Raw genomic sequence first — 286,560 nt, 5'->3', positions numbered from 1 at the left:
GAATTGTGAATGTGATGAGCAAAGTTGACCAAGAGATCCCAAAAAAGCACTCGATACCTTCCTTTGCCAAGAGCGAGTCCTGCCTCGTCTCCTTCAAATTCTTACCATTAATGCTGTTGTACAGGGCTCTCACGGATTCCGTACACTGCTGTTATCTAGGTGAGAACACAGCTAATGAACTTCAGTGTCAGCCCAGCTCAATAGCGAGTTGAGTAAGCGCCAACTGTAATTGAACAAGTGCGAATTTGGGGACGGCAATTCTTGGAGTACTTCAGAGTGAAGGATTTTTGTCAGCTTCTTCACATAGCCATACAACAGCAGTTGTACTCGCAAGTCATCTGCAGTCCAGGCACAGCAATTATATGCCGAAAGTGAATCTCAAGCCCTGCTGCTGGCTCTAGCCCTGTGAACAAACACAATACTGCCAGATGAGAAATCTAATTTGTTTTGATTCGTGGTTTTTGTTTTTTTAACAGCAAGTGATACATTTGGGACAAGTTCTGCTTTTTAAAAGTACACACATCTCCATACAGATGCAGCGTTGACAATTCAACACTGTCTCCTCTGTAACGTCTCCTTTAGGTATCGAGCATTCAAGTAAAAATCCCTAACAGTTAATGACATTTTTAGAAAAGTGTGCAAAACTGCAAAACTCATTGTAACACAACGTGTCAGGTCAAAGGGGTGGAATGGCTGACAGAGGTCTGATTGAATAAATGCATCGTAAATCTTCAAAATAAACACTAGCCTGGAGAATCTCCAATTGAAATTTCCTGTGTACCACTACAAAATACTTTTATATCAACGAGGAAAAAAAAGCTCGCAAGGCAGCACATGAAGTATTCTCAGCAGGAATGCGATTGAAGACCTAATAAGAAATGTAAAGATGTTGCCCAACACACACACTAATAGCAACTGACTTTTAGCACTGGTCTTGATCACACAGGAGATGGAGCAGCCATTATAATTCAGAAAAACAATTAATGAATCACCAACAATTTTTATAACGATTTGCTTCAAGGCCATATTTTAGTTGATAGCCTCCACATTTGTATGGTTAAGTCATTGTTGCTGTGTTTCCTTTCTGTGACCCCAATAATTTTTCTCCCTTCATTTTGCAGGTCTTTTGCAGGATGTTGCGAAGGTTCATTCCTGTACCCCTATACAGAATCACTCCCTCTAGCTGCCTTTTCTAGCACCATTACACTTAAAAAAATAAAATAAAATGCACAAACAACAAGCAGTGACAGCGGCGACTCTTCAGTTGTCCAGGATGAATTACGGCAGCATGCTAAAGAAAGGTAGAAGTAAATAGCCGGATATGGTACACAGGCCAAGCTCCAGCAGACTAGATTCCTTTCCGAGCATTACTTTCCATCCCCCATCCAAAATACACACATTAGAATGTAGTAAAACCTTCTAGAGACATCTCTTAGCCAACTGCAGACTTTTCTGTTGCCACATAAGTGCAAAAAAAAAAAAAAGGGGCAGGATGTGAACCTGTATATTTGCATTTTTTCAAAACTTTGTCTGGTGACAGAACACAAAAGGAAAAATTCCTACGTATACACATTAAGTCTGTCTCCACTTTATAAAACTGGAATAAAATGGGAAAGTGCCATATTTATAGTTCCTAATTGAAGTTTTAATGTCCTTTTGACACAAAAAGGTATATACATATCAGAGCTACGTAACCATTTTTATTCAACTGGACAAGTGTCAAACCTGTAGATTTATAGGGCAAAACAAGATTGGTCAGGAAAGAATTGTTCCTATAATTGGTAATCTGACACTATGTCCTATTGCCATTCAAAAAGGTCCTTTTTTCAGTTTTTTCAAGTTTGTCACTCTTCATGGGTTTTTGTTGGTTTTTTTTTTTTATCTTCGATAAAAAAAATATTCAGACTTTTGTAATCTGCGTATGCTGATCTTCATCAAAAGGTTCATTCTCTGGATCAGAGTCAGTGGTGTCAGAGTATCTGTAATGATCAGGTTCATTGTCACTAACATCTGGTGTTACAGAAGTTGAACTGCTAGCCTCTGGATTTGATGGCTCTTCTACTGTTTTTGTGAAAAATAGCTTCACCTGGGGAAGAAAAAAAAGCAATTTAAAAAGGGAACCCAAACTTCAGCACAGCACAGGTAATAACTGCTATTGGGAGCAGCGCAGCTCCTTTCACTATCCTGAACTACACAACTGCTCCCCCTCCCTATTCTGGAAACAAAAGATCAGAGGAATAGCCAAGCTCTCAGGACCACTCCTGAGAGAAGGGAGATCCACCAGCAAGCGCTGATGAAGTTCCGGGCACCTGCACCACTGTGTTCTGGAGTACAGCAGCTGGACAAACCCTGCAGCCATGCCTCATTCAGCTTCCCAACCATCTCACCTCTAGATCTCTGATGGCACAAAAACTGAAAAAGTACTTTTCAGCACTATAACCAGTGACTCATGTTTGTGCATTAAGGTCTCATCCACGCAACATTCAGGTACCTGTGACTGTTACTTTCAAATAAGTACAGCTGTGGACTACTGACATCTTATCAGCATGCCCAAAAATGCCCTTTCCATTTTGAGAACAGCACTGGCAATGGCTCACACTCCTCAAAGCTAAACTCCTGTTATAAATTACTCCCATGAAGTGTGTACCTCTGCAGCTCAACTCAGAAATTATACATAAAGCTCAGCACTAACAGTAACACAGCACGTGCTGGAAAAACTGCTGTCAGGGTCTCTGGATTTCTTACTAGTGATGTCTAATGGCTTTGATAAATACCTAAAATAACAATAAGAAGAAACAGCTTTTTTTTCCTCCCAATCTCTCACCAGTTTTACAAATGAAAACTCTTACACCATTTACTGACTTCCTGGAAGTCAATAAGCTTAGGAAGTTAGAACTTTTGCTAAATGGTGACAAACACACAAATGAGATTTCTACACAGTGTCTAACAGTTCCTCTGTAACACAAGACAAACAAACAAGATAACTTCAATGCACTTTTGTTTACATGAAATGTATACTGACCTTGAAGTTTGGAGAAAAATATCTGTTGGCTTTGTCTTTATTTGCTTTGTCTAGATCATTTTTTGTTAATGTAAGGATTAAATATTCCTTGTCATTATCTGAGCGCTCTGTACTGAAAATGCCATCAAGTTCCTGATCTGCAACTAGACTTCCATTTTCTACTTTGTCTGAATTTTCATCCAGTCCTATGAAGAATGTATTTACCCAAAAGTGAAACATTTTGTCCTAGGGGAGGAAAAACACAAAGAACAAGCTTGCTTTAGTACTCGCCAGCAGCATATTAAGCCAACTAATATCATCAAATGGTCAAAAACAAATCAATAATATCAAATGAAACTTGTTTGGAGAACAGTACATCATTGGTTACGCTGCATGCAAAGACATTTTTACCAATTTGCCTAAAAAAGATGCAAAACTCTTCATCAAAATAAATTATTATTACAAAGTAGTTATAAAAACAATTATCTACTAAAAAAAGTGGATGACAAATTAGACAAGTGGTAAACCTGCAATCACAAGGCATGAAGACATTTTCTTGCCAAGGGTTACTTAGACGTAACAGACAACCTGTGCAAAGCATTATAGGTGACTAAAATTTATCAACATAGAACATCATCCCCCACAGCTTCCTGTGTAACAGAACATTTTTATTTTTATACAGAAATAGTTGTGATTGAGCAAACACACCCTACAATAGAGTTCCCATCACAGTGGATTCACTGTTGCTCCATGGATAGTTTTTTAACATGTAAGATAGAAAGTCTGCTTCTCTTGGTAATGGTCAGCAGGCCAATGAAAGGGACTGCTGTCCTTCTACACAGAAGGATGGTTTAGACCTAGAAGGCTGACCGTTTACGTACACTGTTCTTAAGCAGAACTTGACAGATTACCAATCAACAGCTAACTGGAAATGTACAGGTTAGATTATCCACTGTAACACCACAACAGGTATTCAGATACAAAGAGGCAAAATAAAAATGCATTAGTGATTTTGAAAGAACTATGTGACACTAGCCAGTATAATACCTAACTCCAAAATCAACAGTGTCCATCTCCATATGTGCTATGGGACCAATACTCTTTAATGTCTTCATCAGTGACACTGACAGGGGGGTCGAGTACACCCTCAGCCAGTTTGCTGATGACACCGAGCTGTGAGGTGCAGTGACACACTAGAGGGATGGGATGCCACCCGGAGGGACCTAGACAGGCTTGAGCAGTGGGTCCAGGTGAACCTCACGACATTCAACAAATCCAAATGCAAGATCTTGCACCTGGGTCAAGGCAGCACTCACTACCAATACAAGCTAGGGGATGAAAGGATTGAGAGCAGCCCTGCCGAAAAAAGCCTGAGGGTAACTGTGGATGGCAAGTTGGACACAAGCCAGCAGCACGCCCTCACAAACCCAGAAAGCCAACGTCCTGGGTCTGCCCCTTTGCTCTGTGCTGGTGAGGCCTCACCTGGAGTACTGAGTCCAGATGTGGAGTCCTCAGTAGAGGAGGGACATGGAGCTGTTGGAGTCCAACCAGAGGAGGGCCACCAAAATTACTCAAGGGATGGCAAGTCTCTCCTGTCAGGACAGGCTGAGAGCTGGGGCTGCACAGTCTGGAGAAGAGAAGGCTGCAAAGTGACCTGGCAGTGGCCCATCAGTATCTAAAAGGGAGCCATGGGCAAGAAGGGGATGCTCTTTTAGCAGGGCCTGCGTGACAGAAGAAGGGGAAATGGTGTCAAGCTCAGAGATCTAGTTAAGATATAAGGAGGGTGGTAAGGCACTGTAACAGGCTGACAAGCAATGTAGCTGACGCCCTATCCCTGGCGAACTTCAAGGCCAGGCTAGAGAAAACCCTGGGGAACCTGATCTAGTTGCAATGCCACTGCTCACTGCATGAGAGCTGGAATAGATGGCCTTCAGATGTCCCTTCCAACTATAACGATTCTATGGTTCTGTTCTATGACCAGCAGCAATGTTTTGCTCTGGGCTAGGCAGCCTCCGAAAAAGATATGCCCAGAAACTTCATCTCTACACTCTCAGCTGAATAGCCCAGTAAGATGAATATTCCTGTACTATTAATTATTTGCAACACCTTTGCCAGTCAAGAATAGAATGTTTCCAAGCAGCTACCATTAATAAACTAGTCTTGACTAGCATATTAAACACTTATTTATAGGAAACCCTGAGCAATGTCTACTTTGTGACAAGGAAACCTCTTACTTCACTCTGCTTTCAGCTTTAAGGCAAAAGATCCAGAATGCAAATGGCCAGTTTTCCTACAACAGGCAAATTTTCTGCATTTCTGTTAAAAGTGGGTGGTTTTACTAGATATCACATGAGCATGCATCTCTGTGGAAGGCAACCTGGCAACCAGCAAGTCATCACCATTTTCTGGGCACTGGGACAGAGAAGAGTTTCCTGCTCAGCTTACACTCTTGCCTACAAATTAACATGAACATGCAAGTACAAAACCACTGAGAATTCCAAAGTATATGATGAAACAACCAATATCTGCCTTCTCCAGACAAAGCTCATTAACCTCATTTTCAGTGTTTTAGGTAAGGCACGCAGAAGTTTCCAACTTGTGTACATTTCCTATAAGCCCTTGAGACATCTGAAATATTAAGGAAATGCAAGGGGAAAGACAAAAGTTAAACATTTCAGCCAGAAACACTTCCAGCACTGAAACAATTATCCACTTTGACACATGCCTCACCAGTATCTCCTCTACAAGACTAACATGCTACAACTGCAGTTGTGTTGGGATGTCTGACATGAGATTGGTCACTGCTACCCAAGTCCCCTCATATTATCTCATTATGAAATCTCTCTAGAGCTTGTCCACTCCACTCAGCCATCAGCAGATTCCTGCAAGGCCCAGCCTATTCAGACACTTAAATGTCCACCTTGAAATGTGGAAGTAAAGGATGTATGTCCTGGGAAGAAGGGCTTTGCTCTTCCATATTCCTGTGGCAGTAGGCAAAACCTTCATGAAGAATTCTTCAGGATAACACTGTTCGTGGTCCTCCATCCTGAAGATCCTCCCTCCTGAAGATAGAGCACCCAAAAGATTAAAAAAAAAAAATCCACCAAGGAGATGGATCACTCCTAATCAACAAACCCTAACTAGGTTCAGGTCGAACCAAAACCAACCGAGGGCATCAGCCCCCCAGCTTCAGAACAGGAAGGATAGGAGTCCAGATGCTGTGGTAAACAACAGGAGAAGGCAAGCCTGAGGGTATTACAACTCCGTAAGCAAGCGGTGAGAAGGTCAAGCGAAGGGAGATTCCACCTCTTGTAGGCACATGACAGTGCCACTGACACCACTCTTCAGAATAACTCTGTAAAAGAAGTCATACTTAGGTGCTGGTCCTCAGTGCAACACCATGGCTCCAGTGACGTCAACAGAGGAAAGGACTAAGCTGATGAACACAGATCACAGTAATTGAATGGAAAGAACTATATAAGCCATTTTCTCAATAGTGCTGAAGCAGTTTTGGATGAAAACAGTGTCAAAGCAAACAAGGTCACCGGATGCAAACAAACACTGGCAGAGGCAGAAGGCATGGACTTGTGAAGATTAAAGCTTGATTAGGTGAAGCAGAACAAGGAAGGATTTATTTGGCACATCAGAGCAGGCCTGAAAAAGCAATCATGAGATTCAGATGAGACAAGTGACAAAAATTCTCAGCAGACAACTCTTCATTTGCCTCCTTGGGATAAATTTAAAAAGGTTTACAGAGGCTGAAACTAAACATTACAGCCTGGCTGAGCAGATCATTTATCTCCCTCCAGTTTTGTTAAAGCATCGAATTATTTTCTTTTATTTCCTTTCCTGCTACATTAACGTAGTTCAAGAAACTAAGTTGATGGGTATTGAAATATAGCACAGCCACTCAACTTGAGGGAAGACTTGATCATGCTTTTGGAAATCACCTTTTGAGGACAATATCTTTGTCACTGCTCTCAGTGAGAAACAAAATCCATTAGTCCAAGTGAGGACTGAGTCAGCCTCAAGTAGCAGACTCAAAGATATTTCACAGGAGGCAATGAATAAAGGTGATGTAGTACAGGCCAAAGAGAGAGACCATAAAAAAGTAAAAGTCATGAACAGAACTTGGGCTTCCTTTATCAAATTGGAGTATGAGAGCAAGAAAAACTATTTAATGAACAGGCTTCCAAAAAAAGATTAGGTACGTTTTTTGGGGGGCTTTCTTTTTTTTCCAACGTTGTTTTGCTTCATTTCTAATTACATCACAGAAATCCACTTTAAAAAAAAAAAGACATAAAATCTACAGTTCAGTATCAGACACTTGAGACAAAAGCTGAATTATCCACAGCGTTTTGACATGTAATATTTATCAGTACTGCAAGTAACTTTTCAGTTCCTAAGGCTGACAGGAAAACACACCTCACTCTACAGTTGATATCTGTCCTCTAACTGCAGACTGACATCCAAACACCTAAGATCATTTAAGCCATCAGCTAGGAGTTCTCATATCCTCCAGAGTTTCAATCTGCAGAGGGACCTACAAGCTAAGCATCTTCCAGATGCTATCCAGCAATCGAAAGATGGAGAACAATTGTCTCAAGCTGTTCCAGGCCAGAATTATAGACTTCCAATAACCATGGCTGATGTATCCAGTAGCATTTTCAGATCAACAGTTGAAATCTTCGGACATTCACAGAGTTTGTTCTTCAACATTTGATAAAAAGCCAAGTGCCCTTTAACCATGTAGCAGAACTTTTCATCTCTACAAACTCTAAAACAAAATGGCACAGCAAATAGCTCAAAACAATGCTGTCAGCACCACCTACGCTAGATTCTGGGTATCAGCTAGCAATGACTTACACAGTGACCATCATTTCATCAATGAGGAGTGCTCCAAAAAGGTCTCTTTTACCTCCAGGCTCTGCAGGCAGGACGACTACAAGATCCCTTGTGTTATTTTTAAACAGGCTCTCATTTAATCAAGTTACACAAGGTTACTCTGAAAGTCTTTAGTATTATCATGTCAACATCAATAAGTGAAGAAAACTGTTTCAAATAGGAACACAGAAGAAAACCTAAATAGACTACAGTAGTAACTGAAGGCGGAAAAAGAGCAAGCTATAGGTCAGAGGGGGGAAACAAACCAAATGTGCTCAAAGAACTCAAATGTTAAGTTCTACTGGTCAAAAATTCTTATGTACAGTTGTACTCAAATATTGTGCCATTTTATTCCCATATGAGCAAGCAAACAGAAGGAAAGTAACCACATGACACTGAAAAAATGATTAAGAATACAGAAAGAAACTTAATTAGACAAGAAAGAACCAAAAGTTTTAGAATCACAGCCTGGTGCCAGGTGGCACGTATGACAAAAAAGCTGAAACAGGCCAATTCTTCCAAAGCAGTCTTAACAGCACCTCCTCAGAAGCATAAAATCATCATTTAGCCAAGGTTAGTTGGATTTGCTTAATTTAAGTTTTGTCATTAAAATAAAAGGGCACAACTGATTTTAATTTTGCTTTAAGAACCTAGCATTGCACTGACAAAATCACTTGGTCACTCAAGCTTGCATCATTTCATACTGAATAATTTTATCCAAGAGCTTTACCAATGGAGAGGACTCTCCATACTAGAGCACCCTGCAGATAACACTGCTGTTAAGAGGGCTATGATGTCTGAATCCAAATGCACATAAGCTTATGCAGAATGCTCAAGCTGAGACCAGTGGTATTCAAACACAAAGACAAATTCAGCAGAAGCACAGAGAACATTCTTTCGTTTTCAGTGATGACATAGTCTTTCTCCAACCCAAGGCCCAGAATGGACCAAGAATTACAGTTCAATTTATGTCATTAGTTTATTGATCAGGATTCTTAGGAAGAGTTAAAATGCTGACAGGTGATGTAATGTCTTTAAACATGTGCAGAAAACTTGTTTGGGAGCTACCTATAAATCCACTAACAGAAATCTTTGGGAGAAGAGGAATCAGAGCTGGCCAACAGACCTGTCATTCCACCTTCAAGAAACACATCTGAGTAAGCTGGAGTCTCTGAAGGATGATACTGTCACCCCTATTAAGCTACACCTCATAGCTCAAGTGATCAACCTGGAGCAGTGACAAGCTCTGTGAAGTCCCTAAACCAGAAGACCTCCACTTTTTTGGTTTTGAGAACAAACAGCAGTCAAATTCCTTGGAAAACAAACAAAAAACAAAAAAACAAAAAACCCCACAAACCAGGCTCCACTAAGCGCAAGACAAAAGGGATTTCACGGATGTGAAACACTTGCACATAAACGCGTTCCAAGTTCTGCCAGGACAGGTCTTCTGCAACCAATATTCATTCACCTTTGGCCTATTCTCAGTCACTTTACGTAACTTTACAGAGGCATCACAGAGATGGAATATTTCACTAGTTCTCTATGTGAAGAGCTCAGCAGTAGTTTCACAAATCAGACTAGGATGTTCACGCCTTACATACACCTTCCATTTGTTTGAATTTATGTTAGAACTCATAGAAGAGATCTTTTATCAGAGCTATCTATCAGCATACAATTTTTCTTTGGCCTCAGTTTCTACAGGGTTGAGGGTACTTAAACATTAGGTTCAATAGATTTTTGAAGCAGATTATGAAGGTTGATTCTTTACAAAAGACTGTCTGGAGAAGAGGATTTCATCCTCCCAGAGAAGTTTGCAGGTGTAGAAAGAACAGCTTTCACCAACTCCTTACTTCTCAGCCCAAACTGTTCAAAAAATAAAAATGAAAAACATTGAGTTGCTCTTTTCTATCTTGATTTTGTAAAATAGTTAGAGGAATTAGATTTTTGTTTACATTTTTTTCTAATCAATTACTCAAACTACAAGGCTCTTAAGAAATGAAGCGTAGCTGATATGACACTGAAATGAAACTACAGCACAGCAACATGCCTGCTACACTTCTGCAGACAATTCAATACAAACACTTCTAGCCTGAATTTATACTAGTGAAATCATACGTGACAACAAAGACATTAATCCATGCTGCCACTGGATTTCAGTGCTCTCTACAGAGATAAACAGAAAAGCTCAATCTGGGTGCTAGAGACCTGAGATCCAGAATCAGAGCTACATACAGATGTTGCAAGAGCTTACCCAGGGAGGACAGCACAGTGCTTCCTAGGAAGCATGTTCACAATCTGTTCAGTTACCCACGACAGTAAAGAAATCACTAAAGAAATCACAATTCCCAGGTTGGACAGGACAAACACTGTTTACAACAGAACCTTGTCTCAGATGTTTGGGTTTTGCTTCATCTTTTCCCTGCATCCTAGAACACAGAGCTTACCTGGCTGCTCCTTAAAGTCCTGTAAAATTAGTTCTTGTGAACTGAAATTTTAAATATTGATAATTTTAATGCCTAGAAGCCAGTTGCTTCTGTTTGCCAAATGGTTTGCTTTACAGTTCTCAATCAGTACAACTAGGCAATACAAACTACATTTGATTAAACAAGCAGAAGAAAGCATTCTCATGAAGAAATAGTTTAAACTTTTACACACAGTAGCACAAGACAAACAACAGAACAGGACATTTCAGCTACTAAATATTTACCATTAAACTGGTTAACAATAACTTGGACAAGGCCATAAACAAAACAGCATGCACGTACCTTGTATGCACAGCTAATACGTCTTAACACTTACATCTGACTCCCAGTTCTCTCTAGTATTCTCATTTTTACATTCTGCCTGTCCTCAATAGTTGCTTAAAGAATGTTGAGTTTTATCTCATTAAACAGCAAACAACTATTCATTAAGACTGGAATTTTAAGCAGTAAATGCAAAGGTAACCTTTAAACAAAGTTTTCATAAGTTCATAAGGTTGGAAAGGACCTACAAGATCATCTAGTCCAACCATCATGTCATCCTCATCATGTTTCATCCTCATGCTTCACTTTAGTAGATGCAAACTATCTAAATTAGACATTTATCTTTTAAGAACTCATTGACTGGTGACAAAGTAAGTTCCAGATTAGATTCTCTCTCTACAAGTAAGACACTGATAATGACAGAAGCTTCAGTTTGGAATGAATACTCTAAATGCCTACAGTCAAGGTAATGCAAATGACACTGCTATACAAACTGAAGAGATGGCTGAATAGATTGCAGAGATTTTCACACAGCACATAGGAGCTAAATTACCTCAGAATTTCAACCAGATTTGACAGATAGAAATCAGCCAACAGCACACACACACACAATCTGTGCCTGCTAAAACTTTAAGAAAATTCAGTGAAGAAAACAGCTGGAGTTAACTTGCTCAGTATGCAGGTCTATTTTTAGACTGAGAATGCTTCTTCCTCAGTTTGATTCTTCACTACTACCCACACTACTGCAACACACACCCAGCATTTTTACCCAACCTTTGTACTCATTCAAACATCCAGCTTTCATTTTGTGATATTCTCTACTTGGGAAAACTAGACATGAAAGAATTAAGCACTGTAATGGCACATCACTGAAAAATAACCAATGTCCCAGTTCCAGAGTTGAGCTGACAGCGTTTTCCAGAAAAGCAAGAAAACAAACCTTTTTCAACATCTTGTTCTGTTTGTGGAAGAACTCCACTTTGATATCACCGCATACCGGCAAAGGTTGAGGGAATTCAAAGTACATATATTTGTCTTCACGTCTTGAGGGTCCTGAAGGGGAGGTGAATATCTTTACCTTTAGCTGGTACACCACAAACTGCGGATCTGCATGGCAAAAACAGAGCGTCAACTTGCAATAAATGCCTTTTCAGTATCAAAAAATACAATCAAAATCACAACCATAACCTCTAGCATTTTGAAAGTTCAGTATGTACTGTGAGTGAAGCACTGCAAGGCAAAAAAAAAAGCGTCATGAAACATCACTGGAAATAACCTCAAGGATTTCTGTATTTTGTAGCAATTTCTTCAGGCAACTAAAGGATTCCTAGGAAATTGAAGTTTCCTTATAGTGGAATTAAAAAAATGACTATATGGATTTGTATAGTAAACCCTAGAATTTTTCCTCACATATTTTCTCTCATCTCTGTGTTACATGGAAATAACAGAGAGGTTTTATTTTCTTTCATCTTTTCTCCATGTTGCAGAGCAGGCAGTGATGTCAGAAACTGATTTTGACTCTTACACAACCAGAGCTGTTAGACAAACGAGAACAAGGACAAAATTTAACAGTAATACATAAATCAATCAGCACTGACAGCAGGCTATACAAACTCTGTAAGTCAGTCCTGCAAACCAACACCACCAGAGTGCCAGCCACAGTGTAGTTTTCTAAATTAAAGTAACAGCTGAAGTAGTGAGGGTTTTGCTGCAGCCTGAGCAGATGTAACTTTGAAACTGCCAAGGGAAGCGAGCATGAAAGCCAGAAATATAAAATTAAATTTATTCCAAGAAATCTTCCTGCATTTACTCTTTCAGCATTTTCTGCATTTAATTGTTTCTCCTGGTTTCTCTGTTAGTATCAGATGTAGACTGCTCTCTAGACAACACACGCTGAACCATATCTGCCATGTTTAAACCACCACTGAGCGGTGGGAATCTCAACCAAGATCACCCTCACTATCTTGCTAAGCAGCCTGTCTTTAACATTGTACTTATCTCTCTCAAATCCTCAGCACTGTGAAACCTGGTCCTTTCTTTTCTGCCTGACAGACACAACTCTGCTCTGTGACTTTAAAACAGAAGGAAGATGACAAAGATGAAGATAAAAAAATACCCTTTGTTGCTAAAATTAACACTATCAGAGTTACATGAGTAACGAGCAACACACTGCTTTCACTGCTGAAAAAAAAAAAAAGAAAAAAAAAAGCTCCACAGAAACATAAATGGTGACACTACTTAAAGATGCTAAAATGGGTAGGCACTTTGTCTTCCCGTATGCTTTGCGAAGACTTGTTTATCCCAACATCTTACTAGAAAAGTAACACACCAGAATCCTGGTAAGGGCAGAACTGTTAATAGCCATGCAACAATCTATACTTTGTGTAGCATGATTTCACTAGTTTACCCAAAACACTGAATTGCAGGAATGCTCAACCTCTATACCTCTAACCCAGAGGACGGTTTCCTGGCAAAGGCACCCCTTCTCCATCCTCCTCCTGTACACACAGCTCACCTGACAATCTGCATGTTGTTTCTTTTGTACATTATATTCAGGTACCATCTTACAACACCAACACTGCAGTTTTAATCAAAACCACAGGAGGCACTGGAATTAATTACACACTGCAGTAATCACCATAGCAAAACCACTAGAAAAAAAATTTCCACTGCAGCCAAAAGAACGAACACGCAACACCAGGCAGTTCCTGCTCCGCATCACAGCCCACAGAAGGGCAGAAGAGAATATGCAGTTACACAAGGAAGTTACAAGGAATCTGCTGCTTCTTATTAACACCTTTGTGGACCAGCAAATTGATTACTTGGTTTCAAAAAAAAGATTACTTGGTCATAGGTACATGTAATACTATGTAAGTTTTTGTATAAGGAAAAAATTATTCCGTAAGAAGGTATGTACCCTGTGAGTTGCTTTTTTAAACCACCATGGGAAAAATAACATTGCTGTTTTTGAAACCAACGTGCAAACAAATGCATCAACTCCTGTTTCTCAAAAGTTGCCATATCTTTAAAAACAGCTTTTTAAAAAGGTGAAGAGCAAATATCCAAATACATTTACTGCAATTTAAGATGGTAGTAGAACAGCAATACAAGTCTGCGATCCAAGAATTAACATAACCAAGTCCAAGCAAGAGCTAATGAAGAACAAGGGAATGCTGAGTACTTACTGCAAGTTCCACCACTGAACATGGGAATTGTTTCAAACATCATCTTGTGAAACAGCAGTGCCACTGGTCTGTAATCAAGGTGATTCTTTAACAGGTAGCTATAGTAGTACACGTAGCGTCTCTGACTGGGAATTGTAACTCCCTAAACAAAAGGAAATAAGCATCAAAAAACACCCAGATCATCTCCTGGCAGTCACTAACAGGACTCCTGCCCAATATCTGAGAATGCAGCTAAAGGTGAAAATGCACAAAGAACGAAAAGGCATCTGAAGTACCCTGGTGGGCTACACAAAGTACACCTCTGCAGCACTCCTTCCCTGTGTCCCACTGTGCTTAAGGTGATGTTATACACATTATCCAGAATGCAGGGAGCATGCAGAACCCTGGTTTCCCCAGGCACTTCCAAGGGTACTTCCTACATCCAGCTCAATCAGCGAGGCAAAGAAAGCAGGCTTCTCTGTACTGCAAACAGAAAGATCTCAGAGATGGACGTGTCAGACCCCCAGCAGCATTTTGAGCAGGAGACCCCTGTAATTTTTAATCACCGATTCTGGAATTACATCTCTACAACAATGAAAGTCAAAGGAGTCTACTTTTGTTTGCTAATTTCACTGTACTCATGACTGACACTACCCACTGTTATGAAATGTCTTCACAAAAATCTGAAGTGGAAAGTTTCATTGATATATGCCTGACAGCCCAACTGCTGAATGAAAGATTTCTCCACTGAATTACAGCTCTGAAGTAAAAACTTGCTTTGAGAACATACAACTAAAGAGCATTTTTATTATCAATTTTAACTTTAAGCTTCAATAAATATCTTTTATAGGTAGCATTTTCAAGTGAAAGTGACGAAAAGATAAATTTAGTTCCTTACAAAATGCATTATATGATTTATATCAACGCATACTATATATTTGCAACAGCATCATTGAGTATACTTTCATATTAAATCTAAATGTGAAATAGCAATAATCTGGAGATAACAAGCTTTTCAAACATGAATCTTTCTGTCAGAATGCCGAGAACATCATCTCTGTATTACCTTGATAAACATTTAGTTCTAATACATTCACATCAGAAGTGAAGGGTGGCTGGAATACTTAGGCATCTTTCTGTCTTCATTTAGAAAATGTTGCATAATGTCTCCTTACCACCTCAGCTGCTTAAAAATTACATTTAAGCAAAAGACTTCTCCCAGTATCACTGTACAATGGTATTCTTAAGTAGTCTTGCATGCAGACTGTCTTTGGTTCAGATGTCATCTTGGTAGTAGCTCAGAGATTCATGTCTTAAGGGAACTTTAAAGTTTGCTTTATTGGAATCTGAGCTTCACACCTGAGTCTCAAAGAAAGAGAGCAGAGAAGCAGCTTAAGTACTTTCTCTCAAGAAGCTTATATTTCACCTATCCACAATGACATATACAGCTGTGTGGACATCACAAAACTTGCCAGCTGCTGCTTGTGGTGCTCCTCTTATAAGGCAGCAGTAAGAAGAACAGGAACTTCTGGAAGTAGTTCTTGCTAAATCTGCTGCTTCATACTGAGCAATTATCGTTGAGTTTAGCAGAGGCTGTCACCTGGGTCTGTTGAACAAACAGCCATTGTAAAGTACCAGCTCTGACACATCTGAGACTGGTTATCCACCCTGCTTGAAAGAGTCATTCTGAGACTTCCTTGCAGAAAGTAATTGGTTTCTGTTTCCTGTTCAGTTACATGTAACTGCTGCTACAGTCACTACTAGGAGCCTTTCCTAAAAGGCAACGATGTGGAGGTCAAAGAATGCTCTTGAATGGATCATCTCCTGTTTCAGCACTTGAATAAGTTTTTCATACCTGGAAACTACTCATGGAGTAGCCTACACTTTCTTCTGGGAAAGATTTTCACCATGGAGCCCTCCACAGAAGTAGGAAAAAATAAAAACGTCATCCAGATGTAGGAAGGCAAACTGTCAGCCTTCATCACCACAGCAGGAATTTGGTGTCCATTTTAAGGAAAGAACAGGAAATAAGCTAACCAGTTCAAAACGTGGATGCAGTAGCTGCTTTAGAAGACTTATTTTGGGGCTTACTTCTTCCCCAGTTCTGAAAACAGGCCACAATTCTTAATCAAGTTCCAGAAAATCATTTGTCTTCATGCAGTTTGAAGAAGAAATGGAAGTCTGTGCTACTCTGCTACGGTGGTTGGGACTGATAGGTAAAATCTTTTAAGACAGTGCTTTTCATCTTTCCCATTCCCTCCTTCTGAAAAAGGAACTCTCCTCTGAGGAGCTGCAGAAGCAGAAAGAGGCAGCATAGAGGAAAAAAAAAAAGGCTGTCTTCAACCAAAAAGTTATTTTATTCAAGCTCAGTTCTGCAATATCCACTACCCTTCCCAGGAAAGCACTGCATTAGGAGACTATCTAGGAATTGTCCATTTGATCTACATCTTCTGCTGGATGTCGCAAAGGCCCCCGGTCGAGCTGTTTCTCCCACCAGGCATTAGGGAAATGCCTGCTATGGAAGCACCCAGGGTTGCTCTCGACTAATTTGTCATACATCCTCCTGCAAGTAGTCGCACTTCCTGCCAGCATGGACAATAAACCCTCTCTCAAGAATCAATCTGTCATGCCCATTAATGGCAGTGATTGGAGCTGTGATATTCTCAGTTGCTATACTAAAGCTGCACACTTTGTGCTTGCTTTTAAAGAAAGAAAATCTAGTATGTAATTAAAATCAATTTTCCTTTTTAAGTTTTGGCACAGCAAAAGTAAGAAAAATTAACATTTCCTTGCACCTGGGTACAAGCAGCTCTTTTGATGGCTCAACTACTTTGAGTTCAGGAAGTCAGTTTATAAAGGTGTGGCGAGGCATCCAATCACAAAGCAGCACTCTGCACATGATGCTGAAATACATACAAAGGGGAAGAAAAAGCTCCCAGAATCTACCCTGGAATACCAGTTTATAAATACAACTTCTAAAACCATGTGAATCACATACTGCCCACTTGCCAAATGAAGTTAACCAAGCTCAAGAGCTGGGAAAAAAGCAGCTCTTCCACAAGAGACATCAAAACCAAAACACAGTTGCTTGTTACAGATAATGTTTACAGTGAAGCTAAATAAGGCTCTCACTATTCCTGTTTAGTAAATCCTCTGCTACCTCAAACATGCTAGAGGTACCACTGAGGTACTAATGAACTGACCTTATCTTCAAAGTATCAATGCACAGAAATATTACCCTCTTTATAGAAGGGTAAGCTGAGGTACAATATGCAAATATAGTGTAGCTGAGTGATTTTCATGTCATTTTATGTGGCTCTTAAGATCATCTTTAAGAGCAACCTACACAGTTTATTCACTGCACAGCTCACTCCTGTTCACTATCACTCACTCCTAACAAAACTCACAAGTTTTGATGGGAAATCTTAACACTGTCTTCTTCCAGGTATTACATCGCAACTATCTTCTAAGCTGGAATACCAGCTCCATCTCATAAAAACAGCAAACTAAATTTACTTGCTCCACCTACTGAATCAGCATCCAAATCCTAAAACTTCTTATACAATACTTCCACTCTCAACTGCCTTCAAACACAAAACTCAATTTATTGGAGGCCTACACACTGTGAAATGAATACCTAATGCAAATATTACAGGAACATGAAGAACAATGTACTTGAATAGGCTAGAACTGGCCCACAGAGATGATTCCCCAGGGCTGCTCTTACCAACATGTACAATAAAACAATGGAAAATAAGCAGAGAAGCTTGCTGATACGACCCTGCAAGGCACATCTTATTGCTTTGGGGAAGGTTTCACAAAAAAAAAGTATACATTCTCATTAATGATACATAACTATGCCAAAAAGGTCCAATCTACAGTTACTGCTAAATCAGTCTGCATAGCACTGACAACAGAAAGCTCTTGCAACCACAAACATTTCTCTGATTCTCCACTCTCCACAAATGCAAGAAACTAAACAGCATGAAGCACACTGAGGTGAGCAGTGCCTAGCCTTGACTCTCCTTTTAATGAAAAGGAGTATTCAGCAATGGACACGCTCTCCCATTAGGAACATTCAGCTGTAAAAAGTGCTTTAACGACTACACATCTCAAAACAACACCACAGAAGTTGAGAGAACCTGAGAACTGAACAGCTCATCTATTCAGGCAAAACAAGCTAGAATAATCCTCTTATTTGGGTTGAAAATGCTGATTGAGAAAGTTCACTCATTAACCACCCCACTTGATGCAACACAGAGCAAAATGCTATTTAAAAGGGTATTTTAAATAAACTGTCCAGATCATCTTGAACAAGAGATGGAAAAAAAAAGACCATTTTGCTGTTGGGACTAATTGCTTCTGCTACTTAAAAAAGCTTTTTCATTGAGAAGGACTGCAATGATCCAATATTAAACCTAAATGAAACCAGATACCACAACTGACAGTGAACACTTCTCAAAGGATTTGACTACTCAAGCCAACTAAGAAAAACCTGAAGACGCAGGCAAGAAAAGAGAAGTACAAAGTAACTCACCTTCTTGTCTCTGGTCCTTACTTCCCCATAGAAATCTAGGGCTTCTTGAGCCTTTAAAAACTTGCCTCGATGCAACAAATATGCACATATCATTACACCAGTTCGTCCCTTTCCAGCTTTACAGTGGATTGCTGCAACATGATTGTCATCTTCACTTAGCCATTGGTCAAGATCTTCACAAAAAGGTTTGATAAGCTCTAACTGTGGTGGGTTATGGTCTTCAAAAGGGTACTGTGCAACTGCAATGAGAAGGAATAACTTATCAAAATCTAAAACGGAAGCTATCAAAGGTCAACTACACTGATCAAAGTTGTGACAAGCACGAAGAAATTAACATTCTAAATAAAAAATAGCCTTGTATACAGATTTGTACATACAGCTTTGATTCAGCAACATATTCCACACTACATGCATCACATACATTTCTCTAGCGATGCATAAGCAGCTAACAGCACAAAGAGACTTCTGCAGTGCTTCTGAAGTTAGTACCACAAACTCCGCACCTCATATCATGATTTTTCTGGAATTTAAGACTGCACTGGCACAAAAAAATAACATTGTGAAAACTCATTAGACGTCAATTAGACTACCTGCTGAGAGAAAACAAGGCCAGGCCTCACTCACTGATCAGATGAGAAATTGTGCAGCAAAGATTCTGAACATGGTTGGGTCTACATTGGGAACAAACACTCAAAATTTGCTCAAAGGGATTTGGAAAAAAAAGGTAATTTCCCTACTAAAAATGGTAATCAAAAAGGTATCTCATGCAAGGTGCCTGCAACGTGCTTTAAGATCGACTCATCAAATGCAGTTGTCTTTTTCTTTTTCAATTAAATGTACAGCGTCCCTTGCACACAGTTTTTCCATCTAGGGATGGAAACGATTTCAAGCAAGCAATCAGGAAAAAAAATCTCAGAAAAGAACAAAAATAAGCAACAGGCAGGCAGAAGGACCCAAAAGCAAACATCTGCACGACCCAACAAACCAGATAACAGACAATTCCAGGCCGGCTAGCAAAATCACCTGAAGTTGTACCAGTTTGGCCAGGAGAACTACAGTTCACAAAGTACACCCCAATTATCAACCAAGAGACTTGGATCTTAAAAAGTCAAACCTGGTTCATTTTAAAATCCTCAGCTAGAAACACCATTTCCTTTTCTAGTATAAAAAGCCATACAAGGCTGGGTGTGGCTCTGGGCAGGCTGGTCTAGTTGGTTGGTGACCCTAGCAGGAGCAGGGTTGAAAATTGATAATTTTTATGGTCCTTTTCAACCCAAACCATTCTATGATTCTATGAAAACATTTCATTTTTTGACACCTGTTTGTAAATCATTTTGTAAGGGCTACTTTCTTGTCATACATGCAAAGCTCCTTTGATGAATCCACAAGTACTTCAAGCGCAGAAGTATGGGATAAGTTATGGAACTGCTAAATCACTGTGGCATAATTTTGAAGCCTCTCAGAGGGATCTACAAGGACAGTTTATTTACTTTTGCAGTACAGACTGTCCACTTAATCTCTCCTAGAAGACCAAAAAGGAAAGCTTGATAAAGTCAATAATTTGTTAAAAAAAAGTTTAATGAACATCTACTACTAAATTCTTGCACACTGAAGATCTAAAGGCTCTGCAACTGACCACTGCATGCAAAGATAGTTAGATGCTATTTTCTGCTGCAGAAATACGTGAACAGAGGATTTATTCAGAAATCCCTGAAAAAGGAAATCACTCAGGAGATACTGCAGATCTTTTGACTGTCTTAATTACATCCAATAAGGTTCCTCTGAAAAGGAGAGGCAACGTAATGCTAAAAGAGTTGCATGAAAAAATCAAAAGTAGTAACAGCTTGCTGCGAGATCTGAAATAACAGATTAATTTTGCAGGGTTTTCGGCAAAGACTGAATAAGGAACTGCTGAAATGGAATGGTTTAGAAAGCAACCTTAGAAAACATTAAGCTGTAGAACCTTGAGCTCTTCTAAGGAGAGTACAGGCACTCCATGGATGAAGGCTGCTAATACTGGAGAGCAGAGAGCATGGAGAACAGCTCTCTCCAAACTCCCAGAAGCTGTGCATAAGGAAGGAAAACAAAACCAAAAAACATGGCAAAACCAAAGGCCATTTCCAGCACTGGTGTACTTCAGGAACTACACAAGCTCTGGACAGAAAGTTTGTGGAAAGCTTGTCCACAGAAAAAGAGTTTTCAACATTTGCTTCTGCAGTTGACACGAGAACATCCCAGCTGAAAACTATTACAGTGTTTCACGGGGTAAATAACTCCCAAGGATGGTACTTCACAAAGAAATAGTATAGATGATGGTATATTTTGAGTAGTTCTATATAGATAGGATACAAATAATACAAAAGATTAGATGGCTCACCTGCTGGATGACAAAGCTCACAGGGGACTCCACGTGGGAGGGATCTCCAAGAAGAGATCCTTCCCTGGTGGTGGTCAGCCCTTAAATGGGGACTGGGAGAGGTGGAGCCAGGCTCCACCCCTTCCAATCACACAGGTATATCACCTCCACCTGTGGCCCCATGGCTGACTTGGTGCTCACCTCAGGTGACCAATCAGTGGTTCAGGCTGTGATTCAGCAGTTCCCATACAGAGCTTCCTTTTAAAATTACTTAATTCCCAAAGATTTTTAAATACAACCATACCTCTACTGCTGCTAAAAGAAAGCTCCAAGTCACAAACTTGATCACCTAAGTCAAGTAATTTGGCAATTAAAGTAATAAAAAAAAAATACACATCTCCCTAAAGCAGTGTTGTCTTATATAGAGGAACTGCAAACAATGGTGTCACAAACAACATCACCAGGCAGAATTGACTGTGAAGAGCCCTAAGCACTTCCACAACAGAAAGCACAACTTAAAGCAAGCACGTGTTCCAGACATGCTATTAGAAGCATGTCCTTTCCATTTACACCTTTTCTCCTCTTATCCAAGGAACTGCTCAAGCAGATCATAAGATATCTTCTTGTGCCTTAAATTTATTTAGCAAGGTTTCAGAACATTGCTGTTCAACACCATTAGAGCAAAGCCAGAAGCAATGATTACTGCACAAATGAAGGTTTCAGTCCTTCTGTATTTAGATATTAAAGCAGCCAACTGGTCATGTCCTAAACTACCTGTTCACAACTAGAAGGATGTACAAAATCAATAACAAAAAAGTCAAGCCCTTGCTAAGGACCTAGTATCAGCCAGCTGGGGTAAAATTCATCCACCCTCAGTTTCATATGCACAAATACCCTTTCTCTACCCAGCCATTCAGAAGCACAACGTGAAGAGGAACTACAAGTCTTACTGTGGAGAAACATCTCTGTGCACAATGGTAAAAACAAAAATTAATCTGTATTTACTTATTACCTGGGGTATTAATACAGGCAAGACTAGGACATTGGTTTCCATTTATTACAAAGAGCCTGATCCAAAGGAGTCCCTGAAAGCTTCCTGCAAAGTGTCCAAGAGCCATCTTGGACATCTCATGGAAATTACATTTTGTTTTTACTAAAGTAACAGAAGGTACGTTCGAGATCTTCAAAAAGCTGTTGTATGAAAACACTGACAATAGCTTAGTAGTGTTCTCCACTTCTATTCTATGTGATGCCTCTGCACAAAAAACAGATTTCTCCTTAAGCTGCACAGCTATACTTTACACTAAGTTTGCTGACAATTGAACAGAAATTTCTATACAACTCATTCTCCAACAGTTTTTCAAACAGTAGATTTCTGATTGCCTATTAAGTCTTATTTTAGTTTACTGTCAGGAACACTGATTTTTGGAAGAGTAAGGAATACACCAAGTTTCTCCAACTATCTGACATGATTCCTTGCTCCCAAATTGCCTATGCTACTGTTCTACAGTACTAATTTTAGTACTATCCTAAACATATAGTAATATTCTATACATTATGCTAACATTACTATACATTACTATCAGCTCTACTTTACACCACCATCCAGAGAAAGAGAAATATAAAGAGAAGAGCACATACTAGTCTGTGAATACATACCTCTGCAGTTAAATTTGGCGGTGTCATAATGTCTTTCAGCACATCTAAAAAGAAAAATAACACAAGTTCAAGACATTCTCTAAGGCACTCCTAACATCTGCCACACCTCGAAGCACACAGATCAACATAACAGAACATCACATATATCCATCACCATTATCATTTAAAACTGTATCTAGAGATTACTTACAAAACTTACAAAAGATATTTTATTGCAGATATATTAAGTTGGTCAATAAGATATCATTTTACTGAAAAGAAATTATTTACCCTACAGTAACTGTGGTTTGTCAGTGATTTAGTCACTGCGACCCTCAATGGAAACATTCATGCAAGTAATGGAAGATATACTTATTTTTAACGCAGTGGATTTAACTATTCCAGCCACTCAACCAGCTTTAAAGCTCCCACATGAGCACACAGAGGATGGCTGTGACCTTCATCCAATTTTCTCTGAACTCCAAACACATGTGAAGAAACCTTCCCAGCAACAAGGAAGCTAGGGGCTATGGTAGTCACCAGGACATTTAGAAGGCACTCAGCTAGAGCAACCTACTCAAGGACTCTTCCTTCTATTACAGAATCACAGTACAACCACCTATAGTATCTGAAAGCATCACTGAACAGTAATCTCCATAAATTACACCAAATAGATGACAATATAGCTCTCCAATATGAGATTTCTTCTTGGACTTGCCCTAATATGTGCCTTACTATGCCGTAAGAGATCCAGTCTAGCTAGCTACCAGCAAAACAAAAACACATAATATTAGTTGTACTGGATGTCACTCTCTACAGCTCCCTGCAAGGAGGAGGTGGTCTGGGGATGAGCATCATCAATTGGTATAAACGATCCAACCAAAACAGCATGCCATAAGGATACCAGCTAGAGCTGATGATGGGGATAAGGGGAGAGAAAGTAAGAGCAGCATGTCTTCTGCAATCTTCTTTAGAGGTTGCTTTCTGCAGGAAAACTGTTGTGTCCCTTCACAACGCAAGTGAAAATGAACTTCAGGAGGAAAGGCAAGAAAACTCTCTCTAAAAACAACAGGACTCTATTTTGAAACAATGACTGGAAGTCATTTCAGTAAAGAAAACACATCTAGGTCTTCCATTCTGATTATAACCTGTATTTTTCATAGGGTTCAAACATGCCCCTGCAGCTTCAGGACTAGTATGACCTTATCCTTCCTTTGGTAAATATGCTATGAGTGCAGCCTTTGAAGCTGTATAGGAGATTACTTGACACTTTCAGACATGCAGACTGTCACTGTCACAGACAGCAGAGCTCACCACCGTCCGCCCCCCCCTTTTCTACAAGACTTAGCCAAGAAGTTTTTACTGAACTCCTACCTTCTGATCAAGCCTAGAAGCCAACGCAGCCTACTGTTTTAACCTGTATCCTCTTGAGCCAGTTTGGAGCAACAAGCTCAGCACTAGGTGGCTCAGCAAACCCTGGTCTTTTAGGTGACCCCAGAGACTCAACTATGGAACCCCAGCCCTTGGAAGATGGCGTCACACCCCGGGTAGGGTGCTTTAGCAAAACATCTGCAGTTACTTTTTACACAACACAGATATTCAACACTAAGCTCCAAAGATCAACAAAGAAAGATACTCAAAGCTTCTGCTGTGTGTAGGTGTCTAGGGAGGTAAATATCAGCTGTTGTGGAAGTGTGGTCCTTTCCATCTGTGAATGTCACCAAGACGCTTACTAAAGCTAACAAAAATTTTCTGTATAGAAGTTATTTTCTCCATCATAGCATTAATGAACTCCATGAATCGTCCAGCTAATTTATTTTCGTGCATATTCTAGTTAAAAATCTGTTTCATTCTACCTGACGTCACAGAGAACTTCCAATGACATTATTCCACATCTCAGACTCCAGTATCGCTTCATTCCAACATGAGAAAACAGAGGTACTTGATGCATGATCCTTCAACTACTGAGGGATATTTAAATACTTATTTTAATGATTTTCAAATTGCAGTGAAATGTATTGCCTGTATTTATATACAACTACCCAAAGCTGTGGGGTTTTTTTTTAATAAATATTACTAAATATCTGCAATTAGTGGCAAAATTAGAGATATTTAGAAGGATTTATTTGAAGAAAAAAAGCAGCAGCTCTAACAGGTCAGAGAATCAATAAATCTTAACTTGGATTTATGGGAAAAAATACAGGGTAAAAAAAACCAAGACCTGTTCTTCAACATCCGCTGACATTACAAAATCACTTATACAAACAAAATTAGGCTAAATTAGCATACAAAATGATCAGAGAACAACAACAGCAGCGGCATTTATTATGCAACAAGAACAGCTTTCAGAATAACTGACTTTCCTAAGGAAAATGTTCTTCCCTCTAAAAAAATCGCACTATGATTGTGCAATAGTTGAATCAAAATAACGAGCAGGAATAGTAAGGATAACATGCAGAACCTGGGTACCAATACAGCTCAGTACTCCTCAGAAACACAAAACAAGACGGTATTCATCTGGCAACTTCTTCACTCAGACACACATACATGGAACAGAAAGCCTGCAGTGAATTCACTTTCTAATCACACAGTACGTGCTCTAGATGGGCTGGGTGCCAAGTCATTTAAAAGTGTTCAATATGAATACACACCAGCATTTCATTCAACCTCATTCAGTTTCACTAAATGAAGTAACATTGCTCTCAACCAGGCTTAATTGTTTTAAGAAATGTGCAAAACATCTCTAGCTATGCTTCAGTACAGCAGCAAGACACTCTCACTTCCAAAGCTATTTTTAGAATTCATTGTTTTGGAAAACATATCTTTATGAACATACTTACAGATTGTATATCTTGTAATGGTTTTTATGCTTTGAATCCAAAAACCTTAAATAGGGAAAAAGAAAAAGGCATGCATTAATATACAGTGCAGTAATAGTCATCACAGCTTACAGCATCATTAGGACACCATCAGCACATGAAACTCTGTGCTCCCGAGGCAGGCAGCGTGCTGCAGACCTCTCCCCTCCAAACAATCCATTCAGCATAAGTAAGGCTACCCATGCAACCAAAGGGCCTACATCTGACCTGCAACCCAAGGATTACTGCACACACCAATCTATGGCGATTTCCATCTGCATATTAAAAGATTACATGGGGGAAGGGCTGATTCTTCTTCAAGCAGAAAGCATAATACCCAGTAACATTATGGGTACAGAAGGCAGAAAGATCACTCTACTTTTTTGTTTTGCACTCACTTCATTTTTGTGCTAATTTTGTATTGAAAACTACCCCTTCAAGTCTCAGAGAATCAAACTACAAATATGATTCATCAAAATTGCCATGATTATATATGATGTGCCACCTGATAATGTCAAGAAATAACATACAAATGTTTACACCTAACATCATCCACAGTGTATATCTGCACATCAGCCAGAAGGAATTTAATTAGCCATGACAGAACATGCTGTTCAAATTGAAAGAAACACTAGCTCCTAAAATCCTAGAAAGCTCAAGCAAAAACAAGCTCTGGTTATCACTCAATACTCCAGAAGAACCTAGAACTCTAGTAAAACTGATGTGTTTAAGAACAGATGCAAGAGTATTCCTTAGGCAGCACTGAATACAGGACTCCAATTTCATCTGCAGAAATCCTTCACAGCACCCACACTGGCAGACTTTGGGAGATTAAGGAAGATGCTGGACACAGCAATTCATTCCACGAGATGTCCCCGCAGGTCTGAAACAGCTGGAGGGAGAAGAAAGCTGGCTCCACTTTTGCCAATAACATCTGCAGGACTAAGGGTAAGCTTCCACACAAGTGTTTTTCAAAGGCCAAAATTCCATCCAACGTGGAAGCCTCAGAAGACAACCAGAAGCCCAGTCGTGCTCCTCATACAGCATCTCTGTTAAACTGGTGAGGATACTAGCTATTCAGAAAAAGCCCAGCGGCAGATCCCTCGTGGCTCAAAGTACGTACCTCCAGAGCCTTAACAGTGAACTTTGACACAGAAAGCTCTTGAAAAAGAATATTCCAAGTATAGTGGTACTTTAGCATCCAGTTCACTACAGACATTTCATTTGCATCTCTCCGTATCTTAATTTGGCTCATCACAATTGGAGGTTATCATTAGCCCTTTTGATCAACGGTGTTTACAGACAACGCATTTTGGTAAATCCCTTCCCCTTATTTATCCTGTGATGTGTATTAATACAAACCTTGCTATTAGGAAACACTAACTTCATGCATCCCAACAATTCGAGCAGAGAGACAGGATTTTAAGGAAACAAATTACAGTGGTGCTTCTAGATTGCTAAGAACATCCTTAAAGTTGTATCCAGCAGCTCAGAATATAAACTTCCATGTTAAAAGTGAAAGCTTTCACAAAACACACTATCAGTGTCACCAGCATAATGAATTTTGCCATTTTTTTCTTCATATGTTAAAACACAGCCTTTACTTAGAGCCACCTGTTATTTACTGCTATCAATCAAAATTAACTGATCAAGCACTTCATTTATCAAGTGGAAAAAGGCTGTGTGCAAACACTCTAAAATGCCATCAGCTACCTAAGGAAACTCTCAATACCACATGGATGCATATCTTTCTAAAAACAAAGAATCTCATTTTACTGCAGCACAGTTTGCCAAGTTCATTTTTTCACATGCAAAAGCAGATCTGAGCTCAGCCCAAAACAGCAGCCTGGAGAACACTATTGTCAGTGTTTCCAACGTCTGTCCAGAAAGACTAATAAAAGCAATATGCATGAGACAAAAAAGCTTCACTATTTCTGTAAGTCAAGTAGACTAATCAGGACATAAATTAGTGCAGGAAAGGACACTTAAGAACAACTTGAAGAAAAACAACAAAGCCTTACCTTACTACATCATCAATATTGTTCCGGTATACTCCTTCAAGCCTCTCTGCAGGAAAACCCATAGCAATTATGTTTGGATAAATATCTGAATATGCAAGTTATGGAAACTTTTGTAAAACATGTATAATAATATTAAGTGGATATCACAACATATTTCTCTGCCCCCATACCAGTCAGAGAAACAGCCTGGATGAACTTCCACATTCAAACAGTTCAGCATTGTATATACAGTAAGAGAAGGTTTCTCCCAGAAAAAAAAAGTGAAGAAAAGATGAGGGGGGGAAAAAACAGTGCTGAATTTTTTCAATAAACAGTACTGTACCACATCCAATATAACAGAAGTCTGCATATAATTCACAGATAACTTAATAGAAATTTGTACTACTGAATAGCTGATGTTAACATCTAGTAGAAAAGCAATGTACTAGAAAAGCCAAACCATCAACCCACACCCACCATGCCTCACCTCACTAAATCTGCATATGCACTACACACTGGTCTCTCTCTACAGTTTGAATGGTGTATTAAACTCAACAGGAAATTATTTTGTAGTCTTGGGTGACCAAACTGCAAGACATTCCAAGTCAATGCCACAGTAAAGTCCCCCAGTGATCCCAAAATCCATTTATCATGCAACACAAACACAAAAAGGCACATTTCAGTCACTCAAAAAGTGCAACAGCCCATTTAATCACTTTCTGTGATTTCTATAGAACAGACCAATGGAATAGCTGCTAATCACAGATGAGACTATGCATGCTAAAGGTGAGATACTGCAAAAGATGGGAGTGCACAGAATCAAAGACAAGTTACAGAACTTGTTCAATTAAAAAAAAGCACTAATAATAACAATCCTCTTTTCTGGTAAAAATAGCTGATTTCTTTTTCTGAACTACCTACAACTCACTTACTAAATGCAATACAACTTGAGATAAAGAGCTTCAGAAATGAAGAAAACCACACTGCTAAGAAAAAAGTAAAAAAAAAAGTCAACCTGCATCCAGTGCAGATGTGTAAAGAATTCACAATAGTTTGCCAGAAAATGATCAGTATTTAGTATCTTGGTGATGTAATTATATATGCTTTTGCTTCTGTTTTTTTCTTTTTAAACACACAACACTTCTTAGTTTTAAACATCAGAGAAGTTAATGCATTGAAGAGGTTTCACTGAAAAGCAAAACAGAAATGAAACTAGCAACTCAAAGGCAGCCCGTACTCTGCCACATTAACATACTCTTCCTCAGACTAATTTTAGAAGGAATAAGAACAATGTTTGCAGTTGGCCCCACTTTAAACAAGGGAGCTGGAGCAGGTGATTTCCAGGTGTCCTTCAACTTCAATTATTCCACAACTACAACAACGATGGCCCTTGTTAAAACACCAGCAATACAACAAAACTGCCATGAGCAGGCAGCAGGATGAAGGCAACACAGCCACTTCCAAGGTATTCATATTCCAGTTACCTGCACAAAACAAAAAGCCTGAAATAGGCTGCAAGCCACCTCAGCCTGCCCTCAAAGAGATCCCACAAGTCCAAGTACTTGCAGTAAAGCACCATGGACTGAGTTCTTCACTTAGCTCAACAGTTGGCCAGCTGGAGAGCAATTTTTTTTTGTAACAGTAAACAAAAATTATGCCTTCTCCAAAAAGAAAAATAAAAAGAATCTAGCAATTATTGTGTGGCATCCAAGTATAAATTAGCCCCAGTCTGCCCAGGCTGCTCGAGATGAGTTATGCAGACAACAATAAAAAAAAAAAAAAAAAAGAAAGCTTCTGAGGGATCCAAACAAGTATCTGAAGCCACCTCTTCAAAAATTGACACAGAAAGGGATTGATGCCTGGTTTCCAATTCACTCTGTAATTCCCCAGACCGTTCTGAGGGAATCTTATCTTGGAAAAAATAAATTAAATCGCTCAGCATTCAGATCCCATGATAATTTCAGATACTATCATATCACATCAATCTTCAACCTTGAACTTTGCTCTGAATGGATTTTACTCCGCAAGCAGACCAGGCCTCTTAGCTCAAGTAGCAAAAAAGCAAGACAATTAGCAATGCATTTACTATTTTATCAGTTATTACTTGCTGTAAGCATAAGAAAGGGGTTGTAAGCCATGTGCACCTGCTCCATGCCTACTGCATACCACTGAATTTCCTGACATCCAGCATCACACCCCATCGCTCCCTCCCTGTTCCTGGTTCATAGAACACAGAGCACACATCTACCCACTGCAGCTCTACCATTTTTGCTCAAAAACACCTCCATCTATACCTCACTCTGAGCAGGAGGGCTCTATAAATTACTGTAACAAAGTAATCCAGTATATTAGTCTGGTTTTCACAGCACTTCTCCATGAAAGACAAGCACTTATGTTTGCAATGGGGTTTAAATCAAACGGTTTTCATGTGGCATGTCAAAAAGAATTGAAGCATCAAAATAAAATAAAGTTTCAATTACAATATCACCCATGACACAGACACTAAGGCTTCCCAGAATTACTGTGCACCTTGCTTAATCCTCTATTTTCAACCACAAGATTTACTAGGCAGTTTTCAGTTCAGTAGCTTTTCTTCATGTTGTCTCTGAGAGGCTAAGGAAGGGGATACATTCCAGTATTCCCTGATTGTACAGGATGGAAAGGAGGCAAAGAGAACAGAACATCTCAGCAGCATTTCCACTTCACTGGCTCACAGGTGTCCAAGCACCAAAGCCTTGAACACGCATGCAGACGGAGATGAAAGGTTCTAAATGAACCAGGCAGTCCCACACTTCTGGGTAGTGCAATCCCTCTTGGCTCTGGTGGTTCCTCAAGGGTGCTACACACGTAGCACGTGCACAGCCCGTGTGCATTTCCTCTTTTTAAAACACAGTAAGCCAACAAGAATTGGACACTCAAGCTTAATCATGTAGTATTGCAAAAGATGTTCCAGAAAATACCAGCAAAAGGAAAAAGACTCCAAACAGGGAAGAAGGGGGAAAAAGTGCCAATCAATGTACTGATGCTGATTCAATAAAAGCGTTGTGCGCTGTAAGATTTTGGAACAGGACAAGACAAACACTGAAGCACTAGCAAAAAAACAAACATCCAACAGTGAGCTCAGCAGGGGTTCTGTTTTTAGGCAAACATGATTGTTTTTAAACAGGCATGCCAGTTGCTCTTCTACCTAAATATAAGCGTCCTGAAGTACCTTCTTTATTATCTCCACGCATTAAGCTGGAATGCAATTCCCACGCCACTGCTGACTCACTGCTGTCTGAGAGGGATGAGGCTGTGTGGAACAGCAGGCGCAGCAAGCCAACCTCATGCTTCCACGCATTCACTGAGCCACAGGATTCCTCTGCATAGAACAAAAGGAAGCAACAACTCTAACAAGCGTGCTCCTATTGCATCTGGTGGGGTTTTAGCAAAGGCTTCTGACGAGCACACTGAAGTAGAGCATTGCTCTGAAAACCTCCTGTTGGTTCCAAAAGCCAAAAAATGTCCTTTGCTTTGCAAAAAGTAAGATAGAAGAACAAAGCAAAGTGCTTTTACTGCCTGCACAGATGATATAAGCTGTTGATGTAGTCTACCTGGACTTCACCAAGGCTTTTGACACAGTCTCCCACAGTATTCTCCTAAGGAAACTGGCAGCCCGTGGTGTGGACAGGTTCACTCTTCTCTGGGTGGAGAACTGGCTGGAGGGCCGTGCCCAGAGGGTAGTGGGTAATGGAGTTAAGTCCAGCTGGCGTCCTGTTATGAGTGGTGTCTACCAAGGGTCGGTACTGGGGCCCATCTTGTTTAATACCTTTATTGATGACCTAGACGAGGGGATTGAGTGTACCCTCAGTAAGTCTGCAAATGACACCAAGTTGGGAGGATGTGTCAAACTGTCTGAGGGTACGGAGGCCCTTCAGAGGGATTTGGATAGGCTGAACAGCTGGGCTGAGTAAAATGGGATGAGGTTCAATAAGACCAAGTGCTGGGTCCTGCACTTTGGCCACAATAACCCCATGCAATGCTATAGGCTTGGGGCAGAATGGCTTAAAGAATGTAGAGAGGAAAAGGACCTGGGGGTGTTGGTTGATGCTCGGCTTAACATGAGCCGGCAGTGTGCCCAGGTGGCCAAGAAGGCCAACGGCATCCTGGCCTGTATTAGAAGAAATAGTGTAGCCAGCAGGAGCAGGGAGGTGATCATCCCCCTGTACTCAGCTCTGGTGCGGCCGCACCTCGACTACTGTGTTCAGTTTTGGGCCCCTCACTACAAGAAGGACATTGAGGCCCTGGAGCGTGTTCAGAGAAGGGCAACAAAACTGGTGAGGGGTCTGGAGCACAAGTCTTATGAGGAGCGGCTGAGGGAGCTGGGATTGTTTAGTCTGGAGAAGAGGAGGCTCAGAGGAGACCTTATTGCACTCTGCCACTTCCTGAAGGGGGGTTGTGGTGAGGAGGGGGTGGGCCTCTTCTCCCTGATAAATAATGACAGGACGAGAGGGAATGGCCACAAGTTGCGCCAGGGAAGATTTAGATTAGATCTGAGGAAACATTTTTTCTCTGAAAGAGTGGTCAGGCACTGGAATGGCCTGCCTAGGGAGGTGGTTGAGGCACCATCCCTAGCACTGTTCAAGAAGCGTTTAGATGAGGTGCTAAGGGATTTGATTTAGTAGTTCAGTGGGTAGGGATGGTGATAGGAGGATGGTTGGACTAGATGATCTTGTAGGTCCTTTCCAACCTAATGTACCTATGAACCTATGAAGTCTTAAACTACATTAATCAAGTTATTCCACCCTTCCCTGGGTTTATCTTTACTGCACCAGTACCAACACGCTATTTTCCCGATGCTGGGCTCCTCCACAAATGCAGCTGCGATTTACCATGCAAGTGCGCAGAGCTGAAATCTTTATGGCAACACCACAGAGCATCATCTTCAGTGAATCTCTTCCATCATCGCCACACTGCAAGGCTCATATCTGAGTAAATTAACAAGGATTTTCAAAGTTGAAATTAAGAGAGTCACTCACAAGATGACAATTGTCATGGGAGCTTGGAAGCCAGGCATCCACTCAAAGCATTATTTCCATGCCATCATGAAATTAATAATGACACCGATCATTTTAGATTTACAATACATACAAGAAGTTCATCATCAATTCTAAACACTCTTTAGAGAGAGAAATGGAAATGGTTAAAACCTCAGCCAGTTACTGAGGCATTCTACAATGCTTCCAGCTCACATGCAGAAGTAAACTTAACTTAAATAACATGAACTACCACAAACTTGAAGCAAGCTTAGAGAAAAAAAAAAAGACAAAATTAAATCTGCTCTTTTGTCATAGCAACTCCTCCCTAAAGAACTCATTCCTGAAAATGGTTTCAATAGCTTTTAAAGAACTTATTTCTTTCTCAACTCGGGAATCATGCAAGTTGAGCTTTAGTTAAAAAAAAAAAAAAACCAAAACAATACCAAGACAGACTCTATACACTGACACACACAATGCAGAACAGCAGAACACTAGAATGCTGACCCCGGCTCAAGTTCATACTTCAAACTTCAGCTCTACCCAAGGAGCCTTCAAATTGAAGCACCCAGCAGATAGCCAAGATTCCAACCACCACAAAGTGATGCCACCTCAATGCAAGACAAACCACAGGAAAAATTCCATTTGCTGCTTCCAAAACATTTTTGCTTTAATACTGTCAGTGGGATTAACAAAATACTGGTCTTAAAACCTGAAATCATTCCCACGTGCTAAAGATAACAGTCTCCCAGGAGCTATGAGAAAAACTCTATACCATTATGCAAATCAGCAGTCATAACCATTTTCAAAAATGGTTGTCTAGGTATCCACATTTTGCGACCATCACATTAAAGAATGTGAGTACACACTTAAATCTTAACTTCTATGTATGTGCCTAGACAAATGACTCACGTAGGGCTTTTAATTTTAAAATGTGATTTTTCTCACAAATTCAATCATTATCCTAATCATGGAAGAAGGACAAAAAAAAAGCAAACAAATACTTCCTCAGTTCTAAAATAGACACAAAACAGCAAAAATACACAGCCACAGCCCCTCCTGCAATGATCAATCTTCCCCATTAATATCCAGAATTTTACCCATTAGCATTTCTAACAATTTATTAAGTTCTATTTCAAACAAAGTAAGCATTTAATCCCTTGTCCAAAACCAGAAAGCTAACGACCTAATCTTCCTATTTTGTAAGCATGCTTAAGCATGCAGTGCAGAATTTACATGCGGCTTTACTTTCTAAATCAACAATGACAGGCTTTAAATCAAAGCCCAAATAAAAGACAACTTTAAAACTATTAGCCCTATGCAATCAAAAGTTGCAGGAAGATGACATTATTATTAGACATTATTGTTCTTTGAAAAGGAAATATAAAGCAAGCTGAAGATTCCTGAAGCAGTGAATAATGTATACCGCTCAAGCCAAGCTTTGGAGCTAAAAACTGTGAAGTTCCATTTGATAACAACTCCCAAGAGCAGAGGAACAACATCGAAGTCTCCCGAAACTGCTTTGTTGCATCAATTTTTCTGCAATTTTCAGGAACTCAGCCTTTAGCAGCCACACAGCCTAGTCTAGCAGCACATCTGTCCCTACCAGCTTTGCAACATTAGTGTACTAACCTCAACTCTTAACTGCAGCTTAAACCCAGCAACAGAGAAATTAAATTAAAAGAACTGTTCTGGAGCTGTTCAACAGCTTGACAGCCCGAAGCTACAGCGGGAGTGTTACAAGAAGTGTCCACACTCCATCCTCAAACAGATTTAAGTGTCCTGACAAATGGCCAAACTTTATTAGTGCGAGCTTCTTGACAGCATCCTTACAAAAAAGAGACACAGGAAAATATGCCCAGCTAAACTGAGAATTTTCCCAGCCTATATGCTGTTTAGCCTGTATAAATGCATACTCTTACTGTAAATAGACTACCAGCCCGAAACACAAAGTAAGTGTACTGTTTTTCTCCAAGGCCGAGTAATCAGGAAGTAGAGAGGAAATGAACAGGAAGAATGTTCTTGAGAGCAAAGGAGGACTCCTTGTAGCCAGCCAGCTGCACTCGCCAACTCTACCATCTGTGCCTTAAAGAGAGATCAACTCAGATGTTGCTGAGAGAAACGTTTTATGATTTCAGAGAAAGGCATTTAACCCATTAATGCTCAACGATTCAATGACAACCCTTTGTTCCTCTCTCTAAATCTCAAGCTTGTAATTTAAACATAGCGACTTACACAAGGAATAACAGAACAGCAGCTCCTTCATTACCAAATTCCAACAGTGGGAAGGAGTAAATCAGAAGTTCTGAAGATGTTACTGCCACGTACATCATCACTTCCATCCTTTGTGTGACTTTTTGGATCCACATATGCTCATGATGCTGCATTTCCAGAACTACTGTAAGTGCAAAAGCCTTCTCTCAGCTTTGTGAATTGTATGAAATATATCCAGGAGCACTCAACCTCACTGGGGCTTTGTTGAACAGCTAAGAGGGACAAGTCTGAAAAGCACTGAATCTACAGAATAACCAGGCACACTTTTTTTTTTTCCCGAAACTGTCCCAACCCCATAAACCTCACAGCACAAATACAAAAAAAAAAAAGTTGAGAAGCATGAAAAAGGATGTTTACTCCACAGAACTTGTTCTGACAAGGACCAAGAAGAATTCCTGCTCAACTCCCATTTCAACACAGCTTGGGATCGCAGACCAAGCAAGTCATGCAGATGGTGGTAGAGGACAATGCCTGCTCTATGACTTTTTTTTAGCAAAGGAAACCTGTAAGAGTAGCCTATCTTTTACAATGCACTTTAAGATTTACCTGGTTTTACGTACGTATCAAATTCAGCACAAGCTCCATCAATGCAGAACATGGTATGTACCCAGCAATGCTTTCAGAGCATGGCCACACTTTGCACGATCTCCTCTCCAGAAGCACTGCTTAGTGCTTAAACATATCTTAGCCTCAAACACCCACAGAAAAAATACAAGAATTTTATTCAGTACAGAGTCACTACTTTGATATTTACTGACAGGAAGTGAAAAATGGCTCAGACTCAACTTTTTGCAAGGCTGAAAGGACATCCAAAAACTTTCAGAGACAAGGGAATTCAAAATAGATTTCAGGCTGGAGGACAAATATGTTGCACTAATGTGCTTTACAAAACCTAAGCTAGAAAAATCAGGATTTAGCCCAACTTCAAGGGGTGGCTACAAGAAAATATAAAGTCAAGCAGCAAAACAAGGCTTCAGGCCAGCCTAATAAACCATTTCTCAGTCATTCAGCTCCAAGTAGATAATACTGAATTCTAACAGGATGCAGTGTTTGCCTCCTCCTGGTGTTAGTACAAGAAAAATGGGTGTTACTTCTCTCACATTAAAAAAGTACAGAAAATAGACAACCACTTCAATTCTAGTCCAATACGTACCCAGCCAAAGTACAGGCCTCTAAAAAAAATTAACCATGTATTTGAAAGCTATTATACCACATCCCCACAAAGGCAGAATTAAGTATAAAGACATCTCTTAAGCACTTTGCTGCAAAGAATTGGATATGAAGCAGTATTTATGCACTGCTGCATGTTGGGGCTACAGAACTGGGGCTTCATCTTCACAGAGAACAATGCCAACTTTCATAGCAGTCATCATCCCAAACACAGAGCAGGAAAGTCTCATTTATTAACTGCACAGTCAATTACCACCTGAAATCACAGAGCACACTACTTCAGCTATAGTGCTGAAAAATCATTATTAAGATAACACAGATTTATGCAGTACGATACAGGGCCTAATTGCACAATTATTATACTTAATGCTCTACAAAATTCCTTTTTCATGTGTTCACAGGCAAGATGACAAACAAGGCAGGAAGACTACAGGAGAGAAGAGGATGCTACCCTGAAATGGGAGCTGGAACAAGGCTTTGTTTACTTCTGGACTAAGACCTACTTAGAAACCAAGAGCGAGCTGAACCCAAAGCAGAATCAACTACCCAGAAAGAGTTCACATTTCATAAGGTTTTTTCACATAATGTGTTAAAACAATTTCAGTAAGGTTATTACAGCACAAATTAAAACAACTGCTTCCACAATAACAACAGAGGGTTTAGGTGCCCACATCATCTTTCGAAGAGCTAAACAGAAAATACAATCACTTCTCTTTTGGAAGAAAATTAGGAAATTCTATACACGCCTTCACAGCGTGTTAACGCAGCATTTAGTACACACCAGCTTTCTGCACTGTACTTCGCAGCCTTTTGGTAGTTAAAAAAGAGTGAGATGTTGTAAGTGTAGCACTGGATAGCACAGGAAAAACTTTCTGTCCCAAAGAAACGTGCTCACCATCAGTCTAGCAGCCACCCAGAGCTAATCTTCCACATGTATCAGGCTTAGCTATTACTGGACTGCACAAGCCCAACTCTGGGGACTATCCATCCCCCAGATATGAGGTAACCACCTTATAAAGTCAACGGAAGACAATGGAAGTTGCGTGACAGAAGGGCCTTCCTGGCTAGCACAAGTTCCCTGAAGAGTCATTTTCAGAATTCAACAACCTTCTTCAGGAGAGAAGGTTAACCCGGTGCTGAATGGAACAAGCAACTGGGGGGATCTTCAGAAGCACAACGCTGACCAACCCATCCCTGCTGAAGCTTCTGAGCACTGACACGATTATTTCTCCAGGGCCCCCCAGTGACAGCATCTCATCGCTGGGTGGCAGATGATGAAAATCCACCTGGATTTCTACTTTAAAAAAAAAACAAAACAAAACAATGCTTGCACCAGATCCACTTCCTGTAAAGCTTGCACTTCATTCAGAATGACCAAAACACAGTTTTAAGGGAAAGTTTCAGTTGTCCTGAAGATTATACACACTTAACTAAGCTTACAAACAGATTTTGGTGGTATTGGGCCTCCTCCCCCCAGCTCTAAGGGTCACTAAGAAAATTTGATAATGTGTTCTCATTATCCATACTCATTTCATTCCCCAATCTGAAAAGCACATTGATTCGTCACTTCAACAGCAGAGCTACATGAAGCAATTAGTTTGCAGTTCTTGTTGATTTAAAAGCGTGCACAAGCAGTTATTTTTTAACTTCATTTTTAGCGTGTGCAAACAGTCTCCAGCAACACTGCATAGTGATTAAAGTTTCTGATGATGCAAGACCAAGTAGTGCTTGGGAAGGCATTGGGAAGCCTGCATGATGTTTAAGAAGCACAATGAGATAAGATTTAAATTTGCCAAGCACCTTAAACTCCCATCCTGAGCAACTGCAGCAGAAAAGACAGGCAGAGAGCAGCAGGGGCTTCTCTGCAGTGATGCAGCAAGGGATGCACTACCCAGCACTTGCTGGAATGTTGTTTTTTGTGTGTGTGCGTGTGTGTGGGCTTCAGCTGTCAAACAACACTGTCAACAAAGATGCACATGCAAGAGCAAGCTGTCAGAGGTTTTTTCTTACATTGTAGGTAAAAGTAAGGCATCACCTGAGCAGCAAATCTAACCTCAGAGAAGAAAATGGATGAAAATGCACCTATTGACACCTTGTTTTCTCAGACTGGAAAACTCAAAAATTTTTTGTAAGCACAGAGTGACTAATTTTCCCAGGATCAAACACGCCCTCCTGCAAGTAGCTAAGAACTGAATCAAGCTCTGAGAAGCCTCCAGCTAGTCCCATTTCTGCTCAAGCACACTTTTTAGATGAATTCAAAGTAAAACTGACACTAATCTCCTTGTTTAAAACCTAACACCATCCAGGCTCCACAAGCAAAATGAGTCCGTCAAGCTCTTAACGCTACTAAGTAATACAGTTTACTCCTGAACAAAGAAATACTTTTCAACCAGTAAAAGCTTTACCACTGGGTTTCTTCCAAACCCTCACCAAACCTTACCACAAGAACAACTTGTTACAAAGCATCTAACCAACTTCAGTTTTAAAAGGAGAGCAAATATTTTATAGGAGTGGCATTTCCAACTGTGATTCTATTTTTAAAGTCAGCATGCACCTCATGACACCAACTCACTTCTTTTCCGGGAGGTAGAGCCATTTTGACTCGAGTCACATAATTTAAAATTTCATTAAAAATGCAAAAAGCCTTAGGACTGCAGATAGGACAGCATAAAGCAGCTTCCACTCTCAAGTTTACCATTCTCTGCCTTTCATCACATGAGACAAACACATGCAGTACTTGGAAATAAACATCTAATCTTCACTGAATATCACCGCAGTTTATACAACTATGTAGGTCATGAGATACACATGCCTCAGTTAAGCACCATCCTATGGTGAGCCCAGACTGCTATGCTCAAGCACAGTGAAGGCCTAGAAATCTTAAGCAATTTCACCCAATTCCATAATGGACACAAGCAGCTGATTTTTCACTTGGGTCTTGTATAGCTAAGCATCCTGCCAAAATTGGTTATGCACACACCTGAGATAAATGCAAGCACTGCAACACAGAAGACTTGCATGCAAGTGTTCTCCACTGCTCCCTGACTATATAAAATAGTCAACTAGTGAGCTGAATCACTACAGAAATCCCAAAGATTATAGTACGTCAGAAAATATAAACTGCCCTTGCATCATAATGAAATGCAGTCATCTTATAAGAAAGTTATCTACCCAAGCTTTTCCTCTCACTCCCTCACAACTAAATCTAACTGGTATTACAGAAAGGGAGTAGAAACAGAAATAAATCAGAACTAAAGTACAAAAAAGAACCATTTCATCTTCTAATTTCAGAAATATTTTTTCAAAAACAGTGCCTAAAAAAAAAGGCTGATCAGGGAAAAGAAAGTTTGATCAGATGAAAAGCTGTGCCAGTACATTCTTAAAGACACATTTCATGACCAGCATACAGGACTAGTTTCATCTAGTATAAACAAAGCCACTGATTTTGAGAAGTAATCATTTCTCTTTCCTTAAATCCTACATTACCAACACAGGAACAACTCCTAAATGAACTGTCGGGACCCACAAGTCTTAAGTACATCTGTGCTCATTTTACAAGGATGTAACAGAGCCCATAAGAAGAAACACCAGCAACGTTCCAGCCCAGCTCCTCAGAAGGTATGTTAACAGTCCAGCGACAAAACAGCCTGTTTTGACATTTGGGCATTCCCTGCAGCTCCTTGGGGAATCACCTGTGCCTGAAATGTAAAGACTGCAGGTCTCTGTCCACCTGGAATGCTGAGACATGACAGGAAAAGGAAAAACGAGACCATAGCTTACATTCTGCTGATCAGACACCTCACCTGGGTTCCTGTCCATGTCCCAGTTGGCTCACTAGAGGATTTTGCACTGCATCTCCCCTGGCCCATGCTGCAATGCCCAGCTGTTACATGTTTTAGAACTCCCAGTGAACTGCTCATTTGCAGGAAGAGTTAAAACCTCAGTTCCCCTCACCCCAGCTGAGTGCCCAAATCAAACCACAGGACTGCACATCCCCTCTCAGTTTTTTAGGCTGAGGGAAAAAAGCTCCACCCAAGATGACTGCTAGCCACAGGATGCTCCTACAGATGTAAGTAGGCTGGGAAGCACAGCTACGCAGCAATCCAAATGCAGGTGGCTGCTTGTTTCAGCCTCAACATTTTCAGCTCAGCCATACAGCGAGAAACGCCTTTGAGATCCTAGATCCCAGTCTCCTAGTATCACGCAACACACGTCCACTGAAGAAAACCTGAAACCTCAGTGAGGGTAGACATCATGCCACTGGGGAGCTGATTCCCAGCCCAGCCCTCTGCCTAGGCACGTTAAGAAATAAGTAGTTTTTTAAGTCCAACAAGCAACAATTTCATCAAAACTCTGTGAAAAGAGCATCGCTAAGAAGCCTGCACAGCAATAAAATAGTCAACTTGCACCTCTGGAGCATCAGCCTTTGAGTAAAGACATCATACTGCACATGCAGCATTCATTAATTATCCTTTAAATGTGAAGCTATGAAAAAAGAGGACTGAATACAAGCTCCTTCCAAAGATGCCTTTACAATCAAAAAAAAAAAACACCAACACTTTTGCACAAATTCTATTACAGAATTGCAGCCAGCTACTGCTTTCAGTTTAGTCTTCAGTTTAGTCTTCAGTTGCCTAGCTCTAATAGAAAAAAAAAAGAACAAATGGAATGAATCAAAATAATGTAGAAAGAAATCAGCCACAAACTCAATTTTGCACATCCTAAGTTACCTTGAGGAAATAAACACAGATACAAAATTCACCCGTTTTCTTACATAGAGCAGATTACTCATTAAGAAAAAGTGTTTGGGTCAAAAAGCCCCAACTACCAGCAGCACATTGGGACAAGAGTACCTGAAACACCAAAATCTGCAAAAGACAGAGCCAAGAGATCACCACTTTGCCACCACTACCTGTTTCCCAAAAGTCCCCATCCAACACAGTACTCACAGAACCATATATATCGCTGAGACTGTCCCTTAAGTGTGCACCAAGCACTGCTGCGTCAGCCCAGTAGTGGGACAACAAAACCCACTGGCAAACATGAATCTAACACTAGGCTTTATCAGCACCACAGACAAACCATGGGAACCACAGAGTCGAGAAGGAGCTCCTTTACTAAAAGCTCCCTGTCCTCTGCTGAAGTCAGGCAGCTTTCAGATCACCACTGCTTCAGGCCAAGCGTCAAAACAGCAGCACAAGCTCCATGCTATTCCTAACCAGAACTAGGCTGCCTTTGGAGCATCTGCTACAACATGAGCTCTCAAAACTCTTAATTTTTTGCCCTGACTCCGTTGTAAAGCAGTGAACTCTTCTTCTATGTGAAAAGGCACCAGGACAAGGCCAGAATCACAGCAACGCAGTACATCCCTGGTTGGCAGAAGTCACAAGGATTACCGAGCTCAACTCTTGCCTCCGTGCAGGACAGCCCAACCCCAGACCGCGTGCCCAGCTCCGGACACTGCACCTCCAAAGACAGCTCTAACATTCGGGCCCGGTTTGCATTCTTTCCCCAGAGCCTCCCCATCGCTAGCAGCGATCCGATCAGCCCCCACCGCAGCCCGAGGGCCACCACAGCCGTACCCCAGCAGCCAGATTCGCCACGCTCCGGCTCGTTAGCCAGAACCGCGCACCAATTACACACCCCAAGAACCACACTCCCCTCCGTCAAGCCGCACTCCCGTTTGCTACACCATCGAGCCGCCGGTGCACACGCAGCGCGATCTTCACACGCGCGGAGACGCGGCTCCCGTGGCCGGGCGGCCCAGAAGGTCCGGCGGTGCCATCCCGTACTGGGCCCGCTCCGTTACCCGCCCGGCAGCAGTTAGGTAACGCGTCGCGGGTCTGATGCAATCGCAGGGCGCGCAGCGCTGCGCCGGGCTCGGCAGTGCCGGGAGGATACAGGTCAGGTCCAGGTCGAAGCCATCCTCCTGGTAGCGCCTTTTGTTCCTGCTGACGATCTCTTTGATGATGGCGGTCATGTCTGGCAGGCGGGGGCCGCTCCGGGGCGGGCCGCGGGGCCGGGCGGCGGGCGGCGGGGCCTGCTGCTCCCGGGGCTCAGCCCCGGCCGGGCCCGGCTCCCGTTGCTCCCGCTCCCCCCGCGGCGGCGGCGGCTCCCGGCGGCGGCGGCCGCCCCCCCCTCCTCCGCCTCCTCCTCCTCCTCCTCCTGCCGCTGCCGGGGCGGCCGAGCGGGGGGGCTCCGCAGCCGGGCCGAGTCCCTGAGGGAGCCGCCGCCGCCGCCGTCTTTGAGGCGAGCGAGGCGGAGAGAGCAGCTCTCCGGCGCTCCGGGCCCCGGCAATGGTGAGAGCGGCGCGGGCCCCCCCCCGGCCCGGCCCCGCTCCCCGCCCGGGGTGGCGGCGGCGGCGGGCCCGGAGCCGCGCGGTGGGGCCGCGCTGCCGCCGGGCGGGCGCTGGGCGGCGGCTCTTCAGGGCGTGCGGGCGGGCGGCGCGGCCTAGCTCATACCCCCGCTCCCCGCGCCCAGCAGCGCCGCGCGAGCGCTACGCTCCCATCATGGCTGCAGCTTCCGAGAGGGGAGGCCGCGCCGCTCCGCCCCCTCCGCCACCCCGGAAAAGTAGTCCCTGCCACATCGCCTCCCCGCCGCCTCCCGTCGCAAAGCCGTCCGGCCGGAGCACCCCCAGCCCCGACACGTGCCGCTCCCCCGCAGCGCCTCCCCCCCGTCTGCCGGCGCCGTCCCTTCAGCGGGGGCGAGGCGGAGGGCGGGCGGAGGGATACGGACGGAAAGGGGATCTTTGCGGCGGTACTGCGACCATCACGTGGGCTGCCGCTGCGCTTGCGGCGGCCCCTCCCCCGCGGCGGAAGTGGCCGGGGCTGCCCGGGCGCTGAGCTGCGCCGAGCGGTGGGTGGTGGGTTTGTGCGCTTGGCTCGTCTGTCTGGAGTCGGCTCGCGCGGCCTTGCCTCGTCGCTTAGCCCGAGCCCTCCCGCGGCCTTTCGAGGCCAGTCGTCCGCGGGGCGGCGAGAAGCAGCTCCATGGTGCCCTCCCCGTCTCCGGGCAGCGCTCATGCGGGCTGGGCCGGCCCCTGGCTCGTTCCGGGCCGAGCGGGCGCTGAGTTGGCGCCTGCTGCCCCCTGCAGCCGCCTCGGGGCCCGGATGGCAGCGGTAGGGTTGCACTGGGGGAAGCCTGTTGAGAAAGCATTTCTTTGTTTGTAAAGGGTTGAGAGGCATCTCCAAAAAATCTGAGGGGAGCGGAGTGGAGCCCCGTTGAGTGAGGAAAGCATCCATTTCCTATCGCAGCAAGGAGCAGCCTGATGGGAGGGGGAAACCTGTGTGCCCCTGCTGGAGTGTCATGATATGCCAAAGCAGATGGCTCGGGTCACGCAGGTGTCTCCCTGGACAGCAGATCCCAGCTCTAACTCATTCACCTACCACAAGTGTTTCTGAGGCTTGGGGAAAAATGCCTTTCGAAGAAACTGGGTATTTGGCTAGACTTGGCAGTGTGGGGAATGCAGCCCTCACAGGAACGCCAGCAGAAAATGTCTGGTTTCCTCAGTAATTGCATTACCTGGGGGGTGGTTGTCAGTAATGCTGGCTTACGCGTTGGCTGGATATTGGGGATGTTTTGTTGATAAGCCGTGCTTTGGCAGGTAGGGAAACTGGAATAAAGGTTTTTCTAAGGAACAGCAAGATGCAATTCAAATATGTAAGATAAACTGAGAGTCTCGTTCAGCCTTAAAAGAGTTTTTAAGAGCGGTCTAGCTGCAGCTAGTTGGAGCAAAGAAGGAATGGAAGGGTGAAATGTTATGCTTTGCCTTTAAGGGCTCAAAATAAGCTGGAACATAAGGTGGAGGGATTTCCTGGGTTGCTGTAGCTGTCAGCCTTTGTAAATGCTATATTATATAATTTTGTCATAAATGTATCAAGTTTCATCTTAAGATCTTTTGCCACAGTTATTCCCACTGGGAAGCCATTCTCAGAACCTCTTTCAGATTTTCATGCTAAATATATTTGTGATTGGTTTGTATCCACATGTTCTTGCACCATTGTTGGCCTTAAATAGCTCCTACACCATAGCATTTACCCTTTGTGTATTTACAGTTCCTTCTGACTTTTGTCTGACTGGTCTCTGAAGTGACTTTCCACTCCAACTTCACTATTCTTTCTTTTCAATATACACTACCAGAACAGAGCACAGTGACAGTATCTTGCTGGACACAAAGACAATTGTATTAATCCTTTCTAAACTCTGTTAGGAATATTGCTCCCAAGATCTCTTATGGCCTTGTTTTCCCAATCATATTGGCAGCTCATATGTATTTTGGGGTCAGCTGCTGTGTGCAGTGAGACCATACCATTCCTCTCCCAAACTTCAAAGAGTTTGGTCAGGGTCTACTTTCTTTGCCATCTCTTCTGTATAAAATGTAGGGACTCCAGATGAAACTAGCCTAGTGATAAATTCAAAACAACAAAGAGAGGTAATTAGTGTTACAACATACAATCATAGAATGGCTCAATTTGGAAGGGACCTTAAAGATCCCCAGGCTCCAACCCCACTGCTGTGGGTTCATTGCCTCCAACTAGATCAGACTGCCCAATGCCGTGTTCAGCCTGACCTTGAATATTGCCAGGGATGGGGCATCCACAACCTCTCTGGGCAGCCTGTGCCAGGGCCTCATCACTCTTAGTAAATTATTTCCTCCTAATGTCTAATCCAAATCTCCCCTCTCTTAAACCATCCCACCTTGTCCTATCCCTACATCCCCTGACAAAGAATTTTTCCTCAGCTTTCCTCTAACCCATTTAAGGTACTAGAAGGCTGCCATAAAGTCTCCCTGAAGCCTTCTCCAGGCTTAACAATTTCAGCTTTCTCAGCCTGTCTTCAGAGGAGAGGTGTACCAGCCCTCTGGACGTTTTCAGTGATGCTCCTCTGGACCTGCTCTAACAAATCCATGAAGTTAAACTGGGCAACTTTGGCACAAAATACTATGGGTGCCAAAAGTTTACATGGATTTCAGGGGAAAGAGGATAAATTCTTTAAAAAATTTTTTAAAAAAATTTAAAAAATGGCTGCAAATACAATGTAATCTCTGAAGCCTGAAGTCTTTGATGAAGAAAAAGTTTCACAAGTTGGTGAAGCCCAGCAGAGCCTTCTGTGGAAAAAAAAAAATTGCAGTTACAAAAACTTGGTTTCCAAGTGTCCCCTTTCCTCCAGGTTTTGTTTTGTTTTGTTCTTCCCATCACTCACTTTGGTCTTTCCACGTACTTTGCCTTGCTTTCCGCTGATCTCCTTTCATCCCTATACCATCTTGATGTTTTGTTGTTCACAGCCAACAATAACCCTTTCCTACTTTTAGCTACCACATACCTTTTTTTTTCTTTTAGCACACCATTCCTTTCCCATCTTGCTCTTGTTCATATCACTGGAGACCTGATTACCTGCAGCAACTGGACAATGAAGTTCACTGAAAACAATATTTATTGGCAAAGCACTCAGCAAAGGCAAAACAGCAACTGTGTGGCCTTTATCTTAACCCCTCTGAGTTTTCAAACCATGCTAGGTTCCTACAGTGGAATCCTAGTGCCATATCGAGGAGCTATAATCTGCAGACTAACCACATCATCCATTCTTAGGATTTAAAATGTTAGAATTTGTGCTCACACGTCCTCAGCGATGGCAGATCAATGCTTGCAGTGATCAGTTCTGTCCAAACAGGGAAAGGTCCAGTGGCATAAAAGGTACAGAGGCATTTCTAGGGTTAGGTTGGAGAGCAAGTCCTAGTGTTGAGCCTTCAGCTCAAAACTTAACTGTTTTAAAGTATATTTAGTAAAGCAGAATGATTTAATTGAGAATATTCCACTGCTTTTAAGAAATAGTTGTTCAAGAAATAGTAATCTCTACATATTGTGAGAAATCAGTGCCTAGTGGATTCCATACAATGTAAACCAGAAGCACCAACCTCACCTTCAACCTGACCCTGCTTGACTTCTGTAAAAAAACCAAAAAGCATCTCTAATAAAAAAAATTAAATGCGTATTTCAGCAGAGGATTTCTTTCAAGGGCTCATGCTACAGCTGTCAAATAGCAGTGAGAAAATGTCGGTTTCAAGTTTTTATTACTTGTGTCTGTGTTTGTGTTTATCCTTAATTGCAACAAAACAGATGTCATTTTTTAAGAGTGGGAGAAAAAACAGAAGGGTCCTAAATATTTTCCTACAGCACCAGTGATTCAAACACAATAGCATTTTCCTAGTACATGAAATGCAGACAGTGAAACGATTGTTCTTTTCCTATTCAAGAGGGGCGCTTACAAGAACTGCTATAAGCCTCAGATTAATCATAAAAGCTGTCATAGTCACTGATTATATCTAGCCCACTTTTAAATTATCAAAGGGAAACTGCTCTCACATTCTACGTAGAATTCTACATAGAGTTATACATATATATATATATATATATATATAGCCTAGAAGATTATCATCTTATTTACCATTTTACCATTAAAGACTGGAGAAGCAGCAGAAGAAATAGGGCCTTCTGTAAATCAACTTAGACATGGACACGTTTATTTTCTGATGAAATATATTTCTTATTTGGGAGAGGTATTGCACACAGGACAACAAAAGGTAACCTCCAGAACTCCCAAAGGAGCTAAAGCTGTTTTAAAAAATATATATATATATGGTTTTTTATATTGTAGGCTATATTAAGCCCAGTGAGTGGACCCAAACAGAAACTGCTGGTCCAATATTCTGGTAAAATTATAATCATTCCGAGAACTTGAGTATTTTTTTGTGCATTGATTTAACGATGAAAGTAGCACACATCACCGATACAATGACGGACTGTTTATATGGGGCAGATCTGGGTCACTGGGTCACTGCAGTGTGCCCAGATTTCAGCACTAAACAGATCAGCTGGGGGAAGGAAATTTTCCATCATGTTCTTTACCTGTGGAGAGTTAAATGGAGCAGCTACACTGAAGAAATTGTAGGCCAGAAGTAGCACATCCGTTCCAGGGACTTCTGTATCCAGTGGCCACAAGAAAGGTCAGCAGGCTTGTCTGTATGTGAAGGAACTCCTGCATTTTTGTACAACAGATGCTGATTAAAAATGCCCTGTAGTAAAGTTAATGTTGTCTGAAAGGCTAACTGCTCTTACAAACCCAAGCAAGTTCCCGGTGAGCTAGTATTGTTTTGTTAGTGAGCCTGTGAACAATATAAGAATCACGGGTAAGAAAAAAAATTACCAGGCTCTGTATCAGAAAATGCCAGGACTAAAAGTCTTTACGCATTCAGTGGCACTGCTGCAAGAGCAGAAGGGTTGAAGACAAGAGTCAAGTTGTTAAACATCCATGTAACCACATTCATTAGAAAGATCTACTGTTTTGACCTTTATCTGGACGTTTTCCCGATAATATTGTTTGAAGTTATTATTTCAATACAGTGCAATTGAAAGCAGAAGTGCTTTCTTGCTATCTCTTAATAAAAGTACCGATCAGTTCTTAAATGTATTTTATTTTCATTCTGGTGAATCCCGGTAGCACCCACAATCAGCCAGCTACTGCAAGCTTTGTGTTGCTGGGCTTGTGTACCACCGCAGTGCATAAGTACCGCTGTGGTCGTGCTGTACACTCCCCAATTGTACTGTGGACGAGGGACCACCCAGAGTCCTCTCCAATATACAATGACATATTTTTGCTGTGGAAGTTTAAGGAGTTCTATAGGTACCGCTCCAGTGAGACTGAGTGACTGAGAACAGTGTGGAAGCGGAACCACTTGTTAAACATTCATTCTTTGTTAAATATATTTCGTTCACCTGTCATATTTCTGTATAAACACATCTATTTGTGGAGATTTATGTATGTCCATCGTTGGCCATTTGTTGGTTGTGCCATTACGTGGCACACCACGGCTGCACTGCCTTGGTGATGCGTCCGGCAGCGCGGAACATTGGAGAGCTGTGAAAAATAATAAATAGCCACAAACAGTTATAAAACAGCTGTAAAAACTTTTGGAAGGATGGGGGTTGGGAAGTGCAGGAAGAACGGCCAATTTTTCTAATGGGCGGCTCCGCCTCAGGCCCTCGAGAGGAGAGCCACTAGCTGACGGCTGAATGTCTGCCTCAAACGACAGCGATACGTACCGCTAGATGTGTGCGCGGCTGTGTGACCCGGCACGCAGCCCGCGGAGCAGCACCCCGACACCGCGTCGCCCTCCCAGCGCTGCGAGAGGAAGCCGGGTCGCGCGGAACCTTGGTGCGCGGTGACGGTTGCCGGCCGGAAAGGGAATCGGGCCCTCACCGCGTCGGTTCGGGCCGCGCCGCCGCCTTCTTCCGACCTGCTGCCAGCGTGCTGCGGCTGCGCGTCGCTCGGAGCGGCCTCGGACCGGGTGAGCCAGCAGTCGGAGCGCGGCTGCGCCGGCGGTACTCGGTACGCTCAGGGCTGCGGGAAGGGAGGGAGGCGCGGCCCGGCCCGGCCCGGCCCGGCCCGGCCCGGCCCGGCCCGCGGGGCCCTGCTGAAGGAAGCCCACGCGTGATACTGCGCTCGTCCTGTGTGAGCGCGGGCCGCCAGCGCGGGGCGGGAAATGGAGGGTAATGTGGGGAGAGGACTCCTCCCTGGAGGTCAGGCAGGGTCAGCTGGAGGCGGTGCTACCCTTGCAGTGGGCTTCGGGATTCTCGGAAACCGTTTGCTGTGTGGGAAGTAGATGAAGGATAGAGGGCACCTATTTGTAGTGGTTCTTTTTCCTGTGTTTTAGGGATAATTTTTCCTCTCCGTTGCCCTCACTCGAAGGTGCCGTGCTTTCTGGCTTCACCTCTGGCAGCAGCCGGCCCTTCCCTTGGGAGCTGTGTGCCGCATCCAGCTCATTCCGTGTCCCAGGGATATTAATGCAAGCTCTCTTAACCGTGGTAGCTGGGTGTCTTTACCTTCAGCTTCCTCTTAGGGAAAAGAGCTCTGAGTGTAAGTAATGTGATTATCATGTCTCTTTGACATAGCATTCATAGGTCAGCAACGGTCATAACGTTTCAGTCTTAAAGGGGATGTGCACCTGGCACTGAGGTAATCTTTCTTTTTGGGGTATTATATGGCCAAAAGGAATGCAGATGTCTTGAGTCTGGGACCATTTTGCTTCCAGGCCCCAGATCGTGGTTGCCCTTTGTTCTCTGCTTACTGAAAGTGGAAGTGAAACTGTGCGGTCACTGCCTGCAGCCTTGTGTGGCTCAGCATCACCATTTTACCTCTTTTATGTTACTGTCGAGGTACTTCCTGGTAACTTCATGAGCTCTGCACTCAACATGTATATAGAAATAGATCTGACAAAAAGGTGTTTAAATATAAAGTAGATATTTTCTTGGCTTTAATTTCTTTTCTATCTTTTGTTTGCAATTAGGATTGAGAGCCAAGATGGTCCACACCGAGGCGTTTTCACGCCCCCTGAGCAGAAATGAAGTGGTTGGATTGATCTTCCGTTTAACAATATTTGGTGCTGCAACATACTTCACCATTAAGTGGATGGTTGATGCCATTGACCCCACCAGAAAGCAAAAAGTAGAAGCTCAGAAGCAGGTAAGATTTTACTCATAAATGTTTTTGTGAAACACTGTTTCATTCAGTACAGCTCAGGCAGAGAAATAAGAAAACTGGGCTACGAAGTAATTAAAGAGAGCTTATGGGTGGGTGTGGAATAATCAAAAACCGTGAAGTGTATTTTAGTACGGTATCTGAGCCATTAGGATTCTCAGTACTTGCATCTTGGAATGAGTTAAAATCTCTAGCTTGTGGTGGTGGAAAAACTTGTGGTGTGATGTTGTCTAATTATCTGCAAGTGTGTGGTACCAGTGTTTCTTCTGCTTCTGGCAGCTTCACTAAGCAGCTGCAGTCACATTAAATAACACTCTTGGTTGCTTGTTAAAAACCTTGACCAGAAAGGACTTAGTTCTCTGCTGCTTTTTGGCAACTTGATGGCAGAGGCAGGGCTGGGGTAGCTCATAGCAAAGTGGAATGCTGCTGTCCAAATGCTTTTTCAACAACAATTGGACCTTGTATCTTCCCCTGGTCGCAGTCAGAATGCCCTGGAGGGGGGAGAAGAAAGTGGAGAGCCTCGTTCCATTTGATGGACTGGAATAATGTGCACATGGGTGTTAATGCTTTTAGAAAAGATATAAGTGCCTTTGTGTACCAGATGTTAAAGGTTTCCTTTGGGAATTATTGAAGCAAATATTGCACTTTTTTTTTTATCTGTCACCAATTCACATTTTCAAACATCAGCTTTGAGCAGCCTAATTCTGTTTTTTTCTTTCTCTTTTTTTTTTATATAATGAATTCTTCAGCAAAAAATTGGTTTCACTTTAAAAAATCATCTTTCACAATCTGAGCTGGTGCCAGCTGTTATATAAGAGATTGCAGTATCCCAAAAGCACGTCAGATCTAACCACAGGTTTGAGCATAAAGGGAAAATGAATTGCAAAAGCATGTTGCCACAACAAATGACTTCTCCTTTTAAAGTGGGAAAAAGAAAACAGTGAATGCTTAGAAAAAATGTCTGACTTTGGTGCATTCTCTTTTTTTTTTTATTTCTCTTGAAAACACATCAATTTCTCATTGATACAGTGTTGTTGTTTCGTTGAAGTGACAGCATGAATTTGGAGACAGCAGAACTTCCTTCTTAGAGGGATTTAGGCTCTTTTCAGATGCGATTTACAGAGAAGCATGTATTTCTAGCTTTCAGATTCTAAGTAGCAGTCCTTTAAAAAATTAAATTTGAAATCAAGTTACCTACTTTCTTCTCTGATTTTCTTGGTGTTTTATTCCTTAGGCTGAAAAGCTAATGAAGCAAATTGGAGTGAAAAATGTCAAGCTTTCTGAATATGAAATGAGTATTGCTGCACATCTCGTCGACCCACTAAGCATGCATGTACGAAATTGTTTTCTGTTTTATTCCTATTAAAGCACTTCAGACATGGAAAATGTTACTTTTTCTTTGGATGACATTATTTTGCAAATATATGTGTCTATGGAAATACACAGGAGGTGATTCTGTAATTTGAAACTAAGGTGACATCATTCATGATCAAGCTTCTTTTAATCTCTTGTACTGATATAGATATATATATTTTTTTTTTTTGAAGGCCCAGCACTACTTATATTTGTGGGTGTGTTTTGTTGATGGGGGCTAAGATCACTTTTCATACTGTTTTTCCAAACCAGGTAACTTGGAATGATATTGCAGGCTTAGATGATGTTATCACAGATTTGAAAGACACTGTCATCTTACCCATCAAGAAGAAATACTTGTTTGAGAACTCCAGGCTCTTAAAACCACCAAAAGGTAGGAAGGATATGTTGTGAATTTCTATGTTGGTATTAAAAAAAAACCAAAAACAACAACAACAAATGTTAAGATTACTTAGAAAGGAAGGAGGAAGGGGGTTGATAGTTATCCCTAGTATAACACTCCAGTTTTCCCTTTTCTATTGTCATGTAAGTAAACTCTAGTGAATGTTACATATTAATTATGAAGTCATAATTGGTTCTCGATTGTTGATGTTGTCTTTAAGTCATTAATCTATATAATTTGCATTGTTAACTGCCTAAATTGTGGAGCTTTTGTCCTTTTAGGCCTCATCTCGTCCTTTGCTGTACTACTCTGTACACTTTTATTAGTGTTTACTATATTTTTTTATAGTATCATGGAAACGCAAGTCATAAATGTGAATACTTGCTTTAAGTTCTAATTTTAGAAATTGCAGTCATTAAAGACACCATTTTTATTTTGGAGATCCCTCAATTCTGTTTGGAGTTGAGCTGGACAGTATTGAGGCTGTTGGGTAGAACAGAAGTTGGACTATCTATACTGGAACGCTGCTGGTCTTGTTTGCTGTTTGCTTCTTGAAAACACACAGCATTTGAACCTGAAGTGTTGGACAGAATGCCAAAGTTTATTGCTAATACTCTGATCCCCACAATATTGTCTGCCTAAAATTCTCAGAAAACCAATTGCTGCCTTATCTGTGACCATCTCTTCTCAGTTTTATGTACCAAGAGATGGAAAATGAAATAGTTTTGTAACTGGTTTAGTTTTTTCCAGGCTACTCTCTCCTTAATCACAAACTGAAACTGTGTAAAATTGTTCTAATGATCTAATAAACTGAAGGAGAAGAATTATTCATCTTTCTTAAGCATACGTTCCATATCGGGCAAACTCCCTGTTTTCTTTGTGGCTTGCATCAAGCATTAATAGGAAATCAAGTTTTCAGAATAGTTATTTTTTCTGATCATCAGTTACATCAAAAAACAGTACTTCTCTGTTTCAGGCTTTATTGATTTTTTTTTTCTTGTTTTCTGTACAACTGTGTTAGGAAAACGTTACTGTGATTTCTTTCAACACAGCAAATTCAAAAACAATGAGAGGCACCATACTTCATTTGTGTGTGATGTGCTTAAAATGTTTGTGGGCTCACTTTTTTGTTTTTAACCCGTCTGTGCTAAGCTTTCTTAGCAAACTTGAGGCTATCAACAAGGCCTATCATAATGCTTATAAGAAATAAACAGTTTTTTAATCTTACGAAGCATTTGCAGTCACGGTAATAGAACAGTCAACTTTCAGACTAATGTCCCCTTTCAATTTCACTGTTTTTTTTTTTTTTCATGTGTCCTTGGTTTTAATGTTATGGTAAGGATATCTTAAGTGTGTTTGATTTGATGGAACACTGTGCAACTTGGCTTCCCCTCTTTTAAAAACTTGGGCAGAATACAAGCACAAGCGCTCTCATGTCTGTTGTGCCAAAGCGTGTTTTCTCTCTTGCAACCACGGAACATTAGCACTATGACTTTTTCAGGAGTACTTCTCTATGGCCCTCCTGGCTGTGGCAAAACCTTAATCGCCAAAGCTACAGCGAAGGAAGTGGGTTGTCGATTTATTAACCTCCAGCCTTCGACACTGACTGACAAATGGTATGGAGAGTCTCAGAAACTGGCTGCTGCTGTCTTCTCCCTTGCTGTAAAGCTCCAACCATCCATCATTTTCATCGACGAAATAGGTAAAAGTCTGTGCACTTTGTAAGCAGCATGAGCTGCGTGCCGTTGAACTGTAGGTTCAGGTTGATGATCCTATTGATGTATTGTCAGCTGAAGAAGAGTGGTAATGATGCAAGATTTAGTAATATAGGTGATATTGAAATGTAATTCTGACAAAGCAGGAAAAATTGTGTTTCTGTTTGTGTTGGTGCAGGAAATTGTAAGTAGAACAAGTTGCTGCTTTTTTGTTGGGCTAATTAGGAAAGCCTTTCTTCTATGAAGGGAAAGCCATCACAGTTCAAGACTGAGTAGCTTTTTTCCAGGAGGGCACAATATGGGCAATAAAACGTGGGATTAGAAAAACTAATTAAATGAGGCTAATGAAATAGGAGGGGAACACCAGCTAGGAAAGCAGCGAAAGTGCAGTTGTTCCTTCCAGCTGGGCTTGCCACAATTGTGTTTAAGTTACTACAAGCAGCTTTGTTAAAATTGTGCTCTTCCTCGTAGCACTGGCACTTCACAGAGTGAATTGTGCAGTTTGTAGAAACTGTGTCAAAGCTCTTTCTAGTTCATGTTTATAAAAGGAGTGCTTTCTTAACGTTTCTTTCCTTCCTGTAGGTAGGAAAAATGTGCCTTTTCCTACCTGGTGAAAGTTCTTTTGGAAGCTCTAAGTAATTTTCCTAGTTTTCTGATTTTTGCTGTGCTCTGCATAGCAAAGTGTACAGCTTGCTTCACACCAGTCCTGCAGCTTGCTGTTCTCTTGTGCTTTGGAGTTTTGTAGTGATTCCATCTCTACGTAAGAAATTGTGCTGGAATTTGAATTTTCATGAATTTGGGAATGTGAAAATTGGGAGCTAAGATTTGGAACAATCTCATGTGGTAGTTAATGTACGTGGGTGATATAACATAAACATAACCCACTTAAAAATGTGGTTAAGACTTCTCTGCTGTATTCTTCATCGTAAGAAGTATTCTTCATTTGTTGACAGAATTCATTTTAAAAATAAGGTAGAGAATACCATCAGCACATGAGAAATCAGACAGCATAGTTTCAACGGCAGGATTGTAAGTCTGCTTCTTTACTGACTCCTTTAATACAGATTCCTTCTTGCGAAGTCGTTCAAGCTCTGACCACGAAGCGACAGCTATGATGAAAGCTCAGTTCATGAGTCTGTGGGACGGCCTGGACACTGATTATAACTGCCAGGTAAGCAAAGAGAAAAGCAGTGGATTTTGTCATCCCAGCTGTGGTGCGCTGTATCATCTGGGAATGGGTAACAGGTTGCATGTACTAATTGCAAAAAGAACTTCTCTACCTTTTCATGAATACCCATATATTATGGGAATGAGATGAATTACATTAAGGAATTATTTTTCTTCTTCAGAGTACTGTTTTTGTAGCTGTTTTGTTTTTAATTAAGAATTGCTATTTTCAGAAGTGTCATAAGTCTCAGTACTGCAGCTTTAAAACTCTAGCTGCCAAAATTAGGAATTTTGAACTGTTTGGATTTCAGTGAAGGTATTTAAAATGTGAGTATTCACCTCAGTTGCAGGTGGGTTTTTTGTTTCCAGAAGAGCATCAGACTAGCTTTAGTTAAGTATTAAGCTGAAATTCTTAATCTTTGAGTTAACATCAACTTCTGTACGTTTTTTGAAGTCAAAACAAGTTCTGCTAAATGGAGACATGCTTCTATCCCTATTCCTGTATGCTTTCCCACCTTCCCATGATCTTTGTACAAATATTCTGCTTTAGAGAAGAGGAAAAAAAAAGGTACAGAACCTGCTGATGCTTTAAAGCATACATGATTTGCACGCCGCATAGAGGAAAGCCTCTAAGAAAAGCTTCTGGGGCGTCACCTGAAGCAGTGATTTTAAGGTTTTAGAAAAGGATGGTTATTATTTAAATAGCTAATTTTCAGCCTTTTAAATTTGTACTTTACTGCAAATGAATTCTGATTCTCTGCTCCCCATCAGTTTTTTCTTTATGAAATCTGCTCTTCCTGCTCTCTAGTTTATGCATACTGAGGGCTGCTTTTCAGTGGATTTTTAAAACAGGTTCAAAGACAGTGAATGTATGTGCTCGGGGGCTTTAAGCAGAGTGTTTTCTTATCACGATGGGCATGAGCACTTAAGTGGAAGCTACGATCTTGCAAGCACACATTCTGTGGAGTGTGTTGAATGTTACCTGTTTTCCAATGTAGTGGGAACTTCCTGTAGCAAGTTGGTCTGTGCAGTAAGACAATATGTGACCTTACCCTTCCCAAGCTCAGCATGTGGAGCCTGAGCAAGTTATCGCTGTCCCTTGATTGGTGTGCCTCGGCATGGCAGGGAGCCACGGGAATAAAATGCAGTGCAAACAGTTGATTGGTGACAGGTTGATGCAGGTTTTTGGGAAGCCTTTTGAGCAGGTATGTTTTGTTCAGTAATGCATTTCAGGCCCTTCCCTTCAACATGCTTAGGGAAGTGTTCCTGGAGCAGTGGTTTTGACATACGGATTGTCTCTTTTCTGAGAGCCAGCTTGTGGGGCTCTTTTGTTCCAGACCAGTGTTTACTTGGGAGACTGGGGTTGCTTGTCTGATTCTTGTCAAACAGATTTCCTTTGAACAAGGATGAAATTTCTTTTATTACTGTGCAAAAAATTCCCAGTATTAGGAGGAAATTGTAAAAGCACTGTAATGAGCATTACTTATTCCTTTGCTGATTGCAACTGAAAAGTGTCTTCAGCTTTGGCCTGAAACTGCTGTCGTCTTGAGTCTGGCAGGAACTGGAGGCACAGTGCCTGGGAAACAAGGCTGCGATGCTCAAAGCTGCAAGCCCTGGCTGCTGTGTTCATACTTGGGAGGGCCTGTGTTTGACAAAGCCATTTCTGGGAAGGCTCCTAGTGCTGGGGCAGAGGGAAAACCACCTTGGTTGTAATGCTGGGCCCTGAAAGACCCTCAGGGAGCACAGCAGGGGTGCAGTGATCACCTCGTGCATCATCAAACATTGGGCACACAATTAAGACCACGGAGTTTGCGTGCACAACCCTTTCTAGACAGAGCTGTGGTTAAGACGGCCTGAGCCCCAGCTGAAGATGAACCTTTGGGCTTTTTCTGTGGAGCAGTTTGCCGCCGTATAATTAAGCCTCTAGGTGGCAGGGCGGCTCTGACGCAGAGCATGCAAGCAGGAGGTGCCAGGGCTGGTTGCGGAACAGTGACCCCAAACAAAGGAGCAGGGGGGTGTCAGGAAGCTCTATTGGTAGGAAATTTATTTTCCCGTCATTTTTCACTGTTGTGACTGGGTGTTTACAATGTACACAACTTAAAATAACAAATGAGAATAGAAGATTGATGTCAACGGGAAGTAAATTTGTCCTTAAATTAACAACTGGAGTCCAGTCAAAGGTAAATACTCTTGTGTTGAACTTGGCTTATGCACATCTATTGCATTGCTCGTTCAGAATGCTATAGGCAGACCACAGGTGTGCTGAAGGTATATGGGTTCTGCTTGATTTTTAATGCTTTCTAAATTAAAATAAGAAGGAAACAGACAACATTTTAGTGCTCTGTAAAAACTGCCCATTTGGTCCTTCTGGAGAACTGATAGCCTCTTTTTTTGTTTTTTGTTTTTTTTTAACATTGCATAAAAATGAAAAGATTTTTCATACTTTATCAAAATATCTTCTCTCAAGTCCTTTCCAGATCAATGACTATAGCCAAAAGCTCTCAGCTGCTGCTCGGAGTTTGAACTTTCAAATTGGGATCAGAAATCTTCAGACTCTCATGAAAATCTCCACCCAGCTGGTGCTGTGTGGTACCAATACTCTTGTGAGCTGCACTGTTAAATCCAGTTGCTTAAATCAGTACCAAGAAGCCTTTATTTAAATGTTAATGCTCTTGATAAAGTGTGGAAAAGTCACCTTTTGTTTCAAAATTGCAGTATGATAATGCTTTTAAAATCGGGTATCAGGCTAAGTAGTTGTTTTGTAGGTCATCGTGATGGGAGCCACCAACCGTCCTCAGGACCTCGACTCTGCCATCTTGAGAAGAATGCCAACCTGCTTTCATATCAAACAACCTGTAAGTCCCTGCCAGCTTTGCTGAAGCAGTGCCTGTGGCCCAGCAACAGGCGGGTGCTTTATCAGCCACAAAAGACACGTATCTGGTTGATTTTTTTTACAAACAGGTGGAGATGGGGTATTGTTTTGATCCACTTCTAGTGTTTTAGAAACACATAGAACTCTGCTTTTAAGGTGATGTTTCCCTGAAAAAAGCTGGTTCTGAAACAACTTCATCTGTCTGTCCTAAGAACTTCTAATCCATTTTTTTTCATCCAGATGCTGTACTCAGACCCTCTTCCCTTGCTGTGGGATAAATAAATTTGAAATAAACTAGTTTTGTGCATTTTTATGTAGCTTAAGGAAGTCCTTGGTGTAAGACTTGGGCACATCCCATCTCTGCTCACAACAGTTGGCACTGGGCACTCTCCATGCTAGTAGTGCTATGTTCTTTTTCAGTGCAGCTTTGCTATTAAAGTTTTGCCTTCTTTCTGAATACCTTAGCTGTCTTCTCTGCAGTGCAGGATAGTGCAGTTACTGAATTCCATGAGGGAGTATCAGGCGGCTGCTGGCAGGGTGCAAGCCAAAAGGTCTGTACCAGGAGCAGCATCTTATAGAAAACTAAACTAAAATTATTAAACTAAGAACTTTAGCAGCAGTGGTGCTTAGGTGAGTGGCAGCTCATTTCACTGGCTGCCTTTTGGGAGGAGCTTACTTTTAACCTGTAAACAACCACAAAAGGCACAAAAGTATCTGTGTACACTGCTTTATAGTGCAGAGTGACAACCAGGTTGGTCAGTTTCTGGATACGTGAGTCTTGAAGGAGAGAAGAGGGTATCAAAACCTACATTCCGCTTCAACCTTTCCATAGTTGGGCACAGCAAGCAGTGTGGAAAACTGTTTTGATTCTCCACAGTTTACTCCAAATGGACAGTAATTAAGGTATGCATCAACTATGCCAGTAATCATAATGTTACCCTCACTATATGTTCTGCTATTGCTGTCCCTTCCAAGGTACTTCAGTAACCTTTGTGCACTTTGCAATAAGACATTTTTGTGTTGATATTGTAAAAAGTTCAGTTGTGATTGATAGTATTCCCTTCTAACTATGGTAGTACACTTAATTACCACATTGTGCAGAAACTAAGAGTCTGAACTGAAGCACTAAAACTGTCACTGACTGTGCAATTCAATAGTTGTGTTCCCAAACCTGTCTTGTTTGAACTGGCCTTCTGTTAAAGATGATAGGAAATCCTTGGAGACAGGTGCTTGTACTTAGGGCAAGGTAAGACTTAATGCATCAGTGCATTTCTCTTTCCCTATAGTTAGTGTAAATGTGTATGCTCAAGTGTTCAACTGTATGTGCTCCCGGAGTCAGAGTGCACTAGATTTTGCTGAGTGGTTTCCCTAATTGATGTCAGATAGGTTTCATTAGTGTGTTTTGTGTCTCCCATTTGAGGGATCAGATTTTGTCACTGAAATTGAATCAAAAGCCATCTTAGTGCAAGACTGATGGGGATGTTGCTTACGTTTATTTTTGTTTTCCAGTAACTTTAATCTCTTTTGTTTAAGGCTCTGAAACAAAGAGAAGCAATCTTGAAGCTAATTCTGAAAAATGAAAATGTAAGTAGACCCCTCTTACTGGTTAGTTTACCGTAATAGCGTTGTCTTGAGTGCAAGCTCTGGAGTTGTTGGAAATATTTTGTATTTGATTGCCTTGAGATAAGGTAGTTCCTGATTGTACCTTAGGTATCCTTTGTGCTCTTAAGTGTGGCATCAAATTAAAGCAGTAGAGTTCTCTCCCAGTTTTAAGTGTGAGCCTCAGTCAGAGTGGTAGTCTGGTTAGTCACTATCTGTAAGGAAAGCAGCTTCTCTGTCTCCATTTTCTTGTCTTAAAACAAGATGTATTCATCTCACTAAAGATGCACCTGAAAGTGAACCATGATTGAAATGGCTTTGATCAGAGAAAGAAATATTGTGGAGTATCATTCACTCAGGAAGAAGATGTACTGATTTTTTTCAACACTGTGGTTTGTTGACTCACATTCAGAATGGAGGAATGACTTTTTCTGGCAGTGCTGGCTTTCCACTTTGATTCATAGTTCATACTTCCTTTCAGGGAAAGCTATGGATGTTTTTAGAAATTATGTTACAGATATTAAATATGTTATTTCTATCACCATCTGGGTTGCAAGATGAAAAGAACAGTAGCAGTGAGTGCATAGAAATCTTACGGAATTTAGGCTGCAGCACTAGTTCTCATGAAATTAATGTTGCAAGGAGTCTGTTGATGTATATTCTAAAAAAAAAACCAGTTGATTTTACTAGCAAATGATATTTTTAAGAGGCTTAAAAATTACAGCATGTGTAATGAATGGCACATATTGAGGAGGCTGTTTTGCTAGTGGTCATTTGGGATCATTTGTGTTGGACTCAAATGCAAGCTGATGATAAATGCAAAAACAGAGCTGATGCTAGAGTTGTGGAGGAAACTGTGACCTATTTGCAGCAAGCATCAAACAGATCAAGCCTCTTGCAAACTGTGGTTCCAAATCGTCACTCCGTTCAAGAATTGTTAGGAAGGTGTTGCCAAATAACAGACCATTATGCAGGTTCCCCCAGTAATAATTGCTTGCATGCAAGCAGATTGTGCTGATCTTTTGTTTGGGCTGCTGGGCCTGCAAGTTCAAGCACTTTGCCCTTACAGCATTGAAAGGAAACCTCAATGCCTCAGGGAAACAGCTTCTAAATATTGTCTTGAAAGAGCGTAAGGTATATCAAGCACCTGGCAGGGAATCCGGCTGCACAAATGACACTTACTGGAGGCAGGGGGTGAAAGTCAGCCTATGCTGGTTATTCTATAGGAAGAGGAAGTAGATCTCTCAAGCCTGGCTTCTTTTCATCCAGGGAACAGCAAGCTTTGGGCAGCCCTTTGCATGATGGCTGTAGGCCTGCCTGCTGTTTTCTCTGCATATCCCAAAGTATTGTTTCTTCTTCTAGACTTGAAGGGTTATCCTTATCAGTGCCTGCAGCACAGCATCCCCGTTTTCAGTTTCTTAGCCAGCTACACTGCTGCATCCAGTTCTTGGTGGCCAGACTGGGCAGCTCCAAAGCTGACCCATGTAGGCTTCCATATTTGTGTGCAGGAGGGCCATGCTTTAAAGTAGCACACTGAGAGACAGCTAAGTTTTGCCTTTACTGCCGTCCAACCAGTTCCATGGAATAGTCTCATTCTTAGGAGTCACTGCTTAGCTCAGCCTTCTGGCTAGACTGCATTGGCCTTAACATCATAGAATCATAGAATAGCTTGGGTTATAAGAGACCTCAGAGATCATCCAGTTCCATCCTTCCTGCCATAGACAGAGTTTCAGCCACCAGATCAAGCACTGGATCAGATTGCCCAGGGCCCCATCCAGCCTGGCCTTAAACACCTCCAGGGATGAAGCACCCACAGCCTCTCTGGGCAGCCTGTTCTAGCACCTCATCATCCTCTCTGTGAAGAACTTCCTCTCAACATCTCATCTGAATCTCTCTTCCATTAAAATCATTCTCCCTTGTCCTATCACTATCTACCTGTGTAAAAAGTTAATTTCCCTCATGTTTCTAAATTCCTTTTAAGTTTTGGAAGGCCACAATGAAGTCTCTCTGCAGCCTTTTCTTGTCCAGGCTGAACAAGCGCATTTCCTACAGCCTGTCTTCACAGGAGAGGTGCTCCAGCCCTCTGATCATCTCCATGGCCCTTCTCTGGACCCTTTCCAACAGCTCCACATCTTTCTTGTGTTGGGAGTCCCACACCTGGATGCAGTGCTCCAGATGGGGCCTCACAAGGGCAGAGTAGAGAAGGACAATCACCTCCCTGTCCCTGCTGGCCACCTGTCTTCTGATGGAGCTCAGGGTACCATTGTCCTTCCAGGCTGCAAGCACGCACTGCTGGCTCATGTTCAGTTTGTCTCAACCAGATGAGTCCTTCTCCTTAGGGCTACTCTTAAGGAGTTCTTCTCCCAGTCTGTGTAGAGTATCTGGGATTTCCCTGAAACTAGGTGCAAAACATTGTGCTTTTCTTTGTTGAATCTCATTAGGTTTACAAGGGCCCACCTTTAGAGTTGGCCAGAGTCCCTCTGGATGGGATCCCTCCCTTCTTCTGTGTCAACAGCACGGCTCAGCTCGATGTCATCAGCAGACTTGCTGAGAGTGTGCTCAATCCCATCCTCTACGTCACTGATAAAGATGTTAATGACCACTGGTCCCACGACAGATCCCTGGGGGTCACTGCTTGTTACTGGCCTCCACCAGGACTTAGAGCTGTTGACCACAGCCCTTTGGCTGCGACCTTCCAACCTTATCCACTGAACAGTCCACCCTTCAAACCCATATCTCCCCAATTTAGAGATAAAGATGTAGTGAAGGACCATGTCAGAGGCTTTGCACAGGTCCAGGTAGATGACATCAGTTGCCATTCCTTTGTCCACAGATGCCATCACTCCATCACTCCCTACTTCTTGAAAAGAAAATGCAGGTGCATGGAAAATCTGCTGGAAGTACCTGTTAACTGGGTATATAAATACGAGAGCTCAACCAGAATGAGTCGATCAGTCTGATCCAGTGATCGGAGATGTTCTTTTGCCTCCAGGTTCCTTTTTTTTGTAGTTGTATAAAATAGGAGTAGTTGTTCAGTAACTCGATCAACAGCTTTTGAAGTTCTTACTCTGCACTGAGAGGTGGCAACAACAAAAGGTAAACTTGATGGGAGCTTTTTCCTACCTTGCTGTGTTACTGGTCAAAGCAAGTGTTTATGAAAATAAAATGTTGTCTCTCAAACAGTGTTAAAAACAAATTAAAAAAGGCTGTGGCTAAGAAAGGGGATGCATTGGGTGTTGTGAATTGTCTGTAGGTGGCAGAAAACTTGTGAGAATGTTGGGGAAACTGGGTTGTTATTTGTGTCATCCTGTTTTCCAGCCACCAGGCTTCCCAAACTGCCTAGGAACTTCTATCAGTAATATATTGTACCATTGTGACGGTTCACTTGTGATCACTTGTTCATTCTTTGAGTTTTATCAGATGAAACATCATTTTCATTTAATGAAATTGGTTACTCGAGAGAGTTCAGACCATAACTTAATCAAATAATTTTCTTCTTAGCTTTCAAAAAGGCAAGATGGAAAAAAACCCACCTTAGGGCAGGTAAAAATACTTGGAGGAGGTGACCGTTTATTGTACTTGCAGAACAAAGTTATGACTTCAGGCTTTCCATGCTCTTGTCTCTTGTTTATGGACAGGTGGACAGGCATGTAGATCTCCTTCAAGTCGCCAAAGAGACCGATGGATTCTCTGGAAGTGATCTGAAAGAAATGTGCCGGGATGCAGCACTCCTCTGTGTGAGGGAATACATTAATTCTGCCTGTGAAGAAGAGAAGTATGTGCCTTTATTCTCCATTTTAATAGCTAGGCAGCATTTGGGAAGGCTCTTGGTGCTACATACTGTGCAGTTTTTAGGTCTTGTTTTCTGATTTGAGTGGCAAATTGTAGCGATTCTTTCAAACCTCACCCTGATGGACAGAAAACAGGACATCCTCTCTTTTTTTGACAAACTGCCACTGTGCAATCAGAAAACAACTAAGTTGTCTTATTCATTTTGAATATGAAATTGGGCTGTTTGTTCCAAGGCATCAAGCTTGAGCTGGCAAGAACCAGCATGTCAACCATGGCATTACTGCACTGTCCTACCAGTCTGTAATGCTGGTAATGCAGCGCTCTTGCACACGTGGAACTGTACTCTGATGATCACCTGTGCTTGCAGGTGGGCTGTGTGCACAGGTAGAAGCACATTCTGAGGGCAACATGGGGTCGTACTCAGAGCTCCTGTTCTTAGAGATGTTCTCTCTTTGTTCACACTGGTGCCACACATCACCCAAATCACTGCTGATTTTTCTTTCTTTCTTTATCCTGAAGTCATGATGAAGGTGAAATTCGGCCTGTGCAACAGCAGGATCTCCACAGGGCGATTGAGAAGATGAGAAAATCAAAGAATGCCACGCTTCACGATGACCTGATACGTGTCATTACTGATTAAGTCTAAGGAGGGTGCTTGCTGTTTCTGATGTGATTTGTGTTCTGTAATCGGTTAGCGAAAGCAACATAAGGGGGTGGGAGTGGGGACACTCCTCAAATGAAGGAGTTCTGTTTCTGGAATTGTTTTTATACAGCAAACGCTAAGTTACTGAAATTTTGTCATGCACAACTAGAAATGTAACAAAAAGTGGAACAATTACAGCTCAGACCAAGAGCAACTGCCCGTGTCTTGTCCCTTGTGGATGCACTGTGCAGCCTTGAAGCAGTGTGGCATGAGGGCAGCGGCCGCCTGCTGCCGGGCTGTGTATATACGTTGGAGCGTGTGTGTATGTACTACATGTATACATCCACACTTTTTTTTTTTATGATATGTAGACATAATATGTAGATAACTTGAGTTTGGAAAATCTTTTTTACTTCTTGAATGAAGCAGAATCAGAAGATGTATAGATTCGTCGGTGTTCAGTTCACACACACTTCTTCCTTCCAGCAGCAAATAGAAATTCTGCTTCTAGAATAACTTTGCAGGAAAATTTGAAAGGTTTCTGATTTTATTTATTTTTTTTGTCCATATCACCACTTGAAAACTGGTGCCATTTAGTAAAGGTAGTAACTTCTGTAAAAATGTTTGAATACTTTTTCTTTTGTACCAGTTCTGCTTTTGGATGCATTTTAATGCTGTTCTTATTTTTCCCCTCCAATGCGATTAATTAAGAGTAGAGTCTACATAACTGCTCTTTCCCTAAGCATCACCTTTTAGAGGTTCTTGGAGCCGTGCTTTCCGGTGTGTTATGTGTCACAATGAAGGCTGCTGCTATTTCATCTCTTCTGGAAGAGCCACTGCTGCACCACACCATTGTGCCACAGCAAGAGGAGGTGTTCTGTGGTGCTTTGCTCTGTCACCTGCTCTGATCTGCAAAACTGAAGGCAACGAGGAGGGGGGTTCAGGTTTATAAACATGACTGAGCAATGTTCTGCTGCATTTGTTGGGAACAGGTTGGTAAATTCATGTAACGCTGTGTAGTGATAAAGGCAAAGGGTTAAAATACAAGTATTTTGGTAAAGTTATTGTCAGTAGGTTTTCAGTATTTTAAATTTCTTCTAATAATTGTGAAATGTGCGTTAATTTGACGCAGGTGCATAATCATAATTGCCCAACCCAAGGGGCAGTACACTGTCAGCTCTGCTGGCTGCAGAGAGGTCAGCAGTGAGAGCAAGGTGACAATAGAAAACAAAACAATCTGCAGTGCAGAGAGCCAGGGTGAGGTGTTGTGTCGGGCACTGCTGACAGCATGCATTCAGCTTGTAGACTGGAAAAGCAGTGGGAGCACCGTGAGGCCCCTGGGTGGTGGGGAGCCCTGCTGCAATGGGGATGAGCTGCAAAATCTCAACTTTTAAAGTCAGTCATGGTGGTTTCTCAGGAAGCCTGGGCTAGGCGTGCACCAGAAGCAGAGCTCGAGTCTGTTCAGCTGCGTTCTTTCTTCAGCGTGCATGCTACGTGGGAGGAAGCAGTTTAATGCTGATGCTTTAAGGCCTTGTATGGGGACTGCGGAATCACGGCCTGAACCACTGATTGGTCACCTGAGGTGAGCACCAAATCAGCCACCGGGCACAGGTGAAGGTGATATACCTGTGTGATTGGAAGGGGTGTAGCCTGGCTCCACCTCTCCCTAACCCCATTTAAGGGCTGACCACCACCAGGGAAGGATCTCTTCTTGGAGATCCCTCCCACGTCACAAGAGAGCCTTCATCATCCCAAAGGTGAGCCATCTTTTCCTTACTATTTGAGTTCCATCCTTGGGAATTATTTACCTTACACTTGGTGAGCCAGGCAGGCTTAGTAATAATAATTTGCATACATCAAACATGTCTTTCATTTGGAATGTGTTTAAATGGGGCAGGGGGGAGAACGTTACCCCCCTAGACCAAACAATCCCTGGTCAAATTCCAGGGTTACGGGGTCACCCTACTATGGGTACTAGAACAACAGTTGGGTACAAAAACCTGGCCTAAATATCCCAACAAGGCAAATACGAACCATATCAGTAGAGGACATCCAGGAACCAGAAGCAGCAGACCTAGATATTTCAGGAAATAAGATCTCTAAGGCGGATCTCGAAACTCCACCTATGATGGATCCATTCAAGATCTGACCAATTATAACTCAAAAAACCAAGAAGACATAAGATATACCAGCAGGGGTGCCTCCTGACCAATGGACATGCTGAAACCTGCCTCCATGTGGCAGCATGTCCATATACGACTAATGAGTTGATGGACCTAGTACAACGGTTCCATCAAAACCAAGGGAAAGCATACCATCATGGCTCCTAAGGTTATGGGATGCAGGAGCTGAAACTGTTTTAATGAATGGGACAGAGATATCAAAATTAGCATCCATAACCATACACCCAGCCTTGAGGCAAAGGTTATACGCAGCTGTCCACTACAATGATGAAAACCATTCTATTATAGATTGGTTGATGGCAGCATGCCGCCTAACATGGCCTAACAAAACCGATGGTCCCCTCAACACTGGTTTGTGGTCCTCTATGGAGGACCTCCAGACATACGTCCAGGAGTTAGGTATGAGAGAAGCTATGTACTCAGAAACATTTGAAGGCCCCGATAAAGAAAGATTTACAGCAGGCATGCAAGATCTAATATTACAGCAGGCCCCTTCCTACCTTTACGGGACATTAGTTTCTATATTAAATCCATTGGTGGCCTCAGAAGCCATCGTACAGCAGGCAGCCCATTTGGTGGCAGATTTAGAAGAAACAGAGCGCGTAAGAACCAGGCGCAATGTTCGTGTAGTGGAAGAAGCTGAGGCCTTCCCCATTAAAACTAGAAAGCCTGCTCCACAGATACCCCGATCAGGCCCCGTATGGGTATCCCGAGGGACCACGTTTAATGACCTCATATGGGCTGGGGTTGCGTTTAACAAAACTGATGGGCAACCCAACCATGTTTTGTTACAGCTGTGGAAACAGCTTAAAAATGATCAAAAATTTCAGAGTGCTCCCAGAAAATCGGGAGTATAAATTATACAAGAAGCACCGGCAACAACCTGGAATCTGGCCGACTTCATAATACCGAACAGAAGAAAAAAACATCCGCAGGCATCGCGGGCTACAGTGCCTGAACCACCTGTGGCAAAAGATCTGGATCCAGCAAAGTTCATGGATTAACGGAAAACACTGGTCCCCGTAGAATTAACAATATTCTGAGAATTATGGTGGATTATAGGGAACTAAATAAGGTCACATCGCCCATCCATGCGGCTGTACCCAATATTGCTTCCTTAATGGACACTCTCAGTAGGGAAATCAAAACGTACCATTCTGTCCTGGATTTAGCAAATGCGTTTTTTAGTATACCTATTGCTAAAGAATCACAAGATCAATTTGCATTTACGCGGGGAGGCAGGCAGTGGACCTTTCAGGTCCTGCCACAGGGATACATGCACTCACCAACATATTGTCATAATTTGGCACGTGACCTGGCTGATTGGAGAAAACTGAACAATGTGAACTTATACCACTATTGATGGCCTCCTCTTAACATCCGACTCACTGGAAGCAGTAGGGGAGGCAGCAGATTCGTTAACTAGGTTTTTAACCTAGGTGAAAGAGGATGGGCTATCAAAAAGGTGCAAGGTCCAGACCTGTCTTTAAATTTTCTGGGGGTAGTCTGGTCAGGAAAGACCAAAGTGTTACCTAGTGCCATCGTAGATAAGGTTCAGGCATTTCCAGTCCCTACAACACCAAAGCAGCTGCAGGAATCCCTAGGTATATTGGGCTATTGGCGTTCCCTTATACCTCGTTTGGTGCAGCTGCTGAGACCTTTATATAGACTTAAAAAAAGGCCAATTATGGGATTGGGGGAGAACAGAACAGGATGCTTTTCAACAGGCAAAACAGGCGGTTAAACAAGCCCAGGCATTGGGTATATTTGATCCTACCCCCCCAGCTGAGCTAGATGTTCATGTGACTCAGGATGGCTTTGGCTGGGGCCTGTGGTAACGTCAAAGTTCTGTTCGGACCCCCATTGGATTTTGGTCTCAGGTGTGGTACGGAGCAGAGGAAAGATATAGTATGATTGGAAAACAGCTATTGGCTGCCTATTCCGCATTACAAGCGGTAGAGCCAATAACCCAAATGGCCGAAGTTATAGTCAAGACCATGTTGCCAATTCAGGGGTGGGTAAGAGATCTGACCCACCTTCCTAAGACAAGGGTGGCCCAGGCACAGATGGTGGCACAATGGGTCGCCTATCTCAGTCAGAGGAGTAGTCTGTCTTCCTCACCGTTGAAAGAAGAGCTCCAGAAGATTCTAGGCCCAGTAACATATCACAGTGATGCACCGAAACAAACTTTGGTTGCTCCACCACGGAAGAGTCCCATACAGGAAGGAAAATATCCCATTACTGAAGACACCTGGTACATGGATGGGTCCAGCAAGGGCAACCCAAGTAAGTGGAAAGCAGTAGTGTTACCATCCTGCCACAGGTGCAATATGGTTCGAAGAGGGGGATGGTCAAAGCAGCCAGTGGGCAGAGCTGTGGATCGTGTGGATGGTTATAACCAAAGAACCTGGTGATGGTATCCTGAATATTTGCACAGATAGTTGGGCTGTGTATCAGGGGCTCACTCTTTGGATCGCACAGTGGGCCACCCAGGATTGGACTATTCACTCCCGACAGATCTGGGGCAAAGATATGTGGTTAGACATATGGAATGCAGTCAAACACAGAACTGTATGTGTCTACCATGTTTCTGGTCATCGACCCCTACAGTCACCAGGAAATGATGAAGCCGGCACACTGGCCCGAGTTAGATGGGTTGAGAACTCGCCATCTGAGACTGTTGCTTACTGGCTACATCAAAAGCTGCGGCATGCTGGGCAGAAGACCATGTGGGCAGCCGCTAAAGCGTGGGGACTGCCCGTACAACTATCGGACATCGCTCAAGCATGCCGAGACTGTGATGCCTGCTCTAAGATAAGACCGAGGTCGTTGCCTGAAACTACAGCCCATCTTGCTAGAGGACACAATCCTCTACAGAGGTGGCAGGTTGATTATATTGGGCCCCTCCCTCGGTCTGAGGGGGCGAGATATGCCCTAACCTGTGTCAACACCATGAGTGGGCTAATGCAGGCCTATCCATTACCAAAAGCCAACCAGGCATACACTATCAAGGTGCTCACAAGGCTGATGGCTGCCTACAGGACACCGCAAGTCATTGAGAGCGACCAAGGGAGTCATTTCACAGGCGCAGTGATACAACGCTGGGCAGAAGAAAATAATATTGAGTGGTAATTCCACCTGCCATATAATCCAACGGGGGCAGGCTTTATCGAACGTTACAATGGTATTCTCAAGGCTGCCCTGAAGACAGACACTCAGTCTCTGCAGGGGTGGACACAGAGACTCCATGAATCCCTCAGGGACCTGAATGAAAGACCTAGAGACGGCAGACCCAGTGCCTTGAAAATGTTACAGACAACATGGTCCTCCCCACTTAGGATCCAAATTGCGGGCACCAATAATGAGGTGAGACCTCAGATTGGCCGTGAGAACAATCTTCTGCTCCCTGCTCCTGAGGACCTAAAACCAGGCACCAATAAAATGAGATGGCCTTGGAAGGTGCAAGTAGGACCACGATGGTGTGGCCTACTTGCACCTTGGGGGAGACTATTGGAGGTGGGGGGTTCGGTAGCCCCTCTGGGAATTGGTACATGGCCTACTGAAATTGTGATCAGCACTCCAGCCTTTATTGCTAAGGGGGTCCCTATCATGTCTCTGTGGCAGATCAGGAGACCCCCTTTGGTGCCTGATATAGTCATACACCCACAGACATTGGGTCAAAGGGTTTGGTACAGGCGGCCAGGGCATGCCCCTGTACAAGCTGAAGTGTTAACCCAAGACAGGAATACTGCCTGTATCTTACCCTGGAGGGCAGATCTTCCCCTCTTGGTACCTTTGAAACACTTATATTACTCCCTGTAAGTCTATGAGTCACCAGAAGGAACCAAATAATGCTGAAGTGTTCCAGAATTGCTATAAGATCATGTGCAGCATCTGGTGATGGTCTAACCGGGACTGATGGAGCATAAGATGGACCTGCACTGTGTGATTGCATGCTTCCAGTAGATACCACCAAGCACTGGCCCAAAGAAGAGTTCGACTGATATGCCAATCATCACTCATCTCGGATTACATCAATATGCATCGCGACAGGCAATTATGTAAGTGTTGTGATGTATTGGGTCTCTGTATCAAAGAGGGCTCACCTTATGGTTGCTTGATCAGTGGTTCATGTCGTGAAGGGGTGGAGTGTATGGGAACTGCTGAATCACGGCCTGAACCACTGACCTGAGGTGAGCACCAAGTCAGCCATGGGGGCACAGGTGAAGGTGGTATACCTGTGTGATTGGAAGGGGTAGATCCTGGCTCCACCTCTCCCAAACCCCATTTAAGGGCTGACCACCACCAGGGAAAGATCTCCTCTTGGAGATCCCTCCCACGTGGAGTCCACAGAGAGCCTTTATAATTCCAAAGGTAAGCCATCTTCTTTTCCTTACTATTTGTGTACCATCTATATAGACCTACTTAAATATACAATCTTCTATACTATTTTTTGAGTACTATCCTTGGGAATTATTTACCTTACAGGCCCATCTACAAGAAAGGCCGTAAGGAAGACCCGGGGAACTACAGGCCTGTCAGTCTGACCTCGGTATCAGGGAAAGTTATGGAGCAGACGACCTTGAGGGAGATCACACGGCACGTGCATGGCAACCAGGGGATCAGACCCAGACAGCACGGGTTCACAAAGGGCAGGTTGTGCTTGTCCAACCTCATCTCCTTCTATGACTGGGTGACCAGACTGGTAGATGAGGGAAAGGCTGTCGATGTAGTCTACCTGGACTTCAGCAAGGCCTTCGACACGGTCTCCCACAGTATTCTCCTGGGGAAACTGGCAGCCTGTGGTGTGGACAGGTTCACTCTTCTCTGGGTGGAGAACTGGCTGGAGGGCCGTGCCCAGAGGGTAGTGGTTAATGGAGTTAAGTAACGGGACGCCAGCTGGACAAGTGGTGTCCCCCAAGGGTCGGTATTGGGGCCCATCTTGTTTAATATCTTTATTGATGACCTAGACGAGGTGTGCACCCTCAGTAAGTTTGCAGGTGACACCAAGTTGTCACAGTCTACGTGTCCCCAGCAATGGAGCTGTTGGCATGCTGCCTCGTCTTGCCTTTATCATGTATCCACAACGCATTCTGCAGTCCTACAAAATGGAGGAAGGTATGTGGGGTGATCTGCAGTTGCCTGATGGGCAGTTCCTGCCGCTGAGCCATTCTCACTTCTCCAAGGACCCCTCCAGACCATGGGGACCCTTCCTGGTAACTTGCAGAATTCAAGAAATGGAAGTACATAATTTTTATGAGTGTGTCTCTGAATTATGCAAATGCTGCTTCTTTACTGCCTTAATTTGAGCAAGATCTGGGGACAAGAAGCCCCGTCTGGTGTGTGGGGAAATCCAGAGTGAGTGCTTCTCAGTCTGGGAGCAGCAGGCTGTGCAGCATGCAGTGCTGCTGAACGTGCCTCACCCCTCTCTAAATAAGCCAACAATCACAATGCAAAGCATTAGTTTACACATATAAATATTTATTTGTACTAAAAGTGAGTGTCTCTGAAAATCAGGAGATGCATCAGTTAAGGTACAAATTCCAGTCTCATGTCTTTAATAAATACACTATAAAAAAACTAGTCCACATACTTTATTTTAATCAGAGGTAATTGGTATACTACGCTATCCTAAAGAACAATGCAACGCTTGTGTTTCGCTCTGACCATCTGGATTAAGTACTTTCTCTTGCACTGCTTGATTCTTTGGGGACGAGAGGCAACAGCTCTGGTTGCTTCTTCAAAATGGCAAACATTGCAGCCATAAATTGGAGTCCTGCTTTTGTCTTGCAGGTCCCTGCCAGAGGGCCTGTGTGTGGAAGGCAATGGTGCTGGTGTGCTCCCGGCTACTGCCGTGGTCGTTGCAGCATTACCCTGAGGTATAACATGGCTTTTTGTTCTTCCCTTTGAACACATATAGAAAAAACAGAAAAACAGCATCGGGTGACAAGTGAAATTATAAAATGCTTCTTACAAAAACATTCCCAATTGTATGTGTAGCCTTGGATAGTGCACTGTGGCCACAGCAAAACAGGTCTGAGCTCGTGGCACTGCTTGGTGTGCAGTTACCAGCAGAATCAGGGCTGTTCTTGCTGAGTGTGGATCCATTTGTAATTAAAAGAAGGCACACGGAGAGCGGCTGCTGTGAAACCCTGGGGGACTGACTGAAAGGGATGTGAGCAAAGGCCACAAAACCCATCGGTAACGTGCGCAGCTGCCTTCCCTCTGCTGTCCCCTGAAACCTCCCATCTGAGCATGGTGGTCAGGGAAGGCTCTGGGTTGTCTGCTGCTCACTCTCCCGCACCGCCATCGCAGCACAAGTCAGACGGAAGGCACGAGGTGCGATGGCAAAGTCTAGGGCAGGTGAAAACCAGAGCAGCACTGCAGGAGCTTTCCACCAGGCAGAGGCAGCCCCAGCTCAACCCTTTACACTGTCCTGAGTGCTCAGCATCTTCTCGGTGCTCTCCCAGGCTGCCTGATGCTCCTGGACAGGCACCCCTAGCGCCCACTGGGCTGTGAGCGCAGGGCCAGTCCCAGTGTCTCCATGCAAAGCAAGCTTAAAGCACCAGTCTCTGTTGTTTTTTTTACCAAAAGGAGCAAGCAGGAGGAAGAAGAGAACAGTGAGGCAGTGACTCAGCCACAAGGCTGTTTATAAAAAGGCACTAAGAAGTCCCACTGTTAGCAAGTGTCTAAGGCACAACCTCAAGAGCAGCAACTGGATCCAAGCAAGGGGCCAGCAGCAACCACTCCTGGCTTCCTCTCTTGGGGCAGTGCTGGGCAAGGGGTAAAAGAAGAACGCTTCGTTGCTTCTGTTTCATGAAGGTGCACAGATTTGCCCCAGTGGCCCCAGCAGCACCAAAGGAGCCAGCTGGCACCAGGCGTCCCAGAGCTGCACCAGGCTAGGAGCCCTCCTCCTCCAGCTCTGAGGGCGGGAGGACTCGGTTCAAAGTATTTCTGATAATTAAAAACCACTCTGATCCAAGCAGGAAAGTCCCACTAGTCAGAATAGTGAAAATGCCATGTTATCTGATCTCTATCATAGGGAATCAATCAATCATCGCTCACTCTTAATACAAGTATTTCTAGGAGGGGAAGTAGTGTTAATTCTTCTTTTCCAGTGACTGGTAGTACTCAGTTAGCACTTTCCAAGCTTTGGGGGCCATGAAGCCATCCGGTGGGTTTTCCCCTTCGCGGGCAAGCTTCCTCATGCGTGTTCCTGAGATGAAGTCAAAATCATCGTGCCTATAGCAAAACAGAGACGGGGTGAGATCAGCCAAGTGGCCCGCACTGTCCTGTTGCAGATCTTTGGCCATGCCACAAATGCAGCTACAAGCTCCTGCTGCCACCTCCCCACAGTAGCAGGCACTGGCAGCACCCCACCCCGTACTGAGGTTCCTGTCAGCAGCAGCATTGTCTCCTGAGGGAACTGCTTTCTCCCAGCGAGCTGCAGTTGTGGTGAAATTCCTCCCCAGCAGTTCCACAGGCTACAGAAAAGAAGGCTGTGGTGCTCACGTTACCTTTTTGGATCGTAAAAATCCATAGCTTGCTTCACTTTGTTGTAAGCCGCGACGCGGAAGGGGATGATCTCCACCGACGTCAGGCCTGGTGCCATGCTGAGGACCTTCCCTCCCTGTGTGGGCTCATACAGGTCCTTCTTGGTCTCGGGGTGAGGCATGCCTGCAGGATCACGCCCCACGATGTAGAAATTGGCGCCAGCGATCATACGAGCCCGACAGTGCCACTGCACCTGGGAAGGAGAGATGGGAAGTGCTGAGCCTAGCAGCCCTGACTGCAAGGAGCTCCTGGCCAGCCAGACCTCACGCGCAGCAGGGAAGGACAGTGGAGCTGTCAGCAGCCACGTCGCTTCTCACAGCCAGTCAGCACATACACATCTCCCACTGCATGGACCTGGGGCAACATTTCAGCTTTCTGTGGACAGCTATGGCAGTGGGAAAAGCAGAGTGGGAACCGGTTTGGTTCCACGGCGACAATGAACAGAGGAAGCGATATGCTATTTGAATGCTCAAGACAGGGCCCCATCAGCAAGCACCCAGCAGCTACCTTACCTCTGTAGGGCCGGCATAGAGCATGGGAGAGGGGAAGATGGCAACAACAGTTGATTTGGGGTCCAGGACGTGTTCTTCAAGCACCGCCGCATGCTGCTTCATCCGCCACTCCAGCGGAACATCGTCATCCTTGGTCCACCCACCCAGGGGGTGCAGGAGAAGCACGGGGTTTTTGTAGCCCCTCTGCAGGAGCTGGCGCCGTGTGTCCTGCATGAGCAGGGCATGCCCATTGTGCACGGGGTTGCGCAGCTGGAATGCAAAGACAGCATCTGAAACAGGAAAGTGAGAAGGTCACGGGCCTGTGCTGAGCTTCACTCTGCTCTGGTTCATTTAACTGCTCTATACATTTCGACACAATCAGAAGACAGGCAGAGATCTGCTGTCCTATCTTCACACGAAACAGACCTTAAATATGCATGTCCAGTGCCTCTGGATTGCTCTGCCAAGTTTATTTTCATTGCACATCCTTCCTTTGGGGCTGATTTCAGTCCAATCAGCAATTCTGCCTTGTTTTCGGTTGGTACTGGACAGAAATCCAAATCCCTGAGGAGCTTCCTGGCTCTTTAAGCAATCTGTCAGCTCCTCAACCTCGCAAAGTCACCTTCACAAAGGCCAGCACCTTCTTTCCCTCTGAACACAGCAATGAAACAAGCGTCTAGAGGGCTGGCATCTGCTGCTGGGATACTGCAGCACTACACAGTGTGGTAGGAGAGGGTAGAAAGAGTTAACATCATACTCAGCACATGAATCCTAATTAACTCTAATGCGTTGATCCTGCAGGAACACTACAAGGGCCATGTCTGGGGGGGCAGAGGTGAGAAAAAGCCAAAGCTGTCAGGTGTCACAGATTTATGACTCTAATTAAAAAGCCAGAACTACAGAATGGAGCTCCCACATTTGGCTGCTTCATGTACAACTGCGCTCTGCAGAAGTGCTCCTTAGCCCACACCAGGGCTGTTTGCACAGACACCTCTGGTACTCAGAAACAGGAATTCACAAGGAAGCGAGCAACCTTAGGGTGTATAGTACTTCCCACCTCTCAGCCCACCCCCTTGGGCAGACCCCACTTAGAAACACTTCCCTGAAATGCTCCAGCCTGGAATGACACAGCTGCAGGCCACAAAAGGTCTGTGTGCTAGCATGGGGTGCTGATGATACAGTGTGAAGTACAACCCAGTGGTGCACACGAAGTAACAGCACTGGTGGTGAGAATTCCTGACAAGGGAAGTGGTGTCATTGGCGCTAACCCAGGGCACTCACCGGCGTTCATTTCTCTGAACTTCTGCTTGAGCTCAAGTGGTGTCAGGCGGTCCTGGTCCAGGCCATCATTCCAACAGATCTTCTCCAGCACAGCGAGGTCTCCCCCCACCAGCCAGTCTCCACTCTCCATCACCATCTGTGAATTACGTATTATCAGAATGGCAAAAAAACCCACTCTCATTTCCCAGCCTCCTCTGAAACACATTAGGGACGGTTCTGCTTCTGGAGTGACCATCCTTTCCCTGTGTGCTGTAGGTCAAAACTACCACCAAAAGTGGCAAGGCAAACTGAATGTTGCAAGGAGCATGATGACACCAAGCAAGGCACCAGTGACTGCACCACCATACCCTGCTGCGTGCTACACTCTCTCCGTGGTCTGGGGCCAAGAAGTTATAGCACAGCCCTTCCTCCACCTCCACCTTTGCTCCTGCAAAGCCTTCCCACTGCGAGAGCTCTCTGGTGATCGTAACACCACTGTGTCATTCAGCCTCTATTTCATCCAGCATTGGAAACGCTACTTTCCCACCCAAGGCACTATTTTGGGAGCCCACAGCCCCATGATTTAACTAAATCTCCCTTAGCTGCAATAATGAGGCTTCTGACCCCGTTACCCTGCTCTGACCTGCCTCGTATGAAACCCTCAAATTTGCCTTAATGTGCTGTCACAGCTGTTTTTCTCACCATCAGTGGCATCACTAAACTTTCACAACTAAGATAAAAAGAGGCCTGTTTCAAGAGAACAACTGCTGCTAAATTATTAACAGAAGTATTTTAAGTTAGAGAACAAGAATTAGCATTGCTTTGGTCTTTGAAGTTCAAGTCACTTGGCATAACCTGGAACAGTCTCTTGCTATGTGATGATGGGAACGATGAGAACTGATGAACTATAGAGAACAACCCCTTCACTGACTGCCAATTTGAGTCAGGCAAATTGAGGAGTAACCCGTAGCTAAAAGGAGCACGAGCCAGGCTTCTGCAGTGTCTGACAGCATCACTCTTTTCAGAGAGAGTGGTCAGGTACGCCCAGGGAGGTAGTGGAGTCACCATGCCTGGAGGAAAGGGCAGATGTGGTACCTAGACATGGCTTTAGTGGGCATGGTGTTGATGGGCTGTTGGTGGACTAGATGGTCTTTTCCAACCTTAATTATGCTATGATTCTAAGGAATCATCACACTCCCGGGTTCAGGAAGCCTTTGAGCTGCTGGCTGTGCTAAAATCATTTGGAAGTTGGTATACTGGTAAAGACGAGGAAATTAAAACAGCAGCTCCTCAGAAGTATGATCACTCTCCCTTTCAATCGTTTATTACCCTTTTTATTATCTTATATTATGATGCTCTTGTTAAGCAGCACGTAAGCCTAAACATTCAGCCCTCCTGCGTGCCTGGGTAGTGATGGCTCTCCATGAGGAACTAGGCCTGGAGAGCTAACAACGTGGAAACCCTGGAAGGGTTTGGCTCTCCTGTGCACACCTCTGACCCTGCCCAAGTTTCCAGCAGCAGAAGGGATGGGACCAACCCACCTTGACGTGTGGGTGCTTGGCACAGGTGGTGCCCCAGATTCGGGCACAACGCTCCTCCTTCCTGTGCTCAAAGTACTCAGGGTCCCTGAGGATCGCCACTCTACGCCCCGCGTAGCTGAGCGCCAGCGCCCCATGGCCCTCCAGCCGCTGCTTGTCCTGTGCTGAGACCGGCAGCACAATGGGGATGCTCAGGTTGACAACACCATCTGCAAAGAGAAGGGTGGATGCCAGCGTCCTCCGAAGACCTAAAGCAGCCTCCCCGTGGCACTTGGGATGGACGGCAGGGTGTTGGTGGGAGAGGCTGGGGTGCACTGAGGTACTCAGAGGCACAAATTCTGTTGCTGAAGAGGATGGCCAAATTTTCTACCACTATCTCAGGGACTCACCATCAGTCACGTGAATTTATTCACTGCCCAATTTTTGTTTAAAATGATGCATTTGTTAACAAATGCCAACATTAGCAGGCAAAGAAAGCTCCTTATCTCAGCGTCAAAGAAGTCCTAAGGACACCTGAAGTGTCTCGTTGTTCTCTTTTTCTCTAGAAAGATTTGTTCTTTTCCAGTTAGTTGTTTTAAAGTCTCTACAGAGTTTAGATGTCCTTGGTGATCACAGCCCTGGCTATAGCCCCTGTATCCTCTTCCAGGACCTTTTTTCCTCAGAACACCAGCATTAGCATACCAAGATCAGTTTCTCCCATGGGTTGCCATTCATGAACAAGAACAAACAGACCATAAATCAGTGATTCACTTTGCTTGGATCTGACAGAAACCACATGGGACACCTGAGAGTCTTAATTGGAGGATTTTGACTATTTTGTTTAATCTTTATTAAGATTCTCCCATTTGTTTTAATTCATGACCAGATATCATTCATTAGACAGGCACCTTTGTGAGTAATTGGATACCCGTAACTATTGTCACATGTGAACAAATCAACCAATTAAATATATGAAGTTATTTGAATAATCTTTTTAAATGTGTTAATATTTAAATATTAAAGAAATATAATCATTAAATCTATTTTATATAACTAACCAGTGATCAGTCAATTAAGTCACCGTGGAAAAAGCTGGATTATGAAACCCACAAACGATGCTGAAGCTGAGGATCTCCATGCTCCATTTCCAAATGCAAGATACTAAGAAAAATCACTGCAGTGGAGGTGAACAATTACAAAATGAGTGGGATTTTTGTGAGGACCGGTCAGCACGGTGCTGAATTACAAACCAGATGTGGTTGTGTCCAGTCTTAATATTTTAACTAGCAAAAAAATTATAGCAGAAACTCTAATTGTAGTGATTTCCACATAACCTAAGGATAGTTACATACATACCAGCTACTGAGAGATTCCTTCCTGGGTGAACACAAACATAATTAAGACAATTAGCACTCACAGGCACCTGTTACAGTTTGTAGAATCAAAGTGGCTCAGTGAAAAACTTCAATGTAGATTTGCTCCTCGAAGTGTGAGAAAAGCTCCAGAAAAATGTGAGAACCACTCCAGGTGCCCACCTGCAGGCCCTGCTCTGCTGAGTGCGGACAGTCTTGAGCCTTTGCATATCACGTGTAGTGCCTGAACCCAGCATCAAACTGCTGCCCTGCGCGACCGTGGCAGGACCTCTGGGAGGAGGGTAGGACTCCCCACAGGGCATCCTGCATGAAGATCCTGAACCCCTGAGGCTGGCGACCTCTACTGGGTCTAAAACTCAACATATGCACTGCGTGCGCGGCAACGACATCTCTATCTGAGGCACAATGAAGGTTCAGGAATTGACCTGCACTGCTTGAATACGTATAAAAATACCCTTGACTAATTAAAGCTTATTAAATAGCTAAATCAGATTTATTTCAGGGTAAGGTAACGGGGAAAATATGAAAATAAGAAAAAAAAAAAAAGCCAAATCAGACTCTGGCTTTGTTTCCAAGGAACAGTTGCCCCCTCGCTCCCACTTGAAACTCAGCCTGACAGCCTCCCCTAGCTTGAGGTTTGCATCTTTATTTACCCCAAGAGATCTAAGCACAGTGTAAGGATTGTAAAGACAAAAAGACCAGCACAAACAAGGAGGTGTTGCAAAAAGAAGCAAAATGAGCACTCACCCATCCCCAAAGATCTAGACTTGTGGAGAAGGAGCTCCAGAAGGAGGGATCTCCAACAAGAGATCCTTCCTCAGTGGCAGTCAGCCCTTATATGAGGTCTAAGAGGGGTGCAGCCTGGCTCCATCCCTGCTGGTCGCAGAGGTGAATCGCCTTCACCTGTGCTCCCAGGGCTGACCGTGTCTTTCGTTGAAGTGCATGTTCAGTGGTTCAGGCTGTGACTCAGCAGTTCCCATACACACGGTATGAGTTGTACGTACGTATGTTACACACATACACACAGAGTGAACACAAAGCACGGGACCCGTACCGTTCAGCAGCGTGCCGAAATGGATGACCTGCAGGTACTCTGCCTCGCGCATGAAGCCCTTCAGTGGTGTGGCCCAGCCTTCGCTCAGCACTTGCACCCACTGCAGATCCAGCTACAAAACAAACCCAGATGGCTCTTACCACCAAGTTATACTGCTTCTCCCTCCCTTCTGCTGTGAAAGCAGTCTCACTGCATTAAATAAAGGATGCTCCTAAAGGGGAATAGGCAGTGCTGGGTGTTTGTGTGATGGTTTAGATTAGACATTCGGAGGAAATTTTGTATTCAGACAGTGGTGAGGCTTTGGGACAGGTGGTGACACCCATAGCAGCTGTGGATGCCTCATCCATGGAGGTGCCCAAGGCCAGGCTGTAAGGAGCCCTGAGCAACCTGATCCAGTGGGAAGTGTCCCTTCTCAAGGCAACAACTGGAAGTGGATGGGCTTTAAGGTCCTTTCCCACCCTAACCACTCTATGATTCTACGAACTGGGCCCTGAACAAAGCTTCTCCCCTTTGAACAGCAAAAGGACTGAGTTTCAGCACAGCATTCAAACCAGGTGATACCTTTGTGATCTCCACAGACGGCAGTGCATTTGCTTCAGCTCGGGCAGCATCGAGTTTACTTTTGGGTACAAACAACTCAAGAACGTCCTTCACTGATGCACAAGGCACAATGTTCTGAAAGAGAGAGAGAGGCAGCAATGGTTTTTAAATGCACGCCAAGAAGCCAGCATGTGAAGTTAGATTTAGAAGCTGACAGCGGTGGTGGTAAAAATAAGTGACCTACTTGTGTTTGCAGGAGCTCCACAACCTGCTGGATGCATTCAGACACTGATGCAATGTTTGTCTTCAGCACCAGTTCAGGAGATTCGGGCTTCTCATACTCTGAATCAATCCCTGTGAATCCTATTGGCAATTAAACCCAAACCAAATGTATTTAATGTAATACTCCATGCCCTAGAGTCCACACTGCACCAGCAACCAACAAGCATTCATACTCAGTACTGTAAGTGATGCTTGTGACAGCAGATAAGGAAAATAGGATACTCTTGTGTGCCCACCTTGAGATTTTCCACGTACAGAGCTGCAAAGATTAACTTTCTGAAGCTTTGGGAAGCAAAAGCCAAATTAGGAGCTGATTGTTCCGTACCTTTGATCTCTCCAGCTCTTGCCTTTTTGTACAGGCCCTTCACATCTCTGCTTTCACAAATATTTAGAGGAGCATCTACAAAGATTTCAAAGAAAGGCAACCCAGCTGCCTCATGAATTTTGCGTGCGTTTTGTCGATCCTGGGGGAAGAAAGGTAGGAAAATGTTATGTGTCTGCACCCAAACCCTCCGATGTTTCCTGAAATTTGACAGAGATAAATTACTTTCTGGTACAAACTTAATAAATTTAAACTAACTTTAATGAGGGCTTTTATTCCCAACACCCCCCCTTCTTTGAAGCTACTTTAGAAGACCTCTTCACTAAGCAGGACAGCAGAAATTGGGATGTGAATAATTATCTGCTCTGTGTTAAAAAAACAAGTTTTTGTTGTCTTGATAATATCATTTGGCGTTCTCAGGAAGCACAACAACACAGTAACCTCTACAAACAGAATACTAATAGTACAATAATAGGCCATTGACTTTATGCTGCTTCTCTGACAAAGTTGGCAGTAGGAGCCTACACAATGAGATTTCAAGTGTCACTGAGCTTTTAACCAATTCTGAATGCAATTGAAAGTCAAAAAACATTACGTCAAATGGCATTCCAGAAAACTGTACTGACGGTGTTAGTTCTGTACACCAGTGGCATTGCACAGAAGAATAGAGAAGATAAAGGAGCATCTGGTGCGAGGAGCATCCAAGAGATCAAAGCAGCTCAGGAAAGAGCAGAATATGATGCAGACAGTTTACCTTTGAGAAAGGAGAAATGAAGCTAGTTATGCAGACAAGCCCAGCATCAGCAAACAACCTGGCCACCTCTGCGATACGGCGGATATTCTCCTCGCGGTCCCCGGCTGAGAAGCCCAAGTTTTTATTCAAGCCGTGCCGAACATTATCGCCATCCAGGGAATAGCAGGGGATGCCATGAGAGACCAAGTACTCTTCCAAAGCAAAGCCAATGGTTGTCTTACCGGCTCCAGAAAGGCCTGTTGGGGACAGGAGAGTGAGATTTGGGAACAGGATGGCTGGGGGTCACCAGTAGAAAGTCACTGATCCTAAGCGAGGCGGATGCATCCTGACCCAGCTCTGTCCACTCACACATTTAATTTATACAGTCCACATAATGTCCTCCCATGTGGTCTCTTAAAAGTCAGTGGATAGGAAGTTAGGAGACCACTGTATACTTCAAAGAATAATCATCAGTGAAAGTTCAAACTGCTCATATACAGCGTCCTTAAGTGATACTAGAAAGAAGGGGATTGCCTTAGATAGGATGTTTCAGAACATCCTATTCCGAGGCTTCAGAAATGGTGTTAAAACAGACCAGATGCTGGCCTTCTTTCCAAGACTAAAGAGGAGAACAGAACAGAGATGTGCTTTATTCCCACGTTTAGCACACAAATTGATGTGGTGAATCAGAATGGCTTTACAAACCCTTCTGTTCATGTCTTTCAACATCTTCCGTCAGTCAAAGAAAACATCAGTACTTAACAAGCAAAGAAACATCTGAACAAGTGTCAAAAAAGAGAGTTGTATAAATGTCAGTGGAGAAAAATAAATGCTCCCTGGGTCCCAAATGTTGAGTTTATTTTTCAAAGCAGAAGAGAAAGGCAACACATGCACAGAAGGTGCATGAAATGCTGCACAAGGAATCACTTCTGCCATGATTCACTGACTGTATTTTCTTCTCAGACAAGAAGACCGACTTGTTTTGCTGCTCACAAGGATTTTGAAACACAGGAAACCTAGGTGCCCCCATTAATTTTCCACTGACCCAGGATGAAAAGCTCATTTCTGGACAATCCTGGGCACATTTTGCTGCCAGGGGCTAGGTGAGTTTGAGCCAAGGCTTCCTCAGCTTGGGAACACCAAGAGCAATCTGCAGGGCTTTCCATGTGTCCAGTCAAGGGAGCCAGGAAATGGAAACCCCAACAACAGCTGTGAAATTTTTGGGCAGCCACGGCCAGGGAGATCACCTTGCCTTGCCAACACCTCGTTCCTATACACAACTGCTTTGCAAATTTGCAATAGCTCACAAGGAGTGCTGGTGTTGCCTGCAGAACCCAAATCATCACCTCCAAGCCATCCTCCTCATGTGTGCAGCCATGTGGATGAAAATACCTGTTAGCCAAACTGTGCAGCCTCGGAATCCACCCCTGGTACCAACAACTTGTCCTCGCTTACTCCTGCTGACGTGATGGGCTTGGTAAACCACATTGGTTGATCCCTAAAGAAAATAGAGTGAAACAAAATGCTTTTGTTACCTTGCTGCACTCCATGCAACAGCAAATCTCAGCCAGGACTGAAGAGGCATGTACATCCATTGAAAATCAGCGCAAGCCATTGCAGCAAACGCTGACAACTTTGCTGTACATGAAAATGCTACAACCAACATGGTAAAATGGGAAGAAAACTGGGAAAACAGTGAGAAAAATATTTGCCTTTGGTGTCAGTTATGAGAAAGGAAAAGCCCCAGCAGGAGCGAACACAGTAATATTTTCTCCCTAGGCCGCATTCTGCTTGATGCTGGTTCATCCCTTTCAAATCTTTGGAACAGGGGGACGGTGGGAGGCTGCACTTTCCCACAGTTTGCATCGTGCTATGTAAATATTTCTCCATCTGAAGTCACAACTGGGAAGTGATCGTATTTCATAAGTCAGAGAAGGTTTTTTTGACAAAACAAGAAGAAAAGGAATGGGAGACAAAAAAGTTCACTGTTAAATGTGTTTGCAGAATAGCCTTTTTTCTCCTTCACTTTCTGAGTCAGCAACATTTTAGCATGATTTAGCAAAGGCAGAAGGAATCCCTGCAGTCTTGGTGTTTTGCAGGCAACAGAAGGCTGTCTGTTTAAAAATCTAAGTGCAAACTATTCCATAATAGAAGCAACACTCTGTTTCCTTCTCCTCTCTCAGAGGTCAGCATCCCAACAGCAATTGAACTCCCACCACAGACATGTTATCAGCTAGACTCAGAACTTCACGCCAAATCATTAATCATTAATTTGACTTTAACTAAAACCACCAGAACCAGCCCCTTTTTACACTTGCAAACCAGAGGTGAAATCTAAAACTTGCAATTGCTTGTGGGCACACAGAACCAATATGCAGACCTTCCGCAGGCATCGCAGCACACCGCTCCTTCCTCAAATCCTCCACTCCAAGAACCAGGTGGGATTTGGGTTATTTTGGTGTTTTTAGTTGGATGTTAAGTCTTTTTGGACATTTGGAACTTGCAAGCTGAGACATCACCAGTATTGTTTGATTTGTGCTTGTCCCCCAGTGGTCTGGACTCCTGAAGCATGACTACATATAGAAGGTAACGGCCACCAAGACAACCCCTGCTCCCAAAACACAAAGGTAAATTTTGAGGCTTTACTCCTCACAGAGGTCTGGCACCATGGCATGAGTGCCCGAACTTGCCCCTGTGCCAGCTCACCATGGCTCAGCCCTGCAGAGAAGCTGCTCAGTGCAGCATGATGTGTGAGCGGTAACTGCACAGCCCTCCAGTGCTCCAGCACATCGAGCAGCAGCTTTGCAATTAATCCACAAACGACAACACAGGGGCAGGTATTTCAGCACAGAGCAATGAAACCCACAAACTCCAAACAGCCTTTCTAAACCCTTTCACTGCCTGCGTCAGCAGGAACTCCTGAAGTATGCTGATTTCCTTGCATCATGGTTCTGCAAGGCGTTGATCTACCCAGCACAACGTGGACTATGATAACGTCCGTGCTGACACATTCCTACCTGGCTCACATCATCAGGTTTAAAGTCGACACTGCTGTAAAAGTGCATGAGGCACATCTTGGAGCAGGTTCTTTTGTTCACACTAGCATCTTGTGGAGCTTGGGAAAGCAACCCAGCAGTAATTCCTGACGTGGGTGCCATTCCTGCTCACGGCAGGTGTTGGAACTGGATGGGCAGGGAAAAACACGAAGACGTGGCTCCAGAGCTTATTGCTGCAGGCTCTGCTTTTCACCTTCCTCCCAGGAGCTTTGCATGAAGTTGGCAAACTACAGGCACCAAGATGACGTGTGAAATCCAACACTCTCAAGCCGACAGAAGGCAGACCTGACTTTTAATACCCTCTACTACATCCTGCCATCTTAACTAAAAATAATTATTTTTGTCTTGCTAGTTGAACTTGATGCATAAAAATTGCATTTCTGGGACTCTTGCTTAAGTGAAGAATTTCTTCTCCCAAGGCAATTCCCATAGCTGCTCTTGAAAATGGGAGCACTGACATCAAGAAGAGTCCATCACCACCACAGGGGAAATCCCTCCCGTATGAGAGTCATTTGCTGCAGAAAATAAAACCTATCACATGCAAAAGGAGGAAGAAGGGGGTTTTGCTTGTCAATGGTTCACCTTTACGAGCAGAGTCAAGGAACCTCAGAGTCTCTGTAGTCCTGAGTTAATGCTCACAACCCTAAACCGACTGACTTTTCCCAGATATCAGTGTAACTTGCTGAAAAGGCCTGGGACAATAAGTGTTTCAAAACTGGCTCTATTCTTTCGTAGGGAAAGACCCCAAAGAGCCAGCATTACCCTGGAAATTTCTGCCTGCTTCAGGTCCCAGGATCCCATTGCCTCAGCATGGAATTGGACTTGGAGGATGGAGCACTAGCTTCAGGCACTGATAAAGATATGACAAAATAATACAATTTAGTTGAGTAACACAGCACTGGATCACTGAACATCCTGCTGGGACTGCCAGCGTGCATAGGCAGGCTGCTGAACTGAGCTCCCTTTCTCCTTTGGTGCTCTCACAAACCCAAGCAGACCACGCGTGATCCTTGGCAAGCTCTACTTTTGCTGCTTGCTTGTCCTGGCACTGCTGCACCAGCGCCTTGTCCCTGCCAGGAACGTAGCAGAGGGACTGTCAGGGGCCCAGCAGAGAGCTCCCAGCTACCTGAAATGTGCAGAATTTCAGCTTGCAGACAGACGCTTTGAAATGCCAATCTTTGCTAACAAACACAGTTTTCAAGGTGAGGCCAGCCAGAGTACTCTTTTCTTAGCACATAGGAATTTCTGAGCTCATAGCAAGACGCCTAATTTTGAATGCTGCTAAAACACTCTTCTTCTTGTATAAGCCTGTGCATTTGAGGTGGACACCATCAAGTTTCATACAGCCCTCAAAAAAAAATCAGGCTCTATACACACGCTCATGTGCCTGTCACCTTGCAACCAGGCTCTGATTTCATGATAGTCAGACTTCAAAGAGGTGGGTTAGGCATCAAAGCTGTCACTCTGAAGCCACCCAGATCACAGTTCTTTAGTTTTTACTATCTCTGGACAGATGATGTCACTCTCCTCATTTCCTCAACCCACAAACACCAGTGAGTCACCGAGCTCACACATTTCCTCAACTAATTTGGAAGGCCAGGATGGAAGTTATAAAAGAAAGATTATTCTCAACTGCTTTTCAAAAATTACAAGGGACATCTGCATGGCGAGCAAGAATTTCGCAGCCAGAGCAGCTTGACAGCTGCTAGCAAAAATAACATGATGAACAGGAAACCCTTCCACGGATTCCCTATTTTTATACATATACATTCTGCTAAATTACCTCCACCGAACAAACCCATTTCAGCTGTTTGGCTCATATGCATGTTGCAAATACCACGTTTTACAAGGCAGGAGGAGAACTGCTTTGCTTTGATGCCTAAGTGTGCTACAAGGCTGCTCTGGATGATGCTGAAACATCTGACAGTCCCATGGGACCACGGCCAATACAAAACACGGTCCTCTTGCGAAACAACGGAACATAAATCATGTCCATACTATCGTTCTGGGGCTGGACACCCGCAGTTATTGAGTGAGCGTGTCCATTTAATGGTAGAGAAAACTGCAAAGAAAGGAACTGTGCAACCATGGGGTAGGTGACAGCCAGGATTCTCACATCAAATAGTGATAATCCTGCAAGCAAAGAACAACCTGCAGTACAGCATCAGGCGATCATCACTTCAGCTCTGCTGGGGTACAATACACGTGATCAAAAATACGGGCTCTGCTGCTCAAAGCTAAGGCTTGTAACCAGCTTGCACTGTGAGCCAACAGGGCAGAGCAATGTGCCTCTTAATTGACCTCATTTCTGTTTGAGAGCTCAAGAAATGAGTTTGTCATATCACTGTTTAAAAGCTGAACTGGTGGCACTTGCTCTGACACAAAACAGTGGCTCTGTGCCCCTCTGTGCAGTGAGTTTGCAATGGGGTTTTGAACCCAGAGGCCAGGAGCACACGGGTAAGATGCCAGCTCCATCTTCCATGAGGGAAGCAGGATCTCCTTCCAGCCCCAACCAGCACAGGCTGAACTGAGTCCATCACAACCCAACCACATTGCTACAGACAGCGGCTGTATGCCTGCAGGAAAGGAGCCCCGTGACTTCTGAGACGCTCAAGTGATTTCATCAGCAGCAGGAACAGCAGAACATCTGCAGGCATGTCAAAGTTCACCAGGCTTCAAGATACTTACTGCCACAGAAGAACCAATCCTCTTGCACCATTTCTCTACAGGATACTCAGGCAGCAGGCTGAAAAGATAAAAGCTGGGGACCCAAGGCCACTTGACCCTGGAGCAGTGGCACTGGGAAGCTGCTGAAACAGAACTGAGTGTTGCAGCACCTACCACCAGCCCTGGATGTGCAAAACATCAGAAAACATAAAACAACATAAAACACAACAGGTTTATGATTTCCTCCACAGCAGGGGCTCTGCTCCCAGACACGAGTCTGGGCTGGCATCACCTTGAACACTACTAGTCCTCAATCTGGTGACTTCCAGACTGCATGTCCTTGACTTCAGAGTGGCATTTTCTATTTCAAAACTAAACATTTGCAAAGTGCAAACAGTGAGGGAAACTCAGCCAAAACTGCAACACAGGACACGGTTCAACAGAACTTGATGCCAGACAGACCAAGAGTTCACTTGGCTTGAAAAAAATAATCATTAGATAAATTCATTAAAAGAATCAAGGATTAGTAGGTCCATGAAGCTGCCAGACAGCACCTGGTACCTCAGGTCAAACACAAATGGGATGACACACCAGGACATATATCTCAGTGTAAACTCTTCCGTGGGCCCCATACCAGGCTTCTGTTGGAGACTCCAGGTGTGTCCAAACAGTCTTTTCCTCACTCAGCACCTCTAAATCCCTGCCACACTGCACCTCTAAATCCCTGCCACACTGCACCTCAAAATCCCTGCCACACTGCTGCCGGCCAAGTGACAGCTTGTGTTTACTGGGACACCATTTACCATGCCACCTACACCACCATCTGCACGGACCAGGCTGCAGAGCGTGTGCTCTCCAGTTTGGAGACTCTGTGGTAAAGGCTTCCTGTCCTATCTGCATATCCAGCCCACACAGCTGTGACAGAAGCATGTAATCACAGAACACCCTGAGCTGGGAGCGATCCGTAAGGATCACTGTGTCCAACCCCTGGCTCCACACAGAACCACTCCAAACCCAAACCCTGTGTCTGAGGGCAGTGTCACAGTGCACCCTGAGCTCCAGCCATCAGGCCTGTGCCCGCTGCCCTGCACAGCCTGCTCCATGCCCACCGCCCTCTGGGACAGGAATGTTCCCTCACACCCTGCTGCCTCTCCACTGACACAGTTCCATGCCGTTCCCCTGGGTGTAACGCTGACACCAAAAGCCATGTTCACCTCCCTTAAAATCAAACTTGTCTCTCTTCCCACCCCCTTGGGGTTCATCTACACAAGCAGATGATCAGTAAGGCTGGGTAGGACTGAAAAATGACCTCCTACCCACAATACATTTTTGCACTAATGTGGGAAGTTGAAAAATGGGAACATACTGTTGTGCCAGAGATTCTGTGAAGACCTCGAGGTCAGAAAGTCTTGGAAATGCAATTTCAAGTGGTCATTTTCCGAAGATGAGCAATCTAGCAAGTGGGTGGCAAAAAAATCCTCAACAAACTCCAAAGCACTGTGTCTAAAGAAAAGCCACGCTAAGAAAAAGAGACTGCTTAGGCTGACTTCCCTCTCAAGCTCTGCTCTCCAAACAGGCCAGCACGCTTTGGCACCTGCTCAGCAGATAAAACTCTTGACACCAACAGCTGTAACTCTGCCAAGCTGTAAGCAAACAAAACCCGACCGTGCCACAAGGATGGGAGGCTACACACACAACTGGCAGCGAGATGAGCCTGGCAGGCAAATCCCAATCTTCTAGCATCCCATTTCACGACACACATCCAAACCAAGTTCCTTTGGCCCTCACTCTTTCTGCCTCCCTCCTTTTGTTAATGATACATTCTGAGTACATTTTCACTTAAAAATGACGAAGCTGTGAAGCCATTAAGGAGCTATTTCTCACTTCCCACAGCTGTGATTCAGTGCTAAATCTGAGATTAATCGTTAGTCAATACTCTCACGCTAACAGTAAAGTGATAACTAATAAATCACATGACATTTCTCTGAAAGGACTTGTAAAGTACCAAAGCGTATGAGCACTGCAATCAAAGTACAAGTTCAAGGCAGTGGGTATCGTTAGAGAAGTATCAACACAGGCCCTAAACCCCTTATCTTCTGTGGGCATGTACAGCTGCGCATTTATCTAAAATACCTGATTTCAGATAGAAAAGGTATTTTCATTTTTAAAGACTACTCAAAGACTCCCTCCAGGATCAACATCAGCCCAGCAAAAAGTGCAAGTATGCCAATGTTCTGAAAATCCTGAGGAAAAGCAAAATCCTTGTGACCTAAATCTAACTCACAGCTGCAGTGCACATGTCTGGATAGCTTGAGGCCTCCAAAATTGTTCCCTGTACGGCCTGAAATCCCTTGCAGGAGCTGCCCACAATGCATACAGATGAAAACCTATGCCTGAGAGATGGGTTTTGGCATGGGCTGTAACTAGCTGGCAGCTTCTCCGTGACTTCACTGGTGTTGCTCAAAGAACAGATGAGGCCGGATGCTATTGATCCAGGGGGTCAGGCAGCAGGAGAACAAACGAACCACTTGTCCCTACAGGAAGGAAAATGACAAACCTTGTAGGGCCGTTTAAGCAGGGACCACTTGCCCTGCAGAAAAGCACAGCCGCCCTTCCCCAGCATGCAGCTCCTGGGGCTGGACCACACTGATCACTTTGTTCCCCATCCCCTGGGTGACTCAGCCTCCCACGGAAAGAAAGAGCCATTCATATTTGGGAGCCAGCAACTTTTTCTGTCTTTTCTTGAATGAAATTCCCCCAAACGAACAGCGCTGCTTTCAAAGGACAGTGTGGTTCATAGCTAATGGGTGGTATGCTGGCAGCCCTGCAAAACAGCATGAGTTAGTGAAACAGCAGGGCAAGGGAAACAGACCAGGAATGGAGCATACAGCAGCAAAGGACTTAAAAAAGAAATAGGGAGGGAGCTATAAGAAACAATAAAAGTTGAAATGACAGCATATTGTGATAGTCAATCTCATGACATCTCCTCGATCTTCAAAGAAAACAGAAGTCAATAGACAGAAAATAGCACAAGGAATAGCAGACAACCTAAGTATGCAAGAAACTAGAATATGGTCACTGCTTACTACCACGGTGCAATGACAGTGTTTGAGGAAGCGCATGGCAGCTGTAAGCCCAGTCCCGAGGGGTGCACCATGGCCAAGCTGTGTCACTTCACCAACCTCAGCAGCTGCTGGAGGAGCTCTGCAGAGCTGCTCTGAATATAAACACCCTGAGAGATGTCTGAAGATCGCTCAGGCTTTATATTTAAGGTAGGAGTGAAAAATAAGCAGACAAACAAACTTTTACAACCTCTTTTGGCTTATTTCACATTGGTTCACAATCAGAACGATAAAGCTGTACAAACATCACCGCACGGCTTGCAATACCACAGTCCATCTGAACTCTGCCCTGCGGCTGCACTTTTCTCAACATGAGAACTGCTTTAAGGAAAAGAAGTGAACCCTTCTTCATCTTTCCTCAGTGCTGTCATCTAATCTCACAGGTTTGCCCTTTTTTTCTTAAATAAACTGAAAAAAAGATCAACTTTTTTTTACATGTTAATTTACCTTTAAATAAGGACCTTAACTTGCAACTGTGCACACATTAAGCCCTGTGCAAGTAAAACTGATCCTTCAGAAGTTATGGCTTTGGGGTCTGCTGGGCTACTGAAACAGTTCCTCAGTGAAGTTAGAGGATGCCACGTGTCACATCACTCAGCTGCTGGAGACACCCTCGCAGAGCCGACAGATGACAAGGCTGCAACAGTTACCCTGAAGAAGGTGGTTTCACTAGGGGCTCTCATTCTCCCCACAGCATCTGTAAGGATATTCATAGAGACCCGGCCAGCTGACCTCTGCCCAGTGCTGCCTCGTCCCATGTATGACGCTCCCAGCTGGGTTCAGACAGATCTCCTGCATGCTTACCAGAGCACCTCGATCCCACAAGGAATTTTGAGCTGCACTTTCCACACACTCGTTGCTCTGTTGGAGGAGTGAGCTGTGCTGTTGGTTGCCCTGGCAAGGGGACAGTCCCTAAGGACACGGCCGTGGCTGTGGTCTGCCTCTCGGGGCACACTGTGTCCTTCTGCTTGCTGTAAGAACACTGCTCAGTGCAGAAAGGCAGCAAGCAGAGGAAATACCAGCGGCGCCGCAGGTGTAGAGAGAACAAGCTGCTCTTTCGTTGGGACTGAAAGAACTACTCAGCCATGAATGCTGCACTGTGCAATAAACAAGAGCTGTTCCACAGCTCCACGTTACTCACTGCAATTACTTCAAGGTACGCTTACTCCTGAGAGTAAGATTTCACCATACAGGCACACAGGAGGTTTATATAAGGAGTGTTGAAGTCACCATTACAGATTGTTCTCTCTCTCCAAAAGTCACCTCCAAAAAGGGTCAGGAATAAGCACTGCCGGCTGTCAATGAGGTCTCTGAACTGAAGGAGACCCACAGACAGGGAGAACTTCATGCCTCTCGCAGTGACACAGGCAGAAACGAAGGGAGTGTCTCCACGTTGCCAGCAAAAGAAAGATTCCCTATATTGAGGGCCGGGTCCTATCCAGAGCTAAGGGGCCCGACTGATTTTTAAAGGTAACACAAGCAGAGACCAAAAATCCTAAGCTTTCTTTTTGCGTCTTACCGTAAGCTCACGTGAATGAATGGTTGCTAGGTGAAAACAACCTCAAACTCCACGCACCATGCAGCGTGAGTATGTGTTTTAAGCAGTGGGCTTCTGGATGCTCAGTGTGCGAAATGGGGAGTGCAGTCACACCACAGTCAGCTCACCTCGTAGCTGCACTGCTGCACCTTTCAGCAGCGGGCAGCCAAGCAGCGTCACCTACCAAACCCATTCCTGGCGTACCTGTGGGCACAGAATACAGCTGGAAGCATCCGTTCTCCCCCTGGAGCGCTCCTGAAAAGCCTCACCAAGCGCTGCCTGCGGGAGGAAGACGAACGCATCGCCCTCACCGTGAAGAAGCGGTAGGAACCGGGATTTTAATAGGTGGGGAGAACGGAGAGCAGCAGGCTGAGGAAGGAGCGAAAGAGGGACTGTGCCGGCGGGGTCTCGGCCGCGGAGGTGACGCAGCGCTCGCTTCTCACGCCCCTTTTCCCGTCTCTCTGCGCCGTTCTGCAGCTCCAGAGCTCCGGCAGCCAGGCTCCCGGCCGCACGTGCACCTTCCCGTCCTTTTTGCAGCAAAACCTCCGACAAAGCGCAGCGGTCCCGCGAGCGACCTCACCGGCACCACCCGCGTGCCACGCGTGCCAGCTCCGTCCGCAGCCGCCCGCACGGACCCGGCTCAACACCCTCGGGATCGGGCGGGCCGGCGCACGGCGCTCCGACAGCAGCTGTCAGGCGGCCGGCATCCCTTTGACAGCGGGGTACAAAGACCGGCTGATAAAAGACATTCTTCTGCCCAGGGCGGGGGCGAGCAGAGGGAGCGCTGGGGAAGCCCGTCTGCAGCCGGCCCCGAGAACGCGGCGCCGCCGACACGCAGGGCTATCGCGCCCCGAAACAAACCCCTTTCCCCCCCTCCCCATAACTCCGGCTCCCCGGGTCGGGGCTGCGGCGGATCCCGGCGCCCCGAGGGAGCGCTCCCGCGGCGGAGCGCGGTCCTACCGTCTGCTGGCTGCTCGACATGGTGCCGGGCGGGCACTGCGGGGCAACGCGGGGTATTGCGGGGCACGGCGGGGCAGAGCCCGGCGGCCAGCGGCGGGCTATAAGGGCTCCCGCGACACGTAGCTCGGCCCCGGGCCGGCCCCTCTCGACATGAGCCCTCCTCCGTCTCCTCCTCCCGCCGCATCCACCGACGTGGCGGGGAGCGGAGGAGGAGCGGCCGCGGGGCCCGGCGCGCTCCGAAGGCGCAGAGGCGCTCCGTGCCGTTCCGTGCCGTGTCCCGCCGGGCGCGGCCCCGGGGCGCTGCGCTGTGAGCTCCGGTCCCGCAGCCCCGCGCTGCTCCGCCCTGCGTGGACGGTCCGCCGGAGCGAGGCGTGGCACGGAGCGCCGTTCCGCTCCTCCCGCGGCACCCGGCCGGCTCGTCGTGCCAAGCCGAGATGGAAACCTCTTCTTCCTCGAAGCCTGCTTGTTTATAAGCTCAGGGGGACCGTTTGGGATTCGCCCCGTTGGTTTTGGCTCGGCTACCACAGTCAGCACACGGCGGGGCTCTTTGCCGGCTTCGCGCAGAGATGCGGGCAGGGCACGGGAGAAAAAAAGGTCCGACTGAAAGCCTGCCTCTCCCAAAAGGTGAGATTTGTCCTTCCTCACCGCCATGGTGGGAAGGCCTCCAGCTCAGCTCGGTAACAGTGGGAGCGTTCAGGGAGCAGGAAGGCCCAAGAGAAGGACCGAGGCTCCAAGCATCTCAAGTCAGCAGCCATAGGATCACCCCTGAAGGGTAGCAGTACTGCCAAAAAAACCAGTCTGCCAGTTCACTCTGCAAATGCCAAGAAGGTTGGGAAGAAACACGCAGTAGTCCACTGGCACGTAAAACCAATCAAGAGGGTACCACGCCTCGCGGCTTTTCAGAAAACCCACAGCTAACCCATGGAACTTTCCACTGTTAAAAAAAGCTCAGAGCCCAGGACTTTCCCAAACCAGTGGACAGTGTCAGTGTCCCAGTGGAGTGAAACCGTACAGCAGCCTTGGGATGACCCGCAAGCCATTGGTAAAGGAAGAATCATTCACAGTGGGCGTGTAATGCCACATGTGATGGCTCAAATTCTTCCATGTGCCGTGGGGATGCACAGACCCATCCAATATTGCACTTGTTCCTTGACCACTTCCTTCTGTTCCCCAATCCCTACCCATCCACCCATGAATCCAGCCCACAGCTGTGAGGATGGCTATGCAGACAGTGCTGTTTCCCCCCTGAGCAGGAGATAACTCACTTCTAATCTTGTCCGTAAGAACAAGCACTCTCCATGGTTCCCATAGGTGGATATTACTTTGAGCAGGGATGAGTTGGAGGTGAAGTAATGAAGCTGGAAAGGTGTAAGGAGGCAAGGAACACCTGCTTCAACCAACTCCTGAAGCCACACAGCTATTACAGTGTGATAGCTGCACTAATCCATGGTGTAATTCCAATTAAACTCACTGCATTACATGTGGGAGTAATTTAACTAAATAATACCAAGGTGACATTTTAGCCTCTCTTGTTTCATGCCTTTCCTAAGATTGCTTTTTTTTTTCTTCTCCCCAATTGTCCAGCTGCAGATTAAGTTCCTGCCATAAAAATGATACAGCACAGCTGGAAGAGCAGACAACCAAGTACAAACACATTCTCCATGGGAAAATTATGCCCTGGCAAAAGGGCAGGGTTGAAGGAACCCTCCCAGGACCATTGCCCAACCAGAACACAGGCTGTGCCTCGTCCTGTTGAGGACATCTGGAGAAGGACATACTAGATGACAAAGCCTGGGAGTGCACAGCAAATGGGTGCTGCTAAGCTTTCCCTCAAGCACAGTGGCAGCGGTACTTTGACTAAGGCTGCTTGGTCTGTTGAGCTGGTGCTCAGAAGTGACTTGATGCCATTCCCAAATCAGAGTATCAGAGCAGGCATCTCATCTCTTCTTTACATGTGGATTTGAATAAATTTGTCAATGTGAGAGCTTCAGAAGCGGTCAAATCTATGTTGAGCTGGCAGGCCAAATACATAAAATCTTGGGAAAAACACAAGTGATTCCACATGATTAACTGCTGTTGTCGTATTTGTGGCTCTGCTTTACAGGAACACAGTTGAATGTGTAATTATCACTGATGAGCTAATTACATATCTTCATTTCCTTTAAGGGTTACGTTAGGTGATTTTTTTTGTTTGCTTAGTTGGATAAAAATATATAGTATTGCCCTTATGTGGGATTAGTTTTAAATGCACATCTTCACATCCCTGTCATGTTACCTTTCCTTTGTGTATCTTCAGTAACAAAAAACATTTAGAACTGTCTGGCAGACAACAGCAAGAAAAAGAAACAATAAGAAGGGGTCTGTGAAAGAAAAGGCACCCCTCCTCACAGTGTAACTTGGAGCCAGCGCTCCCAGCGTGGCCTCACCAGCACTGAGCAGAGGGGCAGGATCAGCTCCCTTAGCCTGCTGACAGTACTTTGTCTAGGGCAGTCCAGGGTACCATTAACCTTCCTTGTGGCAAGGACATGCTGCAGGCTCACGTTCAACTTGGTGACCACCAGCCAGGGCCTTTTCTACCAAGCTGCTTCCCTCCTGGGTTGCCACCTGCGTGTCCTGGTGCCTGGGGTTGTTTCTCCACATGTGTGGGTCTCCTTGGACTTCATGATGTTCCTGTCAGTCCAGCAGGACTAGTTTTAGTGAGGACATTTTTTGAAGGAAAAGAAAAAAAAAAGTTTTTTTAAAAAAAGTTCTCTCGCCGTTAAAAATTAACAGAAGAAAGGTCAGTGGAAAAAGACAGAAAAAGTTGAGCCACTACACAACAGGAAAAATAGCACTAAGTGCAATGTAACACCTTCTGTCTTCCTCAGATATCAATCAGTGAGACAGTGAACGAGTCTGTTATCTGCATTTGTTGCAACACTCTTCATTTCACATTTCATCAAAGATATCTCCTTTCTAGGAATTAAATTGATAGTGCATGACCTTCCTGAGAATTTGAGTAAGAAATATTGTGCATTAAAAAAAGATTCTGATTTTTTCCTCCTCTGTTTCTTCAAGTACAATGCAGAAAGTGCTATGAAATTCTTTCAACATCTAATAATTAAAAAACTGCATAGCTATTTCCTCCAGATTTAACTTGCATGTGCTTTTTGAGGAGATAATTGTCGATGCAGAAATTAAGCCAAAAAAAGAAAAAAAGGAAAAAAAAAATAGTTGATTCCCTCAAGAGACACATGAATTATCGTCACTCAATTAATTTTAATTAAAGAACCTCTCAAACTATTTAGTGAGCTATAAGAGCTCCAGCCTACCACAGTGGATGAAAGAAGCAGCACCAGTGCAAGGCAGAGGGTCAAAAATCTCTTCAGATGAAAAAAAGGGCATTTGAGCATCCTCCCTGCTCAGTGAAAAACAGCCCTGTGATTAGGCAACTTTTGGGCCCTGTTAGTATGATAAAGTTTCAAAAGAAATGATTTTATTTGTGAGTGTTCTCACTCCACTTACAGGGTCAGAGACTTTTGTTCCTCTCCTTACTGGGAGGGGACAGATGCAGGTTATTCACTGGATATCTGCCCTTGTGCACAGAGAATAGGGATTATTCAGCACTCCCTTGGAGAGTTTATAATGCCCTGATACTCTGATCTCAGAGAGGCAATAAATCTCTAGACAAACAGCTCTCTTAAGAGCCCATTGTGCAACCTACTGTTTCACTAACAGGACCCACGGAGAGGAAAATCTATATATAACTACCAATCATGCCCTGTGAGCCACTGCCTGCAAGGTGTTCACTACAGGTAACTTCCTGCTCACAAACCTGCCACAACACCTTCCTAACCAAAAATCTCACACAGCATAAACCAAGAAGTTACCTAAAAGCATCAGTACACACATAGAATCGTAGAATCACAGAGGTTGGAATAGACTTCCAAGATCATCTTGCTCAACTAGCCACCTCTCACCAATACTTCCCCATTAAACCATGTCCCTTAGTACCACAGCTAAATGTTTCTCAAACACCTCCAGGGATGGTGACTCCACCATCTCCACTTGATCACAGAAGGAGATGAGTTTGGTCAAGCAGGACTTGCCTTTCATGAACCCATGTTTCCTGAGCCTGATCCCCTGGCTGTCCTGCATCTCCCTCAAGATGATCTGTTCCATAACCTTCCCTGGCACCAAGGGCAGGCTGACAGGCCTGTAGTTCCTCAAGTCCTCCTCATGGCCCTTCCTGTAAATGTGAGTCACATTGGCAAGCCTCCAGTCCTTTGAGACCTTGCTGGTTGACCAGAAACTCTGGTAGATGGTGGAAAGTGGCTTGGCAGTCACATCCTCCAGCCCCTCAGCATCCTTGGGTGGATCCCATCCTGCGACAGTCCAGGTAGAGTACTGGGTCTCTAACTGTTTTGTTTCTAACCTGTATTGTGGGTGGATTATCCTGCTCCCCATTCCAGACTTCCAGGTCAGGAGTCTGAGTAGCCTGAGGATAATTGATCTGACTTTTAAAAACAGACGTGAAGATGGCATTGAGAACATCAGCCTTTTCTTTACCTTCAGTGGCCACATTCCCTGCTGCATCCAGTAATGGAGGGAGATTCTCCTCAGCCCTCCTCTTGTTGTTAATATATTTGTTAGAAAAAGTGGTTTTGTTCCCTTTTACTTCAATTCTTGTAAGCCTAGTGTGACTGCTGGTTTCCTCGACACTCAGTTCAATATGCCTGGCATAACTGGTTTACCAGCAGCCAAATAGGTTGCAACTCACATCCCTTACCCACCTACAAGGTGGCAGCAGTGGAAACAGGACACAACCTTGGTCATAGGACTGGATCACCCCCCTAAGCATTGCATCCTTCAGGAAGTAAAGAGGTATCCTTTGCAGCACTCCTCCACCTTCAAGATATAAAGTGGGTCACTGTCCCTCATTCTGCAAGACCACATACTCTGAAATCCCTCACCGTGCTGATATCTAGCAGCAGAAGCATTGCCCACATTAACACTGCAGCCTCAGAAAGAGCCCACAAATCAGTAGCAATGTTAACAGTGGTGCCGTTCCCTTGGTGGCTCCCATCTGCTCCATGCTGTACATTTAGGAAAGTAGAAGCAGAGGGTGGAGGAGGCAGGAATAATGGTTCAAGCTCAAATCAGTGCACCATGGAAGTTGAGCTGTCCTGCATAATGGACCATGTGAGCCCTATGAGAAATTCTCAAACTGCTCCACTCCCACGTGGTATCTTCTCTCTTTCATTTGCTTTCCTAAAACTGGGGAACTCACAGACGATGGCTTCAACTTGAGTGGCTTGCTCTGATTTACAGATAATGGAGACGAAGATGTTCAGCATGGTTTCTCCATGTCTTCTCTGAATTCAGGTCGATATTTTCTGCTTTGTGCTGCCTGCAAGTCCACATTTCTCCAGTCCAGAGCTGTGGCAGTGCTTGTACAGAGCCCGTAAGATGCCCAGGCCAAGGCAGAGCACAGCAAGAACAGCGTGGGCAAAGTGGTTCAGGGCTTGCTGCTCTTCTGCAAACAATGAAGAAAAGACTGTGCACAACACAAACAGTGCAAAGACCTCTCAGGAGGGAGCCCACAGGGGAAATCAGTGCAGAAACAACTAAGAACAGCAGACTCAGGTGTATCAGCAGTTGATCCGAGAATAAATGCGGCCAGCAAGGTCCCAAGGGAAGCTTGTCAGCACAGCTAGTGCAGTATCACTCAGTCACTGTCTGGTTAACAAATTCTGCTCACTAAATACTGAATGCAAGATTGGCACCTTTCAAAATAAAGCGTTCCACAGATTAACAAGCATAAGCCCTTTGGCATCATCCCTGTAATTTGTCATGCCCACAAAGACACCAGCTCTGATACTGAACTGCCCCAACAAGCAGTTCCTGCTTACATGCCTCACCTTTCACACATGGCTTTTCATAAACAGTTTTTTAATCCTGTGTAAAATGCAAGTCTGGATCTGCAGCCCCAAAACCTTGCTCTCAAGACACCAAATCTGGAAGTTTTATGAACTACCAATGCAATGCACAGGACAGTGTGTTGGAAGCTTGAACGCAGACATGGGCTGGCAGGGTACTGGCTGCTGCTATAAGCGAGTAGCCCTTTCAGTAAGAGCAGGAAACATTATTTTTCCTTTTGTTCTATAATTCAAAACTGCAGGATTATCCCCAGCATTGGGAAAGCTGCTCAAGGGAAACAAAAGCTCCAGAAGTTATGGGAAATCAGCCACAGAAACTTAAAGCCTTAGCAACACCCACTGCTGCTGAAGACTGCTACAACCAGCCAGAAATCTTACGTTCAGAACCAGTTTGCCAAAGATTTCACAATGTCAGAAAGAAGCTCGAGCCAGAAGCAAGATTTGCACTAGCATAGCTTTTTGTATCTTTAGAACACTATACAGAAAGTCAGGGAAACAAAAAGAAACCAAAAACAGCTCTCTTACTTTGGAAGAAAGCACAATCAACATCTTCCTGTTACCCAAGAAGAAGATATATTAAACCTTAGCTTAAGTACACCAAGAGGTTTGCGCCCTTCTGTACCAGAGCACATCACAGAACAAGGGTGAGAAGAGAGCTTTTTAACTCGCTGCCATCTTTCCACCTACCTCCTCCTCGAATGACAGCTTTGCAGCACCTTCGTGCATCTCTGTCCTACTGGCACACACTCTGCCTGCACTCCACCCACACACCTTGCCTCCTGCTTCAGAACTCATGCCAAACAACTCAGATCTGTGTTTTCCCAGGACATTTTTTTAGTCACTGATCCTCGGTGATGCAACTACTAATGTTTGTCATTGTTATTTTCCTGTACACCACCTGGTCTACAGCTGACAGCTCTGAAGGGTCCCAACTGGTTCAGCTGTTGGGATGCTGTCTCCACACAGCAAATCCATGCGCAGCAAGTCCTATAATCATTAGGGAAAGGGAGGCAGTGAACATTCTGCAATCACATGGCAGGTTCTTTTATCCCATGCCTGAGCAGGTGTCAATGTTAGTCTCATCCTTGCAGCACCACTCAATACCCACACCTCTGAACTAAGTTTTGACAGGTGTCCTTCATTTTTCCCATCAGACTCTTTATTTTTATTTCTTTTCTTCTTTTTTTTCCTTGTCTGCCTTCAAAATCCAACACAACCATTGAGATTTCTCTACCTGCTCTGTAGAGCAACTCTCAGCTGTGTTTTGCAGGCAGACTGCAGGCTCTCGTTGCATCTATATGGCATGGCTAGAATAGCATCCATGAGCTGGTTCAGGAGGATTTCACTCCAAAGAGCTGACAGTTTAACTCAGGTTAAAAAGCCAAAGCATCATCTAGGCAGGGCAGGTGTGAGGCCCCAAACCACAACTGGAGCACCTCCATGTCCCAGTGTGGACACCAGGCTTTGTGTGCAGATGAGCTAGCATGGAAACATCTGGGTAAAGATGACTTGCACAGCAGAGGAGCTGGTGTTCTTCACGCCCGAAGAGTATGACACAAGGGAAGAGACATTTATCAGCAAAATGGCAGCTGAAATAGCCAGCAATTTCTGTCTGACTGATTTTTATGGAGGAATTCAGCTAAGGCAAGGCTTTGACACTGCAGATTGTTCTGCCCATAGAAGTTCACGTTTCTTTGCACTCACCTTGAATTATCATTTAGGAACAATCGATTTTACAAAGCCAATTGACTTTTTGAAACAGAAGACAAGGGTTCTTATCATTTTGTGATGCCATATTGAAGTAAACATTTATTTATTGCGTGTAATTTTCTGGTATAGATTTATCACCTTTGCCCTGTGTGATTTCTTGTCCCTTTTGTAGACTTTGGCCCCTACTTTTTCACCTTTACAATACTGGAATAAAGATTTCAGTTCCTGAAGTGACACCAAGGGTTCATTTTCACAGATTCCTTTTCCCTACTGCAGTCTGGAGGCTCAGGTGAGGAGGTCTAAAGCCACAGATGTCTTCTTCCAGAAGCAGGTTAGAGCAGAAAATGCATAAAATGGGCAGCCTGGTATCTTTGTGGATAAAACCGTCAACAAAGTAATGATAACAGAAGAGTTAGAGAAAGATTAAGGAAAAGCCAAGGAAACACACAACCTTTCCAGGGTCAGATAGTGTTACAGATGGACAAGCATGGGCAGGTAGCAGCCAACTCCTATCACAGGAGTGAGGTCTAAGTACATCCTAATCCTCTAGCAAAGGAAGGAGTATTGCAAGAAAGTGGCTTCTGCCTCTCTCTTCCCTCCTTTCTCAAACTCCAGGCAGTTAGGAACATGAGTTCTCAGTATCAAGAACTTTCTTGTAAATACATGGTGAATTTATACACAAACTCATTTTCTTTGGCTTTGTCATTCACCCAGTTTTATCTGCCTTTCCTTTTGTCCAAGGACAGATGGTTTAGGACCTGCACCATTCTTTCTTAACTCACTGTTTTGGGATTTTTCCAGTGTAGGCCGTCACGTGTTACCAGGCAGGACCTTCCAGCCAAGACAGACATAGCCACCAATTAAGATAACTGACCACTCCTACAGAAAACCACCTTAAGGAAAACCTTTAATTTTTATCTTTAAGAGACTTCAGGTTTGGCAAACTTTTTTTCAAGTTTGTAATTTTTAGAATTACTTTGAGAAGTCTTTTTTACCACTCTTCTAGAAAAGCCATTGCTAATAATAGGAGATAAGCTTCACAAAATTAGCCTGTCCTTATTTACTGAAAATGTATTATCACGCACAAGGAAATATTAGAAAAGAAGATCTCTTTCTTAACTGTTTCTTTCCATTTCAAGTCACCGAGAGAACACCCAAGCCCACATTGCCAAGTGCACTCCGGGAGCCCCTTGGCGAAGGAACAGCAAGGATATTTCTTCCCATGAGCCTTAAACAATTAATTGAATAAATGGAACAAAAGAGAAACAGGAAAACAGCGATGAGAACAAGCACATCTTCAGCAATCCAACAGAACTGATCAAACAACCGTGTTGTTCCTGGCAGCTGTCTCCTGGCAGAAAAAGCACACTCAATGCTTTGTTTTGGAGAGGCTTCGCCCAACAGATGAGGACATTTAGTAACAGGCTGCAGGTATGTCTCAAGCGCACCTTTGCCAATAAGCTCACTGGCATCCAGCCAGAGGTGGGTTGGGAGAGCAGTTCAGCAGTTCCCATCAGCTCTCTTCTCTAAAGAGCGAGGTGGAGGTGGAGTTCGTATGCCTTGTCCAGGATGGCACTAGATTTGAGCACGTATCTCCTGAAGGTGTGCTCTAGCAACCTGCTCTCCCTTACTCTCAAGTCCACCTTCAGAAAATCATCAGGAAAACAAACAAACAAACAAAACAGAAGCAGAATTGACAAGGCATGTTCTGCCTGCTGAAGAGAGACCCAGAGAATTGGCTAAACAGCAGCTTTCCTGCTCTTAGATTGTGTACCCTGACTTCAGCAGAGCACCTTGCCTAGAGTCACACTGCCGGACCAGACACTCCAACCCTACTGTCAGTATAAAACAGGGAGATGGAGAAAGAAGAGAGTTTTGTTTGCTCTGCTTGGTTGCATAACCCTGTCTTTCCCCCTGGGTTTCATTAGGCACATAAGTAAATATCCAGGGCAAGAAGAAACATTGCAGACTGCAGTGGGCAGACTGTTCTCCTCCTGCACAAAGGCTCTGCTCAGCTTTCTGAAGCAATTCCATGCAAGTAGCTATCTATCTTTGGCTGGCTGGACACAGTCAAAGGGTTGTGATTAATGGTTCTGTGTCAGGGTGGAGGCCTGTCATGAGTGGTGTCCCTCAGGGGTCGGTCTTGGGGCCGGTGCACTTCAGCATCTTCATCAGTGACACAGACAATAGCGTTGAATGCGCAGGTTTGCAGATGGCACCAAGCTGAGTGGTGCAGCTGATACACTGGAAGGAAGGGAAGCCATCCAGAGGGACCTGGACAGGCTGGAGAAGTGGGCCCATGAAAACCTAATGAGGTTCAATAAGACCAAGTGCAGAGTGCTGCACTTGGGTCGGGGCAACCCCACGTATTTTATCCAAACTGGGGGAAGATCTCCTTGAGAGCAGCCCTGCAGAGAAGGACCTGGGTGTCCTGGAGGACGGGAAGCTGGACATGAGCCGGCAGTGCGCGCCTGCAGCCCGGAAGGCCAACTGTGTTCCGGGCTGCCTTAAAAAAGGGGTGGCCAGCAGGGACAGGGAGGGGATTGTCCCCCTCTACTCAGCTCTTGTGAGGTCCCATCTGCAGTACTGCGTCCAGGCCTGGGGGCCCCAGTACAGGAAGGACGTGGAGCTCTTGGAGCGGGTCCAGAGGAGGGCCACGAAGATGATCAAAGGGCTGGAGCACCTCTCCTGTGAGGAAAGGTTGAGGGAACCGGGCTTGTTCAGCTTGGAGAAGAGAAGGCTCCAGGGAGAGCTCATTGCGGCCTTCCAGTACCTGAAGGGAACAGGAGGGGGAACGCCTGTTTACGAGGGTGGATAGTGATAGGACAAGGGGGAATGGTTTTAAACTGAGACAGGAGAGGTTTAGGTTAGAGATAAGGAGGAAGTTTTTGTCACAGAGGGTGGTGACACACTGGAACAGGTTGCCCAAGGAAGTTGTGGATGCCCCATCCCTGGAGGCATTCAAGGCCAGGCTGGACGTGGTGCTGGGCAGCCTGCTGTGGTGCCTGGTTGCCCTGCACATGGTGAGGGGGTTGAAACTAGATGATCATTGTGGTTCCTTTCAACCCAGGCCATTCTATGATTCTATGATATAATCTTTACATTTTCCAGCCTAGGAGGAAAACCTTTTTCTCCCCATGTCCAGGTGGAAGAACATGCACAGCTGTGGTGATTTAGCTGCGATCTGACACCACTGTCAGAGGAAAGAGTTGTGTTTCTGAAAATGGGTTAACAACCCTTTAACTTTCAGCAGGATCAAACTGCAGTGATATTCATGCTACAGCAAACAAAGTGATGCAGTTAAAAAGAACTTATTGTCATGCAGGACGGAAACAATTTCTCATTTACCATGAAAGCTGTTTCCTGTTTAGCTTCCTGATCTGAATGTAACTCAGGAGAGGTTATGAAGTAGGTCACATGGACCTCTGCAGTGTCTTGCTCTTGCTTTGTCTTTAGATGCCTACAGCTCAAAGAATCACCTCCAGATTTGGGTTTTACTTCTTCCTCAAGCCTCAAACCAAAAGGTGATTTGAAATCAGCAGGTGCAACACCTTAAGGAAAAATAGCCAACAACCCAGCACAGGGAATAAGGACTCGAACTTATGAAGAATTAATTTGATCCACCACCTCTTCCTTGACTGACCAGGGACATAGGGCACATGCAAGGGGTGCCCATCACTGCTTTGGCATGGACATGTTTCACATGAAGAAGCACAAAGGCTACTTGGAGACAGAGGAAGGGAGAAACAGAGATCTGCAAGGTGACGCATGAGCATTTCACCTACCTCAGCCCCAGAAGAAGAATTGTGCAGAGCAAAACAGGGCACCTTCTAGTATTAACTCTTCAGGCACTGAAAAATCCCTGGAGAGCTTCCAGGCTGATGGATTTTCACTGGCTCCAGTGGAAAGACTTGTTACCATGTACCACACCAAGGCCTCCAAGGGATGGAGAAGAGCTGTGTAATTCTGAGCTATGCAAAAGAAATCTGAACCCCAAAGGCATTACCGCAAAGCCAAGCCTTGGCAGGACTCTGCATATGCTTCATGTTCAAGAGGGCTGGAGGCAGGCGGCCCTGGGCACTAGTTTATACAGCAGCACTAGATCATCAAAGCAAGGAGTGTGCTGGCAACTAGGAACATTCCCATGTGTGTAAGATGTAACTGATACACTCCAAATATTATGCACAGATCTGTTATGCACAAACCCACACACAAGAAGTGATCCACGACACCTGGTGAGCATTCTCCAGCAGGAGATGAGAGCCAAAGCACAAAACCTCTGCAATGCCACAGAAAACAGCCCTCGGCCACACCAGTAAATATAAAACCCTCACTTGCATAATGATTAACTTCTCCAAGAGGGAAACAAAGGGAAATCACGTGGGGCTGGACCTTGTCTGGAAAATAAAGCACAACTGTGAACATTTGTGTTTAAAAGAGCCAGTACACAGAAGAAATTATTCAGGTGATGAGGAGGCAGAGGGAGAGATTAAGAGAGATCAGCCCATCAGATCTGGCAAAGCAAGGGCAGAAAGGAGATGCAAGTGCAGACTGCAAAGATACCAAGCAGGTAGGTGATTACGTTGTAGGACGTACATAGGCTGGAAATGAGGAGAAAAAGGTTAACAAATCTTTTGGCAGATATACCAGGAAGCAGCAACCTGGGAATTTTTTGAAAATCAACAGATGGATAAAGTTGTGAAAGACATTTTGGAAAGCAGAGGCTGTGGAGGACCATCTCATCCCATGCTATTTTCTCCTCTGCAGTGTCAGAAGGACTGTGGGGTGTCCCTGAGAACAGCACACCTGACACAGAGCTGCTACACGTTTCCGTAAGCTGAACAGTAATGCTTCACATGCATGAAACAAAACATGCTTTGGGAATATAACAGAGTGCAGCTGATGGGCTGGAGAGGACTGAGAGCCAGCCAGTTACCTATGCACTGTCCAGAGACATCTAGCACTAGAGGAGACAGGATTACAGATATGGCTGCTCGATTTTAAATCACCAGGAAAAAAAAGCTGAACAATTGATTAAACTCTTTGTAGACAAGGGGGAGCCAACACTCAGATGAGTAACTGCTTACAAGGACTGCCCAGTGCAAACTGCAGCACAAATGAGCCAGTTTTGTTCTACAGAGGGGATGAAACCTGCAGGTACATGACCAGCATTAAGGCTAGAAAAGCCTTGTGATGCTCTCCTAGATGACATGGGGAGTGATGCCTACACCAAGGCAACAGAAGCACTGATACAGAACTTATTGGGAAACCAGACATAGAGGATAGTTTGCCCTCAAAGTGGAAAGAGTCCTACCGGAGTCAGATCTGAGTCTGGTGTTGCTCAGTCCCTTTTTAGAACAAAAATACAAGTTAATGTAATTTCCAGTACTTGAAAGAAGCTTACAGGCAGGAGTGGGGAGATATCTTACACAGTCTAATTATGATATGACAAGGGAGAATGGCTTTAAATTAAAAAAGGGGAAATTGAGATCAGATGTTGGGAAAAAATTCTTTATTCAGAGTGCCATGAGGCCCTGGCACAGGCTCCCAGAGCAGCTGTGGGTGCCCCATCCCTGGAGGCTTTCAGTGCCAGGCCCTGGGCAGCCTGATCTGGTGGGGGCAAGAAGTCCTTGGCAGGGGGTTGGGGCTGGATGATCCTTAGGGTCCCTTCCACCTCAAGCCATTCTATGATTCTATGATAATGTAACTCCACCGATGTTAAAATACAAAACTTATCCAGTTTTACACACTTACAAAATCAAAGAGATAACACTAAAATGCGACTAACAGCAAGAGGAAAGAATAGATTCATAGATAGATACATTAGGTTGGACAGGACCTACAAGATCTTCTAGTCCAGCCATCCTCCTATCACCATCCCTACCCTGAACTACTAAATCAAATCCCTTAGCACCTCATCTAAACGCTTCTTGAACAGTGCTAGGGATGGTGCCTCAACCACCTGCTCCCTTGAAAACCAACCATAGAATGTTGGTTGCTAATATTTTCTAAGGCTGTTAAGACTAACTCAGAAGGAAATATTTCTGACACTTTCGAAGGTAGAAAAAAATCACTTAAACTCTGATTTTCCTGTTGGCTAAAGCCAAGGGCAGCTGTCCCCTCAAGCTGTCATTAAACTCATTAAACCCTGGGCTGTTTGCCATTTGGATTCAGACACTAATGAATGGTCATCAGGGGACTCAATCTTTCCAGAAGTAGCTGGGGTATCAAGCCCAGTGTCAGGGGAAATACAACGGCTGCTTATACCCTCAGCATCAAGGCAATTTCTCAAGTGAGTCAGGAGGAACGTGCTTTCTTCCCATCAGGTTAGTCTGAGAGAAGCTTATCTCATTTATTTAATGAAGTTAGAGACTGGGATGGAGTCACCAAGTATGCAGATTCAGCTGGTACAGACACTGAAATCTTTCAGCAAGTTCCTAACCAAAGTCTGCTAGGGAAACTGAGCACCCATGTGATGAGATAGAAGGTCCTGGCAAGGCTGAATGATGGACTAAGGAGGACACAGGAGGTTGAAGCAGACACTTTGTGAAATGAGTCCTGCAGGTCTCCACTTCTACGCTGTTCTTCAACAGCCTGGAAAAGGGACAATGTGACAGAGCTTGCTGGGGATCCAAAGTCATCCCAGAAGAGAAGGAACTGTAAAAGCACTTTAAAAGACACAGCAAGCATTTAAACTTAGGAGTTTTGGGTTGCTCCTGGGAACAGCAGACTGAAGCATGGCAGGTGGAAGAAACTGTCAAAAAACAATATGAGTCAATCATCATAAACCAGGAGTGACACAGAAGTCACAGGAAGAACGCACAGATGCTATGACTCACTGCTCACCACCCATCAAGGAAAGCAGGAAAGAAATGTGACACTCTTGGGAGTAGAAAACTAAGGAGAAAACAGAACTTTGCCTCTCTTGAAGCCCATGGTGCACCCTCACCTTGAATACAGGCAGCAAGTCTACTCCAGTAAATATGAAAGTAATGCCTCCTATGTTATTCTGTTGACTCCCAGCGTAAGAGGTGGATGTTGTGGTATGACAATGGAGGCTGAACTTTCCCACCAATATCCTGTTCCATTTTGTTGCTGGTGACAGATGGCAGCAGAGGGGCAGCCTGACAGAATGCCATCTGATGCGGGAGCATGCACTGAAGCAAAGGTGTGTCACTGAATTCCTTCATGTGGAAAAAATAGTACCCACTGACATTCACTGATGCTTGCCGAACATTTACGGAGATCAACCAGTGAACATAAGCATAGTGAGGCAGTGGGTGGTAAAACACTGTGCAACTTCGGGTCATTTCCACTGAGGCGGAGTTTTATGAGCGCAGCATGCAGGCTGCTGGTGAACATACAGAGCTAATAGCAATGACTATGTTGAAAAACACTTGTTTTGTGGCTGAGAATTCGATCTATCAAAAACTGTTATTGTGCCTTTCGTATCTGTTGTAGTTTCCATGGAAATAAAGAGGAGGCATTACTTACAGAGCGACCTATGTGCCTATGTGTATATATATATATATAAAGGAAAAAGATAAAAACCAAGCTAAAAGTCCAAACAGCAGTGACAACAATGAGGAGAACATACTGATTCAGCACAAGGAACAACTAAGCAAGATGGGCCTCTCAGATTAGGGAGAAAGTAGAAGTTGTAAGCAGAACAGCTGGATGGGAGGAGGTGAAATGTTTTCACTTCTTTCCCAGTACAAATGCTCCCAGGATGCTGACAAGCTCTGGTATTCGGGACAACACTGGAACAAGATCCATATCACATAAAATGATTCAAGAACTGTAAGAATATGTGCCAAGCATCAACATATGCATAATTTCTGACATAATCAACTTTTTAAACTTTAACTCAATTAACTCTGTTAATTGTCTGCGTCAGAAAGCTGTCATGTTTTTAAATCAAGGCTGCTGCAGATGCAGCTGAATTTCCAGTCTAGCAGGTGGCAGGTTCAAATTAAAAGATAGGAGATTCACAAAGCCACAGCATCCGCCACATCCCACTGCAAGGCAATCTAAGGCTTTGGATTAGGAAAGCAACAGGAGAACCTAGAAGAGAAGTTCACTAAGAGTTACACAACAAACTAGTCATAGATCTGCTCTCCTTACTCTTACTTCTTCTTTTCAGCCTTGCTGCAGGATGAAGGACTTCCCCTTCCTCTCTGTCAAAGCAACACAGAAACCAGCCAGAACTTTGGGCAACAACAAAACCCACTTCCACACCGTGCACACAAGCAAAGCGTGACCTCACCAGCAGACAGCAACTGGGGTGATGAAACTCTGGCACCAAGCTGGCAAATTCACAAGAGGAGGAAAGGCTGGGGAAAAAAACTCTACCCAGAAATCACCAAGTTAGGAGCTCTTGCTGGCTTTCCGGCTCCTGGCCAATTACCAGTATGTACTGTTTGCATTGGTACAGAGTTCCTTCTCTTTTTTGGACTGTAACTGATCAACCTTCACTGAAGATAGATGACAACAATGCAGCCCAGTAAGTTCAGCACTGTCTGGGTTCAGATGACTCTGAGCATCAGGAGGCACTGCCTGTAACCTCACAGCCAAGAAGGCAAGAAACCATCATTTCAATCACACCAGCAACTACAAACAATTGATTGTAATAACTGCCCTTTGAAAATGTATGCAATTAATAAAAATGTTTAACGCATAACACGTTTAAAATAACTTTTCAAAATGTGTGTGGACTGATCTTTTCCTTTCCCTAGAAGAAGCTCCTACTTGGTTCAAATAGTTTCACCTTTTTTCCTATTCCTGTAAGGGCATTTTAACCAAAGCAGCATCAGTTGTTTTCTATCTCAATATTACAGGCTTGGGAGAAATATGGAAATTGGCTTTGATCAAAGACACCAGTTCACTCAGAGCACACTCAGCAAAGCACTGCAGGTAAAGCTTTTATGTAGAGAATCAGAGAATTAACAAAGTAACTTAAATACTCAGTAATGAGGGTCTACTGCTAAGTATCTGTAAAAGGACAGGTTAAAATGTATTGAGTGAGGTTTGTTTCTAATTCTTCTTTTACCAAATCTCACATTTCCTGTGAGAGGCTGATAGTGTTTAGGAAAGTAGCACTGCATCAGATCCTGGTCAGCACAGAAGGATTGTTCACATCAGAATGCAGGACAGCACCAGGCATTTGGTAATACCCATGCTTGCCAGCCTGCCAGCAGGCTACCAATGCTTTTAAACCCATGTTCCAGGAAAAGAATAAGTTTTCAATCAAGTCAAAATGAGACAGTTAAACGTCAGTTAATCTACTTTAATATTAAGCGTGCAGCAGTGTGAAGACACAAAACAACCAGAGACACACTGCAAGGAATTGCAGCCTGACAAATGTATTTGAAGCACAATACAGGCACGATGCTACAGACTGCATTACTGTTGCTCGTGAAACAGGTGAAGAAAGCGTGCAGTTTTATTTCACAGCACTGAAAATCCAAGACCAGTTCTATAAATTCATCCAGTTAGTCCCACTGTATCACAAAGTCACATTGCATGCAGCGATCAGAGAGCTGCATGCCAGCCAGAATTACAGCAACAGTTCTACTAAAAGGTAAAATGAGTTTCCTGGAAATATTCATAAAGTTTTGGCATCCAACAAATATATTTCAGGTGTGTTTAATGCCAGCATCCAAGAACACAGTCTGAGTTTCCCATTACTGAAAGGTTCCAGGTTTGGGTGAAGTTACACGTGGAGCTGTCACTGGAGGCCTGAGGTGAGGGGTTCTGTCTGGAGCTGCATTCAGGAGGCGAAGGCATCATTTTCCTAGCAGGGCTTTTCCAGGATGGGCCAGCTCGCAGTACCCATGAGAGGTGGCAGCCCGTCTGCATCCTGCTTGCTGAGCCAGTGCCTCAGCTTCATGGAGATAATTTGATCCCGTTTAGTTTTCCTTTTTAGTCTACGTACAAATTTATTTTTCTTTGATTGGGGATGCGTGTTTTTAGTTCTCTTTAAATAACAGGGTCATACTGAAGTCATATCCCTAGCAGTAAGAATTAGGCACTTGAACAAGTGCCCAGAACACATACACACCCCAGCACAGCTGCTGCAGCAGTTGTGCAAGATTTCTGTGCTCAGGCTCCAATGATGGCAGCTTAGTGAGTGGGGGCAGCCTTTACGTACAGATCACAAATGAAACTGCATGTTTTTCCTCTCAGTTAACTGGTGATACCTCCACTGTAGATACACCCGTTACGCTAGAGATCAATGGACCCCTAAGCCAAGGCAAAATACGATACAGCTTCTGAAGAGCCATCCTTGAATTCCCTTGCACATAATTTATTCATCAAGCGATCAACTTTAATGCAGAAGCATTTGACACTTCACCACAGAAATAATTATTTGGTTCTTCTGCCTTATCTGATTCACGATCAAAGAAAAAACAGGGCAACACATTCTCCCTCTGCAAAGAACACAGTATCTTTAACAAACACAGGGGGTAAGAGAATCAACAAATGGAAACCTTCCACTTATCTCCAGCACAAAAGCTCACATTTCTTCTGTTCATATCATGAATGATCACAGGCTGACTCAACCACACAAAAAATGTCCAAAGGTGAATTTTCTCAACCTTACATCTGCTATTTACCAAATTTCACCGCAGAAGTTTCCTTCTTCATAGCTTGCCTCAAACACTGCTTTGCAAGAAAGTTGGTAACAGGCACCTGTCATAGTAATTACGTTCAATTGACTCAGTCTCAAAGCAGGATCATGCTAAAAAGGAGACAAAGCTGATATAAAATGGCAGTAAAAGTCATACGCTGGAGCTGGCAATCATTCTGACCTATATTCCTACAGGTGTTCCAGTACAGCTATTCTTCCCCAGCCACCTCCCCTGTTTCAGAAAAAGATCCACAGAGCTAAAACATGCAAGAGTTCTACCACGACATCAATGCCAAAATATCCACCAGCTTTAATCAGTGCTTTTGCTGAGCAGAACCACAGCCTCCATAGAAGACAGTACACTAAGGAGATAGGGCATATATCCCACTCTTTGAAGAGCACTTAGATTACATCAGACGGAAAAAACCCTCCCAGTGATTTCACCCATAAAATGATACCCTAAAAAACAGCTTTTCAATTGCTCCTTAACTTACAGATATGTAAACTCAGAAGTGCTTTTATATAAGCTGTTTTAAAAAGAAAAATATTAAAGTGACAGAAAGTCCTCTAGAAATAAAGATAAATGAAGTCTGCAATTCCTTAAACTTCTACAATTTAAACTAGACCAAGTTTCTCTTTTTCTTTTCTTTCCCTGTCAGTTTTTAAGTTCCACTGGTGAGGCTGCCTAAGTAAACGAGGGTATAAATGTTTATAGTGCCTATGACACTACTGTGGTAATAGGTTATACCACCATTTCACCCTCTCTCCAGTCAATACAACAAACTACCCCTCACTTTATGAGCTGAGCTATGGAGCTCTAGTTATAGGGCACACATATGTCAGGAACTGCCAGCACCATAAAACCACACCCGCATTTGCTCTGGGACAGCCTGTTTACCCAGCCATTCCCTTCTGGGCAATGAAGGGATTTTTATTTGCCTTGCTGTATTTTGCACATTTCTGGACAATTATCTTAATTTCTCCTTTTTCTGCTCAGCTGTTGAACACTTGCTATTTCACAGCAACAAGTAAATCTGCTTCAGATGCAGATACACTTAAAGATAACCAGTACCTTTATGCAAATAATTTATTTAAAACCAGATCAACTTCAGGAACAAGCAGGTGGATAAGGCCTACCTAAGCGATACCAGGTTTTGTGCCTTTAAGCTTGCAGAAGTCAAGCCTCAGCCAGATACTTCTCACAGCCTGAAGCCCGCCCAGATTTAGGGTTAGCAATTCTTCTGTTCCAAGCAGCAGGATGTGCTGGAGACTTCCAGAAGTTCTAAGAAAACTTTCAGCATTTAAGGAGGACCAAGACGTTCAAACTGCTCACACAGTCTCACCTGAATGCCCCAGCCCAAACTTTAACACGAGAAATTGATGGTGTCAAGTAAAAGGAAACACCAGATGGCTTAGAGAACAAGTGCTGCATGACTATTTTTCCTTTCAAGAGCTCTGGGACATCTCCTACTCCTCACTCTTCCTCCCTTCTCTTTCAGGAGAATTTACTTACCCTGATGGCTAATGTGCAGTGCTGGATGAGTCAGTGATGACTTAAGAATCATAAATCCTTGTCCCTTTACAGGTATACAGTGCACACAACAACTCCTCCTGCTGTCAACGCCACAGTGAGATGTTCACGTGGTGCTCTCCAGAGAAACACTGGGCAGCTATAGTGAAGTAACACATACCCTCTCCCTCCTAAGGGCTCAGGAAAAGAAGTTAAAAAAAGAAAAGCTCAAGGGTTTCGATTATTTCATACCTGCCACAGGAAGAAACAAAAAAGAGCTAGCGAAAAGGCAGCACAAAGCAACACTGAATCAGTTCAAGCACCTTCAGCTTTGATAAAATAAATAGTTATCCCAGCTCTAAATTCTATCTACAGCACATTCATAAGAGGAATGACCTAGGAGATTCCTTGTCAGAACACAGAAATTCCTTGTCAATACACAGGCAATTCCTTGTCAATACACAGGCACGCTTCATCTTGCACCACATTTGTTACAAATGCTCAGGGACATCCCTGTTACAGAATTTGGTTTTGTCATTCATCTTATGTAATAAATAGTGTGCTGAGCTGACCGAGACAACCCAGGTAAGTAACAGCCACCAAATCTGCAAGCGTAGAGAATCGACACAGCAGCAGCATTTCATCCAAAGTGCTTGTTGAAAAGAACTGAGATCGGTTTCCAGATCAGCCACTCCATTTCATTCCCTCAAAGTTCATCAGTAACAGTACCGTTGAATTTGGGCAATTCACACTCTTCCTCAAAGTTACAGTTTTGAAGGATGTCCTTGTAATAGCTCTTGAGGTCTGCGTACGTAGAGATGGTTTCATTTGAGTGAAGAAACAGCATGAGCTTTTCATTCAGCAACATCTGCACTTGGTACTCCTCCTTAGGGGTCTTCACTTGGTCGCAGTGGTAGAGCACAAACACCAGGTTAGCTGCGTAGGGCACTATCCGGCCGCTGCGAAATTTCCTATGTGCCTGGCGGAAGTAATTGTTTGCTCGGAGAGGCTCAGCATCTTTGAAGAAGCCCATAAGAGCAAGAAGTGGCTGAAGCGTCTCTGCATGCCCAACTTGTACAATCAAAGGTGAAGAAATAGGTTTTGAACTAAAGGAAAAAAAAAAAAAAAGAAAGGATCAGCAGGAGCTCGTGCTTCAAAGCAAACATACCAGCACTGCAGCTGTCAGCAGCAAAGGCTTTCAGAAGTAGACTTTGAACTTGTCTTCAGTTTGTGATAAGAGCCTGTTTCAGGATTTCTGTATATTCCAGGCTTTCATTTAAAAGAAATAAAGAAAAAAAAACAGCACCTGACCTTTCTAACCTATGCTTTATCCCACCTGAAGCTATCGGCTCTTAGAAAGAATGTAAGAATTTGTAGCAAATGTCACGAGGCTAGAGGTAGAGAAATCTGGGAAACAATAGCAAAACCCTGACTAAAGGTGTACGTTCATACAACTCTTGGGCCTCCCGTGCAAATGCAGTTACTTGTGCTCTTCCCAGCTACGGACAGATCCCATGAGCATGCTACAGTTAATACGATGGTTTGGGACTAAACACAAAGACTGTACATAGCACTGCCTCCTCCCGTTAAGAGTTTTAGACAAGGGCAGCAAATCTGCAAGTCTTTGCTAATGCACAAACCAAATCAAGCACTCAGCTGTGAGCACGTGGAGGGCTCCAGGACATCCCAGCAGCTCAGAAGTCCCTTAGCACAGGTCCACCGTGAACAGGTGTAACCACTCTCCCATCACAGACCCTCTGGAAAACTTCACTGGGAGTTTACTGTAACTCTGTAAGCCTACATTTTTCACAGGTCTGCTGTAGCACAAACCCCTCTCTAACGTCTAACAGTTTTTCCCAGGATATCAAGGGGTTAACAGAAATGTGTAATTTTTGGTGGTGGTTGTTCCCCGACAGCACCAAAGCAACCAAATAATAAAACACAATGAACCACGGAGTGAGCTCATCCACAAAGACTTCATGTTTCCTGCTTCAATGAAGACAAATGATTTACTGTTGAAACACAATCTAACAATTCTTAAAAAAATAAAATAACCCCCCCCCCCCTAAATTTTACAATGTCTTTTTAGTAACTACTTTCTAAATTAATCCAAGGTGCGGTGATGGGAAGCTCACAGACTGTCATCACTTTAGACCTGGAAAGTTTCAAGGTTTTCACATTACTTTTGCTAGCTATGGGAGTCAAAGCTTTGCCCAACTGTCGTAATCAAGTGACAATTTTGTTTCAGTATCTGTATCTAACCACAGAGTTATCCATATGTTAATTATAGCAAAACCTCACTTCCCTCTGACCTAACCACAACACCTGACTGCCCACGTGGCAAATTACTGATTTAACACAAACTGCTTTTCCTCCTCCACAATTTATCAGTGCCAATTATCAGCAAAAGTGCTGCTATTACTGATCCCTGAGACTGCCTGCTTCCCAGAAAGACCACACTCCCTCCACACACAGCCAGGGAACAAACCCTAACAGCCTAACCAGGTCTGTCAGATGAGATGTCACGCTTTTTTCAACCCAAGGACAGAGTGGCCCTGGCTCGCAGCAGGTTAGAAGCAGCAACACACAGGAACACCTACCCCTTGCTTTTTGGAAACACCTCCAAGGGTGTTTCTGCCCAGAAGCCTGGATCACACACTGACACGTGTGTCCATCTGGCTTTGTCAGACAAGGGGTGACATGTGGCCGCACTCCTGCTTGCCTGCTACCACTGAAGTCCACCCACAGATGGAGCACATCTTGATTGGCCTGGAAAGGAGGTGTTTCCTCTGCTCTGAAGCAAATGAAAAATGGTTAACTAGGGGACTTAATTGCAAACATGAACTCTGACCAACTTGTCAGGACAGGCTCTTTATCGCCCACCTGCTACAACCAGTCTTTGTGCAGTGTGAAATGTGCCTTGCACAGTCCTGCTCAGCCTTCCACCTATCCTCCCTGGACATACACATACAGATGCACAAATTTGTCCCTCAGATATAGCACCATATAAAAAGAAGAATCAGCAACCTGCCTGTTTCCTGCTCCAATGAAGCATTACAACCACAGAAAGGTCCTGTTTCCTCCAAAGCACCTGCACCTTTTCTGCTACAAGAGATGTCCACTCACTGCAGGCCTCTGCCAACTCCTCCAAAACCAGAGGTTTGCAGCATTTATCCCCATTTTATTCATGGCCCTTCTTGCTCATTTGACCAAGCCCCCCTCCACACACATTTCACTAGGTTTTAGGGCATATTTACATCCCTTCTGTCAGACAACAAATAGGAACAACAACAAAAATGCATGCTTAGAGAAGACAGAAGCATTTTTTTCCTTGACCTCCTGCAATTTCCAGCTCAAATGACTGAGTCAGATCTGCATACTTCAAGCCCACAAAGGTCCTTCCACAATCCTCCTTAGTTGGAGCAATTTGTCTTGTCTTATCTTGAATAAATGTCCTGCATTTGCAGCACTTCTTCTCTTTTTCCCAGTCATTTACAACATGCGGAGCAGCCTAGGTCCACGCAGATCTATCTCCACCTGCCTGTGCTACGAAAAATCAAACATCCATCCCTACCCTCCCTTTCTTGCATTTTCACTCATTTTTTTTACCCAAGAAAGGGATCTTCCCCTTCACATTACTCCTTTAATTTGGTAAGGAAACTTGTTGAAGATTTCTTGGAAATCTAGACTGTATCTCCCAGGTCACCGTATTTGCATGTCTGCTGATTTTCCCCAAGAGCTCTAAAATTGCTTTCCTTTCAAAGAACCAAGTTGACGCTCTTCTGGTATCTCACACTCATCAAGATGGTTAGCAATGCTAGCCAAATGTTATTTTCACTGACCTGGTCTGCTTTTTTTTTATTCTCTCCTGAAGGTGCTTTTTCATTTCTCCTTAATTTGCTTTTAAATCATCACACCCGCCAGCCCGCAGGAACTTCCTGGTTGAAGCCATCACTCACTGGCTATCACTTCAGACATTTCATTCAAGTCCTTTCAGCACTCTTTGTGAGTAGCACCCAGCTGTAGCAGCTTGGTACGTTTTCATTTTGGTCCAGCAGCATGCTCTTTTATATCCAGCTGCTTGTTTCTAAGTGTGGATGTTTGTATCTTTCAGTTTACTAAGCAGGGAAGCCAATAATGCACATAAGCTGCCAGAGACTCCAAAAGGCATTATTCCCTCCACTGAATTTCACCACCACCCATCATCCTCTTCCTCTCTCTGCCCTCCCAGAAAGTCAGGATATGCTAAGATAGAAATGTATTTAATAGCAAGTTTTGGCCTTGCTTTCCAGCTGATACCAGCAGGAATTCCAGAATGAAAGTAAACCATGAAAACATGGCTAACTTGTTTTTTGTAAACCAAAGCAGCAAAAACAGGAAAAAGTTCTTGTGCATACACATACTTACCAAGCGAAGTATTAAAGAACAAACAAGAACCTTGTGAAGACAAACACAGAACAAGCAAGGTAGTTGTTCTCACTCTAACTACAGTTCCTATTTTATCTCCTGAAATCCTCAAGCTTGACAGGTCAAGCCACCTGGGAGACAAAACAAACCTCTGCCATTCACATCCGAGCCAGTGTGTTATTAAAATAAGGATTAAAACCATTTCATTGTACTATACGATCCCACCTTTTCAACAGCCTCTTTGCCACAGAAAAGAGACTTGAAAAATCTCCCTGCAGTCTCACCAGCACCGGATGTTTGATTTCTTGTCTGGGACTACTCAAGCACTCCCTGTTTAATCCCCATGGTCATGACTATGGTTCAGACCGAGGTTTCTTATTATCTAAATACAATAAAAATCACTAGGAAGGTTAAAAGAGCAACAGTAATGTAATATTTTTAATTACAGTGAAATCAGTAAGGATTGCCTATCTGCAGCATGTGCAAAGGTTATTACTGTTCAGGCATTTCTGATAAAGACAAAACAGAAGCACACACAGTGCAATCACTGGAACGCTGAACAGTAGCAAAAGATAATCAAATTCTGAACCGGAGGGTCAAAATATCCATGCTCAATCTTGGGGATCAAAGAATTACTCAGTATTGCCTATCAGTAGTAGACAAAGTTCTCAATATCATACTAAAGCTAGTGATAATCCAAGTTTCTGCCCTCCCCCGCCATTACTGTACTAATAAATGACTTGGGAAAGCACAAAAACCATCTAATTTCCAACTTTCAAGTGAGCTTAAGAAATTGTACATAAATAAAACTTTGCCATAAAACATTGGGAGTTTTCCTACAAGTTATTACTGGTGACTGGTATCATGTTCATTTTACAAAGTGTGTCCAGTGGAGCAGAAGCAGCTCTCACTGGGCAGAAAGAGAAGCAGAGCTTGTTCGTGAGAAATGAGGACATCAGCCTCTGCTCTGCCTTTGCTATAACCCTGGAATTACATCTGATCAGAGCTGAAAATGAAGCACGTCCATCAGCACAAGCCCCCCAAGAAAGGCCAGTATATTAGTGTAGGATTTATCGCTCGGGCAATTTTCAGTTCACCTTGATATTTACAGATGTGGGTTTAACACTGATTCTTCTGTATCAGCACACCCATCTTCAACAGCAGATTGTTCCTACTCTTCTAAGTCCACCGATGTATCATCTTAGGTGTGGAAGAAGTAACCTTTCTTTCAAAAAAAGTTCATTTCCTAAGCACTAATGTGACTTTTGGCTAGCGATAACCCAAAACCCAAGAAGATAGTGGGATAGGAAGAAATATTTCCAGCAGCAATATTTAACTGGTCGACCTTCAATTGTTATATAAAAATTCCCCTGACAGCTTCAGAAGAGAAGTGTTAACAACTGTAAAACAAGAAAGCTTAGACTGCATTCTGTCCTTATCCCAGACTGACACACACACACACACACACACACAAATCAAAACAAACAGGACAAAGGACACAAACCCCTCTATTTTCAACTACAGAATGAATTTTCCATCAATCCCATATCCCCAAGCAATCTATTTCTGGAAAAAACAAACAAACAAAAAAACCCACCAAAATCAAAACAGCTAGAAGAACCCTAGATCTGCAAGAGAACAACAGAAATCTGGGAGTGCAAGGGTAGCGGTGGACCTCAGAGGCAGCAGAAATCTTAAAGGTGTTGTTCTGAGTGCTGATAACAGGTAGAAAAAGCAGAAAAGCCTTTCAAATGGCAGTAAGTCCTCATGAAGGAAAGTTTCACTCAGAATAGGAGAACAGACTGCTGTGCTGGTTCCTTCCCAGAAGCAGTACCAATACAACGGGCCATCACAAACACTGTTGAGATGGACATTTCCTTCTGGCCTAGCAAGGATGTCCATGAGCTCCTTCATGGAAAAAGTAAGCTTGAAAGGATGAGAAAGAGCACTCAAAGCTCATTTAAAACCCTGATTAAACAGCAATACCTTTTATCTATTCCCATAGCAGTTAATGACCCAAAGCTAGCTAGGCTTCACTTCACTAAACTTAGGTGGTTTCACATGGTCCTTTCCAAATGAACCTACCTCTCATATTTCTCAGGAACTCCAAGATCAATTGCCTCACAGCGGCACGCTGATGCTAAATATTTGTATGTTAGCTGCCAAGAGCTGTTTGGTTTTTTTTCCTTGTTTTTGAATTCCTTTGATAAAAGGATATGACCCTATAAAAATGCTGAGATATTTCTTCAGAGGAATTCTGAGAAAGGAAATATTAGGCAATTAATCTGAAGTTAAGAACATTCTGGGAAGTTTCAAAGTCATAAACAATACTTTAAATGCCTAGGTGTAGAAAAGCCACACTTTCCTTGAGAAGGTCACCTGTCCTGCCCAGAGAAAAGTCAGCGACCATCACACACTTCAGAAATACAGGCACGGGGATGCAGATGTGTGCAGTGCAAGCACCTCCAGAGACTCCTGTCTTTACCTAGTTTTTTTTACACAAACTCTGAGATGGCTCCACAAAGCGTACCCCTGAATTCTGAGAGCATTCCAGCAACCCATCTGGAGAGTACAGATAACAGGTACTTTACGTCTCTTTCAGGATCAAGAAAAGGTAGTCTTGATAAGTATCTGAAGCTAGAAGAAAAAGGATAAAATAGCTTCAGTGAATAGCTGATATCCTTGAAAGGTGCCACAACTATTTTTTAAAACTCACCCTTTCTCAGTTGTGGAGCTGTTATAGTTGCTCCATTTCTGAACGATTAGCAGCTTTGTACTGCACTGACTGTAAAAACACAGGGCTTTCCCATCAGCACTCACAGCTCCAGTTGGTCGTTCAAAGATTCACAGCTTCAAAGATTCACTCCCATACTTTCTAGCCTATTGGAAAGCTTGGCCAACAGACTCTGAAGTTGCCTGTGCAACTGAGAAGGGCAGATGTGATTCAGGTTTGGTTATTCAGCAACATATTAGAAGGAAAAGAAATTGTAGTAGATTTCAGTCAGTAATCATGCACAACATACACAACTCGCACTGAAGTGAAAACACATCAAACCAAGAACTCAAAGCCTCTTCCAAGGCAGAGCTACTCATCCATTGCTCATCTATCCACCACTGTTAAAATGTCTCCAAATACCATAGCTCTGGGAAACTGAACACTAACTCTTCAAACAAATGCAGAGTAGCCTTCACGATTTTCCTATAGCAGTACAATGATTAAGTGCAGCAGTACAAGTGTATCATTGCCCTCCAGTTTTACCCTTGTAATGAGGAGTAGGGACACCTTCTATAAGGTTCCAAATGTGGAAAAAAAACAACAAAAAAACAACAGTTCAGGGAAGAGTATTACCCCCCTGGCTTCTTTGCCATATAGTTGCATGGTCTGACTGTTTCCTATCCAAAACAGTCAGACATGAGAAAAAATTAATCCTTTCCTTTTTACAAAAATAATGCTCTTTATGGACTTGGACAACTTTCCAACTATAGCGTTTCAGCACAGCTCAGCTGGTTCAATTTCACTCCTATAATATCATTATTTTTTTCTTTTAAAAAGAATCTTTTATGGGAGAGTCATGGCACTCAAACTCTCCCTGTATGAGTGACTACTATATTGCCATACAGACAAGCAAAAAGGAATAGAGGAATGTGGTCTTGGAAGAACCTATCTGACACCAGTAAGGTCTCAAGAAAGAGGAATTACTCTTTACTGGATATTAAGGTTTTATTGCTACTGAAGGTGCAGAAGAATTAGGTTCATGTACAACACTAAAAATTCATGTTCAAGACATTAAAGTTGTAACTTAGATGACCATTAAATACCAACTCTAATGGTCTTATAGTCAAAAACTTGAGAATATGAGTAATTTTTATCATTTTCTTAAAGGTCAACTAATCACCAGAAGATATTTCTCCAAGAAGAAGAAAGAGTGAGCTTTAATAAGGCAACTAATTAGGCAAATAATTAGGAGTCTGACGAACAATCAGATAGCTGAGTCAATAAAAGCTTCATGGAAAAAAAAAAACAAATAAAAGAACAGGTTATAAGTAAAAGCTTTCTTTTTTTTTTTTTTCAGCTGTAACAAGGAATGAAAGCAGGACAAACTATTACATATAAATATTTGAAATATGCTATAAAATGCAGAGATTGTCAATGCCATTCTCTAGCAACAAGCCTAGAACAGAAATGCAAGCAAACGACATAACTCCTCGCTGGAGCAGAAATGCTCCCACTTCTGCTACTGGATTGCCCAAACTAAACTTCTCATTAAAAAAAAAAAAAAAAAAAAAAGATAATCTGGAGCAGCAGTAAGATTCTGGAAATAAAATCATTCTTCCTGTAGCTTCAGAACAAGCTATGTATCAGTGTTAAATACAGCTATATACAGCTCTCCTACACCAGTGGTGAAAGGTTCTCACCTATTCTTAAGCACACCATGTTGTGCTTAAGCAGACTGTACTCAATACTCAAGCTTTCAGTGCTTTAATACTGCCACCTGACGTCGTGGGATGGGGTTACACGTCCTTTTGCAGAAGGCAATATGCTCGAGATGCCTACAGCTCCCACTTCAGAAGATGCAGGATAAGCAGACCGCTCACTCAGCTTTGAATTCTGCCACATTTCATTTTTTACCAGTGTCTCCATCCTTTACAGAAGCACACAACCTCACCACCTGCTTCTGCCCAGGGCAGCAACACAAGAGAGATACGATAAGATAAGAGACTTATACGATGCAACTGAACAGCAATTCTCCCCAATTAATTTTTTACAGTATCTTTAAATATTACAGATCGGTGCTAATATTTTTCCTTTTATTTTCAGTGACTTCTGGAATATATTATATCTGAAGTAATCTGCTGTTATTTCAAATTCCTGTCAATTTCTTAACATAGGTTTCACTGCATACATCACATCATTCTTTAGACAAAGTGCTTTGGATAAATTTTGCTTGATTCATTTTCCTTGCCCTTACTAGGTATGAATTTGTACTTTGATTGATTTGTCTATCAGAAACTTGCAGTACAACGTCCCAGAGATGTTCTCTCTTTTTTGAAAGCATACAGGTTTCCTCACTTTTTTTTTTTAGAACTATCAATATGCATTCATACTTTTTTATTTTACTCTGCCTAACAGAATTAAAAAAAAAAAAAAAGAAAATCTTGCTTGAATAACACAATCAAGCTTGAGAACGTAGGAAACAAGTAAAACCTGGTTTTATGGTAAGCCTTTCTGAGGGGGCTGTTAGCTTATGATCTTCAAGGAATTGCACGTGTTTTGCTTTGTAACCCTGGCAGTCAGAGGCAACATGCAAAGCCATGGGGCACATTCCACGCTGTGCACCAGTACCACCAGGTCCCACTGACAGCAGCTTCAGACTTGAGTGGTTCGTTTTAGTTGGGTGGAAAAGTGAACTACTGGAGGTGATCCCCTGGGTTAAGTTCGTGTTTTGCAGTTGGTTATCTCCTGAACAATTTGGTGTTTCTGTAGAATGGGAGATACTCTCCTGTGCTTGGGAGGACTCCTCCCCCTCAACTACATGTCCTGCAGCAGATGCCATAGAATAATTTTCCTGAATGAAACAACTTTCCTGAAGCTATCTCTGGGAGATCAGCAGTCCGTAGGGAAGTGGACTGGCAGCAGGTTGGCTGGTTATTTAGTTGGTTATTTACAGACTGTCAGCACAGATTGGATTGACTGAAAACATTCATCTCTTCTATGCTCTGAGAGGGCTCTCTTGGCTGGGAGGAGGAGGCAAGCATCCTCCCACATAACCAGGACCTGGTAAAGAACAGATAAGAGTGCAGCAGCTCCAAGGGCGGCCATGTGAGCTCAAGGATGAACTGGTCAGGCTCAGCGCTCTCAGAGGTCTCTTCCAACCTCAGTGATTCCACCAGTTGTGCTCTGTCATTTGAAGGTCCAGGCTTAGAGGTGCCAGCCTCATGGAGCCACGTGCTTAATTCACAAGGGATTTCAACACCACCCATGGTGAGCAATAGGGTGATGTAGGATAATATGCCCGTTCAAACTCTCAGTATCTCAGTTTAGGTAGAAAACACCAGTTGTATACCTACATTTTGGCCTGTGGGTCACTCTCTTCCCAGCATCTCTAGAATTGTCTCATTATGTGATCAAGTCTGATCACAATTGGTTTTACAGCTTATCAGCAGAAGCTCAAGACCCTTGTAGATGGGTTCTAGTGGCAAGTTTTAACCAGTGGCATTTTTACCTTTTTTCTTTTCAAACGAGAAGGGAATCACAGCGACCATTCTTATGAGGAGGGACCATCCTGATGGACGTCCACCTGCTGGCCTTCAACGCATCTCAACATCTCATTGCTAAATGACATTTTAAACATTACGATTGGACTCTGATCCTTACAGATTCCTCCCAACCTGGGATGTTCTATGATTCTGATTCCGTGGCCAAAATCTCATCCTATCTTAGAGGTATCTCAATCCTTTATTACTCTACCCCCAATACCTGCTCTTCCCAAGAAATTTAGGGACATCTGATTGATCTCTCAATAAACTAGAAGTGCAGATATGGATTTTGTCAACTATAGCTTTATCATTATTAACCTCACAGAGCTAATATGCAGTTTAGAATTAAAGCTACTTTCTAAGTAGCACTTTGGGATTTAAAGGCTTTCACTGTTCATAGAGCAAATATACTAAAAGCAAACACAACTGATCATTCTCTTTGTATGAGTCAAGCTACAGTAAGAAGTTATTTTTTATGTTTTGGAAGGGCAGAGGGGGACTACTCTGCTTGTCTGCTCACTTCTAACCTGCATTTCATCTCCTCGTTCCATTTGTATTTTCTTTCTTCACAGAGGCAGACACAGCATATATGGAAGCAATCACAGCAGTGTGGCTGTCAATCTGTTCACAGTTGGATGTTAATGACCTGCAGCCTCATGCATTTTTTATTTAGCTTCCCAGTAGGCTAAAGAAAGGAGATAGAAGAGGTATATTTAAAGAGCAATCTAGCATAACCACAGCTTTGACCACTCTCAAAATGAGAGGTAACAGCAGCTCTGACAGCCCTAGAACTCCAAATGCCAGAATGACTTTGACAGCACAATGTCCAGGCCAGCTGCAGAGAGGTTTCTATCAACAGACAATTCCTTCTGCCCACCTTTCCTTCACAATCAGTCCACAGTGCCATGCTGGTTTCACGCTTACAACTGCCAAGTTCTAGCCTCTTCATAGCAAAATGAAGAGGGCTTAACACAGAGCATCTTTCTGCATCCATCACTGAAGCACAACAAAAAAGCCAAATGACTGTTCAAGAATTCTGCCTCAACTGACTTAACAGTCAGTTCTATCACTGTTGATGTCTACCTCAGATCTTCAGTAGGCAAAAATCTACATGAACAACTTCTTTGCAGTTTTCTCTGCTAAGAAATGATTGGTGAAACAGAATGGCTGATGTGGGAAGGGACCTCTGGAGGCCATATTCCAGGGCAGTGTCAAGTTAGCTTTTGAAGATATCTAAGGAGGAAGACTTCATAGTTTTATGGATCATTCCTCTGATCCAAAATGCAAGGCTACCTCTGTTTTCAATTTGTCAACTGACAAGGGAAAAAAAGTGCTTCTTGCATGTTCCTAAATAAAAAATACACACAAGTGTCAGTGACTTAAGCTTTTGTTCCTGAAATACAAAAAAATTTACATATCTTTGACCTACTTTAGTACACTAAATCTAGAACTAAAGTCCCAAGGATGCTAAGCATGCAAATACATCCACCATATACAACTACTGAAAGGGTTGTTAAGCACTGGAATAGGCTCCCCAGCAAGGTGGTTGAGTCACCATCCCTGGATGTGTTCAAAAACCATTTGGATGTGGTGCTCAGGAATATGATTTAGCCATGGGTTGTTAAGGTAGTATAGTTAGGTCACGGTTAGACTCAATGATTTTTTCAGCTCTTTTCCAACCTGAGTGATTCTATGATTCAATGATTCAATATAAATATCAAAGCTGAATTTGGTCACCTTAAATTACTCATATGTTGATTCCAGTAAACTATTTGAAGGTACAATGTTTATAGAGTCTTGATATTGCATCTTTGATTTTGTGAACATTTGTAAACATTCCCTGATCACTAAGCTATGAATTTCTAACTCCTCTGTTTGAATGACAACATTAATGCAGGTTATAAATTATTCTCATATGCATGTGCTGTGTTTAAGTCTAATGCAGCTCTCAAAAAATTTATTTCTGGCACATGAAAGCAAATGCAGGTTATTTTGTGACATAAGCACCCAAACCTGTAACTAAAACGTTTGTTTTCTATGCTGTTTTCTCTACGTCATAACAGAACACTGCTGCTGACTGATACCAGCTGATAGGAGTAAACAGTACACACAAGAACACAAGCCTCTTGTCTTTAACTTCTAAGGAAGCATAGGTAACTCCATGGTGTTCAGCCCTCCTGGAAGGAGTACCACTGCTGTTCTTCCTTCTCTGACACAAAATTACTTCTCAAACCATGGAACTAGCTGAACACAAACCAATTCATCAGACCACCCTCATCTGAAGACTCTTGCTTGTGTACCTTCGAGTCTGCTAACAGATACTACCAACTTCCTACACCGATATTGTTGCTCCCAATGGGCAGTTTTGGTGACGATGAGTAAGGGTGTGAAGCTAAATATCCAAGAGAGAGTTCTTGAGCTGGCTGGCTAAATTACTGGCTTCATTACTGGCTTCACGTTTGTCCAACAAACCAAGGCTTTTACAACAGCTTAAGGGCTCAGATGCCTTTCTTCTCTTTCTACAGGGCACCAAGTACACTGTCCTAAGTTTGCCTTCCTGCAGTTACAGAGAAGCAGACATTAGAACAAGGTTGGTTTGCTGTTATAGTTCAGGCTTAGTGGATTCCGCAACAGGCAGCTCTCATTTAGGGCCATTGAGTGTTTGGATTCATTTGGAACAATTATTCTTTTGTAATTGCATTTTGGTACCTTTAACCTGAACAGAAAGCTTTAATAGTGCAAGAGATAGCAAACACATGGAAAGAAAACAAGACTTCCATGCTGAAGTGTTTAAGTAACCAGAAAGTAGAAAATATCACACTGCTTTTTCTAACCCAGAGCCTTCCCACTTTCACCAAATGCTTTTTAACAAAGACATGTTAAACAATAAGTTAACTGTTCAGCAGGAAAAAAAACACCACTGTCAGAACACAGTAACTGTCTGTCCCTTGAAGGCCTATGCAGAGCAATAAGTTAAAGATGTAAACAAATCCTCTGGGCACAAGAACATCGATCGAAAATAAAAAAATAAAAAAACCCAAACCTATTTATGCTCTACGGTAATAATGCTCCATTAACAATTTTATTCTATTACAAATTCTCCTAACGTTGTTGCATCTGAACTGTTCAACTTCTGTTCAAATTAAATCCAAATCAGGATTAACCACAGAAAGCTTGCAGTCAACACAAAAGCTGTTTTTTGTTCTTTCCTTTTTTTTTAAATTACCTTCTGCTCTCATCCACTGCTTTGTCCAACTGCTGGAAGATATCCTGGAATAAAATGCAGCTGGAGCGACTATTGATGTCGTAGCCATATCCTCTCTTCCAGTATTGCTTCAGGTCATTCAGGTACTCCAGCACCTAAAGTTATACAGTTTATAAGTTTTTATTAATGCCTACAGTGAAAGAAAAAAAAAGAAAAAAAAATAGAGAGCCCACCACTGCAGTAATGGAGCTTTAACTTCTCGCCTCATGTGTGTAATTTCACACTGAACAACTATGGCCACTGCACTGCTGGGCAATTCAACCTGGCAGAGTCTTCCTGCAAAGCTGCTCAAACACCCCATACTCTTAACATGCCAAGTAACATTTTAATCAGCAAGCTTTTCCCCCACACTAAGTTATTAAAAGTGAACAGCACAAATTCCTGCTGACCCTCTTTTTCTTTGAGAGGAGAGCACTTCCTCCCAACTCCACTGCCCACCCTTTGGCCAGCCATGTCCCTGTGTAGGGGTTTTCTCTCTTTGGAAGGGCTGCTGAGCTTCCTTTAGCAGCCTCTGCAGGGGCATAAAAAATAAAATATGCAAAACAAAGTTGTCCAGAGCATTTCAGGTGTTACAGAAAGAAAAGGCATTAAACGAATTAAGCGCACCATAGGAAAAAATCACTTCAATCAGGACAAATTAAGGCTGTGCCAGTATTCAAGTCTGAATGCAGAAGGTATTTCAGTCCTACTGCTTGATTAACCCACAGCTCTTTGGAGACCAACGCAGTGCTTCATTAGGTTGAAGAATGAGAGGCACAGAACTTCTGACTGCCCACAGAACTATATCCAAACACCCAGGCATCCTCTGAAGGCATCTCAAATCTCTCTGCTCTGTGCATTTAGCACCTACCTTAGCATCCTCTTCACTAAAGAGCGAACACCATGGGGAAGTCACATTTTTTATGGCCAACTCATACGAGCAGGTGAGGAAAGCCACTTGGATGAGATCTGCAATGAATCCAAGAAATCCAGCTAAAGATAAATCCACCACCACGAGCAACTTTCTCCAACTTCCCTCTAAAGCAAGTAGCTGCAGTTTAGCGTTGAAACCAATCACCAAGCAACAAAGCTTCCAATAGAGTTACTGTGCAGAATACAAATTTCAGACTGCAAACTCTTCACATTACAGTTGGTAGGACGGGAACGAAACAACACGACACATTCCACACTGAACCCCAAAGCAGATGTAACAGGCAGCTGTTGCTGGGTACTGACTAGTATCCTTACTAGCACCAAAGGCAGAAGAGGGGCAGACGGAGGCATGCCAGCCCAGTGCAGAGCAGCCTCTGGCTGCCACCGCTCAACCTGCACACTGCTGGCTGGGTTTGAGAGGCAGTATGCCGTGCTTTTAGGACTGCTGGAAATGACAGCAGGGCCTATTTCTGGAGGCTCCCCCAGCACGAGAAACTCAGTCCTTCTGGACAATAGAGGCACAACACAGACAGGATCATTCGCCCTTCCCCACTGTCTGCACGCCTGAATTGCAACATTTTACAAAACAAGAGTTAAAAGGTAATGTTCTCATAACCTGAAAGCAGAGTTGAGTGCCTACAACAAAGTTAAAGCTGGTCTTGACAGCGCGGCCTTGGGGTGGCTGTTACCTGCGTTCAGTTCGCTGGCCGGCAGACACAGGGCACTCGCCACCTTCTCCAACACCTTCCTCATCTCCGGGCCCTCCTTGAAGGCGTTCACTTGGTACATGGCCGTGTCGTTCTCCTCCACGAAGGCCACGAACCTGTCGCAGTGATCGAAAAACCTCATCAGGGCGTCGTTCACTTCGATCTCCGTCTCTGAAAGGAAAAGCAGCACTCAGCGCGGGGCTCCTTTCGTGCGGGGGACGGAGGATGGGGACGGAGGAGGGCCGCTCACGGGGCAGCCACCGCAGCTCCGCAGAGCTCCGCGCGGCGCTCACCGTCGGCGCCGAGGGAGGGTCCGAGGCCGCGCCGGAACGCCGCGCCGCTCTGCAGGCAGCGGTGCTTGGAGCTGCTGGCCAGCGCCAGGCGGCGGCGGGCGGCGAAGAGCGCGGGGAAGCGGGCGGCCAGGCGGCGCGCCAGGTGCTCCATATCGCGGCGGCCCCGCGGCGCCAGCCGCCCGTCGAGGCTCTCCTCGTACCACATCGGCCACGCGGCCAGCGCGGCGGCGGCGGGGCAGGACGGGCTGGCGGCGCGGCGGAGGCGGGCGTGCAGCTCGGCCAGGCGGCGGATCTGCCCGGCCGTGGGGTAGCGGGTGCCGTGGCGGAGCACGGCGCGCAGCTGCAGCGGGGCGCAGGCGGCGGGCAGCCGCGCGGCGTGCGGCCCCAGGGACAGCGGGTCCTCCGCCAGATGCGGGTTCACCTCCTCGTAGCGGGACTTGGTGCCGAAGTAGCCGCTCAGCCCCGCGCTCGCCACGGCTAGCGGCAGCAGCAGCAGCACGCAGGCGGCACGGCGCGGCGCCATGGCGGAGGTTGCAGGAAGGGGAGGAGCGGCGGAGACCGTGGGCCCCGGGCCCCTCTCGCCTCCCTTCGCCGCGGGAGCCGCGCCCCAGCGCCTCGCTGCCTCTGCCGGAGTGGCGGGGCGGGGCGGGGCTCGCTCCACCCGGGCGGAGCTGTCAGCCGAGGGGAGCTGAGCGGAAGGTGTCTGGCGAGGGGGTGGCCGCCGTCGCGATGTGCCCAGAAAAACCTGGAGAAGGACAAAAAGAGGCGTCCCGTGGGAAAGGATGAGTGACCGACACACTGGGGTGTGAAGCAGCCTGAGCAAAGGTAAAAGTGCACGAGCAGCGTTGCCCTGAGCCTCCTCTGCTCGGAATTGAACCACCGCAGCTCCCTCAGCCGTTCCCCATGACCCTGTGCTCCTCGCAGCACACTCTCCAGCGCCTCCGTGTTCTTCTCGCAGTGAGAGCCGCAACACCGAGCACAGCACTGAGCTGCGGCCTCACCAGGGCTGAGTGCAGAGGGACGGCCACTTCTGCTCCTGCTGGCCGCGCTGCTCCTCGTGCTAGCCTGGATAAGTCAGGGGCTCGAACAGTGCACGCAAAGCCTTTAAAGCTGACAGAGAAAGGGGAAAGAGAAACATGGGGATAAGGAGGTGTTCTAGAGCTCTGGGGGCTCCGTTAAACCACAGCGCTGCTACATGGCCATCTCACCATGACACGGTGCAGGGTAATTACCACGTTTCTCGGTGGCCCTGGGAAAGGAAACAGTGTAGTACTGAAAAGTCAGTCATCTTGATGGTGAAAGCTTTGGTTTGGGCTGCTTTGGTGTGAAAGGTTACTCCTCACCAAGCGTAATGGGCACCTTCAGGGTGTATTGTAAAATTTGTCGACAGCGGGGATTTAATTCTGTGTGTTTCACAGAGACTTGCCTAACAAGGGATCACATTTGTGATCTCTTAAAACCTAGCAGTAAGCATGTCATTTGTCAGCAAATTAACCTCACTTGAGAAGTAATGCACCTAGTTATTCTGGTTGCACTTCTGCTGCAGCTGTATCTCAGCTGCAGTGCTTGGCACTTACCTGTTCTATTTTTTTATTTTTATTTTTTTGCTGTTCATAGCCTGTTCATCTGGGCTTTGCACTGCTTTTGCGGCTCCTGATATCCCTACTTGGTTGTAGGTGAATGCCAAACAGTACACCAGGCAGACAAATCTTGCCTTCATGTACTTCCAACTCCTCTTCAGAGATCGGGAATGTTCAAGTGAACACGGTACCTCACAGTATGTTTCAATTCTACATGGAATATGGTCAGTTTCTAGACTCATATGTAAAATATTTTCGGGATTGTTTTCATACCCAAGATCATTTTATACCAGCATCCGTCATATCAGTCTCTATTATTGTACGATATCTGTAGGGTCATGGTTTGGTGGGCATGGGTGATGGGCTTATGGTTGGCTTAGGTAATCTGGTTGACTGGATGATCTCAGGGGAGATCGAGGTTGGGTGTTAGAAGGAAGTTTTTCACAGTGAGTGTGGTGACACACTGGAACAGGTTGCCCAGAGAGGCTGTGGATGCCCCATCCCTGGAGGTATTCAAGGCAAGGCTGGAGGTGGCTCTGGGCAGCCCGGTCTGGTGGTTGGCGACCCTGCCCATGGCAGGGGGGTTGAAACCAGATGATCTTTGAGGTCCTTTTCAGCCCAGACCATTCTATGATTCTATGATGTCAGTGACCTTTTCCAGCCTTCATGGTTCTATGATTCTTGAAGCTTGAGGATATGAAGAAGGGCAGACAGTCCTCTGGTGACTCAGAAAATGATCTCCCCAGTAAGGTGGAACACTCACTGCACCCCTTTTCATTACTAGCACATTAAGTAGACAAACAAACTTAGCGACTGCACAGGCATTTCAGTGGTTATGGAGATGTTCTGCAAAACACAGAAAAGATGAATGTTTGTGTGAGAAAGTGAGGTGAATAACTAGTTATTAAAAAAAATGCAGTCTTCTGTGTAACACAGTGGTAATCACAATAAGTGGGACAAATACAAGTGTTTTGTCTAGTATGGCTCTTCTAGATGTAAACAATCCCTCAAAAGAGCTTTCCAACTTTACATTGCTGGATTAAATTGGTAAGTGAGCATTTCAAGACCAATGCAGAAAGCTAATTTGGATTTCAGTTTCAAAAGAGGTCCAGAGGGAGAAAAACACTATGCTTCCTCATGTTTTCAAGTGATTTCTTCAGTTTCTATTTGGCATATCTAAGCACCAGTCATTTCCAGAATATAGTCTTTTATGACAAAATCAACATGGCACCGCCTACAGTGCAGTTTTCAGAAAATACAGTTGTAGGTTATTTTGATGCCTATTGTTAATATTTTGCAGAACACCTGTGAAAAAAGAAATAAATGATGTCTGTCTTCTACAGAGTAACTCACTAACAATCTGTAATTGGTTTTAGTAGGCAAATGACTTTGAGTATTATGGTGCTGTGCACATGAGCTTAGCTGTGTAAGAAAAAGAGCACTGGTAGAGTTTTTTGTTAGAGATGGTAAATCCTTCAGATGTACATAGTTTGAAACTGCTGAGTGTTAATTCCAAGAGTGATTAAATAAAGACTGATACATGATGACAGTATCCATTCTGCAAAGGGAATGCTCTGTCATGAATTCATAGTGGAGACAGTTACCTCCTACCACAATCCCTAACATGCTCCTATCACTCCCATTCCTCTGGAAGCACTACATTAAATTAATCAGTTGTATATTTTCAGTGTGTTTCAAAGGATTTTTTTTTCACGCATTTGTTAAGATGGGGAAAAATCTTATCCATTCCAAACTGTTTTATGAGGGGCCGCCTGCTGCTCTTTTTCTTAGTTAGTTTTGAGATACTGAGGGACATTAAGGTCCATTTGTGCCCCTGGGATGAGCTGTGCTGTTTATTTGAAAATCTGCTCAGAGAATCACAGAGGAAATTTCCAAATGCTGCTCTCTGCTGAAAGTGTTGCATTATTTACATGGTTGCACATGAAGCTGAGCTCCTTTCAGAACCTCTGTGCAAAGCATTTGCTACCTTCAGAAATGAAGCAGGACTGGATGACTCGGATGCTTAATGCCTACGCAGCTAAGTCAAGGTCTGTGAACATCATTGCTCAGATGGTTTCAAAGTGTGTCAGAGACCAACTGGCCACAGGAGTTAGAAACTGCAATAGCGTTTTTTTTCCTTCAAAGATTTTCCTCAGATTTTCTTCCCTGAGAACAGCTCCACTTCATACTCCAAAACTCTGGACAAAGAATTTCCATAGCAATAAAGTCACCATTTTCACCCTTCATAAATGTTGTCTTTTTTATGTTTAAATACGAGGCATGAATAAATAAATAAAATTGCAATGATGACTGCCCCAAATGCTTTTATAACAATATCAAACTGTTACACCTTTTGTTCTCCTTTCTTGCACCGTTTCTCTACAGGGTCAAGTATGACGATTCTGTGAGTTAACACAGAAGTCTTATTTACATTCAATAGCATTTTTTTTGTTGTTCTTTTTACAGTGCAGTCAAATCAGTGCTGAATAACTGACCTGCATCATTTCCTTTTTCTTAATGTCCTGTCAAATTTCTACCAAAGCTATATCCGAAATGCAACTGGGAAAGTAATGCACTAAGCTCTGCTGAAAACAGTTCTCTTATGAAGTCTTCTCGGTGCTTTGACGGCCTGTAATTACCACTAATGGCAGTACATTTCTTTAGCAGCCAAAGGGCAGAGAAAACATGTTTTAGTAAGTTCCCATTTCACTGGATGTTAACTGCTCTTTTTAGGAGTGAAGAAACAGCTCCCATTGCCAGTCTAAACATTCAGATAGTTCAGATAATACAGAATTCACTGCCTGTAGCTGTAGAAATGAGGGCTGGTTCTGAGTTTCACCTTTCTTTACAGCGCTTTTAAAACCAATGCTATTAATTACATTGTCAAGGGAAGAAAATATGTTGGCCTTTCGTGTTCTTCTTTTCCTCGTGCAACCTGTCCTTTCATTCTCGTTAATTTTGAGGACCAGATCTCAAAGAAAAGAACTCTCCCTGCTGGCAGCCAACCATCCCTTATCTGCTGGCCATCTATACCTTTAGGAGAAGAAATTAGAGACACTTGTTGGCCACAGTCACAGAGTAACAGGTATGTTAGCAAAGATGGGAGCAGTGCATGTGCCCAGCTGGTGTGCTTGTGCTTGTGCTCAAAGCAAAGCTGTGTCTCTGCAGCTGCTGGGCGGTGTGTTGGCGTGCAGAAGCCGGGGCACTGAGCCTCTGTCAGTTGGCATCATGTCTCTGCTTGGGCACAGAGCCGTGTCAGCAGTGGTGCTCAGACTGGGTGCATGTTTTGTATTCTAAGTGCAAAACTGTTTTAATTTGGGGACGCTGACAGATCCTCTGTGCTTCTTTTTGGAGCGTAAGCTCTTCAGAGGCACTTTCTCTTATCTTAGGGATTCCTTTGTCTTCAGTGTATATGAAGATACATCCCTATGGAAAGGGATGGGCTTTTTCTTAGCTGATGCCATATTTTGGTTAGTCATCTGAGCACAGGAAAAGGAACACTGCTAATCACTGCTTTCCACAGAAAGTAGGGATTTCAGACCTCATCCATTCTATCCTAATGGAAAGAGAGGGCCCATTCCCTAATATCCAAAGGCTACACTTTGATTTTCGTGCCATGCTGATTTGGGGCTTGCAGCACTGCAGCCTGTCATCATGACTGGGCTGCTTCTTCTGAAGATCACCTTTCCATCTCCTCACTCCTATTGTTAGAGGTGGTTGGCTACTTTAGAGATGCTCACAGCATGATCTCTTTGAGACTGGGATCAGAGGCTTTCCCCAGAGCTCCCTGAGGCCTGCTTTTCCATCGCGCCACTTCACGTAATGGTTCATAACTAGGGTGGAGTCATTGATCTTGGTTAACCCTGAGTTTGCCTACATCCTTAGCTGTGTTTATACCTCTGTTCCTGTGGCCTTTTGACACTCTGCTGTTTCAGTTAGCCACTCAACAGTTGGGGTATCAGTCTGGTTTGGTCATGTATGGGAAGCACAGTGCTCTTGCAACGCCTGAGTGTTATAACATGCATGGGATCATGGCTCAGGTCTCTCACTTCTGGCATTACATTATTTAAAATGTTTGATTGATGTGACACAGCTGCACGGACTCTATGTTGCATGGTTTATTTGCCCAGAAAATATAGAAACCCTAGGTCTCCTTACTGCTTTGACCTCTTTCCAGGCAGATTTTCTGGTATTGCATTGTGGCTTCACCCTGTGTGGGCAACTATATCAGGATGGCAACCCCTTAATTAAGTGGCTTGTCTTCCTGGAGCAGGTCAAGCCCTTCCAGTTCCCATTCAGCAAACACAGTGGTGCTGTGGAGTGTTTTGGAGCCTGAAAAATGTAGGGATAAATTCAGAAACCCTCAGAGCCCAGCCAAGTTGAGTTTTCTCGACTCTTTGTCGAGAGAAATAATAACTTTTTTCTCTGACATGGGGAAAATTCACAATGTAGATGTGTGTTCAATATATGGAAAAGGAAAATTGCCGAGTTTTATTTTCTCCAAATAGCAAGCAACAAACAAACAAACAAAACCAACTGAAACTGAAAACAAAACAAACAAAAAAACCCCAACCCAAAACCTCACAGATTTTAATGTGCTCAAGGCAAGGGACAAGTTAGAAGAGTGAGTACTGGAAGAATTGGCGAGTGTAATCCAGTGGAAAATTTTTATAGTAGTTTCTCAGGCTGGATTTAGCCTTGGATGGCTGGGGAATCATAAAAAGTATATTTCAAGCAAAAGTCAGCAGAGCTTGAGGAGATCTGTTTCTCTGTCCTCTCCAGTCTGTTCTTCAGCAAGTTTTGAAGAATAAATAAGAGATATTCAAAATGGAATAACATGAAAAAATACTAAAATTTTAGTTTTCAAATGGCACAATTCAGGGTAAATATTAAAGAAGAGGAAATGAGGATGGGGCATACATAACCCTACGTGCTAAGGGCACAAAGCTTGGCACTAAGCCAAGCAACAGAAAGCCAGATGGAATTGGGCTGAAATTTACCTCTTGTAACAAATGACAGCGATTTTTGCTGCAAACCCACCAACTCAAACTAACAAAAGAGGAGGAAAGCAAGAACAGGACAGCTGATTTCCAGGCAACTGTGAGCCATCCATGTGGCACCACTATGTAACGGCAAGTACAAGTTTAAAGTAGGTCAGAAGAGACAGTAGCAGTGCAGATGGGGAACGATTAACGCTACCCACAGCAGGTACCACTGTGATTGTATCTGGAAAGCTGCACAAGGAGTGCTGGCCATCCACAGTCACCTCTGGGATGGTGGACATCATGGGAGAGGATGCTGTGGTGGATGCAAACTGGACATGAGTAAATGAGGGCTGGGTGTCAGGAGGTCTCTGACTGGGAAGGGCTGGCTTTGCAAACAGTCTTCCACACAGACAACCTGGCTAAGCACAGGATGAAGTTATCAAGCTTGGTGAGATAAATGAGATGCTTTGCCTGATGCTACTGCACTTCTTGCCAGAGAGCAGCAGCAGGTTCAAGCCAGCAGCATGCTTTTACAACAAAGCTTCTTGCCCAAGGCAGCAGGATGTTACAGTGGGAGCGTGACTTGCCCTGACCAGTGCCATTCATTCCTGCATGAAAAGAGGGACAGAAGAGCTTTGAAAGAGCTTTAGAAATATTCAGTGTCAGGAGTTGATGTGAAACAAATTCAACTGTCCCATGCTGCATTCAAAGCCACATTGCATTAAGTCAGTCAGGATGAACTGTTTACGGGGGCAGTTTGCCTCTGCACTCAGCAGATGGACAGTCATGGCTGCACAGCAGCTTTCTAAAATTACAACCATCACCTAAGAAAGATTTTCTTCATGATCAATCCACCTTTTTCATAGATTCAGTAAATTAAACATAGTCCAGTATAATTTTTCCCAATTTGAAGGCATCAAATTGTCCTTACAATATGCATTTTAAATTCCTTCTGTATTTTCCATTCTTTCTCATAGATTCTCTGTTCTTTAAAAAAAAAAATTGATCACCAATGCTATCATAATTTCTTATGATATCTAATCCTCCTTCTTGAAGGTAGTTGTATGTTCCATTCAAAATCTCTTTCTTATGTTGAGTAGTAAACTTTGTCTGCCCATTTTTTTGTTGCAGGAGATAACAACTCACTGCTGGCTCACTTTTCACTTTTCTCTGAGTGCTCTTCACTGCCTTATTTTGTCAAGTTCAGCTTTCTTCTCTTTTACACTTGAAACCGATGAGGCAGAGAGATTATTACGCTTCCTAATACCCTCACACAGGGGGAGAAACAAATTTATTCTTAGATAATTTCAGAGCTAGAAAAAAGCCAGATTCTCACTCTGCCCTCCCCAGATCTGCAGCACCTCTAGAAGTACATCAGAGTTCGGGTAGTAAGGGCAGTTAGGTCAACTGCTGATAAACCTGATGAATGGCATACAGCACATTTCCAAAATATTTTGGGTTGGTCGCTTTTGGGAAGCTATCAAGCAAACTCTTTTGAGAAGTCTGCAAATTTAGTGAGTGCAGCAGAACTGCCAGATCACAGCCTGAGCTGATGGTTGAGCACCAGGTGAGAAAGTGTGGGTAACTCAGGAAGCTAAGGTGCAAGCAATGCAAGTAAGTGACCAGAAGGACTGGGGCTTATATGCACCCCTCCTCACCCTCATTTAAAGGTTAGCAGCTGAGGAGGTAGCATCTCTCTGTCTAGAAGTTGTACTTCTGTTGAGCTGTCACTGGTTGTTGGAAGGGGTGAGCCAATTCTCCTTTATTACTTGCTATTGCTCCCATCTGGCTGTATCCCATTTGAAGGCACGGTCATTGCCTTCTTTTGCAATGCAGTGGGTCTCATATTCAAATCAAGAAATGAATTTTCCTCCAAATGCAGGCAAGAACTAAGTCTGTTTCCTAACTCATACTCAAACTGCAGATCTGTTTTATGTACTCACAGTTTGCTTAGTTCTAGTATATGCGTATTTAGATGTTTTGATGTTTTCCTGGAAGTGCGGGTTGCAAAAAAATGATGTAATCCATATACATGTTTGGAAATATTCAGCTCCACCCAAAACCAGGCTGAGGTAGCTCTGCAGAGGAAGGATGCTGATTTGGTTGGTGGCTTTGCCCACAGCTCAGCTGATCCTCGCAGCATTTCAAAGTGCGTATTTCAGTAACAAAAACAGGCCAGCGCATCGGTCATCAGGGCCTTTCTGTTAGCACCCTCAGCAGTGCAACACAAAAGGAGAATGAAAAGAATGAGGCATTCAGCTGTGGGTAGCTGAGTCCCAGCCTTTTGTCTAGAAAATCCTGAACTTCCCCACTGAAGTCCACCATAACAAACTAGAAACTTTTGTCTGCTCTTCCCTCAAAAACAGCTTATGCCAGCAACGCTTTTATCTTGGGTAAAGGAGAAGGGAGTTGAAAATTGGATTGACTATTCATTAAGGTAAATCATTTACTTCTCTTTATGCAGGGTTGAAAAGTGCTGCATAGTACAATAATTGTGCTCAGGACGTGGGGCTTATGAGAAGGGTAATGAAACAGTCCTGAGTTCAGTGATGAAAGAAAGGGAAATCATCCTATTTTATTTATATGTTTTTGAAGAATCCATTCAAATTTAAAAGAAAAAAAAGAGTTAAAAATACCAGGGGTGAAAGCTGGTGTTCTTAAAAATATATATTTTTTCAAGATAAACGGACAAAATGTGAAGCAGGAGAAGGCATTACAATCCCATTTTTTATTCTCAAACTGCATGTAAGGCAAAATAACGTTCAGGAAATGTTTTCTTTGTTGTTGATGTGGTTGAGGAAAGAAAGCTTTGTGAATCTCTATGTGGTGAAGAGTTGCATGATAACAGAATAATTTTTCTTCTTGGTTTCTCTGAGGGATTATAAGTGTGATTACATTTCAGCTGAAGGCCATGAAGTTTGGTCAGAGCTTGTGTTACGCTCAGAGCCAGGCTTCAGTGCCACAACCAGTAAGGTCCCACTTTTAGGTCACTGCTTTTATGACTGGGGAAATGATACTCTCCAGAACAGGAGTTCCTATTTCTTTTGCCTTTCTACATATTTATCCAGATTGAATGTCAGTGTTTCCTTCCCTCATGCCAGGGTGAAACTTTTTCTTTATGCAGACCTCCCTCATTGGAATTCACTTTAATGTTGGATACATGGTATCACACCATTAATATGTATGCCTTGAGATTGCTCTTCAATAGACCCACAACCTGTGGCTATAGAATAAATTCACTTGCAAAGTGATTTAGTATAAAAGGGAGTCTGATAACCATTTGTCATATTAAAAAGAATTCCTCAGTCTTTGTGAGAAATTGCCACCTGCAGTTATCCTTCAGTAATTTAAAATGCCAGTTGCATCCCTTTCTGATACAAAAAGTATATTTATATGTGCCCAGTAAAGATATTTAATAATTACATACTGCATTAATGGGACAGGAAAATTAATCCTACCTAATCTGAAAGTATAAATCTCACTAGCTGAATGAGGATGAACATAACATTCCCTCTGAGTGAGTCAATTCTGGGGAAACCATGAAGCAGAAATAAGATTAAAATAAAATCTGACAGCTGGATCTTGTTGCTAGCTCTAAAAGAGTCCCTCTTCCATGACAAGGTTGCAACCACTTCCTTTTATAGCAACTCTGGTTTATCTCCCCTGTAATTTTGGCCTGAGAAATTCCAGTAAAGCTTTGATGTCAAAGGAAACTCTCTACCAGCAGAGACTGTGTTTCTTTGCAGAGCAAATTTACATAACAAGTCTCGCCGGAAAGGGTGACTTTTGCCTTCCTTCCTTACATCACTCCTGAGCTCACAAATTACCTTTAAACCTTCCAAGAGGTAAAATTCCATTGCAACATCATGCTTGTGTTCTATCTGGAAAAGAGGTGTATAGGCAAAGCTGCTGGCTGCCTCGTGGATGATTGTTCAGTCGGCCTGCTCCCTCTGTTGTTGGTGTGCTTTCATTCTCGTTGAAGAAAACACTTGTGGTCTGTGTGATTGCAGATCCTGCTGGGGCTCTTCTGGTCACACCGAAGCTGCTGGCGGCAGCCTCAGTGCACTTCTGTAGATTCGGAGGCCATCAGCTAATGCACAAACGTTCTCACACACTGCTTATTTAACTTGGAGAAGCGATGATCGCATTTGAAACTATCACACCACCAGAAGATTGATTTTAAGCCCGTTTGTATTCCGCATACGAAAAACACTCTGCAAAAGCTTTGATGTCACCTAGCTATCCTTCCTGCTAATTCTGCAGCACTGACAGATTTTATTTCCCAGAAGGAACACTCAGCGCTGCAGTGCTTGACTCCTGCGTGAATATTGGCACTGGGCTCCTGAGGCCACCGTGAGCGAGGCAGGCAGAGTCAAGGAGCCCATTAACTTACGTGTGGCCTGAACAAGGACTAATTCATTACCAAGAATAACTTTGAACTGACACAGAAAGCCAGCACTTCTTCTTGGCATAGAAAGATGGTTTATTCTTCCTGGACCTCAGAGCACTTTATTTTTAGCTGAAAATAATCATGGGCTGTTAAGCACAAAGTGAACCTGAGATGCAAAGGAGCCCTGCTGCACTGTGCACAGTGGCAGAAGTACCACTGCAGCAGCCTTGTGCTGGTGGAGAAGTACAGGACTTCACACCTGGCCCTGTACAGCCATTCCTGAATCAACTCAACATGCACGTGTCACCCAGACAAGACAAACTGTCCTTTTTGAAACGATTCATAACCAAAAATACCACAAGATATTTCTGGAGAAAGAATGGAGACATTAAGAGTCAGCAAAATTGCTTTGGTTTGCTCTCTGCTCTCCGTGGAAGAGGCCACTATATCCATACACAGCTCCATTTTAAAACAGGAGGAGGAAGGGTTCTGGTCTAAGCTGTTTTCTAAAGGTTACACAGGAATTTTGTGGGAAAGCCTAGAAATAGACAAGGGCAGCCACGATGACAGAGCTGCTAATGATGCCCTTGTACTTGAATTCAAGGCATCAGTAAAGTAGGCCAACCCCAAGAAATGTATGTGGTCATTTATAATTCTATATTCATAATTCAGTACAATTCTGTACACAGCGTAATAATTATGAGGCACACTTTCCAAAGAGGTGAATGGGGAGAGTCAGCTAAGAAGGAGCATCATGACACGGAGACCTTGCAGGAGTGCCTGGCCAGAACCCACAAGCTTCCCAAACCAACAGATTCAGAAAAGGGGAAAGCTTCAGCTTTTTCCAAAGGAAAGGATGTCTTCTGCTGTGATTGCTCACACCAAGCAGGTCAGGGGCAGAGCACCCACAGTGACACCTGGGAGCAGGAGGTGGAGTAGGACCCCATGAGGTCGAGCACTGTGGTGACACTTTGATCCTGAGAAAGAGACAGTGTCATGCATGACACTGGTCCAAATCTTAAATGATCTATGCAGAATGAGCTGTTAGATTAATGGATATTTTACAGAGATATTAGCAATACTGCCCTGACTGCAGCACACTGCCTGTAGCAATGTGTCTTTGCAAAGGACGAATACTAATGATGCTTTTGCAGATACATAACAAAAATGCTCTGTGTTAACAGCCCTGGAGCAGAGTCTGTAGCAAACAAAAGCTTGTGACATTGTGGGTTTGGGGTGGAGAAGGCAGAGGAACAGTGGTGCCCCTGCTCTCAAGTTACAGCTCTGTGGCTGCTCCTTGCATTGCCCTGACAGCTGGCTGCTGCTGCCCTACTATATGTCACTGCTTCTACAGCTGAGTGAAGGAATAAGTGTGTGAGAGGCCCCTTGGACTGGGCACATCCCCTTAACAGCTGGTCTCAGCCTTTGTGCTTCTTCCTGCTGGGGTTTTGTCACATTGGCCAGAGCAGCAGTGCATTTTCACCCAGGGCTTTAGCCTCTGCCCTCCTAGCCCCACAGAGAAAGAAAACAAACACAGCAAAGACTGCATTAGGACTTTCACTACAAGTGGTCAAATCCTGCCCCAATGAGCTTTGAACACCAGGTCCATACAGAGGGGATGCACTGTACTGTGCTCCAGAACATGGTAGAGCCATGCCTACAGAATGCCTACAGGTACCTTTCATAAAGCTTCCTACCTAGCTGCTTGTTTCATTTCTGCGGTGGTTTTTATTTACACATGTAAAGGCTTGGTCCAGGTGTAGGAGGCCAGGTGCACACAAAGGGCAGCCTGTGCTCCTTGCTCTGTGTGATCAGGGTAAAGCAATGTTGCACCAGGCCAGTCTTGAAGGAGGCGAAAACACCTTTTCTCTCCTTGACTCAGTAAGAAGGTGAAGGATTCTACAAATCAGAAGCTACCAGTGTTGTTGCATATCAAAGTTAGTGAGTCCTTAGTAGAGAAAAGCATTTTTTAATCAGCATATTTTCCTTTATTAAAATTAACTGTTCCGCTAATATAGTCTTACTGATTAAACATCCTAAGCTTTGCTCTAATAGTCCTGAATTCCTGCTAGGATAATGAGATTTCCACTTCTAACTGTTGTGTGTGTTCCAACCAAATTACATCTGTATTTTTGCACAGATAAATATGAATTATTCTCATGAAATTTACATCAAACATCCTTCCTGCATCAAAAATATTATGGGAGAGATAGCGACCACATCACCTGGTAGTCATTCTTTGCCTTGAGAAAGACCTGCTGGGAGAACAGATGCTCTTCCTGGCTTTTAAAATTGAAAGAAATCTTTAGAATAATTCCTCTTACATGCACAGACTGAGTCAGGCTCCTGTACAGAAAGCATAGCTGCATCTGTGCTGCAACGTGCAAGAAGAAAACCTAGTTTATCACTTCACAGTAGTAATGAAGAAGTAAGCAAGGAAGGAAGAAACAACTATACTTGATTTGCGATTTGCAATGTCTGACGCATTGCTACTGCACCAAGGATGCACATATGAGAGTAACATCACACCTGGCGAAGCTCTGAAATCAAATGAGTACTGTGGAAATAACTGATCCTAGCCTGTGACTGTGGGGAAGCTGGGATGTGCCATGAGAGCAGCGCTGCAGCAAGGTGAGTGCAGCAGAGAAAATGACTGATGGGGCTGTGTGACTTCTGCTTTCCATCCCACTGGAGCTGATTTTGTACTGTATGGTTCTCCTCCCTTCCAGCTCCTGCCCACAGTCCATCTGAGGTAATTAAGCTTTAACTATTCTGTAATATTGGCTCTTGGGCTGCTGCAGACCCCTGTACTGCTGGACCTGCCCAAGCATGCTGGCACCTGCTGCAGGAGGAGGATGTAGTGGGGTGCAGCCCAGGCTCAGCTGAGCTGTGCTAAGCCATGTATGTGGATGGAAAAATACCACCTACCCTTCTGGAAACCAATCTGCTCCTTGAGCTGGTGTCAGGGCTCAAGCCGCAGGACTGTTCTGAGGAGAAGCGATGTGCACTGTGGGAACGTGTGGCTGATTTCTAAAAGCCTTATCAAGAGGCAAACCTTCCAACTGTCTTTCATGCCCATTTTTATTTTTCTTCTTTTTTTATCTTTAAATGGGGAAATGGTTGCTACTGCCCTGCTTTTGTTAAGCATTTATTGTTTTATTTCAAGTTTGGAAGCATTTTCACGGCCTGTACTCATACTGAAAATGAGGATGAAGAGAGCTTTTGCCCTTGTGCTCCACGGGAGGTCCCCAGCCTCCCTGAGCTCGCCTTCAGACATCGCGTTAGGCTTTTAACAAGCGTACCGCCCCAGGCAAACTCATTTTCCTCGTGGCAGCGGCTCTGACGCGGCGGGGTCGGGAGTAGCGGCCTGAGCACTGCAATTCCAAGCGCGGCCCCGTGGGGGCGCAGCGAGCGCCGCGGCAGTGCGGGCAGGCGGACGGAGCCGCGCTCCGGGCCCGGCAGGGCGGCTCCCTAGCCGGCTCCCTCCCAGACTACAAATCTAGCCGTGGTCTCCGCTAGGCAGAAAGCTCTTGCCAAACTGAACGTGGTTATCCGGACGGAGTGCCTGCCTGGAAGCGCATCTGTTCAGGTATCTGGATGTGGGCAGTGCCTGAGCCCGCTGCTGCCCATGTGTGATGGCAGAGATACCATCTGCGTGAGGTGGATGGTATGTATCCACCTGAGCCTGGTGGCAGAGCTAGAGAGATTAAGGAACATCAGGGAGTGTGTGCAGGAGATGGACTGGTGGGGGAACTCCCTGCTGCACCTGCGAGAAAGGCATGATAACAATCCAAATAGTGGTGGGCTCTCTCCTCTGTTGCGATTAGCGGGAGGGGATCTAAGAGACAGAAAGGAATGGAAACAAGTCTCTGCTTGGCATAGCAGGAGAACCCCCTCCTTACCTATGTTGCCTTCCCAGATGCCTTTACACCACAGGTTTGAGTCTCTGGAACTCCAAGGATGGGTGGGGTTGTGATGGAAGGTCCACCCAGGAGCTTGTCTGTGGCGAGGTGGTTGACTCCACGCCTTGAGATACCTCCATTAAAAGGGAAAGAAGGGTAATGGTCATGAGTGACTTCCTTCTGAGAAGAATGGAAGGCTGCATACATCAGCCAGGCTCTACCTGTAGGGAAGCGTGCTGGCTCCCTGGGCCCAGGTCAGGAATGCTACTAGGAGACTCTCCAGTTGCTATCAGACTGTGTAAAAAGATACTCCTCCTCCTGTTCATAAGTACTGAAAGGACACAGTGAGGTCTTCCTGGAGCTTCCTCTTCTCCAGCAGGAACAAACCTGCCTCCCTCAACCTTTATTCATAAAAGAAGTGCTCCAGGTCATCTCTGTGGCCCTCCTCTGGACCTGCTCCACCCAAGAGGCAGAAATAACCCAGCAGGCATGTGAGCAAGGTCCTCCCCTGTCATCGAAAGGCATGCTCAGGGCTGCTTTCCATGCTGTGCAATAGCAAAAATGGGGGACAGTGAATTAATACCACCGACCCTAACTTGCAGCTTCCCACCCCACAGCCTGCTGGGCCCTAATTGGTCTGGCTACAATCTTGTGCTGGAAAACATTAGTTTTGGTTGTAAATGCAGGAGACAGGAGTAATCCATCTTCAGAATTAGCTCAGTGGTATTTGGATGCCAATGTCATTATTTTAATATGATACAAATGTAACCTTACTTTAATATTATTTCATACGTAAAATATTAATGTGCTATTAATAAATGTATTCCATATGAAAATAGAACTAAATATCAATTTCTTACTGAGTGATCTGTGATTAACTTATTAATGATTGTGATCTATTAGTATATTAGTCTCTGTCCATTAATGCAAACATTAATTTTCAATTGAACTCCTATTTATGCACTATAAACTTATTGCCACCACTCACCATGTTTCCTCAACACAGAAACATGACTGAGATTTCCCTGCGAATGATCTGCTTCAGGACTGGTAACCTCCTTCTCATCCTGAAGGTCTCCCCTTGAGACTAAGAGAGAATGCCTTCACCTTTTTATTATGATTTAAATAGCCTTGCTTGTTTGCTCTTATTATTGCTTTATGAGGCAGTACCTATCTCAGCTGAGCTGATAGGTGAGTCAGAGCCATCACAGGCATTATTCCTCTCCCCATTGGTGCCCAGGGAAGGAACCAGTGAAGGTTCCGTGTGCCTGGAGGAGAAACTTGGCCTGAGCAGAGCTGTGGGCCATCTCTTCCCACTCCCACTGGGCATCCTGGCTCCAGGGAGCCCGACATGGTGTTACCTGGTGTCCACCATGTATGTGGCCATCTCCCTCACTCCTGGTGCCTCGGGAGCAGAAGCAGCCCTGCAGGAGAGGGGAGCTGTCAGGATCACAAGGCAATCAGTGGGATTAAGGCCAGGCAGCCACCCAGGACAGCTATGTCTAAGCCTCTCGGTCAGCTCTTTGTCATTCCCAGCAGGGAGGTCAAGCTCCCTGGGAATCAATTTGCACAGTCCTCAGGTTCATATTATGTGCCAGAAAACGACCATACCCAGGAACAACCCTGGACGGGGGAGTTTATTATGATTACCCTGGGGGGCAGTGGCAGCTACAACGCTAATCCTATTACAGCATCAGTAGAACGGGGCTGCCAGAAGTGATTGTCAGCAAGCAGATAGCACCCAGCCAGAAAGCAGAAACTCTGCTGAGAACGAACCTGGACTGGGAGGGAGGCAAATTTATGGGATGGGATGTGGTCCGCCACAAGACCTGTGTGTCCAGAGAAGGGAGTTGTGCGGGGTCTGGAGCAGCAGTGAGAAGAAGGAGCTGGACTTGTACAGAGGGGGCTCGGGAGAGACCCCGTTGCTCTCTACAGCTCTCTGAAGGGAGGCTGTGGTGAGGTGGGGGTCAGCCTCTTCTCCCACGTAACAGCAACAGGACGAGAGGGAAAGGCTTCACGCTGCACCAGGGGAGGTTCAGGCTGAACGTCGGGAAAAACTTTTGAACGAGTGGTCGGGTGCCAGAACGGGCTGCCCAGGGAGGGGGAGCAGCCGTCCCTGGGAGTGATGCAGAGCCACGGAGACGAGGTGAGGCGAAGTGGAGCTCCGCGCAGGACCTGCGCACCGTAAGGAAGCGGGGGTGTCCGCCTCGCACGTTACGGTCTCGAACACCTCCCGGAAAGCATCGCCCTCACAGCGGCCGCGATTCGCGCGCCCCGCGCACGACATGGCGGCGGGAGAGATGACACGGCGCTCACGTGACACGCCGTTCCGCGCCGCCCCGCCCGCCGCCGCTCGGGACACGGAGCCGCTGCCGTCGTCGTCCAGCGGAGCCGCCCAGCTAGCGGCCGCTACGAGCCCGCCGAGCCCAGGGGCTCCGCGCCGCCCGCCCGGTGAGCAGGTACGGCGAGCAGCGGGCCAGCCGCCCCTCTCTCCGGGCCGGGCGCAGGCCGGGGGCGGCGGGGACGGGAGCGCGGTTGCCCGAGGCGGGTTGAGCGGCGCGGCGGGGCCGGGCCCGGTGGGGGTGCTGAGCCTCGGCCCCGGGGGACGCGAGGCGGACGGGCGCTCGGGGCCGTGGGCTTCGGGCCCTTCAGCCCTGTGGGATCCGATCCACTCGGCCTTAGGGGGCGAGATCTCCTCGGCCCTGTCGGGTACGATCCCCCGCGGCCCTGTGGGTGCCCTCCCCTTCACCCTCCCCGAGCTCCCGTGGTGGGACGTGGGGGGGGAGCTGCGTGACGCCGGCGCTTGTCAGACGGAGCCTGAGCGCGGGGAGCGGCGGTGCTGGGGCCGGAGCTGTGGGCGCGTTGCCATGGGGAAGGGCTGCGGGAGCGTTGCCCCGCTGCTGCTGTGACGTGTGCACGGCTGCTGCTCGACGTGGCCTGCTGCCTGGTGGGCTGCTGGGTGGGCTGCCGCCTGGAGCTTTTGCCATGCAACCTTCCACGTTGCTGCGGCTTGCCTCCTGCAGGCCCTGCTCCGATCGAGGTTTCTCGTTTATTCTGTCCTGCATGACAACCTCTTTAAGAAAGGCCTCAGGGCCTCCAGCTGTCATTGAGGTGCGGTGGGAAGAGCTGGCAGCCGCTGGAGCAGGGCTGTACCCGCTTACAGCCCCGTGTCCACCCACCTGCTCGTGAGGCTCCCAGTGGGAGTGGGCTCTAGTTAGAGCAGCATGCTTCTGGTTTGTTCTCTCAGTGGTTGGTTGGAACAGCTGCAGCTCCATGGAGAGATGAGAGTTTGGAAAGAGAATGCAAGCGGCTGTGAGTGGTGGCAGGTGAGAGATAAATGCTAGTTTTAAAATACTGATAAGAAAACCACTCCTACACGGAGAGATCACCTTTATTTTCCCAGCTTCCTGCATGTGCAACAGAACTAAATTTTGCTTGGGAGTCTTTAAAAGTGTATTGAGAGCTGTGTAACAACCTTGATTCCCAAAGCGCTTGTCACTGTCTTGTTGGCTTCCATGCATCAGCCCAGAGCCAGCATGTCTCCCATTGTGTGACTGACCTCAGAGGAGGGCTTTGACAGGTTGAAATGTAACAAATTGAAGTGCCTGGGTAACTGTCAGATGGTTCTCTATGAATACCACCAGTGAATGTGAATACCCTGCTCAAGCCAGCAGGACCCACAGGAGCCGTGTCCTCTCTGTAACACCTCCTGTATGCCTGTGCTCTTCCTCCTCAAACTGCAGCAGGTGCTGCTTTCAGTTACAGGACTCACACGTGGCATGATGAAACCAACTGTGTGCAGTAGAGCTGAAGCTGAAGGAGCTCAGGATTTTTGGAGTCCTGTGACTAGAGCTCCCATGTTACTTCGGCGGTGTTGTCCGAAGGATTTGGCATTGTTGGAGGCATTTTGCAATCACAAAAGCAGCGCACAAGTGTTGGCATGGGCTGGTGTCCCGTGTTGCAGGCTGGAAGCTGTGCAGGGTCATTCAGCTCAGTAACTGAAGTTTCTTTCCCCTACCTAGGCGAAATGCAGGAGAGAGGTAAGCACGAAACCTTGGGTTCTTGTGGTTCTTTCATCCCAAATATGTTTTATGGTTTTGATAAATCAGGTTGCTCAAAGTTTGATTTTGGTTGTTGAAGATAATATCCATCCTAAGGAACTCCCAGGTGTAACCAGCTTCCCTGTGCTTCATGTGGTTCGTTACAATGTAAGCCAGTAATCAAATACCCAAGAAGCATCTCTCCTGGCAGGACAATAGCCTTTACTTGTGCCAGTGTGCATGGTCAGAAAGCAGCAGGAATGCAGGGCATATTGCAGCTGGGAAGCAGAGAGCCCCAGTGTGTGAGGTGTGTGCTGCTTGCCCTCGAGCTGTCCGCGGAGGATGCTGGGCAGTAGGTTTGCAGGACACAGCTCTGGCTGCTGTGGTTTGAGGCATATTTTTAAGTTGCTGGTATCTCTTTCTGCCTGGTGCAGCCTACACTATAATTTCTTAGAGCTAGAACGAGCACTGCATCGTGGAGCCATAGAGGTTTCCTCACTGGTCCATTAGTGGCTTAGCTCAGCTTTGCCTATGCTTTATGCCATTAAATGTCACTTGCAAATTTAATGCTGGGAGTTCTGAGATTTATTCTGGTGGAATTTAGAGCTTTGTGCTTGGATTTGTTAAAATGGAAGGTTGAGACAATGAATTGCTTTGGTGGGAGAGTATTGAAATGTTTGCAAATTGGTGTTTGGGCAGATCAGAGGGAGCTACCAGCAGACAGCTCAGGTTTCGAGGGGCTGTGTCCTCTCTCAGCTTCATTTGTTAATCACGATGTGGTAACAGCTGGCAAGATCCAGCACGATGGAGTCCTCGTGCTCAGTCTTTGCAGGGTGATTGCTGACCCTGACTTAACCTTATATACTTCAGTGGAAATGGCACAGAACGTAGCACCTTTCTGTCGTTTCAGGTTAAATTCACTGCTCCTTACTCTGTTATTTTGGGTGCTAATGCAGTAGGGTCAGCATCAGGGCTGGTGGACTTTAACTCTGCTGCTCTCTCTTCACTGATCTGATGTATGGTTTTAATTAATGCGTGAACACCTTTTGTCTGAGTGCTACATGCCAAGTGTTTTTGTAGAGGGCAGTGCACAGTATTTAAATTTTCTTATTCTTTACCTTAGCAGAACAATTAAGGATTAAATGGAGGAACAGCTCACACTACCTGCAGGAGACCCCACCCCTGCACCATTCCTAAGGCAGAGTGTTGAAGTACTACCCTTGCTTGGAAGGGAGTTGCAACAGTGGTCTTTACTGTCTTCTCCTAGCAGCATCAACCCATGCCTCCCTAGATAGAGCAGTGATTTTCAGAAGTTTTGCCTTGGACTGATTCCATACAATCTCGTTTCCACACTTTGACCTTCTGCCACGAAGCTGGCATTTCCTGCGCTCTGCTGGCGTGAGCTCTCCTGCTGCTGTCAAGTAAAAATGTACTGTGTATCGACAAGCTGCACACAGCAGCTGCGCACCATGCCAGGCTGCCAAAGCCCTGCTTGTATGCGCAGGACAGGGTGCTGTGTGCTAGGAGGCTTGCTTAGCTGCATGGGGCTGGCTCTGTGTCTATGTGCAGGTGGGCCAGCACCATTCAAGCTGAGCTTGAGTTCCTTGAAATCACACAGGATGCTGAAGTTGCATGATTGGTGTTGGGGTGCTGAGCGAAGGCAGTGTGGGGATAGCTGTGTGCCAGGGAGGAGGGAATATGAAGAAACTACAGCAGAGCGAGGATGGGGAGGAAGGAATCAATGCAAGCATGGTGGCCCCTGGTGGGAAGGCCCCTGTGAAATACTATGGCAGAATGTGGTGGTCTGTGACCTGCCTGGGGGGTGCCAGGGTGAGTGCTTGGTCAAAATGTGGTTATGCATAGACCCAGGCATGCTGGAAGAGATCTTCATTTGCCATAAATTATATTTAGTAATAGCTTAGGGTTTCTTAGCTACTTTGCTTTGAAACAGCACAAAAGCTATATTTCACAGTGATGAGCAATTATCTGCAAATTAAAAAGAAGATTTGTCAGATACTGCCTTTGTTTTCATGCGTGTACAATCTCCTATTTCAGTTTTTCTCCCTTTCAAAATGTAAATAGATGGTTTATCAAAGGAGACTTTAGAAAGAACCCAAAGCACATTTATCAGATGTGGATTATTTGCATTCTGATACTCTGTTCAACACTTGTTGGGGAACACTTGCAAGGAAGTATGTGTCTGCACTGAGAAGACTGAGATCCATACATCCTGATGTCTGCAGGCATGTGTAGTATTGCTGGGAGAGAATGTCAGCAGTGGCTGATGTTTCCATGTGGGGCTTTGGAGGGCCATAAGGCTGAAGGTCTTGCTGTAACAACCAGGAGTGCTCCATTCCTTCTTGCATACTGCGTTGCCTGGCATCGCTGTAGCTGCCTGCAGGGAACTTCCTTTGCTGTTTCGTTGAGTGCCTGCCAATCTTTAAAACCTCTCTGTGCTTCTTCCCATTAGACCTGAACTAATATCACAAAGTGCTCAGCATGTTAAGTGAGGGCTGTTTGCATTAACTTTGTAATCCCTCACGCACTGTAATTGCTTTAACACCGTCTGTAGCTGGATGTGAACAAAAATTCATAATAATTGTATGCAAAAACATCTTTTGGCTTCATAGGTTGGAATTCCATTTGTTGGCAGTCAGGGAATCTTGTTTCCATGTTCACAACAGATTTTGGACTATTCATATTTGTAGCCTAAAAGCAGAGTGCATCCTGAGAACTGCAGGGCATTGCTGTGATCCTCCAGGCAGTTCCACGTAACAGCTCCACGCTGACGCTCAGCCTGTAAGATGCGCTGCTGTGCTACTGAACTAACTACCTCTGTTTGTTTGCAGACTGGATAATAACCCTTCAGCCAGAAAGCATGCAAAATGTGCAGAAGGGCTTGTGCTTGTCCTCTCGTTGCTGAGCCAGGACTGCAGGGGAGCTGGGTATGCTGATGTGCATCCCTAAACTCACCTCACTCCTTTCTGGATGTCCGAAATAGTGTCCCACAGTGGTGCTGTAGCACCTTAGCTGGTCTGTTTTCTAGGAAGGGTTTGACACCACTGGGACCTGACAGAGCTATACATATTTTATATATTTATATATATGTATATTTAAGTGAGGATGTCACACTGACCATTAGCAGACAGAATGGATTGTCCTGAACCTGTTGGGTGGCCTTGAGCCAAGCCCCTCTCCGACTGGGATCGGTGTTCTGTTGCTGTGAGTGAGATGTGCAGGATGAGGGCAACACCGCTCCTTCAGTGGCAGGCTATAGGGAGCCCTCTGCAGAGCAGCACCCAGCTCACCACAGAGACCTGCTGGGTATGGGTTTCGTTCCCACAGCTTGAGTGTGGATGTGCAAGGACAAAGGGGAGAGGAGCCACATAAAATCAAACAACAGCTGCCTTTGCTAGGTCAGCATATCCATCCTTAGCCACAGGCACAAAAGCCTCTAATGGTAGTAGAGCCTGCTGCTACTTTGGGACCTTTTGCAGCCACCCTGTTTTCTCAGCCTGGTTGTGTTCCTCCTCACTGTGGGAATGTTGGGCTGTTAGCAAGCACCCTGCAGGGCCATGTGCTGCCCTGCCTGTGGATGTGGTTTCCAGGGAATGTGGAAGGATGCTCAGCCCCTTCTTCTTTTAGCAGCCAAAACAGAACAGCTAGTAAAGCTGCAGGAGAGAACCTTGCTAGCATGCAGGCGTGGCTTTCCACCCCTGGAGCAGGAGAGCTGGTGTGGCTGCTGGCTGGGAGAAGAGAATCCCCTCCCTGCGAAGGAGATGGTCCAGCAGAATTTGCTATTCCTTGGCAGGATGGTAGGCTTGTAGGGGTGGAGCAGATTCCTACTGCTGACCCTGAGGTGGGGTTACTTCAGAGGCCTCTAGCTGGGGATGGAACTGTTGAAAAGCAGGCTGTTGCTAGATCCAAGGCCATCTGAGCTGTAAGTTCTGTGGTAAAAGTGGTTTTTGTGGGAAAGTTGTTGTACTGCTGGTATTTCTGAGGAGCTGGTTCCTGCTGGTGTGTACATTTATTTCTTACGTTGGAGACTGATGGTGGCCAACTCCCAAAAGACATCCTTCGCTGCAGGTAGCAGTGATAGGAGTGGAGGCAGTCAATGGACAGCTGTACAGAAATGGATTAGGGATTTGATTTAGTAGTTGGGTAGGGATAGTGATAGGAGGATGGTTGGACTAGGTGATCTTGTAGGTCCTTTCCAACCTTATGAACCTATGGGCAGAAATGACTGTTTTCAAGCATGTTTGTTTAATGTGATTTTGTTGTAATATGGCACCAGGACTCTTTTCAGAATTAAGTTAGTGTTACCCCTTGGGAACAAGGCATTATGGAGGATATTTAGGGTCTGGGTGTGTATGGAAGGTGCTTTCTGCTGGTGGTCATTGTCCTGAGCGTGAGGTTTCCCTGTGGTCCAGCAGCACACTGTCCCTCTGTAGAGTTTCCTGGTTCCTTTAAGGGACCGTTTGCAGAACAATGCTGTGTTCTTGTTACGTTTGCAAGTACACTGCTGGAGCTCATGTTCCTGACAGTCTAGAGCTTTTGCTGCTTTCCTCAGTCAGTTGGGAAAATCATTCCTAAACCATTAGAACTGGAAGAGACTGTTTGTCATTTATTAACTTAATGGAAAACTTCAGTAACAGACGCATGACAGGAGATGGCCTCTGAATAAGGGCAACGGTGTAAATGCCAAAGTGTTGTTTTCACTGTTGACAAACTCATTTGGAAAGTGCTGTGAGTGCTGCAGGCCTTGTCAAAATACAAAAAGCATGGCAAAACTCCCCGGAGTGCAATAGCATTGAGATTGTGTAGGAAACCCAGAGTGATGCTGGGGACTAGCAGGATCATTAAAATATCTTGTGCCCCAGCACCAGCTCTTCTAGTTCAACAGCTTCTTGTACTCCAGAGAACAAGTATGCATTGAGTTAATGGTGTTACCTGCACCTCTCTGCTATGACAGACTGTTACAAAAGGGCTCTGCTAACTTTTGTATTCTCTTACCACAGATTTCCTTGGAGAGCACCACTCAGAAGTCAACTACTCCAGCTGTCTTTTCCAACTCCAGCTTGTTTAATCCTGCTGTTTCCATATTAAGCAAGAGGCAGCAGAGCAGTACTTGATCTTGTCAGTGAGGCTGGTGGCAGGCTCTTTGTGAGCACCTTGTGACTGCAGGAAACGATGTGGCAAGGTGGCATCAGAGTTAGAGCATAAATCTTGTGTCTGTGACTCTGGAATTGCTGAATGCAAGGAAAAGATCTAGCTAATGTAACTACATGTGACATGGAAACATTTTGTTCTTGGGTTTTTTCAAACCTGTTGGCAGCTGCTGTGTTTGTGCCATCCGTTCTTTACCTTCTGCTTCAGATCTGGAAAGTGAGATCAGTTGTGCGAAGGAATGGGAAACACAGCAGCATGGCAGATTTCAGTTCTCCTTCCACTCACACCAGCATTCACAAGGTGGGGAGAGGTTTCTGGTCAGCAAAATCTGGTAAGGTTGGAGCTGCTCACGAACTCAGCTGTGCTTCTCTGTGCCTGTGATGAATTCAGCCTCTAAGTTAAAAAATAGGGTTTGAAGAAGACCCAAGGTCTGTACAGTTTCTCTGTGGGGAATGTAACCTTTGTAAATCTCTGGAAGTGAAGGGAATACGTTTTCCTGTTCTTTCATCTGCAGTGATGTGAAAAGCTAATGAACTGGTGTACCACTGATTTAAATCGGGGCCTGATAGGTGCCTGGCAGTGGTTGGTTGGTCTGTGGTAGATGGGTGACTTCATTGGAGGAGACTGATATCTATGTGTTATGGGTTGGCATCATTGTACAGCTTTTGGAGCCTGAGCAGAAGAATGTGAAGAGACAGGGAGCCTGAAGGTCACGTCTGAGCTGCATCTTCTGTCTTGCTTTAGGATTGACATGCAAATTCAACAGTACCAGGCAGCTTTGCATGCTGCTCTTCGTACTGACTCCAGAGGCTAAAGCCTTCATAGTTTTTACTCTGTCCCACTTTCAAAGTGTGCTGCAGCCCTAGTGCTATTTCACATGCCTGTCTTGGTTTGGTTCAGAACAAGGCTTTTCTCCCAGTGTACTTTAAGGCAAGTTAGAAAAAAACAATCTCTACTTTTTCTAAGACAGCAGTGCTGTGGCAAGTCTTTTTGATGGAGGAAGCCTGCTTTCCTGACCCTAGCCATTGGAGGTGGGGTCAGCTCTTCCTTTCTATTTTTGGTTTTACTGACACCGTACAAAATCGTGTATGATTTACTGCTTTTGGTTTTGTGCCTCAGAAAATACTACAGATGGCTTTGCATGTTGCTTTTAAGCTGATTTGGTGATGTGCTTATGCTAACCAATTTTGTCCCTGCTGTAAGAAGAACAGACAGCAAAGTCTGGTTTTACTGTCACGTAGTGGTTGTGATTTGGTCTTGATATTGTGATTTGTTAAATGCTGAAGTGGTAATACACTCTTTGGTGTTTTAGAGACTGAAATTATTTTGAGCTTTGGACCAAACTGAGTTTTCACATAAAATCTGTGGTTAATTCTGCTTGTTAGTGCCAGAGGTCTCATCAGGAACCCTTTTGGAGGGGGATGCATTGAGGTGGCCAAAGTTGATTCCAATCTACTTTCTTCATTGCTTTCATGTTTTTGCACATTGAATTGTCTCGGTGTTACTTCTTGCAGTTCCTGTGTGCCTGAGGTCTCTGACCACACAGAGCCAACTCCAGTTTGTGGGTGAGACTCAAACTGTGAGGATCTGTGCCTTGGTTAGTACCTCGCAACAAAAGGAAATGGCTTACCAAACTGCACTGTTTTTCTACATATGTTTTTGGCAGTGTCAAAACTTGCTGTTCTACTGCTGTCAACCTCCATAGGATCTGCTAGCATTTTGTAACTTGAACATGCTACAGTTTATGGTGTCTTGCTGCAAACCTACATCTGGTGAACTTAGCATTTCCATAACTTCCAGATCACTTTCATAAGAGGTGGACTTTTTACATACAGTTACTTCTACATGTGCAATGCAGTTTAAGATAAGCCCCTTGATGAATGAAACTGCTTATGGAAGCGATGCGCCAGTAAAGTCAGCCTGTAGTTAGGAACTCCCTGGCAGAGGCCAACAGCAAAGCCACAGTCCAAGGAAATGTGTACCTGGAGCTATGGGACAGAGAGCCTCTGGAGCTCAGTGAGTTCTGGGTATAGAAAAGTGCCTTAATCTCCAGCCGCTGCTGAGGCAGTGTGGTGGGGCTACTGTGATTGTCAAGACCAGGAATCAAGTATGTGGAGTGCATGCCCTCTGTAAGTGAGAAGGTCTTTCAGCTGGAGAAGGAGGTACTTCCTTGCAGCTTTTGAGCTGTAATATTTTAAATAGTCTAATCTTCCAGCTCTGTAACTGAGGGTGATTGAGTTATGTTGAATTGAGTGTTCTGTTTGAAAGTCCTGTCTTGAGGACGGTCGTGATTTGGTCTCTGATGACTGATGTGCTTAATTCCTCATCGTAGGTAACCACTGAAATAACAAGCTTGGGGTAGATTTCTATTTTCAAGGTGGTGTCAGCACTGTAAAACTTCAGTGCTAACGTGATCTGCTGGTAGCTAGATTTCACTTTTACACTTAAACTGGGGGTCAGGCTGCAGGGAAGCTCCTTATGTTTTATGTTATTCTGGTTTTCCAGAGCCACTTACTGGATAATATCCCATAAGTTTTGTCTTACTCTTAACAGCAGAAAGGTTTTCCTACCTTGATCTGCTCCTTACAAAGGGAGCAAGAGTGCACTGGGGCCCTTTGAATGTCTTTTGCTTCTCCTTGCTATAACAACTTCTTCTTCTTCTTCTTCTTCTTCTTATTATTATTATTATTGTTATGCTTCACTTTTGGTTTGCTGTAATTTTGTTTTTGTAAAATATATTTTACAGCTAGGAAGCCACAAGGAAGAAATTTTCTGGCAGTATCTGTAGGAGTTGCGTCTCCTTACTGTGCAAATGCTGAAATCGAAATCTTGCTTTCACATCTCTTGGAGCCAAAATATTTTTGGATAAACAAAGCTTTTCACATGCTGTATGGAGCACTTGCAGGCTGCCCCCTCCTGGAATGCAGCCACCGGGAACGCTGCAGGAGAACAAGGAACCCTGCCATAGCTGAGGGCTGGGAGTGGGCTGCCTGGGGCACTGTGTCAGATGCAGATGTCCATTTTGATCAGAGTACTACAACTCAAACCATTTTTTTTAATGTGAAAAAACTAATGTGTTCTGTAACCGGCTTTATTTTTGTATGAAATGGTTGACAGCAATTTTTTCTCCCCCAAATTGTCATCAACTGCTAGGCGCAGTTAAGCCACACAATGCGTTTCTGCAGTGTGCCTGAGGAATGCTGTCTTGACAGCCCAATCAGGTTTGCTCTAGAAAAACAAATCAGGAGCTGTGACAGCAGTGCAGTTGTGGAGGGGTCTGGTGAGTACAGTTTAGCGCTGGGTGCTTGGAGGCATGGGTGTGTGCTCATCAGAATCAGTCGTGCTGCCACTTGTGGTGCTTGTGAATCTTAGTGCTGCATCCTTGGAATGGTGGAGAAACCTGTTTCTGTATAATTTTTCTTGCGGAGGAAACTCACGTTTCTGGTATTTGCTGTTTTGTGGGAAGAAAGGTGTTCTCAGGCCTCTCCCATGTGTTATTACAGAGAGTTTTCAAGCTGTGGATTGTAACCCTGCTTCTGTTTGTGAGAGATCCGAGGGAGGAAAACCAACACCTTGTGACAACTTAAAAATTGGGTAGCGGTGTGAACATACCTGACTGAATCTGTAGGTAGCCTGCAAACCAGAAATGGGGATTTCTTTCCACTTGTCTGCATGGGAGATGGGAAGCAGCAGTAAGTGGAATCCCAAGCTGCACATGGTGGCACGTAGGCTTCCCGCCAACACCGTGGCGGACGTGTTGGACCTTTTGACAGATCTTGTTGTGGACAGAGTTTAAATGGAATCAAGGGGAGCTGAACAAATATTTGGATAAGATAGTCCCAGAGGGTTCTAAATACAGACTCGGGAAACTCCTGTGGCTGAAAATAGTCAGAGGCTCAGATGGAGACAGGGTGCATGGCTCAGCTGTTCTTATGCCTTAGTTGGGCTGGTACAGCAAAACAGTTGTGAACTTTTGTTGCATGGGGATGGCAGGAAAATAAAAGCACTGAAGCTTGTGGTGACTGGATTCAGGGGTAATAACAGAAGAGGTGAATGTCAAACTTAGTGCCTTATGGCAGCACCAGAGGGAATCTCTGCAAAAAGTACTCCCAGCTATCACACACGTTGGCTTCAGCCCAGAGGAACTGTGAAAGCAATACTTGGTTTTTCTAAGCCGGAGATCTCTCAGATAGGATGCAGCTCAGGATAAAGAGGCCATAGATCTACTTGGATATTGGCAGCTTCCAGTTTTTCATTTTACAGCCTTTGGTGAAGTTTCCTTGGGCAGTGAAGTGAATCAAAAGGAAGGCCAAAGTGCAGTGGTTGCTCAAGCACTGTGTACGTCACAATATTAGCTGTTCTATAACAGTCGTTCAATACTTTGTACATGGACCTCATTGCAGAATAATTTTATTAGACAAGATTTTAAAAGCTAATGTATTTATCTTTAAGCCAAGAAGTCTCCTTTATAAATTTCACATAAGTGTTGCTAACAGTGCGTTTTTGTCTTTAACACTGTCTTTAACTGCCACAGTAACTTAGGGAAGGCTGCTTGGAAGCATTTTTGGTATTTGCTGGATAAATGGAGAATGCTGCTTTTGTTTCTTGTATTTCCAAAATTCTCACCAGCATATCTACTGTCCTGTTAAATATGCCCTGGCCTCTCTGCTTGGAAAAACTGTTGGCATCCACTAGTTCTTCTGGAATTGAATGCACTGAGCGCATGCGCCCCATGTCCTTGTTGGGTAGCTGACAAAGCAGGCATTCAGTCACCACTGGAAGATCGTGTTCCCAGAAGTGAATCTGAACTAGCGTTTTTAATCCTGCTAGAGCTTAAAACCAGCACAACAGAACTGGTTTTGTGCTGCACTTGTTTCTTTTAACCTCCCCAGGTTGCGCAGTTTGTAACTGAGCTCATCACAAAATTAACCCCAGGTACTAAATAGTAGGTGGTGTCACAAAGTCCAGTAGAAACACTGAGACCTTCTGTTAGGAAGTGAAAGTGATGCCTTGCTGCTATGTACCAATTCTTCATTGTAAGGATGCAAAGATGGGACATGTTAAAGGGTGTGTTTTCAAACACATAGGAAATGGAAAGAGCTAAGTTTGAAGTGACGTGGTTTGTTCCTGAGTCAGTTTTATGTCACACCCAAAAGCATTCCTGTCATGAGCTTAGTATAAATTCTGATGTATGATGTTGTTTTTTTGGTGGAGGTGAACCATCTCTATCCCCTTAGCCCCATGTGGGTCATGCTTGGTGTGGAATCCTCAGCTTGCAACCTGTCTTCCTCCAGCTCCTAGCAGGCCAAAACAAGTACAGACCAGTGGAAATGATCCAGATGAGATGTCAGTCACAAGTTTGGTGGGTAGAAATAAGCAGTATTGTTCGAAATCATTGTCACTACTGGCAGAAGGCGGGAAACTCCAATCTTATTACCACCTGTTCTAAGAACAGCAGCTTCCTTGTTGCTAAAAGCTCTGCCTGGGGAACACACATCGCATGTCACACAAAAGGTCATGGAATGAAACAAAGACATGTAATTTCCTGGTTGCTTTTTGGGAAAAGGCATACTATCTTTTTTCGTAGGTTTCCCGATTCCAAGTTGAGGAAACCCTTAATGGGTTTGCCAGTATTCAAGGTGTGTGCGTTTTAGAAGCTTCTTTAGCAGCGGGCAGTGCATCCTTCAGAAAGCTGTTATCATAGAGTCATAGAATGATTTGTGTTGGAAGGGACATTTAAGATCATCTAGTTCCACAACACCTCCCTCTAGACCAGGTTGCTCACAGCCCCATCCAACCTGGCCTTGAATGCTTCTGTGGAGGGGTATCCACAACCTCAATGGGCAACCTGTGTCAGTGTCTCACCACCCTCACATTGAAAATTTCTTCCTAATGCCTGGTCTAAATCTACCTTCTTCCATTTTAAAACCATTTCCCCTTGTCCTGTCACTCTATGCCTTTGTAAAATGTGCCTTTCCAGCTTTCCTGTAGGCCCTCTTCAGGTACTGGAAGGCCACCATAAGGTCCCCCTGGAGCCTTCTCTTCCCCAGGCTGAAAATCCCCAGCTCTCTCAGCCTGTCAGCAGAATGTCACCCTGTTACAGCAGGGTACCTTGAGATGAGCATCAAAGCTGAGACTTTTCCAAATATTGATTCAGAAAATATGGTCTGTTTAAATACTGAGTCCTTGTGTTTCTGTAACATGTGGTAGTAATTATCTAGGTAGGTCTACTCTGATTCAAACACTGAATATGCTGAAAATGACCAGACTGAGTTAAGAAGTTCTCTCTCTCTTTTTTAATGTTGCGATAACTTGCTTTATCATACTTAATTACTGTTAGTTTTATTGAGGGAGGAATAGTGATGCTGGAAACAATGGAAGAGACCAACGATTTCATGTGAACAGGATAGTTCTTTCTTGTATACTTGTGGTTTAGTCTTGTATGTTGTGACCTAAAAGTAAACCCAGGCCGTGGTCAGAGGGTGTTTAGGGCCTGGTTAGGTCTCATTGGAAGCTGCCTGTGACTTTCCTGTCTGCTGTAGTTCAGTAAGGGGCTTCAACATCTTAGCCACTCAACCAGTGTTGGCGTTTTTAAAAGCCATGCTTTGTCTTTCTTGCAACATAAACAGACTCAAGATGTGTTTTTTTTGTTTTTTTTTTTTTTTGCTGGCGTTATACAGGCTGGAGCACTGGGCGTGCAGATGTTTGAGCCATGAGAATGAGCCCAGTTGTGTTCTTCAGAAGTGCAGAACCACAGTGATGGAATTGCTTGCTGTAAGCAGCACCTTCCATTGTATCAGGTCTTTTTGTGGGCTCAGGTACTAGAGGAGATGAACACTGGTAATCCTGTGAATAAATGTTGCTACTTCACAGGACTGTGTTGCCATCGGTCCTAACACTAACACTTTCTTGGGGATTTGGGAAGTTAGGGCTGGGTTTTGCAGCATGTCAGCTGTTGTGCTAATTTCTTCCCATGCAGAAAGGTGGAAGGGGGCATAACACTTCGTTGAGCAGTGATTAAAAATCCAGTGTGTGGCAGTGGGCAATTGCTTCTAAAGCTTCCTAAAATGGAAATAGGAGCCAAAATATTTTGCCTTTTGCAAACAAAGTCAGAAGAGTAAATTGGATGTAAGCCTAACATACAGCAGCAAGATGCCTTTCCCAAGGAGCACTTGGCAGCCGGTTAATCCAGCTTCTGCAGACGTTCCTGATCTTGCTGTTTGTTCTGGAGAAGTGTAGGAACAGCCCACTCGTTCTCTGTTTGTAGTGCTGCTTCCTGCGTGTACTTGTTGGGTGGGAAGAGGAGAATCCCCATCTCCACAGCTTCATGTCTGCGCTTTGCGGACAGAGCTATGTACCGGACAAGGAAGAATACTGAATTCTGTGGTTTGGAGTGGCCCTTGGTACTTAGTTATAGACTCATGTTCCCTGAAATTGTTTCAACTGTTGGTTCACTGCAGTGTCTTGGGCACAGACTCAGATGTGAACGATCCAAATCGTTTATTACAGGTTTTAACATCCCTTATATACTTTCACAAGTTCTCTCTTGTAACTTTCCCACCCACCTTTACATATCAACAATATAACTTCCCAAAACAGTCCTTAACCGTGCATACAGGCGATGATCCAATCAGGGCTGTGAATCTTCCCAAGCCATGCGCTCTTCGTCCCATTAGGGTCTGCCATTGTGCAGCTTACTTGAACTCGTTTTCCTCTTCTTCTGGAAGTGTCCTTGGTTCTCAGCCTTCCTTTCTCATGCTGTTTATCCTGTTCCACAGCAGCAGCTCTAAATATACTTTTTGTATTCCCACAGTTCACTACAGTTCTGCATGGACAGTGATTGTGGAGGAGCAACGAGAGAACACATGACGAGCCAGCCAATATGGTCGATAAGCACGGCTCACTTTATTCTACTTCATGTCTTACAGATATACCTTTTCCTAAGGGCAGCTAAAGTACATGTTGCAAAGTGATTGGATACAGGCATTAGCAGCACATACATGATTGGGTAGTATTCCCCTGAGAAAGTTCCACCCTAAGCAAGTTAGCTACGTGCCTTTGTGCCTTACTCTCACCAACTGTTCCTTGTTTGCACCTGCATATTGCTATATTGCTGCCCTTGCCGAGCGAGACAGCGTTCAACATTTTGCTACGTATCATAAGGACCCATTGATTCTCATAAGGCCTCCATTGATTCATGACCTATTAGCTAGCCATTCCCCAACAAATGATGGTGGCAGCATTCACCTGAAAAGCATGTGAATGCTAGTGGCAGGGATTGCTTGCTTTTTCCGGGAGTCCTGCAGGTTCTGCAAGCCACAGGCTACTTAAATGCAATAGTTACACATGCAGATTGAGCCCTAAGCCTGCCTGGAGTGAGAGGTGAGTGTGCATGCACATACATGCTACAGCAGTGTGCTGGGTCACATGATGTGAAATGGTGCATATAAAGAAAATGAGCTCCACAGAGTGTTTGAGTGCTATGAAAACAACAGTATTTCTTCTCCATCTTCAGCAATCAGTAGCACCAAAACCATCAGAAATGCCTCCTAGCTGATGCTTCTGCATAGCTGCAGATATTAAAACCAAGTGGTTATCATGAAGCTGACTGCTGTCATCCCATACGCTGAAATAGAAGTGGGCTTCTCTCATGCCATCATAGCTTGTTATTGCTTAGCAACTCCACAATGAGCTACTTCCATGGAAAGGCTGGAGCATGCCTTTGGAGAGCCAGGTGCAGGGCTTGGCACCCATGGCCCCACGGCACAGAACCTGTTTCTGCTCTGGGAGGAGCAGAAGATGGAGAAGCCTGGTGTGCCAGACTGGCAAGCTAGGTAAGGGAGGCCTTTATTTCTGAAAAGCGTACAGCATGTCATGTACTGAATTATAGAATCACAAAGGCTGGGAAAGATCTCCAAGATCAAGGATCAGGTTGCTCAAAAAGCACTGCGTGACTGTGTGTGTGCCATAAGCAGGCAGAATGAGGTTCATCAAAGCCTGCCACAGCTGTCACCAGTGCGACTGCAGAGGTGAATGGAGTTTAGGATTGCTGTGAATCACTCCTGCTCTCCTGTATGTAGCTGGCTCTCAAATATTTGGGTTTATGCTGCCCTGTAAGGACTGGTCCTTTCTGGAGGAGCAGGCAAACTGTGCTGGGAACCTTGTCCCTGGATACAGATAGTGTTACAGAAGCTGGTGAGTGGTTTTCAAGCTTTGTGAAGCTTGACAGGTGAGCATGTGGGCAGGGAGTGTAGTGTGCTTGGGAGGGTCCCTGCAGCTAGGAGATAAGGCTTAGGGACCTACAGAAATGGGTCCAGCCATACTGGGGGTGTGTGGGTGGTGCTCAGGTGGTGGGCTGTGTGCTGGGTCAGCAGGCACCCAATGATGTGCTGCCGTTGTCTCTAAAGCACTTCCATGAAAGAATCCTGAAAAGGAGCCAGGAACATCATGTGAAATCTGAATATGGATTTCCAAGAAATCATAGATTCAAACCGGGCAGGAATCACTGCTTGCTTTCCGGTAGGGTGTGGTTTATATTCAGTTCTGCTTCAGCAGGTGGGATGGAGTTTTTCCCCACTAGTGTTTGGATGGAAGTGTCCGAGCAGCATCTCTGTAATGAATGTGAGGGGAACAGGGCCATCTGTTTCTCCTTATCTGTACTCTGTACTGAGCCGGCCCTGCCTTCCTCCTTCTTGGCAAGTGGAAGAACTCCAGTCTCCCCATTCTGGTCACTCTCAGAAAGTGCTGGGCTGGATGACAAGCATGTTCCTTCCCGTTCTTTCTGCTGCTGTCAGCCCTACCACTGGCATGTGCACAAACTCAATAAGAGCCGAGTGATTAAGGGACTGAGAAAAAGCTTGCTGCCATTGAGCCACTCTTGGAGGATTCTGTTTGAGCATGTTTTGGTTTTACATTTTGTTTTTGCTTTGGTGGGACTTCTTCCTCTCTTGTTAGTGGACTTGGTTAGCTTGAAGAGGTTTCAGCCTTGTGCACAAACTCAGCAGTTACTTCATTTGATGCCTAGTTCAGAGCCTGGGTGATTTTACCAGCTCCCCTCAGAGACTCTTTGGGGATATATTTCCTTCCAGCCCTTCCTCCCTCCACGTGGTGCCATGCCCCACTGAATGAGGGGCAGGAAGCACTCCGGACCCCTCCAGATGTGACAGATGCTGCTGTAGACCTTGTATGGACATGGGAATCTTCTGTCTCCATGTCTGCAGGGAAGTACTCTTAAATAGCTGCCTATGTCAGTGCAGTGCTTTACTGTATGTCCCAGCTATGGGTAGATCTTGAGAGAATCTCCACGTTGCACACCCCCTAATATTTTTCATAGGAGACTGACCAGTAGCCTTGCTTTCTTAATGCACGAGTACTTGATTTTTATAGTGACCCTCTGGGGACATGAGCAGCAGCCAGCAGCAGGTCTTCTGGGCTGTCATGGTCACAGCGAGCTTCTAACCCGCCAAGTTGAGTGCTCTGTGCAGGAAAGCAATTCCAAGTAAGCAAGCAAATTTTGCATTTTGAAGGACGTGTGTTTTGGACTGGTATGCTTTTCAATATGTTGTTTGCTGTAAACTGATACTAAATGTGACCTGGATTTGGATGCGTTCTCATTTTGGACTTACACTGATGAGCATCCATTTTGCTTTGGATTAATCATTTTTTGTGTGTGTGCCAGTGGCAGCCTTCTGTGCTGGCAGCAACCTGTGGTCCTCACTTGGGTAGTTGTAACAACTGACTTCATGTCCTGCAGCAGCATGGCACTGTTTCTTTTGGCACCTGTACTGGCTGGTTTTGCTGAGTGAGCCTTCCATTCAAAATCATAGCTTGCTAGCAAACATAGAATGATTCAGTCTGTTTTCTGTTAGCTTACATATTGTTTGTGCCAGCCTTGCAATCTCCATTCAAGAAAAACAGACCAACTCTAGCACTGAGTTGTAAAAACTTAGAAGTCAACTGAAAGATGGGTTTGGTTGGTCCCTTTTTCCTTCCAGTTCAGGTTAACTAAGAACAAAGCTTCAGAGGATGTAGTTTGTGTATAAATAAAATAAAAATACTACTTATAAGGCATCCTTTGCCCTCGTGGTTGCTGAAACCAGAGTGATCGATGGAGCAGAAAACGAGATGGACAGGTGGAATGCCTGATTTCCGATTTCTGGCTTCAACATAAATAAATTCACCTGCAAAGGGAAAAATTAACTGGGTGTGTTCCCTTTCTTGTTGCTCGTCGTTATGGTTTGTTTTTTTTTTCTTTTTTCTTTTTCCCTTTCAGTAGTGCTTTGAAGCTACCCAAGCATTTGTTGAGGGGCATCTTTTACAGTTCTTTTATTGTTGTGTTGGGTTTGATCTGTGCTGGAAGTCTCCGTGACTAATGTAAGAACTGGAAAATGAAAGCTGAGCTATTGAACTGTAGAGATGTTTGAGAAAGAATGTGGTTTTTAACACAGTTATTTGTTTTTGTGTAACCTGAGTGACTAGCTGACACTGAATTGAACAAAGCCTTTGTACCCACAGCCCTTGGCTAGGAAAGTACTTCCTTTTTCTCTAGAAGCACTTGAAAATCAGTGAGACTAAACTGGCTGGTCCTGAGCAGCGTCTGTGAGGGATAGAGCAGAAAAGCACATCTCTGTTGTGGTTCCCCCTAATCCACTTGTAATTTTTCCTATGAGTGCCCCAAGCAAATTTGGTTCTAGGGAAGCTGGGTTTAGCCCCTCCTACCACAATCAGAGGTCTGTGTGCCTCTAAATCTCAACTTCTGTACAATAAAATGTTGAGTAGTGCTTCCACAGATACCATCAAAAATATGTTCAGTAATCAGAAATAGTGAGAAAAAAAATTGTGACTTAAAATCAAAGCTGCTAAAATGGAGGATTTTGTGTGTGTGTGTGTGTGTGTTGCATGTAAGGTTAATTCCATGCAGGAGTTAATTCTGTCATTGCGGCTTTCTGAGAGTTGACATCTATGTGGTGGCTGTTCTAGACATGAAACTTGAGATTGTTTTCATCAGTCCTGAAAAATTCCTACCTTTGCTTTCCTGGCTGTACAAACACTGAGAGCTGAAGGCACTTGTACCAGAGAGCAGAAACTCCTGTCGCTGCATTGATTCTTGTAGAAACAGAACTTGTCCTTCAACTTGACACTGAACTTGCATAATGAATTTCTTCTAAAGTAAAACTTGCTCTCCATGCAAGGAAATGGCTGCTGGATATGAGTGTAATACAAGTAGATACTTGTATCTAATACAAGTAGATAATACAGGTAGATACTTCAGTGCACAAAGCGCGGGTCATTTTGGGCTGCAACTTCATTTGTCTCATTGACTTTTCTTTAAATTCACTACTGCCAGGTATGCTGATACCTACCATGTGTAACTTCACAGGAACACAGCCTATTTGTATTTGTATCTTTCTTCAAAGATTTTTGCTGTTCAGACTCAGAAAAATGAGTATGGATATAGCTAGGGCTTGAAATGGTGGAAATTGAGCCATTCATATTTTCGGCCTTCAGATTTCCTGATTAAATGAACAACAATTGGCTAGATCAGATGCTTATAAAAACCCAGTGAAATGTCAAATGCATGGGAGATGATCTCCATGGAAAGCACAGTCAATAGTTTCTGGGTGTTGGCTTGCACACGTGAGAGCACCTTGGGGGCAGTGATTACTAGTGCAACTGCTGCAGATAGCTTTTCTGGTGCAAATGGGGTTTTGTGCTGCTGATGACTGCCAGGAATGCCTGAACTCCGTGGGCTGCATAATGCTTTCCTTGCTGGCTCCCTGCAGTGGCAGTGGCCCAACCTCCGGACGGTGCAGGGTCCTTCTCAGCTCTGCTTCATTCCTGCAGCCCTCGCCCCGCTCTTCCCAGTAGCACACAAGCTGTGTGCATCTGAACTCCTGTATAAGTGGGAGCAGTGAGTTGGCACGGCAGGATTTGCAGGTGGCTCTGGTACTAAGTGGTTCACAGGTTATGTTTTAAAGTCTGAAGAGTGAATCCACATAGTCCACAGTATCCAGGAATACTGGGATTTGATCTGTGCAACTGCTGCCTCTGCCACATTGTGTGCTGACATGGGGGTGAGTGCCAGAGAGGAGTGATGGTTTGTTATCAAGGCAGTAATTGAAAAACCGAGGTTTAACTCGCATTTGGAGTACGTAGTTTGTACATCCTTTGCTCAGAAGGATCTCATTTGACTCCAGTAGCTTCCCTGGCCTTTGCTGCTTATTAAATAGCGTAGCTGGCTCCTGGCAAACGAGTGCCACAAAGCAGGGAGCTATCAGCAGTTTCAGCCTTGTTTCCCCACTCAGCTCCTTTCAACGTGGAACTTGGGAGGGGCAAAGGGTGTGACAACAGGAACAGCTTATGGAAATAAGCCACACCTGCCCCTAGTTAGTCACTAATCTGTGGAGTGCATCTTCTCTGCACTGGATGTCACTGTGCTAGGAAAGGACTGGCCCTTGGTGCTGGCTCCGAGTTGTTCTGACGCTGGTTCATGGCTTACAGGAGGTAGAGAATGGGTTTTCTGTCCTGCTTTGTGCTTTGTTTCCTCCTGTTCCTTTTGGATTTCCCTGAATTTCTGTCAGGGTTCACAGTTTTCTTTTGGGGTTTAACGTCTGATCTTGGGGAAGCGTCAAAAGTTCTGGTAGCCACTCTTGTGCCCTGTGTGGAGCAGATGTACAGACACGTGCTCCATCTGAAAGGCACTTAATGACAGCTTTATGGGGTCTTTCTTCACTTTCTTTGGAGGCTGAGCATGAATCTGGAGCTGCTGCTTGTTCCCCCTGCTCTTAGCATAAAATTTCAACTATTACGTTACTAACAGCAGATGTTATTTTGTATTGAAGTCATGCTGGAAGTGGTTCAAGATGGGTTTATTTGGTTTCATGAGGGGAGCACCATCTTGAAGATCTCTAGCTTTATACTTTTGCTGCCTGGCTGTGAGTTAGAATTGCAAAGACGAAGCAAGCTGGGCTTGCAGTTGTGGAAAACTTGTGTTCATTCAGAGCCTGCTGGCAGTAGTTTGCAGTCAGACAGCACGGGCTCTGGACACTTCTGGCCTGTGTGTGCTTTGGTAAACTTTGTGATTAATTCCTTGCTTTCTTCAGCCTATGGCCATCAAGGATCTCCAGCAGGCTGTGTTCCCGTGGTTAGATGCTAGTAGATAGCTTTCTCCTATTGGAGAAGTGTTGACTCATTTGTAAATTATTTAATGATGGATGTAGTTGTTCGGAATGACTTTGTGGTCTTGCAGGTTTAATGTTCCATAGATGGCATGGTTGCTGGGATTCATGCACAGGAGACTTTCCATCAGTCCATTTATTAGGTGTTTTTCCGTGTTCTCATGGATTTGTATTTGGAAGATGTTTTTAAACAGCAAGGCTTTTCCTTGCCTTCCCCTGCTGTCCCTGTTTCTAGTGAATAGTTGAAAGGTTGTCAGCAACTGTTCTGACAGGAGATTTTACATGTACTTCTTAGGAAGCCAAAATGCTGTATCTGATGGTTTTTGTTCCATGGTGATACGTATGTAGGAAAGGGTGGGTAGAGTATTTGGTATTAAAATGCTGAAGGATGCCTGTCCCAACTGTTAATGTATGCGTCCAGGCTACAGCCAGGCAGGCTGAAATGCCATCTCGTGTGGAGCATGCTCCCTAGGTTCCTCCCTGCCCTTTCGTGGGCTGCGGACCACTTTGTTTCAGCCACCAGACACTGATGCATCCTTAAATTCCCCAAGCTTTGCTAATTGCTTCTTGGAAAGCTCCTGTAAACACCGCCCTGGGGATGCCCTAACCTGCACAGCCTTTCTGGAAGGATAGCTGGCAACAGAGGTGAAGAACTCGCTTTGCACAAGCTTTTTATTACTCAGATATGTTAACTACTCCTAAAGTTACTTCAGCTGCTGGGTGGAAGCTGTCACTGATCCAGATAAAGCTGATGCCCTCCTTAGCCTTAAATCTGGACAGTCTGCATCTGACAGCATAGATGCCCCCCTCCATCGTGCCAGTTTGTCTGGCTGCCAGCTCTGAAACTGACTGTCATGCACAAGGAGTGTTAAGGAATCCAGAAGCAGCTGTGAAGTGGAAGACAGGATGCAGGGTAGTTACAGACTGCCAGGTCTGAGCACAGTGGTCAGCAGGGAAAGCATGCCCCTCATCAGCTGCAGTACCTTGCTTGCTCTTCCTCTTGATGTGTTTTATTTGCTGCGTTTTAGTCTTCTGTGGAGTTTCTGCAGGCAGACAACTGAAAATTTGGAATGTAAAAGTGCTGACTCTGGTTTTGCATTGCTCTACAGTTTTTGCTAATGCTATGCAAGCCCCCAGACAGTTTAGCTGGGAAACCGACTGCTGAATGGATGATCTAATTCCCGAAGAATGCTGTGATCTTAAATATTACTCAACATCACAGGAATTACTTGAAAACTGTTGTGTGTTCCTCGAGCTGTCTGTTGTCTTTCAGCATTCTCTTTGTGCTCTTTCATCATTAAACACATTCTGAAGCTCAGATAACTTACCTGTCAGCAGCTACGAGGACGTCTCATCTCCCGCTTCTTAACCATAGCTATACTGGCAGCTTGAAAGCTGTTTACAAGGCAAGGAGCTGTGTTGTAGCTGCTGTTTCTCTAAATAATTTTGTCATACTCCAGTAATATTCAGCACGAGGTCGTGTTTGTGCTCGGTGGGGATGTCAGCTTGCTTTCAGCTTGCAAAGCCAGCATGCGATATCTCTGTTCATAACCCTGAAGGACAAGAGGGAATGGCCGCAAGTTGCGCCAGGGAAGATTTAGATTAGACCTGAGGAAACATTTTTTCTCTGAAAGAGTGGTCAGGCACTGGAATGGCCTGCCTAGGGAGGTGGTTGAGGCACCATCCCTAGCGCTGTTCAAGAAGCGTTTAGATGAGGTGCTAAGGGATTTGATTTAGTAGTTCAGTGGGTAGGGATGGTGATAGGAGGATGGTTGGACTAGATGATCTCGTAGGTCCTTCCCAACCTAATGTGTCTATGATTCTATGAAATCAGTGTTAAGGGCAGTTCTACCAAAGGCAAGGTCCTTAAACCACTTCTAGCAGTGCCGCAGGGAGCCCCAAACTGAGTTCAGATTCTGCGTGTGCTCTGTTTTTACAGCACTGTTTGCATGGGTAAATTGCCTGAAGAATCTTAAGGTAATCAAAAATACCATAATTGTAAAATTGCAGTTTGTTTATAAAAAATACAATTTCTGCCCTGGCTTTCCTCGAAGCATTCTGTTGAGAGACTGTTTGTATAATGAAGAGGCAGCTTGCTCATCAGATAATTATTAAATATGTTATCTGTTTCACTCCGAATGCTATGTTAAAATAATGAAATAAAGGAGTATAGTACAAGGATATTGAACTTTACACTTTTGTGTCTGCTACTTGACTAAATTCTGTAGGTTTCAGTTTTACAGACTACATCAGGCAGCCAGTGTGAAAGGAAGCCCATTTCTGCGTGGGGGAGAAGCATGTGGTGTACTCAGCTTCTCAACTCAAATGCACCACTGTGTGCACACAGTGCCTAGTAAAAAAGCAAGGGTCACTGTTAGCATTTCTTTACTGTAAAGAAGTGGTTTAATTAGGGAACTTTAATCAGAGTCTCTTTGTTTTAGGCATTGTTAACTGCAATCCAAACTCAAATCAAAGCTCTTAAACACTGAATGCAGGTCATTTGTGTTGCTCTTACAACTTGTTAACTAGAGCTCTAGTGTTGATTGTCTTGTGAAAATAGGGTACTGCTGGAAACTGATCTGAAGCTAAAGGAGGGTGGCTGCTTCAAGAGCTCTCTGTCTGGGTTTTATTCTTTTCTTCATCTGTTGACCCTGAAAACGTTTGCAGCCCTGTGCGTACTCTGCTGGTGCTTTGTTTCTTGCTGCTGCTGGAGGTGGGCTGCTGGGGCAGAGGGTTTTGCTTTCTGTTCATTGCAGGGACCGCCAGAAGGTGTACTTGCGAAACAGGAGGCACTGGGTTTAGCTGGAGGGTTCTGTAGTGGCTGTTGAATTGTTACACGTTCAAGAAGTGGACAGAAAGTCTCCTTTCACAGGCTCTTCTCTTACACAGATCAGCTCCATCTGCTTCCCTTACGTTGATGGAGTAGCTGGCGAGGAGGGCTTGAGTTGAGTTGAGCTTACAACAGAGAGAGGATGCACAGTAATTCAGGGTAGGGAAAAGACTCAAGGGGAAGCACAGAGTTTGGTAAACTGTCGAATCACTCCTTCCTGTCATGTTGGTCAGAAGAGACAGGCCAAGGAGAGAGTCCTCAGACTTCAGCGCCAGTCAGGCTTCCCATAACTCTTACGTCCCTGAACCACTGGGGGAGGGTCGGGTGAGCAAAATCCCTCCCACTGTAAGAGCAGAGCAGGTATAAGACAGCCTCGTGAGGCTGAATGTGTACACATCCCAATGACACGTGTCCCAGGGTTCTGAAGGAACTGACTGCTGCAGTTGCCAAGCTATGTTCTCCATTATGTTTGAACAGTCCTGGATGTCAGATTAAGTCCCTGGGGAAACATCACTCCCTTTTTTTAGGAAAGGGAGAAAGGAAGGCCAAAGGAACCACAGGGTGCTGGGCCTATATGTACCTGGAAAGATCATGGAGCTGATCCTCCTGGAAGAGATATTTAGGCATGTGTGAGATGCTGAGGTGATCCAAGGCAACCAGCATGGCTTCACCAAGGGCAGATCAGGCCTGACCGAGAGAAGAGAGATTAAGGTTAGAAATCAGGAGGGCATTCTTTATTCAGAGGGCCATGAGGCTCTGGCACAGGCTCCCAGAGCAGCTGTGGTGCCCCATCCTTGGAGGCTTTCAGTACCAGGCTGGATAGCACCCTGGGCAGCCTGAGCTGGTGGGGGCAAGTAGCCCATGGTTGGGTTGGGGCTGGATGATCTTTAGGGTCCCTTCCAACCTGAGCCATTCTGTGTTTCTTTCTCTAGCCATTTCTAATCTCATTGCCTATGTAACCAGAGGTTTTTGTTTGTTTGTGTGTGTGTTTTTACTGTTTCTGCAGTGATAGTTTTAGCTGAAAAGTGCTGCTATTCAGCCAGTATTTGCTTCTGTCTGGTAATTTGGGGTTGAGTGAAAATAGATACTTCAAAGCAAATCTATACTGACATCCTGTGTTGGGAGAAATTTGCAGTTTGAGGTGCTGAAATCTGGTGAAAAAAAGCAACCAAATTCTAGGCAGAAATTTGGAGATGCAGGCCTGTGCGTTGGCGTGTTGTGCCTGGTATGCAGTTTGCACCTGAGAAAAGGAAGCTTGTGTCCACTCTAGATTAGGTGAAAAATCTTTGTGTGCTAAAAGATTAATGAAGCTGAACAGGTAATTAATAAAAAAGCGGAAGCTTTTCCTGTTTACCCTGTTAGGGGTCGTTTTGCTGGTGCTGTGTCAGAAAATAACATGAGCAGGTGACTAGGACTGTTTTTGCCCAGAAGCACAAGCAGCTCGAGGTGCATGCTTGACTTATTTTATAGGGAGATTGAAGTTATACTTCCAGCTGAGTGTGGGGTCCATGCTTCTACCTGCTCACAGCCTCTTCCTCCCTGTGTTCTTGGCTTGGGCAACTGCAGGGCTACTGTTAAAAAAAAGTTATATGTAATATATATATATTCACATTGAACACATTTTTATGTCTGTGATTCCCTGTGTCTCAGTGTCAGTCGCTTGTCTGTGCCCAAAAATGAAGTTTCAGTGAAGGATAATGGAGGTAATCAAAGGCATGGAACAGCTTTTGGATAAGAGGAGCTAAATAAACTTCAGCTTGGAGGAGAAATGGTTAGAGCAGGGCAAGTGAGAAGAGGAATGTTACAGAAAGCATAAGCAGAGCATGATTCTACCCAGGTCCTACCCAGTAAAAAAGAAGAAATCAGGAAGCAACAAGCTTGTAAGGGGAAGCTTTTTAATTTGGTAATGCTTTCCTTTCAGTGCTGCACAGGTTGCTGCATGTGCTGGGATGAGGGGTTAAGCAGGGACTGGATAAAACCTCACTGTGGCTGTTCAGGACAGCCTCTTCTGGCTCAGAGAAACATTACCAAAGCAGTGCTTTAGAGGGAGATAATGTCATATATATTAAACTTGCTGCAGAAACATGAAGTTTATTTTTGTATGGATGTAATTAATACCACTTCACTGTTTTCAGGTACTATCTTGTATCTGTGCTGTCTGGTATGCATCTGGGGCTGCAAGCTGGAGGAGCAGGTTGTTGGTAACTAAGACGTGCATTGGCAGAAAATTCAAGTGCTCAAAGATTGGTGTTTAAGAGCAGATGATGGCTGAAGTTGTCTTGGATAACTTGCTGCCTAGCTTGAGAAAAGCTTTGCAGTCTGTAAGCTGGTGCCTGGAGTGAGTTAGGTAGGAGAGGAAACCTCGCAGCACATGCTGCTTTGGTGCTACAAAGTTCATTTGCTTGGTTACCATGAGAAACAGCCATGCTTCCTGAAGACTTCAGGACTTTTGCAGTGGCAAGAAGCTGAAGCTCCTGAATATACCCGGAAATGCCCTGAAACTCTAAGAGGCAGTGGTCACCACACTTGGGAATTCTTGGTCCATGATAGGCTCCATTCCAGGGCATAGATCTGGTGACCTGCATGGAACCTTGAGAGCAGGTTAGAGTGATTTATTTCTTTATTACTTGCCTGATGCTCCTGTCTCATGATTGCTTATGCCTATTGCAGCTAAGTGTCTTTCCAGAAAAGGTGGAAAACTATTGACCTGCTTTTCTTTTTCAAAAAAGCAAGTGATACTTTATAAGACAGTAAGGTGGTATTTCTGAATATGCTTGGACTAAATTTGCTAAAAGAAATTGGGAAAGTGTAGGAAGTGACTTGGGAAAGCATATATTTATTGTACAGTGGCAACACATTTATAGACAGTTTGATTTGTAGACAGATATTGTTTCTTTGTATTTCCATAGCCGAAACCAATTTGGATTTAAAGGCCTAGCTGTTATCTAGAGGTCTTTCTGCACTTTTTTTCTGTCCCACCTGCCAAGTTCCTCACTGGCACCTGAGATGTCCCATGATACCAGGGCACCAGGAGAAGTGACACACTGTGGTATCCTGTTGATAACTCACCCATCCTTCGTTTTCAGCTCCTTGGCTTTGCCACCAGATGGAATAACCCGCCTGTGGGATTAGATCTGCTTTGCTCACATGAGGTGAGGTTTAGGATGCAGTGTTGTCACTTGCTAAAATTACTTGCATTGTAACCCCATCTAAAAATAAAATAGAAACTCCCCAGCCTAATCACAATGTGCACGAGGCATCAGCTGGGCCTTTGGCTGTGCATTTGCCATTCAGAATATTGAAGCTCATCTGAGAAACTTTGCAAACCACGAGTGTATCTCCTGCACACATCTGCTGGGCTCAGAGGTGAAATTCATACCAGAGCTAAATTTGCCATTCAGGTCTTCCAGTTCACACAGGTTTTGCTGCTGGAAACTTATTAGGTGATGCTTTTTTCTTCCTTTTTAATTTTAAACTCCATCGTCTCTTTTATCTGATTGCTTTATGTGATTTCTGACTTGATCTTTAATTAGAAATGTCTGACATATCTCACAAAAGCCCCTGGTTTTGCATTCAGATATGCTGATATTAGTTAGGATTCTGCTTTTTTTGGTTTTCTTTTTCTGATGTGTCATGTAAACTCATCCTGTGCACTGTTACCAAACCCACTGGTTCTTCTTGTGCCCACTTCCCTGTTATGAGCCCTTCTAAGTCCAAATACACGTGGCTGAGGGCTGGCTTGCAAATTTAATTTTTGCCTGGTGACAGGAAGAGCGTTCAGAGACTCGATTAGATGTGACAGAGGTGATTTTGCTCATGGATCTCGTGCTGGAGGAGGCTGTGGTGGATTTGCTGCCTGGCAGGGGTTGTGTTTTGCTGTTGCCACTGTTACACCAGAGCATCGGTGAACTGCTAAAGATTACTGAAACAAATAACAGGAAGTTTGCTTTTGAGGACAAAATCATCCGTGCATTCAGAGACAGTAGGGTAGCATCTTCCTGTGAGTGTGGGTGCAGTGCCAGAGGACTGCTGCCTTAGAACCAGAGGTTTATGATTTTGATTACTTCAATAAATGTAATCAGTAGATAGAGAAGGTGACACCTTCACCTCCGTAAGACTGAACACTTTACGAGCTACCTTGCAGTTCTCTGTCCCAGCAAAGTCCTGTGCTTTCACCTCCAGCATTCCCTGCTGCTCATATTCATCACCCAGGCTTTGTCATGGCCTGTACATGATGGGTTGCTGACTGTGGGTCTTCTTCAAGACAGGTAACAACGAGCTGCTTCCTCTGTATTTTCTTATACTAGAGGAGGCAGCCTGCGGCACAGCAGTGAAGTTCCCACTCAGAGGCTGGAGATGGCAGCCAAGTTGGAGAAGTTGGAGCTGGAAGGATGAGGACTGCGTAATAAACAGTTAATATGGGGATCATACATTTAAGAGATGGACTACATTTGAAATGGCATGAGCAGGCAGAACTTGTTTTTTCTCAAGGAATATCTGCAGCTTGCCACGCACATAGCTTTTAGCTGGTATTGTCTCTAATGACCTACAGACCTACAGTCCTTTAAAGATTTTATTATTGTACTTCATTGGTACTGTTGAGGTTTTGAATGGGCGGGTGCTGTTAAGTGCATACACTTAAGTTTTTGCTGTGTTGCAAAGATCTTTATCTGGGGTAGCTTTTATATTTTTATTTTTGGAGCCATGGGCATTGTAGGCTTATGGTTCAAAAGAATTAAGTACTTAGTGGTTTAAAAGACACAAGCAAGGAGAAAGGGCATGCCCTCAAAACAAGCCAACTGGTTGAAGCAGAGCTGGAGCTGTGACAGTACCTGTTTTCTAAGGAGAATTGCCATGGTCTTCTCCTTTGTTTACAAAACAGTGCAACAGAAGGAAAACCATAGAACAGAAGGTCATCTTTTCCAGCTGCTGCCATTAGTGATGTTTTCCTATGGTAGCTGTGGTGTGGTGCATGTGAAATGGGAAATACTGGCTGGTGCCTTTGGGTTTCTGGATGTCTGAGTCATGGTACTACTGTGTCCTGTTAGCTGGTCCATAGCCATGCATACAGTTATGTTAGATGAGTGTTGAGAGAGTGTATAGGCTCCTATGTAGCTCATAGACTTTGCAGAAGGATTGGAGGTGGCCAAGGAAGAGATACAACATAGCATCTGGATTAGAAAGGCAGAGGGAGAAGTGAGATCAGGAGAGGACTCAGTTGGACCCAGACAGGTAGGGTTGCTTCCCCAGAGGTCACCCAGGCCCTTGCTGACTTGCCACGTGGGAACTGAACTTTGATTTTGTAAGGAACATGCTTTCAGGTAGAGGGTAGAACAAAGCAAGAATCAGCTATTAACTAACAGCTCCTCCGGCTCATATGGAAGAATCTGTCAGCTTCTGAAAGCAAAGAAAAATGTCACCCAGCCTGTGGGATTCCATTGATCTGTATGTGGTGAGCCTGTAGGAGTGGAGGGGGAAGCTGAAGCCTGTGTACCTCCATGATGCGTGGCAATCCCAGCTGTGTAAAGAGGTGCACCACTGTGGTGAACATCTGCAGGTAATCCCAGCTGCAGAGAACGTCTGTCCTGAAGCCGTGAGAGTTGGCTGATACGAGATAGGGCTGGAGCGGTTGCCTCTGTTAACATTTTTATGGTCTGTTCTGCTGTGGTATTCTGCTGGAAGCCATGGAACTGGGCAGGAGAATTGCAGAACCATGACAGCATAGCTGATTTTCACGTGTGACGATGAAATGAAGATGTAAGGAGTTTTTTGGAAAGCTTCTGGAGAGTTTGGGTGGATGAAATGGCTTTGCAGGCACTGACAGAGACCATATGAGGCTGAACATAATTATTTGTGAATGGAATGGAGAACTCTGTATTTTGGTATGGGAAGGAAAGGAAATGGGGGTTTGTGCTCCGTACTGTGAATTATACTAGTAGTGAAGGATTTATGTTGCAAACTGTTGCTTTCTGTGGGAATTTCTGTCTCCTTTTCAACCAGGCTGGCTTGCTTTCCTGGTCCAACACCGTGGTGTAATTTACTCCTTCCAGTACAGTAAGTTAAGCAGTGATGTAAAAAAAATAAATACAAACACATAATAGTTCCTGAAGCTCTTAATAACTTTCTGAAATAGCACAAGGAGGTGAGAATCTGTATGTGGGTTATTTGGTTTTAGTCTTAAAAAAAAAAATAATAAAAAATATATATGTCTATATATCTAGACCCTGAAAAAGCCCAGAGCTTGAAATTAGAATGGAAGTCCCTAATAAACGTTTATCAGGGAGCCTCTGCTATTGGCTTTCATTTAGCACTGAGAGCCCTGGAAAGTCGCAGTTTAACGGCACGAACACAGCTCCTCAGCAGAGCACTGTAGATTACAGCAGATCTTATTAGCTTTAGCATTTATTATTGTTGTTGTTTGTTTAAGAGATGCATGATGCCTGCAGAAGCTTGACTTTTCATTTGCTTAGTGGTATAGCTGTGTTCTTCAGTTTCAGTACCCATTGTGTTCTGAGCACCACAAGAAACTAAGCAGCTCAGTGACTTAGAAAAAGGGCTGTGGTGAATATCTTGGTATTGCCAGAAATTCATAAATAATGTAGATCTTTTCTACTGAAATCTTCTTGAGTTTATAAAGTCATTGATTATGGGAAGGCCTGTAGCCTTTCTTATCCAGGAGGAAAAGGCACCGTGTCCATCTGAGTCATGCTGTCCTGTCACACGGTGTACTTTAGAAAGTAATGCAGTTATTTTTGTCACCAGATGAATGATCCAAAGTTATGGCAGGGTTCTGTTGTGAGAGCCTGTGGTGAAAAGGCTGGCTTGTCCTGCAGTGATCCCTTGGAAGGAGTTACACTTCTCTGATTTGGGTCCACTAAGAAAATACATGTAGTGGGAGCAGGTTGTAACTGCCTGCTTCTTTGAGGCAAATTTTCTCAGCTGCTGTGTTTTCTTCTTTGAACTTCTGCTCCCATATAGCCCTATGTGTGTGTGTCTGTGTGCGTCAGTTCTTTTTTTCCTTATACCTGCCCTAGCCCTGCATCTTCTGTAAAATGTTCATTACTCAGGCACAAGGTGCTCTGCTGGGTGGATCCAGTGCAGCAGGGATGTGCTGGACGTCCCAGTATCCTTATCTGTTTTGCAGAGCAGTGACTGTGTCTGAACAGCACGTTCATCTATTGGCATCTTACGGCTATAATGCTGCCCTCGTAGCAGAGCTCTTGTTTCTGGGGGAGGCCACTGGCTTTGTAGGCAGGTTGGTGTATACAAACCACACAACTTTGCTGGCTATCCACTCAAATCAGTAAGCAGCCCTGAAACCCACTGTACAGAACTCCTAAGAAACAATCTCACCTACTCTTCACCTTAACAGACTGCTGAATATGTCAAAAAGATGAAACACATGTGTAGAGGCTCAGTGTTACCAGCCTGTGGGCAGTAGGGTACTTTTGTTTAATGAAAACTCATGGCAGCGTTACACACTGAGAATTCTCCCCTTTGCTGAAGCCTAAATTGGATGGTGTCTGAGGGGTGGTGACTGCTAATGGTGATGTTAAGTAGCAGGTTAACTGACCGAGAATCACTGGGAGCAGTTTGGTTCTGGAGGACGACCTGTGTTCACCTTTTGCTGTAGAGCTGGAGCCAGCTGGGAGGTGAAGGTCAGAGACTTTGCTGCTTGCTGTCTCCTGAAGCAGCTCTCCCCATCTCAAGGGTACTCCGTTAATGAGAAGCGAAATCCCTGCTCCAGTGTAACACCAGTGACAGTGTGCATTGTAGAGACAGCGTTGCTGATGCTTTTATGGCATTGAAGAGATGAGTTGATCTGTAATTAGTATTTTCTCTTTGCAAGTCTGGAGAGAGTTCTGTGGTCATCTCTGTGTTAGGACTTCTGTTATCTTACACATACAAGATGCAAATGCCTGGTCTGTGGTGGGTGTCCATGTCTGATTCTTCTTGCTTTCTCAGAAAAGTTTCATCCTTCAGCCAGCTTATAGAGGCAGTTCAGAGCACTTGTGGAACTAAAGGTTTTTTAAACTGCTGGTGAGGAAGCGTATTCATAGGAAAGATGGTGTTCAAAATAGTAATAAAAAACAGAACGACTGAGCTAAACCAACCAACCACCACCACCAACAACAACAAAAAACAACTCAAAAACAACCCATCGCCAAAACACAAAACAAGCAGGGAGATGGAAGCTGTAAGAGAGACTTTGGACTGGTCTGTTAATGTTACCGCTTTCTGACCTCTCTGTCATCATGGGAAGGAAAGACCCATTATGAAAGCAGAAGTGTAGCAAAGGTGAACCACTGAGTACTGGAAATTGAATCTCAACCTCAAGAATGAGATGTAGCTTGTTAGTTTTTCTGTCTCTCTCCCAAGCCTTCTTGTGTGCAGGCAGAACAGTCCCATCTTTCTCACCCTCTCCCCATAGGAGAGTGTGCAGTTCTTTAATCATGGCTGAGTTGCTCGCTCATGGAATTTTGATGTCAGCCAGAACCATGGCTCCTTCTTAGCAAAGCTGTGTGCTGGTGCCTTCCCCAAGTGAAGGACTTCCCTTTACACTTAATAGAACTTCATGAGGTTCCTGTCTGCCCTTTGCTTCAGACTGTGAAGGTTCAGAGCAGTGCAACCCTCTGTTGTATCAGACACTTGTCCCCACTGTGTCATCTGCAAACCTGCTGTGGGTACGCACTGCCCACCATCCAGGTCACTCACTGATGAAGAGGTGAAACAGGGTTGGCTCTTGTACCAATCCCTTGGTAGACCACTAGTGATGGTTTCCAAGTGCACTTTGTGCTTTTGGTCACCACCTTCTGAGCTGTTTTCAGTTCACTTACCTAGCCCATATTTTATTTAGTCTGAGGTTGTCACAGGAGACGATGTTGCCAGTATTATAATGTCAGGACAAGCAACATTCTGCTGCCCTCCCCTGTCCCAGTTGTTTCATGATGGCCAGTAGTTTCATCATAGAAGGTGATCAGGTTGGTGAAGTGTGATTATTATTATGTTTTCCTTTCATATGTCCATACTGACTACTCCTGGTCATCCTCTTGCCCTACATGTGACTGGAAATGTTTTCCAAGATCTCCCAGCGAGCAGTGTGAGGCTGACTGGCCACTGGGATCCACCTTCTTTTGAAGGCAGGGTGACATTTGCTTTCCTCCAGGCACTGGAAACCTCTCCCAGTATCCATGACTGTTCAAGAATAATTGAGAGGGGCATTGCACCATCAGCCAGCTCCCTCAGCACTCGTGAGTGCCTCCAAATGAGTCCTATAGGCTTGCTTGTATACAGTTTAAGTGCTCTCTAACCTCATCTTCATACATCAGCAGTATATCATCCTTGTGCTGGACTTCCCCTGTTATGTGTGGGGCATGAGATTATTGAGAAATCAGTATTACCAGACACCCTTCACATCACTCCCCAGATTAACTACAGAATTCTTTGGCTCACTTCACCCCAACACTGCATGATCAGACAGCGTTCCTCAATTCCACGTGTGTTTCCTGCCCCTGCCGCTATATTTCTTTTGCGTTTGGGAGCTCCTTGCTCCTTCCTGCACGCTTCCTACCACTTCCTGCTTGTTGGGTTGGACCATTCTTCAGCATGGAGGAGTTATTCCATAACATCAGCCAGCTCTTCTGCTGCCCAACTGTGCTGAGCTTCCAGCATGGCATGAGAGCTTTCTCCTTAGTGGCCTGCAGGTATTTCCATCTGCTTACACACCTTTTTCAAGTTTTGCAGTTGGGTTTGGCTTTCCTGAAGTTTAATTTGAACATGCAGAAATCTAGTCTGTAAACTATCAAGGTGGCAGTCTGACCCAAGCAGAAATAACACTTCTTTTGGCAAAAGCCAGGAATGGAGTCTATATCTTTGGATGGATGCAGTATTTTCCTTGAAGCATTCAGTCTGGCTTTGGTGGCTGAGTAGTGCATGTAGCTGTGGAGAAAAAAAAAAAAAGATTTTATTTCTATTTTGTGTTCTTTCCTCCTTATATCTTTCCTAATGTAACAAAGTATCTCTGTTATTGGATGGATTGGATATTAACCTTGGAGCATTCAGGCTGGTTTTAGTCTTTGAGTCAATGCCTAGCATGTAGCTATAGAAAAATAAAGACTTTATTTCTGTTTCACATTCTCTCTCTCCTTAGGTCTTTCCTAATACAATTCAGTATCTACAGCAGGGCAGTTTTCCTTTCTCCTCCCCTGGTATATACATACACACCCTGTTACATTGCAGGAATATTTGCTTTGGAAGAAATCTCTCCGTCTTAGGCAAACCCAAACCAAATGTGCAAGACAAAGTGTTCCTTTTTACTTCTCCTAACAATAAGGGAGAGCCTGATGAGTGGCAGAAAATTATCAGCTGGGAAGGCCAGAAAGCCTGTGAAGAAGAGCTTTTCTCTGCTTAACTATTCCAGTAACAAACACTTCACAAAACTATGAGCTTGAATTATGATCTTTTTGGAGCCATATTTTTATATATGGAGGCAGTGTTTTCAAAGGGCCTGTGATTCCAGCTGATTAAAGCCTTTTGTTGTGGGTACAATGGATCTTTAATAATCTTGCAAGATATTCTCATCTAATGTTTGGATGTAAAGCATCAGCATGCAGGGATTGCCAGTCCCTCTTCCCATCCATGTAAGAGCTGCTGCAGCAAACCTAAAATTACTGTCACTTGCACAGGGAGGACAGGGAGGTTCCCCTGCTGAAATAATAAAGAACCAAAAAACATTACTTCGCTTTGGAAGATGGTGCTTTGGCAGGGGGGTTGGACTAGGTGATCTCTAGAGGTCCCTTCCAGTTCCTACAGTTCTGTGATTCCGTAATAAAGCTGAATTTTAACTCTTTGTTAGCATTCTAAGCAATCTGCAGGTTCTGCAAAATTTCCCAATGCTGTTCCATTCTGTGTTCAGTCTGAACAATTAATTTGGATGGAAACTCTGTAAACATATAGACTAAATAGTCTTTGCTTGTGCTTATAGGATACTTTGCAAGAAGTACCTTGCTTTTCATTTAAGTGTGTGTTTTCTGAAGTCTTAAGATGCATTGGCTACCTTTTGCTACATGTGAGCTGTAGTAGACACAGTAGCGTTTGGAGATTTTAAGTCAGCTGGAGCAGAGCATGTTTAAGCACCTTACTTTTTGCAGAAATGCAGACAACGAAGCAACTTACCAATGCTACATAACTAAATGGGACAAGAGAGCAAGTTTACCTCTTCAGAAACCTCAGATGTTTACCTGTACTCTTCTGAGTTCCTTTAGACTCATTACAGAATTATGTTTTTGTGAGCTGTAATTGCAGAGGTAAAACCTTTGTCAGTGATTCTTCTGAAGCATGGTGTTTAACTGTCAAGGGAAGCTCTGTGGAATATCCTTCTGAATTAGGCCTCTCTGGAGTGGGTGGGGAGAAAATAATTGCTTCTTCCTCAAGGAAATGGTATAATGCAGTGTGATAGTATCCAAGTAGCATCATCCTTTGGGAGCAGCAAAGAACTTTAAAAAGAAACAGACGTTTCCTGTGGCTTGAATTTCCAAGAGCATGGGAAGGGTGGTGAAGTCCAGTTTATTTACATGTTTGCCTCACCCAGCGTGGACCAAATTAGTTTGAGTATTTCTGGATTTGGATAATGCACTGGAGAATAACTGAGTGTCACAGGTTATCAAGGAGTAATGTTTCTGCAGAATTGGTGCTTGTACAACCTATAAGGAGGAAATGGGACTAGAGCAAATGGCAGCCTGATCTGTAAGTACGTTCCCCAGAGGTAAACCTATCGTGAGCTAGAGGTCCTGTTTGGAGGCCTGAGGAGGCTGGTGAATGCTTCCCTGGGAAGCAGCTGTAGGTGACGAGGCTAGTTTGGGAATCTGTGTGGTATTAGTGTCTCCCAGTAGTTGTAGCCAGCTGTTAGCATCAGATTGAAATAAAGCTTCGCTGACACTTCATAACTTTTGCTGTAATAGAATCTCCACTGTTTTCCAGGCTTGCCTGTACCCTGTGCTTCTCCAGCATACGAGGTGCTTCCCACAGGAAGCATTACACACTCTCCCGGTAGGTCCTACTAATGTCCCTGGTGTCTGGAGCACAGAGGCTGTGCAAAGCACCCAGCGCTTTGATCTTTGTCCTTTTGTGTTTCTTGTCTGCCTCACAGCAGTCAAGGCTATAAAAACAAGATAAAGCAGGCCAGCACACAAAAATAGGAACCAGGAATGCTTTTATCTCACTCTAGTAATTGGTAGAGCTGCCAGTATGGCCACATTTTGGGCTGTTCCAGAAGCAGTCTGTGCTGTTGTGCTGCCCTGTGTTTGCCTTTCCTGGGATGGGAGGAGCAGGAAGGGCTGTGTACGCGTGCTGCCCTGTTGATCTCCTCATCCTTCTGCGATGAGTGCCTCAGGCTCGCTGAGCTTTCTTCCATCTGCTTATCAGTCGGCGTTCACCGGATCAGCCTTTGAAACCAACCAGGCTTGTGGCGTGCCTGGGTGCCAGAAGTGGTGCCGAAAGAACACGTGTTAGGTGACGGCACTGCTGTGCCGCCTGCCAGGCACTGATAGTGCCTGCTGCGCTGCTACAGGATGCGTAACACCGGGCTGTGCTGCAGATAGCTCCTCTTTGCTTCTCTGGTGTTGTTCCCCTTGCCCTTAGCATGGCAGAAGTGGATAACTGAAGGCCTGTTTTGCACTATTAATTCACCTCATGCTTATTAATAAGCCATTCGATAGGTGGGTATGTCTGAGTCAGTGCTGTTTAACCTCTGAATGTTTACTTTGAGTTATGCTGGTGGAAAAAAAAGGGAGCTGGAGGCAGTGATTAATCAATAACTTGAGTTTTATCTTCAGAGTCTTTGAGGGGAGTATAAGGCCCCCAGGGTCTGCCACCTGGGCCTGATGGAGGAGATAAGGTGCTCAGTGTGGGAGCAGCAGGTGTCAGTAGTGTGTTTAGGAGCATTTAACCCACCTAACCATCCTGCTGACATGCTGCACAAATATTTTGCAGGCTAAGGTGTTGAATTTCTCTCTGATTTGCATTCAGTACAACTCTTACGGTATGCAAACGGTGTTTGGGATGTGAGGCTGAGCTGGTTTATCATTGATAAGGGAAGTAGCCTTTTCCACACACACAAATCCTGTCACTGACCTCTGGTGCAAAAACAGGCACATATTAACTCTTGCTTTTTTTTTTTTTTTTGAAGACGTTAATTTCACTTTTACTGGAAAGTGCTTTCAGGTGTTTGAGTTAATAAGAAACTCCTCTGGATGGTAAGAGAGTGTCCGCAAAGCCTGCAGTTGGCATTTGCAGAAAGGTGCAGTGATGGTGCTGAAGAATAGAGGAAATCTGAGGAAATTAAATATTCTCTCACATCTCTGCCCCTTCCTTGCATAGAAACCAACATTAGTGCAACTTCACGTCTCACTGTTTTAAAACAGGGATACTGGGCAGGTCTGTGAGCCAGCAGTTCTGTGTGTTAGTGAAATGTGCGTTTGGTGTGAACTCCTTCATTTTCTGAAAGGAAGAATGTTTGCTTTGCAGTGCTGTGCGTAAGCCCCAGGTATGGCCATTTTGGCTCTGTTTATACATAATAAATCAGTGACTTGCTATATTCAGCCAGCTTTGCCTCAGATCAGTGAGGCTGCTTTTTGGAAAGGTTCTCTGTTGCTCCTGGATGGCAGCAGCTGCCTTCCATCCTTTCGTGCCATTTTTCTGATTAAAGCAAACAAAGCTTGCTCTGTCAAAGCCTTTACAGAAGCCAGAACGCTTGCTATGTGCCAAACTGCTAGTATACAGAGCCAGCAGGGTTGTAGTGAGATATAGGGCAGATAACAAAGCAATTAACTCTTTGATGGAAAAATCATTGTCCCATTACAGCATTTGGTGAGTAAATGAACTGTTAGGTGCCTATAACAGAAGCATCTGGGTTGAGGTTTTGGTTTTGGGACAGCTAAACCAAACTGACATTCCTCTGTGGTGACTTCTTCAGCCAGATGATTTGGACACACCTGGATAATGAGACTTCTCAGAAATAAAATAAGTGGATCGAGAATAGGAGTGGCACTTGGCAGGCTGGGAGCTGTAGGTGTTGATGTGGGATGGAGTCACATGTGGAAAGCTCCCTGCCATGTGACAAGTGTCCCACTGGCTGCAACAGGGAGTTTGAAAAGAGCAGCTTGTTCTTTGTCACTTTATTGAAAGCTTCCTTCTTCTAGGTTAAAATGCTACTGCAGTAGCATTAATCACTTGTTTTGATATGGGTGCCTCATTGCACGTGCGCTGTGTGATTGGATGGCAGTAACATACTGTGCCACCGTGATTTTTTTCTGCAGTCATACTGCACTGTGCCATCCCAGAGCCTGATGGATGGCAGAGTCCCTGCTGAGGCAGTGCAGGTGTGCATGCCCTGCACACGTGGTGAGATGAGGCTGCAGTGAGCTCAGGCTGTTTGCATGGCTGGCAGTGTGCCCCATTGATCTGCAGCAAAAGGTCTCGTGCTCTGGAAGACCTCCAGGTTTGTGGGGACCCCACTGGTGTTTTTGCTGAGCTTTTTACACCTCTGTCACAGCGAGCACTTGGGGAGCATGAGTTCTTGCGATCCCCCCGAGCTGTTGCAATTCTGTGGAGTCTCGTGACCGTGTGCAGTGTCAGATGGAGGAGGGACAGACTGGGGAGCTGCCCTGGGGCAGGGCAGCCAGAGTGTTGGGCATTGCAAAACTGGCGTGGGGTCAGAGTACAGCCACATGTTCATGGCATATTTCCCTAGTGCCCCTCTGGAGGAGGAGCAGCAGGGGAAGCTTTCAGCTGAGCTTCCAGGTGACTCTGGTGGCAGGTGGTGTGACCATCACTTTTGCTGGTGATTTAAAGTACACCTTTGCTTTTCAACATGTGTTCCAGCGAAGATGAAATGAGCTTCTCTGTTGGCAGAAAGATTTGTGTTTGGGTAAGGTGGTTCTACTTAAAAGCAGGTTGACTTTTTTATAGGGGGAGAAACAGAAGTGTGGTTTCCTCCGGACGTTGCTCTGTGAGTCACACGTTGTATGACACAGTGTTCCTCTCTGGGAGCACAGTTACCAGAGTCACCCTTCGTGTTGGATACAGATAAATAGCAGGCAGTTGTGGAAGTTTGTTTGGAAGGTGGACTTGCAAATCTACAAGGTATTAATTAATGCTTCTAGTATATGTCAGAACCCAATTACGGTATATTTGATGGGCTTTCTTCAGTTTCAAAAACAAACATCCTCTCTTAACTGCTTCAGTCACAGAATTGATAATGGCTTTGAATGCGGTAATACAGACAAAGTGGTTTTGGATTTTCCTCTTCAAACTTGTTAGGAAAAATGATATTTTTTTTTGTGGTCCACTGCTCTTGTCTTTTTATCTACTAGACTGTTTGAGCTCATGTATATCGAGCAGGAATATTCACATCTGCTGTCTGAAACCCCTCAGAAAGGCAGAGTAGTAATGGCCAGAACAGCTGCGTTTTTGAGATGCGAGTTTTTACCTTTTTACCTCGTTAATAAGAAGTGCTTCATTTCTTGGGTCGTAAAGCTGAGAGTGCTGAACATTCCCTTAAAGCTATTTGCAAGTTACCAATGTTCTCAACTTTCTGTTTGCTTCAAAAAGACATTCCAGCTTAGGAAAAGTGGTTTAAAAACCCACCTTGGAGCTAGAAGTAATAAGCTTGAGGAGGCTTGTTGCATTCACAGCATCCCTGGAGGGATCTGTGCTACAGATTGCATGGAGTGTTTACTATAAACTAGATTGCTAGATTTGGGGATGAAATGTTGAAGCAGAGTAATGGGCAGCAGTCTCCCACTGGTGTGGGTTCTTTGGCACATCATGGTACTAAATGAAGGAGAGGGTCTGATGCTCACAGCAAACAGTAATCAAGTACAGTAAGATGTTTCCTTTCAGATGATCAGGCAGTCGCATTGTGGTTAAGACAAAAAATGTCATTTTGAAGAAAATGGGCTATGTATTTAAAAGTGTTTAAAAATATGTCCTCGAAATACTGTTGAATGCAGTGTTTTAAAGCAAATGGTGATGTGATCAACTTCTTTATGGTCCCAGAGCATGTTTTTGCTGATTTTTTGCATCAGTGATCAGAAACGGATTACTTAAAGGGAAAAAACAATACTTAAATGGTTTTTGGGATACTTTCTCTGTGAGCTACGTTTGCCTAATGTAGGGATTTATCAAAGCAGTTGTACCACACCACTGTCTGCCTTCAGCTGTGCTGCAGTGCTTGGGACTTGGGTCACCTCGATGTGAGCAGGTAGGGCCTCTTACTTCCAGTAGGCTTTACCTTCCCACCTTCGGTGCTGGATTTCATCTGGTTGTATGTACCTTCTTTCATGATGAGCACGGAAGGAGGTGACTCAGTATAATCTACTTTCTGTGACCTTTTGCTTCTAGCACTTAGGCAGATGTAAGATGTCAGGACAAAGAAGGCCTTTCTGCAGCCAGGCTTCAGGAAGGATGCTCCCCAGCCAGCGTCAGTGCTGCTAGAGCTACAGAGAAATGCTGAAGCTCGGTGTTAGCTCTTTCTTTGAAGTGCCAGCAGCCAGCCTCAGATCTAGCATTCTGTCACACAGCTCTTCTCCTGATCCTGGACAAACTGGTGAGCACTCCATGGCTGACTTCAGGCGTTTTGTGGTGGTCATCATCCCCAGCAGTGCTTGGGAAGGTAGACATGAAGTGAAGCAACAGCTGCTTAACTGGAAGCGTAACTCCCAGTGTTCTGTCCTTTGGAAGGAAAATGATGTAACCACTTCAGGCTGTTCTTCCTTGTAGCCCTCTGTCTAAATATGTCCTGGCTGAAGTCTGTAGGAAAGGAAAAAGTGACAATTAACAATGAAAAAGCTTTGCAAATACTTTGGAAAACTTCATTAAGCATATTTATTTTAACTTGTTTAGGGCTGTACATGATACTAAGTTGCATCTGCTTGGACACATGCAATATTTAAATGCATAATGATTAAACATGTTTAAAAGGTGTTCCAAAAGCTTGCTCCTAATTACCTGCAATAGTCGTCAACCTGTTCTCCTCCTAGCCCCACCTCAGCCATGGGAGAACAGGGCTGGCTGCAGTCTGTGCCTTCTGGGCTCCTAACCCATGCAGCCATAGGTGGCTAGGAAAATACAGCACAGAGATAGTATCTATAGGAGCAGGAAGGAATGTTTTAATCAAATTTGAATGCATTTCTTGTCAGAAGTGATTTATCAAGTTGGCTGCTATCCTGTTCCCCATTGTTACGTACTGACCTAGGTAGACACGGTGTCATTTGTGCAACAAGGAACCTGTGGCCTGTAGTGTGCCGTGTAATTAGTTCTGACTTTTTTCATCGGTGTGCTGAGTGGCAGAGGTTTACAGAATCAATGCTGATAGAGTGACGCTGAGGACAATTGCAGGTAATTCTACTCTGGAATCTCTCTGTGGAAGCTGGATGAGGTTGGGCAGATCTATCACTGAGCTGTTGGTTTGCATACACAGACATATGCTTACATACACTGAGGAGACCTCCAGGCGTTGATTTTTGTGTGTGTGTATGTGTACACACATAAATGGAATGTATTTTTAAACTAGGATGGGATAAGTGAGCTTTGAGGCATTTACCTCTGTTTAAAGTCCCCTCCTCATCTTCCAGTTGATTTGGTTATGCAGATTGAGGCAGGAAGGCAGATAACAACCACATATCCAACACTACTGGGAAAATCATTAACACAAGGTCCCAGTGCCTGCAGACACTGCTGGTGTGGAGGGATGTTGGCGGGGGAACACGTGACGAGCCAGCCAACATAGTTGATAAGCACAGCTTACTTTATTCTACTTTGTGTCTTACAGATATACCTTTTCCTAACAGCAGCTAAAGTAAATGTTGCAAAGTGATTGGATACAGGCGTTAGCATCACATACATGACTGGTCAGTGATACCCTGAGAAAGTTCCACCCTAAGCAAGTTAGCTACGTGCCTTTGTGCCTTACTCTCACCAACTGTTCCTTGTTTGCACCTGCATATTGCTATGTGCTGCCCTTGCTGAGGGTACAGCGCTCAGCATTTTGCTACAACTCATAAGGCCCTACTGATTCTCATAAGGCCTCCATTGATTCATGGCTTTGCCTAGCTAGCCATTCCCCAACATGCTAGAGGGGTTCCTCTCCCCTAAACTCCCTTCTTCCAGGAGGTAAGAAGCAAAGCGATTTGCAGGTCTTTGTTCAGAACAGGCTTTTGTTGCTGTTGCACGTTCTGTTCTGGTTGGGAAAGTGACCGAGTCCAGCAGGCTGGGAGCAGGAGGGAACCTCCTTCCCTCTGCTAAGGCACATGGCCCTCACCACAAACTGGGTCAGGAAGGTAAGGCTGAGGGAAAAGCCAGGCTTTCAGTCAAGTTCACTTACATCTTGCTGCTGTGCTGGAAGAACAGGTGTATATATGTATAGTTAGGTAACATTTTTATGTCACAGGAGCAAGCAAGGAGCTGCAGCAGCTTGGGTGGATTGTGAGATCAGTGTCCTGTCTTTGTTGAAGTAGCTGGAGGCCAGGAGGGGTTTTGCAGAGAACAGCAATAAAGATGTGTAGCTATCCACGCAGCAGTAATTGCAGTGTGCCCTTGTGGGCTGCTGCTGTCTGAATAGCGGGGAGCAGTTGTCAGATCTCCCAGCAGGGCTGGGTACTCACCGCGAGGCTTCGCTCCTCGGGCAGGAGCAGCCACAGAGCACCCACTGAGTCCCATCTCCTGCTACAGCAGCATTACTCAGCTGCCCATAAGTACTGTGACTCAGTAACAAAGCTTAATTTTAAACAAATTAATGGCTGATGGGCTGATTTGATTGGTGGCTTTGTTTCCTAGAATCCAAGTGGACTGAATCTGTCAGATTGAGCTGTGAAGGTACTGCGCCTTGACATGCTTGAATCCACACTAGGGTTTCCCTGACTCCTGTTTAGCAGGCATTTAAGAAAGTGATTTCTTCAGTGTTTTGATAGTTCTTATCTGTTTGTCCTGTCCGCATGTGCTTTAAATTCTATCAGTGACATTTCCAATAAGCTTCTTTTGTTCAAGTACTTGTACTGTAGATAGCAGGTAACATACGTGTTATATGGAGAAGATAAAGTATTTTCTTTTTCCATGTTTGTGGCTGTTAGGATGAAAGAAAAAGGGCTTACCTCCAACTGTCCACGTCCAAAAGCATGCGTGGCTGAACCTGTGCAGCCCTGTGCCAGAATCAGTGTTTTAACTTGCTCTCACCAAGTTTTGCCCTTTGATATGCTGAGCTCTCAGCCAGAACTCTCAGGCAGGTGACCTGCTGGGTTTCCACCTCTCTACTGGAAGCATTTGCTCCTGGTAAGACTCTTGAGAGCCCAGCTTCGTGCAGTTCCACATGGCCGGGTGCCCTGCACAGCCTGTGCTCTGCATCCCTGCCTTCCATCAGCCCACAGAGGTTCAGAGCAGCTCTGGCTGCATAGGAAAGTGCCCTCCTTGCTTGGCTAACTTTACAGGGTGACTGTGCACTGTCTTTTTAAAGCTGTTCCACTACACGGGGAGAGAATTAAGGGTCTGTGTAGGTTATGCCTAAATCTGGTGCACAGGGAGGAGACAAGCTTAAACCTATGAGCACTCTGTGGGACCCTCAGTCCCACTTCTGTCAAGTGGTTCAGGTTCTCCTGCAGCTAAGTTAGGGGCTGGCTGTCCTGAGAGCTGCTTCTCCAGTACGTCTGTGCCTTTCTCCTTGGACGTTTTAAGCTCTCTTAAGGTGCTGTCTGGGACTTCAGCTGCATTACATGAGCTGCAACAGGAGAGCAGCAGTCCTTTGGTAGGCTGGGTAGTGATGTTCAGCTGTTCTGTGCACAGGACCTGAAGGACAGAGAGAGAGAAGACAGCCCACTTTCACCTATCTTGAGCTGTGTGTGCAGGGGAGCACTGGAGAGCGTTATCAGCTGCTCCTTGTGCACTTGCTGTGGGGCTGTGGATGGCATTTTCCAGGAAAACCAGCCTGATGGAGTGCTCTGTTGTCACCAGCTGCTCTCTGCAGCTGCTTGCATGGCAGGGAAGGGGGGGAATGACTCCAGTTAAAAATAGAAAGGGAGATTAGGAAACTCAAGGCACGGTTTCGACATTCAACTGAGCTGCTCTGATGACTCGCTGCCGCCACCGAAAGGGGAAGGACTTCCTTGTGCTTGTGTGACTGCGCAGCTGGTTTGGCTGCCTCACCCAGCAGAAAGCCCAGCCAGGAAAATAGGAGTTTTCTACCATGCAGTTGCATAAGAGAGAAGGGTGGAGATCAAGGGCCAGACAGGAGGGGATCTGAGTCCCTGCAAGGGGATTGTTTAACTCTGCTGGAACAGGTAACCCGAGGTGTGCAGGAGCTGGATTCAGGTGGGCATCTGAAATGCTTGATGTTGGTATTGTTGGCTTGCAGCATGCTCAGCTTGGGGTGAAAGCAGCAGCAGTTCCTAGCTGCGGCTCATTTCATTTTCATGTTGGTCTGTGCGATTTAAGTACAAAGTTTTAAGGAGATTGAATTTGGTGCTTGATCATATTCCGATAGTTTATGGAGAAGGTTTATTGGAGTAGTTTGGAAAACATTTGAAAAATACTGGGGCCTTACTTTCACTCACTGAATGTGTTCTGCTATATATGATATTATGCATTTGTAAGAGACATAATTGTGCAATAGGCACATGAAGTGTTAGGAGGAAGCTGGCCAGCAGGCTATCCAGTGGTGAATATATTGTGTGCATTGTGGGCTGCATGCTTAAGTATTGCTTGTAGAAAGTTTCCCTTAGATGGTGTCCTGTCGGCAGCTCTTTACCCTTTCTTTCTATCCAGTCTTCATACTTACCACTGGTCCTTGTAACTGAGTATATTTTCTATTGCCTCTCCAAAATATAGACAAAGGCCAGTTGAGGAAACCCATAGTTTTCTTTGCTAGAAAGTTTGTTTTCTGATGTGTTTTTTTGTTGTTGTTGTTTTTGTAATCATTCTTTGGCGGTTGGTGGTTTTTTTGTTGTTGGTTGATTGGGGTTTTTTTTAGTCCTGTGTTGGTCAGTCTTGAGAACAGAGGGATTTCTCAAGCTGCTTTTTGGTTCAGCTGGGTTCCCGATGTTATAGTAACCAGGGAAACTTACAGTTAGATGCCAGAATAAGAGAGAATACTAAGGGCTGTTCCAGATGCTTGGCACAGCAAGCACACTGCACCAGGTGCTGTCTTTGTGCACGGGATGTGGAGAAAAAGCATCTAGTTCAACATGAGAGAGGAAAAGGAGCTGGGAGTGTTGGTTGATGCTCGGCTTAACATGAGCCGGCAGTGTGCCCAGGTGGCCAAGAAGGCCAACGGCATCCTGGCCTGTATTAGAAATAGTGTAGCCAGCAGGAGCAGGGAGGTGATCATCCCCCTGTACTCAGCTCTGGTGCGGCCGCACCTCGAGTACTGTGTTCAGTTTTGGGCCCCTCACTACAAGAAGGACATTGAGGCCCTGGAGCGTGTTCAGAGAAGGGCAACAAAACTGGTGAGGGGTCTGGAGCACAAGTCTTATGAGGAGCGGCTGAGGGAGCTGGGATTGTTTAGTCTGGAGAAGACGAGGCTCAGAGGAGACCTTATTGCACTCTACCACTTCCTGAAGGGGGGTTGCGGTGAGGAGGAGGTGGGCCTCTTCTCCCTGATAAATAATGACAGGACGAGAGGGAATGGCCACAAGTTGCGCCGGGGAAGATTTAGATTAGACCTGAGGAAACATTTTTTCTCTGCAAGAGTGGTCAGGCACTGGAATGGCCTGCCTAGGGAGGTGGTTGAGGCACCATCCCTAGCGCTGTTCAAGAAGCGTTTAGATGAGGTGCTAAGGGATTTGATTTAGTAGTTCAGTGGGTAGGGATGGTGTTAGGAGGATGGTTGGACTAGATGATCTTGTAGGTCCTTTCCAACCTTATGAACCTATGAATCTATGAATCTATCTATGAACACATCTTGGTAGTGTTTAGCTATATAATTCATAGTCCAGAAATCCTGTAGTGTGCCACTTTGCCTGGACAAATATCTTGGAGACAAACAGTATTTGTTCTTTTCAGGAGGTTGTGTATTATGGCTGTAGAGAAAATCCTGTCTGGAACTTGGTGAAATTCTGCGCCAAGTCAAATTCTGTGTTCTCAAGTGAATTTTAAGAACTGAAGTTTCTCTTTTCAGCCTCTAGATGAGAGTTCTTCATTCAAGCAACTAGTTTTATTCAGTTAAGCTTCAAAATGCTTTAGGTTGCTTTCTCCTTTGGTAGAAACCAGCAGCTTCTTGTAACCAGCAGTACACGTGGTACTGTTAAAAAGATCCCTTTAGCAGGCAAGTAGATTTTTCATCAGTAAAGATGACAGTGTTGTTGAAACTGTGAGGTTTAACTTGGTTCAACCCAGTTTGTTTATACTGGGGAAGCTAATGCTTTGTGGCTAGTGTGAGGGTTAAACAGCTACAATGATGATGTCCTAGGAGGACCACTGGTTTTGATGCATCTTTGATTTTGATTTCTTAATCTTTTGTTAGCTTTTTTTCCCACATTATTTCTAACTCCTTCTGTGTCTTAATTATTCTTTTTCTTTTAATCTGAGAAGCTTTTTTTATGTCCGTTTGTTTGTCTGTTCTAAATTTGTCACACCCTACCTAAATCCACAGCAAGGCCCTGGCTTTGTTCAGCCCCTCTGCATGTGGGTTGTGCACAGTATTTCAGGTAGAATAACAAAGATCTGACTTGAGCAAGCCTCATGGATCTGTATATTGTGTTAGTACAGTTGCAGAGAGATAGTGGATAGTTGCTTCAGAAGAGGAGGGTTTCTGGTCCTGGGAAGCACCGAAGCTAGGATGTGCAGAATCGCTATTGCAAATTCAAAATGAGAACTCAAAACAACTTTCAGCTGCATTAAGGTTTCCTTGTTTTCAGGGTTCTCCTTGCACAGCTTACTCATTCTGAAACAGCAGCTGTTTGCGTGGGGCTGCGTTTTGGAGAAATGAAAGAACTGTTCCAGGAGGCCAGAGTGATCCCTCAGCCAGGAGAAAACTTTGTGCCTGTTTGATTTCTGAGCTACTGAACTTACATAAACAACCCACTCCTAAACCATAAATATTTTTCAATGGTAGAGTTATCTTCCCCATGTACTAAAATTACAGCTATTTAGCGAAGGGACTACTTGCAAGCTTTTTCACTCTGTGCAGCAGCCTGATGAATACAGGCCACTAGTTCTTAACCATCTTGTGAAGGAAGGGTGGGAAAAGAATGGATCCAATGATTTGGAGTTAGTCAGACTGAAAGCACTGTTACCGAATGAGATTTATATGGGGCAAAATTTTTGTTAATGCTTAATGTTCTGTAACAGTCTGCAGAGGCATAACCGAGCGGTCAGCACAGGAGCTGCTGTCAGAGGAGTTTATTTTGAGTGATTACAGGGCCTGCTGTGCCTTTCATTGCAGCAGCCGGAGCTCACTGCTGAACGGGGCTGTCGTTGGTTTGCAGTCTTCTCAGGTTGGTTCTCCTTCCTTTGAAAACCCTTGAAAGAGGAAAAGGAAGAGAAGGTGGGCAGGGCTTATGGGGAAATGCGGGAGAGTGGGGAAAGGACAGAGGAGGGAGCAGGTGTGCTGCTGATTAGAAGGAAAAAATAGGGAGTCAAAAGCTGCAGAGGGCACGAGCACCCGCTGTTTTTGTCTAGGTCTCAGTTTGGGATGAATACTGCCTTTCTTTTAGCGTCGTTAGATTCTGGTGTAATGCAGTTCAGCTTGCTCTTCTGATGAATCACAGAATTATTAAGGTTGGAAAAGACCACTAAGATCAGCTAGTCCAGCTGTCAAACACATCATGTGTCTGTATCGATATATATAGCTTTATGTAGAGGTTTGAAAAGTGTTTTCGAATAAGAAGGAACTCCTGTCTACAAGTCCCTTTCAAAGTAGATAAACAGAAGGATTATTTTTTTCCACTTCATATGAAAGCTTATACTCAGAAGTCACTCAGGGTATGCAGACAACTTTGGTTCTGTTGAGCCTCTGAGTAATCAGGGAGGTGGCAGCCGCAGGCTGACACGTAGCTTGGGGCAGACCTGGAGTTCTGGAGCTGCAGCAGGGATCTGTTATGCTTTGTAGTCCCATATGGACAGACGGAGTAGTATGGGGTCCCCTAAAGACCTGCATGCTGCTCTCTTGGACCTTCACACATCCTGTTGTAAAGAAGCTGCAGGGACAGCATAGCACAGTCTTCATCCAGAGCTTGCTTGTCTGGCTGCAAGTTAAAAGCCACCATAAAGTCCCCGTTGCAAATACAGGGTGGTAAGAAGATAATCAGAAAATACTTTACCCCACATTCTAATACTGAAAGTGAAAGGTTGTTCGCAAGTAGGGATGCAGTTACATTTTCATAACTGAACTTGGAGATGTCAGCAAAATTTCGATCAAATTTTGGGAAAGCAAGGGATAGAGGATGTGCCATGTAAACAGGAGCGCTGTATTATTTGTCACAATAATGCCAGTGATCTGGGACAATCCTCCATTGGTTAACTTTTGTCTTGAGGTTTGGTTCTGCCTTTCAGCTGTTTGGACCGACTAGGCAACACACAGAACAGAGAGATTTCTGCTAATTGTAGTGCCTGTTTCGATGTGGATCACCAAGATGAATCAGGATGCAACAGTTGTTGCTATGAAACTTCTTTGCTTGCAGATTTACCCTGAGGTTTGTGCCCTTGTCAGGGGATTGTACATCCCTTTGTCATCAGCAATTTGTGCAGCACTTAGAATAACAGAGCCTACTGCTTATGTAAGTGCATGCTGTATATTTTACATCCCTTCCTGCCCTTCATATTTTATTTAACAGAGAGTGCAAGGAAGTTGGTTACTTAGCAAAAAATGGCTTTTAGTGAAGTTGTGAAATAAGTTTCCTGATTTTGTCCCGGTGCTGTTTATATGTGCTGTCCTTCCTGCTGCTCGTGCTGCTCTTTCCCAGGATCTCCTGACACTTTGTAAACATTAATCCTTCCGTGTTACTCACCCAGAAAATGAGGAGAGCCTCCAGCACTGCTCTGCACTGCCCATCTCCTGCAGATCCGCTGTGCCCTCTGGGCAGGGCAAGAAATGGCAGTGAGGCAGCTGGGAATGCAAAATCCTCTTGTTTTGCATGTACTTGAAGGAAGGTGCTGTTTTACTGTTGGGCTGTGCTGTAAGGTGTCTGCTAGTGAGCAGCGTGTTGAACAGTGAGCCCAGAGATGCTGTCTTCCTGCTATGGTCAGGGTTATCCTGTATGCTGCCTCTCAGGTGCTGTCAGGCTTTGGTAATTCAGCTACTCAAGAATGATTCAGACCAGCCCCAGTTTTTCTCAGAATCAAATCAAGTCCTTGTGTTATTTCACTAATGATGTGAAATAAAAACCTGTAATAGGTTGTCTTATTTAGTGCTGTTGTGGTACTCCAACTTGGGGTGAACTGCATATTTCATTTGGATTTATTCCGCGGTACTTTCATCCCCTTGCCCACGTGAAATATTTGTGAACGTAGGTATATTCAGAGCCAGTGGAGGCTTTGGAGCGCCTGAGGACAGGTAACAACGCACTTGCTTTTAAAAGCAGCTTTCATATATGTTTATGTGCTTTGCAGTCTTTGCATGTGTGGCCCCACCCTCAGTGCCACAGAAATAACCAAATCAAAAAAAGCCCGAGCAAACCCCAGATGCACATTACAGTGACTGTTAAATATCTTTTGGTTTGAAGATTTGATAGTACCCGATCTTATCTCTTCTAAAACAGTGGAGTTTTTTCCTTAGCAGTTTGAGTGGCACTTTCAAAGGTCTGTATGGCTTTCATGAGAAGCTGACAGTGCCAGAGGCTCGTCAATTTTTCACCATCTTTCTACATGAAAGACGATTTTTTATGACCTCCTTTTAAAATGCCATGTTTTATCAGCTTTGCACTATCTTAATTTTTTCTTTGTACTTGCTAGATCTAGCTGTGGGATGCTTGCCAGAGCAAGCATCAAGGGGCAGTCCCACAGAGCAGGACTGGCTGAACGTAGCGTTGGTCAGAAGAGCAGTCACAGTGTCAGGTTGGCCCCTGTTCGGTATGTTCTCCTAAAATAGTCTGTTCAGGAGACTAAAATACTTGTGTGTGTGTGTGTCCCTTAGGTCCATAGGGAACACTGAGCGTATTTTGCAGCGAGGAGGGCACTGTGGGAGGTGTCCCTGCTAGCAGCACAGTGCTGGACGGCATGTAGAGGCTCAAGACATGACTGTGCCACTGTTTGCTGAGCTGGTAACTGCTCCCCCCAGCTGCTGCTTTCAGCTGCATCTCGCCAGAGATTCCCCACAAGGAACGATCCCCCCGTGCAGGTGATCCCACTGCTAGATCCTGTTTGTCAGGAGCACCAGCGTATTGGATATTCCCTTGTTTTGCTTGCTTACTCAGGCATGCAGCACAGGTATTCCATCCTGATTGTTTGCCTGAGGGAAGAGTTTATTCCCACCGACCCTTCTGCATCTCGCTGCTGGAGGAGCAGTGCTCTCTCTGACATGGCTGCTGCTTCATTATCTGCTCTGCTATTCATTTTTTGGCTTGATGTGCTGAGGCGGTTTCCAGCTGTGCTCTGCTTTCCTTGCCAGCTCCCTTCCTCTCCCCCAAGCTTTGTGGTCAGCACCAATGTGGCCGGGACAGGCAGGCCAGGCTTTGGCTATTTTTGAGCAGCACCTCACTGGTGTTACTGCCTTGCTTTCCTTAATACCTTGCTAATCTGAGCATCACCCATCTGATTGAGGAGAGCTCCGCTGTCTACGTGACCGGAGATTTAAATTCTTCCTCATCTCCTTTGCTGCAGTTTATTTGGGTTCGTGTTCCTGGGTTTCTGCATTTCTCATGCTGCTGTAGGTATGCAGGTCTATGTGCTTCCTGTTAATTTGTGACAGGGGTCTCCTGTGGGCTCTGAGCGCCAGACTTATTTGTGCTGGTGAGGAGCTTACTGTTCCTCTTGGAGTGACAGCATCCCATAATTAAACGGTTAGTCCGCATGTCTACTTTCACACACCTGACAAGGAGTGCTTTTCAATTTCTAGACCATCTGAAATTATCCGAGCAATTGGATTTGTTTGCAGCATACAGCGCAGGGAAGGGGAGCCCCCTGCAGCTCAGCACTGGGAGCTGCTGCTACCGGCTCAGCGCAGCACATGCATAGTGACACAGCCTGTTACGTGGCTGTGGTCATGGCGGCCTGCTGTTCTGCTGCGAGCCATCAGCTCTGCCCTCTGTGTGGTCAGCAAGTCACTGGAGGCTATATGCACACTCTTGTGTCTGTGGAGTCATGACCTGATCAGTCTGGGCCTGTCTTTCCATCCCCTCTGTGCAGGACTGAGGCATCGTGCCGCTATCCATCTCCAGAGAGGTATCTGCCTTACGTGTTTGTAGTTAGTGCTCTTGAGAAGTATGGAGTGCCCGCCAAGCAAGCTTTGCATTTGTTTTGAGGCATTCTTTGAGGGCTGTATGGGCTGCAGGTAGGTTGTGAGTGTTAATGTACTTAGGGGTGGCAAGTGTGAGCTTGTGATTATTGTTGTTGTACACTATTTTTTAGTGTAGCTTAATTCCCATGAAATGAATACAGGCCACTAGTTCTTAACCAGTGCTTGCAGCTCGTGTCTGGCTGGAATTCTAGTTTACTCTCTGAATTGATAGAAGTGGAATGCTGAGAGCCACCCTGCCCAGGCACTCTGTGGGATCACAGCAGGAACTGCTGAGCAACTCGTGGGCATCACCATGGAGATGTTTGAAAAACACGACACGGCCATTTCCTGTACCCTTAGTGTATAGGAAACTAGAAGCAGGGGGGGAAGGAGAGGTAGTAGGATGTCTGCAGGGGAAACTTCTGAGGCTTTTGGTCTGTTACTGAAATATTCATAATTTGCCGAGCAATTAGATAACTAGACAAGCTTGTTATCTCTCATCTGTTTCTTATCGGTGAGCAGAGTTGGTCGTAACTTTGAAAATAAGCTGAGATGAATAATGGAAAGATTGAGTATTTTGCAGACTTTGAACTCACCTCAGAGCTTGCAAGTAATCCTGCCAGTATTCTTGGCCATTGACGTCTGGTAACACACAGTTACCGTCACCGGCAGTGTGGAAGCAGGCATGTTTGTAAGTTCTGTTTGTGCTCTTCTAATATCTGACAATGAAAAATGTTAGGAATGTTTAACATTTTTGGGAGGAAGGTTGTATGCATCTGTTCTTTGGGTTCCCTGCTGAATTGTTATTGGAAGGAAGATTGGAGCATGTCTCAGTATTATTAGGAGGTAGGAGGGATTGCAGTGATCCTGAAGTTATCTATAAAGGCAAAAGCAAAGAATAAAAATAGGGACCCATGGAGTGGGAAACAGAGCTGTTCTGAACTGCTCTCCCTTTCTGGGACTCCTTGTTGCTTTTGAAAAAGGAGGTGGTGCATGGTCCATCTGGGGTGGAGAAAAGATGCATCTCCAGCTGCGCTGGATGCTGCTGAATGGATGTGAACGTGTTTTTGCCATTAAGCTGAAGGCAGATAGTGACAAATCTCCACTGCAGACAGGAGATTTGGCATCAGCGTTGCTGGCGGTGAGAAGGAATGCAGCTGAAGTTTGGCAAGCAAGCTGTGTTAAGAGAAATTACTCCCAATACACCACATGATGTTATGATGTGGAATATCAATAATACAACAAAAATCATAAAAACATAACAAGCTGCAAGATAGTTTTCTTGTCTCTAGCATTAACCACAAAAGGAAGATGCCAGAGCAGCTTGTCTGAATTTTCAGTAGATCAGGCTCTGGTAAGGTTAAGTTCCCATCATTAGGATTGTATATCATTAACTCATTGGCAATGTAAACTGCTGTTTTTTTTTCTTACGCTTTCCAGGTTTCTGGTTGATTGGACCAGCTGCACAAGACCAATCTCCCTCTCCTTCTGCCTACAGATATGTTTTCCATATCTGAGCAGATATTTCATGTGTGCAACCCAAAACAGTTTACTACTGGATAAAAAAGAAACGTGGGTTCAAAAACCAGGCTAGCGATAGCTGTACCAGAATTGATGCTGATTATTTTTGTTCTTTTTCTTACATTTTGACTCTTGAGGCTCAGAGGTTTTTTGATGTGGGCTGGCCTTCAGAAGTACTGTATTTGAAGTAAAATAGTTATGTCCCTAATGAGATATGAAAATATATACTAGGTTGAGTTTCTAAGCACACAAACCCAGTTTTCTTTTGCATTAGCTGGAGCTCAGGGAAATGCAGTGAGGAGGAAGCAGCTGTCGTGGTCTGGATGCTATCTAGTACATGTCAAGGAACAAGGCTAGATATTAAAAAAAAATGACAGATAACTGATTGAACTGATTGAAGCTTTCAGTGTGGGCTCTTTTTGCTGTACTTTCTGCTGGTTTCATTTTCCTAGTCTGCGTGGCTGTTTTAACAAAGATGCTGACGTAGGCATTTTAGAGCTCCATTACCATCCATCACACGACTGCTCTCGGCTTCCCTAGGCAAAACTTCCCTTTCTGTTTTGATGAATGTGTGGTGGTTCTTTTTTTTTTTCTTCTTTTTTTTCTGTTTTTGGTTCTTGCTGCTACACTACTTGTATTCCCAGCGGCTTGCCACACATCTGGCTCTCTAACAATAACTGACTTTTCAGTATTCAAAGCAGGCAAAAAAAGGTAGTCCGAACCACCTCAGCTTGGTTAACCAAGCCAAAATATGGAACACTTCACAAGTGTTTTGTCTTTCTTCCTTCTCATCTTATTTCCATCCTTTTGCTCTATCCCATGCTCTCCACATTTGTATGCCTTGGGGCAAAATGTTGCTTTTTCTGCATTTTTTGGTATTTTTTCTGTTTTCCTTCTGAGGTCTCCTGTTGTCTTCATATGAACATGAGGAGGTTTGGACAGTTTAAAGAGGCTGGGAAGTATCGCTTTGTGCATTTTAGTACTGGCTTTAGCTCTAAGGTCATGCAAGGACGTGGGCTCTATTTTTAGCTCTGCCCTACCTCTGCCTGACCTAGATCCCATTCTGCAGCACAGACATGGTTTAGCTGTGGTGGAGATGATGGCCAGCGCTTGGAGCTGCTCACATGTAGGCTACTTCTGTCCAGACAGCACACGTGCCAGGTTTGAGCAGGGTCTGTGGAGCTTTCTTAGAAAGAAGTGACAGGTGCTGCAGATGGCTTCAGTACTGCTAGAGAAGTCTTTGCTGAAGAATTAAAGATCCCAGTGTCAAAGTAGATTTACCCATATGTGAGGTAGTCTGTTAGAATTGCAAAATGGAGTTCTTAGAAGTTGAATTTATATTTATATATATGTATAAATATATACATTTTTTTCCCAATGAAAATCAAGTCTGGGGGATGTATGGTAGTTGTTTGCATCTTTCCTGCACAGAATTAAAAGCATATGTGTGGGGGGATTAGAAGAATGGTTTCCAATTGCATCCTTTCAAAAAAAGCTAATATCCATCCCATTTCTCCTGCAGGTGTTACGTTATTTAAGAACTTGGATGTCAGGGCTGTGGAATGCAGTCCAAAATGACATTTATGCTTTTGGTCCATCATTCCTATAGGTGGAAAGCCCGTAGCTGTTCCTTCAGGTGCTGAAGGACCCTTCAGGTCCCTTCTGGTCCTGTGTTGCGTGATGAGACTTTTGGGGCTGAAACAATTCTTCAAAACTTAAAGCAAAGCTAAAACCTACCCTCCCCGTCCTATCCTGTCTACCCCGGATCATTAGAAGCAGGATTTCCATAGCATCAAAACTAAAGCCCTGCTTAGCAACTGGCCACATAATGAGCTTACTGGTCAGGTGAAGCCTTCTCCGACTGTTTGCTGGTTTCCATAACTACTTCGGAGCTGCAGAAAGGAGGGTGAGGAATAAAGTTGAGCAGAGAGATTTAGGGCTACAAAGAAGCCAAGAGCACGGTTTTCCTTCTTACCAGGTTTGGAGGAAAAAGTTGTCTTTAGGAGAGTGTGCGTATAATACACACGTACGCTGTATTGGTTATGTATTTATGTAACAGATTTGAAGATATCGACTAGCAGTGCTTCCTCTCTGAAGCTTGTTTCTTGATTCAGGTTCAGTGCAAGTACTTTTTCCGTTTGAAATCCTTGCTGCTGAACTGTGGCATTGAGGCACAGCTGTTCTACTGAGATCCCTGCCTGCGAGTGGATTGCCACTGCTTTGCTCCTATAAACTAGGGTAGGTTTATTTCCTTCCTGTAGAATAATTAGGCAAAAATGGACTGCTAGGGGATTTATGTAGTATACAGGCAGTTTTTTTCTCTCTGAAACTGTGTGAGCAGCTCTTGAGGGTATGTGGGAGTTGCTTTGCAGATTGATTGCAGCCTGTCTGGTCATAGTAGTAATTCTTGATCCAGCTTCGTGTATTTGCGACAATGTTTTCTATCTGGGACTGACCTTGGAAACCTATCTCAGAGTTCTGTGAAACTTGTGCACTCATCCATGCCTCTGTTTTATATTTACAGATAGCTTCTATTTGCAGATATTTGTCTTTGCAGCACGGAGCCAGTATCACTTAATGTTTTAAAACGCCAGCAGTCCCTTGCTTGCCAGCAGTGCAGCATTGTGCAAGGGGCAATTTCTGATTTAGAGGCAAGAATGTCCTGCAGGGAGGGAGATGATTCAGTGCATTGCTTGAGACCTCGTGTTAGTTGGTGCGCAGAGCTGCTTTGTAGGTGCAGGACATTCAGATAGGGAGGTGTGGGAGCATTATTGTGAGTGATGACAACATTCCTGTAGAGGAGGTGACTACTGCCGTGACTCACATGCTGCTGTTACAAGCAGTTTGTTTTGTGCTGTTAAACTGCAGGATGAGAGCTTCCTCCAGACTATATTTAGCGTCCGTGTAACTTCTGCTTGCTGGTGAGTTTTTGGAATTGGCTGGTGGCTTGCTTGCCGGAGCACTAAAACTTCAGTTATTACAGCACTTGCCTTTTTCCTGCTTGTGTGTGTGGTCGTCGTCAGTGTGTATGTCAGTGTATGTTAATTTTCAAGAGAGAAAGTGTTGTTATTTTATCTTTAAACTGTGCGTACTTATCTCCAGACATTGCTTGTTTTAGTAGTACTTTTGCTAATGGCTTTATCATCTCAGCTTTTTGGGGTTGCTGATGAATGACGCACAGTTTGCAACTAAAATGCACCTACTGCATGGAAAAGGATTTGCAAATCTCCTTGGCTCTGTGAAGCTGGTCGCGGTTTCTGAGATGGCTGGTTATGATTTCTATAGTGACTGTTGCCTTGGCAGCAAAGGTCCTTGCTTGGAGAATAAAAGCACTGTGCGAGCATGAGGAAAGCACTTGGGATCACTGGTCTAGATTTTCCTTTTACAAGGAAAAATCTGTAAATACTTCTGTTCCCTTTTCCCCACCTACTTCTACTCAGGCCTTTCTTCATTCACGTGCCGAAGGGACATCAGTGGGTCTTTTTCTGCTGTTTCTATCTTGTCAGTGTTAACGTTAATGAGAAGTAATGCTTTTTGCTGCAAGTTTAGAAAGAATAAGGAGCAGTGTATTAAATTGCAGGCCAGCTTTGGGAGCAAGACAACAGCTCCGTGGCAGCCATCCCAGAGGCCCCTGCTATACTTCCTGGGGTTGTCCATCACTTGCTCAGCAGTGAGCAGGTGGACTTAAAAATGAAAACCAAGATCGTGACATGTAGCATGAGTCCTTAGTTATCCTCCAAGCAGACCTGTGCGTGAAAAATTGCAGGCTCTTGCACCTTGGCCAGCTGGCTGAGAGCAGAATTGTAGGCAGTGGCTGGTGTTACTGCAGGCAGATCTTGTCCTTTAATCAAAGAGCTTGCTATTTTATTCAAGAGCTGCTCTCTGATTTGGTTGTTAATGCTCATCTGCATCTCCCAAAAACAATGCAGAAGAGATCTTGTTTTATGAGGTTTCGTAGTGCTTGTAGATCCTCCTGGTGTAACTGACTGCAACCTTGGCATTCCAACCTCTCTCTGGTTGGACTGAAGTGGTGGGGGGAAGTGCTTCACTTACCAGCATTCCCTGTTTTGAAATTGGAGGAGGATCTGTAAGTTTCTTTAGTATTTGCTGTGAATATAGAGAAAAGATGGTGTAAAAACAAGAAGGTGGGAGCTGGGAGACTTTCTAATATTGCCTCATCTCTCTCAGTCTTGTGACAGGTGTTTTGAGATACTGGTTATTGTCCTGTGTTGTCACTGTGATGGTGCAATCAGTATCATTATGCTAATCTCATTCTTATTTATAGGTCATTACCATATACAGGCTCCTTGACAAAACAGATCTGGTGCAGGTGGAGGGAGCATTTTTGTTGCCTGCCTGAGCTCCCAACCCAGTCTGCATAGTCCCAGTGCATATCAGCAGTGGCTGACGACTTTGGCTTCTGTGGATAGGAGCAAACCCTACTGCGAGGCACCCAGATTTCTTCTGCAGACCTCACCTGGTCAAGCTTTTAGCAACACACATTGAAAAAAAAGGAGATACTTTCAGTGTGACAAGCTGAGAGTACTTGGTAAAAAAAACTCATTTTGTGTGTTTGCCCTCTGTTTCAGGCAAGCTATGATGGACACTGGCATTGGAAATGTTAGATGTTGTTAAGGGGTGAAGTTAACAAAATGAATAATACCAAATGGTATTTTTAGCGGATATAGATGGTGTAATTAGTGAGGTTCTCAGGATAGAAAATCAACGATATACAATCAACGTAAGGAGAAATGCTCACCTATCTCCAAGCATCAGGACTCACAGGGAAAAACTCCACAAAGGAGGGATCTCCAACAAGAGATCCTTCCCTGGTGGTGGTCAGCCCTTAAATGGGGTTTGGGAGAGGTGGAGCCAGACTGCACCCCTTCTGCTCACACAGTGCATTGCCTTCCCCTGTGCTCCTGTGGCTGACTCAGTGCTCGCCTCAGGTGATCCATCAGTGGTTCAGACCGTGATTCAAAAGTTCCCATACAGATGTTATTTTTCATTTGGACTTTCAAGATGAGCCTTTCAGCCTGCCTCCTGTGTGTATCAGTTACTTTGCATTTACAAAAGGTTCTCCAAGGAATTTATGTGCAGGTGGCACGGCAGCAGCAGACTGTGATTTCACCCAGCAGGTGCTGAGCTCACGCTTCCAGAGCAGCGAAGGTTCTGGAAGCAAAGGACTTTCTGCTCCTTAACTCCTCGTTGGTCCCAGTGCTGCCATTTGCTGTTCCTCTGCAGATCGTGGGACCTGGATTTCTAACGTGGATGAAGTTGTGTGCCCACCTGTATGTGAGATAGGATTCCTCATTTCTTAAAACCGGTACGATCTTGGAAGAAACACTTTTATACTCTAAAAAGACAAAAATGCAGGAAGTAGCCATCTACCATAGGGTATCTCTGAAAGGCATTATTGATGGTGAGTTTAAAGAATAAAGCGTATGCATGTTTCTGAACTGACTATATTTTCTTAGAGCAATGTTGCAGGCTCCCCCAGTTTTGCTGCCAGAAGCACGTATTTGCTACTTCTCATAGAGCTGCCAGGCCCAGTCTTGTAGGGTTACATAAATCATATTATGGCTTTTGTGCTTGTGTGAGAATCACATTTGCAGTTGGCAACAGTTTTTTGTTCTTTCACACTGCTCATAGAATTCATCTTAAAATTTAATAGCTTAACCCAGGCAAGAGAAGGTGTACACGTAGTAAACAATGAGAAGTGACGTCAGGATTGGTGCAGTTGCTTGCACAGTGATAAATGCAGTCCTAGTCTTGGGGATCCTGACTCCTTAAGCAAGCAGGCTGCTGCAGTGTGTTGTCAGAGGCTGAACAGAAGCACTGATGTGCTAGGAAGATAATGGTTAAAGATGTTCCTCCTTTCCAACTTTCTGAGTGTTCGGGAACGTTTTTCCAATGCCATTGCGTTTGCTCTCAAGCTTATAAAAGTGAAAAGCCTTAATACTACCCCACCTCATGGTGTATGCCGAGTGCTCTAACAGCCTCAAATCCATGCTGAATTTGCAAAGCAAAGCCTGCAGAGGCAGCTGATGGAATTGTTTGGTGGCATATCACCTGGGATGGGAATACCGTGGGTATCAAAATGGGATGGCAACACAGATGGTGTGAGGGTGTGGGTTCATGGCCAAGCTTTGTGCTGCAGCCACTATCAAACCCAGGAGTGCAAGTGCCCTGTGGTAATGCAGCACAGCACGGCGTGGTACTGAGCCGAGCTGTCCTCTAGTGAGAGTCTGCTCTGGGTGTGTAATGTGGGTTAACATGCATAATTCAGTCAGCCCTGTTTTTCCATGTTCGGAGCTCTGTAACTAAACACCAATTTGCTAAACACCACTTGAATAATGAAGTGATCTGTGTCTAAAAGCTTTTCTCAGTACATGTGATCCCATTGTTAAAAGAAGGAAGAAAATAAAGCTGTATCCTTTCTTCCTGTGCATTAAAATAGTGCAGGTAGTCGCAAGGGAGAGATCTTCATCCCTGTTAGCTTTGTGTATTTAAGTGCATGCACGTGCACCTTTAGATTTGTGAGCCCTTCATCCAAAGCATATCTTTTATTGAGTATCAGATCTAGGTGATTCCACAGAGAGAGATTAAAAGCTATGTGTCACTCGTCTTGTTCAGTGCAGGGGGTCAAATGAACCAGATGTAGGAATTTGTTACCTTGTTCATTTTTTCATTTTTTGCTTTCATTTTCCTACTGCTTCATTTGTAACTTACTGCAGGCATTTGAATTCTAGCAGCGTACCATGGAAACTGTAAAATCTACCTTGAAGAGCTGCTGAACATCTGCTGTGCAAGCCTAAACAGTTTGTTTTATTTTCAGTATAGCCTGTTTGGGCACTGATTTTCTTGCTGATACTTTGTCCAGAACATGTGACTTCACTTTCTCACGCAGTTTTTGTTGCTGACCTGTGGAAGAGCCGTTGGTGTGGTGTGCTGGCACAACTAGGTGCAATGCATTCAGTCAAGGTGGCAGTCTGTGGGAGGGGACATGGCTTGTGGCATGGCCATTTGCTCTGCAAGACCTTAAATCCCTTAGTGCTATGATTTAAGAGGGGTTTGGGTTCTGCTTACAGGCCGGAAGTGAATGATAATAGAAAATTTCACATGTACAGAGCAAAATAAATCCTTGACTCATCTATGAAGCATTGTTTTTAATAAAAAAACGTTAAGGCTCTGGAATAATTGGCAGCAAGCTCAGAGAGAGGACAGGGCTTGTGCGTTCAAGGCTGGCACTCAAATAAGTATCTCTTTTCCAAGCCTGTAGTTTTGTCTTCGAATATGAATTGCAAACTTTTGGTAAGTGCTGTCTGAGTGACTTTTTTTTTCTCTCTCCCCAGGAAGAAGAATGCCAACACGAATATGAAGTGAACCATTTGCTACGCTTGTCACAGCACCTGGGTGTTCACATCAAATGGTTAGAGACAGGGACTTGTCTCTTGCCAAACTGCTTCCTCAGACAAGATGAAGCCAAGGAGGAGCTTTCTGATGCGCTGGAGCCGCAGTGACTGCTGCCCACTTTAAAATCAATGTAAGACTGTGCCCTGGCTGCTTGGCAGGATGAAAGAAGTGGTGTCATGGTCGCCTGAGGAGGTGACAAATTGGCTAATGGAAAACGCTGTGCCAGAGTACTGTGAGCCATTGAAAAGCTTCACTGGACAGGATTTGATCAACCTGACAGAGGAGGATTTCAAGAAGACGCCTCTCTCCCGAGTGTCATCTGACAGTGGCCAACAGCTATTGCACATGATTGAGAATTTAAAGATGGCTCATCACATAGAGGCTCACAAAAATGGGCACGTCAATGGGCACATCCGTGTCAGCGTGAACACTGTGCACGAGAACGGCTTTAGCAGTAAAACAAAGCTGAACGGAGTGCCAAATGGTTATAAAAAGGAGATGATAAAGATCCCCATGCCAGAGCCATTGCGCTTGCAGTATCCCATGGAATGGGGGAAGACTTTCCTGGCTTTTATTTATGCACTTTTTTGTTTCATCTTTACCACAGTGACTATCTCAGTTGTTCACGAACGAGTGCCTCCCAAGGAGGTGCAGCCTCCCCTACCAGATGCATTTTTTGATCGTTTTGATCGGGTGCAATGGGCCTTTTCTATTTGTGAAATAAATGGCATGATCCTTGTAGGACTTTGGTTTGTTCAGTGGCTGCTGTTAAAATACAAGTAAGTAAAACCCTTTGAAGACTGAGTGTTAGGGCATACTTGTGATGGATTTGGAGGTCAGATACTCATTTATGTCCAAGTAAAATGAAGTTTCTTGTGCTCTTTCTGGTTTTGGTATTGCAGTTTGCGTGGGGTGCTTGTGCAAAAGCAGGGAGTTTATTCCAACTGCTACATAAGAAACTGAGGTCTTGCTTTCTTGCAGAGTTAATGTGAGCCCTTTTAGCATGTGAAGTGCATTGAATCGAGTATAACTGTGTTCTTAACTCATTTGACTGTCCTGTCTTTGTAAGAGTGAATACATAAGTCATCATCTGTTAACTGATTTGGGAGGGGTTTATTCTCACTGTAGTTTACATGAAATAAGGATCCTACGCTAAGGTCATGGTATTTTTCATAGAATCACAGAATTCATACAGTTTGAATGGACCTTTAAATGTCATCTGCAGTGAACGTGCACAGATAGATGAGGTTGCCCAGGGCCTGATCCAGCCTCACCTTGGAAGTCTCAAGGGATAAGGCAACCACAGCACTAGGTAACCTGTTCCAGTGCCTCACCACCCTCACTGCTAAAGACTTTTTCCTTATATCCAAGCTAAATCTATCCTCTTTAAGCTTAAAGCCATTTCCACAGACTCTGTTAAAGAGTCTGTCCCTTTTTCACTGTAGCTTCCCTTCAGATATTAAAAGGCTGCTATCAGGTCTCCTTAGAGCCTTCTCCAGGCCGCACAGCCCAAGCTTTCTCATCCTGTCCTCATAGGAGAGGCATTCCATCTCTTGGATCATTTTTGTGGCCCTCTTCTGGATGCACTGTAGCAGGTCTGTGTCTCTCCTGCACTGGACTCCCCATCTGGATGCTGTACTCCAGGTGAGGCCTCAACAGTGCAGAAGAGAGGGGCAGGGTCACCTTCCTTGCCCTGCTGGCCACACTGCTTTTGATGTAGCTCAGGATACAGTTGTCTTTCTGGACTGCGAGTGCACACTGCTGACTCCAGTTTCCCATGCACCCACAGGTTATTTTTGGCAGGGCTGCTCTCAATCCTTTCATCCCCCAGCTTGTATTGGTAATGAGCGCTGCCTTGACCCAGGTGCAAGATCTTGCATTTGGATTTGTTGAACCTCATGAGGTTCACCTGGACCCACTGCTTAAGCCTGTCTAGGTCCCTCCGGATGGCATCCCATCCCTCTAGTGTGTCACTGCACCTCACAGCTTGGTGTCATCAGCAAACTGGCTGAAAGTGTACTCGACCCCACTGTCAATGTCACTGATGAAGACATTAAAGAGTATTGAACCCTGTAGGACACCGCTCATCACCGGTCTCCATCAGGACGTTGAGCCATTGGCCAACACTGCAGCCAGTTCTTAATCCATTGAACATCAAATTCATACCTTTCCAATTTGCAGAGAAGGATGTTGTGGGGTACCATGTCAAAGGCCTCCATGAAGTCAGGTAGATTACATCAGTGTCTCTTCCCTTGTCCGTTGATGCAGTGACACTATCATAAAAGGCCATTAGATTAGTCAACCAGGATTTGCCCTTGGTGAAGCCGTGCTGGTTCTCCCTTGTCAGCTCCCTGCCTTCCATGTACTTAGCATTGCTTTCAGGAGGATCTGCTCCATGATCTTCCCTGGCACAGAGGTGAGTCTGATAGGATGGTAGTTCCCAGGGTCATCCTTTTGATCCTTCTTAAAAATGCATATCTTCTTTCCTTTTTTCCAGTCAACAGGGACTTTACCTGATTGCCAGGACTTCTCAAATGTTAATGAGTGGCTTGGCAACTGTATCAGCCAGTTCCCTTAAGACTCAGGGATGCATCTCATCGGGACCCATGTTGTGGATGTTCAGTTTCCTCAGGGGGACCTGAACCTGGTCTTTGCTTGTGGTGGAAGGGATGTTGCTTGCCCAATCCCTTTCTACCAAACCAAACATTTGAGGGCTGTGTGGCAAGCAGTTATCAGAGAAGACTGAGCCAAAGCAGTTGTTAAGTACCTCAGCCTTCTTCTTGTCTGTTGTTACCAGCTTGCCTGTGTCACTCGCTGGTGGGGGGAGTACACCCTGCTGGACGTTCCTTTTCTGGCTAAGGTGCCTGTGGAAGCCTCTCTGATTCCTCTTGGCATCCCTAGCCAGGTTCGGTTCAAAATGGTCCTTGGCTTTCCTGACCCCATCCTTACACATCCCAGCAGCTTCCTTATACTCTTTCCACAGTACCTGTCCCTGCTTCCACTGCCTGTGCATTTTCTTCTTGCTCTTCTGTTTGACCAGCAGGTTCCTTGCCTTCCTCTCCTGACTTGCTGCACTGGGCGATGGAGAGCTTTTACGCGCTGAGGAAAGCTTCTGTAAAGATGTGCCGGCTCTGTTCTGCACCCTTGTCCATGGGACAGTTTCCCAGGGTGTTTTGTTGACAACTCCCTGAAAAGCTGCAAGTTAGCTTTCATAAAATGTAACATCCTAATTTTACTCTTTGTCTGTCTAACATCCCTCCATGCCATGAACTGTGTCATAGCACAGTCGCTACAGCCCAGGCAGCCTCCAGTCCTGCTGTCAGCAGTCAGTTCATTTACATTGGTGTGCAAAACATCCAGTATTGCATCCCCCCCTGGTGGGGCCGGCTATTACTGAGTCAGGGAGTTATCTTCAGTGCATTCCAGGAGCCTCCTGGATTGCCAGGCTACTTTTCCAGCAGATGTCTGGGTAGCTGAAGTCCCCCAGCAGGATGAGCACTTGTGATTGGAACCCTCCAGCAGCTGGAGGTAGCAGGCACCATTGACAGGCACAAAACAGAAGGCAGTGCTGTGTACCTAAGCAATACTGCATTAAAACTTTTAAAGAACGTTTTCTTGTTGACATTAGGTAGGACAGGTAATGTCAAAAACAGAGGGTGTTGAAAGCTTATCTTATCATAAAATATGCAGAAGTGCAGATACACAATGAATTTGCAAGGTTATCTGGGTACTTGCTCATACCTGCTTAGAATTGCAAGAGAGGTGGAAGTCACTTACCTCTCATGCTCTACAAAGTGTCTGTGCAAGTGGATGCTTAATTCGGTTTTTAAAATGAATCCATACCTTGAACTGCCTTAGCATGAGTGGTCTGATACAAATCCTTGTGCTGCCATGCCTGTGGAGTGTTCAAAGTCAGGAGGCTCTAAGCAATATCAAGTGGCATGTTGCCTTTCCTTTCTAAAATCAGGCAGAAGCATGCCCCACAGCTGCCTCACCCAGAAGGGTTTTCCTCCTCTGTTATAACACTAGGTCTCTTCCTTCACCTGTTATTTTATTTTATTTTAATGTGGCTTCTATATTAAAAACAAACAAATAACAGCTGGAAGGCATGTAATCTGTGCACCACCATGTTAAATACAGAATCTTTTGGTTCACAGGACTTTGTAATGACCTTAAAGTTTTCAGTTTCCCTTTCTCAAAGAGGTAAAACCTGAGGGTGACAGCTCACTCATCCTTATAATGGAGGGAAGTATTAAAACTTAAATGTATTCAGGTGTTCACCAGCTTGCTAAGGTACAGGCAGCTTGAGAGAACTGCTGTGCTGGGGCAGGATACCTTTGCATAACAGAGTTGTAGATTTCCATAGCTGTCTGACAAATGTTTATCAGTCTACAAGATGCTGTGGATTTCTCATCCTGGGGGGCTGTCCCATATGTCCCGAAGACACAGCGTTTGCTGTGTATCTTTCACGTATGCATTGTGGATGAGCACCTCCTATCAGAAAAATTCCAAACAACTACACCTTATTTTATGAAATTCAGAGGTCATTAGTGAGTACTGGAAAAATTAATCAGTTTTGAGACTACTGTTTATTCATCTTTACTATTGCTTTATTGGGTTTTCTCTGCTGAAATTTTAAGACCATTGTGCACTTCTACAGAATTCCTTAAAGGAAAGTTTCTAGAATGGTTAATATCATCCACTTTCATGGTAGTATTGTAGAATGCTTAGAAACCGTGAAGTTGCTTTTTGTGTGTGTGCGCATGTACGTAAAGGAGGAAGAATCTATCCTGATGTGGTCTCTTGCTGTGTAAGCTTCCGAATCAGGCTCCTGTGGTGGTAGCTGAGCTCTCTTGGCTGCTGCGCTCCTATGATGAAAAGGAGAACCGTAAATTTGGTGTCCCAGAGTAGAAATGTTGTTCAAAACCAAGGGAAGTGCCAAGAGAAGGCCATGGGGGATTGCTTTCAAAACTGTGTTGGGTTAGTTGGGCAGTATGAGGGTTCAGGCACGCTGTGATGGATTAAGAACAGCACAGTCTGAGAGGTACTGAGGTACTTGGAGATTTCAGAGCAGTGAGAGATGGGTTGGAGTGAAGGCAAAGTATTTTGGCATCCTTGATAGATGTGGAGTGTTTGTCTGCTTTGGCTGTAAGGGGACGATGTCGTACAGTGACAGGGCTTTCCATTTTCAGTATCAGTCCTGGAACAGCTATTCTGTGCCAGATAGTACGAGTGCTGGGTGGGTAACACGTTAGAGACCTTTCTTCTTGTGCATACAGGAGCAGAGCTATCCAGGTCGGAGAGGCCTGGGCTGTCAATAAGCAGCAAAAAGGGAACAGGGTCTGGTGACACAGCTTTGTGTGGAGGACCTCATCCTTGTGGCTTTGGTTGGTGAACCACCAAGTGCTAAAGAAGAACTGAATCTCTTTGTGGAGAGAATTATCACCTCTCTTTGAAACTTAATTCAAGAATGAAGGGAGGAAATGAAGCCAGATGGAGTTTTTTCACTTCCTTGAGCATCAGTGGTGTCAGGGATAGCCACTGTGGCAGATGTGGTGAGCTGTGAAGCCCAGTGGTTGCTGGGCAGGAGACCCATTTGCTGTCCTAGTTGTCTGACAGAACTGCCACTCGTGGGTGTCTTTGAGGGAAAGTTCAGAAGCACAGTTACCCCTGAGGTTGTCATTGTCTTGCAGTGAAACTCTTACTGCTTCTCACACTGTATCCGTTATTTACCGGGGTCCTGATTTCACCCCACATTCTTCTTCCAGGTGATGAAGGCTGGTAGAAATGTGTCACTCAAGGTACTCATCTCTTCCATCTATTTTGTCCAGGCATTGCGTGATGATGGTGACTAAGCCCTATGTGTCTTTTGGTGTGCTATGAAACCAGACCTGAAGTAGAAGTTGTTGTTGTATCCATCCAGCTAACCATGGTGCAGACTTTGCATTGGCTCTTGCTAGACCTTTCTTATCTGAAAAAGAATTTTGAAGTCATGAAGATACTGGAGTTTCCAGCTGGCATTTTCCTGTCTGCTTAGTGGGCTTGCTCAGCAGTGAGGGCTTTGGTGCTGGGCACTAGGTGTGATACAGGGAGATAAATGTCTTCTTTCTTTGCATATCCTCACATAATCCTGCCCCTGGTATTTTTGGTAAGGGGATTTGGTGGATTTTGCCAGAGAGCAGGAGCAGGGAGGATGCACAGAACTTGGCTTGTTACCTTGGGTGACCTGAGCCTTATTCTGCAGTCTGAGAAGCCCAGGCGAGCTGCCCGTAGTTTCTGATGGGAAGCATTCCCAGATGCTTCAGAAGCACAGCAATAGTTTTTGGCCGTGCTCAACTTCTGATTCAACCTAGGTACTCACAGGAATGAAAAAGCAGCATACTTGCAACCCATGTTAGGTAAGGTCTGAATAGTTGTAATCTTTGCCAGTAATAAGCTTTCAGTGTACTCGTTAGGTGGCTCACACACACATAGGCCAAACCTTGTTGAAAGAGGAAAATATGAGGCCTTTTGGATTTTTTTTCTTTAATGCTACAGTGCAGAGCACTTTGATGTAGACTTTCCTAAACTAAACCACACTAAATCCACTTTAAGTAGATTAATGGGTAACGTTAACAAAAACATTCACTGCTCAGTAAAACACTGCCACTTCTTTGGTCTTTTGAATGTGCTGCTGGTTTGAATCCCCAACCTACTCTTTGTCTTTATACAAGACCATAAAGGAAAGCAAGCTTGAATATGGTTATAAAAGCCAGGCACGTGTGAGATCTGTAATGGATCACCCTTGTAACAGAGAATTTCCTCATAGGAACCCCAGAGGAAAACTGCTGTCCAGGTGGTGTGGTGCCTTTAGCACCAGGACTTCCCCCACCTCGATGAATCTGATTCTGTGATGCAGTCCATGCAGCTGCATAATACAGTGTGCTTCTTGACTCCCAGCTGCATCCATGTTTGCACTGGAAGGGGGAAGAATCCCGAAATACTAAGTTTCAATAGCTGTCAACACTCACTGAGCACTTGAGTGCAAAATGCATTTGCACTGGAGTATTTGAAGCTTTTCTGATAAATTAAGACACTCAAGTTCTTACTGATCTGGCACTACAAAGTTGTACTCCTCTGGGAGCAGAGCACTTTAGTTTAATAACTGCCAAAAGCTATTACAAAGGAAAAGATGGCCAACTTTGAGCTATCAAAGGGCTCAACTTCGTAGAAAAATTGTTATTGAATCTTTCAAGGTGAAAGCTTCAGAATAGTATTGCAACTCAAATGACTCTAACTCTAGATAAGAGTGGTTTAGATCAACCAAAACCCAGAGGGCCGGCAGGATACAGCAGTAGTTGAGTCTTGAGCTGCTGTAGCTGGGTCTGCCTTCTGTTTTGTAAAGCTGTTGGTGATTTTTTTTTCATGAAGGGCTATGCAAACTCATATGTAGTTTGCTTCCACCCTGATGGATGTGCTGAAAGCTTTTTCCATGTGGTAGTGTTGACCAGTACGTATAGGAAAACTTAGTAGGCCCGGTTTGGGTGCTGGCTCTTGCTTCTGAGTCAAACTTACAGCTCTCTGCACGCTGCTCTCACTGGTTTTGCAAAATCCCCCGAAACTGAGAATTTTACTGGCAGACATCAATGAATGAATCTCAGTGCAGCTGTGACTGCTTGCCTAGAGAGTGCCCTCCGAAGAGAACACCCCATTCTGCAGCTGATGCAGCTCTCAATTGGTATTTTGGATATTTTACTGCTGATGTGAGCTGCTCTCCCTGTTAATGCTGCTTGAGAAATAAATGTTCTCATTCATTTGGGTCATACAAGCTATTTCTTCTACAACATTCCTTTGTAATTACTAAGAGGTGTGTGTCAGCAGAAATTAACTTACTCCTTTCATCTTGTAATGAAAATATTGTAAGTTTATCCCCTGCCTTGAATAGAAAATTAGTGACCATTCTAAGCTAATGGAAGGGTGTGGGCATGAAATCCCTTGGAATGTTTTCAGCCCTAAATCTGCACAGGCATTTGTATTCTAATCCTTAAATTTCCTGTAATCAACTTCACGGGTAATGTTACTTGAGTCGTTTGCGAATTTCTAACCTGTGGGAATATTTGTGAAGGAAGTCAGTATTCCTAGGTGGAAGCTGATGTAGATGAACAAGTCCCAAGTTTCAAAAGCATCAGGAAGACCAAAGTTGCTAGCCTGTGTGTTTTATTTATCTTTTCTTACTGTATTTGCATTGAGTAATCTCCTTTTGTTTCTTCTTCTAGGTCTATAATTAGCAGAAGATTTTTCTGTATAGTTGGCACACTATACCTGTATCGGTGTATTACAATGTATGTAACTACACTCCCAGTACCTGGCATGCATTTCAAGTGTTCTCCAAAGGTAACCTTCTCTTTGCTTATCTGCATTTTAATCATTCTCCTTTGTCTCACTATAGCCAGAACAGTGAGCAATGGTTTCTCAGTTCATGGTACTGATTTGAAAATGGTTTGGCACGAGGGGGTTGCTGGGAGGGTGTGGGTGGGACTTCCACCTTCCTTCTGCACATCCACGTGGCTTCTGTAGCAGCTGGAACTGATCTGTGCGTTCAGCATTTTTCCTCTTCACTAAAGCAGTTCAGGGTTGCAGCCTGTTGTTCAATCCATTTATGGTTTGTAGTCAAAAATGACCCAAAGAGACTTTAATTTTAAAGTCAGTTTCACAGGGAAACTCTTTGCTACTATTAGTCCCAGGATATAATGCAGTTGTGTCAGTGCAAGGGTTTGACCTTCCCTGAACTATCACCGACTCTCGTTTATTGTGACAAAGAAAAAACGTGCTTACAAAAGCCGTGGTGAAATCAAGTTACTGAAGCATAGGTGTTCTCCCTCACATGAGCATGGGAAACAAGCTATGTGTGTTACATATACGTGATATTTCTCCAGAGAGTTCATCTCCTTGCCTCTGCTGTTCATGCTGTAACTTAAGTGGGAGAAAGGACAGAAGCTAATTCCCGTGAACTGTCTGCGTCATGCGCAGTTCAGCAGGGTTGCGCGCACAGTCATGAGGTAGATGAAGACAGTAAAACCATAAATCAAACCCGTGATTCCACCTGAGGCACGTGCTCTCACTGTTTTTATGATGTTTGCTGAGACATACAAACCCGTGGTGCAAACAGAGCAGAAACGCTTGGGTTCCTCGGCGAGGTAAAGCCAGCAAACGTGCTTTATTGCTTGTTTGGCAGTGCAGAGCTTTGCCAAGCCACGTGTGGCTTCTTGAGGGACCTCAGTCTTTTGTAAAGAGGAGTAGAGGGCAGAGAGTCAACATTGTGTTTGATCAGTTAGCCATTGCGAAAGAAAAAAACCACACAGATATGTGTGGGCCAACCTGAGTAAAACTGTCATCTCCGGAAATTTACAGCTCTGGCAAGTAGGGCTCATTAAACAAAGACAGGCCTACATTGTATTCTACTATTGCTCTGCTTAGAAGATTAGCTGAGCTTTTCTGAAAGCTTTGAATACCCTGTTGGGAAAAAATATCATCTTATTACCTTACTCTTAACAGTCACAGGGTGGGCTTTAGGAGTACTTTAGTGTTTTATAAGGAATTGCTAGCAGGAAATATTTAATGGCTACAAAGACTCTCTGTAAATCTGTCCAAAAAGTACAATTTCTACTTGTTAAAGCAAGAAGGAACTTTAAAGCAAAGGAACAAGATGCCTGTGTTGGCCAACCAGGGCATTCTGTGTTCCCTTCTGACTGTTAAATGGGTTGTGAAACTTAGTAAAATGAGGTAAGGATCCAGCAGGCATGTAGTTGAGTGTGCTGACCCATATGTCCTCCTCCAAACTCAGGTGGTTCCCGTGCCCCATTGGGTCCTGGAGGTGCTCAGTACCTGGTTGTGCTTTTCACACATTGTCTGAGGATTTCTTTAATGGCTAGATTTATGTTAGAGCTGTGAGCAGCAGATGCAAGGTCTGGGGACAGTTCATAGGTTCATAAGGTTGGAAAGGACATACAAGATCATCTAGTCCAACCATCCTCCTATCACTATCCCTACCCAACTACTAAATCAAATCCCTTAGCACCTCATCTAAACGCTTCTTGAACAGCGCTAGGGATGGTGCCTCAACCACCTCCCTAGGCAGGCCATTCCAGTGCCTGACCACTCTTTCAGAGAAAAAATGTTTCCTCAAATCTAATCTAAATCTTCCCCGGCGCAACTTGTGGCCATTCCCTCTCGTCCTGTCACTATCAGGGAGAAGAGGCCCACCCCCTCCTCACCACAACCCCCCTTCAGGAAGTGGCAGAGTGCAATAAGGTCTCCTCTGAGCCTCGTCTTCTCCAGACTAAACAATCCCAGCTCCCTCAGCTGCTCCTCCTAAGACTTGTGCTCCAGACCCCTCACCAGTTTTGTTGCCCTTCTCTGAACACGCTCCAGGGCCTCAATGTCCTTCTTGTAGTGAGGGGCCCAAAACTGAACACAGTACTCGAGGTGCGGCCGTACCAGAGCTGAGTACAGGGGGATGATCACCTCCCTGCTCCTGCTGGCTACACTATTTCTAATACAGGCCAGGATGCCGTTGGCCTTCTTGGCCACTTGGGCACACTGCCGGCTCATGTTGAGCCGAGCATCAACCAACACCCCCAGGTCCTTTTCCTCTCTACATTCTTCAAGCCATTCTGCCCCAAGCCTATAGCATTGCATGGGGTTATTGTGGCCAAAGTGCAGGACCCGGCACTTGGTCTTATTGAACCTCATCCCATTGAGCTCAGCCCAGCTGTTCAGCCTATCCAAATCCCTCTGAAGGGCCTCCCTACCCTCAGGCAGATTGACACATCCTCCCAACTTGGTGTCATCTGCAAACTTACTGAGGGTACACTCAATTCCCTCGTCTAGGTCATCAATATAGATATTAAACAAGATGGGCCCCAAAACTGACCCTTGGGGGACGCCACTCGTAACAGGATGCTGTCTGTGGGGCAACAAATACAAGAAAAGGATTTGATTCAAAGTGCGTGTTAAATCTGGCTTCAGGCAGCTTGCATGTGTAGCGTGGGCAGTTCATCTCATTTTCAGTTAGACTATCATCTGTAGGGCTTGCAATGTTATGAATAAGATGAATTAAATTAAGTTTGATTTATTTAAAGTGTGTTGCCTCTTGAACAGAAGAGGAAACAGATGTTTAGAGACTATGAGAAATTTCAAACTGTAGCTGGAAATATTTTTATCTCCTTTTCTTGTTGTGTAGCTGGATTTTTTGAGACTGTATTACAGAATTCACAGGTTTTCCAGCAGTCATTATTCTGCTCCTCACTGTACATGTGAAGCTTATAAAAGGATATAATGAATCAAAACTCTGAACCCCTTACATGGTCTTGGAAGATTCCCACTACAGCATTTTCCTGTACAGCTTCAAACACTGACAGCAAGGCCTCGGAGAAAGATAATACCTTTACTTGGTGGTAGCAAGAAGTATTTATAACTAACAGCAGTTTCTGCTCGCCTGCCAGTTCTGCCCTACATACGTTACTCTGAGTGTGGCCACTGACAGGAGGTTAACACTTCCTGCACCATGCCTTGATTTGGGTTGTGGCACATTTGGTTTTTGTGCACATACACATACATTCATGAATATCTGTACAGAAAAATAATACTACCTTTTCTCCTTCTGTCTATTTTGTGAGTTCAAGAGAAGAAAGTAATCCTTTAGGATATCGTATTTGTAGGGAAATTGTAATAATTTTCTTGATTGCCCATTTTGAGAATATTTAAATAACAAATGGATGCAGGTCCGTGCAGCCTGGGCTCACACAAAGACTTGGGACAATGCATACAAAGCATCTGAACAGAAATAGACAATTCCAGTTGTGTTTCATCTAGAAATGCATTGCTGGCTTTTGGGAAAGGTTGTAGAATTTACTGAATAAATTGTTTTATATCAAGGCAAAAAGAGAGAATGAGGGAAAGACAAAGTTGCTGACTAATGGTGTGCTATAAATTCGGCAAGGTTTGCACCGATACAACAGCATTTATTTGTGGTTTTCTCTTCCACCAGCTTTTTGGAGACTGGGAATCTCACCTGCGAAGGATAATGAAACTGATAGCTGGCGGAGGATTGTCCATCACAGGATCCCACAACATGTGCGGCGACTATCTGTACAGCGGGCACACCGTCATATTAACTCTTACATACTTATTTATCAAAGAGTGTAAGTCTGTTACTGCTCATCAGGAATTTCCTGTTGTTTAAATTGCCTGCTCATCACTGGTAAATGCAATTACAGTGAAACGGCACCGTTTCCTATTAAATGAAAGTAATACTTCAAGGATGTAGATTTGACTGAAAAAGAAAACTTGGGAGACAAAACAAAACACCTTCCCATGTACTCGTCTGAAGTATACATTTTATTTCCAATGTTTTGTCTAGATGATCCGTACCTTCATTGAGCCGTGCCCCACGGATGAATACCATTACATTAACTGCATCTCCTTGCCTAGAGAGATGGATGCCAGGGCCACTTGTTTTGCCTTTTATGAAAAGTGGAATTAATATTGAAGCACAAAACAGTTGATTTTACAGACCAGGATATGTTAGATTTTTATTTATCTGGCCTGTTTCTCAAAGGTTTCATAACCTTTCTATTTTTCAAGTGTCCAATTACCTCTAGGTGCAATTTAAAGCTGCACCCTGAAAGAAGGGTGATTGTCATCTCAGCATTCCTGCTCTTAATCTGTACTCTTCTACCCACCCACAACTGCAGTCTGCATCCTCTTCTAATTACAGCAATAGTCCTGAGTGCTGATAATACTATGTTTTGAAATCATAGAATCATTAAGAGTTGGAAGGAACCCTTAAAGGTCATTTATTTAAATCCTCCTACAACGAACAGAGACGCATACAGCTCCATCAGGTGCTCAGATCCCATCCAGACTGACCCTTCATGTCCCCAGGGACAGGGAAGCCACCACCTCCCCAGGAAACCTGTGCCAGTGCCTCGTCGCCCTTGTTGTAAAACACTTCTTCCTTATATCCAATCTAAATGTCCCCTCTGTTAGTTTGAAACCATTTCTGCTTATCCTTCCACACAAACCCTTCTAAAGAGGCTGTCCCCTCCTTTCTTACAGCCCCTTCAGATAGTGACAGGCCGCTCTCAGGTCTCCCTTCTCTTCTCCAGACTGCACAGCCCCAGCTCTCTCAGCCTGTCCTCACAGGAGAAGTGTTCTGTCCCTTGGGTCATTTTGGTGGCCTTCCTCTGAACATTCCCTAACAGCCTGCTTGTGCTTCTTTGCAGATTCCCCACGGCGACTCTGGTGGTATCACTGGCTTTGCTGGACACTCAGCATGGTTGGGATGTTCTGCATCCTCCTTGCTCATGACCACTACACTGTGGACGTGGTGGTGGCTTACTACATCACTACAAGACTTTTCTGGTGGTATCACACAATGGCCAACCAGCAAGTGAGTTTCTCCCAGTCTTTGGATCCTTATAACTCTGTTTGCAGTATTGTGGTAGGGAGTGAACAAGCCTGAGCCTTTCAGCAGGAGCCTGCTCCTGTGGAGCATCTTGCTCTCCCCCTTCATGCTGGCCTTACAGGCGTGAAGAGGCATTGTTGTGTGATTGCATCTCGCACATCAACCGCAGAAAATGTTTGAAGGCTTGCTGTAGGCTGTGTAACCTCAGGTTTTGAAATCCATTCATTTTGAAATGAATTTGGGCCAACTGGCAGTTTTTATTGTGTTCTGACATACCTGGTAGAGCTAGTGCTGTTTTCCTAGATTTCACTTAGGCCTGTATCAACTAACTAGTGTCCAGATATTTTCTGTGCAGCATGGGGAAGGTGTTTTACATAACTGTTGCATTCAATTGCTGTTAGTTATGTTTGGCAAAGGCCCGGTATGATAGTAGGAAATGAGTTAATATTTCAATGGTGCTGATTTTCAGTTCATACCAAGGTCTACATAGCTGTGTTGTATGTTATTCCTGCTTGTTTGTGGTACTTGGAGCAGCACCCCCAACGTTGTGGCACATTTCTGCTTCCAAATGCCTGACTGCAAATAGCAAAATTTCATGATCATTCAGGTATGGGGCCACTGTGTTTGGTAACAGTCTGTGCCTGGAATTCCTGTTCATAGGTTCATAGGTACATTAGGTTGGAAAGGACCTACAAGATCATCTAGTCCAACCATCCAGTGCTGGTACAATGCTCCAGCACAGTGAATGTGCAACAAGGTGCTTGCATGACTGCCTCACCAGCTGCCCACTCCTTTTATTTCAGCTGTGGCTTGCTCATATACAAGAGGAGGAAAAAGGGTGGGTGGCTGCGGTGTGAGAGCAGATGAAGGCCAGGGCAGGGTTCTCTGCCTCCTCTGGATGGGCTGGGCATGCCTACAGCTGGACTTAAGAATAATTCTGGGGCTACAGAGGGTTTCAAAGGTAGTCTTGAAACCAACCCCATTTAGGGGAGTTTTATTCATTCCCAGTAGAGAGGTGAGGTTGACCTTTTTTGACGTTCACTTTTTCCCAGTGGGGTTGTTGAGCAGCCGAGGGCTTGGACGTGATGGTGAGCGTCACTCAGATGCAACAGGGCCTATGTGCAGGGAGGCTGTGGAAAAGCAGCTTGGCTCCTTGTGTTCTTTGTATAGATTTGCTCAGCAGGTATCTCAAGATGCGGAGAGGTTTTTGGAAACAGCTGTAGGCAAACACCACCCCTGATACATGGCAGCAAAGGACGAACAGTGAAGTCATACAAGCTGTGTGCTCTCTTGTAATTCTTTTTTTCTGGCTATCTTTCTGCAGGTGCTAAAAGAAGCTTCCCAAACCAACCTCCTTGCAAGAGTCTGGTGGTACAAGCCTTTCCAGTACTTCGAAAAGAACGTGCCAGGAATCGTACCTCGCTCCTACCACTGGCCCTTCCCCTGGCCGGTGCTGCACCGGGGCAGGCAGGTAAAATACAGCCGGCTGCTGAATGACACGTAACAGCATGTCAGGGGACATGGGGAGTGGGCCTGTCCCAAGTGCTAAGGACTCCATGCAAGAAGATGCCATAAAGAAACAACAACAAAAAACCCAACCCCTCCCTGACCCTTTCTTTTAACAGTTCCCCTGACTTAACCTATTCAGTTACCTGGTAAGCACTGTGATCTTTTTTTTCTCTCCAAAGGATCTGCGTTGGACAACAATAAAGAAAATTTAACTTATCATGCACTGTTATACATTTCTTGTGAATAGATTTGGGATTTACATTACCCATCACCATGTTCCTTTGTAAATGATGCGACAGCATAAACGAAAGCTTTTATATCATAAGTTCTGGTCTTTCCAGTCACATCTGGGAATAATGCATATTATTTTCTTGGGAAAACATAATTTTCATATCTCTTGCCCCAAAGATTGGGCCGTAAGCCATTTTCTAGCTAATGACTATACGAAGGTTTCTGAATACCTGCCTCGGGTAAAATGGAGAAATCTTTCTACCTGTTGCACCGTGATACAAACGAGATGACAGACACAGGAAGGTTTGATAATCTTGATTTTGTAGAATCTGCAGTGACTGTGTCCAAAAGTGCAAAAAACAAACAAACAAAAAAAAAACAACAAAAAAAAAAGGGTTGTAAAGTGATTTTTTTAACTATTTCCTAACTTTATTTTTCAAAACGTGTATGAAAATTGAATTTAAAAAGATTTTTACATGTCAGAGAAAAGAGAGTTAAAATTTAAAGAAAATGCTTCTTGGGAGAGAGAGATTTGTCTATGTTTCTAGTGCCTTTCTTGTCTTGATTGTATGGTCAGTAGGCAGTCTTAAATGTTTTTATTTAAAATGAAGTATTCCATGAAAGAAGAATTATATATACTGTATAATTACTAATTTTTGCATTTATTGCTAAATTAAACTGGAAATTTGCTTATAATGTTGAAAATGCCATGGGTAGGGATAAACCAAATAAAGAAGGGTCAGGTCTTGTTCACACATTGTGAGCAGATCATGCGAAAGGAAATCGCTTTATTGTCTACTTGGGAGCTGTATTTTAATAAGAAAACAGCCATGAATTCCTGTTTTTTAAGAATTTTACAAATGATCACTGAGTGAACTACGAATGGTTTCTCCATCCCATATTAAGCTGTTGTTGGAAAAACAACAAAGATAATCTATTTCTTTAAAACATTTGTGCAGAAACTGCATGTAATTCTAAGTTCCGCTCCTACCATACATACTGTATGTTTGGGGAAGTATTCTATCCTAAACTTGCCAATGTGCAGAACAAAATAGTTTTTTTTAAGAATGAAGAAGAGAAAAAAATATATATGAATATATATATATATATATATATACACATTCTGTATTTTACGTGAAGCAGAGTTATCTTCTGTAGGGTTTTTGTGTATTCACAAGGTGATATTTGTATTGTAAAACAACAATGGTGAAGGAAAATAAAAAGGCTTTTAAAAAATGTAGTTTTCTTTATCTTTTTAATACTAATCTGAAATTCTGAGCTGGGTTTAATCTTCCCAACCTTGCCTTTGATTTTACATGTAATTGCACTGTAGGCCATCAAATTTGGATTGTATGGAAACTGCATTGCTGTTGAATTGCTGTTCACCTTTGGCAAATCGGTGCCTTATCTGAAATAAATACTATGCAATACATTCTGACCATTTGGGAGCTGGGAGTGGATCTGAGAAGCCCTCCTTGGAACCATCCCCAGGGCTTGAAAAATCTACCCCAAAAGTGCTGAGCTGGAGCGCGTGGCAGGGCAGGCAGCCCTGGCAGCCCCAGGAGCTCTCAGTCTGCTCGTGCAGACTGCCAAAAATGTCCCAGTGCTGTGGGTACTTCATGGGGACGCTGTCATTTTTTGTTCCTTCTGTTTTACTTATAGAGTTTGTGGTGGTGGTGTTTTATCTTCTCCTCCCTCTTTCTCAACCTTCTCGAAGAGTCATTCCTGTGTTACTTCCGCTGCTTTGCCTCACTGTTGCCTGGGATGCTGAGCAAGACGAGTCCATTTCATAGCATCTCTCCCTGGAAGGGAGAGGATTTCTTCCTACTCCACGTTTCTTGGCAAAAGCCCTTTGCAGCAGCAAGTTTTAGGGATTAGCTCTGCATGCTTTGCCTTGAGCTCACAGTAATTGTCTTGTGTGTGGTTGGAAGCTGATTTTAAAACAGCAAACCCATCCCAAGGTGACTGCTTGAGAGAGTTCACGCTCCCAGATGTAAATGAATAAGTAGATTTTTCAAGACCTGGCATCACACGCATCAAAACCATTGACATAAGTAATGTATGGATATATGCACATGACATTAAATGGAATCTGCTGAATTCTGCATTGTAGTGTCTGACTTACTGCATGGATCTTGCTGAACGTGGTTTCATTTTGTTTGCTCACAGCAGAGCTGTGCTTCGGTAAAGCGTGCTGTGCGTCTTGAGCAGTGATGGGGCAGGGGGAATGTCGAGCCCAGCGATGCCTCGTGGCTCCAGTTCTGCATTTCCCCCAGGGTTCTCGGGCATGGTATTTGTTCCTGCTTCTTCTGCCTTTGCTTCCGGATGTAAGGGCACTTAAAAATAATGAAAAGTAAGGTCAGGTGCTGGAATGGGCTGCACAGAGAGGTGGTGGAGTCACCAACCTTGGAGGTGTTTAAAGAACGTTCAGACACTGTGTTGAGGGACATGGTTGAGAGAGAACTGTTGGAGATGGGTGGATGGTTGGACTGGATCATCTTGTAGGTCTTTTCCAACCTTGGCAGAAAAACACCAAAAACAGCAGCGACAAAAAAGGCACAACCGTTTGTTTTGTGTAGGGGTAGGACACGGCATGTCCAGTGCACACCAGAATTGAAGGACACATCTTCAGAAGTACAAGTTGGGATAAAAAGAGGGCACAGAATTAAGGATCCTGCAGTTGTTGGTGTCACGGAGAAGAAGCAGCCAAGGTCTTCCCTGAGAGCAGACTTAGATGAGCCCCCATGTTGCTGCGATCCACCTTGGCTTTGTTTTTGTCCCTTTCAGATGGGGAAGGTTTCAGGACTCCTAAGGTACAGGGAGGGGAGGTTCTTGAGCGCAAGCTCAGTGGATTCCTGCAACAATGATCCGGAAAAAGTCAGCTGGCATTAGCATGGGGAGGCTGTGCCCAGTTCTGCTTTGTCATTTTCCTATATCTGGGCCCAGTGAGCAAGAAGAGATTCCCAACAAGAGTTTCCTGGTGTGCAAGCGCTCTTTGGCTTTCAAGCGTGACCAGACGCCAGGTTGGCAAAGGCCTCCAGGGGAGGGGATCAGCTAGGGGCAATGTGTTTCATCCAGGAGAGGGGATCAGCTAGGCACAATGTGTTTCATCCAGGAGAGCCTATAGCAGCTGCCACATGGTTTCTTCTGATGTCTCCTAGCACAGAAAGCACTGCTGGCTTCCCTGAGGGTCCCAGCCTGCAGTCCTCCTGTCCCGCACCGGTCTTCCTGCAGCTGCAGGGGTGTGCCTCCATCCTCAAACACTGCAATGCAACTCCAGAGCCCAAGGGCCTCTCCCTTGCAGCCCTCGGTTATTTCTGTGGACCCTCCAGGTGCTGCTTCAGAGCTTTATGGGCAGTCAGATGAGCAATGAGCAGCAGTTGGTTTGGGTTAATTTAGACTTTTCTCAGCTTCTTGTGTGAGGGTCCAGCAGCCAGGGCTGCAAATGTGGGCACAGATAGAACTGTTTGCCTGCCCATGCAGCCAAAGTGGTTAAGCTCTGCTATTGCTCATTTCTTCATTCCCACTTAGTATTTTAAAGACTTCAAGTCAAACAGGATGAGAAGGAGCTCAGAGGCATTCACTGAGATGACATCTGATTCTGGAAATTACGATTTCCATGGTTTCCTCTGAAGCCCAACCCTTCACCTGACAGAGTTAACCTGCTGCTGTCAGGGGGCTGTGGCTGGGAAACTGGGAGGGCAGATGTGCACGGTGCTGCCTGAGCCACCCCGCCTGTCCCTGCCAGAGCCCTGAAGGATTTTGCTGATAGCTCTGCGCAGACACCTTATCTCCCACCATCAGGATCCATATAAAAGGGACTTTGGACGTTCTGTATAACCAGCATTATGCAAAAGGCTTCAGAACTGCTTTCACTCCTCACAGCCAGGATCCCAGGCTTTGGTGAACATCCTGTCTCTGGACAAACAGCAAACCTCTATTGAGAGCCAGTCCTTGTCTCAGGCCCCTGCTATAGGCACCAGCTGTGCTTTAACAAACAGGCTCGAACAGAAGTTTCCATTCTCTGAATGCCAGGCTCTGTGAGGTGTCAGCACTTTGGGGTACCTGCTGTGGCTTCCCCAACCCCCAAATAATGTGTTGCTGATGCTGCTGGTTTCAGCTGAACATGTTCCAGCCTAAGGAAGAGAAGCCTGGGCAGCGCTGTGTGTTTTTTGGGGGAAAGGAAAACGCTCATCTATTCAATCCTTCCCCACCGTTCTGGCAGTCCCCTGTGGAGGCAAACAGAAATTCATGGAATTGTGCAGCAGCTCTGTTCTGTCCCCTTCCGTGTGCATGCAGCTCCAGTAACTAGGGCTCTTCTGGGCTCATTCTGGTCAATTTAACCAACAGAAAGACAGCAAAATTAGGACAAGCTCTGGAACAGCATTTGAGGATGCTCAAAGCCCCAGACCTCATCCAGCAGGCAGAGAGACACCAGCCAGCAGTGTTTTGTAAGAACAGATCAGTGGGCTTTCACCCCAGATGCGAGGCCAGAACTTTTCGTACAAACTGAGGTTTTAATTGCAATGCAAATGAGCGTGCCTTTTGGCTCTGGACAGTTCGTGCTGAGTCTCTCAGCCAAAACCCAGCTGGCTGTGCGTCAACAAGGCTGCCGGGTTGCTGTCCTGATGATGATGTTGAGCAGAAAAGCAGAGATCCTTCAGGGTTTTCTTTCCTCTGCCCAGCACATTACCTCACAGAGAGATTTTTAACTTGAATTTTTAACACGTGGGGCATTTCCTGCCTGCTTGGGAATGATGTGGTAAATTCTTATGGGGACAAAGGGCATCCTGATTCAGACACTGCACACCAAATTCTTTGGGTCACCAACATCAGTTGTTGCGAGGAGTCTCAGGGCTTTGGACGAATGTCTACCACTTGCCAGTGAGCTAAGCCAGAGTGAGAATTGACAGAGAAGGAAAGCAAAGAGGGAGAATAGACAAATAAGCACTCTGTTCTGTTAGTCTCTTTTGTGGTCTGCTCAAATTTGCATTCCCTGTGGAAAGAACATCTAGAAAGCAAGGGCAGATGCAAGTCCTTGGTGTCCCATGGGTACAATCCCTTGTGTCTCCTCCATCTTTCCTGAGTGTCAACACTGGAAGATAAGGATTGAAGGATTCAGGTTCAGGTGGTTCATGAAGATTGCGGCCTCCTATGAATTTGTAAGAGAAGAGCTGAAGTCTCTGGAACAGGCTGCCCAGAGAAGCTGTGGTTTCCCCATCCCTGGAGGTGCTCAAGGCCAGGCTGGATGTAGCCTGGGCAGACTCATCCAGTGAGGATGCCCACCACAGGGTGTTGTCACTCGATGGGCTTCAAGGTCCCTTCCAACCCAAGCCATTCTATGGTTTATAAGATGAACAGGGCAAGCCATCACTATTCCAACTCTTGAAAACTCAGTTTATCCATGTCTCACAAATGAATACACCACTTTTGGAAAGAGTTCTTGTTCTGCCAATACCCTGCCTGCTCCCATGGCATCCTGCCTGGCAGGCTGTTTTCTACCAGCAGCAGCGCCAACATGTTCTATTGGTATCATGGCAAGGAGATAACGTATCAAGAAATCTTACTTCTCCCCACTAGCCAGCCTGAAATCTGCTGAGTCTGAGAAAGATACTGGAGGAGACCTTGAAGCCATGACTCAGGTTGCTTGCTGAGATATTAACCCTTTGGGTTAGGAGTATGATAGAAATGGGGCCAGAACAGGAAAGCAATGTCTTCTTTGATGTTTGGAAGCTGAGTGGGATGGAAAAGATATGTGGTCCCATTCTTAAATTCCCCAATTAGTTGTGAAACCTTTAACCCCACTGCAAACAAGGGCAAGCATCTGCTGTCTCAGGAGTGTGATGGCTCCCACCACACTTGGGAAGAGCAGACATGGATCTTTGAATAAAGCAGGCCTTAGCAGAGCATGTCCCTATATTGAGCTCATCCAGGGAAGTCTGTAAACCATTGGGATGAATTTTCCAAAAGGACTGGTGCTCACAGCTGGATCTTGCAGGCTGATCAGGCTGTGATGAAGCAAAGAGGAGAGAAAAGGCCTGCTTCCAAATTCCTGGTGTACCAGAGATGATCTATGCAATCCTAAAAAGGTTGTGTTGAAGAGACAAGCGCAGTACGTAACTTATATGCATGGAAAAACTCTTCCTGCTTCTGTGGTAAAAACTATCGATCTGTTTCTCCTTATCTTGCATTGAGCCTGACTCACAGGGCTGTAACAGCGATAATTTTCAAGCTGGACTTTTCAACAGGTTTCGAGCAGGAAGATGTTCCTCCAGTCCCTGGGACACACGAGAGACCACAGGTACAGAGACAGAACTGAGCGTACCAAAGCTACACAGCACCCAGAACACCGAAACCCTTAGCGGCTGTGCTGCAAGGTGAGTTGACATGAGGTGCTGTTGAGATTCTACGGTACTATCTGTCACGTTTTACTATTACTGCAGCTATTTAATCACTTGGAAAAACAGACGTAATTTCTGTCATGGTTTTATGATTTTTGGCATTGGTATTCCACATCATAACATCATGTTAATGCTCCAGCTCTGTGGATCATCGATAGTTCTGGGTGTACCTGTCTCAGAAGAGAAGAACTGCATTCCCCAGAGCACTGTGCAATGCTTTGCATTTTTACATGTTTCTGCTCAGAGGGAAAGATAAAAACTGTCTCTTCCCTTCGGGATGGAGCTCAGCAGTGGGTGTTTGTTGCAGCCGTCCGCCTTCAGCATTAGCGTAAGGCCTTCGGTTTATCGGACACTCTCTCTTGCTCATTTTATTTGATATATTAACTTCAATTATATTGCATTATATTGTGTCATTTTGCTTTCTGATATCTTATTTAGTAAATTATCTTTCCTCCTCAGATTGTTGCTGCTGTTTTGTTTCTAGGCCCATCTCCCCTTTCCCTTTCCCCCTTCCCCTTTCCTGGGGTGTGGGTCTGAGGGTCACCCGCACCAATCGTCACGGAACTGATCCGAACCAGCCCGTAAAACGTTGACAATTGCCTATTGTGTGGATGTGGTTTGGGGTGGCACTGCAGTGTCGATTACCTGGATAGGCCACGATGTTTGATAGGATGCCAGCTCCTAGCTTCTGTATTAAAATGCAAAGGCAAAACAGGGAAAGGAAGGGAACCCATAATACCAGATTTCTTGCCACTAGAAGATTTTTTTAGGTGAACATCAGCAATGATTGCAGCTGTTTTATCTCACTGTGGCAAAAGAATCTGACAGAGAGGTCATCTATAGCAGGTTTGGGTCACCAGTGTTTTGCTGGTGGTGACATTTCTCACTACCACACTTCTGAGACCATAAATTCCCTCTCCAACTGTGTGCCCATCCTTCACACTGAGACTCAGCCTGTCAAAATATGTAGTGTTTATTAGAATGATTTCTTCAAAAGAGCATGCCGAGTGTCTCTGTTCAGAGCGGGACATGCAGGACACAGACCATCACTGGCTCACCGTCCTGTCTGCCATCCCACAGGCTCCTCACTGCTCCACGGGGCCATGTGCAGACAGAGGACCAAGCACCCCTACTCCCGCCTGGAGATAGTCCTCATCACTCTCCTGGTGCTGATGACAGCGGTGACTGTGGTGCTCCTCGTCCTCCACTTTGTCACTGGGGAGAGCAGCTCCAGCAATGGAAAGTTGAGCTCTTTTGGTGCAGCTCAAGAGGGTTTGCTGGGAAGGAGGGAGGGTGGTGGAGGGAGTGGAGATGCATAATCGTCAGATTTCTTTTTAAAGCAAACCAAAATGAAACTGTGACATGACATGGTGGTGTCTCATTTCCAAATCGTTCGCAGACTCGTGCCTTCACAAATGTGCTCCTTGTTTGCACTGGTTGATGATTTTTGCTTGAATCTGAATACCATCCCCATTTCTCCTCAGTTCTGCAGTGGTGCAACATGGCACATGCATGACATACCCTGTGGCCGTGTGTTTATGTCCCATCAGTCCATTCTTACCTGAAGCAGTTTGCTTTTTTGGAAAGCTTAAAACAACACTAAAAAAAATATTTTCCCATGATGTTACCTCAGCCTCCGGTGACTTGTGGCTGTGGGATTTCCTGAATCACTGAGAATTTACTTACTTAATTATTTATTATTTATTAATGCTTTTTCTTCTGTGATGTTGTCCAGACACTTTGTGCATCAGCTGGATCCCTCGCCCATGGGCTTCCTAAGCTCCCAGGGATGTTTAGCAGGTTTCAGACACCCTTTGCAGAAGCTACATTGACTCTTCTGACCCTAATTCTGTGTGTTCTTGTGGCCACTAATCTCACAGAATCATAGAATAGCTTGGGTTAGAAGGGATCTCAAGGATCACCAAGTTCCAACCCCCTTGCCACAGGCAGGGTTCCAGCCACCAGATCAAGCACTGTATCAGAGTGCCCAGGGCCCCATCCAGCCTGGCCTTAAACACCTCCAGGGATGAAGCACCCACAACCTCTCTAGGCAGCCTGTTCCAGCACCTCATCATCCTCTCTGTGAAGAACTTCCTCTCAACATCTCATCTAAATCTCTCTTCCATTAAAATCATTCTCCCTTGTCCTATCACTATCTACCTGTGTAAAAAGTTAATTTCCCTCATGTTTCTAAATTCCTTTTAAGTTTGGAAGGCCACAGTGAAGTCTCTCTGCAGCCTTTTCTTGTCCAGGCTGAACAAGCGCATTTCCTACAGCCTGTCTTCACAGGAGAGGTGCTCCAGCCTTCTGATCATCTCCATGGCCCTTCTCTAGACCCTTTCCAACAGCTCCACATCTTTCTTGTGTTGGGAGTCCCACACCTGGATACAGTGCTCCAGATGGGGCCTCACAAGGGCAGAGTAGAGAAGGACAATCACCTCCCTGTCCCTGCTGGCCACCTCTCTTCTGATGGAGCTCAGGGTACCATTGTCCTTCCAGGCTGCAAGCATGCACTGCTGGCTCATGTTCAGTTTGTCTCAACCAGATGAGTCCTTTTCCTTAGGGCTACTCTTAAGGAGTTCTTCTCCCAGTCTGTATAGATATCTGGGATCCCCCCCCAAAACCAAGTGCAAACCATTGCACTTTGCTTTGTTGAACCTCATTATTTTCCCGCACTATATAGGCCCACCTATTGAGTTTATCAAGATCCATCTGGATGGCATCCCTTCCTTCTTCCCTAACAACAGCACCACTCAGCGCAGTGTTATCAGCAAACTTGCTGAATATGCACTAAATCCCATCATCTATGTAACTGATATAGACATTAAAGAGCACCAGTCCCACAGCAGCCCCCTGGGGGACACTGCTTATTACCAGCCTCCACCTGGACATAGAGCCATTGACCACCACCCTCTGGCTGTGACCCTCCAGCTAATTCTTTATCCACAGAAATTCTAATTCTTTATCCATCCTTCAAATCTCTCAAATTTAGAGACAAGGAGGTGGTGCAGGACCATGTCAAAGTCTTTGCAGAGGTCTAGGTAGATGACATCAGTTGCCCTTCCTTTGTCCACCGATGCTGTCACTCCATCATAGAAGGTCATTGGATTGGCCAGGCAGGATCTGCCCTTGGTGAAGCCATGCTGGCTGACTCAGATCATCTGCTCATCCCATATGTGCTTTAGCATAGCTTTCAGGAGGATCTGTTCCATGACCTTCCCAGGCAGAGAGGTGAGACTCCTCACCTGTAGTTCCTCAGGACTTCCTTTCTCTCTTTCTTTAAAGTAGGAGTGAAGTTTCCCTTTTTCCAGTCTCTGGGGACTTCACCTGACAGCCACAACTTTTCAAATATGATGGAAAGCAGCTTGGCAACCCATCAGCCAGTTCCTTTACAGCCCTGGGATGCATGCCTTCTGGCCCCATTCAGTCTCATGAGGTCATCTCGTGTCTGCTCTGCCCTAAGAATGGGGGAATTTTGCTCCCCCAGGCCTCACCAAGAGGTTCATGGATATGAGGTCTAGGAATATGAGAGACACGAGAAATGTGTCTGACAATGAAGGCTGGGGCAGAGAGCACACTGAGTACCTCAACCATCTCCATGTCAATTGTAGCCAATTCTTCTTTCTCATTTACCAAAGGAGGTGTGCTCATCCTTACCTGTCTCTTCTGACCTGTGTACCTATGGAGTCCCTTCTTGTTTTTACCATCCCTCACCAAGTGCAGTTCCATCCGTGCCTTGGCTTTCCTAATCCCTTCTCTGCATGTCTAGACAGCATGCCTGTATTCTTCCCAGGTGACATGTCCTCACTGCCTGTACTTGCCCTTCTTTTCCCTCATTTTGACCAGCATCATCTTTTCTAGCTGAGCCAGTTTCCTGCCTCAGCTTCCTGCCTTCTTGTTCTGAGGGATGGAGAACTCTTGCTGTCTCAGAAATGCATCCTTAAAGACTATCCAGCTTTGCTCCACTCCTTTGTCTCTAAGGGGGACCTCATCCAACAGTTCCTCAAATAAACTGAAGTTCACTCTCCCAGAGTGCTGGGTTCTGAATCCACTCTTTGCTAGGCTCACGTTCTTCAAGTTCATTAACTTGACCAGGGCATAGTCACTACAGCCCAAGCTGCCTTCGATCTTAATGTCTTGAACAATCTCCTCAGTGAGTCCTAGATCCAGCAATAGTTCACCCCTGGTGTGTCTGTCCAATACTTGAAGTTGTTGTCAGTGGACTCCAAGGGACTCCTGGATTGCTTGCCACTTGCCATGTCATTTTCACAGCAGTTCCGAGTGGTTGAAATCCACCATCTCCTATTCATTGACTATATTTTTTAATTTATTCTTATTATAGATTATGATGAACCATCACCAACCCAGAAAACAACAACAACTAGTGGCTCAGGAAACTACTTACTAGGTGTAGGTCGGGCAGACTGCACAGGGCCTGTAGCAGAAATTCCTCTGGTATGTATGGGGAATTGCTTGGAAGTTCAGTGAAATACTGATTTTTCATCATCTCTGAGGGCTGTAATGGCTTGGGGTTGTTTTGTCTTTTTGTTTTTTTTGTTTGTTTGTTTTGCAGAACCTTTGGCTTGCAAGCTCTGCTTTAGCAAACGGTTGTCTTCTTTAATCATTAGGTGAACTGTCTTGTAGTCAAAAGGCAAGATAGTTGCATCACTGAGTTGAAAGATTTCTCTGATCTTCTGGAAAATTTACTTAGAAAAATATATGCAAATGAACATTCTCTATATTGTCTGATGGAGCTCTTCCCTTCCAGATGGGCTATGCCAATCCTGACCAGGTAGGTGGTGGACTTCTCACACGCCTCTACAGTCGAGCCTTCATTGTGGCTGAGCCCAATGACACCAGGAGAGTGGTGTTCGTCAGCATTGACATAGGGATGGTGTCCCAGAGGCTGAGGCTGGAGGTATGTGACTGGAAGTAATGTATGCAAGGTCTGACTTGTTGCTGCTGTTAGCATTAAGGCTGTAGTCACTACAAAATAATAGTGAATATAGCAACACCATGACTGTTTGCTTGGGGATCTGATTGCAGCACAGTCTGGAGAGATGTCCTGTCTCTTCTGAAGAGCAAATAAGACTTTTCTTAGCAGAAAAAAATACCAAGGAGATCCTTGAGAAGTGGAGACTTCCTGGATGACTTGGGGTGGGCTGCAAGTTGGCCATAGAAGTCTTCACTTTTAGATATTACACTATTTATTAGTTGATATAATACTTTTTTAATGCTGTTGTCAACAGCTACAACCTACTTGTCTGGCCACTGGTACAGGAGTATCAAGTGGAAAGTGAGGAGCAAGGAGCCAGAAGGGAGTCTGGGTTTATTGCAGAGTTTGGTACAAATCCCCACAGTCCTTGGACATGAAAGAGGGGTTTTAGGACTGCTTCTTTTCTCTTAGGTATTGAAAGAACTGAAGAGCAAGTATGGCGATCTGTACCGAAGGGATAACGTCATCCTGAGCGGCACACACACACACTCGGGGCCTGGTGGTTACTTCCAGTACACGCTCTTCTGGATCACCAGCAAAGGGCTAATCAAACCAAACCTCAATGCTATAGTGAATGGCATTGTAAAGGTAGGGGTCACCTGGATGGGTGACACAAAAGTCCATGAACACAGAAAAGGTAGGGGAGATGCATTTGTGACCAACTGAGCTCTTGCTGTGATGTCCATGGTAGCACCTCAAAATCATGCTGGGGATGCAGCACCTCTAAATCAAAGCAACCTCTGTATCACAGAACAGCCTGGGAGGAGGGGGCCTTAAAAATCATTCAGTTCCAGCTCCTGCCTTAAATACACTCAAAAGTAGCTTTCCGCTTGCCAATGAGATCAGGTCAGAAAAGAAAAGACTCTTTAGAAAGAGGTGATCATGGCTGATTTTGAAATGTTGTTTTTTATGCTTATAACTTTCTAAAATGTTCAGCTATTTAAGAAAATCAAAGCAAAGCCCCTTAGATCCCAAGTATTAGGATCAGGTAGGGAGGGAGTTTTCCAAATAATCTCATATATTGCTCACGTTTGTGGACTCATATCCCCTGCCCTTCTGATTTCCAGAGCATTGATATAGCACATCAGAACATGAAGAGAGGAAGACTATTTTTAAACAGAGGTGTGGTAGAAAACAGTCAGATCAACCGAAGCCCTTACTCGTATCTCCAGAATCCAGCATCTGAACGTAGCAGGTAAACTCTCCCCAGAAATGAGAGAGAAACCGTGTTGGGGCCCAGCTGGCTTTGCAGCCAAGTGTTCCTGATCATTTATAGGATGGTTCAAATATGGAGGCAAGTTGACAGCAAAATGACACTGTCACCATCTTGAGTCCTCTGGCATCTGCATTCCCAAAAAGGAGTAGCACAGGAGGGCTTGGAAGTTGTGGTTGTTCCCTCCAAGCATGGGAGGCATTGGCTAAGGATGTGACCTTGTGCATTATTAACTACAACAGAAAAAGAATGTCCTTAGTAGACACTAGCATGTATGTCAGACAGCATTAAAATGCATGAGGCTGCATTTGAAGAGAGCTCCTCTCTCTGTCACTAAAGGAAGCAGTGCCTGAGGTCAGCAATGACCGTACTTCTTGCTTTATATTCACAGCTATTTTAGGATGGTCCTGTATGGTCTCACCATGTCCTGGTAATATCTCTAATATCCTCTTTGTTTTCTTGCTCAGCCCAGAGGAGATTTAACAACAAGGAGACTAACTGTGGCCCTGGCACTAATGTGATTTCTCCACTTCATTGTCCCAGGTACTCAGCCAATACAGATAAAGAAATGGTGATGCTGAAGCTGGTAGATGAGAATGGAGATGACCTAGGACTCATCAGGTACTGACCACTGAAGTAACACTCTTCTCTCCAAATTCCCATAAACCAGAGAATGCCAGGACTGTGGTCCAGGGGCAGTTCTGTAGTTCCCTACTTGCACAAGCCTTCCCACTTTTCAGGTAGGTCTACATCAGTTCCCTATATGCCATTCTTCCCAGATGGTCAGTAGAGAGTGTCTGAGGGAAGAACAAGTTATAGTGAGAGTCCTTGAGGGCATAAACCAGGTCAGTGTCTCTCACCTGCTCTGGAACTGCAGTGGGCATTTCTCCACACTGTAGCTTGTGGAGGAGCATGGAGATGACAAGAGTTGGCCTTCCCTTGTAGGGCTGCAGAAACCTTCTACCTGCTGGATATTGGATTTTAAGGCTCATCCTGCTCTGCGGTGTAGAGCAGGGGTGGAAGATCACACTGCCAGCTCCTGATGGTTATGCCATTCAACACCCTATATTTCACTGAAAGCATGCTGTTCCTGGTCCTGGGTGCCTGGTGTCCTTTTTGTGACACCCATCCTATCAGCACATATTCTTGCCTGCTCGAAGTTCAGAGCTCAAGGCTGGGCCAATGAAGTCAGAGGCAGTCCTGAAGCCAGTGGTGTGATTTTTCCAATCAGAAACCACATCTGAATCTGACTGCAGTAGGAACATTTTCCTCTCCAATTTTCCCCATACTCAGTGTCATGGTCAATGGGGTGAGATAAAACCAAAGCTCAGTGGTCTTATGGTATGTTTTTGTTCCACCGACTGTCATGCGCAATCATTAAACACGTGCTGCTTGACAACCTCTGCCCAGTAAGAGTTGAGCAATCTGCTGAAAACATAGTTTTATCTGTGGAGGGAGGGCCTTTCCAAGCTGCAGTGAACTTTGGAGCTAATCTGGGGTTGAATTAACTCTTGGTGACCCTGGTGATTACAGTGCCATCTGCACATTCACCATCTGGCTCTTTGTGAGTCCCCCTGCTCATAATGGGAGAAGATATGAATAGCTCTGCCCTTGTTAGTCCAGCCCTGGGCACTTTTTATTTCCCCATAGAAAATTCCCATAAATCAACTGCAAATATTTAGATAGATGCACTTTTTTAATGGATTTATTTGTATGTTTCTTCAGCTGGTTTGCTGTGCACCCAGTCAGCATGAACAACACAAACCACCTTGTCAACAGTGACAACATGGGCTACGCGTCTCTCCTGTTTGAACAGGAGAAGAACAAGGGTGTGCTTCCTGGGGAGGTGGGAGCATTTTTGGATGACTGAAAATAATGGGGAAAAAAAGTGCAACGGGGAGGGGAGGGGTGATGCTTTCTATGGTCCATAGCAGGTTCCTTTGAACAGCAAAACAGGACAGTGGGGTAAATACATAAAAGGAGGCTGAGGATGGACCCCTTCATTTATTTACTACTGGAAAGTAAGTGTAGGATACTAGATCCCACACCCTGCATACTTAGTGTAAGATCAAGCCTCTCATTATTAGTTTCCTGTGGCTTCCAGTTGATTCTGTCTCCTGGTCTTCATGTGTCCAGATACAAATGCAGCTCCTTTAAAGAGCATTATTTCCCCTGACATAGTGCAGGTATGAGTGCAAGTTAGTGCAAGCTTACATGCACACAAGGCCAGGTTTGTGTGGACATTTTTGCAGGATTTGCTATTCAGCTGTATGGTTGGCTGGACATGTTTTGTCTAGCAGCCTCACAAAGTGACTAAATTGCTGGTAAGTTATGAAAATAGCTGGTGTTGACATAAGCCATCTCCAGAAGGGAGAAAACAAGAAGATGAGCTGGGAGCTGAGTTCTACCACACTTGGTGTGCACCCAGCCTTGATGCTCTTGACTTACCCATATCCACTGGCTCTCACCCTATAAATCTGTCATGGTGAGAGCCTGGCAGAAGGAAAATCTGGATGAGATTGCTGTGATGAGCCCACAGCGTGTGATCAGTAACACACACAGCTGGGGATTCAGGGCCACGTGGATTGAAGAGGTAGACTGCACATCTGCGGCCCCAAGGGAAAGAATGCAGGTGATGTCTGCAATCTCTACACACCAGCAAAACCCATCTAACCATGTCTCTATTTCATAGGGGTCTTTTGTTGCTGCCTTTGCATCCTCCAACCTGGGGGATGTGTCACCCAACACCAAAGGTCCATTCTGCATAAACACTGGGGAATCGTGTGATAACCCACAGAGCATCTGTCCTGTTGGGGGGGTACGTATGGATTGCTTCATCCACGTAAATTATGACAAAGGAGAAAGCTTGAGCTGGAACTGCAAATACAGCACTATGTAGTGTTTTCCCACAGTCCTGCATTTTGAGGACCCCTTTGGGACTGCTCTGGGCACCCCTTTAAGAAATATAACATGTACTGTCCTTCTTTTTTTCTGACCAGTCAGCCCAGATCCAAATACATCAGGCTGCCAAGTTGCAGTAGTGCTATAACCAGATCTCCTACATTTTAGGTGGTTAACAAGGAGCTATTAATTTCCATGTGAAGAAAATCACTTGTGCCTTCACCCACTTGGCAGCGAAGTGCTCTCCGTATTAACAGGCCACTGTCATTTAAGCACATTTCTTAACAGGCATCAATGTGCATGGCCATGGGACCTGGCACCGACATGTTCGACAGTACAAGAATTATCGCACAAAATATCTACTTGAAAGCAAAAGTGAGTGATGTTTTGCTTTACAAAAGCTCTTATTACAAAAAACAAATATGCATTCACCTGAGCAGATTTCTTGCACTTGCTCTTTCTTTTAGGTTTCTATAAAGTCCATGTTAATACACTTAAAGAAAAATTTCCTATTATTTGGAAAGTGCATTTGTCTATTTAGATACGCCATCGTAAGCCTTGCAATTTGAAAATGCTTATTTGAGGTTTTAATCTCTTCCTTGCTGCTGCACAACTGGGGAATTGCTACCTTATAGCCTTCCCTCCCCAAGCATGCAGCTCAGAGAGATCAGATGGGAAAAACAGGGCTTTTCCAGACTCCTGAAGAGCTCCAAGACACCATCACATGACACTTATTGGCACGACACCCTCAAACTAATGCAAATGTGAATTTAAATGTGTTAGTTCAAACACCTAAGAGATGTTCATCCTACCATGCGTGACTGTGCATGCACCTGTACAACGTCTGGCAGTGCTACACTCCCATTAGAGGTGAGCATGTCATCTGCTGATTAACTAAGCTGTCACCAATATAGTAATGCATAGTGTATCAAAACAATGCATGCAGTCACATGGGTCTGATAAAAAACATTTGTTTGGGCTGGTCTAGAAGGTGAGAAGTACAGATACTCTAAGAGCTCCTCCAGGTGGACGTTCGCTTTTCTTATTTTCTTTCTATTACTCTTTGACTAATAGAGATGAGGTGAAAAGGTGACAGGTAGAAGAAAAATAATCATCCAGGAGGAAAAAGTGTATGCTTTAGCTGTGAAAATAAAGCTGTGTACAGAACTGGTGACAGCAGTGTACCCATATGATGCTCAGGATAGGAAAGCTTGCAGGGCTGAGGCATGTAGAGTTTAAAGTTGAGATGGTAACTGTGATGGAGCTTAGGAAACAAGATCCTGCCTCCCTGCAAAATGTCATCAGAATGGAGAAATGACTCTTCTAGATGAAGCTTGGAAGGGCTAGATGCCCAATTTCTCCTTCCTTGAGGAATTCTGCCTGTTCCTGAGGTGTCCCACTCCAGCAGGCCCTGCACTGTGTCCTGCTTGGGGTGCTGACTTGGTGTGTCCCCTAGGAGCTGTATGCCAGTGCTGCCCAGGAGCTCACAGGGCCCCTCCACTCTGCACACCAGTGGGCCAACATGAGTGATGTCCAGGTGCAGCTCAATGCCACACATGCGGTAAGAAGGGTTGAGCTCTCACAGTGAGATGCGACAAAGTATAGGAAAGTGGCTTTAAAATCTCTCTTGTTTTTGTTTTGTTTTGTTGTTTTTTCTCCCTTCTGATTAAGGTTAAAACATGCAAACCAGCCTTGGGACATAGTTTTGCTGCAGGGACCATAGATGGAGTGGGGGCTTTCAACTTCACACAAGGTGATCTGGGGAGTGGGTTTCAGTGTGTCTTTGAGCACCGAAGGTGGACATGGGGCATGTCCCATATGGATTCAAATCCTACTGTTTCTTTAGAAAACACTGACAGCACATTGAGCCACATTCCCTAAAGGCATGTTTTGAGGAAGGTGTGGCCTTACAGCCCCTTGCAAGCTTGTCTGTGCTCATCAGAGAGCTCCTGGAGAAGGTTGTGGCCATGCCACACAGGAAGGGGAGCTCTGAACATGGAATGGGGAGGAAGAAGATCTGTTTCAGGGCAACCTTCTCATTTGTTCTCATTGCCCTGATGCACAGCTGGCATTTCAAACCACCTCAGAAAGGGAGATGGTTGGAATCCAAACAGATGACCTGAAATAAGGAAGGGGTGGGCATGAGACATCTGCCAGCTGCTGGGGAGGCTGTGTAGCAATAGCCTTTAAGAGATGTTTTTCCTCCAGGCTCAGTAGAAGGGGACCCATTTTGGGATAACATCCGGGACCAGCTCCTGGGAGAGCCATCCAATGAAACAAAGGCTTGCCACGAACCCAAGCCAATCCTCTTTAGCACCGGGGAGGTAAGGACTGAGCAGCATGCGTGCTCTGGGCCTGCCATATTGGGTGGAATTCTGCATTTCATTTTCCAGAGCCATGTTCATTCATTTTTTTAAAAGTAGCTTGTTTTCAAGCTGACATGCTGCTCAGTGATGTTCAAGGATGGTGTTGTCCATGATATGGGGTGGCTTGAAGCCAGGACTAGATTGGGGTATCTTTTATACTACTCTCCTATAAAAGTCATATCAACTTCTTTTTCCATCTCAGATGTCTTGGCCTCACCCCTGGCACCCTGACATTGTAGATGTTCAGATTGCTACTATCGGGTCACTGGCAATTGTTGCTGTTCCTGGAGAGTTTACGTATGTATTTAATGTTCCACTAATCACAGCTGGAAGCATTTCTATCGCAGAAAGGGAGGAAAGGCTAAAAATTATTGCCGATATACCTGATAACTCTGCAGGCACCTGACTTGTGGAAACAAACTCTAATAACCTGGGGTCAGGTTATAAAGCAGGTATGTTTTTTCGATGCTGCACACAGTCGCTGGTTGCAAAGGGGGTAGTTCCACCTAGCTTGCATGAAGAGGAGGCAGAAGTAGTTTAAGAGTACAAAGCATACATATTCATTGCATTCCTAAGAATCTGATGGACTATTACAATCAGGTCCAAGAAATCATTTCCATATGTACCGCTTCAAATTCCTTTAGGTTGAACATGCGCAGAACCTCCTGGTGTTTGCGGGTGGGGATCTTGAAGACGAAGGCTGTATGTCTTCCTCACTGTGTACTTTTCACCCCACTGCAGTTCGAGGAAGTAATCCAGTTCCATCTGGTTCTCAGCTAGCCATGGTTTTGCAGTTTATTGTCTCTGCTCAACCAGCATCTAGTTGTCATACTGTTTTTTACTCAACAGCCATTAGTCTTGTCCTCCCTATCCCAGGTGGTACCTTCATCAATCTCGCCTTCATTAGTCTCTCTTCTCTAACCCTGAACCATACTTAAGTCTCCTAACCCACTCTTACCCCAGATCACACCACACATACATGTCCACCGCACCTAGCTGTTTGCATGCTGTCTTCTCTGGTTCCTGGGAGATTCCCATTCTCTTCTCCATTGTATAAATAAATGAGATGGAAATGAATGTGCTTGATGAGTTTCTGGTGGCCTTCACTTTGCCCTGTTGTGCAGCATGGTGAACAAGTGACTCCTGCTTTTGCTCCCTCAGTTTCTGTGGCCTGATACTGTTCCTTTAACATCCCTAGGACCATGTCGGGACGCAGGCTGCGGGAAGCTGTAAAAAGTGTGAGTTGACAAAGAAGAGTCTTTCCAAGAGGGCCCTGCACCTGGAACTTCATGTTTCTGGATCCTTCTGATCTTTTCCTTGTCCCATCCCAGCTTGTGTCTTACAGAGCTCTCCTTCTCACAATTACTTCACACTCATGTTGCATGCACTCACTGACATGCAATAGGAATGAACATCCCCCCAGAAGAATCAAACAGATTAGATTTCAATCCATTAAGATAGCTGAACTGAAATCCAGACATAAATGATGCTAATAGGAATTTTGTCTCTGTGATGGAGAGGTATAGCTCCTTAATCTCTACTAGAATATAGCAGCATAAAAACGGTTGGAAAAAATGGCAAATGTAATTTTTCCATTTTAATGATGGATGCATCTTATTCTCAGCTTTGGTCTGAGCGCTTAATCTTGCCTACTGCTCCCACAACACATTGAGGCTATCTCACACTGTTATATTGCCAAGGTGTTCAGGAGAATACAGACATCAGACTTCACAACACCCTTAAATTTATTGTATTTGCTGGAGCATGAAGTAATTTTTCTTCTTTTTGTGTGAAAAGTGAAAAAGTGTCATTAATCCAGTTGCAGCGTGGCTTTCATGAGCATCCAGCTCCACACCCACTGTAACTTTGAAATCTGCCCTGGTAAATAATAACAGTACAATATAATAATATGTTTGTACATTAATAAGTGGATAAAAGATGAGTGATCTGTTTATTTCCTTTCTTAGGAATTTGGCTCTCATGGTACAGCAGGAATGGATGTTGTAATTGCGGGTCTATGTAATGTCTACACCCATTACATTACCACCTATGAAGAATACCAGGTAACTGAGTTCAGTTTTTCTGACATGGGATGATAATTCATGTGAAATTATGCACACATAGAGTACTTTTCCTTTGCTGTGAAAAACTGAAGATTCTGTGGCCGGAATCCCAAGGCAACCTTGTTTATTTTGGACCCGATAAAATGGTGCAAGTGCCAAAGTGCAGACCTGTCAATGGTTTACGGGCTGGTTCGGCCCAATTCTGCAACAGTTGGTGCGGGGGACCCACGGACCCACACCCCAGGAAAGGGGAAAGGGGAAAGGGAAAAAGGAAAAGGGAGATGGGTCTAGAAACAAAACAGCTGCAACGATCTGAGGAGGAAAGCTAATTTGCTAAATAAGATATCAGAAAGCAAAATAGCACAATATAATACAATATAATTGGAACTGAAGTTAATAAATCAAATAAAATGAGCAAGAGAGAGTGTCCGATAAACTGAAGGCCTTACGCTAACGCTGAAGGCGGACGGCTGCAACAAACACCCACTGCTGAGCTCCATCCCGAGGGAAGAGAGAGTCCCATGACCACAGACAGTTTTTATCTTTCCCTCTGAGCAGAAACATGTAAAAATGCAAAGCATCGCACAGTCCTCTGGGGAATATAGTTCTTCTCTTCTGAGACAGGTACACCCAGAACTATCGATGATCCACGCAGCTGGAGCATTAACTCTTTAACTCCCAATACACCACATGATTTTATGATGTTGAATATCAATAATATAACAGAAATCATGAAATCATAGAACCATGACAAGACCATTTCCAAGATCTTGGAAATTCTGATCCACAAGGAGAGGTTGGGAGAACAGGGACTGACCAAACCAAAGAGTTGGAGGGAAAAAGACCTACACTATAAGCCTTTGAGAGAGTGACAGAGCTATGAGAAACAAAAGAGTGACAGCTGTTTCTCTCTGTTTGTGATGGATAGGAGAAAAAAGAATAACCTGAAGTCACAGCAGCAATACCTGGGCTAGCAGTGGGACTGTCCTCTAGCAGTAAGGGGATCGGGGTGCAGGAAACCAACTATTTAAACAGGGATTATAAATTAAGCATTTATCATTAAGTAAACCCTTGCAGATACAGTACTCTTCTTGTCTTGGTGCAGCTGCTTGAGCTACACTGTTCATTTCAATCCTCCTTTTCCAACTTTGTCCTTTCCTAGGCTCAACGATATGAGGCCGCATCGACAATATATGGACCACACACCCTTTCCGCTTACGTCCAGCTATACAGAGGACTTGCAAGGGCTATTGCTATGGTAATCAAAATTTTCTACGTGCTATATGCTTGGATATGTACTTGGATAAAGAACCAGACCACTGATATGATTCACAATGGAGAGAGTGGTTATATGTACTACCTAATGAACACATCTTCCCTCCCACAGAACACGGAGCAGGATTTGCCAAGTGGCCCCGAGCCCCCACTTTTCAACATAACTAGCCTGACCTTGGTGCCTGCTGTCACTCCTGACAGAGCACCAGAGAATAAGACATTTGGGGATGTGCTTCAAGAAGTGAATGTACAGTATCGAGTGGTGAGAACTTCAAGCATTTCCTAAAAACCGTTTAGATAATAATCTTTAAATGCTTAATTATCTTGCTAAAATGTCCGAATTTTCTAAATAACTGTGGTGATCTCAAACCAAAAAGGCATCATTGCTCTTATTGGGCATGGGTGAAAAAACAGACTTTAGAGGTACCCATCCATGTGTGTGTTGTGCACTTTGTTTCAGTATCTTCCACGTGTGCACAAGGTCAGAGAGCCTTCTTGAATTTTAAAAGCTTCTAAAAGCTCCTCCAAAATGCTTTCCTTATTTCTGGTAATGAACCAAACTTACCCCTTGAACATGAAGTTTTATTTTTGCAAAATGGTTAAACACACTAGAAATTTTACAAAGCAGCAGAACTCTTCTGATCAGAGTAGAAGAGAGAAGACAGAGTTTTCATGACAATGTTCACCAAACATGGTTAAAATGAGTGAATGAAGGAAAAAAAAGACCCCATGGCAATCAACATGAGGAAGATTTCCCCTTCTGCTTCTACATAAAGTAACTGTTAATAATGAAGTGGTCAAATATTTCTTTACAAGCAGAAATCAGGTCACCTTTGATGTCTCTGGGACGGAATATAAACGAAATAAGAAGGACAGAAAGGGTTCAGTTCTCAATATCTAAAATGCATATAAGGTGTTCAGAGCAAGAGCTTTAATTTCATTGCAGCGTCCAAAAGTAAGATAGGAAGAAGGGAAGGAGTTATTCTTAAAATCTCACCCGTTTTCCTTCCACTTTTACACAGAAATTGTACGTGCTGTGGTGATTGTCTAACGACGAGGAAAGGGGAAGGCATAGAACACCAGTTCACAAAATCAACTGTCCACTGCTATTGCAACAAGTGAAATTATTTTAAGACAACAAACAAAACACTCTTAAGACATCTTCAAAGGGTTTTATTAATGTGCATTGTGCTGCTCAGACTTGAACATAAATTTCAATCTACCCCTCAGGGAGAAGTTGCCAAAGTAACTTTTGTAGGTGCGAACCCCAGGAACTCTGCAGAGAACATGGTAAATATAACCCAGTGATGTTGGAGCTGAAGTTGCTAAGGATTAGTTAATGTTTAGTTATTGCATCTGCTTTATACATTAACTCACTGATGTTCTTGTTCTGACAGGAGTAAGATCATGTGCTTCCAGTGCTGGAAGTTCAGAAGGCAGTTTTTCCTATAGGCATGTTCTTTGGGAGTTCGCTCCAAACAGAGTTTTTAGACCAAAGGCCTTATTTTGGGCTTTTGTCTGTTAGAGACCATGTTGACCTGTATTTGACATATTAGATATGAAATCCACACTGAAGGTCATATAAACCATCCATGATCTATTCACACTATTGAAGTTGAAGGTGTTTATGCCATGCAACAGTTCAGATGTTTTTTCAGTATGAAATGCCCTCTAGCTGGAGCAAGAGTGATCTCTAGTCTCCATCCTATCTGCCCAGTGCATTCATTTAATTAAATGAAGAAAATCAGAAATGTAAATAATTCACTCCATCAGTCATCTTAGACAGAAACTGAAAGCAAATAACTCATCTGTCCATTCTTTTTCTAATGGTCAAGGACTTTACATATTCCCTGCTTCATCTGTAAGTTTAAATTCAGAAGTATAGAACCTTCTCTGATTGAAATGACACAGAAGAGTAGGAGCATGCCTATTCATTCAGCATCTGGCCAATTGTCTTGTTTTTATTCCAGACCGAACACAACTTCCTGACGGTGGAGAGATACACCAGTGTTTCAGGGAATTGGCAGGTGGTACAAAATGATGCCTCCTGGGACACCAGGTCTGTGTCCCTAACAGATTTCACTGCTTCATCGTCTCTACATGGCCTTTGAGTTTAATTCAACATTAAGTTGGTCTTGTTCCTTCAGACAATGCTCTCTGGGAATGTATCAGTCCACATTTTTTTAGTTAACATGTCAGAACAAAACACTCAGCCTTTCCCTTCGTATATCTTCTTCGATGAAGGCAACTTCGATAAGTTTGAGAAAAGTATACCAAAGAGTATATTGGAGCAAGATTGGAATTGGAGCAAGATTAATATTTGAATTGTTCACAGCCTTCATCCATCCGTATTTTGTATTGTGCTAATGGATAGGATACCAAATTAGAGGCCCAGACAACATTAGGGTTTTATAGAAAAAAACTGTGAGACTTTGCTCGACATCATAAAGCAGAAACAGATCTCAATTTAAAAAGTCTACAAGAAAAGAAAATCAAGATTAGAGATGTCATTCATGACATCTGTCTTCCACTGAAAGAATACACACACAAACCAATAAGAAAGTGGAAAACATTCATCTTGGGATCTTCTGGCCTTGCAATGTCCCTGTGTACTAACAGGAGGTGCAGCTTTCAGCAGAGGAGATAGCTGTCACCTTTCCTTTGTCCTGCACTCATAATTGCAGCAGGGTCATGCTCAGTGCATTCTGGACTTTACCTGAGCTCTCTCTTGGTGCTCACAACAGTGAGTACTAGAACAGACCCCACATCTGCAGCGTGGGCAGTTATCTCTGTTTTGGAAGTGCTCAGGAGGGTGGGCAGTAATTTACACAGCCCTGCCTTTGTTAAAGGCAGACAACAGAGATAAGCTTTGTCTAGACAGACCCCCATGAGCTCATCAGCTCAAAGTTGTTCCCAGGTGGGATCGAAGCTGAATTCTAGTTCCTAAGTTCTAGTAACCGACCAGGTTTTGGTATTGGTTCACTAAGTCTGTTGAGTGAGACAGAGAGGGTGACGGCACAGGTCCATCACAGCAGTGTTTTGGGGCCATGGCCTTACACACAGTCAAACATTCCACACACTGACAAAGAACCAACATATTTTGTTCATCTACTTCTTGAAAGTAAAGCCTTGAGAAGGGGCTACTACCCCAGTAGGATTTGACAACTCTCATTAACATTTCTGGGTCCAATTATTTTTATTTAGAAAGACTCGTAAGAATGCTCTCTAGATATGTTATGGATTCCCATTTCCCACCACAGAGCATGAGTGTGGTGAATCACTGCTATCAGATGAAGAGCAGGCTAATCCTCACGTATCCTAGAGGTTCTCCAACATGGCTGGCTGAAAAACCTCCCCCAGCAGAAGCATGTGTCCATCTGCAGGTCTTGCACAATGCAGCTGCAAAAGGAAATGGGAGTTTGATAATGGAAAAGACTGTCATAAGCCTTCAGCCTTACTTTGATGGATTTTTACCCATGACCTTTAAATGCCCAACCTCCTGGCTCACCATTTCCTCAGCACAAAGAAGACAGAAGCAGTTCATATTGCTCAGGAAGGTGGTGGTGTATGGGACTATGATATAGATCTGGGGATGCAAGGATACTTCAGTAGAAATATTTGTCTTCTGCAGAAATGACTGCCAACTTGCAACATTATTCTGAACACTTGTCAGCCCTGCTGAGCTTGGAGCTGGCTTGCTGGTTGCTGCTCTGAGAGCCCAAATATATGAGCAAAAGGGTAATAGAAGCTCTAAAAATACACTTAGCTGGAGCACGTTCATCTCATTCCATTTAGTTTAGCCAATGTGAGCTCTTGTGATGTTAAGACAAATGTGTTTTCTTGCTGACTTCATGTGGGTTTGCCCTCTAGGTTTTACTGGACCAAAGGGTCATCCGGCCAGAGCAACGTGACAATTGAATGGCACATCCCTAGCAACACAGAGCTGGGCATCTACAGGATCCGGTACTTTGGGCACTACAGAAGGCTGCTCAAGCAATACTATCCATTTGAAGGCGAATCCGCAGCATTTGAAATTACAAATATGTAGCCAACCGTGTTCATTAAAGGAATTGCTGCCTCAGCAACACTCCCTCATGCCCCAGCGGCTCTTCTCGTGGTGTTCTGCCGTGAGTTTATTGCCATCTTGTGCTGTGTGGCCGATCCACACGAGGCCTTCTCTAAAAAACAGGGAATAAATTGGCTCTAAAGTCGCAACCACAGGATTGTGGCCAACAGTTTGCCACCTTGCCCTCGGTGTGCACTCCATGGTCCAGTTCTGGCCATGCAGTGCTTGACATAAGCAAAAACGTTGTCTCTCAGAGAGTGGTCAAGCTCAGGAATGGTCTGCCAACAGCAGTGCTAGAGTCACCATCCCTGGCAGTGTTGTAGAGGCATATGGATGAGGAACTATGAGAAACAGTTTAGTAGTTTGTGGTAATAAAGCTAATGGGTGGGCAACTGGACAAGTACGTCCTCTCCAACCTTGTGATTCTATGATTAATCAGTTTACACCATGGAGAGTGTACCTCCTGAGATAAACGAGTAGGGAAAAGCGACTGCAACAGACACGGGGAAGGCTGAAGTACATAACAAGATCTTTGCTTCAGTCTCCACTAGCAGCCAGTGACTACAGTAATGGAGACAGGGTGCTGCGCACTACCACCAGGGAGAATGGCCCCACCTGGAGCCTCTGGTGAAAAGCCCCGGGGGACACTTGAGGTTGACCCCTGGGTTTTTAGAAACAGGGGTACAGGATATGAGAGGAACACTGTACTGAAAGGAGAATGGTAAGGGGGGAAAAGGGAGAAGGGCTGCAAAACAAGACAGCTGCAACAATGTTAGGAGAAAAGCTAATTTACTACATAAGATACTGAAATACAAAAAAAAAAATCATATAATATGATCTAATTGGAAATAAAGATGACCTGATGACCTGCTGCAGCCAGGGCATGAAGCTGCGGCAGGAGAGGCTTCAGCAGAAGGTTGTCCACCAGCTGCTCCACAATTTGGCACCCGGCAGCCATGTATGGTGGCAGCCAAGCTCTGCCTAGGTCACATGTCTCGCTGGAGTCGCTGTCTTCCTCTGCCTCACTGTGTTCATCCTCCTTGCTCGAGGAACTTTGGGACTGACCGCCGCTCTCCAGCTTCCCTCTCCTCTTCCCAAGGCACTGGCAGAGCCCGACCAGCAGGGCAAGGAGCCCAACAAGGAGCCCAGCAAAGGCACAGAGCTGCCAGAGTGTCAAGGGCAGAGCTTCCTCAGCCATCCCGCTCTGCTCCTTTGCGCAAATCACTCGTGGGTGCAATTGGAGCTACGGAGTGGTGTTTCATATATGAATTATCTCAGCTCCGCAGGCTTTCTGGGGACTTACCACACAGCTCCCAAGTCAGGGAAACTCCAAGGGATGAGTTGGAAGTTAAGTCCTTGGAAGAATTGTATCATTCCTCTGTCCCAGAGACATCATGCATGGGCTATGTTGATCACCCAATATAAGAATACAGGCAGTGGTTTCAGGAAAGCAGCATGGCCAGGTAAGGACCTGCTGCTCATACTGAAAGTAAGTTGGATGTGTATGGGCGTTGGGAACAGAGATGTGTTGTATGGGAAGAATAACAGGATGCCATGCTGACATGCAGAAATGGGATAAGGAAAGTAAAGGTCCTTGAGGGAATGCTCTTGGCAAGGGACCTGAAAAATAACAAGTAGGGATCCTGTAGGTACATCCAGATGGACCTGGGCAAGCCTGAGAAATGAGTCTATGGGGTCTATGTGAACCTAAATGTGGTTCAACAAGACCAAGTGCAGGGTGTTGCACCTGGGTCGTGTGATAGTCAGTTATTCTGGGTCAGTGGCTGATATGTGGAATCGTTAAGAGCTGAAGGGAACCTTTACAGGTGATCTGGTCCAAATTCCCTGCAGTGAACAGGGTATGGAAAATAAGGATGCTCTGTTGCAGGCCTCCACACAGCACTGTCTACTGTTGCACCAAGTCAGGTTCCCCCGAGTGCAGCTGGGCAGCAGAGAAAACGTGTGGGAGCGATACCCACTGCCTGATGAGCAGCATCTGCTGCTCAGTTCTGGTGCACAGGCACTGTTGGTGGTTTATGGGCCGGTTTGTCCTGGATCTGTGCCTAGTAGGGCAGGGGGGCTCACACCCCAGAAAAAGGGAAAAGGGGGGGGAAATGGAGAAGGGTTGAAAAACAAAACAGTAGCAATGATGTGAGGAGGAAATGTAATTTACTGCATAAGATACAGGATTACAAAGTAACACAAAATATTATGATCTAATTGGAAATGAGGATAATAAATCAAATAAAATGAGAGTGTCCAAAAGAGATGGCCTTACTCTAAAGGTGAAGGTGAAACCAGTAGGAAGCACACACTGCAGATAAGCAGCACAAAATAGGGGCAGTGTCAACGTTAAATTATGTTCTAGGTCCTTTGGGCAATTCACTCTCTGGTTGAATAAACAATAGGTGCGATTGGAGCTACAGAGTGGTGTTTCATATATGAATTACTTCAGCTCCACAGGCTTTCTGGGGACTTACCACAGTGCTCCAGAGTCAGGGGAAGCACCAAGGGATGGGTTGGAGGTTCTTGGAAGTCCTTGGAAGAATTGTATCATTCCTCTGGCCTGGAAACATCATGCATGGAATATGCTGGTCCCCCAGTATAAGAACACACACAGTGGTTGCAAGGAAAGCAGCATGGGCAGGTATAAGATAAATAATCCATAAGGATGGTACTCAAAAAATAACATAGAAGATGGTATATTTAAGTAGGTCTATATAGATGGCACACAAATAGTAAGGAAAAGAAGATAGCTCACCTTTGGAATGATAAAGGCTCACTGCAGACTCCATATAGGAGGAATCTCCAAGAAGAGATCCTTCCCTGGTGGGGTCAGCCCTTAAATGGGGATTGGGAGAGGTGAAGCCAGGCTCCACCCCTTCCAATCACACAGGTATATCACCTTCACCTGTGCCTCTGTGGCTGATTCAGTGCTCACTTCAGGTGATCAATCAGTGGTTCAGGCTGTGATTCAGTAGTTCCCATACAACGGGCAAGGATGGTCTTGGGCAGTCTGATCTGATAAATGGTAACCCTGTACACAGCAGGCTGGTTGGAAATTTATGAACTTAGAGATCTTTTCCAGCCCAAGCCAGTCTCTATTTTTGTTTCTTAAAGTGTCTCATGGCTGAACAAGTGTAAATTTTTAATAAGCTCCAACAATGTATATTAATTTTGTATATCAACTCTTGAATTCTTCAGAGATTTTTCAAGTGAGATAACTTCGCCTCTCTTTACAAAAATCAGTAGGAGAAAATGAATTATTCGTTTTAAACCACTTGTAGTCAGTCTCAGAGTCTCCTATCTAGAGGAACTCAAAGCAATTGCAACTTTGAGTCAGAATCGAGAGTGCTTTGCAACAGCACTGTGAATTAAATCCTCAAAGGTACTCTCAGTGTCCTTTACTAACAGCTTACTCACTGGCCCATCCTCCCACTTTTGTCTGCAGAATGACTCTGGCAGTGGAGGCAAAGTCCCTGAAATGAGTTCAACAGCACAGGATGATCAGAATGTTTCTTACAATTTTTTTCCCCACTTTGCTCACATTTTCTTGCAGGCCCAGGTACAGTGAAATACCTTTGTCAGAAACATCTGAGGTAATTTTTAGGAGACAGGATCTCTGGTGAAGAAATGTTTAATTGTGATTGCAATGGCAGACATCCTGCCATCAGGAGCGCCTCCGTGGGAACACTATTACAGCTTTTATACTTTTTCCCACAAACTTACCCCCTGTCCTGTTTTCCCGTTGGCATGGTATTCCAGGTTCACATTACCAGACTTACATTTGTTCAGTACATTCTGACACTTGTTAATTCGTATTCTAACTTGTGCCAGCAAACATTTACATTTGTAAATTACATTCTGATTCTTTATCTTGCCAACTGCCAGTCACTGTCCTGTTGTTTCCAAGATGTAAATATGATAAGAGATCTGAGACATGGTGATTCTCTCCTAGGCCTCTTTCTTCTGTCCCAGAGACATTCTTTTGTTAAATAAAGAGCACTAGGACGCTCAGGTCTTTCTGATTCCTCTTCAGACAGGCAAGTTCAAACTTGCTCTCACTTCCTTGGGCATGTCATGCGACAAAAGATTACATATATATTCATACTGGCTAAACAGAAATTGTTACTAGCTATACCTGTGTATTGCTAATCACTTTAGAATCTTTATTTCTAATTTCTGTGATGCTAGATGGCCACAGAGACCATGAACTAAATTCTTATCTTCTGCAGAAACAACATTCTATTCACACACCTTGCAGCCCCCTCAAAGAGTCAGATCATTTTCATGAGACACAGAAAGATTTTTCTGGTCTGAAAGCAGTGTTGCTTTGGATGAATTCCAATATAACTCATTTTCTTACTGCCAGCTTATTTTCTTAAACTTTATAAACAGAAGACATTGCGTGGACGTGCCTTTCTTTTCCTAAAATAAAGACATGGAAAATGAAACAGTGCTTTATTTCCTAGCCCAAGCAGCACTAAGATGGTTTATTTCATTGCTTTAGATATTTTTGTTTGCATTATTACATTATAGTAGCAGTGGAATTTTAGGTAGTACTTGTACAGCATGTGTTTATCTCTAAAACTTCAACATTTGAACCTGAAAGAGTGTTTTTAACAAGCTGGTGTTTCATACAGGAGATGTCAAGAAACAGAATTAGGGTGTCTCACCTGATACAGGTAGTCTCACCCATGTCCAGAGGTCTGCACTGCTTCCCGTGGCAAGCTGACTTCTTGTTGTGTCACCAGTGGGCACAGTTTTATTTAAGTTTTGGGGAAGTGTTTGGAGACCTTCATAATTTTTATTTCTATACACCTCAACAGTTCCAAGTGCTGCAGTGTGAGGAATGCTGCTGAGCACCATTCATTGTGTTATTTGCTCTCAAACAGCTTTGTGGCCATCATTTGATGCTCAGATACAATAAAAATGGCCCTTTTTGAGTACTTCAGATTGCCCCAAAGGTGCTGTGATGAATTCAGACGCCACTAGGTGCCAGTGCAGTTTTACATGAGAACAAGTTCTCCACTGAACAGAGCCAAAGCATATGATTTTTTTTTAAGAATTTAGGCAACTTGCCAGTTGTTAAATTTAGTTTTACTCATCACAGTTGCTCGACAGGGCTGCTCTCCTCTGATATGTAGCCATTTGTGCCTGGTGTACGTGCTGGAAAGGAGAGCAGAAATTCCACTTTTTTTTATCACAGAACATAAATATGAAGTTAAGAAACTTATCTGGGAGGTGCGTACATCTACGTGCTAATCCTGGCTCTGCTGACCTTGCTTTGCAAAGCTTGATTGTGCTGCAATTGTCCCTCCCAAATTACCAACAGTATTTGGGGCTGTAGTGGAGATGATAAATTAGGATCTGACCCAAGGCATAGGAGAGAAAGAGGAGAATCTCTCTGCTGTCTCTGGGTTTTCCTGTGGGCTTCTGGGTGTTTGCATGTTTCATGTAAAATCTTTGCAGGTCATCCAGCCAACATCTACAGCAAACATATTTGTCTGGAGAGGTCTGTGATGAGCCTGCCCCAAGTACACCCAGAAGTCTGGAGAGGTGGTGATGAGCCTGCCCCAAGTACACCCAGAAGTGAGAGGGCCATAGGTGGGGCTGTCCATGCCCCTTGTGGCAGTTCTCAGAATTGACAGGGACTACAATTTCCACTCCTTGAAGTAGAAGAGCATCCCATAAGAGTGACCCCAGGCAGCTAGTCCCTGACTTGAATGTCATACTTGAGAGGATTTTTCCCCAAAAAGGGGAGATCCAGGTCGGTGTTTGACTGGGTGACGAGAAGAGATGGTCTATGGAAGCTTTAGAAGAGCTGGTGGGGAAAGGGGAGCCATGCAAATTTGAAGATAAAGCAGATCACCTTGAAAATTCCAGAAGACTCTTTCCCATAAGCTTCTAGAAGAGGTTTCAGTGGGACATGAATGATACTTTCCAAGAGGGATGTTTCAGGATTTATACAGCTCTGAAGGTAGAATCTGCTGATTTTTCACCATTGATCTTGTTATTGCTTATGGCTGAAATGTATCTGGGACTTATTTGTGAAGGATGTACATGTTTTTTGTCTCTGTCTTGCTATCCATTGGGAACCTGTATCTTTACAAATCAGAAATAATGTTTTCTTTTTAAGTTAGGTTGTGAGTTTCAGATATCTTGAAAATCCTTCTTGCTCTCCAAAATTGATCAGTCAACTGTAGAGGGGAATATCTGTTCTCCAAAAAGCAGGAGGGGAAATGTTACAGCACAAAAGTGAATCCTGCCATTGCCCTGATTTCAAACAAATGAAAGCAGGACATCAGAAACATCTAATGAGGTAAAATAATAGAGCTGGCAAGCTGCTCTTGCTAAAGCTCAGATTACAGCCGACCTCTTTGTAAGTCTGTAAAAACAATGTCAGGCTATTTTGGAGAAATCTTGTTTGGCTTGCTAGGGATTACTTCTGTTGCATGTTGTACACTAACAGAAGCAACAGCAATAGGTTTTCCCATATTTCTTGGGGTCAGGATCTCTCTGGAGAAAGGTCTCAAATGTGTAAAACAAGAACTGAGGGCTAGCACCTTTGTTGCTTGTGGAAGCAGAAATTGCTACTGCTCTGTCATTCAGCTGTTAAAAATCTGTCAAGTCCTCATCCTCTTAAAATGGCCAATGTGGTGTCAGATTTACCCATTGGAGAGCTGGTGACAGGCTCTTCCCATGGTGTGACCAGCCCTAAATACTGTATCAGTCTGTTTATCCTTTCACCTCAAAGTATTTTAACTGGGGTCATGTACAGTAATACATCTATCACAAAAGTGCTTCCTGCAGTGAAGAGGAAATAAATATTGGCCAAAGGGATGGAGGGAAAAAAAACCACCAAGAAATGCTTGATTTTTAATGTAAAAGTGCAGAAGTATAACATTTTCTGCTGCATGTAAATGCCAGTGGCACCAAAATGCATGTTGAAAACACTCAGCATTGCCAAGCAATTTGTGACCTTGTCTGCCTGACCTCAGATCAATTCCTGGAGAGCAAAGTGTGCTCTTATTTGTAGTGCAAAGGATGACTCTTTAAGATAAAAGTTAAGGTATGAAAGAACTGAGGCGTTTATGTTGGTTTTAAAAGTTTTAATGATATTTCCAAGTCCAGTTAATGCCTTTTGATTACTCTAGAATTACAGATCTGCTTCACAGAATTTAATCCCAGTTATAATTTCCTCGTAATGGATGATTGAGATGCTATTTTCACTTCATTCTCTTTAAACATACACAATTGTCCTCCAGTAAATGGATGATGTGAAATTTTTACACTTCATAGTGTTAAAACTCTATACAAATAATGTACTAAGTGTACAAAAATAAGTGCTTCATGCACACACTTTTTTAATACTGTTCCTTGCCCTTTTCTTTGACATCTCTCTGAACTTATATAAATAACTGAAAAAGCAGACAAAAGTTAATGAACACGGAAAGCGAGAAATGTTTTCTGCCAATCTTACTTTTTTCTCAGATATATGTATGGATATATTATTCATTGGCAGTTTTCTCAAACACAAAACACACAGACAGAAGAGAAAATAAAGCCACAATGCCGGTAACACTCATGGTTATTTCAGCCTCTGTGAACAGGATTGTCATTTTCTGCAAATCAAAGTGTGCTGAACAGTAACCACAGAGGGCTGTAATACCTTTTGGACCACCCTAATGAGCTACTTTATAAATAGAAATATTCTCATAGTGCCACAAACTATACAGTTTATATGTCTTTGTTCCATTTTTAAGCAAAATCAAGTCAGCCCAAGTATGAGAATGCAAAACTCTTGAAGCCTGCTCAGCAGCACCTTGCCCCAGACCATCATGGTTTGTACAGCTTCAGGGATGAAGGAAGAGCTCCATTTCGAATGGCAGAACTGCTCATGTGGTGCCACACTACCTCGTCTAGGCCAGATGGTAAATTTGGAACTGATGGGCATTGCTGGCCCACCCTGGATGACTTTTGCTACTATGATTTTGGGTAAAAAACTTAGGTTCACCCTCCAAATGAGGAAAACATAGAGATTAAGTAGTGCCATGGTAGAACCAAGCAGAGATTCAGCCTTTCAGGTCATAAATTCTCCAGGTTAGCGTGCTAGGGTGAGCTGTTTCAAGTTATCTTTGCATGGATGAGCATTGAGGATTAAGGCGTGCATTATAGTTATATCAGCTTTATCCTGCATCTTAGGCATTGCTATTCCTTCCTCCTATGGTTAAAATAAAGGAACAGTCCCCTGCTACCATAAACCAGAGGGAACTTTCAGCATCCCCAAGGCGTAGGGACACACCACTTACCAGCACACAAAGTGAGCTGATGACAGATGTGAGTTGCCCCAGTGAAGCCCATTCTGCTACATTAACTTTTGCAAGAATCACAGCAGCCTTGCTTTAATGCATGAAGCAGTGCTATCAACCAGACAGGGCTCTTTCTGCCCTGTTGAAAAAGTTACTCGTGTGTCATTTTATTTGTGTGGCAGTGCCTCTTATTATCAAACAATGGCTGAGCTCTCGTGGTCTAATTAAGTAGAGAATTGGTCTGTGTAAATAGCACTTCTTTGGTTCTCAGCCTCAATAGTAGAAAAAGTGTTCCTGTTTTTCTCTGAACATGTCACTGAATAGGAGGTGGGAAGAAAAAGCCATTATTTGTGGTTTTGTGATTGTAGGTGCAGCTGGGAAGTAAGAAAACTGGAGACAAAATTCTCCTGAATGCATTCTTCTTGCTTTAAAATCAGATTAGCATTAAAGAGAGGAAAAAGCTTGCAAGTCTGGGCAGACACATTTTTGATTGATGGCTCTTTCCCTTGTCTGTTGTCTGCCTGGTTGGAGAAATTCTGGGGTATGCCTGGCTGATGGTTTGAGGTGCATGGAGGATAGTCTTGCTATGTACTGGGGATTGCTGGGACAGCTCCTCCTTCCACAGCCCCACATCACAACCTCCAGGGGAGAGGCTGATTTCAGCATGACTTGTTGCTTGTAAACACACACACAGCAGTGTTTGTATTCATATGTATACGCACATATACACATCTACATACACACACCTGAGAACCACTGATTTTCTGGGCTGAGATTTTGCTTTCAAATGTGAAATCTGATTTTGAGTGATTTTTTAATTTTTCCTTTTCCCTTATGTCCTACTATGAAACTAAAGAACTAAGAGAATGAAACTGACTAAAAATTAACTTCAGGCGACAGATTAGATTAAAATCACAAGGGTGTAAGAATTACCAGACTGAGAATTTTCCTACCCATGTCTGATTTAGGAAACTCACAGAGACAGGACTAAAATGCTCCGTAGCCATCACTGCGTGCAGCAACTGCAAAGGCAGGGTAGGCTTCATATGTTGCATATGTGGCCAAATCCTGTCCCATCGTCACTGCTTGTTTGAGTGGAGTGGCTGTGACTGTCGTGGCAGCATTAGCGATGGTGTACCCTGCAAGGGGAAACAGAAGAAATGTGGATTTGTGAAAAGGGATTAAAAATCTACCACTGCCTGTTGTTTGTTTGTTTGTTTGATGGGAATCAATTGGAATCACGTAGGAAACAATTTATTAAAGGGAAGACAGGAATAATCTGATTAGATTAAGCATGTCACTCCTTGCATGTTTTTCCTCCACGTTAAAATTAACAAATCTGACAACTGCAGCTGGAAAATTAGTGCATTTTCTCACCTATAATTTGTTAAGCACACTGTCTGAAAAAGTCCCCTCTCTGTTGAGTATTCTTCTGTAGGCTTCAGTTATTTCTGAGCTAAGAGGCTGCTAGTGGTGCTCTGTGCACAGCTCCCCACACGTGACAAAGGAAACGAAGCACTGCAGAGAAAACTTGGTCATGTTTCATAGAGAAGACATTGGTGCAGCTGGAGAAAAACACAGCTCTGACATCCCTCATGCTCAGAATACATGCAATTTGGGACAGTTGTTTTAGAGAAAAGGAAGAATCCTCTACGCAGTATAGGAGAGAAAATGTTTAGTAAACTGGATTTTTTCCTATCAGTTTCTAATGGGAAATATGGATTCAACGCTTTGAAATTTTCTATGGGAAAATGTTAGCTTTGCTGATTTAAAATGAATCATTGGGAAAACACACATTATTTGTAGCTGCTTTGTCTGAAAGCAGAGTATATATAGTAACTTGTCAACCAGACCACAATATTTTGCTATGAACAAATAGAGTTGAGATGAAGCCCCAAAGTGGGCAGAGTAGCTGGAGTGCCCATTGGCTCTGCTTCCAGACTACACCTCCCAGGATCCAAAATCTCTGACCAACCCACTGGCATAGACTCAAGATCAGACAAATCTGCAGTTTTCTTGGGGCAGGAATGGAGATACTGGGCAACCCCAGGAGTATGTTGCCTCACTGAAGGTGGTACCTTGGTGAAAAGCATGAGAAATTCACGATGACTTGAATGTTGTGGTTGCTTAAAGTATTTTCTTTCCGTCAGCAAAGTGAGGTGCAATTTGGTTGGGAATTGAGAATTTTGTTGTAGAGAAATGAGCTGCTACCTGGGCATGGGCTGAACTGTGTGGGGCTCCAGTGAGTGCAGATCAAGCACTGGTGTGTGCTGCTGGCAGAAATATTGATGTGTGTCTATTTGTTGAGTTTCCAAGACAAATAAATAAGGGTGGATGAAAGAAAAATGAGAGATTATAATTAAGCAATAAGTGGGGACTGGATTCAATAAAGAGCCCATTTGGTTTCCACACTGCGGAAGCCTGCACAAACCCAGACAAATTGATTTTGCTGTGGCTTTTGTGGACTCCTGTGGCAGGAAGACGGATAGATTTTTTTTTTAAATCCATCCTTGAGACACTCCAAACAATTCAGTAGTACTGACTAATGCATTCCTCATGTGCAGCTTGGCAAATGCTATTCCCACTACATCAGAATATCCATTATGCTGGGGAGCACTGTGCAATGCCTGCAGGCTGGATTCCTGCTCCTGGCTTATTTTTTTCATGATTTCTCAAGCTCTTCTGAGTTGTTACAAGAGCTGTTGGGAACAAACACCTGAACTGGAAAATTAAGTCTCCTCGTAGAGGAGAGGGAGAGAGATGGGATCAGATGCTTTCATGGCTGTGCCTTTTTTTGTCAAGTGAAACTTGGTGTATTGATTCAAAGGGAGATGGAGTGCTAGAGGAGGATGACTGACCATGGATCAGTCAACTAGAGTGGCAATGGCTTAGGTACAGCCATCAGGTCCACAGAGACGATGCATCAGAGATGTGGAAAACATCTGGTCCTGTGTCCTCCTCAGAGCTACCATTGAAGGGAGGCATCCGCAAACTGGAGCATGGCCAGGTCTGCCCTCAGCAGTCACGAGCGTGTTAATTCCTGACACGTATAAGGAGTTATGGAGGACAAAGAACACCGTGGGAAGTCCCTGCTATACAGACATTCACATACCTGGAAAAGCTGGTGCTGCAGAAGGCACCTCTGCTCCTTCGGTGGGAATCCCCAGTGTCTGCAGGGTGTACTCTGCAGCATAGGTTTTGGCTTCATCAATATAAGCACTGAGCTTGGGAGGTGTGAAGGGATGGCTGTGAACACAACAACTTATTAGCTTGCTTTTTTTTTTTTTTTAATTTTTCTAGGCCTTTCCTGCATAATATTTTAATCCAGCCATAGCTGGCATGATACCACGCATCAAGTACAAACACTGTGCTATTGTGCTGATGCATTAACTCCTTGTAGCAGCCTGCTGTATTCACTGAAATTATTGGTCCTGTGTTGATTTTGGTCACAACATCTTTTCAGAGCGTGTTGTCTATTTTCAGTACAAAAGAAACCCTGCTGCAGTCTTTTGTTCTTATTAAAATATACCACAAAATATATTTCAGATCAGAAGTCCTTAAGATCATATTTGGAGCCTAATTAGCATCATGTTCCCACCAGCTGTTTTCTTTTTCCTTCGTGGACTATTCTATGTTTCATTTTCCTTCTAATACACACCACTTTGCCTGCTAATAAAGACCTCACTAAGCATGGCAGACATCATTATTGTTTTATTTTTTGTTTTTTTTTAGCTTGTGGATGATTTTCTCTCTAACATCTAGAAAAAAAAAAAGATGACAAAAAACCAAACAACCCTGGAAACAGAGACTTGTGCCACTGTATTTTGCAGACAGATGTTGTGTTAAGTGTACTTTAAAAGAAAAAACTCAGATAGTTACATACATGGTAGGATTCTGGCTGGCAAGGGCAGGGATGGTGATTTTGTACAGGAAGAGCTGTCTTTGGTCTTGGCCGATTGCAGAGTGAAGCTGGTAAACAGGCTGTCCCCAGTTATTTTTCTGGCAGATTTCTTCCAAGATCTAGGAAGAAGGGAGTTGCTCAGGTTAATTGCTGCATGTAGCCTCCTGCCCCGGGTCCAGCTTCTTCACTGATCAACTTCCTCCCTGCGGGAGGAAAACCCTCCCGGGTACAGAGGCAGTTTCCTCAAGTCTCAATGTAAAAATAAAACAGCAGATAGGATACTACAGCTCACCTTGAAATACAAGATTCATCTAAACAATTTACACCTTAAAAATGCCTTCATTCTAGAAGCTAGTTGTTACCCCATTAGGTTGGAAGTCATTTTGCTGATAAGCTGTTTCATTCTGTTATTTCCATTATCCGCAGTTTTCTCTGAATTCTCCCCAGAAGCTCCATCTATGCATATCTTTTAACACTCTAAAAATACCACATTTTGCATCTATCTTCACTGCTCTGGTTCTCCCTCCCTCGATGGGCACAGTGTAAAGAAAAAAGAAAAGGCTGTGTTTCTATCCAATTAATTATTCAGGCTTCAATAGATAATTTCTGCTCCTCATTTGAAAGAGAAATGCTGAATCGCATTGCCCTTGGACTTAGCACAGCTTATTTCACAGTAATTGGGAATCACTGTCTGAAAATGCTCTTGATGCTGCTTTGTATTCTTATTTTTAACCCACTGGCTATCTGTCCTAGATGGGCCTGATGCCACGCTGTGCTCCCCACCAGCTGTGGGGATAACTCCACCAGGATCAATGCTCAGCTGAGGAGTCAATGGGTGTTGGGTCTTTTCCTACTGAGCAGAAGGTGAGGTCTCCCCAGCCATGTTTCAGTGCTAGAAGGATCTGCATCTCAGTGGCACAGGAAGGCAATCTGGCACCCCAAAGTGGGACAGAAAATCAAAAGATCTGGTTTTCTCTTGAAATAGGAATATCCCCGAGCATGATGATGGACTGGATCAGACTGGAGCCCCCCAGTATCTACAACCTGAGCCTTTCTGCAGCATACCTTATTTAAAAAATACATGTAAAATGTAAATGCTCACGCTGCTTTACATCTTGTAACCATAGCTCTGGCGTTTGCTACTCTGTGCTTATACCCCGCCGAGTTCACCAGATTTCTTAGCTGCAGTGACAATTGCTACCTGCTGTCCCAAAGTCTCTGTATGGATGCTGTTTTTGCCATGTTACATCACCATGTAAATTCTCAGTGACAGAGATGTATTTATAAACATGGAGCACCCTAGCTAGGCATCAGGATCCAGCGGACAGGTATGAAGGAGGCTGTCTTGAAATAAGCTGTGACTGAGCGGTGCTGTTGTGAAACTGCACAGACAGTAGTGAGCAATCAGAGAACTGCCCCCTGAATTGGAGCTGTACATGGCCAGTGCTGTTTCCGTGTTGCTTGACACACTGAACTGCCAGCAGAGGGGCTCCTCATGGGTTGAAGAGCAAAAATGCTGAATTGCACCTGCCTTAAGGCAGTGAAGCAACAGTTGGGCTATTTCATCCCTCTTATACATTGACAACTTGGAGTAAAGAACAGTGAAACTTTGAAGAGGGAGGAAAAACCCATTCTGCAGGTTTATAAAGGAGAAGATTTTGTTTTCATAGACATTTGGCAAATAGGATGCTGTGGCAACATAAATGTTGTCAGACAGAGATTCATTTTCATATCCACGTGCAATTTGCTTCTAGAATTACCTTGGATGATTCAAGGGGAAGGGAGCTGCTGTGAGAGAGGGGTCCTGTGAAACTTCAAGACCTTGTTCTGGGTTTGCTCTGCTCCATCCCAGTCTGGATCCCATTGCCATGCATACAAGCATGCCAAAGGCTCCTCATGTGTCCTGAGCCGCAGTGTTCAGCTGGCTCTTGTCCCGCAGTTGCGCTTGGGACATACATCTGTGACTTGGGATTTTGTCTCTCAGCATCAGTTCCTACTCTTCTGCCGTGTCATGGGTGACATCATGAGCTGATGTGCACATATACACCTAGATAATGTACTCCATTATTTCGCCTTCTTTGTACTGCATTGGAGCAATAGCATTGTGGCAGCAGAGCTCTGCAGTGCCAGGGCCAGTTTGGAAAACAGATGATTTTGTTTTTTTTTTTTTTCCAGCAAAGATGCTGTTATTTTTCTATTTGTGTGAAATCATTCCTTGTTGAAGTCCCAAGTGAAGTGCATTTTACTTATTATGTCCATTTTAGGTGTGAATTTCTTTACTCCACAGTGCTTTTAAGGAGGGAGAATCGTAACTGGAATTCACAACATGCCCATGGGAGCTCATAAGAATTCTCCCTCAGAGGAGAGTGAAAACTGTCCTCCAGCAAGGCAAATGCACACTGCAGGATGTAAATAGAGTCATTATCTTTGTTTGTGTATTTGAAGATTTATGAACAGGTGCAGTTTTCAATCATCAATGCAGATTCAAGCAGGGGTTGTTTCTCTGGAAGCAATTTAGGCTAAGTTCCCTGGCCTACCTTCTGTACACGTACCTGAGGAGCAAGTTTGATGCCTTGGGGCTTTAGTGTGACATGGTTCATCGGTGTGAGCTCCATTCCTGGCAAGAGGTCGTAGAGTTTATCCTCTCCCCTCTTTTCTCCTTTGAGCTGGTATCCACGCCCCAGGCCCGTGTACACCAGATAGCCGCGACCTCCCAGTCCTCTAACTCCCGCAGCCCCTACAGGTACATTCATGTAAATTTCTAGGAATGTAAGAAGGCATTAAACTGAATCAAATCACTGGAAAAGTTACCCTGATTGTCCCTGAAATGGAAAAGTTAGGCTCACTAACTTTTGGCTTGGGAAGCTGGAGTTTGGGAAGGAGATAGGCAGATGTCCCCAGCAGCCTATTGGTATGGCTCAGCATCATTGCTCTAACTTGGGGAACAGAATGGGTGGAGGTGTGAAGTGCTGGGGGAACCCTGCTTCCTCCTGACCCAGTTCCATTTCCTCTGCCCTACACGGCCAAGGGAAGATGTGACTTTCCACCGAACTCATGCACAAGTCAGTTTTTATTTTGTGACAATTTTTTAATCAGATTTGTAATCAAAAATTAGATTTTGCTCACCACCCACCAATATAACTTCAGTCTCTTGAGGAACTCAGAAATTTGACATCTCCTCCCTTATGAAACAAAGCCCATTTTTCAGTCCCATTACATTTTTGTCTAAGGAACCCTGCTTAAGAGTCCGAGGAGAATGAAAGGCAAGAGAGGGCTGGTGGGCTGGCACCTTAGCCACATTTAGATCCCATTGGCTATGGGCTGAAGACACAAGGTTGCTGCCATTGCCATTATCTTTGGAAGGGTGACCAAAAAGCACCTCTGTTTATTTTTTTAGTAGCCCCCAAACTTAATTGACTACAACTGGGGGTACCTGAGTGTGGGGGTTTGCTTTGGACCCACATATCATAACCTGGGTTCAAAGACAGAATTTCAGCAACTTTCATAAATATTCAGTTTTCAGGGAATTATTATTGGATAATTAAAAAAAAAGATTAGATAAAATTATCAGATAATTATAATAAAGAATTACAAATATTATTATATAAAAATAATTTAAAAATCACATATCCCAAAGCAGAATATTAATGGATTTCTTGCTTTCTGTTCTGGTTCCCCACACTGCTTCATCACAATTTTAAACTCCCTGAGAAACACTGTAACTTTGGGTTAGAGAACAGTAGGACTGGTAAAAATTTCCTTGAGGGTTTCAAAGTGAAGGGAGTCCACCACAAAGGGCACTGCCGTGGCCAGTTGAGGGAGCTGGCTTTGAAGGGCAAGGAAAAATGTCTTGTTTGGTTTTCCCTGCTGTGGCAAAACCAGGAGGGTTCTCAGTTTATTTACCCTGGAAGGAAAGAGATCTGGAAGCTGTTTCAGGCTTGCTCTGGGGAACGGTTATTTTTTCATTCCCTGATTAGCCCACTGGAATATGACTGTGCCTTTTGGGAAGGATGGAGATTACAAACTCTTATATCCCTCTCCCAAAGGGCTGCAGGATCCAGAGCAAGGCCAAAGCTCCGAATTGAACAGGAAAATAGCCCCCAAATGCATGAAGAGTTATCTTGCTAGAGCTGAGTACTGTCAAGACTGGAGTTACCTCGGATGGATGGGGGCCGGATGATGCTCCTGCTGCCGAGCCCCTTGGTGGCTGGGAAGTGGAGGTTGGGTATGGCTGCATAGGCTTGGGGTGCGTAGAACACTGGGGCACCCAAGTAGGTGGCAGCAGGGTCATAGACGTGGCCAAATGCATAGGTATATTCTCCCTGCAGCATGGCTCCTCTGCCACCTGTGCCCCGGGTGTATCTGACATAGCTGTCCTTGTCAACAGGTTTGGCTAATGTCACCTCAATGGGGGACCCGTCCAGCACCTGCACACCGGAGGAAGCACAAGGATGAGGCGGTCTCCAAAATGCATGAGAATTATCCTAAGAAGTCAGCTTCCCTGTGTGTTTTGGAATGGAATGGGAAACTAGAGAAAACCACCTAAACCAGACCAAATCTCCCTCCCATAGGGGGAAAAAGGCACTGAGTGAGGAATACTCAACCTGTAGAGAGCTTTCAGCCTTGACACCAGCCAGCAGTGGCTAACTAACTGAATTAGCAAAGCTGTGAAACCTTTTAAAAAGGTTCCCCTCCCTGAAAAGCAGTATGTAGATCAGCCAGATTACATGTTCTGCTATGGGGCATAGCAGCAACACTAAGAATAGGAACAGGGCTAACACTGCTTTGGGAAAAACTCGCATTACAGTGCTGTGAATTGCATGCAGTGCAAAGAAGCACTAAGTACAGCAAGCTCCTTGCAAGTCTGCCTCCGAATTTGGAGCAGATGTTTAGAGCTGACCTTGTTTGTCCCTCTCTGCCATTCACATGCTTCCCTTTCAGTGTTTCAGTGTTTCTGTTGGCAGACGTGAACAAAGTATGGGAGCACAAGCCAAGGGAACTCGAAACCCTTCTTTTTCTAGATCTCGTTTTGGCACTGCTCTATATTCCCTTCCCTTCCCTTCCCTTCCCTTCCCTTCCCTTCCCTTCCCTTCCCTTCCCTTCCCTTCCCTTCCCTTCCCTTCCCTTCCCTTCCCTTCCCTTCCCTTCCCTTCCCTTCCCTTCCCTTCCCTTCCCTTCCCTTCCCTTCCCTTCCCTTCCCTTCCCTTCCCTTCCCTTCCCTTCCCTTCCCTTCCCTTCCCTTCCCTTCCCTTCCCTTCCCTTCCCCTTCCCCTTCCCCTTTTCTTTTCTTTTCTTTTTTTTTTTTTTTTTTTTTTTCAGAGCAGTGAACTACAGCCTAATATGGACAAACACTGATTGTGAATGCAAAAGGAAAGAGGCCAGAATGAAGTTTCTGAGCACTCAGGATGCTGGAAATTGAATTCGAGAGCATATAATCAACCTGCGAACTGAAAAAAACTAGGACTTTCAGATTGGGGTTTTTTGTAGCTAATAAGCCAGGCAGCTTTGTTTTTAGCTGCATTGTGCATATTATTGTGCAAATAAGTCCCACAAATTCACATTTACAGTAGCTTTACCTTCCCATTCAAGGCTTTCATTGCATCAACTGCATCTTCTCTTTTGTTAAAGTGCACGAAGGCGTAGTCCCTGATTTTCTTTACTCTTTCTACTGCACCTGTGGAAGACATTGGAATATTAGTTGAAAATAGGTGTTTGTTGGAAAGTATAGATCAGAATGAGCAATTGTGTTGAGCTGTGAGCCCTTGGAGAGCAAAAGCTGACCAAGTGGAAGAGTGAGAAAATGTATGGGGTCTTCATACCTCTTGCAACATATATGGAAAAATGAACACAATGGCTGTATTATTTCAAGTAAAATAGAAACATTTTTTGTTCTGACACTATCAAGGTTTCCATTCAACTGGAGTGATTCATTCATGTCCAAAACACTCTGTGTGAGGCTGACTTTGGTTTTATGTCTCCCTTCTGTGACAGATCCCCAGGACCTGAAGGGCTGAGCAGTGTACCTGGGACTTGGTTGGCTACATGTAACAGCATTGTGTGTGACTGCCATCTCTGTGTTTTCACACACACTTAGTACATACATACACCACCAAAGATATCTTGGAAAAACAGCTAATGGATGCAGAATGATATCTGTTGGTTTCTTTCCTTTTAAAGCTGAACAGGTGCACAGGGAAATAAATTATTGCTGCAAGAAAGCATTTACTTAAATAACTGCAGAAGAAAAGATATTTATTTGGAGTTTGGAGGGAAGCATTAGGAACTCTAGGGGGCTAAATGAAGCCTGTGCCAGCCCACAACCCAAGCAGCCTGCACGTCTGCAAAATGGCACTGATACAGTAAGCAGTCCTTTGTGTCCTCCTGGTTTCAAATGGTTATTTTCTAAGCCCAGAATTACAGTCATTGTATGCTGATGCCTTATTTACAAGTCAAGGTTTTAATTAACTCTCTGGGTTTATTTATTGAGCCTTCCACTCCTTGAAAGCATGCTGAATTATTGAACCCTGCTTTTAGCATCACCTTATTTCAGCTGCGATGGCTGGAGCCCATTTAACTAACTGGAAACTTTTCCAGGGAAGAAGATTTTTGCCAACATCTCTTGGGAGTGAGGGCAGGGCTTTTCAGTGATGCCTATTTCTACAGAAGCCATTCAGCTCTGAATTTGGCATGGATTTAAAGGGCAATACTTATCTGGGATTACAACTTGGGATGTGTAAGTGGTGTGGTGCATGTGGTGATGTGGTGAGGTGGTAATTGCTCTGCACTGGGGACCTCTGGATCATACTTTTTGATCGGATGGCTTCTTGTCCAAAGAGCACTTAAATTCATTGGAGCAAATGCAAGCCTCAGTTGAGTGGTATCAAAGAGGGATAAAGCAAATACAGCAGATAACCAAAGTGGAGGGTGAATCACTGCAGCCTCTTTCTGACCGTTTGATCATAATCTCACCATAACTTCAACTGTGTCTATTTCCCAAGCTCAGGTTTTGCTTAGGCACACTATTTCTTTTTGAAAGCATGGCACAGCTTTAAGAGCTGGTTACATCCACAACAAGTAAAGCTGTCCTTAAAATATTATACAGTTTCCCCTATGAGAAGTAAAATAATTAAGTGACAAAAAGGCCAACTAAAGGAGAAGCAAGGCTTCTGCTGGGCTACTGTCATTCATAATCAAGGAGGAGAACTCTCTAACTCCAGTGTGGTGTTAGAAAGAGGAATTCCTTTATTCCTCATGGTATGTACTGGGTGACTTGACAAGCAAGCACATGTCCGAGTTCAGGTTCTACATTTGAACAGTTAAGACAGAAATACACAGTACTTTGGCATACATACTAATCCTTTTTCAAGGACTCATAGATATATGCTAATGTCCCTTTAGTTATGTTCAGTGATATCTAGGGTGATTGAGTGCCCACCTACTTCTTGCCCATTTTCCACCACCAGCTTCATCACTGAGGCCTTTAACTAGTTTTTTCCTAATTTGAAAGATTTCCATTGTTTATTAGGCCACACTAAGCAACTTTTAAAAAAATACATGTAGAATGCGAGGAAGGCATCCCTTTACCTACTGGGTGCAAGAGACAGAAGTATTCTAGTGTGACTTCAGTGCTTCTTGTGAGGCAAGATCATTGACGTAAAAGATGAAATTATTCCATTATGTCCCCAGTGCAAAATTATTGAGAAAAACAAGACTATTCACCCACTAAAGTTGAAATGGAAAGTATTAGAACTATCACTCATTAACTCTTTTTGCTAAACTAATATACTGGTTCTTAAACTGATGTACTGATCCCTATTGCTAAACAAACCAACCTATATCACTAGAAAATTTTTCTTAGGAGCAAAGCATATGACTGTCACCAAAGTGTCAAATTGATATAACTGTTTTTCTTGGGAGTGTGATCAGAAACAGAACCGAATAAATAAATGAGGATATAGATAAGAGAATAGGATGAAACATTTCATTTGGGGGTAACGACTTAGTGATTACTTCAGGTATTAGCTGGTATCATTAAAAGGACAGAAAAGACTCATAAAGAAATCTCATAAAGACTTTGCATTGCAGCCTACTTTAAAAAAAATAAAATGAAAATAGAGCAGAATTGAAAAGTTAGAGAAGGAAAAAAAAACCTCTGAAATGTATTTTTAAAAGTTAATAGAAGGAAGTTAACAGGAATGAGATGAAAGGCAATTTCACATTGCCAAGCATAAGTTACTAATGCCTAATGGACTATGTGGCTTGGAGAGCTGCAGAAATGTGTTATTTTTACTTGTTGTTTTTGGGTGGAATTTTATAAAGCTGGAGTAACTCAGAAGAAGAATCTCATTTGAAAGCCAGCAGGATTTTTATTTCCAAAAAAAAACCCAACTTGATTTTTGAAAATCTCACCCTGAGAGCATGTATGTGTATATATATATATATTTATGTACACCAATATATACCATGAAGGAATACCATCATTTCCCTCATTAAATCATAGAATCATAGAATGGTTTGGGTTGCAAGGGACATTTAAGATCACCTAGTTCCAATCCCCCTGCTGTAGGCAAGGACATTTTCCACTAGACCATGTTGCTCACAGCCCCATCCAGCCTGGCCTTGAATGCTTCTGTGGAGGGGTATCCACAGCCTCTCTGGGCAACCTATTCCAGTGTCTCATCACCCTCACAGTAAATAATTTCTTCTTAATATCTAGTCTAAATCTATTCTCTTCCAGTTTAAAACCATTCCCCCTTGTTCTATTGGTACCTGCCCTTATAAAAAGTCCATCTTGGTCATTCACAAGTTTATGGGAGAATGGTTTGGTACAAGAACAGTAGAATTCAGCATTTAGATAGATTAAATAAAGAACAGTTGTTTTAAATCACAACTGTTATTTCTGTCATCATTCCTTTCTGTAAAAGAAGGAAGTTGAAGCTACCCTGTTGTTGTTTTACTCACTCTCATTTAAAGGAAGACACAAATGACTCAAAACCATTTTTATGATGTGGGTATCCCCATGCAGCACTTTGGATCTCTTCCAGTTGTCATTCATCATAAAAAGGTTGATGGTGTTGGTAGCTGGAAATTTAGCAGCCCTTAGTGGAGTGACACAATGTGCTTGTTGGATAGGAGCGTTCAGCCTATGCACAATTTTTGTGGCATTACACACAAACATTTTACAGTGGAAAAACTGTTATTTTTGTCTCTTCCTTTGGCATTTTATGAATGAAAAATTATCTCAATTTGCAGTAGCAGTACTTACTTAAGGGCTACTATGTCAGTGAGTTCCTACCTTGTTTGATGTTGTTGAACTCCTTTTCTATGGTCTCTTCAGTGGTCGAGAGCATGAGGTTCCTCACATAGAGAATTTTTACTGATGACATAGTATCTTCATCCACCTCCACTTCTGGTTCTGCCCAGTCAACAGCAATTGGGTGTCCCCACAGCTGAATCCTTCCTTTAAAGGGATTGACATGATCAGTGCCAGACAGGCTCTGTTCCCCTCACTTCTGCTCATAGACTATTTCATATGCAGTGTGAACAGTAGAATTGGAAAATTCAACAAAAGGAACTGAAAGAAGTCTTTCGAGCACAAAGTACTGCCTTTTAGTTAACTCTTTTCCAAAAACAGATGGTCACACTTTCCATGTACTCCCACTAATGCCTTAAATGCTGCAGACCTAAGTGAGTGAAGTGAGATAGTAAAAGTAAAGATGTCCCCATGGGCAAGTGTTTGAAGTTGCATGGAGCAGTACAATCGAGTGAAGTCGCAGCAGAAGCAGTAGAAAGAGGGGAAATAAAAAGTAGCGAGGGTGTGGAAGAAAAGCATATGGGTTTTATATACAGGGGATCGAGCTGTAATTCCAAGGCAGGAGATTAAAAGAGCAATTGAAGAGATCGTTAAAAACAATGTTGTCATCATGGTATCACATCATACTTTGGTCCATCATAATTTAAAGTGAATTGCCTAACCCATTAAGTAATAGATTTGTCAATCAGTGATGTTTAATACATGATAAAAACTGGTGGCCATACCCTCACTTCAAAGCTGTGTGACTTGCTGCAATGAGCATTACTTCCCAGGCCTTTCTGCACATCCTGCAAGGAGACTTTCCCACTCTTCTTCAGGAGTGGTTGAAATATGGCCACTCCTTAACACCCAGAGCTGTACATTTAGTGTTTCCTGTGACATGTTTTTTCTCCAGCACTTATCATCAGCTCAGCAAACATGTCTTTGGATGCACAGCAGGGGCCATTTTCTGACTTGGAAACATGGTCAGTGCTGGTGTTCCCACCAAAACAAAAAAATGTCTTCTTCTGCACATTTCCCTCAAAGAGTAACCAGGCCTGCCTATGGTTTTCTGTTTCTTATCTTTATGACATTAAGTTTGGGTTCTCCAGGGCACAGAAGCATACTAAAACTTGGGAGAAGCTTGCAGAGGGAAAGCAAAACTCTCACAAAGCATTTTTGGAGAGATCTTAAAATTGGCATCTTCACTTGTATAATACACCTCAGACGGATTAGAAGCTTCAAAATACAGGAAAATTGGACGCAAGAGGTAGAATTTGGAGACCTGTTTTTTTTGTTTGTTCGATTGTTTTGTTTTTTTTATCTGTTTTTACTTTGTAACAGGACTGAAAAGTTGAAAAAACAAAATGTTAAGGGTTTGTTCCTTGCTAGGAAGGCTTGTGAATGAGCTGGGAATTGCTGAATCCTATTGGATTAACATTCAGCTTTTGTGGTGCTCTGTCTGACTTGGGCGGCAAACAGAAAGAGATGACAGCTAACAAGCAGAAAGAGATGACAGCTAACAGCAGGCAGCTAAAACAAAATCATAGAATCATAGAATGATTTGTTTTGGAAAGGACCTATAAGATCATCTATTCCAACCCCCCTGCTACAGGCAGGGACACCTCCCTCTAGATCGGGTTGATCAAAGCCCCATTCAGGCCATGCTTCTTTTTCTATGCTGCTATTTTCAGCTCAGTGGTGGAAATAATGTCCTGGCTGATTCATTACAAGGAGGTAAGCTTGGTTCCTGCACTATCAGCTTGCTAAAACCCAGTATTCTCCCATCTTCTTATTCAACCAGAAGTCAAGCCAAGGTTTTCATAAACAGCATTTAGTTCTTGAGCTTTTCTACTTCTCCTACATGCTCCCTCAGAACAAAGAGAGTTTCAAAGTCAAAGAAACAACTTGATAACTATATTCTATTTCACGTTCATCCAGTGAATCAGCTGGAGACACATTCAGTCTGGTTTGAAACCTTTTTCAAGTTCCTCCCATATGTTTGCAGCATCAGAAGACTCTGGCTCCTGCTCAGGTCTTTGAAATTCCGCAGACTGTTAACCAAAATGTCCCCAAATTGGAAATCACTAGCACACTGTACAGGGCTACAAGCTTGTTCCCATCTGTTTCACTGTCTCTGCTCAGGATTTCAAACGCTTTGCTCCCTCAAGGCTGCTGTCAGTCGAGGTGCCTGTGTTTGCTCCTTCCTTTCTTCTCACTGAAGAATCCATGAAAAAGCTATGCTGAAGCACAAAGTAACAGAAAGCATTCCTCAAACTAGGTGCATGCTGAACTGATGCAGAAAACACAGAATAAAAAAAGCTAGTGTGAGATAGCTCACAGTAGCTAATACAAGGATACATACAAACTCTTGAAATCATGTTATTTTTTACAATAAAAGGACTTAAAGGACATGATTTTAATGGACCATCATATAGACAGAATGAAAGATTGTCGAGCTTGATGAGAAAGGAACAAGCCTCAAAACAGAAGGTTTATTTAATGATTTTATCAGCAAGTGAGCTGACTGACAAAGCAGTACCAGAGCTGCTGAGCATCCAAAAGCATGAGAAAAAAAGACAAGAGTGAAATCAATGCAAAATGCAACTAATATTGTTACCTTTGTTTATCATCTACCAACCCTCTCTCTGCTTCACAATAATCCCAGTACAAAACGAGATAGAATTATCAATATTATTCATATTCTAGACCAATCCCTCTTTTGAGGTTTCCATCTCAGATGGAAAATATGAGTTTTTAGGAACATCCTCAGTACATTGTCAAGGCTGAATTTGTTCTTAGATCCTCCCCCAAGTGATGCTTCCGAGTGATTGTAGGTGCTTTATTTGGAATTCATGGGATAGCATATTCCCTACAACAGGGCTGTATGGATGCACACAGCTGGATCCATCTAGCTATGTTTTAATCATTTTACGTTCCTAAATGAGGTGCCTGGCTAATGAGCATGTCAGCAAATAACAATATGCAGAGTGCCCTGCACCACACCCCGGAGTCAGGGCATCTCCAGCAGCCAGTGTGGCATGCCAGTGTCCCTTCTTGCTTAAAGAGAACTACTGGCAGCCAAGATGAGAGAACAAGCAGAGTCTGCTTTCTTGGTTACAAAGCTGGAGATTTCTGTACTGCAAGGTGTACATGTGTGTGTGCTAAGCTGAAGCTGCCCCTACCATTCTCACCATCCGTACAAACCTGGGAGTAATTTTCGCCTGGCCATTGCTGCTGCCCGGTGGCTTTCATATTCCACAAAAGCAAAACCCCGGTTTTTGGTTTTATCCGCTGCGCTGGGGTACACAATGACATCCACAACTCCATCTGTGACTTTCTTCATCTCAGATAAAATTTCCTCTCTTTTCTTCGTTTTGGGGATGCCTCCCACAAACAGACGGCAGTTGTCCACGCTGGCACAGACTCCGAGGAGACGCCCATTCCTGCAGATAAATGTTACTGCTGGCTAGTTAGGAGCACTTGGAGAGAGGGAACAAAAATCTCCTTTTTGTCTCCCCCCAAAAAGGCCTTCTCCTCCTGCATTTGGATTAGAAGTTCAGGTGGCCTTGCCCAAAGCATCCAAAGTGAAGGCTCAGCTAGATTCGACATCAAAAAAAAGCAGGGAACTGAGATCAAGAAGAAACCTGAACAAAATGTTACTTTTGACTCCTGGGATTCTCCCTTGTACTATTTCCATAGGTTCATAGATTCATTAGGTTGGACAGGACCTACAAGATCATCTAGTCCAACCATCCTCCTATCACCATCCCTACCCACTGAACTACTAAATCAAATCCCTTAGCACCTCATCTAAACGCTTCTTGAACAGCGCTAGGGATGGTGCCTCAACCACCTCCCTAGGCAGGCCATTCCAGTGCCTGACCACTCTTTCAGAGAAAAAATGTTTCCTCAAATCTAATCTAAATCTTCCCCGGCGCAACTTGTGGCCTGTCATTATTTATCAGGGAGAAGAGGCCCACCTCCTCCTCACCACAACCCCCCTTCAGGAAGTGGCAGAGTGCAATAAGGTCTCCTCTGAGCCTCGTCTTCTCCAGACTAAACAATCCCAGCTCCCTCAGCCGCTCCTCATAAGACTTGTGCTCCAGACCCCTCACCAGTTTTGTTGCCCTTCTCTGAACACGCTCCAGGGCCTCAGTGTCCTTCTTGTAGTGAGGGGCCCAAAACTGAACACAGTACTCGAGGTGTGGCCGCACCAGAGCTGAGTACAGGGGGATGATCACCTCCCTGCTCCTGCTGGCTACACTATTTCTAATACAGGCCAGGATGCCGTTGGCCTTCTTGGCCACCTGGGCTCATGTTAAGCCGAGCATCAACCAACACCCCCAGGTCCTTTTCCTCTCTACATTCTTCAAGCCATTCTGCCCCAAGCCTATAGCATTGCATGGGGTTATTGTGGCCGAAGTGCAGGACCTGGCACTTGGCCTTATTGAACCTCATCCCATTGAGCTCAGCCCAGCTATTCAGCCTATCCAGATCCCTCTGAAGGGCCTCCCTACCCTCAGGCAGATTGACACATCCTCCCAACTTGGTGTCATCTGCAAACTTACTGAGGGTACACTCAATCCCCTCGTCTAGGTCATCAATGAAGATATTAAACAAGATGGGACCCAATACCGACCCTTGGGGGACACCACTCGTAACAAGACGCCAGCTGGACTTAACTCCATTAACCACTATCCTCTGAGCACGGCCCTCCAGCCAGTTCTCCACCCAGAGAAGAGTGAACCTGTCCACAGCACGGGCTGCCAGTTTCCTCAGGAGAATACTTTGGGAGACCGTGTCAAAGGCCTTGCTGAAGTCCAGGTAGACTACATCAGCAGCCTTTCCCTCATCTACCAGTCTGGTCATCCAGTCATAGAAGATGAGGTTGGACAAGCACAACCTGCCCTTTGTGAACCTGTGCTGGCTGAGTCTGATCCCCTGGTTGCCATGCATGTGCCATGTGATCTCCCTCAAGATCATCTGCTCCATATCTTTCCCTAATACCGAGGTCAGGCTGACAAGCCTGTAGTTCCCCGGGTCTTCCTTACGGCCTTTCTTGTAGATGGGAGTCACATCGGCAAGCCTCCAATCTTGTGGGACCTCTCCAGATAACCAGGAATGCTGACAGATGGTAGAAAGCGGCTTGGCAATCACCTCTGCCAGCTCCCTCAGCACCCTTGGGTGGATCCCATCTGGTCCCATAAATCTGGTCCAAAAATAGCTGCTACAAAGCAACTACACTGACCAAATAGGACATCTCAGGGGCTCCTGAACTGCCATCAGTGTAAGCCAGGATTTGTTATGTTCCTAGTGAGCCTCACAGCAGGGATTTTGGGGGAAATAAATTCCAAAGATTTTGAGTCTGAGTGCTATGAACTGCCTTTGGATTACAGCAGAAAACAATGACTGCACAGGCAAATAAAAAGTGACTTGTTACTAAAGTTTAAGTATCTAAAGAAGCTTCCTTTATGCTATAGGGAAAAATATGCTCTGCATAACAAAATTAATTAACATAGTTTAATACATTATATAATTTAAAGTTGATGTAGAAGTGAAGTAAAAGTGTTTGCCATGCTTACCTAATTTCGTAGTTATTGAGCTGCTTTATTGCATTCCTTGCCTCCTGTTTGTTTGAGAAGGTTACAAATGCATAGCCCCTATTGTTGCCATTGAAGTCCATCATCATTCTCATTTCATAGATTTTGCCAATCTGCAAATCAGAAGAAAAGTCATTCCTAAAGAGGTATTTGCCAGCAAGGTGGGATGTGTTTCAACAAGACACTTGACTATATCATGTCAGAAGTTTTTGGATACTTCTGTCTACAGATAATCATCTATTAATAATGACTGATAAATATAACAAGTAATAATTCTACTTTTTTTCCATTTTCTGATCAGTGGAAAAAGTCATAAATAAAGGCGGAAAGTGCATTAAGTGAGAAGAGTTGTGGGAAGAAGGAGTTTGGCACTGACCTCAACAGCCTCAAGATTTCTGTTTTCTCCCCATCATGGAGTCTGTACTCTAGTTTTGAGACTGATTCATTACACAGTAGTATAACCAGGAAAATAAAAGACCAGAAACTGGGAGGGCTGAGGGGCAGCAACAGTATTGCATGGCCATTGGTGTCTGAATGGTATCACCTGCTCAGGTTTGTGTGCAGCAATTGGATGGGTGTGCCCATTTCCTAGGCGGAGGGAGGCATATTTTGTACAGCTGAAAATAGATTTAGGGGGTACAACCTCCCTCGTACTCTAAGCGGGATCAGCTCTTGTGTTAGGTCAGCCCTGGACATGGTGAGAAGGCATGGTGGCAGCAGGATGGAGGGGCTGCAACTAAACCAAGGGCAGGCTGGAACAGATCACTTCCAGTGGAGGCAGGAAAGGCAGAGCTGAGCATCTATAATCTCTGATCAGTAACTACCTGCCACAGAGTCTTACTTTTTCACACAAGGGTATAAGTTCATCCTCAAAAAGGTCTCGAGGCAGTTTCCCAATGAAGATCTCACACCCCCTCTCTGGTGGAGGGCCATCCCAGCCAGGGGGTGGGCCACCATATTTCCTCTGCCCATTTTCCTGCCATGGAAAAAAAAAAAGGAATTGTTTAAATGCAGACTTCAAACATGGATATGATCAACCCTTTCATGAGGAGTGAAATTTATGACACAGTTTGTTACCAGTGTCCTTGTATTTTAGACCACCTTTCCTGTACTTCTTGTTCTCTTCTTTTCCTTCATTTCTAAGCTTTCTTTCTCTTTCCTTCTATCTTTCTTTTCCCTTCCCTTCCCTTCCCTTCCCTTCCCTTCCCTTCCCTTCCCTTCCCTTCCCTTCCCTTCCCTTCCCTTCCCTTCCCTTCCCTTCCCTTCCCTTCCCTTCCCTTCCCTTCCCTTCCCTTCCCTTCCCTTCCCTTCCCTTCCCTTCCCTTCCCTTCCCTTCCCTTCCCTTCCCTTCCCTTCCCTTCCCTTCCCCTCCCTTCCCCTCCCTTCCCCTCCCTTCCCTTCCCTTCCCTTCCCTTCCCTTCCCTTCCCTTCCCTTCCCTTCCCTTCCCTTCCCTTCCCTTCCCTTCCCTTCCCTTCCCTTCCCTTCCCTTCCCTTCCCTTCCCTTCCCTTCCCTTCCCTTCCCTTCCCTTCCCTTCCCTTCCCTTCCCTTCCCTTCCCTTCCCTTCCCTTCCCTTCCCTTTTTTCTCCTGTCTTCTCCCCTTCTCTCCCTCTCCCTCCTGCTCTCCTTCTCCTGCAGTGGTACTTTGTGCCCAGAGGGCCAGAACTCTGGTCATTCTCCTCTTTCTGTCTCCTGACATTTCTATATTCCTTTCCCACCCTGGATTATTCCAGGAAAGGAATTGTCTGAACGGATGACTTACAAAGAAAGCATGAAGGACTTAAGCCTACAGCAAATAGAGGCTCTTGCAGGAAAGTAAGAATATACCACAATCAATTTCAGTCTTCCTCAGCCTATAACCATCCCTAAATCCTGTTTTGCAAATATGCTCAGCTCAGTGATGGAGCTATTTGAAATTACGAATAAATGTTCAAAACAAAACTAATGAGAAGATCATGATGTTTATGGTACTTCTCTGATCTCATTCTACTGAACTGAGCACAGTGCTGTCATGGGATTTTCTGTCTCTTGAACGATTTGTTAGAAGTGATGGTTGTATATTTTGTTATGGTGATCTGTGCTTTCCACTAGCAGGGTGGCTGGAAGAAGGCCTTGATCATCTGGAGAGATACTCATCTCATTAATAATGATCTGAAAAGGGCTGGATAATTTTAGCATCCCATTTTAAGCCAAGTGAGAGACAATCGGTTAACATTTTTCATTTTGTCAAAATATGTGGGAGTTTGTGTGGTAGGAGAGGAAAAGAAAAGTCTGTTCTCAATCCAGGGTGACTTCATTTATGGCTCGATGGCAGTGTCTCACCAAACTCATCTTGACAAGGTCTCAGGAAGGAAGAATTTCACTATCCCCTTTGTGAAGACACAGGACCCTCAGATGTATTGAGGAAGAAGGTATTTGGCTATGATGATAGCTAGGTTGGGAACAACTGCCCAAAGAGAAGCAGGAAAGGAAATGAGGGAAAAAAAAAAAAAGAAAAAAAAATATTAAGTTTGAAAGAAGGGGAAGAGGTAGGGAGAAAGAGGAAGGTTCTGAGAGGGCGAGTAGGCAGGAATCTGTGGTTTAGTAATGAGCCATTGCCAGATATAACTGTATAACAATCAGAAAATCAGGATAAATAAAATCACAAGAGGTCTAGCACAGAGAGATGCTGCTTATCTTCTGTATGACAGAAAGGCTCCTTGAGTGCAGCAATCCCAGCCATCAGCCTGGTCTTGGGGCATGCCCAGGATCAAGGGGTATATGAAAATACTTTTTCCCAGGAGTCTCAGTGTTTGCTTTAGGCTTTTGTGCCCTCTAGTGCTATGCAAAGCAAGGCCAAGTTCATAGCAACCACCAGCCTAAAATTTGCAATTTTCAGTTACTTCTACCAGGGTGCAAGGTCAGTCATATTATTACCCAATGCTTTTGAAAAATAAGTTTGTTTTGGTCATGCTGACTATGGCAGTCTTGAAATGATTTGGAAGGACCTGCCTATTCTGCGTGTGCCATAATCAGAGGAGGCTTTGTGCTTGGAGACTGGGTGCAAACCAGTTCAGGCAAGTAAGGCACCCGTACTTTTATGCATGCAAAGACCTTAAAAAAGGTAGATCTGGGGATCACATGCTGGACTTGCATTACCGAACCTGAGCCTAAGCTCTTCTGAAAATTTTCTTAGTGGGTTTACTTGCTCCACTGACTCTTCAGCCATGGCATGTAGACAGCTATACTAACCACTCCCAGAGCATGGCTGTGCTCCATTGTTATTTCACCCCCACCATAGTTTGGCAGGAGGAATCCAATGCTTCTTCATAAAAGACAGCCCCTATTACACACAGCTCTGTGTAACTGTGTATTAGAGAAAACCAGAGACAGACGAAGAAGCAAGGAACGCTTCGACTGAGCAAATTCACTGTGTGAGCCCCTGATGCTTCAGGATGAAACCAGACACTGCACATGAAAGGACATGACTGTGAGCTCCTACCTGGATCAAATTATATCCTGTTCGCTGAATTAATGCACGGAGGGCAGCTTCTTTCTGTGTGCCGGTCAATCCATCCCCGGATTTGTGATTTGATTCCATTGTGAGTGATTATCAGCAAAAAATCAGGTTAATTAGGGGTGCTCACTGCAATCAAATTTAAGATAAATTAAATAAATTAATATGACTAGGAGGAGAAAAGCCCATTCTCCTGAGAAAGCTAACAGGATCATTCTTCTTAAGTAAGCCAGTTTGAGATTAAAAATATGAAAAAATAAAATGAACTACAGACCATGGAACAAGCAAAAATAACCCCCTCTTCGCTGGCACGTGAAAATAAACAGCATTAAAACCCACAAACAGATTTTGTCCAGTGGGACTGCACGTGTGTGTGTGTTAGGAGGGAAACAAGTGCAGGGGTGCCTGCCCTTACTTTAACCATGTGTCACTGAGTCCTCCATGCACAATACCCTGCCTGTACAAGCCACGTCCAGCGGTACACATGAAACATGGGACCAGAAGTGGCCTGTTCTTGAAAACTCAGGAACATGGAGTGCTCAGATTTGTATCTAGGTTCAAGGAAGAGGCAACCCTGGGTTCAGAAGCTTTGATTCAGAACTGTAGTTTTAAATCATATCTAATTAATATATTTTTTTTCAAGTTTCATTTTTTTTGGGGGCTATAAGTACCATAAAGTTGAAATCTGCAACTGAATTGGGCCACACATGCTGGCAAAGGGGTGTTTCTGAGAACTCACAGCTTACAATTTCAGGCTGCACTGAACGGTGAGCTTTGAGTCTATGCGAGCATCAAAGGTCTGAAGATGTAATGCTGAACTTGAGGACATCTGCTTAATGACAGATTTTGGAGCTATTTATTCTCAAGTTTGTGGGTTGCTTTGTCTCTGTTTTTGTCCTGTTCCAACGATTCAGTGGTGTTTTAATAACTACTGATGTGCGGGGAGCTGGGCTGCACTGGACGATAGCTCTCTGCCATCTCTAAGTGCAAAATGAATGTTCTGCACAGCAACTGGAGTCTGATTATTCTTTTGGTTTATATCCCAGAGAATCAAGCCCATAATTAAGTGTTTTTGATTTTTTTTTCATGTTGTTCAGATAAGAAGGGCTTCTTTAACATTTAGGAGAGTGAGGAGTGAGCCTAGGGGTCCAACCATGACCCCATCGCACCTTTACCTTTGCCAAGAGCAGCACTGAACTCCTCTGATGCTCACAGTTCCCATGCCTACTTACTGTGGCAGAGCTGGGTTTGACATGGCACAAGGCAAGGTTTCTTCTGGCGCTGAGGCCAAGCAGAGCCACTGGTGCACCTCCCTACCATGCTGGGAATGAGGCTGAGGGGGGACCAGCTGAGCCTTGGTGGGTTCCCATTACAGCTGAGGTTCCCAGTTCTGTCTCAAGCAATGTCCTAGGTAGACAGGCAGCCCCAGAGCTTTTTCACCTGCTCCTGAATGGTCACATTTGCCAGTGGTGCATTAGGTGCCACACATCTCCACACCTGTCATGAGTAGGCATGTTACATCCATCCCAAACCTTGGCAAGATTTCCAGCAACATTCAGTCTAGGGGATGGCTTCTTGTTGAACAGAGAGCAACTCATAGTGACAAATGAGAATAACACATCTTGTGGTTGATGCATTTATATCAGGAGCAATATCTCTCTTGGACTTCTGACTGAGATGGTAAGACCAGACGAGCTCTTCTTGTAAGACATCCCACAAATCTTAGCCTATATGAGAGCAGCATGACTAGACAGTAGTGTACTCCAGCAGAGAAGAACTGAGCAATCCTGGTTTAGGGTTTGAGAGGAGCACAGGAGCTGTGGTTGCATGATGCTGTACCATCAGGGCTGGGATCTGTCCACAGTTGACCCAAGGCACCTTCACATCCTTTATCATAGAGGGACTGCAACCATTTTCCCTTATGGCAGTTGTCATCCCCACTCTGCTGAGCATGAGGGAGGAGAGCTGTTGTCATGGGACTGAGGAAACATGATTATTTCCCTCCTCCTTTGTTCCCTGAGCTAATATTCAATTAGCAAATCTGCCCTGGCAGGAGGAACACTCCCCGTTCATGGCTGAGCTTAGGAAGTGTGAATGCCTGCAGCAAATTAATACAGTATTTTTAGCATTGTTTAACAAAAACACATTAAATTGAGTTAATAGTTCTGGAATTCGATCATTTCCAGGGGCTTGACCCATGGATCAATTGCTGCTAATAATGCCTATAATGATAAAAACTATTTCTAAGAAGACATTTTATTCAGAAGGTGTTTATGTTGAAATTAGGATCTCCAGACATGCGAGCTGTTCAGGTGCATCTCCTACTTAACACTCATTTCTGACCAAATTTGTAACAATACTGTTGTTATGGTCCCACAACCTAGAACCCCAGTTCATTAGGAATGAAAGGCAATAATCTCATTTTAAATCGAAGTATTGTTTCATTTGATTTTTCCTTCTCTGCAGCAAGTGGTATCATTTATTTTAGGTTTCTACTAGACATCTAAAATGCAAAGTCAACAAAATGCACTTTTTTGCATACCAAGTCCCTTATCAATGAGAAACAAACTCATCGCAACATCGCTTGCTTCCCTGCAACCACTTCTACACACCATTTCCTAGCCAGCCAAGGCATACAGACTTCGTCCCTATGTCCATCTGTCCTCACAGAGGAGGAAAGATTGGACCCTGCTCTGCCCAGTGCCCACTTGCAGCCCTTCGCAGAAACCTGGTTACTGTTTCCATGAATGAGATAACAAAACCCTGTTTATCCTGCGCCAATCGATGAGCCTTCTTGTTTAAATGTATCAAGCCATTAGGACACATCCAGCAAAGGCTGTCCTACAGCAGTTAACCCTATGCAGACAGAGGATAACAGCCTTGGAAATGAGTGCCCTCACTACTCACCCCTAATAACCTCAGTATGTGGTTACACGAGAAAACAGTTTGGTTTAGGTTTTCATCTTCCTTCATTTTAAGGATTTGGAGATTTATCTCTCTTCAGGCACCAAGCAAGTTTCCCATATATATATCAATGAAATGAAGTATTCTTCATATTCTTCAACAAATCAAGTGCTTAAAGTTTCCTGATCAACTGTGAGATGCACCAGCTCTTTTTGGGTGCGACAGAGTCCAATTCAGCAACAGCAGTGAAATTGCTCTTCTGTCCAGGGTGGAGGATTTTTTCCAGGTCATCTCACAGAATGTAGATTTTTTAGGTATCTAAAGGCAAATGGTATAAATTCTCTAGATGCAGTGTGCCTTGGGGGTATGGAAAAGCAGTGCCCACATGCAGTGTTTGCAGCATTCAAGTCTTGGAAAAAAAAATTGCCTTTAATATTGCTTCAGAAGGTGACTGCTCTCTTGGAAACAGCTGCATTACTAAATGCATGTGGTGCACCCCAAAAAGCCCAGCAAAGGAGATGGCTGGTACTGAGCCTGGCCTTCTTCTTCACTCCATTAGACTTCCAACACCACAATGTGTCAGATGCTTTGAAGCCAGCCTCCTCCCACACCCACCTCTGCCTTCTCTTTCACCAAGGAAAACAGCACAAGGGAAGCATCAAGAACTGGGCAGGAAGTCAGCTATTTGGAAGAGATCAGTGAAAACTGAGATTTTTAGGAGCAGCAATTGCATTTGAAAATGAGGCTGATCTTTTGCAAAGAGAACAAGGAATAAGAAGACGGCAAGACTGCTGAAGCAGTTTCTAATGATTAGCCCCGGAAGTTGCACTTTAACAAATCAAGATCAAATTAGTGCAGGGAAGATCCCTCCTCCCCTTGGCCTGGCCTGGCTTCATTTTTTAGCACCCATAGGCTATGAGCATGAGGAAAGTGCTAAGAAGCTGCAGGGGTGATGCCATATGCCCTTATCTGCTTGTCAGAGTGTCAAGGTGAATGCTGCAGGGGCAAGAATGGGGTGTTCAGAGCACCCTGGTCCTGCCCAACCTGTGGCTTGGACCCCATGGTGGAACCTAGGTGAGGAAAGGTGCACGGTTCAACCTCCCCAGCCCCACCCCAGGTGTAGGAGTGCAGCCACAAGACCCCTTTCATGGTGGTCCTCCAAGCCCTCTCCGTGCACCCCAAAACCTCACGGTTGGATAATCCCGAGGGCAGCAGCCTACCTGAGCAATCTGGGAGATCACCGCTCAGGAATAGCTCTCCTTGATTATGCGGGGTTTGCGACGTGTCACTCCGGCTATTCCCCAACCGTCATATCAAACTCCAAAGGTTCAGTGGCCCCGGGCTGGTTTACAGTCCCTGCAAGTTAAACGTTAACCCACACTATCTCCCAGCTCCCCACAGGCCTTTGACCAGATAGTTGGGTCACTGCCATTCAGACAGCACCTACGCAGGCTGATTTTTGTAAATAAACACGCAGGACCACAGTCAGATCGTGGCTTGGGGGCAGGTGCAGAGACCAGGCCCTGCTTTCATTTGTGCACCCCATGCTTTCTGTGCCAACCCATCTCCACTGCTGCAGCAGAGCTCAGGTGGGAAGGGGCAGGATACAGCTCTCAGGAGCGGTGTTGTCTGCCTAGATGAAGGCTAGTTGGCCCCATGACAGTCTTGCATGTGAGCTGCAAGGTGGCAGAGCCCCTCATGAAAGCTGCCATTCTCCTAGAGTTACAGAGACTTTGCTGGACTTGGAAAAATGCCATATTGCTGTTTGTCCAGCCTTAAAAGAGTGAGATATTTCTGTGTGGTGGGGAGATGGCAGGGCCCTGCTCAGCCCGACAGCCTACATGCCTCAGCCGTGGTCCCAGTGAGGCATGAGTGCACTGACCCATTTCTTGCCCTAAAAATGAAGCTGTTCCCAAACTCTACCCTCTGTTGTCCAGATTTTTCTGCTGAATTCTGGAGGTCAAGCGTGGATTTTGGAACTTATTTTAAAAATGAAGCAACAACAATAATCACCAAACACTCAATCCAGTCACAACCACTATTAAGTACAGCACCCAGAGAGGGTTTGGGGTCTGCTGCTTCTCTTGGACTCCTGGGAGTAACTGGAAGACATAACACCATTTTTTGCTCCTATTAAAAGGGCTTTTGTCTCCTTGATGTGTCATCCTACCTTGTATGCCATAAGGAACCAGTCAAATTTGATCACTGGTTACATCAAATCTCACACATGACAACAGCCTTCAGACCAGCGTGCCACCAAGCACCAGACTCTGCAGGGAAAGGATTTGAAATAATTTGGTGACCAGACAAATGCTGCTGCCCTGAAACTGTAATACCGGGAAAAGAAAATCTACTTCAAAAAATGAAGTACAGCGCATCTTCATTTGACCATCAATAAAACAGTCATGAAAACATCTCTCCAGGGAAGAGGGAGAGAGAATAGCATAAGATGAGAGCAATGCAGGTCAGAGATATTATGTGAGCAGGACTGGAAGTACTATATATGGTTGTATCTGAGAAGTTTGATGTCCTGTCAAGGCAATCAGCCATTTTACAAATGTGGAACCCTGCTCCGGGAACAGTTTTCTCTCCACGTGTTTTCTCAGTGATGACAACTCATGTAGCCACAAGTAGCTGTGAAAGCATTACTATGGAGGAAAAACCATCTGCTGTTAGGTAGAATGCAAACAACAAATGGTGTTACATGTGTAAATAAATAGAAGAGTTTGGAAAGAAAATCTGGTCATCAATCCCTGTTTTTGGTAAAAACTGTCTGTGCTCCCACTGGTTTGACTCACAGAGGTGGGGAAAGTGTGACAAACATGTACAAGTGCAGGCAGCCTACATGAAGCCACTCAGATGCCAACTTGAATTTTTGGAAGGCCCTCAGGTTGTGTGGGAAAGGCAGCTGTGATGCTTTTCCCCTCTCTATGGGGCAGACTTTGCTCAGAAGAATAGACATGATCTGTTCATGCTTCCTTGAAAGCCTCTCAAGAGACATAGTTGAGAAACCCCAAGAGTAGTCAGACATAATTGCTTCCTTTTCCATAATCACTGTGGATTGCTTGTTTGAGGGCTTCCTATGGCTTGCCAGGTGGAATTAAGTAAAAGCACTTCCAGCTCAAGAAAAATGACACTTGAGCAAATATCATCCCTTGGTGTTAATTACTTGCTGCCACGAAAATCCTAAATTTAACCCAATCTTCAACTTCCCCTGGAAATTGAAGTGCTTCAAGAAATTTCCTGGAATGCCCAGCAAGAGGTTAATGGTAAAATCCCCTCTGATGTGCAGGCTGTGGTCGGCAACAGAAGCTTTTCATTAGCATAGTAATGAAGCCATTAAAAACATCTTTGATTTCAGGAGGAGCAGGATCTATTAGAGAGTCACTTGTCAGTCTTTACTTACTCAGTTTTTGTAGTAGGGATGATCTTAGTTCATCTTTGGGCTTTCCTTGGGTACTGAATGGAGTTCCTTTACCCCTATTCCTCTAGTTGGTGAGCCTCCATCTTCTCAAGCTGTTGTTTTTCCCAGGTTTTCAGGTTTAATTGTGCCATGGGGATGAAGCAGTGATTTGCCAACTAGGAACAGTTTGCTTTGTGCCAGGAGGGTGTCAGATTACTCTGCTGCCAAAGAAAATAGAATTAATTATAAAAGTTGTGTGTGCTGCTTCAAGATAAAGCTGAGGTCATGGTAATTTTTTTGATGTATGATATTATGATATGAACTGTTTTTTGTGTAGGATTAATGTTTGGATTTTGATTAAAAATTGACACTGTGCTGGTCTGTATGTGTTCTCCTATTCTTCTGCTTGCAACTCCAATGCCTCATAAGGCATGTGGCGTGTGATCCTGCTGCCTTACTACAACTCCTTCATTCCTGTGGGGTTTGTGTGAATGATGGGTGTGACAGAAGCATCAATGATGCTTTATAATCACCTCCTAGCTCCATGATGCAATGCTAGTGAGAGTAATCATAATGCAGAAGCAGAGACCTATATGTGACTGTGGGTTAGTACACGCTACTGAGAAGATAAAACAGGCTCAATCCTAATTTACTTGCTCAATATCAGTTTCCAAAATCCACATCTAAAAGTAATTGCAAGCAAGAAGGATTTCCCATAAAGGAACTGATGGCGAGATTAGTTAGGAAGATGTTTTCATTGCTTCATTTTTAGAAGCATGCTTTCCTTCTATACCTACTAGCATGTCTTTCTTCTTCACAAATAATGCTTCAGAAGAAGTAGAATTACACTTCAATTGCACTGAAAATTTCCCAGCCTTCTTCCTGACTTTCTCCCTTCTGTTCTTTTTGTTTCTTGATAATATTAGTAAAATTCATACTTGGTTTAGGAAAAGAAAGGGTCTATCATATACCTATCTATACCATAAATTAATAATAAGTAATGATTTTCTTAAAAAGCAAGACCCTCAACTTACGTAGGAAGACATGAAAGCAAGTCCTTAAAGGTACATGTTCTAAGGTTTATATAATGTAAGTTGAAAATAATAATAATAGTCCTCTCTGAAAAATGCAACAGATAGGATGTCTATCAAGTAAAGAACTTGACTAGTTTATCATAATGGCAGTGACTCAGGAAATCGGGGAAAAAAAAATTCATTAGAAAGGAAAGCTTCTGAATACATGTTTCAGAGGCAAAATAGAAGAGCTCTGACAATTAAAATGAAGACCTGAGTCAATATTTTCCTATCATGAGGGAGGAGGTACATTTTGAATTTGGCTTATTAATTGGTTATTTTTCCTCTTGCCCTCTGGGGCAAGGTGATAAAATAATTTGGTATAAAAATGGTTTTCTCTGACCTCTGGTTACCCAGCTGGCTCTTATGTCACCAAAGCATTTGGAAACTGCTCAGTCATGGCCTGAACCAGTGATGGGGCACCTGGTGGAGGGCTGGGAGCACTGGTGGAAGCAGTTCATCTGTGTGATCAGAAGGGGTGGACCAAGGTTCCCCTCCTAACCTCATTTATGGGCTGGTAGTGGCAAGGGGAGCATCTCTAGTTGGAGATCTTCTCCTTTGGAATGTTTGGCAAGCTCTTATTCTTGGAAAGGGGGTAACTGATACCTTCTTTAAATAAAGAAGGTAAAGATTGTGACCTTTACCTTTCTTGGGTAATTTAAGACTGGTTTAAAGCAGCTGTATCTGCTATCACTTTTCTCTACACAAAGTAATGTGATGTTCTAATAGTAACAGTTCTAACGGTAACTAAAACATTGGTGAAAAATAATAATTGGATTTACCGTACTAATCTCCAACAGTAAATAATCTGATGTTGTTAATCTTGTTTAAATATTCCATGTGCCATAACTCTTAAGGTTCACTGTTTACATTTCAGCCTTTTAAACACATATTTTAAACTCTCTGCTTGCTGAAACTGTACCTCATGAAACAACTAACTAGGACTCCAAGACCAGATGCTGCTATTTTGCAGTGCTTCTTGTGGCTTATTTGTGCTCAGGAGAGAAAGGCTTCCCTTTTTGTTCTGGTACTGGCAAGAAGTGATGTAGGAAGGACAAGATTTACACAGTCATTTGTCTGTCTACTTAGGAAGAACATCTTGAAAAAGTTTTGTGAACTCCATATGCTAGGGCTGCACATGCTCTTCCTACAGGACAATTTGCTTTAGGTAGAGGAAAGAGTGTTTTTTTTTTTTTTTTTGTGGTGTTAGAGAGCTAATCCTGAAATACTTCTGTTGAAATGAAGCTCAATAGCATATGGGCCGTGGTGCCTGGGCTCCAATACAGGTGTAACTTCAGCATCCCTTGATTTCTTGGGGCCTTGTCTTATGACAAAGGTTCAAATGAAAGGAAACCAGAAATATGACTTCAAATAGCCACTGCCAGATGTTAGAAATCAGTGAAGAAGTCTTCTAGGGAAGAGAATGGGGGAAGCATGAATTTATTCATATGTTTGTGAACATTCCTAAGGAAAATTCCACGTCAGTGAAAAATATTACGCTGTTGAATGAAGGCTTGGCACTATTACAGTGTCCTGCTTGTTGAAGTGGGAGATCTGGGTCAGTAAATACTGCGGCTGTCTCCTGATCCTCCTGTGAGCCCAAGTGATGGAGTGTGTCTCCTTGAGGCACAAAGCAGTAGGAATTAACCAGCTGCTGAGTAGCTGGTAATATTAACATCCATCCTACATCCTACCTAATAAGGGGAAGCTGGTGGAGAATGGGAATTTCCTACTTAGTTAAGTGCAGGCAGAAAGAAGAAGGGGTTAATCACATTGGGTTTGTTTTCTGGAGGGTGGAAGTGTGATTATACATGAAATGAAGAGGAGGTAGAAAAAGCAGTATTGATCTTGGCGTGTAAGGACACTGAGACATTAACATAAAATGTTTGATGAGGCTAGGGAGGAGAAAAGGGAGAAAGGAAGCTAGATGGCACTTAAAAAAACCGTAAATATAAAAAATATTTATTTTTTAGAAGTAATGTATTTTAAGCTTGATGACTCATACTGAGAGACTATTGGGGAATATAAGATTTTTCTGGGTAGCATGCTGCCAATTGTAAGCCTGACTCAACCTCTAAGCAGAGCTTTCTGATCCTCAGCCACTTCAGAGGCAGGAGCAAGTAGTTTAGGAGGCTGTGCTCTTCCCTGTGGCTTCTGCTTTTTTTCCCACTTATGCTTTGCTTCAGGGTTGATTTTGTAACTGCGGAGAACACAGGCATGCAGAATATTTCCAAACTCTCTTTAAGAGGGGAGTCATGTTTCTGTGACTTGCACCTTTCTAATATGTAATACTACTTTCTGTTTTTTTCTTTTTTTTTTTTTTTCTGAAAGGCACACCAAATTGCAGCATGTTTTGTGATGTGATGCTGAAGAAAAGGACATCTTGGTGTTGTTCAAGCAACAAGCACAAAGCTTTATGCAGTGGGTATGTAACAATCACCAGCGATTCCAGAGCGAATTTATAACTGTAGGCCTTTGACACCCTGACTTGAACTTTGTAAGTCTGGCAACTCACAGAGAAGTAAAGGAAGGAAAACACACGAGTCAAAGCACTGTGGTGCAGTGGATGAACAAAAGCAGTCAAACAGCATTTACTCCTGACAACACATTGTGCCAGGAAGAGTGAGTGTGGCCTAGCTATTTCCCTGCAGTAGGAGGAAAATTATTTGCTTGGCTATGTATTAGATAATGGCAAGGAAAAAAATGAATTAAGGCTCTTGCTGGAGCAGGAGTCATAAGAATGAAACAGCATCCTGTTGTCTGTCCCTTGCTGTATGTCACAGCCTCTACTGTACACACTTTGAAGCCCCCCAAAATGCAGACAACTTAGTAGCAGAGACTTAAGTATGTCTTAGAAACCTGGCTTCTGAGTGCTGGCCAAGAAATAAGATTTTCTTTAACATTTTTCAGTCTTTTTGTCTTTTTATTTATTTATTTTCCCTGTGGTGTCTTGTTGGTTTTCATCCTGGGTTTTCTTGCTCCTGGAGATGCAGAGTGGCATGGAATTTGTCATTTGGCTCTGAGACGTTGACCGAGCCTAGGTCATGGAATTATACTGTGTCCCGAATTGGAAGGAACCCATGAGGATCATCAAGTCCAACTGCTGGCACCACACAGGACCACACAAAAATCAGACCGTATATCTGACAGCATTGCCTCTTGAACTCCAGTGAGCTTGGGGCCATGCCCACTGCTCTAGGGAGCCTGTTCCAGTGCTCAAAAACTCTTTGGTAAAGAAACTTTTCCTGATACGCATCCTGACCCTCCCCTGATGCAGCTCCATGCCATTCCCTCAGGTTCTGCTGCTGTCACCAACGAGAGGAGATCAACACTGCTCCCCATCATGAGGAAGGTGTGAGCTTCAGATTGGAAACAGATAGCTTGTTTCTTCTCTGGGAGGATTCAAATAGCAGCTCAGGTCCAAACCATGAGGCCTGAACCTTCCACCTGGTCTAAATGTGAACTTACAGGGCTGGTGTTGCGGCAGGCAGGCTGTACCCCAGCTCAGGTGGGTGGCTGGGCTGCTCTGCTGTGACGGGCCAAGTTTGAACAGAGCAAGGCTGTGTGGCAAGTTGGTGCTGTTTATTTTTGGGTATGTGACTGCTAGCCACTAACAGAGTAAATATTTAATAGAAAAGAATGGAAAAAATAGGTTAATCTGAGTAGTTTAGGCAGGAGTGTGTCACTAGAACATAGGGGTAAGAG

General features: G+C 44.3%; 7 protein-coding genes across 14 annotated transcripts; 3 read left to right on the top strand and 4 right to left on the bottom strand.

Annotated features, from left to right (window-relative positions):
- Positions 1 to 1,490: 1,490 nt before the first annotated feature.
- PTEN (phosphatase and tensin homolog) lies at positions 1,491 to 42,116 on the bottom strand. The gene is made up of 10 exons (XM_065746935.1): positions 41,891 to 42,116; positions 41,543 to 41,749; positions 27,204 to 27,288; positions 25,165 to 25,209; positions 22,346 to 22,389; positions 18,331 to 18,569; positions 13,815 to 13,956; positions 11,570 to 11,736; positions 3,023 to 3,247; positions 1,491 to 2,086 (listed from the first exon to the last, which is right to left on the bottom strand). The coding sequence occupies exons 2-10, from the start codon at positions 41,619 to 41,621 to the stop codon at positions 1,901 to 1,903; spliced, it is 1,212 nt and encodes a 403-aa protein (XP_065603007.1). The 5' UTR covers positions 41,622 to 41,749; positions 41,891 to 42,116; the 3' UTR covers positions 1,491 to 1,900.
- A 5,830-nt stretch (positions 42,117 to 47,946) lies between these two features.
- Positions 47,947 to 63,326, top strand: ATAD1 (ATPase family AAA domain containing 1). Its single transcript, XM_065746058.1, has 10 exons — positions 47,947 to 47,981; positions 48,981 to 49,156; positions 50,406 to 50,504; positions 50,798 to 50,918; positions 52,429 to 52,629; positions 53,707 to 53,813; positions 56,575 to 56,664; positions 58,215 to 58,265; positions 61,919 to 62,055; positions 62,592 to 63,326. The coding sequence occupies exons 2-10, from the start codon at positions 48,995 to 48,997 to the stop codon at positions 62,710 to 62,712; spliced, it is 1,089 nt and encodes a 362-aa protein (XP_065602130.1). The 5' UTR covers positions 47,947 to 47,981; positions 48,981 to 48,994; the 3' UTR covers positions 62,713 to 63,326.
- A 7,148-nt stretch (positions 63,327 to 70,474) lies between these two features.
- Positions 70,475 to 91,406, bottom strand: PAPSS2 (3'-phosphoadenosine 5'-phosphosulfate synthase 2). 2 transcript variants are annotated; one of them, XM_065746924.1, is made up of 12 exons: positions 91,367 to 91,406; positions 81,417 to 81,522; positions 80,046 to 80,281; positions 79,295 to 79,433; positions 78,932 to 79,050; positions 78,709 to 78,822; positions 78,148 to 78,259; positions 75,745 to 75,950; positions 74,225 to 74,360; positions 72,965 to 73,233; positions 72,416 to 72,645; positions 70,475 to 72,140 (listed from the first exon to the last, which is right to left on the bottom strand). In XM_065746924.1, the coding sequence occupies exons 1-12, from the start codon at positions 91,385 to 91,387 to the stop codon at positions 71,999 to 72,001; spliced, it is 1,830 nt and encodes a 609-aa protein (XP_065602996.1). In that variant the 5' UTR covers positions 91,388 to 91,406; the 3' UTR covers positions 70,475 to 71,998. The 2 variants fall into 2 exon arrangements, with proteins under 2 accessions (XP_065602996.1, XP_065602995.1); XM_065746923.1 differs by lacking the exon at positions 91,367 to 91,406 and adding an exon at positions 88,305 to 88,665.
- Positions 91,407 to 109,625: 18,219 nt separating this feature from the next.
- MINPP1 (multiple inositol-polyphosphate phosphatase 1) lies at positions 109,626 to 127,499 on the bottom strand. Its single transcript, XM_065746053.1, has 6 exons — positions 126,977 to 127,499; positions 126,666 to 126,854; positions 125,915 to 126,012; positions 125,026 to 125,159; positions 111,596 to 112,240; positions 109,626 to 111,562 (listed from the first exon to the last, which is right to left on the bottom strand). Exons 1-5 carry the CDS (start codon positions 127,497 to 127,499, stop codon positions 111,841 to 111,843), a joined length of 1,344 nt encoding a protein of 447 aa, XP_065602125.1. The 3' UTR covers positions 109,626 to 111,562; positions 111,596 to 111,840.
- Positions 127,500 to 144,207: 16,708 nt separating this feature from the next.
- Positions 144,208 to 219,955, top strand: SGMS1 (sphingomyelin synthase 1). 5 transcript variants are annotated; one of them, XM_065746475.1, is made up of 7 exons: positions 159,292 to 159,424; positions 161,429 to 161,586; positions 204,344 to 205,183; positions 212,660 to 212,777; positions 216,433 to 216,586; positions 217,670 to 217,836; positions 219,176 to 219,955. In XM_065746475.1, the coding sequence occupies exons 3-7, from the start codon at positions 204,564 to 204,566 to the stop codon at positions 219,353 to 219,355; spliced, it is 1,239 nt and encodes a 412-aa protein (XP_065602547.1). In that variant the 5' UTR covers positions 159,292 to 159,424; positions 161,429 to 161,586; positions 204,344 to 204,563; the 3' UTR covers positions 219,356 to 219,955. The 5 variants fall into 5 exon arrangements, with proteins under 5 accessions (XP_065602548.1, XP_065602547.1, XP_065602546.1 ...); XM_065746474.1 differs by lacking the exons at positions 159,292 to 159,424; positions 161,429 to 161,586 and adding exons at positions 187,981 to 188,376; positions 199,103 to 199,226; XM_065746476.1 differs by lacking the exons at positions 159,292 to 159,424; positions 161,429 to 161,586 and adding an exon at positions 144,208 to 144,284.
- A 5,890-nt stretch (positions 219,956 to 225,845) lies between these two features.
- Positions 225,846 to 244,951, top strand: LOC136054928 (putative neutral ceramidase C). Its single transcript, XM_065746446.1, has 21 exons — positions 225,846 to 225,968; positions 227,073 to 227,249; positions 230,335 to 230,447; positions 230,761 to 230,910; positions 231,400 to 231,576; positions 232,056 to 232,183; positions 232,745 to 232,822; positions 233,927 to 234,047; positions 234,894 to 235,019; positions 235,391 to 235,477; positions 236,559 to 236,663; positions 236,774 to 236,855; positions 237,311 to 237,426; positions 237,671 to 237,765; positions 238,667 to 238,706; positions 239,436 to 239,531; positions 240,694 to 240,789; positions 240,919 to 241,068; positions 242,037 to 242,096; positions 242,777 to 242,865; positions 244,677 to 244,951. The coding sequence occupies exons 2-21, from the start codon at positions 227,096 to 227,098 to the stop codon at positions 244,852 to 244,854; spliced, it is 2,241 nt and encodes a 746-aa protein (XP_065602518.1). The 5' UTR covers positions 225,846 to 225,968; positions 227,073 to 227,095; the 3' UTR covers positions 244,855 to 244,951.
- A 6,958-nt stretch (positions 244,952 to 251,909) lies between these two features.
- Positions 251,910 to 279,686, bottom strand: A1CF (APOBEC1 complementation factor). 3 transcript variants are annotated; one of them, XM_065747046.1, is made up of 12 exons: positions 279,600 to 279,686; positions 275,461 to 275,604; positions 272,822 to 272,956; positions 271,963 to 272,093; positions 269,585 to 269,823; positions 266,381 to 266,545; positions 262,662 to 262,759; positions 261,242 to 261,512; positions 259,638 to 259,846; positions 257,068 to 257,204; positions 256,297 to 256,430; positions 251,910 to 254,323 (listed from the first exon to the last, which is right to left on the bottom strand). In XM_065747046.1, the coding sequence occupies exons 2-12, from the start codon at positions 275,557 to 275,559 to the stop codon at positions 254,172 to 254,174; spliced, it is 1,770 nt and encodes a 589-aa protein (XP_065603118.1). In that variant the 5' UTR covers positions 275,560 to 275,604; positions 279,600 to 279,686; the 3' UTR covers positions 251,910 to 254,171. The 3 variants fall into 3 exon arrangements, with proteins under 3 accessions (XP_065603118.1, XP_065603119.1, XP_065603120.1); XM_065747047.1 differs by having other exon boundaries at positions 259,638 to 259,822; XM_065747048.1 differs by lacking the exon at positions 275,461 to 275,604 and having other exon boundaries at positions 251,913 to 254,323; positions 279,600 to 279,684.
- Positions 279,687 to 286,560: the final 6,874 nt, after the last annotated feature.

This window comes from Cyrtonyx montezumae, unplaced genomic scaffold (genome assembly GCF_038088225.1).
Source record: "Cyrtonyx montezumae isolate F1298 unplaced genomic scaffold, pur_monq_1.0 scaffold_4, whole genome shotgun sequence".
Taxonomy (NCBI): Eukaryota; Metazoa; Chordata; class Aves; order Galliformes; family Odontophoridae; genus Cyrtonyx; species Cyrtonyx montezumae.
Note: the sequence above shows the minus strand (reverse complement) of the source record. Positions and strands in the feature narration are given on the sequence as shown.

Coding starts and splice junctions, on each gene's coding strand:
- PTEN (XM_065746935.1), bottom strand. CDS start 41,621: ATGACCGCCATCATCAAAGAGATCGTCAGCAGGAACAAAAGGCGCTAC. Junction 27,289..41,542: donor CTTCGACCTGGACCTGACCT/GTATCCTCCCGG, acceptor TTGCATATTCAG/ATATTTATCCAAACATAATT. Junction 22,390..25,164: donor CATTACAAGATATACAATCT/GTAAGTATGTTC, acceptor TTTTCTTTTTAG/ATGTGCTGAAAGACATTATG.
- ATAD1 (XM_065746058.1), top strand. CDS start 48,995: ATGGTCCACACCGAGGCGTTTTCACGCCCCCTGAGCAGAAATGAAGTG. Junction 49,157..50,405: donor AAGTAGAAGCTCAGAAGCAG/GTAAGATTTTAC, acceptor TTTATTCCTTAG/GCTGAAAAGCTAATGAAGCA. Junction 53,814..56,574: donor ACACTGATTATAACTGCCAG/GTAAGCAAAGAG, acceptor GTTGTTTTGTAG/GTCATCGTGATGGGAGCCAC.
- PAPSS2 (XM_065746923.1), bottom strand. CDS start 88,370: ATGCTGGGGAAGGGCGGCTGTGCTTTTCTGCAGGGCAAGTGGTCCCTG. Junction 79,051..79,294: donor AAGAGCTGGAGAGATCAAAG/GTACGGAACAAT, acceptor AATTGCCAATAG/GATTCACAGGGATTGATTCA. Junction 72,646..72,964: donor TCTATGCCGGCCCTACAGAG/GTAAGGTAGCTG, acceptor TCTCCTTCCCAG/GTGCAGTGGCACTGTCGGGC.
- MINPP1 (XM_065746053.1), bottom strand. CDS start 127,499: ATGGCGCCGCGCCGTGCCGCCTGCGTGCTGCTGCTGCTGCCGCTAGCC. Junction 125,160..125,914: donor TTAGTGAAGAGGATGCTAAG/GTAGGTGCTAAA, acceptor GTATAACTTTAG/GTGCTGGAGTACCTGAATGA. Junction 112,241..125,025: donor GCAGTGGATGAGAGCAGAAG/GTAATTTAAAAA, acceptor TTTTTCCTTTAG/TTCAAAACCTATTTCTTCAC.
- SGMS1 (XM_065746476.1), top strand. CDS start 204,564: ATGAAAGAAGTGGTGTCATGGTCGCCTGAGGAGGTGACAAATTGGCTA. Junction 212,778..216,432: donor ATTTCAAGTGTTCTCCAAAG/GTAACCTTCTCT, acceptor CTCTTCCACCAG/CTTTTTGGAGACTGGGAATC. Junction 217,837..219,175: donor ACACAATGGCCAACCAGCAA/GTGAGTTTCTCC, acceptor ATCTTTCTGCAG/GTGCTAAAAGAAGCTTCCCA.
- LOC136054928 (XM_065746446.1), top strand. CDS start 227,096: ATGTGCAGACAGAGGACCAAGCACCCCTACTCCCGCCTGGAGATAGTC. Junction 232,823..233,926: donor GATGACCTAGGACTCATCAG/GTACTGACCACT, acceptor ATGTTTCTTCAG/CTGGTTTGCTGTGCACCCAG. Junction 242,866..244,676: donor GATGCCTCCTGGGACACCAG/GTCTGTGTCCCT, acceptor TTTGCCCTCTAG/GTTTTACTGGACCAAAGGGT.
- A1CF (XM_065747046.1), bottom strand. CDS start 275,559: ATGGAATCAAATCACAAATCCGGGGATGGATTGACCGGCACACAGAAA. Junction 262,760..266,380: donor GTTCAACAACATCAAACAAG/GTAGGAACTCAC, acceptor TGTCTTCCACAG/GTGCAGTAGAAAGAGTAAAG. Junction 259,847..261,241: donor CCGGCCCCCATCCATCCGAG/GTAACTCCAGTC, acceptor TTACATTCCTAG/AAATTTACATGAATGTACCT.